The 272,254-nt window shown below is 45.1% G+C and overlaps 3 protein-coding genes, 10 long non-coding RNA genes and 1 pseudogene across 20 annotated transcripts; 3 read left to right on the plus strand and 11 right to left on the minus strand.

Moving 5' to 3' along the window:
• Positions 1–10,533: 10,533 nt before the first annotated feature.
• Positions 10,534–14,900, minus strand: LOC133214205 (uncharacterized). The gene is made up of 3 exons (XR_009726040.1): positions 14,725–14,900; positions 14,019–14,093; positions 10,534–10,665 (listed from the first exon to the last, which is right to left on the minus strand). It is a non-coding gene; the product is annotated as an uncharacterized LOC133214205 (long non-coding RNA).
• Positions 14,901–22,411: 7,511 nt separating this feature from the next.
• On the minus strand, positions 22,412–27,981 carry LOC133214203 (uncharacterized). Its single transcript, XR_009726035.1, has 3 exons — positions 27,745–27,981; positions 26,923–26,997; positions 22,412–23,733 (listed from the first exon to the last, which is right to left on the minus strand). It is a non-coding gene; the product is annotated as an uncharacterized LOC133214203 (long non-coding RNA).
• An 11,837-nt stretch (positions 27,982–39,818) lies between these two features.
• On the minus strand, positions 39,819–45,186 carry LOC133214219 (uncharacterized). The gene is made up of 3 exons (XR_009726049.1): positions 45,174–45,186; positions 40,609–41,001; positions 39,819–39,861 (listed from the first exon to the last, which is right to left on the minus strand). It is a non-coding gene; the product is annotated as an uncharacterized LOC133214219 (long non-coding RNA).
• Positions 45,187–49,453: 4,267 nt separating this feature from the next.
• On the minus strand, positions 49,454–53,947 carry LOC133214209 (uncharacterized). The gene is made up of 3 exons (XR_009726044.1): positions 53,709–53,947; positions 52,884–52,958; positions 49,454–49,791 (listed from the first exon to the last, which is right to left on the minus strand). It is a non-coding gene; the product is annotated as an uncharacterized LOC133214209 (long non-coding RNA).
• Positions 53,948–71,863: 17,916 nt separating this feature from the next.
• LOC133214208 (uncharacterized) lies at positions 71,864–77,213 on the minus strand. Its single transcript, XR_009726043.1, has 3 exons — positions 77,032–77,213; positions 76,206–76,280; positions 71,864–72,199 (listed from the first exon to the last, which is right to left on the minus strand). It is a non-coding gene; the product is annotated as an uncharacterized LOC133214208 (long non-coding RNA).
• Positions 77,214–88,216: 11,003 nt separating this feature from the next.
• Positions 88,217–104,358, minus strand: LOC133214204 (uncharacterized). Of its 4 annotated transcripts, XR_009726039.1 has the most exons (5): positions 92,952–92,988; positions 92,146–92,524; positions 91,325–91,399; positions 88,400–88,494; positions 88,217–88,302 (listed from the first exon to the last, which is right to left on the minus strand). It is a non-coding gene; the product is annotated as an uncharacterized LOC133214204 (long non-coding RNA). The 4 variants fall into 4 exon arrangements; XR_009726038.1 differs by lacking the exons at positions 88,217–88,302; positions 92,952–92,988 and adding an exon at positions 104,210–104,358 and having other exon boundaries at positions 88,365–88,494; positions 92,146–92,496; XR_009726036.1 differs by lacking the exon at positions 88,217–88,302 and having other exon boundaries at positions 88,365–88,494.
• On the minus strand, positions 95,972–104,097 carry LOC133214211 (uncharacterized). Its single transcript, XR_009726046.1, has 3 exons — positions 103,859–104,097; positions 103,034–103,108; positions 95,972–96,362 (listed from the first exon to the last, which is right to left on the minus strand). It is a non-coding gene; the product is annotated as an uncharacterized LOC133214211 (long non-coding RNA).
• Positions 104,359–115,751: 11,393 nt separating the features above from the next.
• On the minus strand, positions 115,752–131,190 carry LOC133214212 (uncharacterized). The gene is made up of 2 exons (XR_009726047.1): positions 130,336–131,190; positions 115,752–115,820 (listed from the first exon to the last, which is right to left on the minus strand). It is a non-coding gene; the product is annotated as an uncharacterized LOC133214212 (long non-coding RNA).
• On the plus strand, positions 116,694–134,023 carry LOC133214213 (uncharacterized). The gene is made up of 3 exons (XR_009726048.1): positions 116,694–117,219; positions 133,545–133,590; positions 133,966–134,023. It is a non-coding gene; the product is annotated as an uncharacterized LOC133214213 (long non-coding RNA).
• Positions 120,535–128,250, minus strand: LOC133214206 (uncharacterized). Its single transcript, XR_009726041.1, has 3 exons — positions 127,882–128,250; positions 127,064–127,138; positions 120,535–120,666 (listed from the first exon to the last, which is right to left on the minus strand). It is a non-coding gene; the product is annotated as an uncharacterized LOC133214206 (long non-coding RNA).
• Positions 134,024–141,964: 7,941 nt separating the features above from the next.
• On the plus strand, positions 141,965–208,139 carry EPG5 (ectopic P-granules 5 autophagy tethering factor). Of its 5 annotated transcripts, none has more exons than XM_061356947.1 (44): positions 141,965–142,041; positions 146,086–147,021; positions 148,897–149,140; positions 149,963–150,099; positions 150,677–150,784; positions 151,788–151,861; positions 154,139–154,247; positions 154,767–154,881; positions 155,493–155,643; positions 156,578–156,733; positions 157,072–157,229; positions 166,563–166,717; positions 167,289–167,429; positions 168,512–168,676; positions 169,339–169,461; positions 170,951–171,210; positions 172,852–172,992; positions 173,466–173,610; positions 174,838–175,035; positions 175,544–175,654; positions 176,404–176,523; positions 178,387–178,553; positions 178,747–178,974; positions 180,811–180,934; positions 181,838–181,979; positions 184,255–184,426; positions 185,417–185,579; positions 186,651–186,793; positions 188,359–188,515; positions 189,489–189,683; positions 190,815–191,028; positions 191,862–192,022; positions 192,142–192,349; positions 193,034–193,109; positions 193,976–194,079; positions 194,551–194,726; positions 195,402–195,587; positions 198,223–198,432; positions 198,568–198,712; positions 200,227–200,469; positions 201,254–201,473; positions 203,260–203,475; positions 204,441–204,558; positions 205,919–208,139. In XM_061356947.1, the coding sequence occupies exons 1-44, from the start codon at positions 141,982–141,984 to the stop codon at positions 206,099–206,101; spliced, it is 7,758 nt and encodes a 2,585-aa protein (XP_061212931.1). In that variant the 5' UTR covers positions 141,965–141,981; the 3' UTR covers positions 206,102–208,139. The 5 variants fall into 5 exon arrangements, with proteins under 5 accessions (XP_061212931.1, XP_061212932.1, XP_061212933.1 ...); XM_061356948.1 differs by having other exon boundaries at positions 204,441–204,555; XM_061356949.1 differs by having other exon boundaries at positions 169,342–169,461.
• On the plus strand, positions 183,389–183,449 carry LOC133214220 (U6 spliceosomal RNA; annotated as a pseudogene).
• Positions 208,140–212,625: 4,486 nt separating the features above from the next.
• On the minus strand, positions 212,626–223,064 carry SIGLEC15 (sialic acid binding Ig like lectin 15). The gene is made up of 5 exons (XM_061356953.1): positions 223,013–223,064; positions 218,839–219,222; positions 215,205–215,564; positions 214,180–214,207; positions 212,626–212,722 (listed from the first exon to the last, which is right to left on the minus strand). The coding sequence occupies exons 1-5, from the start codon at positions 223,062–223,064 to the stop codon at positions 212,626–212,628; spliced, it is 921 nt and encodes a 306-aa protein (XP_061212937.1).
• A 20,368-nt stretch (positions 223,065–243,432) lies between these two features.
• Positions 243,433–252,259, minus strand: LOC133214217 (urea transporter 2-like). The gene is made up of 9 exons (XM_061356954.1): positions 251,519–252,259; positions 250,434–250,596; positions 249,527–249,716; positions 248,715–248,843; positions 247,761–247,953; positions 246,100–246,247; positions 245,325–245,459; positions 244,325–244,374; positions 243,433–243,663 (listed from the first exon to the last, which is right to left on the minus strand). The coding sequence occupies exons 1-9, from the start codon at positions 251,897–251,899 to the stop codon at positions 243,487–243,489; spliced, it is 1,566 nt and encodes a 521-aa protein (XP_061212938.1). The 5' UTR covers positions 251,900–252,259; the 3' UTR covers positions 243,433–243,486.
• Between the last annotated feature and the right edge of the window lie 19,995 nt (positions 252,260–272,254).

Below are 272,254 nucleotides of genomic sequence, written 5' to 3' on the forward strand. Positions count from 1 at the left end.
TCTACCCTGAGCTTAAGTTTTTACCTAGAGACCATTTCTCACAGCAGCCACACAGAGCTGAAGTGCTTCTCCGTTTCAGCAAAGTATTTGAGGTCTGAGATAATTATCTGCAAACCCAGAAACTGCCTATTACAAATCTGTGCCTGTGACCAGCAAACTGCTTGGACAGATATGCCATGTTCACACTCGGGGGAAGAAAAGGAGTCTAAGCGATGGACCCAGACGCAGGGGCCATCTGTGTCAGAAGAAGTTTTTGATTTCAAGTTCTTCCAAAGCACAGCCATCTGAAAGAGGCTGGAGATAACCAAGAAGTCATACATGCTGAGGGGAGTGCTGCACAATGCTTTGGGAAACTGGCTAATGTTTAGGGCATATATATCCCACTCAGATCTCAGGTTAAGCTTTTCCCCGTTTCTCATGTCCTTCATTAATAGTGATTAAGCTTGTAATTTAGGTTTCATTTTGGCCACGTCTTTCAGGGAGCTCACTTAGAGGTGCACCAACAATACACTACGTGTCTGGCTTAGCTGTGATTGTGCTTTAGGTTTAAGTGCTGATACTGGAAGGTGATTTGCATCTTGCCTTGTGTAGCAGGCCACAGCACAGCTACCCAGTGAGAGGCTGTGCTGCCACAGACCTGCACCCTGCAGTGTTGCTGAGGATCTGGAGAAGTTGGTTAGCTCTTCAACCACCTCTCCAATGAGGGGCTTGCAGATTTTTAGGTTCATGGTGTAGCGCATGCCTGGTAGGCTCTGCAGACTCTCATTTGATTAACTTCTGGTAAAGAAGTCCCTTGGACTTGTTGTGCCTATGCACCACTGGAAATAAACTTAGTTATTAATGTTGGGCTGGAGCCCTGAAACTCATTTCCTGACCATATCTCCCAAAGTTCTTGCTTTTTTTGTTACCATATATGTGCTCACGGCATTGATTCAGAAACTCGTGTGCCGCAGGGCTCCTGGTCTCCCTCATATCCTCATGTGCAGCATTGCTTAAGAAGCTCCTCAGTGCCTTATGATACAGGGATGGAGGAGAAGGGGACCAGCACACAGTTCAGCTGTTTAAACCTGGTGCCAGGTGCCTTAACATTGGAGCAACGGGAGCTTCTGATGTATGATTTTATGATTCTATGATATTCTTCAAGTTGAATCTCTGTGACTTCAGTGCATGTGTAAGCCAAACAGTCCCCAGAGCTTTTACTGTATTTCCATGTGCAGAGTAGATGGCAGTGAGCTTAAATATCTCTCCTGATGGACTGTGCAAAGGGCACATGCCAAGGAATCGGTTGTCCATTTACATTTCTGAAAGACCAAGTGTCGAAATATTCTCCTGAAGGACCCTGCTGTAGTCTTAGTTCTCACACACATCTTTTATGATTAAGTTTTGAGACTTGTGTGGTGGCTATCTTTCTTCTGAAAGATGCCATACTGACATTTTTGTCTAGGCTAGGGCTGGTACACCTTCAAAGCACCCTAGGATGTTCAAGTTCCTTCTCCTGGGAGGAAGCCTATAAGAGCATATCCTTCCTCAGCCTTTACTTCCTACTTGCTCAATACCACGACAGCTCTGGGAGAGAACACACCAAGACTTTAGCCTCCACAGAGGCCCCTACGTTCAGGCTGAGTTTCCTCACAGGCCTCTCTAGAGGGGTTTGTCCTCCTCCCAGACACCCATAGAAGTGAAGGGCCTATCAAGAGACTCTGATAACCAGCTGAACAGCTCCTGCCTCGCCCCCTAGGGACAGAGAGGCCACAGCTGCTTTAATAAGACAAAATAAGAAGAGGTATACAGGTAGCATGTAAATCTTATGTCCCTTCAGATGGTGGGCATCCTGCCTTCAGGCAGAGTTAGAGCTCTTCCTTTTTGGTAATACGAGCTAATATATAAAGCATCACAAGAAAGTAGCATTAGTCACGAAGGAAGATTACATGATAACATCTTGCTACGTTTCCAGATACAGGCAGGGCCAGGCAGCTGGTGTGTCAGTATCAGGCAGGAACTGCCCATGAACCCCGTTACCATGAGATGGCCAAGCTCATTCTGCAGCCACAGGGCTTGGGCAATGCAGACCAGCCCTGTGCCTGCTCAGGGGATCACCAGCTCTGTAATGTGCAATGGGCTCCTGGTCAGGATCATCTCTGCCTTGACCCACACACAATTTACCTTTCCTACAGGTATTATAAATGACAGATGATGTTGATAACAAAGGATCTTCTAAAGGCCGAAGTACAAGGCCTAAGAGAGTGGACATTACCTGTTCAAGATCATTAGGTCTTTGACTACAATGTCTTCTGCGAGGAGGGACTGAGCTCTGCAGGGACTCATCCATCTGGGGACTGGCTGAAATCAGTTCTGCTCCAGTGGGGCATGGCCTGGGCTCCAGCGGTGGCTCCCTGGGGCAGCTGAGCACCTGAGTAGGGATCAAAAGGGTCAGTGATGCCTGGTTCCCCAGGCTGAGACTGGAGCCCTGCTGTGGCTGGAGATGCCTCAGGCACTGCACACAGGCTACCCCGCTCCGGTGGCACTTCTGGGTCCTGCTATGGCACAAGTAGAAAGAAGAGAACTCACACTGCCCAGCCTCAGTAGTAGGGGCTTGGTTTCTTACCTCGCATTCCCTGTAGCAGCAGCTTGACCTCCCCACAGACATCTGGCCTTGTCCCAGACTCTTATGGAGGAGACTCCTTCCCCACTCCCCTTTGTCCTGGGGGCATTATAGGAGAGCCTGGCCCCTCCACAGGTCCGTAGAAGGGAACCTGGCCTCCCCCTAGGCTCCTATAGATGATCCTTGCCTCCCTGCCACTCCTTTTAGGAGGAGCCTGGCCACTCCCTTATAGAGAAGGTTGGATTCTTCCCCAGTTCTTAGAGATGATCCTGGCCTCCCATCCGGTCCTCAGTAGGGGAACTTACTTCCCTCCCAGGCTCCTATAGAGGAGCTTGGCCTCCACATAGCACTTCCGATCCTCATCTCAAACACTTATGGAGGGGCCCGGCCTCCCCACAGGATCCTATGGCGTAATCCGACCTCCCCCCACACCCTTACTAGGGAACCTGGCCTTCCCATATCTGAGCCTATGTGTGAGCCTACACCAGGCCCGCTCCCCTCCTGACAGGAGGCCTGCCTCACCCAGGCCTGGCGGCCATGCTCCAGCTCCCAGCTCTGCGTTCTGTGCTGAGTCCTTCCGTGCTTCACGTAGCCACCGCGCTGCTGACTGGAGGGGAGCGGGTGGGGGCGGTGTCAATCTTCCCCCGCTTCCGCCCGCAGTAGCCGTGGCTGCGGCTTGGTGGTGCTGCAGAGTATGGCCATGGCGGAGGCCGTGAGGGGGCCCCACGAGGCCCGCCCCAAGAGCAGTCCCAAGGTCCGGGGGGGGAAGGCGGGGATTGGCTCCGGGTGAGGTTCTGCTGTTCCTCATCCGGAGCTGGCTCCGCTGCCTCCCGCCTGTGGTGGGTCCGGCGAGCTTAGAGCAAAGGGGAGGGGTCTGCGGTGTTGTTACATGCCATGGTGTGTTCGTCAGCACTTTGTCTCATGTTTGGGACTATTCTTGAGTGCGTTTAAAGCGGCAGAGAGGGTGTCCGCTGCAGGCCGTGTTTGTGTCTGTGTTTTTTGTCTGCAGCTGGAAGCGGTTAGATCGGGGGGTGGGTGCCTATTTAAAAATACATAGAATCATAGAATCACAGAATAGTTAGGGGTGGAAATGGCCTTAAGATCATCAAGTTCCGACCCCCTGGCCATGGGCAGGAACACCTCGCCCTAAACCATAACACATGTCCCATCCCTGGCACTGTTCAAAGCCAGGCTGGAGAGGGGCTTAGAGCAACCTGGTCTAGTGGAGGGTGTCCCTGCCTGGGTTTCAGAAGTTGTGGAATGATCTGAACTGAAATGTCTTGGCTCACAGCCGGCTGAAATTGGAAATGTTTCTCTGAATTGGCTATCCCCTTCCATGTTGTACACTGCCCTCCGGAGATCAACGGCAGTGAAGTCCTGGCTGTCAAAGCCATTTGGGAATAAACTGCTGAATTAATTCACCACTGTCCTGGAAAACAAGGATCATATCTAAGTGTCAACTATGGCTGTGATTCCAGAAAGAGTTTTATTTTGTGGATGTGGTTCCATGATTTTAATTGGTGACAGGGCATGGCTGGAACCACGCATGAAGTCAGAGCAGAATGGTCCCACACAGGGCAGGTTTTATCTTTTCTTAAACACGGCGTTCGTTAGCACTGTGCTCATTTCCTCTTAGGCCAGCACGACTGATACTGGATGCAGCAACAAGGATGGTAGTCATGCAAAGAAAGTTTTTTTGCATGCTCAGTGACAAATGTATCTTGCAAACTGCTGTTTGAAGACAGAATCCTGAAACCCTGCGTACGCAGCTCTGCTTCTACCTGAATCTCTTAAGAATAATAATCCTCGCTGTGACACACTCTTCTGCGGCAGTGTATGATCTCTGTTTCCCAAGTCCATGTACATGATTTGAATGGTGGTGGGGTAGATGTGCAAATACATGTTCCTGTAATATCAAGCCTGTAACTGTGGGATCTGCCAGAGGTTCCTCTGCCCTGTGATGCATGTTTAACACTTGAATTTCCCAGACTTTTCTAGGCCCTGGCCAGGATTTAGGGGCGGTACTGCAATGATTCTATCACCTGAAAGGAGGTTGTGAGGTGGGAGTCTGTATCCTTTCCCATGTAACACGGGATAGGACAAGAGGAAATGACCTCAAGCTGCACCAGGTGAAGTTCAGACAGAATATGAGGAACAATTTATTCCCAGAGTGGGTTGTCAAGCACTGTAACAGGCTGCCCAGGGCAGTGGTGGAGTCAGCATCCCTGGAGGTGTTTAGAAGATGTGCAGATGTGGCACTTCGGGACACGGTGTAGCGGTGGATTTGGCAGCACAGGGTAAACTGTTGGACTCAATAATCTTAAAGGACTTTTCCAGCCTAAATGATCCCACACTTCTAATCAGAGCATCTACAAGATGATGCTTTGGCCACGTTACATTGTCCCTTTATTTCCATGTACACATGGGAGGCAGCACACCTACCCCGAGGGCTGGCACTCTGCTCTCCTGTGCTGGGTGCACTCTGTGCTGCAGCCACGTTTTTCTGCTGTCCTGACTCTTGGTGAACCTCCCCAGCATGGCTCTGCTGTTGAAACAGCTGGCTATTCATAGCTGTGGGTTTGAAACAGCTCTGGGTCTTGAAGTGTGAGCTACACTTTGCATATGGCCCTTGATGAACTTGCTGGGGTGCTGTTCTGTGGTATGGCCACTCACTTTCAGCAGGATGACCCTGAGGGTATTTTAGCATCAGTTTTTCTGTGGCCCAGCTTGACTGTGTGCTAAGGTGGGGCAACTCTTTGCTTCAGGTTGCTGTGTGTCGAAACCAGGCTGAATTCATCGGGGTGAGGGACAGATGTGACTGTGCTTGTTTGCAGAAGTCCTTGATACCAATTTTCTTAAACTGAAAGGAGGCCCCCAGCAGAACTGATGCTGACATAGCTAATGCTGCTTGGATGCCGCTTCAAAATTCCTGCTGCTTTATATGTTTCTGGAAATGGAGGTGTATTCTGGGGTCGGTTTGATGTCAGCTACAGCAGGTGATTTGAGCAACACTCTTCTCATGTATTTGTGTATGTGTGTGTGTATATGTATGTATGTATATTTGTGTGTAGCTATCTATATATATATATATATGAAACTTTATTTTCTTTGCAGATTTAGTGTGGGAGAAGGTCAGATCTAGCTGGCAGAAACCCTTAGGGAAGAAGCAAAGAAAATGGAGGAATTCAGGGAAAAGCAAAAACTGCATCGGAAGAAGGTCAGGGTGTTGATCCATCACCATCCTTGGGGATGGATCCTGGCTCCTGGCTCGTTTCTCCCACCATGCCCTAGCACCCTGCATGCTCCCAGTGCCTGCCGCTGCTAGGAAGTCCTGAGCTCCTTCCTATATGTAGAAATTCTGCTGTGGAACCTCTGACTTCCTTCATCTGACGGCCACATTTTCTCCTTTGGGTGCCTTTTGGGGCTGGCTATCGCAGGGGTCACCTCCAGAGACACCAGCCTCAACCAGGAATTTTCTTAAAGCACATATATATATCTTTTTATATAAATAGTGTTGCGTGCTGTCCATAATGTTTGCTAAAATTGGCATGCCTGTTAACCTCTTCTGGCTTGAGATACCTTTGTCTGGAATATGAGGGGAAAGTGCTGCAGGTTTTGAGGTAGCAGAAAGGAGTGGGCTTCCCAATTTTCCTAGTTTCTATGGAGGATACAGTACTGTATATTGGTGGATTTCATGAGTAGAGTTCCATTGCATAGAGAGGTGTAGGCTTAGCTATTAGTGTAGATGTTGGGTTTTGTGAAGATGCTTTGGGTGGACATAGGTCCTTAAGGCCACCTGAGTTTGGCCTGTGCCTCTTCCTCTCCTAAGCCACATAGTCCATCGTGGAGCTTTGATGGTCAGTGACGTGTTGACTCTAGCTCTGTTGTCTTCACAGATAAGAGCTGATAATGGAGGCAATTCACAAAACAAGGAATCTGCACTATGAAAAGACCATGGCAGTAAAGCAACCCTGCTGCTCTTTCTTGCTATATGGTTTAACACTGCTAACATACGAGCACACTGCTGGCAGAGTATTAAATATGAGGGTCTTCCTCTGCTGCAACTCATGCAGACACTACATCAAGAGCTGCAGCAGAGGAAGACCATCACATTTAAGTCTGTATAGTGTGCTCTGAAAACCTGAAGAGTACACCAGGGACATGGCTGGTGGCAGCCTTGCACGGTTGGATAAGAGTGATTTAGATGTCAAGGACTCGATTGCTATGAGCTTTTCATGCCAAATGAAGAGCAGCTTGTCTTGTGAGGTCAGTTTTGCTCAAGCTGTAGGGCGCTTGAAGGCCTTGTATGCTGTTCCCTGCTCTGCTGGCAGCCTCTGTCCACCTCTTCACTTGGAGGCTGTGTTTTCCTCCAGAGCTAGCTGCATGAGTTGTCATAGCAACTCATTGCTTGCTAACATGCTCCTGCCCTGTTTGTTTGCTCTCCTAGGCCTAGCGCTTTTATGAGCAGCTCTGCAGGGATAAGAATGAGGCGGAAGAAGTTGTAACCCACAACACAAATGTGATGACAGAGAAGCAGCAGGAGAAGTTATAGAGAGTTGGGTGGCCATGGGACAGGTGGAGGAAGGGTGTATGTTCCTGGAGCTCTCCTGCCCCATAACTCTTCTCCCAGCTCTGGGTTTGGGGATGAGATGGAAAGGCCAGCAATGTTCTCTAGCTGGGCTTCAGTTCCGTTGGTGATACATATCGACTCTCCTGTAGCTTTCTTCTCTCTCCCAGTTTTTACAGCTGTTCCTCAATCTGGCGCAGACAAAATCATCTCTGGAAGATTCTGGTGAGTGTGGAAATGCAGGCTTTGGAGGGTGAGGGGAGTGTTTCCTGCGGCAGGGGTTCTGAAGCCATGGCATGGTTCTCGAGTGAGCTGCAGCTACTGTGTCAGTGCTTGCTCCTCAGAAACTCATGCCCAACACAGCAGAGGTGGAGCTCACTCCAGAGCCATACCAGGGCTTTACATCCCACTTCCCATTTCTCACCGTTTCGCTGTGGCATGGCCCTCCAACTTCCTGTACAGCTCTGCATTCCCTTGAAGTGCCCATCCATAGCTGAGCTCACACATTACTGCTTTCTCCCTGACGTCCCTGTAATTCAGGTTTCATGTACTGCCTTCTAACAAAGGGTGTTTTTAATTAATGTTAATCAGATGACAGTGTGATTTGTCTCAAAGGCAGGAGTTACCAGCAGAGCGTTACCACACTGGAGAAGATCCAGGAAGAGGGACCGAAAGAGAACGTCAAAGCTTGTGCGGTAAAAGCACTAAAATGCCTTTACGTGGCAGTGTGGTCCTCTGGATGTCTGCTCCTCACTGCAGGGTTCCAGGATGACACAGATCTGCCTTCTCTGTGTTCTCTGGTAGCTAAGCAGCAGAACATGTTGTAGCTAACCCTGTGTGTGTGTTTGGCTTCCCTTCTGAATTTAAGGTCCCACCACTTAAAGGTTTCCACTATTTTTTTTGTTTTTATTTTTCCTTCCACTATCTTTTCAAAGTAACAGAATCAAAGTAGTGACCTTATTACCCATTAAGCTGCTTGCGCGATTGGTGTGGCCATTATCCTGAACAGCCGTAGTCACTTATGGATACTCAGTGGCTTAAGGCCAGTGTGTTTTACAGCCAGGACACCACCTAGCAGACTCTGAAACTCTGAAGGACTTTAAATAAATTTGCAGCAGAAGGTACTGGCGCACTGGGGATGCAAGCTGGGTGAAGCCATCTCCATGTAAACTCGGTGTGCCAGCAGCCCTTCACCATATATCTCATGTGGTAGCTTGGGAACCCCTCTGAGCGGATGTATCAGTGTAAAGCAGACTGTCTTATAGCAAAATGGTCTAGTCAGTATTTCCAGGAAGTGCTAGGGAAGTCCAGAGCTGGTGGTGAGAGGATTGTGATGCTGCTCTGCTGCTGAGCTGTGTTTTGCAGCTGTCTGTGATGTGTAACCAAGGGTTGAAGGAGGTAATTCGGCTCCTCTACTCTGCTCTCGTAAGACCTCACTTGGAGTACTGCGTATAGTTCTGAAGTCTTCAACATAAAAAGGACGTGGAGCTGTTGGGGCGAGTCCAGAGGAGGGCCACGAGGATGACAAGGGGGCTGGAACACCTCCCACATGAAGACAGGCTGAGAAAGTTGCAGCTGTTCATCCTGGAGAAGGTTTCGTGAAGACATCCTAGCAGCTTCCAGTAAGTGAAAGACACCTAAAGGGATACTCTGGAGGGGACTCTTCGTTAGGGACTGTAGTGATAGCACAAGGGGTAATGGCTTCAAACTTAAACAGGGGAAGTTTATGTTAGATGTAAGATAGAAGTTCTTTACTGTGAAGGTGGTGAGGCCCTGGAATGGGTTGCCCAAGGAAGTTGTGAATTCTCCATCCCTGGCAGCGTTCAAGGCCAGGTTCGATGCCATCTTGGGTGGCATGGTTTACTGCGAGGCGTCCCTGCCCATGGCAGGAGGGTTGGAATTAGATGATTTTAAGGTTCTTTCCAACCCTAACTATTCTATGATTCTGTGATTCTATGGACAGGAAGTGCAGAGGTTGAGGTTTTATCCCATGTCTGCTGCAAGCTTGCAAACAGCAAGTCATAACAAGTGCATACATACACGTGGGATCAAAGGCTGTCACTCAGGCATGAAATGGAGCTATACCAGACAGCACATTTCAAAAGACTTGGGCTTAAAGCTGCTTGGAAAAGGGATGGGCAGGAAAGAGAGAGAAGACAAACGAGTCAAGACACTTTGCTTTCATAGATCCCCAATGCTTTTTTATTACTCCATAGCTGTGGGAGAGAAGTCAGCTGGGACTGCAGGACCATGGGGTACCCAGGAAACATGCAGTGCCTTTAGGAAGCTGGCTTTGTCTCTCCAGAGGTAGTGGTGTGCTGAGTGACCCCTTCCGCATGGGTCCTGCAGACCTTCCTGAACTCAGTGCTCATCTTTGAAATATCTGGCTGTGTAAAGGGATGAGTTCTTCTCTGGACGAGGCCTTTTCCAACCTAGTTGGTTCTATGATTCTATGACTCATGGTTACCATGTTTCCTGCAGAAGACCAGCATCACCAACTGCTTGCTGTGGACAGAGATCTTTGTAGTGGGATGAGAAGAGATCAGAAGAGAGGAGATTTGCTCTCTTCTTACAGATGTTAGGGCGGGTTTGTCTGTGTCGTTTGAGTTCTTTGAGACCCAGGAGTGCAAGCGGATCAACTATTTTCGCAATGCCCTCTGGCTTCATGTCAGGCCACCAAGACGTGCCTTGGTATCAGGTCTCTGTAAAGCTCAGGCTGGCCTAACCTCTTGCCTTCCCACCAGCTCCCGGAGGGCAGTTGGGGAGCACTGAGCCAGGGCACTGGGAGTCCCAGAGCCACGCAGATCTTCAGCTCTTTCTTTTCTAATGTGCAGAAGGGCACCTATACCCATCCCGACCAGTGCACCAGAATTACTTGCTTTATCAGGTTTCTGGCTCCACGGAAGAAACCTGCTTTTGCTCTTCCCCATCAGATCATGAGCTTTAGCTCTCTAAAGGGAATGGTTTAGATGAAGTCTGGTCCCCCCTGAAAGATCCTGAGAAGCTGGACTCTGACTTCGGAGACAAGGTTTCACTAAGCAGTAGTTCTGACCAAAGCCCTCTATGTAGGCATTTGTGGACCTTAAGGATGTCCAAGCTTGGGATCCCACCAGTCTCTGCAGTTTGGGCCTTTCCCTCATTCAACACCATGAGCTATATAATTCCCTGTGGCACTTTAGTGATGGAACTTGGTAAAATGCCTTGGTTGTTCGGCAAATCATAGAATCATAGAATCAAGACGTCTCTTTCAGCCTCATCCACCATTGCCTTCCATCCTTTTAACACAGGTGGTCAGTGTTTCTGTCTTGTGTAGAGTCTTGTAATGAGCACTTCTCATAAGCAGACCTTATTATTTTGTGCTCTCTGTTTCAGGTGAGCCTGCTTATGCCACAGTTGACGGCTACATCCCTAGATGCTGTTGATCCTGTTTGTAGGTTCTCCAGGCAGAAGACACTGTTGGTCTGGCCAGTGTGGTGATGTTTCCAGTTACTCCCAGCTGTGAGGGAAATAGTGTAGTTTTTGCATAACTGGGGATGGGGCTTTACAATAGTAAGACTTTCAAATCTTAGAGCTTTAGGATCAATAGTAAGGCTTTGCAATAATGAGAGTTTTCAATACTAGGTCTGGCATTAAGTTCCTAAGGCAATGAAGGAAAGGGTTTGAGATATAATTATTCAAATAGACACGCTTTGTGGTTAAAGACAGTGCCATCTCTAGATGAAAGACACAATTTGTGGTTAAAACGAATACTTTCTAAGTACAGCCTATGAAACTAAACCGGTGCAGGCTGGTTAAACTGCAATTTGTGGTAACTATTTATACCCAGAGTATTATCTTCAACCATACTGGGAATCACCTTTTCCTGAGTGGAGTGATGTTTGGTTTACAACTGGCTTTAATGGGTGGATCTCACCCAGTGCTTAGAGAAAATCTCTAAAATATAAAGTTAAGATGTTTAAAGGTCACTTAAAATTTGAATGTGGGGTGTTAAGAGTGTGGTCCCATGCACTTGCTATTGCAAGTGCTGGAGGGGCAATAAGCCAAGTTCATGGCCTGGGGGCAGATGTGACAGGAGGGGATTCAATTGATAGATTTGCAATAGTGACTTGGGAGCCAAAGAGGAACAACTGTGGCCAGCCTGTGGACACTACTATTCCTCCATCGGTGGAGATATGGGCTCCAAAAAATAATGCCAAGATAGAAACAGGATATAGAAATACAAATTCCTGGGTAGAATGGGTCAAATATACAGTGAAAATAGAATAGATTTAGATACATTAGCTGAAAAAGGGGAAGTATGCATAATGTTAGGGAATACGTGTTGCACATTTATTCCAAATAATACAACACCAGATGGAGCCATAACCAGGGCTTTTCAAGGCCTCACTACGTTGGCAGAAGAACTGGCTGAAAATATGAGAACAGGTATTTCATTAACAGGATGGATAGAATCCTGATTTGGAAAATGGAGAGCAATGGTGATACCAGTTTTTACTTCTGTAATTGTAGTAGCAGGTGTCTGAATAGCTATAAGGTGCTACATAATTCCGTATATAGGAAGATGTGTACAACGTCTTGAAACAACTTTGTTCAAACAAACGCTCATGGGACCACCACCCTACTCGGATGAAATGCTTTAGATTAAAAAAAAAAAAATACAAAAAATTTGAAGATGATCAGGATGACTTATCTGTAGACCAAAACTGTGAAGTTACGTTATCCAGACTGAAAGCGACATATGGGGTAAGGCTTTAGAGAAAAAAACCAAACCCAGTATAAATAAGGGAAAGGGGGAATTGTGAGAGAAAGAGTGTTGTTTTTGCATAAGTGGAGATGGGGCTTTGCAATATTAAGGCTTTCCACTATTAGAGCTTCAAGATCAATAGTAAGGCTTTGCAGTATTAAGAGTTTTCAATACTGGCGCTGGGGCTAAGTTACTAAGGGAACGAAACAAAGGGTTTGAGATCTAGTAACTCAAAAAGATACACTCTGAGGTTAAAGCCAATGTCATCTCTAGATGAAAGATATACACCTTGGTTAAGAAAAATATTGTCTATGTACAAACTAAGCTGGTGCAGGCTAGTTAAAAAGTAAGTTGGGGTACCACATGTCTGCCAAAGACTTGCAAAATTGAACCGGAAAATGATTATGTGGTTAATAATGATGTGGTTAAGAAATAAAAGGAAGGGGAGTACAACGTCGAGTAAGGGGAGGTATAAACAGAGGTGGGAAAGTTAGCACAGGTTATAAGCACTGAATAGGCTGTAAACCTTGGAGTACCCAACCAACCGGGAAACAAGGGAGGGATCTTGTGGATGGGATAGGAAATACAAATCATAGTTCTGCTTTTGCTGTGTGTGCTGTGCTTGCTAGGACACCCGTTTTTTGCAAAACCATTAATAAAGAGCTGCTTCACTGTTGTGTCTACCCTGAGCTTAAGATTTTACCGAGAGACCATTTCTCACAGCAGCCACACAGAGCTGAAGTGCTTCTCCGTTTCAGCAAAGTATTTGAGGTCTGAGATAATTATCTGCACACTCAGAAAGTGCCTATTACAAATCTGTGCCTGTGATCAGCAAACTGCTTGGACAGATATGGCATGTTCACATTCGGGGGAAGAAAAGGAGTCTTAAGTGATGGACCCAGACGCAGGGGCCATCTGTGTCAGAAGAAGTTTTTGATTTGAGATTCTTTTAAAGTGCTGCCATCTCAAAAGAGGCTGGAGATAACCAAGAAGTCATATGTGCTGAGGGGAGTGCTGCACAATGCTTTGGGAAACTGGCTAATGTTTAGGGCATATATATCCCACTCAGATCTCAGGTTAAGCTTCCCTGTTTCTCAAGTTCTTCATTAATGGTGATTAAGCTTGTAATGTAGGTTTCATTTTGGCCACGTCTTTCAGGGAGCTCACTTAGAGGTGCACCAACAATACACTACGTGTCTGGCTTAGCTGTGATTGTGCTTTAGGTTTAAGTGCTGATACTGGAAGCTGATTTGCATCTTCCCTGGTGTAGCAGGCCACAGCACAGCTACCCAGTGAGAGGCTGTGCTGCCACAAACCTGCACCCTGCAGTGTTGCTGAGGATCTGGAGAAGTTGGTTAGCTCTTCAACCACCTCTCCAATGAGGGGCTTGCAGATTTTTAGGTTCATGGTACAGCTCATGGCTGGTAGGCTCCACAGACCCTCATTTGATTAACTTCTGGTAAAGAAGTCCCTTGGACTTGTTGTGACTAGGCACCACTGGAAATAAACTTAGTTATTAATGTTGGGCTGGAGCCCTGAAACTCATTTCCTGACCATATCTCCCAAAGTTCTTACTTTTTTTGTTACTATATGTGTGATCACAGCTTTGATTCAGAAACTCATGTGCTGCAGGACTGCTGGTCTTTCTCATATCCTCATGTACAGCATTGCTTAAGAAGCTCCTCAGTGCCTTATGACACAGTGATGGAGGAGAAGGGAACCAGCACACAGTTCAGCTGTTTAAACCTGGTGACAGTTGCCTTAACTTCGGAGAAAGGGGAGTTGCTGATGTATGATATTCTTCAAGTTGAATCTGCGTGACTTCAGTGCATGTCTAAGCCAAACAGTCCCCAGAGCTTATACTGTATTTCCCTGTACAGAGTAGATGGCAGTGAGCTTAAACGTCTCTCCTGATGCATTACAATGGACTGTGGAAAGTGCACATGCCAAGGAATCGGTTTTCCATTCTCATTTCTGAAAGACCAAGTGTCGAAATATTCTCCAGAAGGACCCTGCTGTAGTCTTAGTTCTCACACACATCTTTTATGATTAAGTTTTGAGACTTGTGTGGTGACTATCTTTCTTCTGAAAGATGTCATACTGACTTTTTTGCCTAGGCTAGGGCTGGTACACCTTCAAGGCACCCTAGGATGTTCAAGTTCCTTCTCCTGGGAGGAAGCCTCCAAGAGCACGTCCTTCCTCAGCCTTTACTTCCTACTTGCTCAATACCACGACAGCTCTGGGACAGAACACACTAAGACTACAGCCTCCACAAAGGCCCTACAGTCAGTCTGAATTTCCCCACAGGCCTCTCTAGAGGGCTCTCTCCTCCTCTCAGACACCCATAGAAGTGAAAGTCCTATCAAGAGACCCTGATAACCAGCTGCACAGATCCTGCCTCCCCGCTAAGGACAGAGAGGCCACAGCTGCTTTAATAAGACAAAATACGAGTAGGGATACAGGTAGCATGTAAATCTTATGTCACTTCAGATGCTGGGCATCCTGCCTCCAGGCAGAGTTAGAGCTCTTCCTTTTTGGTGCTATGAGCTAATACATAAAGAATCACAAGAAAGCAGCATTAGTCATGAAGGAAATTTACATGAGAACTTCTTGCTGCATTTCCAGACCAGCCCTGTGCCTGTTCAGGGGATCACCAGCTCTATAATGTGCAATGGGCTCCTGGTCAGGATCATCTCTGCCTTGACCCACACACAATTTACCTTTCCTACAGGTATTAAAAATGACAGATGATGTTGATAACAAAGGGTCTACTCAAGGGCAAAGTACAAGGCCTAAGAGAGTGAACATTACCTGTTCAAGATCATTAGGACTTTGACTACAATGTCTTCTGCGAGGAGGGACTGAGCTCTGCAGGGACTCATCCATCTGGGGACTGGCTGAAATCAGTTCTGCTCCAGTCGGGCATGGCCTGGGCTCCAGCGGTGGCTCCCTGGGGCAGCTGAGCACCTGAGTAGGGATCAAAACGGTCAGTGATGCCTGGTTCCCCAGGCTGAGACTGGAGCCCTGCTGTGGCTGGAGATGCCTCAGGCACTGCACACAGGCTGCCCCGCTCTGGTGGCACTTCCGGGTCCTGCTACTGCACAGGTAGAAAGAAGAGAACTCACACTGCCCAGCCTCAGTAGTAGGGGCTTGGTTTCTTACCTCGCATTCCCTGTAGCAGCAGCTTGACCTCCCCACAGACATCTGGCCTTGCCCCAGACTCTTATGGAGGAGACTCCCTCCCAACCCCCCTTCACCCGGGGGCATTATAGGAGAGCCTGGCCCCTCCACAGGTCCGTAGAAGGGAACCTGGCCTCCTCCTAGTGTCCTGTAGATGATCCTTGCCTCCCTGCCACTCTGTTTACGGGGATCCTGGCTACTCCCTTATAGAGAACGTTGGATTCTGCCCCGGTTCTTAGAGATGATCCTGGCTTCCCATCCGGTCCTCAGCAGGGGAACTTACCTCCCTCCCAGGCTCCTATAGAGGAGCTTGGCCTCCACACAGCACTTTATGAAGGATTCTCTTCCGATCCTCATCTCAAACACTTATGGAGGGGCCCGGCCTCCCCACAGGATCCTATGGCGTAATCCGACCTCCCCCCACACCCTTACTAGGGAACCTGGCCTTCCCATATCTGAGCCTATGTGTGAGCCTACACCAGGCCCGCTCCCCTCCTGACATGAGGCCTGCCTCACCCAGGCCTGGCGGCCATGCTCCGGCTCCCAGCTCTGCGTTCTGTGCTGAGTCCTTCCGTGCTTCACGTAGCCACCGCGCTGCTGACTGGAGGGGAGCGGGTGGGGGCGGTGTCAATCTTCCCCCGCTTCCGCCCGCAGTAGCCGTGGCTGCGGCTTGGTGGTGCTGCAGAGTATGGCCATGGCGGAGGCCGTGAGGGGGCCCCACAAGGCCCGCCCCAAGAGCAGTCCCAAGGTCCGGGGGGGAAGGCGGGGATTGGCTCAGGGTGAGGTTCCGCCGGTCCTGGTCCGGGCTGGCTCCGCCGCCTGTCGGCTGTGGTGGGTCCGGCGAGCTTAGAGCGGAGGGGAGGGGTCTGCGGTGTTGTTACATGCCATGGTGTGTTCGTCAGCACTTTGTCTCGTGTTTGGGGCTATTCCTGAGTGGGTTTAAAGCGGCAGAGAGGGTGTCCGCTGCAGGCCGTGTTTGCGTCCGTGTTTGTTTGTCTGCTGCTGGAAGCGGTTAGATGGGGGGTGTGTGCCTATTTAAAAACACATTTCCCATCCCTGGCACTGTTCAAGGCCAGGCTAGATGGGGCTTAGCACAACCTGGTCTAGTGGAGGGTGTCCCTGCCTGGGTTTCAGTAGTTGTGGAATGATCTGAACTGAAATGTCTTGACTCACAGCCGGCTGAAATTGGAAATGTTTCTCTGAATTGGCTATCCCCTTCCATGTTGTACACTGCCCTCCGGAGATCAACGGCAGTGAAGTCCTGGCTGTCAAAGCCCTTTGGGAATAAACTGCTGAATTAATTCACCACTGTTCTGGAAAACAAGGTTTAGATCTAAGTGTCAGCTATGGCTGTGATTCCAGAAAGAGTTTTATTTTGTGGATGTGGTTCCATGATTTTAGTCGGTTGCAGGGCATGGCTGGAACCACGCATGAAGTCAGAGCAGAATGTTCCCACACAGGGCAGGTTTTATCTTTTCTTAAACACGGAGTTCGTTAGCACTGTGCTCATTCCCTCTTAGGCCACCATGACTGATACTGGATGCAGCAACGAGGATGGTAGTCATGCAAAGAAAGTTTTTTTGCATGCTCAGTGACAAATGTATCTGGCAAACTACTGTTTGATGACAGAATCCTGAAACCCTGCGTACGCAGCTCTGCTTCTACCTGAATCTCTTAAGATTAATATACCTCGCTGTGACACATTCTTCTGTGGTAGTGTATGATCTCTGTTTCCCAAGTCCATGTACATGATTTGAGTGATGGTGGGGTAGATGTGCAAATACATGTTCCTGTAGTATCAAGCCTGTAACTGTGGGATCTGCCAGAGGTTCCTCTGCCCTGTGATGCATGTTTAACACTTGAATTTCCCAGACTTTTCTAGGCCCTGGCCAGGATTTAGGGACTGTACTGCAATGATTCTATCACCTGAAAGGAGGTTGTGAGGTGGGAGTCTGTATCCTTTCCCATGTAACACGGGATAGGACAAGAGGAAATGACCTCAAGCTGCACCAGGTGAAGTTCAGACAGAATATGAGGAACAATTTATTCCCAGAGTGGGTTGTCAAGCACTGTAACAGGCTGCCCAGGGCAGTGGTGGAGTCAGCATCCCTGGAGGTGTTTAGAAGATGTGCAGATGTGGCACTTCGGGACACGGTGTAGCGGTGGATTTGGCAGCACAGGGTAAGCTGTTGGACACAATAATCTTAAAGGACTTTTCCAGCCTAAATGATCCCACACTTCTAATCAGAGCATCTACAAGATGATGCTTTGGCCACGTTACATTGTCCCTTTATTTCCATGTACACATGGGAGGCAGCACACCTACCCCGAGGGCTGGCACTCTGCTCTCCTGTGCTGGGTGCACTCTCTGCTGCGTGCACTCTGTGCTGCAGCCACGTTTTTCTGCTGTCCTGACTCTTGGTGAACCTCCCCAGCATGGCTCTGCTGTTGAAGCAGCTGGCTATTGATAGCTGTGGGTTTGAAACAGCTCTGGGTCTTGAAGTGTGAGCTACACTTTGCATATGGCCCTCGATGAACTTGCTGGGGTGCTGTTCTGTGGTATGGCCACTCACTTTCAGCAGGATGAGCCTGAGGGTATTTTAGCATCATTTTTTCTGTGGCCCAGCTTGACTGTGTGGTAAATTGGGGCACCTCTTTGCTTCAGGTTACTGTGTGTCGAAACCTGGCTGAATTCATGGCGGTGAGGGGCAGATGTGACTGTGCTTGTTTGCAGAACTTGATACCAGTTTTCTTAAACTGAAAGGAGGCCCCCAGCAGAACTGACGCTGACATAGCTAATGCTGCTTGGATGCCGCTTCAAAATTCCTGCTGCTTTTATATGTTTCTGGAAATGGAGATGTATTATGGGGTCGGTTTGATGTCAGCTACAGCAGGTGATTTGAGCAACAGTTTTTTCATGTATGTGTGTATGCGTGTGCATATATGTATGCATGTATATCTGTGTGTATCTATCTGTCTATTTATATATCTATATGAAACTGACGTGGCCTATTGGGTACAAGGGGGTTGTCAAAATGTACAGGGAGGTTGTCTAAATGTACAGGGGGGTACTGCTTAAGTCATAGCTGGTTTAACGAGCTCAGCAGATGTCTTATCAGACAAATACCAGAACAAAACCTCCTAGTGAGGAGAATGGGGGGTTGTACAAGGAGTACTGCTTAAATCATGGCTGGCTTGACAAGCCCAGCAGTTGCCTTATCAGGCAGCAGTAAGATAAGGCTTCCTAGCGAAGGGAATAGCTCATTAAACCAGCTAGACATGGACTAGACCCATCCAGCTCCTAAAGAGCATGCGTGAGGACCAGAGGTAAAAAGTTCAAGCCTGAGGAAGACTCGTTTACTTCATCTTGAAGACCCCTACCCACAAGAGGAAGACTACTTACTTCATCTGAAGACCCCTGCCCAAGACCAGCAGGAGGCACTGCGCATGCGTGGAGCGCCTTTTAGCTCATTATAATACGAAGCGGGGATAGAATATGAATATGTATAGGCGTATTGTGTGACCTAATACCTATGTATGACTTTACAGGATAAATGTAAAAGGAAAACGGCACTGAGGCACGCATGCCTTTTGGAGGACCAATCCCCCGTGCGTCTTCAGCTGAATAAAGCATACCTACTTTACAACTTTAACCAAGTTGTGGAGTCTATTCCACTATCACTATATATGAAACTTTTTTTTCTTTGCAGATTTAGTGTGGGAGAAGGTCAGATCTAGCTGGCAGAAACCCTTAGGGAAGAAGCAAAGGAAATGGAGGAATTCAGGGAAAAGCAAAAACTGCATCGGAAGAAGGTCAGGGTGTTGATCCATCACCATCCTTGGGGATGGATCCTGGCTCCTGGCTCGTTTCTCCCACCATGCCCCAGCACCCTGCATGCTCCCAGTGCCTGCTGCTGCTAGAAAGTCCTAAGCTCCTTCATATATGTAGAAATTCTGCTGCTGAACCTTTGACTTCCTTCATCTGACGGCCACATCTTCTCCTTTGGGTGCCTTTTGGGGCTGGCTATCGCAGGGGTCACATCCAGAGACACCAGCCTCAACCAGGAATTTCTTTAAAGCACACATATATATGTATCTTTTTACACATAGTGTTGCGTGCTATCCATAGGGTTTGCTAAAATTGGGAAGTCTGTTACCCTCTTCTCGCTTGAGATTCCTTTGCCTGGAAAATGAGGGAAAAGTGTTGCAAGTTTGGAGGTAGCAGAAAGGAGCGGGCTTCCCAATTATCCTAGATTCTGCGGAGATGATACAGTACTATATATTGGTGGATTTCATGGGTAGAGTTCCATTGCATAGACAGGTGTAGGGTTAGCAAGATGTATAAATGTTGGGTTTTGTGAAGATGCTTTGGGTGGACATAGGTCCTTAAGGCCATCTGAATTTGGCCTGTGCCTCTTCCTTTCCTAAGCCACATAGTCCATTGTGGAGCTTCAATAGTCAGTGACGTGTTGACTCTAGATCTGTTGTCTTCACAGATAAGAGCTGATGATGGAGGCAATTCACAAAACCAGGAATCTGCAGTACGAGAAGACCGTGGCAGTAAAGCGAACATGCTGCTCTTTCTTGCTGTATGGTTTAACACGGCTAACATATATGCACAGTGCTGGCGCAGTCTTAAATATGAGGGTCTTCCTCTGCTGCAACTCATGCAGACACTACATCAAGAGCTGCAGCAGAGGAAGACCATCACATTTAAGTCTGTATAGTGTGCTCTGAAAACCTGAAGAGTACACCAGGGACATGGCTGGTAGCAGCCTTGCACGGTTGGATAAGAGTGATTTAGATGTCAAGGACTCGATTGCTATGAGCTTTTCATGCCAAATGAAGTGCAGCTTGTGTTGTGAGGTCAGTTTTGCTCAAGCAGCAGGGCGCTGGGGGCCTTGTATGCTGTTCCCTGTTCTGCTGGCAGCCTCTGTCCACCTCTTCACTTGGAGGCTGTGTTTTCCTCCAGAGCTAGCTGCATGAGTTGTCATAGCAACTCCTTGCTTGCTAACATGCTCCTGCCCTGTTTGTTTGCTCTCCTAGGCCTAGCACATTTATGAGCAGCTCTGCAGGGATAAGGATGAGGCGGAAGAAGTTGTAACCCACAACACAAATGTAATGACAGAGAAGCGGCAGGAGAAGGTATAGAGAGGTTGGTGGCCATGGGACAGGTGGAGGAAGGGTGTATGTTCTTGGAGCTCTCCTGCCCCATAAGTCTTCTCCCAGCTCTGGGTTTGGGGATGAGATGGAAAGGCCAGCAATGTTCTCTAGCTGGGCTTCAGTTCCGTTGGTGATACATATCGACTCTCCTGTAGCTTTCTTCTCTCTCCCAGTTTTGGCAGCTGTTCCTCAAGCTGGTGCAGACAAAGTCATCTCTGGAAGATTCTGGTGAGTGTGGAAATGCAGGCTTTGGAGGGTGAGGGGAGTGTTTCCTGCGGCAGGGGTCCTGAAGCCATGGCATGGCTCTGGAGTGAGCTCCAGCTCCTGGGTCAGGGCTGGCTCCTCAGAAACTCATGCCCAACACAGCAGAGGTGGAGCTCACTCCAGAGCCATACCAGGGCTTCACATCCCACTTCCTGTTTCTCACTGTGGCATGGCCCTCCAGCTTCCTGTACAGCTCTGCATTTCCTTGCAGTGCCCATCCATAGCTGAGCTCACACATTACTGCTTTCTCCCTGACGTCCCTGCCAATTTAGGTTTCATGTACTGCCATCTAACAAAGGGTGTTTTTAATTAACGTTAATCAGATGACAGTGTGATTTGTCTCAAAGGCAGGAGTTACCAGCGTAACCACACTGGAGAACATCCAGGAAGAATGACAGAAAGAGGACGCCAAACTTGTGAGTTAAAAGCACCCAAATGCCATTACGTGGCAGTGTGGTCCTCTGGATGTGTACTCCTCACTGCAGGGTTCCAGATGACACAGATCTACCTTCTCTGTGTTCTCTGGCAGTGAAGCAGCAGAACATGTTGCAGCTAACCCTATGCGTGTGTTTGGCTTGCCTTCTGAACTCAAGGTCCCAGGACTTCAAGGTTTCCACTATTTTTTTTGGTTTTATTTTTCCTTCCACTACCTTTTCAAAATTACAGACTCAAAGTAGTGACCTTATTACCCTTTAACTTGCTTGCGCAATGGGTGTGGCCATTATCCTGAACAGCCGTAGTCACTTCTGGGTATTCAGTGGCTTAAGGACAGTGTGTCCTACAGCCAGGGCACCACCTAGCAGACTCTGCAACTCTGAAGGACTTTACATGAATTTGCAGCAGAAGGTACTGGCGCATTGGGGATGCAAGCTGGGTGAAGCATCTCCATGTGAACTCAGTGTGCCAGCAGACCTTCACCATATATCTCATGTGGTAGCTTGGGAACCCCTCTGAGCGGACGTATCAGTGTAAAGCAGACTGTCTCATAGCAAAATGGTCTAGTCAGTATTTCCAGCAAGTGCTAGGGAAGTCTAGAGCTGGTGGCGAGAGGACCGGGATGCTGCTTTGCTGCTGAGCTGTGTTTTGCAGCTGTCTGTGATGTGTAACCAAGGGTTGTAGGAGGTAATTAGTCTACTCTACTCTGCTCTCGGTAGACCTCACTTGGAGTATTGGAGTATATACTTTTGATGTCTTCAACTTAAAAAGGACGTGGAGCTGTTGGGGCGAGTCCAGAGGAGGGCCATGAGGATGACAAGGGGGCTGGAACACCTCCCACATGAAGACAGGCTGAGAAAGTTGCAGCTGTTCATCCTGGAGAAGGCTTTGTCCAGACCTCCTAGCAGCTTCCAGTACCTGAAAGACACCTACAGGGATGCTGGGGAGGGGATTCTTCGTTAGGGACTGTAGTGATAGCACAAGGGGCAATGGCTTCAAACTTAAATAGGGGAAGTTTACGTTAGATGTAGAGATAGAAGTTCTTCACTGTGAAGGTGGTGAGGCCCTGGAATGGGTTGCCCAAGGAAGTTCTCCAACCCTGGCAATGTCCAAGGCCAGGTTGGACACCGTCTTGGGTGGCATGGTTTAGTGCGAGGTGTCCCTGCCCATGGCAGGAGGGTTGGACCTAGATAATTTTAAGGTCCTTTCCAACCCTAACTATTCTATGATTCTGTGATTCTATGGACAGGAAGTGCAGAGGTTGAGGTTTTATCCCATGTCTGCTGCAAAATTGCAAACAGCAAGTGATAACAAGTGCATACGTACACGTGGGATGAAAGGCTGTCACTCAGGCATGAAATGGAGATATACCAGACAGCACATTTCAAAAGACTTGAGCTTAAAGCTGCTTGGAAAAGGGATGGGGAAGAAAGAGAAGACAAATGAGCCAAGACACTTTGCTTTCATAGATCCCCAATGCTTTTTTATTACTCCATAGCTGTGGGAGAGAAGTCAGCTGGGACTGCAAGACCATGGCGTACCTAGGGAACATGCAGTGCCTTTAGGAAGCTGGCTTCGTCTCCCCAGAGGTAGTGGTGTGCTGAGTGACCCTTTCCGCATGGGTCCTGCAGGCCTTCCTGAACTCAGTGCTCATCTTTGAAATACCAGGCTGTGTAAAGGGATGAGTTCTTCTCTGGACAAGGTCTTTTCCGACGTAGTTGGTTATATGATTCTATGACTCATGGTTACCATGTTTCCTGCAGAAGACCAACATCACCTGGTGCTTGCTGTGGACAGAGATCTTTGTATCGGGATGAGAAGAGATCAGAAGAGAGGAGATTTGCTCTCTTCTTACAGATGTTAGGGCCGTTTTGTCTGTGTCGTTCGAGTTCTTTGACACCCAAGAGTGCAAGCGGATCAAATATTTCCACAATGCCCTCTGGCTTCATGTCAGGCCACCAAGACGTGCCTTGGTATCAGGTCTCTGTAAAGCCCAGGCTGGCCTAACCTCTTGCCTTCCCACCAGCTCCCGGAGGACAGCTGGGGAGCAGAGAGGAAGGGCACTGGAAGTCCCAGAGCCACACAGATCCTCAGCTCTGTCTTTTCTAATGTGCAGGAGGACACCTATACCCATCCCGACCAGTGCACCAGAATTACTTGCTTTATGGGGTTTCTGGCTCCACGGAAGAAACCTGCTTTTGCTCTTCCCCATCAGATCACGAGCTTTAGCTCTGTAAAGGGAATGGTTTAGGTGAAATCTGGTACCCCCTGAAAGAACCTGGGAAGCTGGACTCTGACTTTGGAGACAAGGTTTCACTATGGAGAGGTTCTAACCAAAGCCCTGTATGTAGGCAGTTGTGGAGCTTAAGGATATCCAAGTTTGGGATCACACCAGTCTCTGCAGTTTGGGCCTTTCCCTCATTCAACACCATGAGCTATATAATTCCCTATGGCACTTTAGTGATGGAACTTGGTAAAATGCCTTGGTTGCTCGGCAAATCATAGAATCATAGAATCAAGACGTCTCTTTCAGCCTCATCCACCATTGCCTTCCATCCCTTTAACACAGGTGGCCAGTGTTTCTGTCCTGTGTAGAGTCTTGTAATGAGCACTTCACATAAGCAGACATAATTTATTTGTGCTCTCTGTTTCAGGTGAGCCTGCTTATGCCACAGTTGACGGCTACATCCCTAGATGCTGTTGATCCTGTTTGTAGGTTCTCCAGGCAGAAGACACTGTTGGTCTGGCCAGTGTGGTGGTGTTTCCAGTTACTCCCATCTGTGAGAAAAACAGTGTTGCTTTCGCATAACTAGGGATGGGTCTTTACAGTAGTAAGACTTTCCAATCTTAGAGCTGCAGGACTAATAGTGAGGCTTTGCAATAATAAGAGTTTTCAATACTAGGTCTGGCTGTAAGTTCCTAAGGCAATGAAGGAAAGGGTTTGAGATATAATTATTCAAATAGACACGCTTTGTGATTAAAGACAGTGTCATTTCTAGATGAAAGACACAATTTGTGGTTAAAGCGAATACTTTCTAAGTACAGCCTATGAAACTAAACCAGTGCAGGCTGGATAAACTGTAAGCTGTGGTAACTATTTATACCCAGAGTATTATCTTCAACCATACTGGGAATCTCCTTTTCCTGAGTGGAGTGATGTTTGGTTTACAACTGGCTTTAATGGGTGGATCTCACCCAGTGCTTAGAGAAAATCTCTAAAATATAAAGTTAAGATGTTTAAAGGTCACTTAAAATTTGAATGTGGGGTGTTAAGAGTGTGGTCCCATGCACTTGCTATTGCAAGTGCTGGAGGGGCAATAAGCCAAGTTCATGGCCTGGGGGCAGATGTGACAGGAGGGCATTCAATTGCTGGATTTACAAGAGTGGCTTGGAAGACAAAGAGGAAGGAATGTGGCCAGACTGTGGACACTACCATTCCTCCATCGGTGGCAACATGGGCTCCAACAAGTAATCCCAAGATAGTAAATGTAATTGCAATTAAAGTTTTAAAGTAGATGTTTGAAATATGAGAACAGGTATTTCATTAACAGGATGGTTAGAATCCTCATTTGGAAAATGGAGAGCAATGGTGATATCAGTTTTTACTTCCATAATTGTAGTAGCAGGTGTCTGAATAGCTTTATGGGGCTACATAATTATGTATATAGGAAGACGTGTACAACTTCTTGAAACAACTTTGTCCAAAAAAATGATCATGGGACCACCACCCTACTCGGATGAAATGCTTTAGATTAAAAAAAAAAAAATACAAAAAATTTGAAGATGATCAGGACAACTTAACTTTAGACCAAAACTGTGAAGTTATGTTCTCCAGACTGAACGCGACATATGGGGTAAGTCTTTAAAGAAAGTGCAAAAACCAAACCCAGTATAAATAAGAGAAAGGGTGAATTGTGAGAGAAGCGGTGTTTTTTCATAACTGCAGAGGGGGCTTTGGAATATTAAGGCTTTCCAGTATTAGAGCTTCAAGATCAATATTAAGAGTTTACAATATTAAGAGTTTTCAATATTGGGGCTGGTGCTAAGTTACTAAGGGAATGAAACAAGGGGTTTAAGATCCAGTAACTCAAAAAGACACACTCTCACGTTAAAGCCAATGTCATCTCTAGATGAAATATACACTCCTTGGTTAAGAAAAATACTGCCTATGTACAAACTCAGAAGTGCAAGCTGTTTAAACAGTAAGTTGGGGTACCACATGTCTGCCAAAGAGTTGCAAAATTGAACTGGAAAAGGATTATGTGGTTAATACAGATGTGGTTAATAAATAAGAGGAAGGGGCATAAAACTTCCAGTATGGGGAGGTATAAACAGAGGCGGGACAGTTAGCATAGGTTATAAGCACTGAATAGGCTGTAAACCTTGGAGTACCCAACCAACCGGGAAACAAGGGAGGGATCTTGTGGATGGGATAGGAAATACAAATCATAGTTCTGCTTTTGCTCTGTGTGCTGTGCTTGCTAGGACACCCGTTTTTTGCAAAACCATTAATAAAGAGCTGCTTCACTGTTGTGTCTACCCTGAGCTTAAGTTTTTACCTAGAGACCATTTCTCACAGCAGCCACACAGAGCTGAAGTGCTTCTCCGTTTCAGCAAAGTATTTGAGGTCTGAGATAATTATCTGCAAACCCAGAAACTGCCTATTACAAATCTGTGCCTGTGACCAGCAAACTGCTTGGACAGATATGCCATGTTCACACTCGGGGGAAGAAAAGGAGTCTAAGCGATGGACCCAGACGCAGGGGCCATCTGTGTCAGAAGAAGTTTTTGATTTCAAGTTCTTCCAAAGCACAGCCATCTGAAAGAGGCTGGAGATAACCAAGAAGTCATACATGCTGAGGGGAGTGCTGCACAATGCTTTGGGAAACTGGCTAATGTTTAGGGCATATATATCCCACTCAGATCTCAGGTTAAGCTTTTCCCCGTTTCTCATGTCCTTCATTAATAGTGATTAAGCTTGTAATTTAGGTTTCATTTTGGCCACGTCTTTCAGGGAGCTCACTTAGAGGTGCACCAACAATACACTACGTGTCTGGCTTAGCTGTGATTGTGCTTTAGGTTTAAGTGCTGATACTGGAAGGTGATTTGCATCTTGCCTTGTGTAGCAGGCCACAGCACAGCTACCCAGTGAGAGGCTGTGCTGCCACAGACCTGCACCCTGCAGTGTTGCTGAGGATCTGGAGAAGTTGGTTAGCTCTTCAACCACCTCTCCAATGAGGGGCTTGCAGATTTTTAGGTTCATGGTGTAGCGCATGCCTGGTAGGCTCTGCAGACTCTCATTTGATTAACTTCTGGTAAAGAAGTCCCTTGGACTTGTTGTGCCTATGCACCACTGGAAATAAACTTAGTTATTAATGTTGGGCTGGAGCCCTGAAACTCATTTCCTGACCATATCTCCCAAAGTTCTTGCTTTTTTTGTTACCATATATGTGCTCACGGCATTGATTCAGAAACTCGTGTGCCGCAGGGCTCCTGGTCTCCCTCATATCCTCATGTGCAGCATTGCTTAAGAAGCTCCTCAGTGCCTTATGATACAGGGATGGAGGAGAAGGGGACCAGCACACAGTTCAGCTGTTTAAACCTGGTGCCAGGTGCCTTAACATTGGAGCAACGGGAGCTTCTGATGTATGATTTTATGATTCTATGATATTCTTCAAGTTGAATCTCTGTGACTTCAGTGCATGTGTAAGCCAAACAGTCCCCAGAGCTTTTACTGTATTTCCATGTGCAGAGTAGATGGCAGTGAGCTTAAATATCTCTCCTGATGGACTGTGCAAAGGGCACATGCCAAGGAATCGGTTGTCCATTTACATTTCTGAAAGACCAAGTGTCGAAATATTCTCCTGAAGGACCCTGCTGTAGTCTTAGTTCTCACACACATCTTTTATGATTAAGTTTTGAGACTTGTGTGGTGGCTATCTTTCTTCTGAAAGATGCCATACTGACATTTTTGTCTAGGCTAGGGCTGGTACACCTTCAAAGCACCCTAGGATGTTCAAGTTCCTTCTCCTGGGAGGAAGCCTATAAGAGCATATCCTTCCTCAGCCTTTACTTCCTACTTGCTCAATACCACGACAGCTCTGGGAGAGAACACACCAAGACTTTAGCCTCCACAGAGGCCCCTACGTTCAGGCTGAGTTTCCTCACAGGCCTCTCTAGAGGGGTTTGTCCCCCTCCCAGATACCCATAAAAGTGAAGGGCCTATTAAGAGACCGTGATAACCAGCTGCATAGATCCCGCCTCCCCCCCTAGGGACAGAGAGGCCACAGCTGTTTTAATAAGACAACATAAGTACAGGGAGACATGTAGCATGTAAATCTTATGTCCCGTCAGATGGTGGGCATCCTGCCTTCAGGCGGAGTTAAAGGAATTCCTTTTTGGTAATACGAGCTAATACATAAAGCATCACAGGAATGTAGCATTACTCACGAAGGAAGTTTACATGAGAACTTCTTGCTGCATTTCCAGATACAGGCAGGGCCAGGCAGCTGGTGTGTCAGTATCAGGCAGGAGCTGCCCATGAACCCCGTTACCAGGAGGTGGCAAAGCTCACCCTGCAGCCACAGGGCTTGGGCAATGCAGACCAGCCGCGTGCCTGCTCAGGGGATCACCAGCTCTGTAATGTGTAATGGGCTCCTGGTCAGGATCATCTCTGCCTTGACCCACACACAATTTACCTTTCCTACAGGTATTATAAATGACAGATGATGTTGACAACAAAGGGTCTTCTCAAGGCCAAAGTACAAGGCCTAAGAGAGTGGACATTACCTGTTCAAGATCATTAGGTCTTTGACTACAATGTCTTCTGCAAGGAGGGACTGAGCTCTGCAGGGACTCATCCATCTGGGGACTGGCTGAAATCACTTCTGCTCCAGTGGGGCATGGCCTGGGCTCCAGCGGTGGCTCCCTGGGGCAGCTGAGCACCTGAGTAGGGATCAAAAGGGTCAGTGACGCCTGGTCCCCCAGGCTGAGACTGGAGCCCTGCTGTGGCTGGAGATGTCTCAGGCACTGCACACAGGCTGCCCCGCTCCGGTGGCACTTCCGGGTCCTGCTACTGCACAAGTAGAAAGAAGAGAACTCACACTGCCCAGCCTCCGTAGTAGGGGCTTGGTTTCTTACCTCGCATTCCCTGTAGCAGCAGCTTGACCTCCCCACAGACACCTGGCCTTGCCCCAGACTCTTATGGAGGAGATTCCCTCCCCACCCCCCTTCACCCGGGGGCATTATAGGAGAGCCTGGCCCCTCCACAGGTCCGTAGAAGGGAACCTGGCCTCCTCCTAGGCTCTTATAGATGAGCCTTGCCTCCCTGCCAGTCCTTTTAGGGGAAGCCTGGCCACTCCCTTATAGAGAAGTTTGGATTCTTCTCCGGTTCCTAGAGATGATCCTGGCCTCCCATCTGATTCTCAGTAGGAGAACTTATCTCCCTCCCAGGCTCCTATAGAGGAGCTTGGCCTCCACACAGCACTTCATAAAGAACTCTGTTTCCCCACAGGCCCTTATAGGAGTGCCGACCCTCATCTCAAACACTTATGCAGGAGCCTGGACTCCCCACAGGATCCTATGGCATAATCCGACCTCCCCCCACACCCTTACAAAGGAACCTGGCCTTCCCATATCTGAGCCTATATGTGAGCCTACCCCAAGCCCGCTCCCCTCCTGACAGGGGACCTGCCTCACCCAGGCCTGGCGGCCATGCTCCGGCTCCCAGCTCTGCGTTCTGTGCTGAGTCCTTCCGTGCTTCACGTAGCCACCGCGCTGCTGACTGGAGGGGAGCGGGTGGGGGCGGTGTCAATCTTCCCCCGCTTCCGCCCGCAGTAGCCGTGGCTGCGGCTTGGTGGTGCTGCAGAGTATGGCCATGGCGGAGGCCGTGAGGGGGCCCCACAAGGCCCGCCCCAAGAGCAGTCCCAAGGTCTGGGGGGAAGGCGGGGATTGGCTCCGGGTGAGGTTCCGCCGGTCCTCGTCCGGGCTGGCTCCGCCGCCTCTCGGCTGTGGTGGGTCCGGCGAGCTTAGAGCGGAAGGGAGGAGTCTGTGGGGTTGTTACATGCCATGGTGTGTTCGTCAGCACTATGTCTCGTGTTTGGGGCTATTCCTGAGTGGGTTTAAAGCGGCAGAGAGGTCCGCTGCAGGCCGTGTTTGTGTCCGTGTTTGTTTGTCTGCTGCTGGAAGCGGTTAGATCGGGGGGTGTGTGCCTATTTAAAAACACATGTCCCATCCCTGGCACTGTTCAAGGCCAGGCTGGACAGGGCTTAGTGCAACCTGGTCTAGTGGAAGGTGTCACTGCCTACGTTTCAGTACTTGTGGAATGATCTGAACTGAAATGTCTTAGCACATAGCTGTGTCAAACTGAAATCATAGAATCACAGAATAGTTAGGGTTGGAAAGGACCTTAAGATCATCAAGTTCCAACCCCCTGCCATGGGCAGGGACACCTCGCTCTAATCCATGTCACCAAAGGCCATGGACAACCTGGCCTTGAACACTGAAAGGGATGGAGCATTCACAACCTCCCTGGACAACCTATTCCAGTGCCTCACCACCCTAACAGGAAAGAATTTCCTCCTTATATCCAATCTAAACTTCCCCTGTTTAAATTTTAACCCATTACCCTTGTCCTATCACTAAAGTCCCTAATGAAGACTCCCTCCCCAGCATCCCTATAGGCCCCCTTTAGATACTGGAAGGTTGCTCTGAGGTCTCCACTCAGCCTTCTTTTCTCCTGTACGAACAGCCCCAACTTTCTCAGCCTATCTTCATATGGGAGGTGCTTCAGTCCCCTGGTCATCCTCATGGCCCTCCTCTGGAATTGTTCCAACAGTTCCATGTCCTTTTTATGTTGAGGACACCAGAATTGCACACGATAGTCCAAGTGAGGTCTCACAAGAGTAGAATAAAGGGGCAGGATCACCTCCTTCGACCTGCTGGTCACACTCCTTTTGATGCAGCCCAGGATACAGTTGGCTTTCTGGGCTGCAGTTGCACACTGCCGGCTCATGTTCACTTTCTCATCGACCAGCAGCCCCAAGTCCTTCTCCGCAGGGTTCATCTGAATCTCTTCTCTGCCCAGCCTGTAGCTGTGCCTGGGATTGCTCCGACCCAGGTGTGGGACCTTGCACTTGGCATGGTTAAACTTCATGAGGTTGGCATCAGCCCACCTCACAAGCGTGTCAAGGTCCCTCTGGATGGCATTCTTTCCCTCCAGCGGATCAACCGAACCACACAGCTTGGTGTCATTGGCAAACTTGCTGAGGGCGAGCTCAATCCCACTGTCCATGTCAGCAATAAAGATGTTAAACAAGACCGGTCCCAACACCGATCCCTGAGGAACACCGTTTGTTACTGGTCTCCAGCTGGATATTGAGTCATTGACCACAACTCTTTGTGTGTGGCCATCCCACCAGTTCTTTATCCTCCGACTAGTCCATTCATCAAATTGATGTCTCTCCAATTTAGAGACAAGGATGTTGTGTTGGGACAGTGTTGAACGCTTTACACAAGTCCAGGTAGATGACATCAACTGCTCTACCGCTGTCCATCAGTTCTGTAGCCCCATCATAGAAGGCCACCAAATTGGTCAGGCAGGATTACCCCTTAGTGAAGCCATGCTGGCTGTCACCAAGCACCTTGTTGATTTTCATGTGCCTTAGCATGCCTTCCAGGAGAATGTGCTCCAAGATTTTGCCAGGCACAGAGGTGAGACTGACTGGTCTGTAATTTCCCGGGTCATCCATTTCCCCCTTCTTGAAAATGGGGGTTATATTTCCCTTTTTCCAGTTGTCCGGAACTTCACCTGACTGCATGATTTTTCAAATATGATGGCCAGCAGCTTAGCAACTTCACTTGCCAGCTCCTTCAGGACCCATGGATGGATTTCATCAGGACCTATGGACTTGTGCACGTTCAGATTTTTAAGATGGTCTTAAACCAGTTCCTCTCCTACGGTGGGCCCAAGGTCTTCATTCTCAAATGAAGAATGTTTCTCTTAATAGCCTATCCTCCTCCACGTTGTACACTGCACCCTGGAGAGCAACGGCAGTGAAGTCCTGGCTGTCAAAGCCATTTGAGAATAAATTGGTGAATTAATTGACCACTGTTGTGGAAAACAAGGGTCAGATCTAAGTGTCAACTATGGCTGTGATTCCAGAGCGAGTTTTATTTTGTGTTTTATTTTTCCCCTGGAGGTGTTTCGAAGATGTGCAGATGTGGCACTTTGGGACACGATCTAGCGGTGGATTTGGCAGTGTAGGGTAAACGGCTGGACTCAGTAATCTTAAAAGTCTTTTCCAGCCTAAATGATTCCACACTTCTAATCAGAGCATCTGCAAGATGATGCTTTGGCCACCTTACATTGTCCCTTCATTTCCATGTACACATGGCAGGCAGCATCCCAACCCTGAGGGCTGGCGCTCTGCTCTCCTGTGCTGAGTGCACTCTCTGCCACAGCCACATTTGTCTGCTGCTCTGACTCTTGGTGAACCTCCCCAGCATGGCTCTGCTGTTGAAGCAGCTGGCTATTGATAGCTGTGGGTTTGAAACAGCTCTGGGTCTTGAAGTGTGAGCTACACTTTGCATATGGCCCTTGATGAGCTTGCTGGGGTGCTGTTCTGCAGTATAGCCACTCACTTTCAGCAGGATGAGCCTGATGTTTTTTTAGTGTCAGTTTTTCTGTAGACCAGCTTGACTGTGTGCTAAGCTGCGGCAACTCTTTGCTTCAGGTTGCTGTGTGTCGAAACCTGGCTGAATTCTTTGGGGTGAGGGGCAGATGTGACTGTGCTTGCTTGCTGAACTTCTTGATACCAGTTTTCTTACACTGAAAGGTGCCCCCCTGCAGGACTGACGCTAACATAGCTAATGCTGCATCAAAATTCCTGCTGTTTTTGTATGTTTCTGGAAATGGAGGTGTACTGTGGGGTCAGTTTGATGTCAGCTACAGCAGGTGAATTGAGCAACAGTCTTTTCATGTATGTATGTATGTGTGTGTATATATATATATATGTATATTTGTGTGTATCTATATATATGAAACTTTCTTTTCCTTGCAGAGGTAGTGGGGGGAAAGGTCAGATCTACTTGCCAGAAGCCCTTTGGGAAGAAGCAAAGAAAATGGAGGAATTCAAGGAAAAGCAGAAACTGTATTGGAAGAAGGTCAGGGTGTTCATCCATCACCATGCTTGGGGATGGATCCTGGCTCCTGGCTTGTTTCTCCCACCATGTCCCCACCCCCTGCATGCTCCCAGTGCCTGCCGCTGCTGGGATTTCCTGAGTTCCTTCCTATATGTTGAAGCCCTGTTCCTGAACCTCTGACTTCCTTCATCTGACCACCACATCTTCTTGTTTGGGTGCTTTTTAGGGCTGGCTATTGCAGGGGTCACATCCAGAGACACCAGCCTCAACCAGGATTGGTCTTAAAGCATATGTACATAAATCATATATATATGGTGTTGTGTGATGTCCATAGGGACATCATTGGCAATCCTGTTAACCTCTGCTGGCTTGAGATTCCTTTGTCTGGAAAATGAGAGAAAACTGCTGCAAGTTTGGACATAACAGAAGGGAGTTGGCTTCCCAATTTCCCTAGATTCTATGGAGATGATACAGTACTATATATTGGTGGATTTCATTTGTAGAGTTCCATTTCACGGACAGGTGTAGGCTTCTCTAGAAGTGTAAAAGGTGGGTTTTGTTTTGATGGTTTAGGTGGACATAGGTCCTTAAGGCCATCTGAATTTGGCCTGTGCCTCTTCCTTTCCTAAGCCACATAGTCCATCGTGGAGCTTCGATGGTCAGTGATGTGTTGACTCTGTTGTCTTCAGAGATAGAACTGATAAAGAAGGCGACTCAGAAAACCAGGAATCTGCAGTACAAGAAGACCATGGTGGTAAAGCAAACATGCTGCTCTTTCTTGCCTTATTGTTCAACACTGCTAACATACGTGCACAGTGCTGGTGCAGTCTTAAATACGAGGGTCTTCCTCTGCTGCAACTCATGCAGAAACTACATCAAAGGCTGCAGAAGAGGAAGACCATCACATTTAAGTCTGTATAGTGTGCTCTGAAAACCTGAAGAGTACACCAGGGACATGGCTGGTAGCAGCCTTGTACGGTTGGATAAGAGTGATTTAGATGTCAAGGACTCGATTGCTATGAGCATGCAAAATGAAGAGCAGCTTGTGTTGTGAGGTCAGTTTTGCTCAAGCAGCAGGGCACTGGAGGCATTGTGTGCTGTCCCCTGTTCTGTGGGCAGCCTTTGGCCACCTCTTCACTTGGAGGCTGTTTTACTCCAGAGCTAGCTGCGTGAGTTGTCATAGTAACTCCTTGCTTGCTAACACGCTCCTGCCCAGTTTGTTGGCTCTCCTAGGCCAAGTGCCCTTATGAGCAGCACCGCAGGGATAAGGATGAGGTGGAACCAGCTGTGCACCACAACACAAACATGGTTGCACAGAAGCGGCAGGAGAAGGTATAGAGTTGTGGGTGGCCATGGGACAGGAGGAGGAAGGGTGTATGTTCTTGAAGCTCTCCTGCCCCATAACTCTTCTCCCAGTTTGGGTTTGGGGATGAGATGGAAAGGCCAGCAATGTTCTCTAGCTGGGCTTCAGTACTGCTGGTGATGCGTGTTAGCTTTCCTGTAGCATCCTTCACTCTCTCAGTTTTGGCAGGTGTTCCTCAATCTCGGTTAGATGAAAACATCTCCGGAAGACTATGGTGAGTTTGGAAATGCAGGCTTTGGAGGGTGAGGGGAGTGTTTTCTGCGGCAGGGGTTCTGAAGCCATGGCATGGCTCTCGAGTGAGCTCCAGCTCCTGGGTCAGGGCTGGCTCCTCAGAAACTCATGCCCAGCATAGCAGAGGTAGAGCTCACTCCAGAGCCATACCAGGGCTTCACATCCCACTTCCCATTTCTCACCGTTTCGCTGTGGCATGGCCCTCCAACTTCCTGTACAGCTCTGCATTTCCTTGCAGTGCCCATCCATAGCTGAGCTCACACATTACTGCTTTCTCCCTGACATCCCTGCCAATTCAGGTTTCATGTACTGCCTTCTAACAAAGGGCCTTTTTAATTAATGATAATCAGATGACAGTGTGATTTGTCTCAAAGGCAGGAGTTACCAGCAGAGCGTTACCTCACTGGAGAAGATCCAGGAAGAATGACAAAGCTTGTGAGGTAAAAGCACCCAAATGCCTTTACGTGTCAGTGTGGTCCTCTGGATGTCTACTCCTCACTGCAGGGTTCCAGGATGGCACAGATCTGCCTTCTCTGTGTTCTCTGGCAGTGATGCAGCAGAACATGTTGCAGCTAACCCTGTGTGTGTGTTTGGCTTGCCTTCTGAATTTAACGTCCCACCACTTTAGGGTTTCCACTATATTTTTTTTTTGTTTTTATTTTTCTTCCACTACCTTTTCAAAGTAACAGACTCAAAGTAGTGACCTTATTACCCATTAACCTGCTTGCACGATTGGTGTGGCCATTATCCTGGACAGCTGTAGTCACTTCTGGTTACTCAGTGGCTTAAGGACAGTGTGTCCTACAGCCAGGACACCACCTAGCAGACTCTGAAACTCTGAAGGACTTTACATGAATTTGCAGCAGAAGGTACTGGCGCAGTGGGGATGCAAGCTGGGTGAAGCCATCGCCATGTGAACTCAGTGTGCCAGCAGCCCTTCACCATGTATCTCACGTGGTAGCATGGGAACCCCTCCGAGCGGATACATCAGTCTAAAGCAGACTGTCTCATAGCAAAATGGTCTAGTCAGGACTTCCAGCAAGTGCTAGGGAAACCCAGAGCTGGTTGCAACAGGACCGTGATGCTGCTCTGCTGCTGAGCTATGTCTTGAAGCTGTCTCTCATATGTAAAAAGTGTTTAATGAGGTGATGCGGCTCCTCTGCTCTGCTCTCTTGAGACCTCAATTGTAGTATTGTGTACAGTTCTGATGTCCTCAATATGAAAACGACATGGAGCTGTTGGGGCTAGTCCAGAGGAAGGCAACGAGGATGACAAGGGGGCTGGAGTACCTCCCATATGAAGACAGGCTGAGAAAGTTGTGGCTGTTTGTCCTGGAGAAGGCTTTGTAGAGACCTCCTAGCAGCTTCCAGTACCTGAAAGACACCTACAGGGATGCTGGGGAGTGGACTCTTCGTTAGGGACTGTAGTGATAGCACAAGGGGTAATGGCTTCAAACTTAAACAGGGGAAGTTCACATTAGATGTAAGATAGAAGTCCTTTACTGTGAAGGTGGTGAGGCCCCGGAATAGGTTGCCCAAGGAAGTTGTGAATTCTCCATCCCTGGCAGCGTTCAAGGCCAGGTTGGATGCCGTCTTGGGTGGCATGGTTTAGTGCGAGGCGGCCCTGCCCATGATAGGAGGTTTGGAACTAAATGATTTTAAGGTCCTTCCCAACCCTAACTATTCTATGATTCTGTGATTCTATGGGTAGGAAGTGCAGAGGTTGAGGTTTTATCCCATGTCTGCTGCAAGCTTGCAAACAGCAAGTCATAACAAGTGCATACGTACACGTGGGATGAAAGGCTGTCACTCAGGTATGAAATGTAGCTGTACCAGACAGCACATTTCAAAAGACTTGGGCTTAAAGCTGCTTGGAAAAGGGATGGGCAGGAAAGGGAGAGAAGACAAACGAGTCAAGACACTTTGCTTTCATAGATCCCCAATGCTTTTTTATTGCTCCATAGTTGTGGGAGAGAAGTCAGCTGGGACTGCAGGACCATGGGGTACCTAGGAAACATGCAGTGCCTTCAGGAAGCTGTCTTCATCTCTCCAGAGGTAGTGGTGTGCTGAGTGACCCCTTCCGCATGGGTCCTGCAGAGCTTCCTCAACTCAATGCTCATCTTTGAAATATCTGGCTGTGTAAAGGGATGACTTCTGTGGATGAGGTGTTTTCCAACCTAGTTGGTTCTATGATTCTATGACTCATGGTTACCATGTTTCCTGCAGAATCCCAACATCACCTGCTCCTTGCTGTGGACACAGATCTTTGTAGTGGGATTTGCTCTCTTCTTAACAGATGCTAGGGCTTTTTCGTCTGTGTTCTTTCAGTTCTTCAGGACACAGGAGTGTGAGCGGATCAACTATATCCGCAATGCCCTCTGGCTTCATGTCAGCCCACCATGACGAGCCTTGGTATCAGGTCTCTGTAAAGCCCAGGCTGGCCTAACCTCTTGCCTTCCTACCAGCGCTTGGAGGGCACTTGGGGAGCACTGAGCCCGGGCACTGGGAGTCCCAGAGCCACGCAGATTCTCAGCTCTGTCTTTTCTACTGAACAGGAGGGCACCTCTACCCACCCTGACAAGTTCACCAGAATTACTTGCTTTATGGGGTTTCTGGCTCCACAGAAAATCTCTGGTTTTGCTCTTCCCCATCAGATCACGAGCCTTAGCTCTCTAAAGGGAATGCTTTAGGTGAAGTCCGGTCCCCCCTGAAAGATCCAGGGAAGCTGGACTCTTGACTTTGGAGACAAGGTTTCACTAAGGAGATGTTCTGATCAATGCCCTCTATGTAGGCATTTGTGGAGCTTAAGCTATATAGCGAAGCTATATAATTAACTTTGGCACTTTAGTGATGGAATTTGGTAAACTGCCTTGGTTGTTCGGCAAATCATAGAATCAAGACATCTCTTTCAGCCTCATCCACCATTGCCTTCCACCCCTTTAACACAGGTGGCCAGTGTTTCTGTTCTGTGTAGAATCTCGTAATGAGCACTTCTCATAAGCAGACCTAATTCTTTTTGTACTCTCTGTTTCAGGTGAGCCTGCTTACGCCACAGTTGACGGCTACATTCCTAGATGCTGTTGATCCTGTTTGTAGGTTCTCCAGGCAGAAGACACTGTTGGTCTGGCCAGAGGGGTGGTGTTTCCAGTTACTCCCATCTGTGAGAGAAACAGTGTTGTTATCTCCAAACGTACTGGGAATCACCTTGTCCTGGGTGGAGTGATGTTTGGTTTACAACTGGCATTAATGGGTGGATCTCACCCAGTGCTTAGAGAAAAACACTAAAATGTAAAATTACGAAGTTTAAAGGTCACTTTGAATCTGAATGTGGGGTGTTAAGATCATGGTCCAATGCACTTGCTATTGCAAGTGCTGGAGGGGCAGTAAGCCAAGTTCATGGCCTGGGGTCAGATGTGACAGGAGGGGATTCAATTGCTAGATTTACAATAGTGGCTTGGGAGCCAAGGAGGAATGAATGTGGCCAGCCTGTGGTCACTACCGTTTCTCCATCGGTGGGGACATGGTGCTCCAACAAATAATCCCAAGATAGTAAAAGTAATTGCAATTAAAGTTTTGAAGTAGATGTTTGGAATAGAAACAGGATACAGAAATACAAATTCCTGGGTAGAATGGGTCAAATATACAGTGAAAATAGAATAATTTTAGATATATTAGCTGAAAAAAGAGGGAGTATGCATAATGCTAGGGAACAGGTGTTGCATATTTATTCCAAATAATACAACACCAGATGGAGCCATATCCATGGCCTTTCAAGGCCTCACTACGTTGGCAGAAAAATTGGCTGAAAATATGGGACCACCACCTTGCTTTGATGAAATGCTTTATATTATTAAAAAACAAATAAAAAAAATTTGGAGATTATCGGGACAACTAATCTTTAGACCAAAACTGTGAAGTTACGTTATCCAGACTGAAAGCGACGTATGGGGTAATTCTTTAAAGAAAGTGCAAAAACCAAACCCAGTATAAATAAGAGAAAAGGGGAATTATGAGAGAAACGGTGTGCTTTTCACATAAGAGGAGATGGGGCTTTGCAATATTAAGGCTTTCCAATATTAGAGCTTCAAGGTCAATATTAAGACTTTGTAACATTAAGAGTTTTCAATACTGGGGCTAAGGTACTAAGGGAACGAAACAATAGGTTTGAGATCTAGTAATTCAAAAAAGACGCACTCTGGGGTTAAAGCCAATGTCATCTCTAGATGAAAGTTACACTCCTTGGTTAAAAAGAATACTGTCTATGTACAAACTAAGCTGGTGCAGGTTGGTTAAACAGTAAACTGGAGTGCCACATATCTGCCAAAGACTTCCAAAATTGAACCGGAAAAGGATTATGTGGTTAATAATGATGTGGTTAGAAAATAAGAGGAAGGGGCATAGAACATCGAGTACGAGGAGTTATAAACAGAGGTGGGACAGTTAGCACATAGGTTATAAGCACTGAATAGGCTGTAAACCTTGGAGTACCCAGCCAACCGGGAAACAAGGGAGGGAACTTGTAAACGGGATAGGAAATACAAATCATAGTTCTGCTTTTGCTGTGTGTGCTGTGCTTGCTAGGACACCCGTTTTTTGCAAAACCATTAATAAAGAGCTGCTTCACTGTTGTGTTTACCCTGAGCTTAAGTTTATACCAAGAGACCATTTCTCACAGCAGCAGCACAGAGCTGAAGTGCTTCTCTGTTTCAGCAAAGTATTTGAGGTCTGAGATAATTATCTGCACACTCAGAAAGTTCCCATTACAGATATGTGCCTGACATCAGCAAACTGCTTGGACAGATATGGCATGTTCACACTCAGAGGAAGAAAAGGAATCTAAGCAATGGACCAAGACGCAGGGGCCATCTGTGTCAGAAGAAGTTTTTTATTTGAAATTCTTCTAAAGTGCAGCCATCTGAAAGAGGCTGGGGATAGCTAAGAAGTCACATGTGCTGAGGGGAATGCTGCACAATGCTAAGAAGTCACATGTGCTGAGGGGAGTGCTGCACAATGCTTTGGGAAACTGGCTAATGTTTAGGGCATATATATCCCACTCAGATCTCAGGTTAAGCTTTTCCCTGTTTCTCAAGTCCTTCATTAATGATGATTAAGCTTGTAATGTAGGTTTCATTTTGGCCACGTCTCTCAGGGAACTCACTTAGAGGGGCACCAACAATACACTACGTGTCTGGCTTAGCTGTAGATGTGCTTTAGGTTTAAGTGCTGATACTGGAAGCTGATTTGCATCTTCCCTGGTGTAGCAGGCCACAGCACAGCTACCCACTGAGAGGCTGTGCTGCCACAAACCTGCACCCTGCAGTGTTGCTGAGGATCTGGAGAAGTTGGTTAGCTCTTCAACCACCTCTCCAATGAGGGGCTTGCAGATTTTCAGGTTCACGGTATAGCTTCTGCCCGGTAGGCTCTGCAGACCCTTATTTGATTAACTTCTGCTAAAGAAGTCCCTTGGACTTGTTGTGCCTATGCACCACTGGAAATAAACTTAGTTATGAAAGTTGGCCTGGAGCCCTGAAACTCATTTTCTGACCATATCCCCCAAATTTCTTACTTTTTTTGTTATCATATACGTGATCACAGCTTTGATTCAGAAACTCATGTGCTGCAGGGCTGCTGGTCTACTCTCATATCCTCATGTGCAGCACTGCTTAAGAAGCTCCTCAGTGCCTTACAACACAGGGATGGAGGAGAAGGGGACCAGCACACAGTTCAGCTGTTTAAACCTGGTGCCAGGTACCTTAACTTTGGAGCAACTGGAGTTGCTGATGTATGATATTCTTCAAGTTGAATCTGCGTGACTTCAGTGCATGTCTAAGCCAAACAGTCCCCGGAGCTTCTCCTGTATTTCCTTCTGAGGAGAACATGGCAGTGAGCTTAAACATCTCTCCTGATGCATTACAATGGACTGTGTAAAGGGCACATGCCAAGGAATTGGTTGTCCATTTTCATTTCTGAAAGACCAAGTGTAGAAATTTTCTCCTGAAGGACCCTGCTGTAGTCTTAGTTCTCACACACATCTTTTATGATTAAGGTTTGAGACTTGCGTGGTGGCTATCATTCTTCTGAAAGATGCCATACTGACATTTTTGTCTAGGCTGGGGCTGGTACACCTTAAAGGACCCTAGGATGTTCAGGTTCCTTCTCCTGGGAGGAAGCCTACAGGAGCATATCCTTGCTCAGCCTTTACTTCCTACTTGATCAATACCACAACAGCTCTGGGACAGAACACACCAAGACTTCAGCCTCCACAGGGGCCCCTATGGTCAGGCTGAGTTTCCTCACAGGCCTCTCTAGAGGGGTCTGTCCTCCTCCCAGACACCCATAGAAGTGAAGGGCCTATCAAGAGACCCTGATAACCAGCTGCACAGATCCCACCTCCCTCCCTAGGGACAGAGAGGCCACAGCTGCTTTAATAAGACAAAATAAGTGTAGGGATACAGGTAGCATGTAAATCTTATGTCCCTTCAGACACTGGGCATCCTGCCTTCAGGTGGAGTTAGAGCTCTTCCTTTTTGGTAATACGAGCTAATATATAAAGCATCACAAGAAAGTAGCATTAGTCACGAAGGAAGATTACATGATAACTTCTTCCTGTGTTTCCAGATACAGGCAGGGCCAGGCAGCTGGTGTGTCAGTATCAGGCAGGAGCTGCCCATGAACCCCGTTACCATGAGGTGGCAAAGCTCATCCTGCAGCCACAGGGCTTGGGCAATGCAGACCAGCCCTGTGCCTGCTCAGGGGATCACCAGCTCTGTAATGTGTAATGGGCTCCTGGTCAGGATCATCTCTGCCTTGACCCACGCACAATTTACCTTTCCCACAGGTATTCTAAATGGCAGATGATGTTGATAATAAAGGGTCTTCTCAAGGCCGAAGTACAAGGCCTAAGAGAGTGGACATTACCTGTTCAAGATCATTAGGTCTTTGACTACAATGTCTTCTGCGAGGAGGGACTGAGCTCTGCAGGGACTCATCCATCTGGGGACTGGCTGAAATCAGTTCTGCTCCAGTGGGGCATGGCCTGGGCTCCAGCGGTGGCTCCCTGGGGCAGCTGAGCACCTGAGTAGGGATCAAAAGGGTCAGTGATGCCTGGTCCCCCAGGCTCAGACTGGAGCCCTGCTGTGGCTGGAGATGCCTCAGGCACTGCGCACAGGCTGCCCCGCTCCGGTGGCACTTCCGGGTCCTGCTACGGCACAAGTAGAAAGAAGAGAACTCACACTGCCCAGCCTCAGTAGTAGGGGCTTGGTTTCTTACCTCGCATTCCCTGTAGCAGCAGCTTGACCTCCCCACAGACACCTGGCCTTGCCCCAGACTCTTATGGAGGAGACAGCTTCCGCACCCCGCCTTCACCCGGGGGGCATTACAGGAGAGCCTGGCCCCTCCACAGGTCCATAAAACGGAACTTGGCCTCCTCCTAGGCTCCTATAGATGAGCCTTGCCTCCCTGCCAGTCCTTTTAGGGGAAGCCTGCCCACGCCCTTATAGAGAAGTTTGGATTCTTCTCCGGTTCCTAGAGATGATCCTCGCCTTCCATCTGACTCTCAGTAGGAGAACTTATCTCCTTCCCAGGCTCCTATAGAAGACCTTGGCCTCCACACAGCACTTTATGAAGTATTCTCTTCCGATCCTCATCTCAAACACTTATGGAGGGGTCTGGCCTCCCCACAGGATCCTATGGCATAATCCGACCTCCACCCACACCCTTACAAAGGAACCTGGCCTTCCCATATCTGAGCCTATATGTGAGCCTACCCCATGCCCGCTCCCCTCCTGACAGGAGGCCTGCCTCACCCAGGCCTGGCGGCCATGCTCCGGCTCCCAGCTCTGCGTTCTGTGCTGAGTCCTTCCGTGCTTCACGTAGCCACCGCGCTGCTGACTGGAGGGGAGCGGGTGGGGGCGGTGTCAATCTTCCCCCGCTTCCGCCCGCAGTAGCCGTGGCTGCGGCTTGGTGGTGCTGCAGAGTATGGCCATGGCGGAGGCCGTGAGGGGGCCCCACAAGGCCCGCCCCAAGAGCAGTCCCAAGGTCCGGGGGGGAAGGCGGGGATTGGCTCAGGGTGAGGTTCCGCCGGTCCTGGTCCGGGCTGGCTCCGCCGCCTGTCGGCTGTGGTGGGTCCGGCGAGCTTAGAGCGGAGGGGAGGGGTCTGCGGTGTTGTTACATGCCATGGTGTGTTCGTCAGCACTTTGTCTCGTGTTTGGGGCTATTCCTGAGTGGGTTTAAAGCGGCAGAGAGGGTGTCCGCTGCAGGCCGTGTTTGCGTCCGTGTTTGTTTGTCTGCTGCTGGAAGCGGTTAGATCGGGGGTGTGTGCCTATCTAAAAACACATGTCCCATCCCTGGCACTGTTCAAGGCCAGGCTGGACGGGGCTTAGCACAACCTGGTCTAGTGGAGGTTGTCCCTGCCTGGGTTTCAGTAGTTGTGGAACGATCTGAACTGAAATGTCTTGGCTCACAGCTGCGTCAAACTGAAATCATAGAATCACAAAATAGTTAGGGTTGGAAAGGACCTTAAGATCATCAAGTTCCAAACCCCCTGCCATGGGCAGGGGCACCTTGCTCTAAACAGTATCACCAAAGGCCACGGCCAACCTGGCCTTGAACACTGCCAGTGATGGAGCATTCACAACCACCCTGGGCAACCTATTCCATTGCCTCACCACCTTAACAGGAAAGAATTTCCTCCTTGTATCCAATCTAAACTTCCCCTGTTTAAGTTTGAACCCATTACCCCTTGTCCTATCACTACAATCCCTAAGGAAGAGTCCCTCCCCAGCATCCCTATAGGCCCCCTTCAGATACTGGAAGGCTGTCATGAGGTCTGCATGCATCCTTCTCTTCTCCAGTATGAACAACTCCAATTTTCTCAGCCTATATTCATATGGGAGGTGTTCCAGTCCCCTGATCATCCTCGTGGCCCTCCTCTGGAATTGTTCCAACAGTTCCATGTCCTTTTTATGTTGAGGACACCAGAACTGCACACAATACTCCAAGTGAGGTCTCACGAGAGCAGAATAAAAGGGCAGGATCACCTCCTTCAACCTGCTGGTCGCACTCCTTTTGATGCAGCCCAGGATACGGTTGGCTTTCTGGGCTGCAAGTGCACACTGCTGGCTCATGTTCATTTTTTCATCGACCAGCACCCCCAAGTCCTTCTCCTTGGCTGCTCTGAATCTCTTCTCTGCCCAGCCTGTAGCTGTGCCTGAGATTGCTCCAACCCAGGTGTAGGACCTTGCACTTGGCATAGTTAAACTTCATGAGGTTGGCATAAGCCCACATCAGAAGCGTGTCAAGGTCCCTCTGGAAGGCATTCCTTCCCTCCAGCGTATCAACTGAACCACACAGCTTGGTGTCATTGGCAAACTTGCTGAGGGCGCACTCAATCCCACTGTCCATGCCAGCGACAAAGATGTTAAACAAGACCGGTCCCAACACCAATCACTGTTCGTTACTGGTCTTCAGGTGCATATTGAGTCATTGACCACAACTCTTTGTGTGTGGCCATCCCACCAGTTCTTTATCCACCGAGTAGTCCATTCATCAAATTGATGTCTCTCCAATTTAGAGACAAGGATGTTGTGTGGGACAGTGTCGAACGCTTTACACAAGTCCAGGTAGATGACATCAACTGCTTTACCGCTGTCCATCAGTTCTGCAGCCCCATCATAGAAGGCCACCAAATTGGTCAGGCAGGATTTCCCCTTAGTGAAGCCATGCTGGCTGTCACCAAGCACCTTGTTGATTTTCATGTGCCTTAGCATGCCTTCCAGGAGAATCTGCTCCAAGATTTTGCCAGGCACAGAGGTGAGACTGACTGGTCTGTAATTCCCCTGTCATCCATTTCCCCCTTCTTGAAAATGGGGGTTATATTCCCCTTTTTCCAGTCATCGGGAACTTCACCTGACTGCCGTGATTTTTCAAATATGATGGCCAGCAGCTTAGCAACTTCATTCGCCAGCTCCTTCAGGACCCATGGATGGATTTCATCAGGACCCATGGACTTGTGCACGTTCAGATTTTTAAGATGGTCTTAAACCAGTTCCTCTCCTACGGTGGGCCCAAGGTCTTCATTCTCAAATGAAGAATGTTTCTCTTATTAACCTACCCTCCTCCACGTTGTACACTGCACCCTGGAGAGCAACTGCAGTGAAGTCCTGGCTGTCAAAGCCATTTGAGAATAAATTGGTGAATTAATTGACCACTGTTGTGGAAAACAAGGGTCAGATCTAAGTGTCAACTATGGCTGTGATTCCAGAGCGAGTTTTATTTTGTGTTTTATTTTTCCCCTGGAGGTGTTTCGAAGATCTGCAGATGTGGTACTTTGGGACACATTCTAGCGGTGGATTTGGCAGTGTAGGGTAAACGGCTGGACTCAGTAATCTTAAAAGTCTTTTCCAGCCTAAATGATTCCACACTTCTAATCAGAGCATCTGCAAGATGATGCTTTGGCCACCTTACATTGTCCCTTCATTTCCATGTACACATGGCAGGCAGCATCCCAACCCTGAGGGCTGGCGCTCTGCTCTCCTGTGCTGAGTGCACTCTCTGCCACAGCCACATTTGTCTGCTGCCCTGACTCTTGGTGAACCTCCCCAGCGTGGCTCTGCTGTTGAAGCAGCTGGCTATTGATAGCTGTGGGTTTGAAACAGCTCTGGGTCTTGAAGTGTGAGCTACACTTTGCATATGGCCCTTGATGAGCTTGCTGGGGTGCTGTTCTGCAGTATAGCCACTCACTTTCAGCAGGATGAGCCCAAGGGTTTTTTAGCGTCAGTTCTTCTGTGGCCCAGCTTGACTGTGTGCTAAGCTGGGGCAACTCTTTGCTTCATGTTGCTGTGTGTCGAAACCTGGCTGAATTCATCGGGTGAGGGACAAATGTGACTGCTTGCTTGCAGAACTTCTTGATATCAATTTTCTTACACTAAAAGGTGCCCCCCTGCAGGACTGACGCTAACATAGCTACTGCTGCATCAAAATTCCTGGTTTTGTATGTTTCTGGAAATGGAGGTGTACTGTGGGGTCGGTTTGATGTCAGCTACAGCAGGTGAATTGAGCAACAGTCTTTTCATGTATGTATGTATGTGTGTATATATATATATGTGTATTTGTGTGTATCTATATATATATATGAGGCTTTCTTTTCCATGCAGAGGTAGTGGGGGGAAAGGTCAGATCTACTTGCCAGAAGCCCTTTGGGAAGAAGCAAAGAAAATGGAGGAATTCAAGGAAAAGCAGAAACTGTATTGGAAGAAGGTCAGGGTGTTCATCCATCACCATGCTTGGGGAAGGATCCTGGCTCCTGGTTTGTTTCTCCCACCATGTCCCCACCCCCTGCATGCTCCCAGTGCCTGCCGCTGCTGGGATTTCCTGAGTTCCTTCCTATATGTTGAAGCCCTGCTCCTGAAGCTCTGACTTCCTTCTTCTGACCACCACATCTTCTCCTTTGGGTGCTTTTTGGGGTTGGCTATTGCAGGGGTCACATCCAGAGACACCAGCATCAACCAGGAATGTTCTTAAAGCATATATACATATACTTTATATATATAGTGTTATGTGATGTCCATAGGGACATCATTGGCAATCCTGTTAACCTCTTCTGGCTTGAGATTCCTTTGTCTGGAAAATGAGAGAAAACTGCTGCAAGTTTGGACATAACAGAAGGGAGTTGGCTTCCCAATTTCCCTAGATTCTATGGAGATGATACAGTACTATATATTGGTGGATTTCATTTGATTTCCATTTCATGGACAGGTGGAGGCTTACCTAAAAGTACAAATTGTGGGTTTTGTGAAGATGCTTTGGGTGGACATAGGTCCTTAATGCCATATGAATTTGGCCTGTGCCTCTTCCTTTCCTAAGCCACATAATCCATTGTGGAGCTTCGATGGTCAGTGATGTGTTGACTCTGTTGTCTTCAGAGATAGAACTGATAAAGAAGGCGATTCAGAAAACCAGGAATCTGCAGTACGAGAAGACCATGGCGGTAAAGCAAACATGCTGCTCTTTCTTGCCATATGGTTTAACACTGCTAACATATGTGCACAGCGCAGTCTTAAATATGAGGGTCTTCCTCTGCTGCAACTCATGCAGACACTACATCAAGGGCTGCAGAAGAGGAAGACCGTCACATTCCTGTCTGCATAGTGTGCTCTGAAAAACTGAAGAGTACACCAAGGACATGGCTGGTAGCAGCCTTGCACGGTTGGATAAGAGTGATTTAGATGTCAAGGACTCAATTGCTATGGGATTTTCATGTCAAATGAAGCGCACCTTGTGTTGTGAGGTCAGTTTTGCTCAATCAGCATGGCACTGGAGGCGTTGTGTGCTGTCCCCTGCTCTGCTGGCAGTCTCTGGCCACCTTTTCACTTGGAGGCTGTTTTCCTCCAGAGCTAGCTGCATGAGCTGTAATAGTAAGTCCTTGCTTGCTAACACGCTCCTGCCCTGTTTGTTGGCTCTCCTAGGCCAAGTGACCTTATAAGCAGCACTGCAGGGATAAGGATGAGGTGGAACCAGCTGTGCAGCACAACACAAACATGGTTGCACAGAAGCAGCAGGAGAAGGTATAGAGAGGTGAATGGCCATGGGACAGGAGGAGGAAGGGTGTATGTTCTTGAAGCTCTTCTGGCCCATAACTCTTTTCCAAGTTCCGGGTTTGGGGATGAGATGGAAAGGCCAGCAATGTTCTCTAGCTGGGCTTCATTACCGTTGGTGATGCACATTAGCTCTCCTGTAGCATTCTTCACTCTCTCAGTTTTGGCAGCTGTTCACCTGGCTCAGATGAAAACATCTCCGGAAGACTATGGTGAGTTTGGAAATGCAGGCTTTGGAGGGTGAGGGGAGTGTTTCCTGTGGCAGGTGTTCTGAAGCCATGGCATGGCTCTCGAGTGAGCTCCAGCTCCTGGGTCAGGGCTGGCTCCTCAGAAACTCATGCCCAGCATAGCAGAGGTGGAGCTCACTCCAGAGCCATACCAGGGCTTCACATCCCACTTCCCATTTCTCACCGTTTCGCTGTGGCATGGCCCTCCAACTTCCTGTACAGCTCTGCATTCCCTTGAAGTGCCCATCCATAGCTGAGCTCACACAGTACTGCTTCCTCCCTGACAACCCTGCCAATTCAGGTTTCATGTACTGCCTTCTAACAAATGGCCTTTTTAATTAATGTTAATCAGATGACAGTGTGATTTGTCTCAAAGGCAGGAGTTACCAGCAGAGCGTTACTGCACTGGAGAACATCCGGGAAGAATGACAGAAAGAGAATGCCAAAGCTTATGAGGTAAAAGCACCCAAACGCCTTTATGTGGCAGTGTGGTCCTCTGGATGTCTAATCCTCACTGCAGGGTTCCAGGATGGCACAGATCTGCCTTCTCTGTGTTCTCTGGCAGTGAAGCAGCAGAACATGTTGCAGCTAACCCTGTGTGTGTGTTTGGCTTGCCTTCTGAATTTACGGTCTGTAATATGGGTGTTTGCTCATCAAAGTGAGTATGTGGTGAATCTCGCTGAACCAGTTCTTGTTTGCACATCAAAGCATCCTCGAAGGAGGGGGTAGCCATACCGGGGGAATCGAGGGGGAATCGAAGTTAAACCGCTTGCTTGTGTATGTTACTGCCTGAGCTCAACATTTATCATGCTTGCCAGAAAAGGATGGGAGGACCAAGGCCATTGATAAGAGGAAGGAGCAATAACTCAGCTCCTGCTCTCTGGACCCTCCAAACCAGCTGTGAATGTCATGAATATGTATAGTTGTGTTGTGTAACCTCATGAATATGCACAAGTGTTATTATAAGGGAGAAGAATTCTTTTACTCGGTGCGCAAAACGAGCGGACTAAGGTCCCTTGCGCCCAGCGCTGTTTTGTCTCCTTGCTGCTTGCTTATTAAATTTTTTATATATTCAAATCTGGCTTGAGAGTATTTTTAACAGGTCTCACCACTTTAAGGATTCCAGTATTTTTCTTGCTTTTATTTTTCCTTCCACTACCTTTTCAAAGTAACAGAATCAAAGTAGTGACCTTATTACGCATTAACGTGCTTGCGCGTTTGGTGTGGCCATTATCCTGAACAGCCGTAGTCACTTCTCAGTACTCAGTGGCTTAAGGCCAGTGTGTCCTACAGCCAGGACACCACCTAGCAGACTCTGAAACTCTGACAGACTTTAAATGAATTTGCAGCAGCAGGTACTGGCGCACTGGGGAGGCAAGCTGGGCCACGAGGATGACAAGGGGGCTGGAGTACCTCCCATATGAAGACAGGCTGAGAAAGTTGCGGCTGTTCGTCCTGGAGAAGGCTTCGTGGAGACTTCCTAGCAGCTTCCAGTACCTGAAAGACGCCTACAGGGATGCTGGGGAGTGGACTCTTCGTTAGGGACTGTAGTGATAGGACAAGGGGTAATGGCTTCAAACTTAAACAGGAGAAGTTTATGTTGGATATGAGGAATAAGTTCTTTACTGTGAAGGTAGTAAGGCCCTGGCATGGGTTGCCCAAGGAAGTTGTGAATTCTCCATCCCTGGCAGCGTTCAAGGCCAGGTTGGACGCAGTCTTGGGTGGCATGGTTTAATGCGATGTGTCCCTCTGCATGGCAGGAGGGTTGGAACTAGATGATTTTAAGGTCCTTTCCAACACTAACTATTCTATGATTCTGTGATTCTATGGGCAGGAAGTGCAGAGGTTGAGGTTTTATCCCATGTCTACTGCAAGCTTGCAAACAGCAAGTCATAACAAGTGCATACGTACACGTGGGATGAAAGGCTGTCGCTCAGGCATGAAATGGAGATGTACCAGACAGCACATTTCAAAAGACTTGGGCTTAAAGCTGCTTGGAAAAGGGATGGGCAGGAAAGAGAGAGAAGACAAACGAGTCAAGACACTTTGCTTTCATAGATCCCCAATGCTTTTTTATTGCTCCATAGTTGTGGGAGAGAAGTCAGCTGGGACTGCAGGACCATGGGGTACCTAGGAAACATGCAGTGCCTTCAGGAAGCTGTCTTCATCTCCCCAGAGGTAGTGGTGTGCTGAGTGACCCCTTCCACATGGGTCCTGCAGAACTTCCTAACTCAATGCTCATCTTTGAAATATCTGGCTGTGTAAAGGGATGGCTTCTCTGGACGAGGTCTTTTCCAACCGAGTTGGTTCTATGATTCTATGACTCATGGTTACCATATTTCCTGCAGAAGAGCAACATCACCTGCTCCTTGCTGTGGACACAGATCTTTGTAGTGGGATTTGCTCTCTTCTTACAGATGTTAAGGCTGTTTTGTCTGTGTTGTTTCAGTTCTTTGAGATGCAGGAGTGTGAATGGATCAACTATTTCCGCAATGACCTCTGGCTTCATGTCAGCCCCCCATGACGAGCCTTGGTATCAGGTCTCTGTAAAGCACAGGCTGGCCTAACCTCTTGCTTTCGTACCAGGTCGGGGAGGGCAGTTGGGGAGCACTGAGCCAGGCCACTGGGAGTCCCAGAGCCACGCATATCCTCAGCTGTGTCTTTTCTGATGTGTAGATGGGCACCTCTACCCACCCTGACCAGTGCACCAGAATTGCTTGCTTTATGGGGTTCTGGCTCCACAGAAAATCTCTGGTTTTGCTCTTCCCCATCAGATCACGAGCCTTAGCTCTCTAAAGGGAATGCTTTAGGTGATGTCCGGTCCCCCCTAAAAGATCCTGGGAAGCTGGACTCTTGACTTTGGAGACAAGGTTTCACTAAGAAGTTCTGATCAAAGCCCTCTATATAGGCATTTGTGGAGCTTAAGCTATATAGCGAAGCTATATAATTCCCTTGGGCACTTTAGTGATGGAATTTGGTAAAATGCCTTGGTTGTTCGGCAAATCATAGAATCATAGAATCAAGACATCTCTTTCAGCCTCATCCACCTTTGCTTTCCATCCCTTTAACACAGGTGGCCAGTGTTTCTGTTCTGTGTAGAATCTTGTAATGAGCACTTCTCATAAGCAGGCCTAATTCTTTTTGTACTCTGTTTCAGGTAAGCCTGCTTATGCCACAGTTGACGGCTACATCCCTAGATGCTGTTGATCCTGTTTGTAGGTTCTCCAGGCAGAAGACACTGTTGATCTGGCCAGAGGGGTGGTGTTTCCAGTTACTCCCAGCTGTGAGAGAAACAGTGTTGTTATCTCCAAACGTACTGGGAATCACCTTGTCCTGGGTGGAATGAAGTTTGGTTTACAACTGGCTTTAATGGGTGGATCTCACCCAGTGCTTAGAGAACACCTCTAAAAAGGAATATTACAATGTTTAAAGGCCACATAGAATCTGAATGTGGCAGTTAGAGTGTGATCCCACGCACCTGATATTGCAAGTGCTGGAGGGGCAGTAAGCCAAGTCCATGGCCTGAGGGCAGATGTGATAGGAGGGGATTCAATTGCTAGATTTATAATAGTGGCTTGGCAGTCAAAGAGGAACGAATGTGGCCAGCCTGTGGATACTACCATTACTCCACCGGGGCGAACATGGACTCCACCAAATAATCCCAAGACAGTTAATGTAATTGCAATTAAAGATTTGATGTAAGATGTTTGAAATAGAAACAGGATTTAGAAATTTAAATGCCTGGCTAGAATGGGTCAAATATACAGCGAAAATAGAATAGTTTTAGATACATTAGCTAAAAAAGGAGGACTATGCATAATGCTAGGGAATACGTGTTGCACATTTATTCCAAATAATACAACACCAGATGGAGCCATAAGCAGGGCTTTTCAAGGCCTCACTACGTTGGCAGAAGAACTGGATGAAAATATGAGAACAGGTATTTCATTACAGGATGGTTAGAATCCTGATTTGGAAAATGGAGAGCAATGGTGATATCAGTTTTTACTTCCATAACTGTAGTAGCAGGTGTCTAAATAGCTATAGGGTGCTACATAATTCTGTATATAGGAAGATGTGTACAACTTCTTGAAACAACTTTGTCAAAACAAACGCTCATGGGACCACCACCCTACTCAGATGAAATGCTTTAGATTAAAAAAAAAAACCAAAACACCACAAACCAAATATTTGAAGATGATCGGGACGACTTATCTTTAGACCAAAACTGTGAAGTTACGTTATCCAGACTGAAAGCGACATATGGGGTAATTCTTTAAAGAAAGTGCAAAAACCAAACCCAGTATAAATAAGAGAAAGGGGGAATTGTGAGAGAAAGAGTGTTGTTTTCGCATAACTGGAGATGGGGCTTTGCAATATTAGGGCTTTCCAATATTAGAGCTTCAAGATCAATAGACAGGCTTTGCAATATTAAGAGTTTTCAATACTGGGGCTGGGGCTAAGTTACTAAGGGAACAAAACAAAGGGTCTGAGATCTAGCAACTCAAAAAAGACACACTCTGAGGTTAAAGCCAATGTAATCTCTAGATGAAAGATATACTCCTTGGTTAAAAAGAATACTGTCTATGTACAAACTGAGCTGGTGCAGCCTGGTATAACAGTAAACTGGGGTACCACATATCTGCCAAAGACTTGCAAAATTGAACCGGAAAAGGATTATGTGGTTAATAATGATGTGGTTAGAAAATAAGAGGAAGAGGTGTACAACAACGAATAAGGGGAGGTAAAAACAAAGGCAGGACAGTTAGCATACAGGTTATAAGCACTGAATAGGCTGTAAACCTTGGAGTACCCAACCAACTGGGAAACAAGGGAGGGAACTTGTGGACGGGGTACGAAATACAAAGCATAGTTCTGCTTTTGCTGTGTGTGCCTGCTTGCTAGGACACCCGTTTTTTGCAAAACCATTAATAAAGAGCTGCTTCACTGTTGTGTCTACCCTGAGCTTTTTTAGCTACAAACCATTTCTCACAGCAGCCAAACAGAGCTGAAGTGCTTCTCTATTTTAGCAAAATATATGAGGTCTGAGATAATTATCTGCACACTCAGAAAGTGCCCATTACAAATCTGTGCCTGTGATCAGCAAACTGCTTGGACAGATATGCCATGTTCACACTCGGGGGAAGAAAAGGAATCTAAGCGATGGACCCTGACCCAGGGGCCATCTGTGTCAGAAGAGGGTTTTGATTTGAAATTCTTCTAAAGTGCAGCCATCTGGAAGAGGCTGGAGATAACCAAGAAGTCATACGTGCTGAGGGGAGTGCTGCACAATGCTTTGGGAAACTGGCTAATGTTTAGGGCATATATATCCCACTCAGATCTCAGGTTAAGCTTTTCCCTGTTTCTCAAGTCCTTCATTAATGCTGATTAAGCTTGTAATGTAGGTTTCATTTGGCCACGTCTTTCAGGGAGCTCACTTAGAGGTGCACCAACAATACACTACGTGTCTGGCTTAGCTGTAGATGTGCTTTAGGTTTAAGTGCTGATACTGGAAGCTGATTTGCATCTTCCCTGGTGTAGCGGGCCAGAGCACAGCTACCCACTGAGAGGCTGTGCTGCCACAAACCTGCACCCTGCAGTGTTGCTGAGGATCTGGAGAAGTTGGTTAGCTCTTCAACCACCTCTCCAATGAGGGGCTTGCAGATTTTTAGGTTCATGGTATAGCTTGTGCCCGGTAGGCTCTGCAGACCCTCATTTGATTAACTTCTGGTAAAGAAGTCCCTTGGACTTGTGACTATTCACCACCGGAAATAAACTTAGTTATGAAAGTTGGGCTGGAGCCCTGAAACTCATTTTCTGACCATATCTCCCAAATTTCTTACTTTTTTTTCTTACTATATACGTGATCACGGCTTTTATTCAGAATCTCATGTGCTGCATGGCTGCTGGTCTCTCTCATATCCTCATGTGCAGCATTGCTTAAGAAGCTCCTCAGTGCCTTAAAACACAGGGATGGAGGAGAGGGGACCAGCACACAGTTCAGCTGTTTAAACCTGGTGCCAGGTACCTTAACTTTGGAGCAATGGGAGTTGCTGCTGTATGATATTCTTCAAGTTGAATCTGCATGACTTCAGTGCATGTCTAAGCCAAACAGTCCCCGGAGCTTCTCCTGTATTTCCTTCTGCGGGGAAGATGACAGTGAGCTTAAACATCTCTCCTGATGCATTACAATGGACTGTGCAAAGGGCACATGCCAAGGAATCGGTTGTCCATTTACATTTCTGAAGGACCAAGTGTAGAAATATTCTCCTGAAGGACCCTGCTGTAGTCTTAGTTCTCACACACATCTTTTATGATTAAGTTTTGAGACTTGCATGGTGGCTATCATTCTTCTGAAAGATGCCATACTGACTTTTTTGTCTAGGCTAGGGCTGGTACACCTTCAAAGCACCCTAGGATGTTCAAGTTCCTTCTCCTGGGAGGAAGCCTCCAAGAGCATATCCTTGCTCAGCCTTTACTTCCTACTTGATCAATACCACGACAGCTCTGGGACAGAACACACCAAGAATTCAGCCTCCACAAGGGCCCCTACAGTCAGGCTGAGTTTCCTCACAGGCCTCTCTAGAGGGGTCTGTCCTCCTCCCAGACACCCATAGAAGTGAAGGGCCTATCAAGAGACCCTGATAACCAGCTGAACAGCTCATGCCTCCCCCCCTAGGGACAGAGAGGCCACAGCTGCTTTAATAACACAAAATAAGAAGAGGGATACAGGTAGCGTGTAAATCTTATGTCCCTTCAGATGCTGGGCATTCTGCCTTCAGGCGGAGTTAGAGCTCTTCCTTTTTGGTAATACGAGCTAATACATAAGGCATCACAAGAAAACATCATTAGTCATGAAGGAAGTTTACATGAGAACTTCTTGCTGCGTTTCCAGATACAGGCAGGGCCAGGCAGCTGGTGGAATTGTCAGTATCAGCAGGAGCTGCCCATGAACCCCGTTACCATGAGGTGGCAAAGCTCATCCTGCAGCCACAGGGCTTGGGCAATGCAGACCAGCCCCGTGCCTGCTCAGGGGATCACCAGCTCTGTAATGTGCAATGGGCTCCTGGTCAGTATCATCTCTGCCTTGACCCACACACAATTTACCTTTCCTACAGGTATTATAAATGACAGATGATGTTGATAACAAAGGGTCTTCTCAAGGCCAAAGTACAAGGCCTAAGAGAGTGGACATTACCTGTTCAAGATCATTAGGTCTTTGACTACAATGTCTTCTGCAAGGAGGGACTGAGCTCTGCAGGGACTCATCCATCTGGGGACTGGCTGAAATCACTTCTGCTCCAGTGGGGCATGGCCTGGGCTCCAGCGGTGGCTCCCTGGGGCAGCTGAGCACCTGAGTAGGGATCAAAAGGGTCAGTGACGCCTGGTCCCCCAGGCTGAGACTGGAGCCCTGCTGTGGCTGGAGATGCCTCAGGCACTGCACACAGGCTGCCCCGCTCCGGTGGCAATTCCGGGTCCTGCTACTGCACAAGTAGAAAGAAGAGAACTCACACTGCCCAGCCTCCGTAGTAGGGGCTTGGTTTCTTACCTCGCATTCCCTGTAGCAGCAGCTTGACCTCCCCACAGACACCTGGCCTTGCCCCAGACTCTTATGGAGGAGACTCCCTCCCTACCCCCCTTCACCCGGGGGCATTATAGGAGAGCCTGGCCCCTCCACAGGTCCGTAGAAGGGAACCTGGCCTCCTCCTAGGCTCTTATAGATGAGCCTTGCCTCCCTGCCAGTCCTTTTAGGGGAAGCCTGGCCACTCCCTTATAGAGAAGTTTGGATTCTTCTCCGGTTCCTAGAGATGATCCTGGCCTCCCATCTGATTCTCAGTAGGAGAACTTATCTCCTTCTCAGGCTCCTATAGAAGACCTTGGCCTCCACACAGCACTTTATAAAGGATTCTGTTCCCCCACAGGCCCTTGTAGGAGTGCCGATCCTCATCTCAAACACTTATGGAGGGGCCTGGCCTCCCCACAGGAACCTATGGCGCAATCTGACCTCCCCCCACATCCTTACTAGGGAACCTGGCCTTCCCATATCTGAGCCTATATGTGAGCCTACCCCATGCCCGCTCCCCTCCTGACAGGAGGCCTGCCTCACCCAGGCCTGGCGGCCATGCTCCGGCTCCCAGCTCTGCGTTCTGTGCTGAGTCCTTCCGTGCTTCACGTAGCCACCGCGCTGCTGACTGGAGGGGAGCGGGTGGGGGCGGTGTCAATCTTCCCCCGCTTCCGCCCGCAGTAGCCGTGGCTGCGGCTTGGTGGTGCTGCAGAGTATGGCCATGGCGGAGGCCGTGAGGGGGCCCCACAAGGCCCGCCCCAAGAGCAGTCCCAAGGTCCGGGGGGGAAGGCAGGGATTGGCTCCGAGGGAGGTTCCGCCGGTCCTGGTCCTAGTCTGGGCTGGCTCTGCCGCCTCTGGGCTGTGGTGGGTCCGGTGAGCTTAGAGCGGAGGGGAGGGGTCTGCGGTGTTGTTACATGCCATGGTGTGTTCGGCAGCACTTTGTCTCGTGTTTGGGGCTATTCCTGAGTGGGTTTAAAGCGGCAGAGAGGGTGTCTGCTGCAGGCCGTGTTTGCGTCCGTGTTTGTTTGTCTGCTGCTGGAAGCGGTTAGATCGGGGTGTGTGTGCCTATCTAAAAACACATGTCCCATCCCTGGCACTGTTCAAGGCCAGGCTGGACGGGGCTTAGCACAACCTGGTCTAGTGGAGGTTGTCCCTGCCTGGGTTTCAGTAGTTGTGGAATGATCTGAACTGAAATGTCTTGACTCACAGCTGCGTCAAACTGAAATCATAGAATCACAAAATAGTTAGGGTTGGAAAGGACCTTAAGATCATCAAGTTCCAACCCCCCTGCCATGGGCAGGGACACCTCGCTCTAAACCTTATCACCAAAGGCCACGGACAACTTGGCCTTGAACACTGCCAGGGATGGAGCATTCACAACCTCCCTGGGCAGCCTATTCCAGTGCCTCACCACTCTAACAGGAAAGAATTTCCTCCTTATATGCAATCTAAACTTCCCCTGTTTAAGTTTGAACCCATTACCCCTTGTCCTATCACTAAAGTCCCTAATGAAAAGTCCCTCCCCAGCATCCCTATAGGCCCCCTTCAGATACTGGAAGGCTGCTATGAGGTCTCCACGCAGCCTTCTCTTCTCCAGTATGAACAACCCAAACTTTCTCAGCCGATCTTCATATGGGAGGTGCTCCAGTCCCCTGGTCATCCTCATGGCCCTCCTCTGGATTTGTTCCAACAATTCCATGTCCTTTTTATGTTGAGGACACCAGAACTGCACACAATACTCCAAGTGAGGTTTCACAAGAGGAGAATAAAAGGGCAGGATCACCTCCTTTGACCTGCTGGTCACCCTCCTTTTGATGCAGCCCAGGTTACGGTTGGCTTTCTGGGCTGAAATCACAAACTGAAGCCGGTTCATGTTCATTTTTTCATCGACCAGCACCCCCAAGTCCTTCTCCTCAGGGCTGCTCTGAGTCTTTTCTCTGCCCAGGCTGTAGCTGTGCCCACAATTGCTGCAACCCAGGTGGAGGACCTTGCACTTGGCATGGTTAAACTTCATGAGGTTGGCATCAGCCCACCTCACAAGCATGTCAAGGTCCCTCTGGATGGCATTCCTTCCCTCCAGCGTATCAACTGAACCACACAGCTTGGTGTCATTGGCAAACTTGCTAAGGGCGCACTCAATCCCACTGTCCATGTCAGCAATGAAGATGTTAAACAAGACCGGTCCCAACACCAATCCCTGAGGGACACTGGTCGTTACTGGTCTCCAGCTGGATATTGAGTCATTGACCACAATTCTTTGTGTGTGGCCATCCCACCAGTTCCTTCTTTTCTGAGTAGTCCATTCATCAAACTGATGTCTCTCCAATTTAGAGACAAGAATGTCATGTGGGACAGTGTCGAACGCTTTACACAAGTCCAGGTAGATGACATCAACTGCTCTACCGCTGTCCATCAGTTCTGCAGCCCCATCATAGAAGGCGACCAAATTGGTCAGGCAGGATTACCCCTTAGTGAAGCCATGCTGGCTGTCACCAAGCACCTTGTTGATTTTCATGTGCCTTAGCATGCCTTCCAGGAGAATCTGCTCCAAGTTTTTGCCAGGCACAGAGGTGAGACTGACTGGTCTGTAATTCCCCGGCTCATCCATTTCCCCCTTCTTGAAAATGGGGGTTATATTTCCCTTTTTCCAGTTGTCGGGAACTTCACCTGACTGCCATGATTTTTCAAATATGATGGCCAGCGGCTTAGCAACTTCATTTGCCAGCTCCTTCAGGACCCATGGATGGATTTCATCAGGACCCATGGACTTGTGCACGTTCAGATTTTTAAGATGGTCTTGAACCAGTTCCTCTCCTACGGTGTGCCCAAGGTCTTCATTCTCAAATGAAGAATGTTTCTCTTAATAGCCTATCCTCCTCCACGTTGTACACTGCACCCTGGAGAGCAACGGCAGTGAAGTCCTGGCTGTCAAAGCCATTTGAGAATAAATTGGTGAATTAATTGACCACTGTTGTGGAAAACAAGGGTCAGATCTAAGTGTCAACTATGGCTGTGATTCCAGAACGAGTTTTATTTTGTGTTTTATTTTTTCCCTGGAGGTGTTTCGAAGATGTGCAGACGTGGGACTTTGGGACACGATCTAGCGGGGGATTTGGCAGTGTAGGGTAAACGGCTGGACTCAGTAATCTTAAAGGTCTTTTCCAGCCTAAATGATTCCACACTTCTAATCAGAGCATCTGCAAGATGATGCTTTGGCCACCTTACATTGTCCCTTCATTTCCATGTACACATGGCAGGCAGCATCCCAACCCTGAGGGCTGGCGCTCTGCTCTCCTGTGCTGAGTGCACTCTCTGCCACAGCCACATTTGTCTGCTGCTCTGACTCTTGGTGAACCTCCCCAGCGTGGCTCTGCTGTTGAAGCAGCTGGCTATTCATAGGTGTGGGTTTGAAACAGCTCTGGGTCTTGAAGTGTGAGCTACACTTTGCATATGGCCCTTGATGAGCTTGCTGGGGTGCTGTTCTGCAGTACAGCCACTCACTTTCAGCAGGATGAGCCCAAGGGTCTTTTAGCATCAGTTTATCTGTGGCCCAGCTTGACTGTGTTCTAAGCTGGGGCAGCTCTTTGCTTCATGTTGCTGTGTATTGAAACCTGGCTGAATTCATCGGGGTTAGGGGAAGATATGACTGTGCTTGCTTGCTGAACTTCTTGATATCAGTTTTCTTACACTGAAAGGTGGCCCCCTGCAGGACTGATGCTGACATAGCTAATGGTGCATCAAAATTCCTGCTGCTTTTATGTTTCTGGAAATGGAGGTGTACTGTGGGGTCGGTTTGATGTCAGCTGCAGCAGGTGAATTGAGCAACAGTCTTTTCATGTATGCATATATGCGTGTATATATATATGTATATTTGTGTGTACCTATATATATATGAAGCTTTCTTTTCCTTGCAGAGGTAGTGGGGGGGAAAGTCAGATCTACTTGCCAGAAGCCCTTTGGGAAGAAGCAAAGAAAATGGAGGAATTCAAGGAAAAGCAGAAACTGCATTGGAAGAAGGTCAGGTTGTTGATCCATCACCATGCTTGGGGATGGATCCTGCTCCTGGCTTGTTTCTCCCAACATGTCCCCACCCCCTGCATGCTCCCAGTGCCTGCCGATGTTGGGATTTCCTGAGTTCCTTCCCATATATTGAAATTCTTCTGCTGAACCTCTGACAGCCTTTGTCTGACCAACACATCTCCTTTGGGTGCTTTTTGGGGTTGGCTATTGCAGGGGTCACATCCAGAGACACCAGCCTCAACCAGGAATGTTCTTAAAGCATATATACGTATATTTTATATATATAGTGTTGGGTGATGTCCATAGGGACATCATTGGCAAGCATGTTAACCTCTGCGGGCTTGAGATTCCTTTGTCTGGACAATGAGAGAAAACTGCTGCAAGTTTGGACATAGCAGAAGGGAGTTGGCTTCCCAATTTTGCTAGAGATTATACAGTACTATATATTGGTGGATTTCATTTGTAGAGTTCCATTTCATGGACAGGTGGAGGCTTACCTAGAAGTATAAATGGTGGGTTTTGTGAAGATGCTTTGGGTGGACATAGGTCCTTAATGCCGTCTGAATTTGGTCTGTGCTTCTTCCTTTCCTAAGCCACATAATCCATTGTGGAGCTTCGATGGTCAGTGATGTGTTGACTCTGTTGTCTTCAGAGATAGAACTGATAAAGAAGGCGATTCAGAAAACCAGGAATCTGCAGTACGAGAAGACCATGGCGGTAAAGCAAACATGCTGCTCTTTCTTGCTATATGGTTTAACACTGCTAACATACGTGCACAGCACAGTCTTAAATATGAGGGTCTTCCTCTGTTGCAACTCATGCAGACACTACATCAAGGGCTGCAGCAGAGGAAGACCATCACATTCCTGTCTGCATAGTGTGCTCTGAAAAACTGAAGAGTACACCAGGGACATGGCTGGTAGCAGCCTTGCACGGTTGGATAAGAGTGATTTAGATGTCAAAGACTCGATTGCTATGAGATTTTAATGTCAAATGAAGAGCAGCTTATGTTGTGAGGTCAGTTTTGCTCAATCAGCACGGCACTGGAGGCACTGTGTGCTCTCCCCTGCTCTACTGGCAGTCTTTGGCCACGCTTTCACTTGGAGACTGTTTTCCTCCAGAGCTAGCTGCATGAGCTGTAATAGTATCTCCTTGCTTGCTAACACGCTCCTGCCCTGTTTGTTGGCTCTCCTAGGCCAAGCGCCCTTATAAGCAGCACTGCAGGAATAAGGATGAGGTGGAACCAGCTGTGCAGCACAACACAAACATGGTTGCACAGAAGCAGCAGGAGAAGGTATAGAGAGGTGAATGGCCATGGGACAGGAGGAGGAAGGGTGTATGTTCTTGGATCTCTCCTGCCCCATAACTCTTCTCCAAGTTCCGGGTTTGGGGATGAGATGGAAGGGCCAGCAATGTTCTCTAGCTGGGCTTCATTACCGTTGGTGATGCACATTAGCTCTCCTGTAGCATTCTTCACTCTCTCAGTTTTGGCAGCTGTTCACCTGGCTCAGATGAAAACATCTCCGGAAGACTATGGTGAGTTTGGAAATGCAGGCTTTGGAGGGTGAGGGGAGTGTTTCCTGTGGCAGGGGTTCTGAAGCCATGGCATGGCTCTCGAGTGAGCTCCAGCTCCTGGGTCAGGGCTGGCTCCTCAGAAACTCATGCCCAGCATAGCAGAGGTGGAGCTCACTCCAGAGCCATACCAGGGCTTCACATCCCACTTCCCATTTCTCACCGTTTCGCTGTGGCATGGCCCTCTAACTTTCTGTACAGCTCTGCATTCCCTTGCAGTGCCCATCCATAGCTGAGCTCACACATTACTGCTTTCTCCCTGACATCCCTGCCAATTCAGGTTTCATGTACTGCCTTCTAACAAAGGGTGTTTTTAATTAATGTTAATCAGATGACAGTGTGATTTGTCACAAAGGCAGGAGTTACCAGCAGAGTGTTACCACACTGGAGAAGATCCAGGAAGAATGACAAAGCTTGTGAGGTAAAAGCACCCAAATGCCATTACGTGTCAGTGTGGTCCTCTGGATGTCTACTCCTCACTGCAGGGGTCCAGGATGGCACAGATGTGCCTTCTCTATGTTCTCTGGCAGTGAAGCAGCAGAATATGTTGCAGCTATCCCTGTGTGTGTGTTTGGCTTGGCTTCTGTATTTAAGGTCTCACCACTTTAAGGTTTCCACTATTTTTTTTGTTTTTTATTTTTCCTTACACTACCTTTTCAAAGTAACAGACTCAAAGTAGTGACCTTATTACCCATTAACCTGCTTGCACGATTGGTGTGGCCGTTATCCTGGCCAGCCGTAGTCACTTCTGGTTACTCAGTGGCTTAAGGACAGTGTGTCCTACAGCCAGGACACCACCTAGCAGACTCTGAAACTCTGAAGGACTTTACATGAATTTGCAGCAGAAGATACTGGCGCAGTGGGGATGCAAGCTGGGTGAAGCCATCGCCATGTGAACTCAGTGTGCCAGCAGCCCTTCACCATATATCTCACGTGGTAGCATGGGAACCCCTCCGAGCAGATACATCAGTCTAAAGCAGACTGTCTCATAGCAAAATGGTCTAGTCAGGACTTCCAGCAAGTGCTAGGGAAACCCAGAGCTGGTTGCAACAGGACCATGATGCTGCTCTGCTGCTGAGCTGTGTCTTGCAGCTGTCTCTCATATGTAAAAAGTGTTTAATGAGGTGATGTGGCTCCTCTGCTCTGCTCTCTTGAGACCTTACTTCTACTATGGTGTACAGTTCTGGTGTCCTCAATATGAAAACAACGTGGAGCTGTTGGGGCTAGTCCAGAGGAAGGCAACGAGGATGACAAGGGGGCTGGAGTACCTCCCATATGAAGACACGCTGAGAAAGTTGTGGCTGTTCATCCTGGAGAAGGCCTCGTGAAGACTTCCTAGAAGCTTCCAGTACCTGAAAGACGCCTACAGGGATGCTGGGGAGGGGACTCTTCGTTAGGGACTCTGGTGATAGGACAAGGGCTAATGGCTTCAAACTTAAACAGGAGAAGCTTATGTTGGATATGAGGAAGAAGTTCTTTACTGTGAAGGTAGTAAGGCCCTGGAGTGGGTTGCCCAAGGAAGTTGTGAATTCTCCATCCCTGGCATCGTTCAAGGCCAGGCTGGACGCAGTCTTGGGTGGCATGGTTTAATGTGAGGTGTTCCTGTGCATGGCAGGAGGGTTGGAACTAGATGATTTTAAGGTCCTTTCCAACCCTAACTATTCTATGATTCTGTGGTTCTATGGACAGGAAGTGCAGAGGTTGAGGTTTTATCCCATGTCTGCTGCAAGCTTGCAAACAGCAAGTCATAACAAGTGCATACGTACACGTGGGATGAAAGGCTGTTGCTCAGGCATGAAATGGAGATATACCAGACAGCACATTTCAAAAGACTTGGGCTTAAAGCTGCTTGGAAAAGGGATGGGCAGGAAAGAGGGAGAAGACAAACGAGTCAAGACACTTTGCTTTCATAGATCCCCAATGCTCCTTTATTGCTCCGTATTTCTGGGAGAGAAGTCAGCTGGGACTGCAGGACCATAGGATACCTAGGGAACATGCAGTGCCTTCAGGAAGCTGTCTTCGTCTCCCCAGAGGTAGTGGTGTGCTGAGTGACCCCTTCCGCATGGGTCCTGCAGAGCTTCCTCAACTCAGTGCTCATCTTTGAAATATCTGGCTGTGTAAAGGGATGGCTTTTCTGGATGAGGTCTTTTCTAACCTAGTTGGTTCTATGATTCTATGACTCACGGTTACCACGTTTCCTGCAGAAGCCCAACATCACCTGCTCCTTGCTGTGGACACAGATCTTTGTAGTGGTATTTGCTCTCTTCTTACCGATGTTAAGGCTGTTTTGTCTTTGATGTTTCAGTTCCTTCAGACAAAGGAGTGAGTGGATCAACTATTTCCGCAGTGCCCTCTGGCTTTATGTCAGTCCCCCATGAGGTGCCTTGGTATCAGGTCTCTGTAAAGCACAGGCTGGCCTAACCTCTTGCTTTCGTACCAGGTCTGGGAGGGCAGTTGGGGAGCACTGAGCCAGGGCTCTGGGAGTCCCAGAGCCACGCAGATCCTCAGCTGTGTCTTTTCTAATGTGTAGATGGGCACCTCTACCCACCCTGACCAGTGCACCAGAATTACTTGCTTTATGGGGTTCTGGCTCCACAGAAAATCTCTGCTTCTGCTCTTCCCCATCAGATCACGAGCTTTAGCTCTCTAAAGGGAATGGTTTACGTGAAAGATCATGGGAAGCTGGACTCTTGACTTTGGAGACAAGGTTTCACTAAGAAGTTCTGATCAAAGCCCTCTATATAGGCATTTGTGGAGCTTAAGCTATATAGCGAAGCTATATAATTCCCTTGGGCACTTTAGTGATGGAATTTGGTAAAATGCCTTGGTTGTTCGGCAAATCATAGAATCATAGAATCAAGACATCTCTTTCAGCCTCATCCACCATTGCTTTCCATCCCTTTAACACAGGTGGCCAGTGTTTCTGTTCTGTGTAGAATCTTGTAATGAGCACTTCTCATAAGCAGGCCTAATTCTTTTTGTACTCTGTTTCAAGTAAGCTTGCTTATGCCACAGTTGACGGCTACATCCCTAGATGCTGTTGATCCTGTTTGTAGGTTCTCCAGGCAGAAGACACTGTTGATCTGGCCAGAGGGGTGGTGTTTCCAGTTACTCCCAGCTGTGAGAGAAACAGTGTTGTTATCTCCAAACGTACTGGGAATCACCTTGTCCTGGGTGGAATGAAGTTTGGTTTACAACTGGCATTAATGGGTGGATCTCAAACAGTGCTTAGAGAAAATCTCTAAAATGTAAAATTACAATGTTTAAAGGTCACTCAGAATCTGAATGTGTGGTGTTAAGAGTGTTGTCCCACGCACTTGCTATTGCAAGTGCTTGGAGGGGTAATAAGCCAAGTTCATGGCCTGGGGGCAGAAGTGACAGGAGGGAATTCAATTGCTAGATTTACAGTAGTGACTTGGGAGCCAAAGAGGAACGAATGTGGCCAGCCTGTGGACACTACCATTCCTCCATCGGTGGGGACATAGTGCTCCAACAAATAATCCCAAGTTAGTAAAAGGAATTGCAATTAAAGTTTTAAAGTAGATGTTTGGAATAGAAACAGGATATAGAAATACAAATTCTTGGGTAGAATGGGTCAAATATACAGTGAAAATAGAATAGTTTTAGATATATTAGCTGAATAAGGAGGAGTATGCGTAATCGTAGGGGATATGTGTTGCACATTTATTCCAAATAATACAACACCAGATGGAGCCATAACCAGGCCCTTTCAAGGCCTCACTACGTTGGCAGAAGAACTGGATGAAAATAAGAGAACAGGTATTCCATTAACAGGATGGTTAGAATCCTGATTTGGAAAATGGAGGGCAATGGTGGTATCAGTTTTTACTTCCATACCTGTAGTAGCAGGTGTCTGAATAGCTATAGGGTGCTACATAATTCCGTATATAGGAAGATGTGTACAACTCCTTTAAACAACTTTGTCAAAACAAATGCTCATGGGACAATCACCCTACTCTGATTAAATGTTTTAGAATGATAAGAAAACAAAAGACCACAAACCAAATATTTGAAGATGATCGGGATGACTTATCTTTAGACGAAAACCGTGAAGTTACGTTATCCAGACTGAAAGCAACATATGGGGTAATTCTTTAAAGAAAGTGCAAAAATCAAACCCAGTATAAATAAGAGAAAGGGGGAATTGTGAGAGAAAGAGTGTTGTCTTTGCGTAACTAGAGATGGGGCTTTGCAATATGAAGGCTTTCCAATATTAGAGCTTCAAGATCAATATTAAGACTTTGTAATATTAAGAGTTTTCAATACTGGGGCTGGGGCTAAGTTACTAAGGGAACGAAACAAAGGGTTGGGATCTAGTAAGTCAAACCCCGTTACCATGAGGTGGTGAAGCTCACCCTGCAGCCACAGGGCTTGGGCAAAGCAGACCAGCCCTGTGCCTGCTCAGGGGATCACCAGCTCTGTAATGTGCAATGGGCTCCTGGTCAGGATCATAGCTGCCTTGACCCACACACAATTTACCTTTCCTACAGTTATTACAAATGACAGATGATGTTGATAACAAAGGGTCTTCTCAAGGCCAAAGTACAAGGCCTAAGAGAGTGGACATTACCTGTTCAAGATCATTAGGTCTTTGACTACAATGTCTTCTGCGAGGAGGGACTGAGCTCTGCAGGGACTCATCCATCTGGGGACTGGCTGAAATCAGTTCTGCTCCAGTGGGGCATGGCCTGGGCTCCATCGGTGGCTCCCTGGGGCAGCTGAGCACCTGAGTAGGGATCAAAAGGGTCAGTGACGCCTGGTCCCCCAGGCTGAGACTGGAGCCCTGCTGTGGCTGGAGATGCCTCAGGCACTGCACACAGGCTGCCCCGCTCTGTTGGCACTTCCGGGTCCTGCTACTGCACAAGTAGAAAGAAGAGAACTCACACTGCCCAGCCTCCGTAGTAGGGGCTTGGTTTCTTACCTCGTGTTCCCTGTAGCAGCAGCTTGACCTCCCCACAGACACCTGGCCTTGCCCCAGACTCTTATGGAGGAGACTCCTTCCCCACCCCCACTTCACCCTAGCGGCATTATAGGAGAGCCTGGCCCCTCCACAGGTCCGTAGAAGGGAACCTGGCCTCCCCCTAGGCTCCTATAGATGAGCCTTGCCTCCCTGCCAGTCCTTTTAGGGGAAGCCTTGTCATTCCCTTATAGAGAAGTTTGGATTCTTCTCCGGTTCCTAGAGATGATCCTGGCCTCCCATCTGATTCTCAGTAGGAGAACTTATCTCCTTCCCAGGCTCCTATAGAAGACCTTGGCCTCCACACAGCACTTTATAAAGGATTCTGTTCCCCCACAGGCCCTTGTAGGAGTGCCGATCCTCATCTCCAACACTTATGGAGGGGCCTGGCCTCCCCACAGGATCCTATGGTGTAATCCGACCTCCCCCCACACCCTTACAAAGGAACCTGGCCTTCCCATATCTGAGCCTATATGTGAGCCTACCCCAAGCCCGCTCCCCTCCTGACAGGAGGCCTGCCTCACCCAGGCCTGGCGGCCATGCTCCGGCTCCCAGCTCTGCGTTCTGTGCTGAGTCCTTGCGTGCTTCACGTAGCCACCGCGCTGCTGACTGGAGGGGAGCGGGTGGGGGCGGTGTCAATCTTCCCCCGCTTCCGCCCGCAGTAGCCGTGGCTGCGGCTTGGTGGTGCTGCAGAGTATGGCCATGGCGGAGGCCGTGAGGGGGCCCCACAAGGCCCGCCCCAAGAGCAGTCCCAAGGTCTGGGGGGAAGGCGGGGATTGGCTCCGAGGGAGGTTCCGCCGGTCCTTGTCCGGGCTGGCTCTGCCGCCTCTCGGCTGTGGTGGGTCCGGCGAGCTTAGAGCGGAGGGGAGGGGTCTGCGGGGTTGTTACATGCCATGGTGTGTTCGTCAGCACTATGTCTCGTGTTTGGGGCTATTCCTGAGTGGGTTTAAAGCGGCAGAGAGGGTGTCCGCTGCAGGCCGTGTTTGTGTCCGTGTTTGTTTGTCTGCTGCTGGAAGCGGTTAGATCGGGGGTGTGTGCCTATCTAAAAACACATGTCCCATCCCTGGCACTGTTCAAGGCCAGGCTGGATGGGGCTTAGCGCAACCTGGTCTAGTGGAAGGTGTCCCTGCCTGGGTTTCAGTAGTTGTGGAATGATCTGAACTGAAATGACTTGGCTCACAGCTGCGTCAAACTGAAATCATGGAATCACAGAATAGTTAGGGTTGGAAAGGACCTTAAGATCATCAAGTTCCAAACCCCCTGCCATGGGCAGGGGCACCTTGCTCTAAACAGTATCACCAAAGGCCACGGCCAACCTGGCCTTGAACACTGCCAGTGATGGAGCATTCACAACCACCCTGGGCAACCTATTCCATTGCCTCACCACCTTAACAGGAAAGAATTTCCTCCTTGTATCCAATCTAAACTTCCCCTGTTTAAGTTTGAACCCATTACCCCTTGTCCTATCACTACAATCCCTAAGGAAGAGTCCCTCCCCAGCATCCCTATAGGCCCCCTTCAGATACTGGAAGGCTGTCATGAGGTCTGCATGCATCCTTCTCTTCTCCAGTATGAACAACTCCAATTTTCTCAGCCTATATTCATATGGGAGGTGTTCCAGTCCCCTGATCATCCTCGTGGCCCTCCTCTGGAATTGTTCCAACAGTTCCATGTCCTTTTTATGTTGAGGACACCAGAACTGCACACAATACTCCAAGTGAGGTCTCACGAGAGCAGAATAAAAGGGCAGGATCACCTCCTTCAACCTGCTGGTCGCACTCCTTTTGATGCAGCCCAGGATACGGTTGGCTTTCTGGGCTGCAAGTGCACACTGCTGGCTCATGTTCATTTTTTCATCGACCAGCACCCCCAAGTCCTTCTCCTTGGCTGCTCTGAATCTCTTCTCTGCCCAGCCTGTAGCTGTGCCTGAGATTGCTCCAACCCAGGTGTAGGACCTTGCACTTGGCATAGTTAAACTTCATGAGGTTGGCATAAGCCCACATCAGAAGCGTGTCAAGGTCCCTCTGGAAGGCATTCCTTCCCTCCAGCGTATCAACTGAACCACACAGCTTGGTGTCATTGGCAAACTTGCTGAGGGCGCACTCAATCCCACTGTCCATGCCAGCGACAAAGATGTTAAACAAGACCGGTCCCAACACCAATCACTGTTCGTTACTGGTCTTCAGGTGCATATTGAGTCATTGACCACAACTCTTTGTGTGTGGCCATCCCACCAGTTCTTTATCCACCGAGTAGTCCATTCATCAAATTGATGTCTCTCCAATTTAGAGACAAGGATGTTGTGTGGGACAGTGTCGAACGCTTTACACAAGTCCAGGTAGATGACATCAACTGCTTTACCGCTGTCCATCAGTTCTGCAGCCCCATCATAGAAGGCCACCAAATTGGTCAGGCAGGATTTCCCCTTAGTGAAGCCATGCTGGCTGTCACCAAGCACCTTGTTGATTTTCATGTGCCTTAGCATGCCTTCCAGGAGAATCTGCTCCAAGATTTTGCCAGGCACAGAGGTGAGACTGACTGGTCTGTAATTCCCCTGTCATCCATTTCCCCCTTCTTGAAAATGGGGGTTATATTTTCCTTTTTCCAGTTGTCGGGAACTTCACCGGACTGCCATGAGTTTTCAAATATGATTGCCAGCGGCTCAGCAACTTCACTTGCCAGCTCCTTCAGGACCCGTGGTTGGATTTCATCAGGACCCATGGAGTTGTGCACGTTCAGATTTTTAACATGGTCTTGAACCAGTTCCTCTCCTACGGTGTGCCCAAGGTCTTCATTCTCAAATGAAGAATGTTTCTCTTAGTAGCCTATCCTCCTCCACGTTGTACACTGCACCCTGGAGAGCAACGGCAGTGAAGTCCTGGCTGTCAAAGCCCTTTGAGAATAAATTGGTGAATTAATTGGCCACTGTTGTGGAAAACAAGGGTCAGATCTAAGTGTCAACTATGGCTGTGATTCCAGAGCGAGTTTTATTTTGTGTTTTATTTTTCCCCTGGAGGTGTTTTGAAGATGTGCAGATGTGGCACTTTGGGACACGATCTAGCGGTGGATTCTGCAGTGTAGGATAAACTGTTGGACTCAATAATCTTAAAGGTCTTTTCCAGCCTACATGATTCCACACTTCTAATCAGAGCATTTGCAAGATGATGCTTTGGCCACCTTACATTGTCCCTTCATTTCCATGTACACATGGCAGGCAGCATCCCAACCCTGAGGGCTGGTGCTCTGCTCTCCTGTGCTGAGTGCACTCTCTGCCACAGCCACATTTGTCTGCTGCCCTGACTCTTGGTGAACCTCCCCAGCATGGCTCTGCTGTTGAAGCAGCTGGCTATTGATAGCTGTGGGTTTGAAACAGCTCTGGGTCTTGAAGTGTGAGCTACACTTTGCATATGGCCCTCGATGGGCTTGCTGGGGTGCTGTTCTGCAGTATAGCCACTCACTTTCAGCAGGATGAGCCTGAGGGTCTTTTAGTGTCAGTTTTTCGGTAGCCCAGCTTGACTGTGTTCTAAGCTGGGGCAACTCTTTGCTTCAGGTTGCTGTGTGTCGAAACCTGGCTGAATTCATCGGGGTGAGGGGCAGATGTGACTGTGCTTGCTTGCAGAACTTCTTGATATCAATTTTCTTACACTGAAAGGTGCCCCCCTGCAGGACTGACGCTAACATAGCTAATGCTGCATCAAAATTCCTGTTTTTGTATGTTTCTGGAAATGGAGGTGTACTGTGGGGTCGGTTTGATGTCAGCTACAGCAGGTGAATTGAGCAACAGTCTTTTCATGTATGTATGTATGTGTGTATATATATATGTATATTTGTGTGTATCTATATATATATGAAACTTTCTTTTCCTTGCAGATGTAGTGGGGGGGAAGGTCAGATCTACTTGCCAGAAGCCCTTTGGGAAGAAGCAAAGAAAATGGAGGAATTCAAGGAAAAGCAGAAACTGTATTGGAAGAAGGTCAGGGTGTTGATCCATCACCATCCTTAGGGATGGATCCTGGCTCCTGGCTCGTTTCTCCCACCATGCTCCCACCCCCTGCATGCTCCCAGTGCCTGCCGCTGCTGGGATTTCCTGAGTTCCTTCCTATATATTGAAATTCTGCTGCTGAACCTCTGACAGCCTTTGTCTGACCACCACATCTTCTCCTTTGGGTGCTTTTTGGGCCTGGCTATTGCAGGGGTCACATCCAGAGACACCAGCCTCAACCAGGAATGTTCTTAAAGCATATATACGTATATTTTATATATATAGTGTTGGGTGATGTCCATAGGGACATCATTGGCAATCCTGTTAACCTCTTCTGGCTTGAGATTCCTTTGTCTGGAAAATGAGAGAAAACTGCTGCAAGTTTGGACATAGCAGAAGGGAGTTGGCTTCCCAATTTTCCTAGATTCTATGGAGATAATACAGTACTATATATTGGTGGATTTCATTTGTAGAGTTCCATTTCACGGACAGGTGGCGGCTTATCTAGAAGTATAAATGGTGGGTTTTGTGAAGATGCTTTGGGTGGACATAGGTCCTTAATGCCGTCTGAATTTGGCCTGTGCCTCTTCCTTTCCTAAGCCACATAGTCCATTGTGGAGCTTCGATGGTCAGTGATGTGTTGACTGTTGTCTTCACAGATAGACCTGATAATGAAGGCCATTCAGAAAACCAGGAATCTGCAGTACGAGAAGACCATGGCGGTAAAGCAAACATGCTGCTCTTTCTTGCTATATGGTTTAACACTGCTAACATATGTGCACAGCGCTGTCTTAAATATGAGGGTCTTCCTCTGCTGCAACTCATGCAGACACTACATCAAGGGCTGCAGAAGAGGAAGACCGTCACATTCCTGTCTGCATAGTGTGCTCTGAAAAACTGAAGAGTACACCAAGGACATGGCTGGTAGCAGCCTTGCACGGTTGGATAAGAGTGATTTAGATGTCAAGGACCCAATTGCTATGAGCTTTTCATGCCAAGTGAAGTGCAGCTTGTGTTGTGAGGTCAGTTTTGCTCAAGCAGCAGGGCGCTGGAGGCATTGTGTACTGTCCCCTGCTCTGCTGGCAGTCTTTGGCCACCTTTTCACTTGGAGGTTTTTTTCCTCCAGAGCTAGCTGCATGAGCTGTAGTAGTAACTCCTTGCTTGCTAACACGCTCCTGCCCTGTTTGTTGGCTCTCCTAGGCCAAGCGCCCTTATAAGCAGCACTGTAGGGATAAGGATGAGGAGGAACCAGCTGTGCACCACAACACAAACATGGTTGCACAAAAGTAGCAGGAGAAGGTATAGAGAGGTGAATGGCCATGGGACAGGAGGAGAAAGGGTGTATGTTCTTGGATCTCTCCTGCCCCATAACTATTATCCAAGTTCTGGGTTTGGGGATGAGATGGAAAGGCCAGCAATGTTCTCTAGCTGGGCTTCATTACTGTTGGTGATGCATGTTAGCTCTCCTGTATCATTCTTCACTCTCCCAGTTGTGGCATGGCCCTCCACCTTCCTGTACAGCTCTGCATTCCCTTGCAGTGCCCATCCGTAGCTGAGCTCACATATTACTGCTTTCTCCCTGATGACCCTGCCAATTCAGGTTTCATGTACTGCTTTCTAACAAAGGGTCTTTTTAATTAATGTTAATCAGATGACAGTGTGATTTGTCTCAAAGGCAGGAGTTACCAGCAGAGCGTTACTACACTGGAGAAGATCCAGGAAGAATGACAGAAAGAGAATGCCAAATTTGTGAGGTAAAAGCACCCAAACGCCTTTACGTGGCAGTGTGGTCCTCTGGATGTGTACTCCTCACTGCAGGGTTCCAGGATGGCACAGATCTGCTGTCTCTTTGTTGCCCTGGCAGTGAAGCAGCAGAACATGTTGCAGCTATCCCTGTGTGTGTGTTTGGCTTAGCTTCTGTATTTAAGGTCTCACCACTTTAAGGTTTCCACTTTTTTTTTTTGTTTTTATTTTTCCTTACACTACCTTTTCAAAGTAACAGAATCAAAGTAGTGACCTTATTACCCATTAACCTGCTTGCACGATTGGTGTGGCCATTATCCTGGACAGCCGTAGTCACTTCTGAGTACTCAGTGGCTTAAGGCCAGTGTGTTCTTCAGCCAGGGCACCACCTAGCAGCCTCTGAAACTCTGAAGGACTTTAAATGAATTTGCAGCAGAAGGTACTGGCACACTGAGGATGGAAGCTGGGTGAAGCCATCTCCATGTGAATTCGGTCTGCCAGCAGCCCTTCACAAATATATCTCATGTGGTAGCATGGGAACCCCTCCGAGCAGATACATCAGTCTAAAGCAAACTGCCTCATAGTACAGTGGTCTAGTCAGGACTTCCAGCAAGTGCTAGGGAAACCCAGAACTGGTTGCAACAGGACCGTGATGCTGCTCTGCTGCTGAGCTGTGTCTTGCAGCTGTCTCTCATATGTAAAAAGTGTTTAATGAGGTGATGTGGCTCCTCTGCTCTGCTCTCATGAGACCTTGCTTGTAGTACTGTATACAGTTCTGGTGTCCTCAGTATGAAAACGACGTGGAGTTGTTGGGGCTAGTCCAGAGGAAGGCCACGAGGATGACAAGGGAGCTGGAGTACCTCCCATATGAAGACACGCTGAGAAAGTTGCGGCTGTTCGTCTTGGAGAAGGCTTCGTGGAGACTTCCTGGCAGCTTCCAGTACCTGAAAGATGCCTACAGGGATGCTGGGGAGGGGACTCTTCGTTAGGGACTCTGGTGATAGGACAAGGGGTAATGGCTTCAAACTTAAACAGGAGAAATTTATGTTGGATATGAGGAAGAAGTTCTTTACTGTGAAGGTAGTAAGGCCCTGGAATGGGTTGCCCAAGGAAGCTGTGAATTTTCCATCCCTGGCAGCGTTCAAGGCCAGGTTGGACGCAGTCTTGGGTGGCATGGTTTAATGTGAGGTGTTCCTGTGCATGGCAGGAGGGTTGGAACTAGATGATTTTAAGGTCCTTTCCAACCCTAACTATTCTATGATTCTGTGATTCTATGGGCAGGAAGTGCAGAGGTTGAGGTTTTATCCCATGTCTGCTGCAAGCTTGCAAAGAGCAAGTCATAACAAGTGCATACGTACACATGGGATGAAAGGCTGTCGCTCAGGCATGAAATGGAGCTATACCAGACAGCACATTTCAAAAGACTTGAGCTTAAAGCTGCTTGGAAAAGGGATGGGGAAGAAAGAGAAGACAAATGAGCCAAGACACTTTGCTTTCATAGATCCCCAATGCTTTTTTATTACTCCATAGCTGTGGGAGAGAAGTCAGCTGGGACTGCAAGACCATGGCGTACCTAGGGAACATGCAGTGCCTTCAGGAAGCAGTCTTCGTCTCCCCAGAGGTAGTGGTGTGCTGAGTGACCCCTTCCGCATGGGTCCTGCAGAGCTTCCTCAACTCAATGCTCATCTTTGAAATATCTGGCTGTGTAAAGGGATGGCTTCTCTGGACGAGGTCTTTTCCAACCTAGTTGGTTCTATGATTCTATGACTCATGGTTACCATGTTTCCTGCAGAAGCCCAACATCACCTGCTCCTTGCTGTGGACACAGATCTTTGTCGTGGGATTTGCTCTCTCCTTACAGATGTTAAGGCTGTTTTGTCTGTGTTGTTTCAGTTCTTCGAGACCCAGGAGTGTGAACGGATCAACTATTTCCGCAGTGCCCTCTGGCTTCATGTCAGCCCCCCATGACATGCCTTGGTGTCAGGTTTCTGTAAAATCCAGGCTGGCCTAACCTCTTGCCTTAGTAGCAGGTCTGGGAGGCCAGCTGGGAAGCACTGAGCCAGGGCACTGGGAGTCCTAGAGTCACGCAGATCCTCAGCTCTGTCTTTTCTAATGTGCAGGAGGGCACCTCTAACCACCCTGACCAGTGCACCAGAATTACTTACTTTATGGGGTTTCTTGCTCCACAGAAAATCTCTGCTTTTGCTCTTCCCCATCAGATCACGAGCTCTAGCTCTCTAAAGGGAAAGGTTTGGGTGAAGTCTGGTCCCCCCTAAAAGATCCTGGGAAGCTGGACACTGACTTTGGAGACAAGGTTTCACTAAGGAGATGTTCTGATCAAAGTCTTCTATGTAGGCATTTGTGGAGCTTAAGCTATATAGAGAAGCTATATAATTCCCTTGGGCACTTTAGTGATGGAACTTGGTAAAATGCCTTGGTTGTTTGGCAAATCATGGAATCATAGAATCAAGACATCTCTTTCAGCCTCATCCACCATTGTTTTCCATCCCTTTAACACAGGTGGCCAGTGTTTCTGTTCTGTGTAGAATCTCGCAATGAGCACTTCTCATAAGCAGACCTAACTCTTTTTGTACTCTCTGTTTCAGGTGAGCCTGCTTATGCCACAGTTGATGGCTACATCCCTAGATGCTGTTGATCCTGTTTGTAGGTTCTCCAGGCAGAAGACACTGTTGGTCTGGCCAGTGTGGTGGTGTTTCCAGTTAATCCTAGCTGTGAGAGAAACAGTGTTGTTATATCCAGACATACTGGGAATCACCTTCTCCTAGGTGGAGTGATGCTTGGTTTACAACTGGCTTTAATGGGTGGATCTCACACAGTGCTTAGAGAAAATCTCTAAAATGTAAAATTACGATGTTTAAAGGTCACTCAGAATCTGAATGTGTGGTGTTAAGAGTGTTGTCCCACGCACTTGCTATTGCAAGTGCTTGGAGGGGCAATAAGCCAAGTTCATGGCCTGGGGGCAGATGTGACAGGAGGGGATTCAATTGCTAGATTTACAATAGTGACTTGGGAGCCAAAGAGGAACGAATGTGGCCAGCCTGTGGACACTACCATTCCTCCATCGGTGGGGACATGGTGCTCCAACAAATAATCCCAAGACAGTAAAAATTAAACGCAATTAAAGTTTTAAAGTAGATGTTTGGAATAGAAAAAGGATACAGAAATACAAATTCCTGGGTAGAATGGGTCAAACATACAGTGAAAATAGAATAGTTTTAGATATATTAGCTGAATAAGGAGGAGTATGCATAATGCTAGGGGATACGTGTTGCACATTTATTCCAAATAATACAACACCAGATGGAGCCATAACCAGGCCCTTTCAAGGCCTCACTACGTTGGCAGAAGAATTGGCTGTAAATAAGAGAACAGGTATTTCATTAACAGGATGGTTAGAATCCTGATTTGGAAAATGGAGAGCAATGGTGATACCAGTTTTTACTTCCATAACTGTAGTAGCAGGTGTCTGAATAGCTATAGGGTGCTACATAATTCTGTATATAGGAAGATGTGTACAACTCCTTTAAACAACTTTGTCAAAACAAATGCTCATGGGACAATCACCCTACTCTGATTAAATGTTTCAGATTGAAAAAAAAAAACAAAAACAAACACAAACCAAATATTTGAAGATGGTTGGGACAACTAATCTTTAGACCAAAACTGTGAAGTTACGTTATCCAGACTGAAAGCGACATATGGGGTAATTCTTTAAAGAAAGTGCAAAAACCAAACCCAGTATACATAAGAGAAAGGGGGAATTGTGAGAGAAAGAGTGTTGTTTTCGCGTAACGGGAGATGGGGCTTTGCAATATGAAGGCTTTCCAATATTAGAGCTTCAAGATCAATATTAAGACTTTGTAATATTAAGAGTTTTCAATACTGGGGCTGGGGCTAAGTTACTAAGGGAACGAAACAAAGGGTTTGAGATCTAGTAACTCAAAAGACACACTCTGTGGTTAAAGCCAATGTCATCTCTAGATGAAAGATACACTCCTTGGTTAAAAAGAATACAGTCTATGTACAAACTAAGCTGGTGCAGGCTGGTTAAACAGTAAGTTGGGGTACCACATGTCTGCCAAAGACTTGCAAAATAGAACCGGAAAAGGATTATGTGGTTAATAATGATGTGGTTAGAAAATAAGAGGAAGAGTGGTACAATGTCGAGGAAGGGGAGGTATAAACAGAGGCAGGACAGTTAGCACATAGGTTATAAGCACTGAATAGGCTGTAAACCTTGGAGTACCCAACCAACTGGGAAACAAGGGAGGGAACTTGTGGATGGGATAGGAAATACAAATCATAGTTCTGCTTTGCTGTGTGTGCCTGCTTGCTAGGACACCCGTTTTTTGCAAAACCATTAATAAAGAGCTGCTTCACTGTTGTATCTACCCTGAGCTTTTTTAGCTACAAACCATTTCTCACAGCAGCCACACAGAGCTGAAGTGCTTCTCTGTTTCAGCAAAGTATTTGAGGTCTGAGATAATTATCTGCACACTCAGAAAGTGCCCATTAAAGATATGTGCCTGACATCAGCAAACTGCTTGGACAGATATGGCATGTTCACACTCGGGGGAAGAAAAGGAATCTAAGCGATGAATCCAGACACAGGGGCCATCTGTGTCAGAAGAAGGTTTTGATTTGAAATTCTTTTGAAGTGCAGCCGTCTGAAAGATTCTGGAGATAACCAAGAAGTCATACGTGCTGAGGGGAGTTCTGCACAATGCTTTGGGAAACTGGCTAATGTTTAGGGCATATATACCCCACTCAGATCTCAGGTTAAGCTTTTCCCTGTTTCTCAAGTTCTTCATTAATGCTGATTAAGCTTGTAATGTAGGTTTCATTTGGCCACGTCTTTCAGGGAGCTCACTTAGAGGTGCACCAACAATACACTACGTGTCTGGCTTAGCTGTGATTGTGCTTTAGGTTTAAGTGCTGATACTGGAAGCTGATTTGCATCTTCCCTGGTGTAGCGGGCCAGAGCACAGCTACCCACTGAGAGGCTGTGCTGCCACAAACCTGCACCCTGCAGTGTTGCTGAGGATCTGGAGAAGTTGGTTAGCTCTTCAACCACCTCTCCAATGAGGGCCTTGCAGATTTTTAGGTTCATGGTACAGCTCACGGCTGGTAGGCTCCACAGACCCTCATTTGATTAACTTCTGGTAAAGAAGTCCCTTGGACTTGCTGTGACTATTTACCACCGGAAATAAAGTTAGTTATTAGTGTTGGGCTGGAGCCCTGAAACTCATTTTCTGACCATATCTCCCAAATTTCTTACTTTTTTTGTTACTATATACGTGATCACGGCTTTTATTCAGAATCTCATCTGCTGCAGGGCTGCTGCTGTCTCTCCTCTCTTATATCCTCATGTGCAGCAATGCTTAAGAAGCTCCTCAGTGCCTTACGACACAGGGATGGAGGAGAAGGGAACCAGCACACAGTTCAGCTGTTTAAACCTGGTGCCAGGTACCTTAAGTTTGGAGAAACAGGAGCTGCTGCTGTATGATATTCTTCAAGTTGAATCTGTGTGACTTCAGTGCATTTCTAAGCCAAACAACGACTGGAGCTTCTCCTGTATTTCTTTCTGTGGAGAAGATGGCAGTGAGCTTAAACATCTCTCCTGATGCATTACAATGGACTGTGCAAAGGGCACATGCCAAGGAATCGGTTGTCCATTTACATTTCTGAAGGACCAAGTGTAGAAATATTCTCCTGAAGGACCCTGCTGTAGTCTTAGTTCTCACACACATCTTTTATGATTAAATTTTGAGACTTGCGTGGTGGCTATCATTCTTCTGAAAGATGCCATACTGACTTTTTTGTCTAGGCTAGGGCTGGTACATCTTCAAAGCACCCTAGGATGTTCAGGTTCCTTCTCCTGGGAGGAAGCCTCCAAGAGCATATCCTTGCTCAGCCTTTACTTCCTACTTGATCAATACCACGACAGCTCTGGGACAGAACACACCAAGACTTTAGCCTCCACAGAGGCCCCTACGGTCAGGCTGAGTTTCCTCACAGGCCTCTCTAGAGGGGTCTGTCCTCCTCCCAGACACCCATAGAAGTGAAGGGCCTATCAAGAGACCCTGATAACCAGCTGAACAGCTCATGCCTCCCCCCCTAGGGACAGAGAGGCCATAGCTGCTTTAATAACACAAAATAAGAAGAGGGATACAGGTAGCGTGTAAATCTTATGTCCCTTCAGATGCTGGGCATTCTGCCTTCAGGCAGAGTTAGAGCTCTTCCTTTTTGGTAATACGAGCTAATACATAAGGCATCACAAGAAAGCAGCATTAGTCATGAAGGAAGTTTACATGAGAACTTGTTGCTGCATTTCCAGATACAGGCAGGGCCAGGCAGCTGGTGGAATTGTCAGTATCAGGCAGGAGCTGCCCATGAACCCCGTTACCATGAGGTGGTGAAGCTCACCCTGCAGCCACAGGGCTTGGGCAATGCAGACCAGCCCTGTGCCTGCTCAGGGGATCACCAGCTCTGTAATGTGCAATGGGCTCCTGGTCAGGATCATCTCTGCCTTGACCCACACACAATTTACCTTTCCTACAGGTATTACAAATGACAGATGATGTTGATAACAAAGGGTCTTCTCAAGGCCAAAGTACAAGGCCTAAGAGAGTGGACATTACCTGTTCAAGATCATTAGGTCTTTGACTACAATGTCTTCTGCGAGGAGGGACTGAGCTCTGCAGGGACTCATCCATCTGGGGACTGGCTGAAATCACTTCTGCTCCAGTGGGGCATGGCCTGGGCTCCATCGGTGGCTCCCTGGGGCAGCTGAGCACCTGAGTAGGGATCAAAACGGTCAGTGACACCTGGTCCCGCAGGCTGAGACTGGAGCCCTGCTGTGGCTGGAGATGCCTCAGGCACTGCACACAGGCTGCCCCGCTCCGGTGGCACTTCCGGGTCCTGCTATGGCACAAGTAGAAAGAAGAGAACTCACACTGCCCAGCCTCCGTAGTAGGGGCTTGGTTTCTTACCTCGTGTTCCCTGTAGCAGCAGCTTGACCTCCCCACAGACATCTGGCCTTGCCCCAGACTCTTACGGAGGAGACTCCTTCCCCACCCCCCTTTGTCCTGGGGGCATTATAGGAGAGCCTGGCCCCTCCACAGGTCCGTAGAAGGGAACCTGGCCTCCTCCTAGGCTCCTATAGATGAGCCTTGCCTCCCTGCCAGTCCTTTTAGGGGAAGCCTGGCCACTCCCTTATAGAGAAGTTTGGATTCTTCTCCGGTTCCTAGAGATGATCCTGGCCTCCCATCTGATTCTCAGCAGGAGAACTTATCTCCCTCCAAGGCTCCTATAGAGGAGCTTGGCCTCCACACAGCACTTTATAAAGGATTCTGTTCCCCCACAGGCCCTTGTAGGAGTGCCGATCCTCATCTCAAACACTTATGGGGGAGCCTGGCTTCCCCACAGGATTCTGTGGGATACTCCCCCCACACCCTTACAAAGGAACCTGGCCTTCCCATATCTGAGCGTATATGTGAGCCTACCCCAAGCCCGCTCCCCTCCTGACAGGAGGCCTGCCTCACCCAGGCCTGGCGGCCATGCTCCGGCTCCCAGCTCTGCGTTCTGTGCTGAGTCCTTCCGTGCTTCACGTAGCCACCGCGCTGCTGACTGGAGGGGAGCGGGTGGGGGCGGTGTCAATCTTCCCCCGCTTCCGCCCGCAGTAGCCGTGGCTGCGGCTTGGTGGTGCTGCAGAGTATGGCCATGGCGGAGGCCGTGAGGGGGCCCCACAACGCCCGCCCCAAGAGCAGTCCAAAGGTCCGGGGGGAAGGCGGGGATTGGCTCCGGGTGAGGTTCCGCCGGTCCTCATATGGACTGGCTCCGCTGCCTCTTGGCTGTGTTGGGTCTGGCGAGGTTAGAGCGGAGGGGAGAGGTCTGCGGGGTTGTTACAAGCCTTGGAGCCTTCATCAGCACTTTGTCTCGTGTTTGGGGCTATTCCTGAGTGGGTTTAAAGCGGCAGAGAGGGTGTTATCTCCAGTCCATGTTTGTGTCTGTGTTTGTTTGTCTGCTGCTGGAAGCGGTTAGATTGGGGGTGTGTGCCTATCTAAAAACACATGTCCCATCCCTGGCACTGTTCAAGGCCAGGCTGGACGGGGCTTAGCACAACCTGGTCTAGTGTGTCCCTGTCTGCATTTCAGTAGTTGTGGAATGATCTGAACTGAAATGACTTGGCTCACAGCTGCGTCAAACTGAAATGATAGAATCACAGAATAGTTAGGGTTGGAAAGGACCTTAAGATCATAAAGTTCCAAACCCCCTGCCATGGGCAGGGGCACCTTGCTCTAAACAGTATCACCAAAGGCCTCCTCCAACCTGGCCTTGAACACTGCCAGGGATGGAGCATTCACAACCTCACTGGACAACCTATTCCAGTGCCTCACCACTCTAACAGGAAAGAATTTCCTGCTTATATCCAATCTAAACTTCTCCTGTTTAAGTTTGAACCCATTATCCCTTGTCCCGTAACTACAATCCCTAAGGAAGAATCCCTCCCCAGCATTCCTGTAGGCCCCCTTCAGATACTGGAAGGTTGCTATGAAGTCTCAACGCAGCCTTCACTTCTCCAGGCTGAACAGCCCCAACCTTCTCAGCCGATCTTCATATGGGAGGGGCTCCAGTCCCTTAATAATTCTCATTGCCCTCCTCTGGAATTGTTCCAACAGTTCCATGTCCTTTTTACGTTGAGGACACCAGAACTGTACACAATACTCCAAGTGAGGTCTCACGAGAGCAGAATAAAGGGGCAGGGTCACCTCCTTCGACCTGCTGGTCACCCTCCTTTTGATGCAGCCCAGGATACGGTTGGCTTTCTGGGCTGCAAGTGCACACTGCTGGCGCATGTTCATTTTTTCATCGACCAGCACCCCCAAGTCCTTCTCCTTGGGCTGCTCTGAATCTCTTCTCTGCCCAGCCTGTAGCTGTGCCTGGGATTGCTCCGACCCAGGTGTAGGAGCTTGCACTTGGCATGGCTAAACTTCATGAGGTTGGCATCAGCCCACCTCACAAGCGTGTCAAGGTCCCTCTGGATGGCATTCCTTCCCTCCAGCATATCAACCGAACCACACAGCTTAGTGTCATCGGCAAACTTGCTGAGGGCAGACTTAATCCCACTGTCCATGTCAGCGATGAAGATGTTAAACAAGACCGGTCCCAACACCGATCCCTGAGGGACACCGCTCGTTACTGGTCTCCAGCCGGACATTGAGCCATTGACCACAACTCTTTGTGTGCGGCCCTCCAGCCAGTTCTTTACCCACCGAGTGGTCCATTCATCAAATGGATGTCTCTCCAATTTAGAGACAAGGATGTCGTGTGGGACAGTGTCGAAAGCTTTGCACAAGTCCAGGTAGATGACATCAACTGCTCTACCGCTGTCCATCAGTTCTGCAGCCCCATCATAGAAGGCCACCAAATTGGTCAGGCAGGATTTCCCCTTAGTGAAGCCATGCTGGCTGTCACCATGCACCTTGTTGATTTTCATGTGCCTTAGCATGCCTTCCAGGAGAATCTGCTCCAAGATTTTGCCAGGCACAGAGGTGAGACTGACTGGTCTGTAATTCCCCGGGTCATCCATTTCCCTCTTCTTGAAAATGGGGGTTATATTTTCCTTTTTCCAGTTGTCGGGAACTTCACCGGACTGCCATAATTTTTCAAATATGATGGCCAGCAGCTTAGCAACTTCATTGACCAGCTCCTTCGAGACCCGTAGATGGATTTCAGCAGGACCCATGGACTTGTGCATGTTCAGATTTTTAAGATGGTCTCGAACCAATTCCTCTCCTACGGTGGGCCCAAGGTCTTCATTCTCAAATGAAGAATGTTTCTCTTAATATCCTATCCTTCTCCACGTTATACACTGCACCCTGGAGAGCAACTGCAGTGAAGTCCTGGCTGTCAAAGCCATTTGAGAATAAATTGGTGAATTAATTGACCACTGTTGTGGAAAACAAGGGTCAGATCTAAGTGTCAACTATGGCTGTAATTCCAGAACAAGTTTTATTTTGTGTTTTATTTTTCCCCTGGAGGTGTTTCGAAGATGTGCAGATGTGGCACTTTGGGACACGATCCAGCAGTGTAGGGTAAACGGTTGGACTCAATAATCTTAAAGGTCTTTTCCAGCCTAAATGATTCCACAATTCTAATCAGAGCATTTGCAAGATGATGCTTTGGCCACCTTACATTGTCCCTTCTTTTCCATGTAGACATGGCAGGCAGCATCCCAACCCTGAGGGCTGGCGCTCTGCTCTCCTATGCTGAGTGCACTCTCTGCCACAGCCACATTTGTCTGCTGCCCTGCCTCTTGGTGAACCTCCCCAGCATGGCTCTGCTGTTGAAGCAGCTGGCTATTCATAGGTGTGGGTTTGAAACAGCTCTGGGTCTTGAAGTGTGAGCTACACTTTGCATATGGCCCTCGATGGGCTTGCTGGGGTGCTGTTCTGCAGTATAGCCACTCACTTTCAGCAGGATGACCCTGAGGGTATTTTAGCGTCAGTTTTTCCGTGGCCCATCTTGACTGTGTGCTAAGCTGGGGCAACTCTTTGCTTCAGGTTGCTGTGTATTGAAACCTGACTGAATTCATCGGGGTGACTGTCAGATATGACTGTGCTTGCTTGCTGAACTTCTTGATATCAGTTTTCTTACAGTGAAAAGTGGCTTCCAGCAGGACTGATGCTGACATAGCTAATGCTGCATCAAAATTTCTGCTGCTTTTATGTTTCTGGAAATGGAGGTGTAGTGTGGGGTCGGTTTGGTGTCAGCTACAGCAGGTGAATTGAGCAACAGTCTTTTCATGTATGTATGTATGTGTGTGTATATATATATATATATGTACATTTGTGTGTATCTACATATATATGAAAATTTCTTTTCCTTGCAGAGGTAGTGGGGGGGAAGGTCAGATCTACTTGCCAGAAGCCATTTGGGAAGAAGCAAAAAAAAATGGAGGAATTCAAGGAAAAGCAGAAACTGTATTGGAAGAAGGTCAGGGTGTTGATCCATCACCATCCTTGGGGATGGGTCCTGCTCCTGGCTTGTTTCTCCCACCATGCTCCCACCCCCTGCATGCTCCCAGTGCCTGCCGCTGCTGGGATTTCCTGAGTTCCTTCCTATATGTTGGAATTCTGCTGCTGAACCTCTGACTTCCTTCATCTGACCACCACATCTTCTCCTTTGGGTGCTTTTTGGGGCTGGCTATTGCAGGGGTCACATCCAGAGACACCAGCCTCAACCAGGATGTTCTTAAAGCATATATACATATATTTTATATATATAGTGTTGGGTGATGTCCATAGGGACATCATTGTCAAGCCTGTTAACCTCTGCTGGCTTGAGATTCCTTTGTCTGGAAAATGAGAGAAAACTGCTTCAAGTTTGGACATAGCAGAAGGGATTTGGCTTCCCAATTTTCCTAGAGGTGATACAGTATTATATATTGGTGGCTTTCATTTGTAGAGTTCCATTTCATGGACAGGTGGCGGCTTATCTAGAAGTATAAATGGTGGGTTTTGTGAAGATGCTTTGGGTGGACATAAGTCATTAATGCCATCTGAATTTGGCCTGTGCTTCTTCCTTTCCTAAGCCACATAATCCATTGTGGAGGTTCGATGGTTAGTGATGTGTTGACTCTGTTGTCTTCACAGATAGAACTGATAATGAAGGCCATTCAGAAAACCAGGAATCCAGTACAAGAAGACCATGGCAGTAAAGCAACCATGCTGCTCTTTCTTGCTATATGGTTTAACACGGCTAATATACGTTCACAGCGCCGTCTTAAATATGAGGGTCTTCCTCTGCTGCAACTCATGCAGACACTACATCAAGGGCTGCAGAAGAGGAAGACCGTCACATTCCTGTCTGCATAGTGTGCTCTGAAAAACTGAAGAGTACACCAAGGACATGGCTGGTAGCAGCCTTGCACGGTTGGATAAGAGTGATTTAGATGTCAAGGACTCGACTGCTATGAGCTTTTCATGCCAAATGAAGTGCAGCTTGTGTTGTGAGGTCAGTTTTGCTCAAGCAGCAGGGCACTGGAGGCATTGTGTGCTGTCCTCTGGTCTGCTGGCAGCCTTTGGCCACCTCTTCACTTGGAGGTTTTTTTCCTCCAGAGCTAGCTGCATGAGCTGTAGTAGTAACTCCTTGCTTGCTAACATGCTCCTGCCCTGTTTGTTGGCTCTCCTAGGCCAAGCGCCCTTATAAGCAGCACTGCAGGGATAAGGATGAGGTGGAACAATCTGTGCACCACAACACAAACATGGTTGCACAGAAGCAGCAGGAGAAGGTATAGAGATGTGGGTGGCCATGGGACAGGAGGAGGAAGGGTGTATGTTCTTGGATCTCTCGTGCCCCAGAACTCTTCTCCAAGTTCTGGGTTTGGGGATGAGATGGAAGGGCCAGCAATGTTCTCTAGCTGGGCTTCAATACCGCTGGTGATGCACATTAGCTCTCCTGTAGCATCCTTCACGCTCTTAGTTTTGGCAGGTGTTCCTCAATCTGGCTCAGATGAAATTATCTCCGGAAGATTCTGGTGAGTGTGGAAATGCAGGCTTTGGAGGGTGAGGGGAGTGTTTCCTGTGGCAGGGGTTCTGAAGCCATGGCATGGCTCTCGAGTGAGCTCCAGCTCCTGGGTCAGGGCTGGCTCCTCAGAAACTCATGCCCAGCATAGCAGAGGTGGAGCTCACTCCAGAGCCATACCAGGGCTTCACATCTCACTTCCCATTTCTCACCGTTTCACTGTGGCATGGCCCTCCAACTTCCTGTAAAGCTCTGCATTTCCTTGCAGTGCCCATCCATAGCTGAGCTCACACATTACTGCTTTCTCCCTGACATCCCTGCCAATTCAGGTTTCATGTACTGCCTTCTAACAACAGTCTTTTTAATCAATGTTAATCAGATGACAGCGTGATTTCTCTCAAAGGCAGGAGTTACCATCAGAGTGTTACCACACTGGAGAAGATCCAGGGAGAATCCCAGCAGTGCCCCATTTGGCACAAGCAATCCAGGAGGTTCCTTGATTGTGTGGAAGACAACTTCCTCCTTCAAGTAATAGAGGAACCTACAAGGAGAGGTGCCATGCTTGACCTTGTGCTCACCAGCAGCGAAGGACTCGCTGGAAATGTGGCACTGCAGGGCAGCCTTGGATGCAGCGACCACGAGATGGTTGAATTTGAGATCCTTAGGACAGTGAGAAGAGCGTGCAGCAAGCTCACTGCCCTACACTTCAAAAAAGCAGACTTCACCCTCTTCAGGAACCTGATTAGTAAGGTTCCATGGGATATAGCCCTAGAGGGCAGGGGGGCTCAAGACTCTTGGTTGGTCTTCAAGGATCACCTGATACAAGCCCAGGAGTGTTGCATCCCAACTAGAAGGAAGTGCAGCAGGAGGGCCAGGAGACCTCCTTGGATGGATAAGGAGCTCCTGAGGAAAATTCAAATGAAAAAAGAGCTTTATAGAAAGTCAAAGCAAGGACAGGTGGCCAGGAAGGAGTACAGGGTTATTGTCTGGGAAGCTAGGGACCAGGTTAGGAAAGCTAAGGCCCAGTCAGAATTAAACTTGGCTAGGGACATTAAGGATAACAGGAAGGGATTCTACGGGTACATAGCAAATAAAAAAACTGATTAGGGAGAACGTAGGCCCCCTCAGGACGCTCTCGGGTGAACTAGCTACACAGGATTTGGAGGAGGCTGAGGTTATGAATGACTTCTTTGCCTCAGTCTTCTCTAGCAAAGGCTCTGACCGCACTACCCAAGTCTTGGAAGGCAGATGCAGGGACTGTGGGAATGGAGACCGTAAGCCCACTGTAGGGGAGGAATTGGTTCGAGGCCATCTTAAAAATCTGAACGTGCACAAGTTCATAGGTCCTGCTGAAATCCATCTACGGGTCTCGAAGGAGCTGGCAAATGAGGTTGCTAAGCTGCTGGCCATCATATTTGAAAAATTATGGCAGTCAGGTGAAGTTCCCGATGACTGGAAAAAGGAAAATATAACCCCCATTTTCAAGAAGAGGGAAATGGATGACCCGGGGAATTACAGACCAGTCAGTCTCACCTCTGTGCCTGGCAAAATCTTGGAGCAGATTCTCCTGGAAGGCATGCTAAGGCACATGAAAAACAACAAGGTGCTTGGTGACAGCCAGCATGGCTTCACTAAGGGGAAATCCTGCCTGACCAATTTGGTGGCCTTCTATGATGGGGCTACAGAACTGATGGACAGCGGTAGAGCAGTTGATGTCATCTACCTGGACTTGTGTAAAGCGTTCGACACTGTCCCACACGACATCCTTGTCTCTAAATTGGAGAGACATCAATTTGATGAATGGACCACTCGGTGGATAAAGAACTGGCTGGAGGGCCACAAACAAAGAGTTGTGGTCAATGGCTCAATGTCCAGCTGGAGACCAGTAATGAGTGGTGTCCCTCAGGGATCGGTGTTGGGACCGGTCTTGTTTAACATCTTCATCGCTGACATGGACAGTGGGATTGAGTGCGCCCTCAGCAAGTTTGCCGATGACACCAAGCTGTGTGGTTTGGTTGATACGCTGGAGGGAAGGAATGCCATCCAGAGGGACCTTGACACGCTTGTGAGGTGGGCTGATGCCAACCTCATGAAGTTTAACCATGCCAAGTGCAAGGTCCTACACCTGGGTCAGAGCAATCCCAGGCACAGCTACAGGCTGGGCAGAGAAGAGATTCAGAGCAGCCCAAGGAGAAGGACTTGGGGGTGCTGGTCGATGAAAAAATGAACATGCGCCAGCAGTGTGCACTTGCAGCCCAGAAAGCCAACCGTATCCTGGGATACATCAAAAGGAGGGTTACCAGCAGGTTGAAGGATGTGCTCCTGCCCCTTTGTTCTGCTCTCGTGAGACCTCACTTGGAGTATTGTGTACAGTTCTGGTGTCCTCAACGTAAAAAGGACATGGAACTGTTGGAACAATTCCAGAGGAGGGCCATGAGAATTAACGGACTGGAGCACCTCCCATATGAAGATAGGCTGAGAAAGTTGGGGTTGTTCAGCCTGGAGAAGAGAAGGCTGCATCGAGACCTCATAGCAGCCTTCCAGTATCTGAAGGGGGCCTATAGGAATCCTGGGGATGGACTCTTCAGTAGGGTCTTTAGTGATAGAGCAAGGGGTAATGGGTTCAAACTTAAACAGGGGAAGTTCAGATTGGGTATAAGGAGGAAATTCTTTCCTGTGAGGGTGGTGAGGCACTGGAATAGGTTGTCCAGGGTGGTTGTGAATGCTTCATCCCTTGCAGTGTTCAACGCCAGGTTGCAGGAGGCCTTTGGTAATATCGTTTAGAGCAAGGTGTCCCTGCCCATGGCAGGGGGGTTGGAACTAGATTATCTTAAGGTCCTTTCCAACCCTAACTATTCTATGATTCTATGACAGAAAGGGAACGTCAAAGCTTGTGAGGCAAAAGCACCCAAACGCCTTTACGTGTCAGTGTGGTCCTCTGGATGTCTACTCCTCACTGCAGGGTTCCAGGATGGCACAGATCTGCCTTCTCTGTGTTCTCTGGTAGTGAAGCAGCAGAATATGTTGCACCTATCCCTGTGTGTGTCTTTGGCTTGGCTTCTGTATTTAAGGTCTCGCCACTTTAAGGTTTCCACTATTTTTTTTTGTTTTCTATTTTTGCTTACACTACCTTTTCAAAGTAACAGAATCAAAGTAGTGACCTTATTACCCATTAACCTGCTTGCACGATTGGTGTGGCCATTATCCTGGACAGCCGTAGTCACTTCTAGGTACTCAGTGGCTTAAGGACAGTGGGTCCTACAGCCAGGACACCACCTAGCAGACTCCGAAGGACCTTAAATGAATTTGCAGTAGTAGGTACTGGCGCACTGGGGATGCAGGTTGGGTGAAGCCATCGCCATGTGAACTCAGTGTGCCAGCAGCCCTTCACCATATATCTCACGTGGTAGCATGGGAACCCCTCCGAGCAGATACATCAGTCTAAAGCAGACTGTCTCATAGCAAAATGGTCTAGTCAGGACTTCCAGCAAGTGCTAGGGAAACCCAGAACTGGTTGCAACAGGACCATGATGCTGCTCTGCTGCTGAGCTGTGTCTTGAAGCTGTCTCTCATATGTAGCCAAGTGTTTAATGAGGTGATGCGGCTCCTCTGCTCTGCTCTCATGAGACCTCACTTTTAGTATTGAGTACAGTTTTGGTGTCCTCAATATGAAAACGACGTGGAGTTGTTGGGGCTAGTCCAGAGGAAGGCCACGAGGATGACAAGGGGGCTGGAGTACCTCCCATATGAAGACACGCTGAGAAAGTTGCGGCTGTTCGTCTTGGAGAAGGCTTCGTGGAGACTTCCTAGCAGCTTCCAGTACCTGAAAGACGCCTACAGGGATGCTGGGGAGGGGACTCTTCGTTAGGGACTCTGGTGATAGGACAAGGGGTAATGGCTTCAAACTTAAACAGGAGAAGCTTATGTTGGATATGAGGAAGAAGTTCTTTACTGTGAAGATAGTAAGGCCCTGGAATGGGTTGCCCAAGGAAGTTGTGAATTCTCCATCCCTGGCAGCGTTCAAGGCCAGGTTGGACGCCGTCTTGGGTGGCATGGTTTAATGCGAGGCGTCCCTCTGCATGGCAGGAGGGTTGGAACTAGATGATTTTAAGGTCCTTTCCAACCCTAACTATTCTATGATTCTGTGATTCTATGGGCAGGAAGTGCAGAGGTTGAGGTTTTATCACATGTCTACTGCAAGCTTGCAAACAGCAAGTCATAACAAGTGCATACGTACACATGGGATGAAAGGCTGTCGCTCAGGCATGAAATGGAGATATACCAGACAGCACATTTCAAAAGACTTGGGCTTAAAGCTGCTTGGAAAAGGGATGGGCAGGAAAGAGAGAGAAGACAAACGAGTCAAGACACTTTGCTTTCATAGATCCCCAATGCTTTTTTATTGCTCCATAGCTGTGGGAGAGAAGTCAGCTGGGACTGCAGGACCGTGGGATACATAGGGAACATGCAGTGCCTTCAGGAAGCTGTCTTCGTCTCCCCAGGGACAGTGGTGTGCTGAGTGACCCCTTCCGCATGGGTCCTGCAGGCCTTCCTGTGGCTGTGTAAAGGGATGGCTTCTCTGGATGAGGTCTTTTCCAACCTAGTTGGTTCTATGATTCAGACTCATGGTTACCATGTTTCCTGCAGAAGAGCAACATCACCTGCTCCTTGCTATAGACAGAGATCTTTGTTGTGGTATTTGCTCTCTTCTTACAGATGGTAAGGCTGTTTTGTCTGTGTTGTTTCAGTTCTTTGAGACCCAGGAGTGTGAGCGGATCAACTATTTCCGCAGTGCCCTCTGGCTTCATGTCAGCCCACCATGACGTGCCTTGGTATCAGGTCTCTGTAAAGCCCAAGCTACCCTAAACTCTTGCCTTCCTATCAGCGCTTGGAGGGCAGTTGGGGAGCACTGAGCCAGGGCACTGGGAGTCCCAGAGCCACGCAGATCCTCAGCTCTGTCTTTTCTAATGTGCAGGAGGGCACCTCTACCACCCTGACCAGCGCACCAGAATTGCTTGCTTTATGGGGTTTCTGGCTCCACAGAAAATCTCTGGTTTTGCTCTTCCCCATCAGATCATGAGCTTTAGCTCTCTAAAGGGAATGGTTTAGGTGAAGTCTGGTCCCCCCTGAAAGATCCTGGGAAGCTGGACTCTGACTTTGGAGACATGTTTTCACTAAGGAGAAGTTCTGATCAAAGCCCTCTATGTAGGCATTTGTGGAGATTAAGCTATATAGCGAAGCTATATAATTCCCTTGGGCACTTTAGTGATGGAACTTGGTAAAATGCCTTGGTTGTTCGGAAAATCATAGAATCAAGACATCTCTTTCAGCCTCATTCACCATTGCTTTCCATCCCTTTAACACAGGTGGCCAGTGTTTCTGTTCTGTGTAGAATCTCGTAATGAGCACTTCTCATAAGCAGACCTAACTCTTTTTGTACTCTCTGTTTCAGGTGAGCTTCCTTATGCCACAGTTGACGACTACATCCCTAGGTGCTGTTGATCCTGTTTGTAGGTTCTCCAGGCAGAAGACACTGTTGGTCTGGCCAGTGTGGTGGTGTTTCCAGTTACTCCCAGCTGTGAGAGAAATAGTGTTGTTACCTCCAAATGTACTGGGAATCACCTTCTCCTGGGTGGAGTGATGTTTGGTTTACAACTGGCTTTAATGGGTGGATCTCACACAGTGCTTAGAGAAAATCTCTAAAAAGGAAAATTATGATGTTTAAGGGTCACTTTGAATCTGAATGTGGGGTGTTAAGAGTGTTGTCCCACACACGTGCTATTGCAAGTGCTGGAGGGGTAATAAGCCAAGTTCATGGCCTGGGAGCAGATGTGACAGGAGGGGATTCAATTGCTAGATTTACAATAGTGACTTGGGAGCCAAAGAGGAACGAATGTGGCCAGCCTGTGGACACTACCATTCCTCCATCGGTGGGGACATGGTGCTCCAACAAATAATCCCAAGATAGTAAAAGGAATTGCAATTAAAGTTTTAAAGTAGATGTTTGGAATAGAAACAGGATACAGAAATACAAATTCCTGGGTAGAATGGGTCAAATATACAGTGAAAATAGAATAGTTTTACATATATTAGCTGAATAAGGAGTATGCGTAATCGTAGGGGATACGTGTTGCACATTTATTCCAAATAATACAACACCAGATGGAGCCATAACCAGGCCCTTTCAAGGCCTCACTACGTTGGCAGAAGAACTGGATGAAAATATGAGAACAGGTATTTCATTAACAGGATGGTTAGAATCCTGATTTGGGAAATGGAGAGCAATGGTGGTAACAGTTTTTACTTCCATAACTGTAGTAGCAGGTGTCTGAATAGCTATAGGGTGCTACATAATTCCGTACATAGGAAGATGTGTACAACTCCTTTAAACAAGTTTGTCAAAACAAATGCTCATGGGACAATCACCCTACTCTGACTAAATGTTTTAGATCGAAAAAAAAACAAAACACCACGAACCAAATATTTGAAGATGATCTGGACGACTTATCTTTAGACCAAAACTGTGAAGTTACGTTATCCAGACTGAAAGTTACATATGAGGTAATTCTTTATAGAAAGTGGAAAACCCAAACCCAGTATACATAAGAGAAAGGGGGAATTGTGAGAGAAAGAGTGTTGTTTTCGCATAACTGGAGATGGGGCTTTGCAATATTAAGGCTTTCCAATATTAGAGCTTCAAGATCAATAGTAAGACTTTGTAATATTAAGAGTTTTCAATACTGGGGCTGGGGCTAAGTTACTAAGGGAACGAAACAAAGGGTTGAGATCTAGTAAGTCAAAATACACACTCTGTGGTTAAAGCCAATGTCACCTCTAGATGAAAGATATACTCCTTGGTTAAAATGAATACTGTCTATGTACAAACTAAGCTGGTGCAGGCTGGTTAAACAGTAAGTTGGGGTACCACATGTCTGCCAAAGACTTGCAAAATAGAACCGGAAAAGGATTATGTGGTTAATAATGATGTGGTTAGAAAATAAGAGGAAGAGGTGTACAACGTTGAGTAAGGGGAGGTATAAACAGAAGCAGGACAGTTAGCACATAGGTTATAAGCACTGAATAGGCTGTAAACCTTGGAGTACCCAACCAACTGGGAAACAAGGGAGGTAACTTGTGGACGGGATAGGAAATACAAATCATAGTTCTGCTTTTGCTGTGTGTGCCTGCTTGCTAGGACACCCGTTTTTCGCAAAACCATTAATAAAGAGCTGCTTCACTGTTGTGTCTACCTTGAGCTTAAATTTTTAGCTACAAATGATTTCTCACAGCAGCCACACAGAGCTGAAGTGCTTCTCCGTTTCAGCAAAGTATTTGAGGTCTGAGATAATTATCTGCACACTCAGAAAGTGCCCATTACAGATATGTGCCTGACATCAGCAAACTGCTTGGACAGATATGGCATGTTCACACTCGGGGGAAGAAAAGGAATCTAAGCGATAGACCCAGACGCAGGGGCCATCTGTGTCAGAAGAAGTTCTTGATTTGAAATTCTTTTAAAGTGCAGCCATCTGAAAGAGGCTGGAGATAACCAAGAAGTCACATGTGCTGAGGGGAGTGCTGCACAATGCTTTGGGAAACTGGCTAATGTTTAGGGCATATATACCCCACTCAGATCTCAGGTTAAGCTTTTCCCTGTTTCTCAAGTCCTTCATTAATGGTGATTAAGCTTGTAATTTAGGTTTCATTTTGGCCACGTCTTTCAGGGAGCTCATTTAGAGGTGCACCACCAATACACTATGTGTCTGGCTTAGCTGTAGATGTGCTTTAGGTTTAAGTGCTGATACTGGAAGATGATTTGCATCTTCCCTGGTGTAGCCCTGAAACTCATTTCCTGACCATATCTCCCAAAGTTCTTATTTTTTTCTTACCATACACGTGATCACGGCTTTGATTCAGAATCTCGTGTGCTGCAGGGCTGCTGGTCTCTCTCATATCCTCATGTGCAGCATTGCTTAAGAAGGTCCTCAGTGCCTTACAACACAGGGACGGAGGAGAAGGGCACCAGCACACAGTTCAACTGTTTAAACCTGGTGCCAGGTACCTTAAGTTTGGGACAATGGAGTTGCTGCTGTATGATATTCTTCAAGTTGAATCTGCGTGACTTCAGTGTATGTCTAAGCCAAAAAACCACTGGAGCTTCTCCTGTATTTCTTTATGAGGGGAAGATGGCAGTGAGCTTAAACATCTCTCCTCATGCATTACAATGGACTGTGGAAAGGGCACATGCCAAGGAATCGGTTATCCATTTTCATTTCTGAAAGACCAAGTGTAGAAATATTCTCCTGAAGGACCCTGCTGTAGTCTTAGTTCTCACACACATCTTTTATGATTAAGTTTTGAGACTTGTGTGGTGGCTATCTTTCTTCTGAAAGATGCCATACTGACATTTTTGTCTAGGCTAGGGCTGGTACACCTTCAAAGCACCCTAGGATGTTCAGGTTCCTTCTCCTGGGAGGAAGCCTACAAGAGCATATCCTTGCTCAGCCTTTACTTCCTACTTGCTCAATACCACAACAGCTCTGGGACAGAACACACCAAGACTTCAGCCTCCACAGGGGCCCCTACGGTCAGGCTGAGTTTCCTCACAGGCCTCTCTAGACGGATCTGTCCTCCTCCCAGACACCCATAGAAGTGAAGGGCCTATCAAGAGACCCTGATAACCAGCTGAACAGATCCCGCCTCCCCCCCAGGGACATATGGGTCACAGCTGCTTTAATAAGACAAAATAAGAAGAGGGATACAGGTAGCATGTAAATCTTATGTCCCTTCAGATGCTGGGCATCGTGCCCTCAGGTGGAGTTAGAGCTCTTCCGTTTTGGTGATATGAGCTAATACATAAAGCATCACAAGAGAGCAGCATTAGTCATGAAGGAAGTTCACATGAAAACTTCTTGCTGCATTTCCAGATACAGGCAGGGCCAGGCAGCTGGTTTGTCAGTATCAGGCAGGAGCTGCCCATGAACCCCGTTACCATGAGGTGGCAAAGCTCATCCTGCAGCCACAGGGCTTGGGCAATGCAGACCAGCCCTGTGCCTGCTCAGGGGATCACCAGCTCTGTAATGTGTAATGGGCTCCTGGTCAGGATCATCTCTGCCTTGACCCACGCACAATTTACCTTTCCCACAGGTATTCTAAATGGCAGATGATGTTGATAATAAAGGGTCTTCTCAAGGCCGAAGTACAAGGCCTAAGAGAGTGGACATTACCTGTTCAAGATCATTAGGTCTTTGACTACAATGTCTTCTGCGAGGAGGGACTGAGCTCTGCAGGGACTCATCCATCTGGGGACTGGCTGAAATCAGTTCTGCTCCAGTGGGGCATGGCCTGGGCTCCAGCGGTGGCTCCCTGGGGCAGCTGAGCACCTGAGTAGGGATCAAAAGGGTCAGTGATGCCTGGTCCCCCAGGCTCAGACTGGAGCCCTGCTGTGGCTGGAGATGCCTCAGGCACTGCGCACAGGCTGCCCCGCTCCGGTGGCACTTCCGGGTCCTGCTACGGCACAAGTAGAAAGAAGAGAACTCACACTGCCCAGCCTCAGTAGTAGGGGCTTGGTTTCTTACCTCGCATTCCCTGTAGCAGCAGCTTGACCTCCCCACAGACACCTGGCCTTGCCCCAGACTCTTATGGAGGAGACACCCTCCCCACCCCCCTTCACCCGGGGGCATTACAGGAGAGCCTGGCCCCTCCACAGGTCCATAGAAGGGAACCTGGCCTCCTCCTAGGCTCTTATAGATGAGCCTTGCCTCCCTGCCAGTCCTTTTAGGGGAAGCCTGGCCACTCCCTTATAGAGAAGTTTGGATTCTTCTCCGGTTCCTAGAGATGATCCTGGCCTCCCATCTGATTCTCAGTAGGAGAACTTATCTCCTTCCCAGGCTCCTATAGAAGACCTTGGCCTCCACACAGCACTTTATAAAGTATTCTGTTCCCCCACAGGCCCTTTAGGAGTGCCGATCCTCATCTCAAACACTTATGGAGGAGCCTGGACTCCCCACAGGATCCTATGGCATAATCCGACCTCCCCCCACACCCTTACAAAGGAACCTGGCCTTCCCATATCTGAGCCTATATGTGAGCCTACCCCATGCCCGCTCCCCTCCTGACAGGAGGCCTGCCTCACCCAGGCCTGGCGGCCATGCTCCGGCTCCCAGCTCTGCGTTCTGTGCTGAGTCCTTCCGTGCTTCACGTAGCCACCGCGCTGCTGACTGGAGGGGAGCGGGTGGGGGCGGTGTCAATCTTCCCCCGCTTCCGCCCGCAGTAGCCGTGGCTGCGGCTTGGTGGTGCTGCAGAGTATGGCCATGGCGGAGGCCGTGAGGGGGCCCCACAAGGCCCGCCCCAAGAGCAGTCCCAAGTTCGGGGGGGGGAAATGAGGGGATTGGCTCAGGGTGAGGTTCCGCCGGTCCTGGTCCTAGTCTGGGCTGGCTCCGCCGCCTCTCGGCTGTGTTGGGTCCGCGAGCTTAGAGCGGAGGGGAGGGGTCTGCGGTGTTGTTACATGCCATGGTGTGTTCGTCAGCACTTTGTCTCGTGTTTGGGGCTATTCCTGAGTGGGTGTAAAGCGGCAGAGAGGGTTTCATTTCCAGTCCATGTTTGTGTCCGTGTTTGTTTGTCTGCTGCTGGAAGCGGTTAGGTCGGGGGGTGTGTGCCTATCTAAAAACACATGTCCCATCCCTGGCACTGTTCAAGGCCAGGCTGGACGGGGCTTAGCACAACCTGGTCTAGTGGACGGTGTCCCTGCCTGGGTTTCAGAAGTTGTGGAATGATCTGAACTGAAATGTCTTGACTCACAGCCGGCTGAAATTGGAAATGTTTCTCTGAATTGGCTATCCTCTTCCATGTCGTACACTGCCCCCCGGAGATCAATGGCAGTGAAGTCCCGGCTGTCAAAGCCCTTTGGGAATAAACTGCTGAATTAATTCACCACTGTTCTGGAAAACAAGGATCATATCTAAGTGTCAGCTATGGCTGTGATTCCAGAAAGAGTTTTATTTTGTGGATGTGGTTCCATGATTTTAGTTGGTTGCAGGGCATGTCTGGAACCACGCATGAAGTCAGAGCAGAATGTTATCACACAGGGCAGGTTTCACCTTCTCTTAAACACGGACTTCGTTAGCACCATGCTCATTTCCTCTTAGGCCACCATGACTGATATCGGATCCAGCAACGAGGATGGTAGTCATGCAAAGAAAGTTTTTTTGCATGCTCAGTGACAAATGTATCTGGCAAACTACTGTTTGACGACAGAATCCTGAATCCCTGCGTACGCAGCTCTGCTTCTACCTGAATCTCTTAAGATTAATATACCTCGCTGTGACACACTCTTCTGCGGTAGTGTATGATCTCTGTTTCCCAAGTCCATGTACATGATTTGGGTGGTGGTGGGGTAGATGTGCAAATACATGTTCCTGTAGTATCAAGCCTGTAACTGTGGGATCTGCCAGAGGTTCCTCTGCCCTGTGATGCATGTTTAACACTTGAATTTCCCAGACTTTTCTAGGCCCTGACCAGGATTTAGGGACTGTACTGCAATGATTCTATCACCTGAAAGGAGGTTGTGAGGTGGGGGTCTGTCTCCTTTCCCATGTACCATGGGATAGGACAAGAGGAAACAACCTCAAGCTGCACCAGGTGAAGTTTAGACAGAATATGAGGAACAATTTATTCCCAGAGTGGGTTGTCAAGCACTGTAACAGGCTGCCCAGGGCAGTGGTGGAGTCAGCATCCCTGGAGGTGTTTAGAAGATGTGCAGATGTGGCACTTCGGGACACGGTTATGGTGGATTTTGCGGTGTAGGGTAAACAGTTGGACTCAGTAATCTTAAAAGTCTTTTCCAGCCTAAATGATTCCACACTTCTAATCAGAGCATCTGCAAGATGATGCTTTGGCCACGTTACGTTGTCCCTTCATTTCCATGTACACATGGCAGGCAGCATCCCTTCCCCGAGGGCTGGCACTCTGCTCTCCTGTGCTGAGTGCACTCTCAGCCACAGCCACGTATGTCTGCTGCCCTGACCCTTCAGGTACCTCCCCAGCATGGCTCTGCTGTTGAAGCAGCTGGCTATTGATAGGTGTGGGTTTGAAACAGCTCTGGGTCTTGAAGTGTGAACTACACTTTGCATATGGCCCTCGATGAACTTGCTGGGGTGCTGTTCTGTGGTATGGCCACTCACTTTCAGCAGGATGAGCCTGAGGGTATTTTAGCATCAGTTTTTCTGTGGCCCAGCTTGACTCTGTGCTAAGCTGGGGCAACTCTTTGCTTCAGGTTGCTGTGTGTCGAAACCTGGCTGAATTCTTTGGGGCGAGGGGCAGATGTGACTGTGCTTGCTTGGAGAACTTCTTGATACCAGTTTTCTTAAACTGAAAGGAGGCCCCCAGCAGAACTGACGCTGACATAGCTAATGCTGCTTGGATGCCGCTTCAAAATTCCTGCTGCATTTATATTTTTCTGGAAATGGAGGTGTATTCTGGGGTCGGTTTGATGTCAGCTATAGGGGGTGATTTGACCAACAGTCTTTTCATGTATGTGTGTATGTGTGTGTATATATATATATGCAAATTTATGTGTATCTATGTGTATATATATGTATATATGAAATTTTCTTTTCTTTGCAGAGTTAGTGTGGGCGAAGGTCAGATCTAGTTGGCAGAAGCCCTTTGGGAAGAAGCAAAGAAAATGGAGGAATTCAGGGAAAAGCAAAAACTGCATCGGAAGAAGGTCAGGGTGTTGATCCATCACCATCCTTGGGGATGGATCCTGGCTCCTGCCTCGTTTCTCCCACCATGCCCCAGCACCCTGCATGCTCCGAGTGCCTGCCGGTGCTGGGATTTCCTGAGTTCCTTCCTATATGTAGAAATTCTGCTGCTGAACCTCTGACTTCCTTCATCTGACGGCCACATCTTCTCCTTTGGGTGCCTTCTGGGGCTGGCTATCGCAGGGGTCACCTCCAGAGATACCAGCCTCAACCAGGAATTTCCTTAAAGCACACATATATATCTCTTTATAGATATAGTGTTCCGTGATGTCCAACTTTAGTAAACTGGGAATCCCATTAACCTCTTCTGGCTTGAGATTCCTTTGTCTGAAAAATGAGGGAAAAGTGCTGCAAATTTGGACATAGCAGAAAGGGGTGGGCTTCCCAATTTTCCTAGATTCTATGGAGATGATACAGTACTATATATTGGTGGATTTCATTAGTAGAGTTCCATTGCATAGACAGGTGTAGGGTTAGCAAGATGTATAAATGTTGGGTTTTGTGAAGATGCTTTGGGTGGACATAGGTCCTTACGGCCATCTGAATTTGGCCTGTGCCTCTTCCTTTCCTAAGACACATAGTCCATCGTGGAGCTTCGATGGTCAGTGACGTGTTCACTCTAGCTCTGTTGTCTTCACAGATAAGAGCTGATAACGGAGGCAATTCACAAAACCAGGAATCTGCACTACAAGAAGACCATGGCGGTAAAGCAAACAAGCTGCTCTTTCTTGCTGTATGATTTAAAATCATACATGCACAGTGCTGGCCCAGTCTTAACTATGAGGGTCTTCCTCTGCTGCAACTCATGCAGACACTACATCAAGAGCTGCAGCAGAGGAAGACCGTCACATTTAAGTCTGTATAGTGTACGCTGAAAAACTGAAGAGTACACCAAGGACACGGCTAGTAGCAGCCTTGCACAGTTGGATAAGGGTGACTTAGATGTCAAGAACTCGATTGCTATGAGCTTTTCATGCCAAATGAAGTGCAGCTTTTGTTGTGAGGTCGGTTTTGCTCAAGCTGTAGAGCGCTGAAGGCCTTGTATGCTGTTCCCTGTTCTGCTGGCAGCCTCTGTCCACCTCTTCACTTGGAGGCTGTGTTTTCCTCCAGAGCTAGCTGCATGAGTTGTCATAGCAACTCCTTGCTTGCTAACATGCTCCTGCCCTGTTTGTTGGCTCTCCTAGGCCTAGCGCATTTATGAGCAGCTCTGCAGGGATAAGGATGAGGTGGAAGAAGTTGTAACCCACAACACAAATGTGATGACACAGAAGCAGCCGGAGAAGGTATGCAGAGGTGGGTGGCTATGGGACAGGAGGAGGAAGGGTGTATGTTCTTGGAGCTTTCCTGTCCCATAACTCTTCTCCCAGTTTGGGTTTGGGGATAAGATGGAAAGGCCAGCAATGGTCTCTAGCTGGGCTTTAGTTCTGTTGGTGATGCATATCGACTCTCTTGTAGCTTTCTTCTCTCTACCAGTTTTTACAGCTGTTCCTCAAGGTGGCGCAGACAAAATCATCTCTGGAAGATTCTGGTGAGTGTGGAAATGCAGGCTTTGGAGGGTGAGGGGAGTGTTTCCTGCGGCAGGGGTTGTGAAGCCATGGCATGTTTCACTCTTGAGGGAACTCCAGCTCCTGTGTCAGGGCTTGCTCCTGAGAAACTCATGCCCAGCATAGCAGAGGTGGAAGTCACTCCAGAGCCATACCAGGGCTTCACATCCCACTTCCCATTTCTCACCGTTTCGCTGTGGCATGGCCCTCTAACTTCCTGTACAGCTCTGCATTCCCTTGCAGTGCCCATCCATAGCTGAGCTCACTCATTACTGCTTTCTCCCTGACATCCCTGCCAATTCAGTTTTCATGTACTGCCTTGTATTCAAAGGGTCTTTTTAATCAATGTTAATCAGATGACAGTGTGATTTGTCTCAAAGGCAGGAGTTACCAGCAGAGAGTTACCACAGTGGAGAAGATCCAGGAAGAATGACAGAAAGAGGACGCCAAGCTTGTGAGGCAAAAGCACCCAAACGCCTTTACATGGCAGTGTGGTCCTCTGGATGTCTGCTCCTCACTGCAGGGTTCCAGGATGGCACAGATCTGCCTTCTCTGTGTTCTCTGGCAGTGAAGCAGCAGAACATGTTGCAGCTATTCGTGTATGTGTGTTTGGCTTGCCTTCTGAATTTAAGGTCCCACTACTTTAAGGTTTCCACTTTTTTTTTTGTTACTATTTCTCCTTCCACTACCTTTTCAAAGTAACAGAATCAAAGTAGTGACCTTATTACCCATTAACCTGCTTCTGCATTCGGTGTGGCCATTATCCTGAACTGCAGTAGTGAGACAAGGGGGGGGGGCACAGAATTACAAGATGGGATATAGAAATCTTTAGAAGTAGCTTTAAGTAATGTTAAGTTTGATGGCTTTGTAACGGTAGCAATGGAAAATTACTGAGGTGCAGGATACATAGAGAAAAATATAGAGAGAGAGTGCAGCTAGAGAACATACTGAGAAGTCTCACAATATACATCGTTATAGTTGACAGCTTTAAGATAAAACAGCCTAGAAAAACAGGACACAGGGATAAGGGGTATCTGGGAACTGCAGGTGTCCAGGATGAGCTACAGTTAAACTAACTGATAAGTAGGAGGATGGGAGGATTATTATGTCTCTGGTGCTAATGAACCAATTAAACTGGTATGAGCGTCTACTGTGCGTGCTTCAAAGGCTGCCAGAAGTGATGAAGATTGTTGGAAGAAGTAAATGACCTAGGTGGAGCTATCCCCGTGTCTCCTGGCACCGCAATAAAGAATACATGCTTGTCAGCTTGAAAACTTGGCGAGTTTGTTCCTGGAGTTTGAGGAGGAGTGGCGGCAGATTTAAACCGGGCATCCCTAACGGTTGTTGGTCAATTGCTGAGGAGAGTAGCTCGAGAGAGGATGCCTTGAACACCGGTGCGGGGGAGATCAGCGTCCAGGAGCCTCAACTCAGAGCGACAAGAGCTACCGAGGGAGCCTCAAGTCCTCGACAGGACCTGCCCAGGAGCTGGCAACTCAGCTGACGTGAGCAGCTGACTCACAGGGGGCGGAGCCAGGAGGAACGGCGCCAGCCCTGATTGGTTAAAAATCTGCCCCAGGGAGCGCGAGCGACCAGGAGCGTGGTGAACAGAGCCGGCAAACAGAGCAGGTCAAGGCAGTTTCCGCGGCAGTTCACATGGGCAGGCGAGCGGGATGGTGAGCACTTGCTGTATGACCAGGGCCCGGTCTGGGAGCTCTGCTCTGGCTGCCCCGGCAGTGGCCACCGTAAGCACCCAGACAGAGCCGATGAGAGGAGAGGCTGCAGTGCAGACTTCGGGGTGTAGAGAGTGCCTGCACTGGTCTGGTGAGGGAAAGGTACGCAACGGGCAGGACTGCACTGGGTGCTCCCTGGTGGAGGTGCTCCTGCAGCAGGTGGCTGAGCTGCGGGAAGCTATTAATAGGCTACAAGATGTCAGTGTAGCTGAGAGAAAACAGGAATGCTTGCTCCCTGCCCAAACTGTGCAGAGTTCTCAAGCTTCCCCTGTAGCTCATGGAGGAAAGAAGGAGGTTGTTAGCTCTCAAAGCTGGGAATTGGTGACAAAAAACAACAAAAAAAGGAGGAAAAGGGTAATTAAAAGCACTGGACTTCCTCCTGAACTTGTTGCCCCCCACGCAGAACCGCTTTGCTGTCCTGCAGGGGGCTCATGAGGAAATGCACTTGCACCAGAAACAGCCTGGCGATGCACTAGTAAAGATTTCTACTGGTGCTGCCAGGAAAAAGCGCTGGGTTGTAGTGGTAGGAGATTCTACTTTGAAAGGGACAGAAGCACTCGTCTGTCGGCCTGACCCAGTCTCAAGGGAGGTGTGTTCCCTACCAGGGGCACGGATCAGGGATGTGGCAGAGAGGCTGCCTGCTCTGGTAAGCACCACGGACTATTACTCACTTCTGGTGATACATGTGGGTGCTAGGGATATAGATAGTACTAGCCCGGGAAACATAAAGAAGCACTACAGAGCCTTGGGAGAGCTGGTTAAGGGCTCTGGAGCTCAGACAGTTTTCGTCTATTCTCCACGATACAGGGGAGGGCCTAAAAAAAGCTAGGAGGTTTAGCCAGGTTAATAAATGGTTAAAAGGGTGGTGTCACAGTCAGGGGTTTGGGTGTCTTGAACATGGGACCCAAGTTTGTAGGCCAGGTCTAGCAGGGCCTGGTGGAGCTGGTCCGATAATGAAGGGGAAGGGCAGTTTTGGTAGGAGGCTTGCCAGACTGGTTAAGGAGGCTTTAAACTAGATGTGTTGGGGGAGGGGGGCATCATTCCATCCCAACACACCCAGTCAGTTGCCAGCACCTATAATAAATGCTTGGACCAATGCAGAGATATTCCGGCTGCTCCAGCCAATGAGCTGGCTTCATTTGGAGCTCGGCTCAGATGCCTCTATACAAATGCCCGTAGCATGGGGAACAAACAAGAGGAATTAGAGATGTGTGCTCATCTAGAGGGGTATGACATTATAGGAATCACAGAAACATGGTGGGATGGACCCTATGACTGGAGTGTTGGAATGGAAGGTTACACACTCTTTAGAAAAGACAGGCCTGGCAGGCGCGGAGGGGGACTATCCCTTTATGTTAGGGATAGGCTGGAGTGTATGGAACTCTGACTGGGGACAGGTGAGCAGATAGCAGAGAGCTTGTGGGTTAGGGTTAAAAGGAAAACAGCGATGGGAGACATTACTGTGGGGATATGTTATAGACCACCTGATCAAGAGGAATCTGCGGATGAAACACTCCATAGGCAGATAGGAAAAGCCTCACGCTCACAGGCCCTCATTCTCATGGGTGACTTCAACCACCCTGACATCTGTTGGAATGACGGTACGGCCCGACACAAGCAATCCAGGAGGTTCCTCAATTGTGTGGAAGACAATTTCCTTCTGCAAGTAATAGAGGAACTGACAAGAAGTGCCATGCTTGACCTTGTGCTCACCAACAGGAAAGGGCTTGTTGGAAATGTGCCACTGCAGGGCAGCCTTGGATTCAGCGACCACGAGATGGTTGAATTTGAGATCCTTAGGACAGTGAGAAGAGCGTGCAGCAAGCTCACTGCCCTAGACTTCAAAAAAGCAGCCTTCAGCCTCTTCAGGAACCTGATTAGTAAGGTTCCATGGGATATAGCCCTAGAGGACAGGGGACTCAAGACTCTTGGTTTGTCTTCAAGGATCACCTGCTACAAGCCCAGGAGTGTTGCATCCCAACTAGAAGAAAGTGCAGCAGGAGGGCCAGGAGACCTCCTTGGATGGATAAGGAGCTGCTGAGGGAAATTCAGATGAAAAAGCAGCTTTATAGAAAGTGGAAGCAAGGACAGGCAGCCTGGGAAGAGTACAGGGTTATTGTCTGGGAAGCTAGAGACTAGGTTAGGAAAGCTAAAGCCCAGTTAGAATTAAACTTGGCTAGGGATATTAGGGATAACAGGAAGGGATTCTACAGGTACATAGCAAATAAAAAACAGATTAGGGAGAACGTAGGCCCCCTCAGGAAGCTCTCGGGTGAACTAACTACACAGGATTTAGAGAAGGCTGGGGTTCTGAATTACTTCTTTGCCTCGGTCTTCTCTAGCAAAGGCTCTGACTGCACTACCCAAGTCTTGGAAGGCAGATGAAGGGACTGTGAGAATGGAGATCTTGGGCCCACTGTAGGGGAGGAATTGGTTAGAGACCATCTTAAAAATCTGAACGTGCACAAGTCCATGGGTCCTGACGAAATCCATCCGCGGGTCCTGAAGGAGCTGGGAAATGAAGTTGCTGAGCCACTGGCCATCATATTTAAAAAATCATGGCAGTCAGGTGAAGTTCCTGACGACTGGAAAAAGGAAAATATAACCCCCATTTTCAAGAAGGGGAAAATGGATGACCCGGGGAATTACAGACCAGTCAGTCTCACCTCTGTGCCTGGCAAAATCTTGGAGCAGATTCTCCTGGAAGGCATGCTAAGGCACATGAAAAACAACAAGGTGCTTGGTGACAGCCAGCATGGCTTCACCAAGGGGAAATCCTGCCTGACCAATTTGGTGGCCTTCTATGATGGGGCTACAGAACTGATGGACAGCAGTAAAGCAGTTGATGTCATCTACCTGGACTTGTGTAAAGCGTTCGACACTGTCCCACACGACATCCTTGTCTCTAAATTGGAGAGACATCAATTTGATGAATGGACCACTCGGTGGATAAAGAACTGGCTGGATGGCCGCACACAAAGAGTTGTGGTCAATGGCTCAATGTCCGGCTGGAGACCAGTAACGAGTGGTGTCCCTCAGGGATCGGTGTTGGGACCGGTCTTGTTTAACATCTTCGTCGCTGACATGGACAGTGGGATTGAGTGCGCCCTCAGCAAGTTTGCCGATGACACCAAGCTGTGTGGTTCGGTTGATACGCTGGAGGGAAGGAATGCCATCCAGAGGGACCTTGACACGCTTGTGAGGTGGGCTGATGCCAACCTCATGGAGTTTAACCATGCCAAGTGCAAGGTCCTACACCTGGGTCGGAGCAATCCCAGGCACAGCTACAGGCTGGGCAGAGAAGAGATTCAGAGCAACCCTGCGGAGAAGGACTTGGGGGTGCTGGTCGATAAGAAAATGAACATGAGCCAGCAGTGTGCGCTTGCAGCCCAGAGAGCCAACCGTATCCTCGGCTGCATCAAAAGGAGTGTGACCAGCAGGTCGAAGGAGGTGATCCTGCCCCTTTATTCTGCTCTCGTGAGACCTCACTTGGAGTATTGTGTACAGTTCTGGTGTCCTCAACGTAAAAAGGACATGGAACTGTTGGAACAATTCCAGAGGAGGGCCACGAGGATGATCAGGGGACTGGAACACCTCCCATATGAATATAGGCTGAGAAAGTTGGAGTTGTTCATACTGGAGAAGAGAAGGATGCATGCAGACCTCATGACAGCCTTCCAGTATCTGAAGGGGGCCTATAGGGATGCTGGGGAGGGACACTTCCTTAGCGATTGTAGTGATAGGACAAGGGGTAATGGGTTCAAACTTAAACAGGGGAAGTTTAGATTGGATACAAGGAGGAAAATCTTTCCTGTTAAGGTGGTGAGGCTTCTCCTGTATTTCCTTCTGTGGAGAAGACGGCAGTGAATTTAAACATCTCTCCTGATGCATTACAATGGACTGTGGAAAGTGCACATACCAAGGAATTGGTTGTCCATTTTCATTTCTGAAAGACCAAGTGTAAAAATTTTCTCCTGAAGGACCCTGCTGTAGTCTTAGTTCTCACACACATCTTTTATGATTAAGTTTTGAGACTTGTGTGGTGGCTATCTTTCTTATGAAAGATCTCATACTGACTTTTTTGTCTACGCTAGGACTGGTACACCTTCAAAGCACCCTAGGATGTTCAGGTTCCTTCTCCTGGGAGGAAGCCTACAAGAGCATATCCTTCCTCAGACTTTACTTCCTACTTGCTCAATACCACGACAGCTCTGGGACAGAACACACCAAGACTTCAGCCTCCACAGTGGCCCCTAGAGTCAGGCTGAGTTTCCTCACAGGCCTCTCTAGAGGGATCTGTCCTCCTCCCAGACACCCATAGAAGTGAAGGGCCTATCAAGAGACCCTGATAACCAGCTGAACAGATCCCGCCTCCCCCCCAGGGACATATGGGTCACAGCTGCTTTAATAAGACAAAATAAGAAGAGGGATACAGGTAGCATGTAAATCTTATGTCCCTTCAGATGCTGGGCATCGTGCCCTCAGGTGGAGTTAGAGCTCTTCCGTTTTGGTGCTATGAGCTAATACATAAAGCATCACAAGAAAGCAGCATTAGTCATGAAGGAAGTTTACATGAGAACTTATTGCTGCATTTCCATCCATACAGGCAGGGTCAGGCAGCTGGTTTGTCAGTATCAGGCAGGAGCTGCCCATGAACCCCGTTACCATGAGTTGGCAAAGCTCATCCTGCAGCCACACAGGGCTTGGGCAATGCAGACCAGCCCTGTGCCTGCTCAGGGGATCACCAGCTCTGTAATGTGCAATGGGCTCCTGGTCAGGATCATCTCTGCCTTGACCCACACAAAATTTACCTTTCCCACAGGTGTTATAAATGACAGATGATGTTGATAACAAAGGGTCTACTCAAGGCCAAAATACAAGGCCTAAGAGAGTGGACATTACCTGTTCAAGATCATTAGGTCTTTGACTACAATGTCTTCTGAGAGGAGGGACTGAGCTCTGCAGGGACTCATCCATCTGGGGACTGGCTGAAATCACTTCTGCTCCAGTGGGGCATGGCCTGGGCTCCATCGGTGGCTCCCTGGGGCAGCTGAGCACCTGAGTAAGGATCAAAAGGGTCAGTGATGCCTGGTCCCTCAGGCTGAGACTGGAGCCCTGCTGTGGCTGGAGATGTCTCAGGCACTGCACACAGGCTGCCCCGCTCTGTTGGCACTTCTGGGTCCTGCTATGGCACAAGTAGAAAGAAGAGAACTCACACTGCCCAGCCTCAGTAGTAGGGGCTTGGTTTCTTACCTCGCATTCCCTGTAGCAGCAGCTTGACCTCCCCACAGACCCTTACAGGGACACCCGGCCTTGCCCCAGACTCTTATGGAGGAAACTCCCTCCCCACCCCCCTTTGCCCTGGGGGCGTTATACGAGAGCCTGGGCCCTCCACAGGTCCCTATAGGAAAAGCTGGCCTCTTCCTAGGCTCCTATAGATGATCCTTGCCTCCCTGCCAGTCCTTTTAGGAGGACCCTGGGCACCCCCTTATAGAGAAGTTTGGATTCTTTCCCTGTTCCTACAGATGATCCTGGCTTCCCATCTGGTCCTCAGTAGGGGAACTTACCTCCCTCCCAGGCTCCTGTAGAGGAGCTCTGCCTCCACACAGCACTTTATAAAGGATTCTGTTTTCCCACAGGCCCTTATAGGAGTGCCGATCCTCATCTCAAACACTTACGGAGGGGCCCGGCCTCCCCACAGGATCCTATGGTGTAGTCCGACCTCCCCCCACACCCTTACTAGGGAACCTGGCCTTCCCATATCTGAGCCTATGTGTGAGCCTACACCAGGCCCGCTCCCCTCCTGACAGGAGACCTGCCTCACCCAGGCCTGGCGGCCATGCTCTGGCTCCCAGCTCTGCGTTCTGTGCTGAGTCCTTCCGTGCTTCACGTAGCCACCGCGCTGCTGACTGGAGGGGAGCGGGTGGGGGCGGTGTCAATCTTCCCCCGCTTCCGCCCGCAGTAGCCGTGGCTGCGGCTTGGTGGTGCTGCAGATTATGGCCATGGCGGAGGCCGTGAGGGGGCCCGACAAGGTTCGCGCCAAGTGCAGGCCCAAGGTCCGGGGGGAAGGCAGGGATTGGCTCAGGGTGAGGTTCCGCTGGGCCTCGTCCGTGATGGCTCTGCCGCCTGTCGGCTGTGGTGGGTCCGGCAAGCAAGAAATGTTTTGACTCACAGTCAGATCAAATTGGAATTGTTTCTCTTAATTGCCTATCCTCTTATGTGAGTATGGAGGCACGGATCCAGAGTTAGAGTGTAAGCTGGATCATTTATTGCAAATATTGGACGATATTTATGTTATAAAAATTCGATCTTGGCCGTGATCTGATTTAATTAATTTTTTGTTGCAATTGAGAGGCAGTAAGCAAGCAGCGCTGGGTGCGCCGGGGAGTGTCCACTGCACCCAAGACGCACACCGAGAGTTCTGGGGTACAGTCTCTTATACTCCTTGGTCTTGGGTTTCAGCCAATCCTGTCGTCTCCTTCACCCAAATACCAACGTGGTTCCTTTTTGTTGTTCTCGTCCTGTTGCTGGGGTCTTATCTTTGGGTGATGAAACTTCTTAAAAAGTTATTGAATTCCTTGGCAATACATTAACAGGGGATTTCTGTCACAAGCTTAACCACCATCTTAGCCCCCTCAATTCCATTTCTTATATAGTTACTTATTCAATACACAAGTTTCACCTCATCCCGTAACAGAATGTATCCATTGATTACCTAACCCCCTTAAGGCATTCAAGCAGTTAAACAAAGCACCCTCTGTAATAAGCAAAGCATTTGAGACATTCAAGTAGTTAAACAAAGTACCCCTTAAAGTAACAAAGACTTTGATTAGGAAGGATTATTCCTTTGTTTCTTCTTTTCTTTCATCATTGTATTGACAGGAACTTCTATCTTAATCTGATAATTCATATACATTCTACACATATTCATATACATTCATAATACACAATTCATATACATTCTACTCTTTCACGGACACCCCCTTGTCGTGGGGAAAGAGCTTGCGTGCCCTTGTGAAGTTGGGAGTTATGCTGGTGGTGGCTTATGCTTCCGGTAGGGTCTCCCATGCCAGTCAGCTCTCAAATGAAGGGTCAGACAAAGTGTGTCCATGGGCAGGATGGGCTCACTAGCCTTCAGGCAACCATCCTAGGAGAAGGACAACTCCAACTTCAAACCCGGGCAGATGGAGCTCGTGTAGCCCTGTAAGGCCATCCATCTAAGAGAAGGATACTCTAATTAAACCTACGACCTGAGGACTTTGCTGTCACCGTCCAAGCTCGCTAGGCCCTGGCAGATAAACCTCAGGTGTAAAGGGTGAGGCCAGTTCTGCGCACGCTGTGCCTCACCTAAAATAAATCCACTGCGCAGGCCCGAAGGGTTTACCCACACTTGCAAAGCCCTGCAGCGACAGGCGAGGGACGAAACGGCAGGTGATAAGGTGCACTGGAAGTCGCAGACCCAACCCTGCATGCAGGCGGTTCAGGACATTGGTCGCTCAAGTCTGACCCAGGAGATGACAGTCTTGTTCGGCAGCATCCTGAATGACCAAGCAGCCTTTTTCAAGGACAGCACTGCTTGCTCCATATGGAGAGAGGCCTAGAAAAGGTGGCCTAACCAAAGCTCATCTCCCCCTCCACCTGGTTGGCTAGACGCGGCCAACGGGCATCTTCTATTGCGGTCAATTAAAAACAAAGAGACAAAGGCATACACCTGCCTCCAAAGGTGTGTCCAGATTGACACTCGCATGTTGGAACATCAGAACCATGCTTGATACAGTGAACAGTGGGCGTCCTGAGCGCTGTTCTGCGCTAATTGCCCATGAATTGTCACGTCTTAACATCGATATCGCTGCACTCAGTGAAGTTCGCCTTCATGAGGAAGGTAGCCTCAAAGAACATGGTGCTGGCTATACACTCTACTGGTCAGGCAAACCCAAAACTGAAAGTCATCTTTCTGGAGTCGGCTTCATGATTAAGAACTCCATAGCCTCCAAACTTGAAAATTTGCCGATAGGTCATTCCGACCGTATTATCTCCTTACGTCTTCCACTGCACAGTAAGCAACACGTTGTTCTTTTCAGCATATATGCTCCAACTCTGCAAGCTGACCCTGCAGAAAAAGAAAAATTCTACTCCGACCTGCGTCACCTCACTCAGAAAGTTCCTATAGAAGATAAGATCATAATCCTTGGTGACTTCAACGCCCGAGTAGGAAAGAACTTTGAAGCCTGGAAAGGAGTACTAGGCAAGCACGGTGTTGGCAACTGCAATGATAACGGTCGTCTCTTACTAGAGTTCTGTGCAGAGCAACAGCTTACCATCACCAACACTATCTTCCAGCAGAAAGACAGCTGGAAGACAACCTGGATGCATCCACGATCTAAACATTGGCACCTTATTGATTATGTTTTAGTGCGCCAGAGAAATATTCATGATGTCTGCCAGACCAGAGTGATGCCTAGTGCAGAATGCCAAACAGACCACCGCCTTGTGCGTTGCAAACTTAATTTCCACTTCAAGCCCAAACCTAAGAGGGGCGGCATTCCAAGGAAGAGGCTCAATGTTGATAATCTTCAAATAGCTGCAGTGAGGGACAGCTTTCAGGCTAACCTTCAAACTAGGCTTGAAGACCAACTTATAGATTCTTCTCCTGAAGCGCTTTGGCAACATATCAAAAACAGCATCCTTCAGTCCTCCGTAGAATCCATTGGGTTCTCCTCAAAGAAAAACAAAGACTGGTTTGACGATAGCAACCAGGAGGTCCAGGAATTGCTGACAAAAAAGAGATCTGCTCATCAAGCACACCTCGCTCAGCCACTCTGCCATGTAAGAAAAGCAGCCTTTCGTCTTGCATGTAGCAAACTCCAACAGAAACTTAGAGACATCCAGAACAAGTGCTGGCACAACCTAGCAGAAAATACTCAACTATGTGCAGATTTGGGTGACCACAGAGGATTCTATGAGGCTCTGAAGGCAGTGTATGGACCCACATTCCAGGTTCAAAGCCCCTTACTTGGTGCAGATGGCCAAACGCTTCTTACAGATAAAATCTCCATCCTGAATCGCTGGTCTGAACATTTTCAAACCCTCTTTAGTGCTAATCGTGTAGTTCAAGGCGAAGGAATCCAGCACATTCTGCAACATCCGGTGAAAAACGAATTGGATTTAGCCCCTACCATGGGAGAGACTCTTAAGGCCATACAGCAGGTGAAAACTGGCAAGGCAGCTGGGGTTGACGGAGTCCCACCTGAAATATGGAAGCATGGAGGCCAAGCACTCCACGCTAAATTTCATGAGCTAGTTGTGTGCTGTTGGGAACAAGGCAAAATACCGTCAGACTTTCGTGACACAATCATCGTCACTCTGTATAAGAAAAAAGGTGTCAAGTCAGACTGCTCAAACTACCGTGGTATAACTCTGCTCTCCATTGCTGGTAAAATTCTTGCAAGAATACTATTGAACAGACTAGTACCTGCCATCGCAGAAGAACTTCTACCTGAAAGTCAGTGTAGTTTCAGGGCTAATAGAAGTACCACAGACATGGTATTTGTTCTCAGACAATTGCAAGAAAAGTGTAGAGAACAGAATAAGGGGTTATACGTAACTTTCGTTGACCTCACCAAAGCTTTTGACACTGTGAGCAGGAAAGGCTTGTGGCTGATCTTAGAACGATTAGGTTGTCCCCCCCAAGTTCCTGAAAATGATTATTCTGTTACATGAGGATCAGCAAGGCCAAGTCAGGTATGGTGATGCACTCTCTGAGCCTTTCCCAATAACCAATGGTGTGAAACAAGGTTGCGTTCTCGCACCGACCTTATTCACAATCTTCTTCAGCATGATGCTCCAAAGGGCTACAGCAGACCTCGACGAACAAGACGGCATTTATATTCGATATCGTACCGATGGTAGCCTATTCAATCTAAGGCGACTGAAGGCCCACACTAAGACCCTAAACCATCTTGTCCGTGAACTGCTCTTTGCTGATGATGCCGCCCTTGTTGCCCACACAGAAGCAGCTCTGCAGCGTTTAACATCTTGCTTTGCGGAGGCGGCTGAGGTTTTTGGGCTGGAAGTCAGCTTGAATAAGACAGTAGTCCTCTACCAGCCTGCACCCCAAGAAGATTATCGCCATCCCCATATTACCATCGGCGAGTCAGAGCTTAAGACAGTTCAGCAGTTCAGCTATCTGGGAAGCATCATTTCCTCGGATGCCACGATCGACAGAGAGATAGACAACAGAATAGCAAAGGCATATAGTGCCTTTGGAAAACTCCATAAAAGAGTCTGGTGTAATAAACACCTGAAGAAAAGTACAAAGATCAGTGTCTACAGAGCCATTGTATTGTCTACTCTTTTATATGGGTCTGAATCATGGGTCATCTATCGTCATCACCTGCGACTCCTGGAACGCTTTCATCAGCGCTGCCTTCGTACAATTCTAAACATCCATTGGACTGACTATGTGTCTAATGTCACTGTCCTCGAACAGGCAGGGGTCACCAGCATCGAGGCCACATTGCTGAAACTGCAACTGCGCTGGGCAGGGCACGTCTCTAGGATGAAGGATCACCGCCTCCCCAAGATCGTGTTTTACGGTGAACTTGCCACTGGTAGCCGCAAGAGAGGTGCCCCAAAGAAGAGATACAAGGACTCCCTGAAACAATACCTTAGCCTTGGCCATACTGACTACCATCAGTGGTCCACCTTGGCCTCCAATCGGGAGACTTGGAGGCACACCATACATAATGCCGCTGACTCCTTTGAGAGTTCACAAAGAACTAGTCTCGAGGAGAAAAGACAACGCAGGAAGAATCGTGTCCCACCTGTTCCACCCAAGGAGACCTTCTGCTGTGCTTTTTGTAGCCGGATTTGCCTATCCCACATTGGCCTTCTTAGTCATCAGCGCGCTTGTAGTAAGCGTGGGTAAATGCCCTTCCCAAATCTTCGTTCGCGAAGTCAAGCCATGATGACACATGATTTTTGATTCCTCCCAAAGTGTAATGATAACAAGGACTCCTAAGTTTCTTACAGGAATCATTCCTATATACCTCACATTTATATGCTTCGAAGCAGTTAGCCAAGCACATCTGTGTTTGCCTTGCAGTTACATCAGGTGAAAGATCTACCTGATTTTCTTACTGATATCCTTACCAGTTCCAACGTCCGTGTTGCTTGCCAGTTCCAACATCTTCCAAGTACCTGTCAGGCACGGGTCACTCTTAATTGCCTGCTGTAGTTGCTCCTTCCCATGGTCTCTGACAGTTTCGGTACATTCCAACCCCCACAGTTCCCCCTTCTTGTTTTTGAACTGCACATACACACCTCTCTCAAAAGCTTGGATAACATTCGGTGCATACATTGTAACAAGCAAGGTACAACACATATGATGGCAAAGAGAGCAAGCAAAAAGATCAATCCTCCCTTAACGAAAGTTAATAGCCACCCAGTTATACCCCAATCAGAGAAAAGTGATGATAACCAATCTTTATCATACTCCCTTAGCTTCATTACACTGTCTTTTAATTTATGGGTACTTTCATGTATGGATCCTGAATGGTCTGACAAATTCATGCAACACATTCCTTCCAAAATTTCACACCCATGTCTATGCGCTAAGAGAAGAAAATTGACTGCTGCTCTATTTTGCAGTCACATGTCTAATAGAGTCAACATCAGCAAGCAATGCAGGGAGAGCGGATGCTGTAGCATTGGTTTGTTTAGCAAGCCAACATCCTCATTTATTCAACGTTGCTAAAGCTTGACCGCTAGCTACTCTGGGAGCTAAAAATGAAGTAGCTATTATTTCACCTGGCTTCCAAAAATTTACTTTTTCATCGCAGCTCAGTTAAAAAACATGTGTTGACCTTTGAGAACGCAATCCTTGCTTATTTATTATTATAGTGTTATTAGGGATAAACATGCCTAAGGTCCCCACTGTACGTGGGCCCTCCTTTATATGGGATAGCACCCCTTGCCAGGCCCAATCTTGTGGTAACTGAGGCATGGACTCTGTTTCTGGATACAAACGAAATCCCTTATTGAGTGAGCTTGCAGGTTTTTACAGTATTCTGCCTAGCCATTAGTAGGGATTAGTTCCTTTAGTACTTTTCCATCACAAAACAATCTTACTGATCAGCCAATCACGTTACTGTCCACAAGCCTTTGCTTGAGTAATTATTTCTAAACACAGTTCTCTGCTATCTCTACTCATTACACTCTCACTTCAACTTCCCCTTGACTACACATTCTTTATCTTGTCTTAAGCACCCTCCTGTTTCCAAATTTACAGTCTTTAGAAATTATCTTGATGCTCTTTCTTCGGTTCCACCCAATGCTCTTTCTCCAGTTCTTCCCGACTTGTCCCGTTCACTTCTTCCAAGGTTTGTGGCTGATAAGAGTCCAGATGTCCAGGCTCTTGTCCAGGTCTACTGACACAGCTTCTTGTGCAGCATCTCCCACATCTCCCCCTTCTATATAAATGAACAAAACATTGTTAATAGACTTAGCAATCAAACGATTTATACAAGCAATCAAACAAGGAACTGTGATTAAAATATATATATATAATATATATATAACGATTTTTACACAAGCTACTGCTTGTGTATTTTAATAATGTCTTTCAACCATGCACTGACGCCCCATCCTGACATCAAACTTTCTAGCCAATTCCAGCTACTATCCACTCGCAACTTGCGAACTCTGTGCTTTAGGTTTTGAATTGCATCATGGACAGACTCAGAACGATCAGGTAGGTTCATGCAACACATCTCATCAAAGTCTTTACAACCATGTCCTTGAGCTAATAGCAAAAAAATCAGCTCTATTTTGAAGCCTAGCATGTTTGACTGAATCGTTAACAGCCCATTGCTGTGTGTGAAAAACCTCCGGGTCAGAGGCTGGGTTTCTTCCTGCCTCCCACTGGGAGGAGTGGACCCCCCCGCCGCTCTGCAGCACGCATCTCGGCAGGCGCAGCGCGTACGGGTGCCTGCCGGAGCACACAAAGGCGAGGGGTGGGCGAGCACCACAGCCCTCTGCCCGCAGGCAGGCAATGGGGGGAGCCCACAGGAGCCTGCTGTTGCTGTCACCGCGCGAGTGAGTGAGGTCGCGACAACAGGGAGGTGGAGGCGACGCGCTCGTGCTCCGCAGCTCCTTGTCCCGCCGCCATCAGGCGCAGCCCCTCGGCTGGAAGGGAGCCCCCGCCGCAGCCTCCGCTTGGCTCCCGCAGGAGCACCGTTTTCCTCCCCGCCGTTCAGCCTGCAGTTCGCCTCGTGACGGACTGGATGTGGAGCTTTCATGTTTTGGGGCAGGTTCACAGTGATGCGCGGATTGACTCCACAACTCGTTAAAGCTGTAAAGTAGGTATGCTTTTTATTCAGCGCTGAGACGCACGGGGATAATTCCTCAAAGTCATGCGTCCCTCAGTGTTGTTTCCCTCTACATTTATTCTCTAAAGTTATATATATTCATAAGGTTGCACAATACACTTATACATATTCATATCCTATCCCCACTTCGTATTACAATGAGTTAGAAGGTCCTTTGCGCCTGCGCAGTGCCCCCTCTGGTCATGGGCAGGAGTCTCAAGATGAAGTAAATGAGTCTTCCTCTTCTTGAACTTTTCACCTTTTAGTCCTCATGTATGGCCTTAGGGTTTGGTTACTGTCCCAGCCATAAACCATGTACTTCTCCCCCTTATCAGTAGATTCAGGCATCTGCTTTTCCTTATCAATAGCCACTTACCAGTAGAATCAGTCTGCTTTTCCTTGTCAATAGAACCAGGTGCCTGCTTTTCCTTAGCAATAGTTAGTGTCTTTGCTCTGCTTAGTAGGCATGATAGGTAAAAACAGTACCTTTGTTCCTCTAACCCTGTTGTACAACCCCCTTGTACAACCCCCTTGTACAACACCCCTGTCAACCCTCTGCATCAACAGCACCTTGATTTTCTGCTTCTTTTTTAACGTTTTTCCACATATCATGCGGGTCAGGGGGTAGAGGTTGGGTTCTCTGTCAGCGTTGATTGGGCTGGGATCAAAAGGGTGATCTTTGCGTGGGTCATTTGCTGTTGCAGCCTGCCGGCAGATATCTTCCCACAGATCGATAAGCGCAGGAGGGTGTGTTAGCACTGGCAAAGCTTGTGCCACATGACAGACAGTATCAGGATCAGCCGGGAAGAGATCTGCCTCAGTCCTCTGAAAGTGTCCTTTCCCAGTACCAAGTGATAGGACAAGAGGAAAAGAACTCAAGCTGCACCAGGTGAGGTTTAGACTGGGTATTAGGAACAATTTCTTCCCCGAGAGAGTTGTCAAGCACTGGAACAGGCTGCCCAGGGCAGTGGTGGAGTCACCAAACCTGGAGGTGTTCAGAAGTTGTGCAGATGTGGCACTTCGGGACATGGTTTAGAGGTAGGTTTGGCAGCATAGGGTAAATGGTTGGACTCAATACTCTTAAAGGACTTTTCCAGCCTAAATGATTCCACACTTCTAATCAGAGCATCTGCAAGATGATGCTTTGGCCACCTTACATTGTCCCTTCATTTCCATGTACACATGGCAGGCAGCATCCCCACCCTGAGGGCTGGCATTCTGATCTCCTGTGTTGAGTCCACTCTGCCACAGCCATGTTTGTCTGCTGCCCTGATCCTTTGTGAACCTCTCCAGCATGGCTCTGCTGTTGAAGCAGCTGGCTATTGATAGCTGTGGGTTTGAAACACCTCTGGGTCTTGAACTGTGAACTACAATTGGCATATTTCCCTCGATGAGCTTGCTGGTTTGCTGTTCTGCAGTATGGCCACTGAGGGTTATTTAGCGTCAGTTTTCCTGTGCCCCAGCTTGACTGTGTGCTAAGCTGGGGCAACTCTTTGCTTCAGGTTGCTGTGTGTTGAAACCTGTCTGAATTCATCGGGGTGAGGGGCAGATGTGACTGTACTTGCTTGCAGAACTTCTCGATACCAGTTTTCTTACACTGAAAGGTGGCCCCCAGCAGAACTGATGCTGGCATAGCTAATGCTGCTTGGATGCTACTTCAAAATTCCTGCTGCTTTTATATGTTTCTGGAAATAGAGGCATGCTATGGGCTCAGTCTAATATCAGCTACAACAGTTAATTCAAGCAACGGAGTCTTTTAATGTCTGTGTGTATTTATCTGTATATATCTGTATCATAGAATAGAATAGAATCATAGAATAGTTAGGGTTGGAAAGGACCTCAAGATCATCAAGCTCCAACCCCCCTGCAATGGGCAGGGACACCTCGCTCTAAACCATATTACCCAAGGCCTCCTCCAACCTGGCGTTGAACACTGCCGTGGATGGAGCATTCACAACCTCCCTGGACAACTTATTCCAGTGCGTCACCACCCTAACAGGAAAGAATTTCCTCCTTATAGCCAATCTAAACTTCCCCTGTTTAAGTTTGAACCCGTTACCCCTTGTCCTGTCACTACAGTCCCTAATGAAGAGTCCATCCCCAGCATCCCTATAGGCCCCCTTCAGATACTGGAAGGCTGCTATGAGTTCTCCACGCAGCCTTCTCTTCTCCAGGCTGAACAGCCCCAACTTTCTCAGCCTGTCTTCATATGGGAGGTGCTCCAGTCCCCTGATCATCCTCGTGGCCCTCCTCTGGACTTGTTTCAACAGATCCATGTCCTTTTTATGTTGAGGACACCAGAACTGTACACAATACTACAAGTGAGGTCTCACGAGAGCATAATCAAGGGGCAGGATCACCTCCTTCGACCTGCTGGTCACGCTTCTTTTGATGCAGCCCAGGATACGGTTGGCTTTCTGGGCTGCAAGTGCACAGTGCTGGCTCATGTTCATTTTCTCATCGACCAGCATCCCCAAGTCCTTCTCCTTGGGCTGCTCTGAATCTCTTCTCTGCCCAGCCTGTAGCTGTGCCTGGGATTGCTCAGACCCAGGTGTAGGACCTTGCACTTGGCATGGCTAAACTTCATGAGGTTGGCATCAGCCCACCTCACAAGCGTGTCAAGGACCCTCTGGATGGCATTTCTTCCCTCCAGCATATCAACCGAACCACACAGCTTGGTGTCATCGGCAAACTTGCTGAGGGCGCACTCAATCCCACTGTCCATGTCAGCAATGAAGATGTTAAACAAGACCGGTCCCAACACTGATCCCTGAGGGACACCACTCGTAACTGGTCTCCAGTCGGACATTGAGCCATTGACCACAACTCTTTGTGTGCAGCTATCCAGCCAGTTCTTTATCCACTGAGTGGTCCATTCATCAAACTGATGTCTCTCTAATTTAGAGACAAGAATGTCGTGTGGGACAGTGTCGAACGCTTTACACAAGTCCAGGTAGATGACATCAACTGCTCTACCGCTGTCCATCAGTTCCATAGCCCCGTCATAGAAAGCCACCAAATTGGTCAGGCAGGATTTCCCCTTAGTGAAGCCATGCTGGCTGTCACCAAGCACCTTGCTGTTTTTCATGTGCCTCAGCATGCCTTCCAGGAGAATCTGCCCCAAGATTTTGCCAGGCACAGAGGCGAGACTGACTGGTCTGTAATTCCCCGGGTCATCCATTTTCCCCTTCTTGAAAATGGGGGATATATTCCCCTTTTTCCAGTCGTCGGGAACTTCACCTGACTGCCATGATTTTTCAAATATGATGGCCAGCGGCTTAGCAACTTCATTTGCCATCTCCTTCAGGACCCACGGATGGATTTCATCAGGACCCATGGACTTGTGCATGTTCAGAATATATATATATGTGTATATATATATGAATATATATGTATATATGTATATTTATATATATATATGTATAAATATATGAAACTTTCTTTTCTTTGCAGAGGTAGACAGTGTGGGACAAGGTCAGATCCAGCTGGCAGAAAACCTTTGGGGAGAAGCAAAGAAAATGGAGGAATTCAGGGATAAGCAAAAACTACATCGGAAGAAGTTCCAGGTGTTGAAACATCACCATTCTTGGTGATGGATCCTGGCTTGTGGCTTGTATATCCCACCATGCCCAAGTACCCTACAGGAAGGGGCCGCTGCTGGAAGGATGCCTGCCCCTGCTGGGAAACCCTGAGCTTCTTCCTGTATGTTGAAAGTCTGCTGCTGATCCACTGACTTGTTCTTCTCACTGCCACATTTTCTCCTTTGGGTGTCTTTTGGGGCTGGCTATCGCAGGGATCACCTCCAGAGACACCAGCCTCAACCAGGAATGTTCTTAAAGCATATATACATATATCTCATATATATAGTGTTGAGTGATGTCCACAGTGTTTGCTAAAAATGGCAAGCCTTTTAACCTTGTCTGGTTTGAAATTCCTTTGTCTGGAAGATGAGGAAAAACTGTTGGAAGTTTGGAGATAGCAGGGGGGAGTGGGCTTCCCAATTTTCCTAGATTCTATGGAGATGATACAGTACTATATATTGGTGGATTTCATTAGTAGAGTTCCATTGCATAGACAGGTGGAGGCTTATCTAGAAGTGTAAAAGGTGGGTTTTGTTTAGATGGTTTAGGTGGACATAAATCCTTAAGGCCATCTGAGTTTGGCCTGTGCCTCTTCCCTTCCTAAGCCACATAGTCCATCGTGGAGCTCCGATGGTCAGTGATGTGTTGAATCTGTTGTCTTCACAGATAGAGCTGATAATGGAGGTGATTCACAAAAACAAGTAACCTGCAGTACGAGAAGACCATGGTGCTAAAGCAAACATGCTGCTCTTTCTTGCTATAGGGTTTAACACGGCTAACATGCGTGCACATTGCTGGCACAGTCTTAAATACGAGGGTCTTCCTCTGCTGCAACTCATGCAGGCACTACATCAAGAGCTGCAGCAGAGGAAGACCGTCACATTCCTGTCTGCATAGTGTTCTCTGAAAAACTGAAGAGTACGCCAGGGACATGGCTGGCAGCAGCCTTACACAGTTGGATAAGAGTGATTTAGATGTCAAGGACTCAACTGCTATGAGCTTTTCATGCCAAATGAAGCACAACTTGTGTTGTGAGGTCAGTTTTGCTCAAGCAGCAGGGCACTGGAGGCGTTGTGTACTGTCCCCTGCTCTGCTGGCAGCCTTTGGCCACCTCTTCACTTGGAGGCTGTGTTTTCCTCCAGAGCTAGCTGCATGAGTTGTCATAGCAACTCATTGCTTGCTAACAGGCTCCTGCCCTGTTTGTTGGCTCTCCTAGGCCTAGCGCATTTATGAGCAGCTCTGTGGGGATGAGGATGAGGCAGAACAAGGTGTGCACCACAACACAAACATGGTTACACAGAAGCAGCAGGAGAAGGTATAGAGATGTGGGTGGCCATGGGACAGGAGGAGGAAGAGTGTATGTTCTTGAAGCTCTCCTGCCCAATAACTCTTCTCCCAGCTCTGGGTTTGGGGATGAGATGGAAGGCCTGTCTATGTCCTGTGGTTGGGCTTCAGTGCCTTTGGCAAGGCACTTGCTCTCTCCTCTTGCTTTCTCCTCTCTCCCATTTTTGGCAGCTGTTCCTCAAACTGCCTGAGATGAAATCATCTCCGGAGGACTCTTGTTCGGAAATGCAGGCTTTGGAGGGTGAGGGAGTGTTTCCTGGGGCAGGGGCTGTGAAGCCACAGCATGGCTCTTGAGTGAGCTCCAGCTCTTGGGTCAGGGCTGGCTCCTCAGAAATTCATGCCCAACATACCAGAGGTGGAGAAGCCTGCATAGCCCTACCAAGGCTGTTCCCATCATTTCTCTGTGGCGTGACCCTACACCATGCTGCACAGCTCTGTATTTCCTTGAAGTGCACATCCATAGCTGAGCTCACACATTACTGCTGCTTTCTCCCTGACATCCCTGCCAGTTCAGGTTTTGTGTAGTGCCTTCTAGCAAAGGGTCTTTTTAATCAGTTTTAATCAGATAAGAGTGTGATTTCTCTCACAGGCAGGAGTTACCAGCAGAGAGTTACTACGGGAAGAATTACAGAAAGAGCACGTCAAAGCTTATGATGTAAAAGCCCCCAGATGCCTTCACGTGGCATTGAGGTCCCCTAGATGTCCAATTCTTGCTGCATGGGTCCAGGATGGCATAGACTTGCCTTCTCTGTGTTGCTGTGGCAGTGAAGCAGCAGGACATGTTGCAGCTAACCCTGTGTGTGCCTGAGGCATGCCTTCTGAATTTAAGGTCCCACCACTTCAAGGTTTTCACTATTTCTTTTCTTTTTATTATCCAAGTAGTGACCTTATTACCCATTAACCTGCTTGCGCGATTGGTGTGGCCATTATCCTGAACAGCTGTAGTCATTTCTGGGTACTCAGTGGCTTAAGGACAGTGTGTCCTACAGCCAGGACACCACCTAGCAGACTCTGAAACTCTGAAGGACTTTAAATGAATTTGCAGCAGAAGGTACTGGTGCACTGGGGGTGCAAGCTGGGTGAAGCCATCGCCATGTGAACTCAGTGTGCCAGCAGCCCTTCACCATATATCTCACGTGGTAGCATGGGAACCCCTCTGAATGGATGTATCAGTCTAAAGCAGACTGTCTCATAGTAAAATGGTCTAGTCAGGACTTCCAGCAAGTGCTAGGGAAGTCCAGATTCGGTGGCGAGAGGACCGTGATGCTGCTCTGCTGCTGATCTGTGTCTTGCAGCTGTCTGTGATGTGTAACCAAGGGTTGAAGAAGGTGATCTGGATCCTCTACTCTGAGCTTGTGAGACCTCACTTTTAGTATTGCGTACAGTTCTTTTGTCTTCAGCATAAAAAGGATATGGAGCTGTTCGGGCAACTCTAGAGGAGGACAGGCAGAGAAAGCTGCGGCGGTTCATCCTGGAGAAGAGGTGGCTGTGTGGAGACCTCCTAGCAGCTTCCAGTACCTGAAAGGGGCCTCCAAAGTTGTTGGGGAGGCACTCTTCACTAAAGAGTGTAGTGTTAGGATAAGGATTAATTGCTTCATAATTAAAATGGGGAGTTTAGTCTAGATATAAGGAAGAAGATCTTTACAGTGAAGGTGGTGAGGCCCTGGAATGGGCTGCCCAAGGAAGCAGAGAATGCTCCATCCCTGGCATTGTTAAAAGCCAGGTTTGATGCAGTCTTGAGTGGCATGGTTTTGTGTGAGGTGTCCCTGCCCATGACAGGGGGGTTGGAAGTGGATGATTTTAAGGTCCTTTCCAACCCTAACTATTCTATGATTCTGTGATTTATGGACAGGAAGTGCAGAGGTTGAGGTTTTATACCATGTCTGCTGCAAGCTTGCAAACAGCAAGTCATAAGAAGTATGTACGTACACGTGGGATGAAAGGCTGTCTTTCACGGAAGTGTGTAAAGGCTCATGAAATTCAGCTATACCAGGCAGCTCCTTTATGAGCTATAATCGGCAGCACATTTCAAAAAACCCGGGCTTAAAGCTGCTTGGAAATAGGATGGGCAGGAAAGTGAGAGAAGACAAACGAGTCAAGACACTTTGCTTTCATAGATCCCCAATGCTTTTTTATTGTTTCATAGCTGTGGGAGAGAAGCCAACTGGGACTGCAGGACCATGGGGTACCTACGGAACATGCAGTGCCTTTAGGAAGCTGGCTTCGTCTCCCCAGAGGTAGTGGTGTGCTGAGTGACCTCTTCCACATTCGTACTGCAGACCTTCTTGAACTTAATGCTCATCTTTGAAATACCTGGGTTTGTAAAGGGATGAGTTCTTCTCTGGATGAGGTGTTTTCCAACCTAATTGGTTCTATGATTCTATGACTCATGGTTACCATGTTTCCTGCAGAAGAACAACATCACCTGCTCCTTGCTGTGGACACAGATCTTTGTAGTGGGATGAGAAGAGATCAGAATACAGGAGATTTACTCTCTTCTTACAGATGTTAAGGCTGTTTTGTCTGTGTTGTTTCAGTTCTTTGAGACCTAGGAGTGCGAGTGGGTCAACTATTTCCACAATGCCCTCTAGTTTCATGTCAGCCCACCATGACGTGCCTTGGAATCAGGTCTCCGTAAAGCCCCGGCTGTCCTAACCTCTTGCCTTCCCACCAGCTCTTGGAGGGAAGTTGAGGAGCACTGAGCCAGGGCATTGGGAATCCTAGAGCCACACAGATCCTCAGCTCTTTCTTTTCTAATGTGCGGGAGGGCACCTCTACTCACCCTGACCACTGCACCAGAATTACTTGCTTTATGGGGTTTCTGGCTCCACGGAAGAAACCTGCTTTTGCTCTTCCCCATCAGATCACGAGCTTTAGCTGCCTAAAGGGAATGGTTTAGGTGAAGTCTGGTCCCCCCTGAAAGATCCTGGGAAGCTGGACTCTGACTTTGGATACAAGGTTTCACTAAGGAGAAGTTCTGACCAAAGCCCTGTATGTAGGCATTTGTGGAGCTTAAGGATGTCCAGGTTTGGGATCCCACTAGTCTCTGCATTTTGGGCCTTTCCCTCATTTAACACCATGAGCTATATTATTCCCTTTGGCACTTTAGTGATGGAACTTGGTAAAATGCCTTGGTTGTTCGGCAAATCATAGAATCAAGACGTCTCTTTCAGCCTCATCCACCATTGCCTTCCATCCCTTTAACACAGGTGGCCAGTGTTTCTGTCCTGTGTAGAGTCTTGTAATGAGCACTTCTCATAAGCAGACCTGATTATTTTGTGCTCTCTGTTTCAGGTGAGCCTGCTTATGCCACAGTTGACGGCTACATCCCTAGATGCTGTTGATCCTGTTTGTAGGTTCTCCAGGCAGAAGACACTGTTGGTCTGGCCAGTGTAGTGGTGTTTCCAGTTACTCCCAGCTGTGAGAGAAACAGTGTTGGTTTTGCATAATTGGGGATGGGGCTTTACAATAGTAAGACTTTTCCAATCTTAGAGCTTGAGGATAAATAGTAAGGCTTTGCAATAATAAGAGTTTTCAATACTAGGTCTGGCATTAAGTTCCTAAGGCAATGAAGGAAAGGTTTTAAGATATTGTAAATCAGAAACACATGCTTTGTGGTTAAAGACTGTGTTATCTCTAGATGATACTTAGAGTATTATCTCCAACCATACTTGGAATCACCTTGTCCTGGGTGGAATACGTTTGGTTTACAACTGCCTTTAATGAGTGGATCTCACCCAGTGCTTAGGGAAAATCTCTAAGAAGTAAAATTATGGTGTTTAAAGGTCACGTGGAACCTGACTGTGGGAATTTAGAGGGTGGTCCTGTAGCACTTGTTATTGCAAGTGCTGGTGGGGAAGTAAGACAAGTTCATGGCCTGAGGGCAGATGTGACAGGAGGGGATTCAATTGCTAGATTTAAAATGGTGTTTTGGGAGCCAAAGAGAAATGAATGTGGCCAGCCTGTGGACACTACCATTCTTCCATCGGTGTGGACATGTACTCCACCAAGGAATCTTAAGATAGTGAATGTAATTGCAATTAAAGATTTGAAGTAGGTGTTTGAAATAGAAACAGGATACAGTAATGCAAATGCCTGGGTAGAATGTATCAAATATACAGTGAAAAGTTCAAATAGAAGCAATTGTTATGCATGTGCTTCGGAACGACTGTGCTTCAGCACAGATAGCCCCTTTCCCATTAGAATGGACTTGAGCCTTACAAGGAACGATGTACATAAATGCACTGTAGCAGGAGAAGGCTCCCTGGTGAAACAAAACCTTTAAGTCCTTCTTCACTCATATTCCCTGCTCTGCAGGACAAGGACATGAGGGTGCCTCCTGATGTTTCTCCGCAGCATCTGATAACCATAAAGCTTGTCTCTCATGACAGGCTGTGAATGCTACCAGGAGAATTCTAGGAGAATTAAAAACACATGCAGGTGTGACTGAGGACAATGCAGGAAACAACTCAGCTATAAAAATCATCAGAGCAGATTTAGGGTGGTGCTGTGGGAAAAAAAATCCTAAGGTCTGCACTTCCTCCAAACTAGAGGGGCTCCTGTGCAACTGTTCAATTGGCAATTCCATTTAACCTGGCATTTGAGAGGGAAACAAACTTCTCAAGGCACACAGTAAAGAGAAGTATTTTAGGAACAGCCTTTGAGGACAGAACCTCTATTGATTCAGAGTTCCTTGAGGAGTTGCTGACAACCACAAAGCTAGGAACAAAGTAGCAATAGGGTTTGAATCTTTTTTTTTTTTTTTTTTTGTTTAATGTGTGTGTTTTGGTAGGTTACAATCAATATAAATATAGATTGGATAAGTTGTATTTATTCTGATCAACAGAAGTTTCTAAATCTTGCCAGGAATGCAATAAAAGGAATTGCAAAACAATTAGATGCTACCAGCAGGAAGACGTAAGAAAATAGTATAGTTTTAGATATATTATCTGAAAAAGGAGGAGTATGGATAATGCTAGGAAATAGGTGTTGCACATTTATTCCAAATAACACAACACCAGATGGAGCCATAAGCAGGGCTTTTCAAGGCCTCACTACGTTGGCAGAAGAACTGGCTGAAAATTTGAGAACAGGTATTTCGTTAAGAGGAAGGTTAGAATCCTGGTTTGGAAAATGGAAAGGAATGGTGGTATCAGTTTTTACTTATGTAATTGTAGTAGCAGGTGTATGAATAGCTATAAGGTGCTACATAATTCTGTATATAGGAAGACTTGTACAACTTCTTCTTGAAACAACACTGTCAAAACAAATGCTTATGGGACCACCACCCTACTCTGACAAAATGATTTAGATAAAAAGATTAAAAAAAAAGAGTGTGAAGATAATTGGGACGACTTATCTTTAGACCAAGAATGTGAAACTATGTTATCTAGAATGGAAGCAACATATGGGACAATTCTGTATAGAAACTGCAAAAACCAAAACCAGTATAAATAAAAGGGGAACTGGGATGGGGCTTTGCAATCTTAAGACTTCCCAATATTAGAGCTTTAAGATCAATATTAAGGCTTTGCAATATTAACAGTTTTCAGCACTGAGGCTGGGGCTAAGTTACTAAGGGAACGAAACGAAGGGTTTGAGATCTAGTAACTCAAAAAGACACACTCTGTGGTTAAAGCCAATGTAATCTCTAGATGAAAGATATATTCCATGGTTAAAAAGAACACTCCCCATGAACAAACTAAGCCAGTGCAGGCTAGTTAAACAGCAAGTTGGGGTACCACATCTCTGCCACAGAGTTACAAAATTGAACCAGAAAAGGATTATGTTGATAATAATAATGTGGTTAACAAATAAAAGGAAGGGGCATACAACGTCAAGTAAGGGGAGGTATAAATAGAGGCGTGAAAGTGCACAGATTAAAAGCACTGAATAGGCTGTAAACCCTTGAGTACCCAACAATAGGGAAACAAGGGAGGGAACTTGTGGACGGGATAGGAAGAAATCATAGTTCTGCTTTTGCTGTGTATACCTACTTGCTATGAGATCCGTTTTTGCAAAACCATTAATAAAGAGCTGCTTCACTGCTGTGTCTACCCTGAGCTTAAGTTTTTAGCTACAAACCATTTCTCACAGCAGCCACAGAAAGCTGAAGTGCTTCTCCATTTTAGCAAGGCATTTGAAGTCTGAGATAATTATCTGCACACTCAGAAAGTACCCATTACAAATCTGTGCCTGTGATCAGCAAACTGCTTGGACAGATATGCCATGTTCACACTCGGGGGAAGAAAAGGAATCTAAGTGACGGACCCAGACGCAAGGGGCCATCTGTGTCAGAAGAAGATTTTGATTTGAAGTTCTTCTGAAGCACAGCCATCTGAAAGAGGCTGGAGATAACCAAGAAGTCATACATGCTGAGGGGAGTGCTGCACAATGCTTTGGGAATGCTGGATTGTTTAGGTCATGTATATCCCAATCACATCTCAGGTTAAACTTTTCGATCTTTCTAAAGTCCTTAATTAACGATGATTAAGTTTGTAATTTAGGTTTCATTTTGGCCACATCATTCAGGGAGCTCACTTAGAGGTGCACCAACAATACACTACATGTCTGGCTTAGCTGTAGATGTGCTTTAGGTTTAAGTGCTGATACTGGAAGCTGATTTGCATCTTGCCTGGTGCAGCAGTCCACAGCGCAGCTACCCAGTGAGAGGCTGTGCTGCCACAAACCTGCACCCTGCAGTGTTGCTGAGGATCTGGAGAAGTTGGTTAGCTCTTCAACCACCGCTCCAATGAGGGGCTTGCAGATTTTTAGGTTCATGGTATAGCTCGTGCCTGGCAGCCTCTGCAGACCCTCCTTTGATTAACTTAGAATCATAGAATCATAGAATAGTGAGGGTTGGAAAGGACCTTAAGATCATCTAGTTCCAATCCCCCCATCAGGGGCAGGGGCACCTCATACTAAAACATGCCACCCAAGGCTTCATCCATCCTGGCCTTGAACACTGGCAGGGATGGAGCATTCACAACCTCCCTGGGCAACCCGTTCCAGTGCCTCACCACCCTAACAGGAAAGAATTTCCTCCTTATATCCAATCTAAACTTCCCCTGTTTAGGTTTTAACCCATTACCCCTTGTCCTGTGTCTACAGTCCCAAATGAATAGTCCATCCCCAATACCCCTATACCCCCCTTTCAGATACTGGAAGGCTACTATGAGGTCTCCACACAGCCTTCACTTCTCCAGGCTGAACAGCCCCCACTTTCTCAGCCTGTCTTTATACTGGAGGTTCTCTAGCCTGTGATCATCCTTGTGGCCCTCCTCTGGACTTGTTCCAACAGTCCCATGTCCTTTTTATGTTGAGGATACCAGAACTGTACACAATACTCAAAGTGAGGTGTCACAAGAGCAGAGTAGAGGGGCAGAATCAACTCCGTGGACCTGCTGGTCATGCTCCTTTTGATGCAGCCCAGGATATGGTTGGTTTCAAGTCCTTCTGTGCAGGGCGGCTCTGAATATCTTCTTTGCCCAACCTGTAGCTGTGCCTGGCATTCCTCCCACCCAGGTGTATGATCTTGCATGTGGCATGGTTAAACTTCATAGGAATGACATCAGCCTACCTTACAAGCACGTCGAGTTCCCTCTGGATGGCATTCCTTTCCTCCAGCATATCAACTGAACCACACAGCTTGGTGTCATCAGCAAACTTGCTGAGGGCACACTCAATCCCAGTGTCCATGTCATCGACAAAGATGTTGAACAAGACCAGTCGCGACACTGATCCGTGAGGGACACCACTCGTTACTGGTCTCCAGCCAGACATTGAGCCATTGACCAAGTGTTCCACCTATCAAACTGATGTCTCTCCAGTTTAGAGACAATGATGTCATGTGGGACAGTGTCGAATGCTTTGTACAAGTCCAGGCAGATGATATCAACTGCTCTACCACTGTCCATCAGTTCTGTAGCCCCACCATAGAAGACCACCAAATTGGTCAGGCAGGATTTCCCCTTAGTGAAGCCATGCTGGCTGTCACCAAGCAGCTGCTTGTTTTTCATGTGCCTTAACATACCTTCCAGGAGAATGTGTTCCAAGAGTTTGCCAGGCACAGAGTTGAGACTGACTGGTCAGTAATTCCCCGGGTCATCCATTTTCCCCTTCTTGAAAATGGGGGTTATATTTTCCTTTATCCAGTTGTTGGGAACTTCACCTGACCGACATGATTTTTCATATATGTTGGAGAGTTGCTTAGCAACTTCATTCGCCATCTCCCTCAGCAACCGCGGATGGATTTCATCAGGTCCCATTGACCTGTGCATGTTCAGGTTTTTAAGATGGTCTCGAACCAGATCCTCAGCTACAGTGGGCCTAGGGTCATCATTCTCACAGTCCCTGCGTCTGCCTGATAAGACTTGGGTGGTGTGGTGTCGTGGTTTAACCAATGCCAGACAGCTTGTTACCCACTCCCCCCCTTTCTTGCCCTCCCCTTACTCCTGGAGAGCCGGAGAGGAGAATCAGAAAGAATGCAACTCCCACGGGTTGAGATAAGAACAGTTTTAGTAACTAAGGTATAACACAAATCACTAATGCTAACACCAATAATCGTAATGATAAATGAAATAACAAGGGAAGAGAATACAACACCCCATCACCAGCCGACCGATAACTTGCCCCCCCAGTCCGATCAAGCACCGACCAATACCTCCTCCAAACCCTGCAGTCCACCTCGCCCTACCGGCTAACTCCCAGTTCCCTCCTGGGCATGACGTGCTGTGGTATGGAATACCTCTTTGGTCAGTTTGGGTCAGGTGTCCTGTCTCTGCTTCCTCCTGGCTCCCCTCCTCCCTGGCAGAGCATGAGGCCCACAAAGTCCTTGGCCAAACCAAAACATCATTGTTTTTCAGCTCTGTTCCCAGCTGAAAGTCAAAACACAGCCCTGCACCAGCTACCAAGAAAGAGAAAAATGACTGCCACTGCTAAACCCAGGACATGTGGTCAGAGCCTTTGCCAGTGAAGACTGAGGCAAAGAAGTCATTAAGAACCTCAGGCTTCTCCAAATCCAGGTTAGCCAGTTCTCCCAATAGCTTCCAGAGGGGGTCTACGTTGTCCCTAGTCTGTCTTTTATTTGCTACGTACCTACAGAATCCCTTCCTGTTATCCTTAATATCCCTAGCCAAGTTTAATTCTAACTGGGCCTTAGACTTCTGGTAAAGAAGTCCCTTGGACTTCTTGTGACTATGTACCACTGGAAATACTCTTAGTTATTAGCATTCGGCTCGAGCCCTGAAACACATTTTGTGACTGTATCTCCTCAAAAGTTCTTGCTTTTTTTTGTTACCATACACATGATCATGGCATTGATTCAGAAGCTCATTTGCTGCAGGGCTGCTGGTCTCTCTCATATCCTCATGTGCAGCACTGCTTAAGAAGCTTCTCAGTGCCTTATGACACAGGGATGGAGGAGAAGGGGACAAGCATACAGTTCAGCTGTTTAAACCTGATGCCAGGGGACTAACTTTGGAGCAACGGGAGTTGCTGATGTATGGCGTACTTCAAGTTGAATCTGCATGACTTCAGTGCATGTCTAAGCCAAACAATCCCCGGAGCTTCTCCTGTATTTCCTTCTGCGGAGAAGATGGCAGTGAGCTTAAACATCTCTCCTCATGCATTACAATGGACCATGCAAAGTGCACATGCCAAGGAATCGGTTGTCCGTTTTTATTTCTGGAAGACCAAGTGTAGAAATATTCTCCTGAAGGACCCTGCTGTAGTCTTAGTTCTCACACACATCTTTTATGATTAAGTTTTGAGACTTGCATGGTATCTATCTTTCTTCTGAAAGATGTCATACCGACTTTTTTGTCTAGGCTAGGGCTGGTACACCTTCAGAACACCCTAGGATGTTCAGGTTCCTTCTCCTGGGAGGGAGCCTACAAGAGCATATCCTTGCTCAGCCTTTACTTCCTACTTGCTCAATACAACGACAGTTCTGAAACAGAACACACCAAGACTTCAGCCTCCACAGGGGCCCTACAGTCAGGCTGAGTTTCCTCACAGGCCTCTCTAGCGGGTCCTGTCCTCCGTCTAGCACCCCTAGGACTAAATGGCCTAAGAAGAGACGCTGATAACCAGCTGCATATCTCCTGCTTTCTCCCCTAGGGACATATGAGTCACAGCTGCTTTAATAAGACAGAATAAGAAGAGGGATACTGGTAGCATGTAAATCTTATGTCTCTTAAGATGCTGGGCATCCTGGCTTCAGGCAGAGTTAGAGCTCTTCCTTTTTGGTCCTATGAACAAATACATTAAGCATCACAAGAAAACAGCATTAGTCATAAAGGAAGTTCACATAAGAACTTGCTGCATCTCCAGACACAGGCAGGGCCAGGCAGCTGGTGTGTCAGAATCAGGCAGGAGCTGCCCATGAACCCCGTTACCATGAGATGGCCAGGCTCATCCTGCAGCAACAGGGCTTGGGCAGTGCAGACCCGCCCTGTGCCTGCTCAGGGTACCACCAACTCCATAATGTGCAATGAGTTTCTGGTCAGGATCACCTCTACATTTACCCACGCACAATTTACCTTTCCCACAGGTATAATAAATTACAAATAATGTTGAATAACAAAAAGTCTTCTCAATCTGAAAGTACAAAGCCTAATTGGGTGGACATCACCTGTTCAATATCATTAGGTCCTTGACTACAGTGTCTTCTGCAAGGAGGGACTCAGCTCTGCAGGGACTCATCCATGTGGGGCTGGTTAAAATCACTTCTGCTCCAGTGGGGCATGGCCTTGGCTCCAGCGATGGCTCCCTAGGGCAGCTAAGCACCTGAGTAGGGATCAAAAGGGTCAGTGATGCCTGGTCCCCCTGGCTGAGCCTGGAGTTCTGCTGTGACTGGAGATGCCTCAGGCATGGCAGGACAGGCTGCCCTGCTCCAGTGGCACTTCCAGCTCCTTCTATGGCACAAATAGAAAGAAGAGATCTCACACTCCCCAGCCTCATTAGTAGGGGCTTGGTTTCTTACCTGATATTCCCTCTAGCAGCAGCTGACTGAACTCCCCAGAGAACCTTATAGAGATATCTGGCCTCCACCCAGGATCTTATGGATGAATCTCCCACATCCGCCTGGGGTCTTGTAAGAGAGCCTGGCCCCTCCACAGGTCTGTGTAGGGGAACCAGGCCTTTTCATACAGACCTATACATAAGCCTTGCCTCCCTGCCAGTCCTTATAGGGGGAGCCTGGCCACTCCCGTATAGAGGATCTTTGATTCTTCCCTGGTTCCTAGAGGTGATCCTAGCCTCCCATCGGGTCCTCAGTAGGGGAACTTATCTCCCTCCCAGGCTCCTATAGAGGAGCCTGGCCTCCACACAGCACTTTATAAAGGTTTCTGCTCCCCCACAGGCCCTTGTAGGAGGGCCAATCCTCAACCCAAACTCCTATAGAGAGGCCTGGCCTCCCCACAGGATACTATGGAGCAGTCCGACTCCACCGCTGCACTTACTGAGGAGGCTGGCCTTCCCACAGGAGCCTATATATGAGCCTACCGTAATGCCCTATGCTCCTGGGAGGTGAACTGCCTCACCCACAGCTGCTTTTCCGCATTGCTTCTTTCTGTGTTTCACGTAACCTCCACGCTGCTGACTGAAAGGGAGCTGAAGGGGGCGGTGTCAGTCTACTCCATCTTCCGACCGCAGCCTCTGTTGCTGCGGCTTGGTGGTGTGGGTACGGTGGAGACTGAGAGTGGCCTGCGAGGCCCTCGCCAAGAGGAGGCCCAAGGTCCAGAGGGAAGGCAGGAATCGGTTCCAGGTGAGGTACCTCCTGTCTTCGTCCAGGCTGGTTGCACCACCTCCCCGTTGTGGTGCGTCCGGCGAGCTTAGAGTGGGAGGGAGGGGATCGGTGGGGTTGTTACACAGCATGAGGCGTTAGTCAGGACTTTGTCTCGCGTTTGGGCCTATTCATTCCTGAGCGGGTTTAAAGTGGCGGACAGAGTGTCAGCTCCAGGCTCTGTTTGTGTTTGTCTGCTGCTGGAAGCAGTTAGATCGGGGACAGGGTGTGCCTGTCTGAAAAGAGATGTCCCATCACTGGCAGTGTGAAGGCCAGGCTAGACATGCCTTAGAGCACCCTGGTCTAGTGGAAGGTGTCCCTGCATGGGTTTCAGTGGATTCTGGAATGATCTCAACTATAATACCTTGCCTCAGAGCTGGGTCAAATTGGAAATGTTTCTCTTAATTGCCTAACCTCTTACATGTTGTACACTCCACCTCGGAGAGCAATGGAAATGAAGTCCTGGCTGTCCAGGCTAAATGATTGGACCCGATGATCTTAAAGGTCTTTTCCAGCCTAAACGATTCAACAATTCTAACCAGAGCATCTACAAGATGATGCTTTGGCCACCTCATTTCCATGTACACATGGCAGGCAGCATCCCTTCCCTGAGGGCTGGCACTCTGCTCTCCTGTGCTGAGTCCACTCTCAGCCACAGCCACATATGTCTGCTGCCCTGACCCTTCAGGAACCTCCCCAGCATGGCTCTGCTGTTGAAGCAGCTGGCTATTCATAGCTGTGAGTTTGAAACAGCTCTGGGTCTTGAAGTGTGAACTACACTTTGCATATGGCACTCGATGAACTTGCTGGGGTGCTGTTCTGTGGTATGGCCACTCACTTTCAGCAGGATGAGCCTGAGGGGTTTTTAGCATCAGTTTTTCTGTGGCCCAGCTTGACTGTGTTCTAAGCTGGGGCAGCTCTTTGCTTCAGGTTGCTGTGTATAGAAACCTGGCTGAATTCATTGGGGTGAGGGGCAGATGTGACTGTGCTTGCTTGACTAACTTCTTGATACCAGTTATCCTACATTGAAAGGCGGGCCCCAGGAGGACTGACCCTCACATAGCTAATGCTGCTTGGATGCCGCTTCAGAAGTTCTGCTGCTTTTATACGTTTCTGCAAAGGAACGTGTGCTATGGGGTCACTTTGATGTCAGCTACAATGGTTGATTTCAGCAACAGAGTCTTTTCATATATGTGTATATATGTAAGTATATATATTTATATATAAGTATATAAAAATTTCTTTGCTTTGCTTTGCTTTGATAGACAATGTGGGACAAAGTCACATCCATCTGATGCAAACACTTTGGGAAGAAGCAAAGAAAATGGAGGAATTCAGGGAAAAGCAAAAACTACACCGGAAGAAGGTCAGGGTGTTGATCCATCACCATCCTTGCGGATGGATCCTGGCTTCTGGCTCGTTTCTCCCACCATGCCCCAGCACCCTGCATGCTCTGAATGCCTGCTGCTGCTGGGAAGTCCTGAGCTCCTTCCTATATGTTGAAAGTCTGCTGCTGAACCTCTGACTTCCTTCTTCTCACTGCCACATCTTCTCCTTTGGATGCCTTTTGGGGCCATCTGTTGCAGGGGCTCAGCACCAGAGACACCAGCCTCAACCAGGAATGTTCTTAAAGCAGATATACATATATCTCATATATATAGCCTTGCTTGATGTTCATAGGGTTTGCTAAAATTGACAAGCCTTTTAACCTCTTCTGGCTTGAGATTCCTCTTTCTGGAAAATGAGGGAAAACTGCTGGATGTTTGGACGTAGCAGAATGAGTGGGGTTCCCAATTTTCTTAGATTCTATGGAGATGATACAGTACTATATATTGCTGGGATTGTAGAGTTCCTTTGCATACAGGAGTGGAGCCTTAGCTAGAAGTATAAAAGGTGGGTTTTGTTTAGATGCTTTAGGTGGACATAAGTCCTTAAGGCCATCTGAATTTGGCCTGTGCCTCTTCCTTTCCTAAGCCGTATAGTCCATCATGGAGTTTCAGTGGTCAGTGATGTGTTGACTCTGGCTCTGTTATCTTCACAGATAGAGCTGATAATGGAGGCAATTCACAAAACCAGGAATCTGCACTACGAGAAGACCATGGTTGTAAAGCAAACATGCTTCTCCTTCTTGACACATGGTTTAACACTGCTAACACATACGCAGTGCTGGTGCAGTCTTAAATATGAGGGTCTTCCTCTGCTGCAACTCATGTAGCCATTACACAAAGAGCAGCAGCACGGGAAGACCATCACATTTAAGTCTGCATACTGTGTGCTGGAAAAGTGAAGAGTACACCAGGGACATGGCTAGTAGCAGCCTTGCATGGTAGGGTAAGAGTGATTTAGGTGTCAAGGACTCAACTGCTATGAGCTTTTCATGCCAAATGAAGAGCGGTTTGTGTTGTGAGGTCAATTTTGCTCAAACAGTAGGGCACTGGGGGCTTTGTGTGCTGTCCCCTGCTCTGCTGGCAGCCTGTGTCCACCTCTTCACTTGGAGGCAGTGTTTTCCTCCAGAGCTACCTGCATGAGCTGTAATAGCAACTCACTGCTCGCTAACACTCTCCTGCCCTGTTTGTTGGCTCTCCTAGGCCAAGCGCCTTTATGAATGGTGCTGTACCTATAAGGATGAGGCGGAATAAGCTGTGCCCAACAACACAAACGTGGTTACACAGAAGCAGCAGGAGAGGTTATAGAATCACAGAATCACAGAATCCCAAGGGTTGGAAGGGACCTCAAGAGATCATCTGGTCCAACCCCTCTGCAAGAGCAGGGTAACCTAGAGTACATCACGCAGGAGCTTGTCCAGGTGGGCCTTGAATATCTCCAGTGTGGGAGACTTCACAACGCCCCTGGGCAACCTGTTCCAGTGCTCTGTCACTCTCACAGTAAAGAAGTTCTTCCTGATGTTAACGTGGAACCTTCTATGCTCCAGTTTACACCCATTGCCCCTTGTCCTATCACTGGATATCACTGAAAAAAGCCTAGCTCCATCATCCTGACACCCACCCGTTACATATTTGTAAACACTGATGAGGTCACCCCTCAGTCTCCTCCAAGCTGAAGAGACCCAGCTCCTTCAGCCTCTCCTCATAAGGGAGGTGTTCCACTCCCTTAATCATCTTTGTGGCTCTGCGCTGGACTCTTTCAAGCAGTTCCCTGTCCTTCTTGAACTGAGGGGCCCAGAACTGGATGCAATATTCCAGATGTGGCCTAACCAAGGCAGAATAGAGGGGGAGGAGAACCTCTCTTGACCTACTAACCACACCCTTTCTAATGCACCCCAGGATGCCATTTGCCTTCTTGGCCACAAGGGCACATTGCTGGCTCATGTTCATCCTCCTATCCACCAGGACCCCCAGGTCCCTTTCCCCTTCACTACTTTCCAGCAGGTCAGTCCCCAGCCTGTACTGGTACATGGGGTTGTTCTTCCCCAGATGCAAGACTCTACACTTGCCCTTGTTGAATTTCATCAAATTTCTCCCCGCCCAACTCTCCAGCCTGTCCAGGTCTCGCTGAATGGCAACACAGCCTTCTGGTGTGTCAGCCATTCCTCCCAGTTTAGTGTCATCAGCAAACTTGCTGAGAGTACACTCGGTTCCCTCATCCAGGTCGTTGATGAAAATATTAAACAGCAGTGGTCCCAGCACCAACCCCTGAGGGACTCCACTAGTCACAGACCTCCAGCTAGATTCTGCACCATTGACCACAACTCTCTGCCTTCTTCCTTCCAACCAGTTCTTGATCCACCTCACTACCTGATTGTCAAGCCCACACTTCCTTAGCTTATCTATGAGAATGCTGTGGGAGACAGTATCAAATGCCTTACGGAAATCAAGAAAATCCACATCTACTGCTCTAACATCATCCCTCCACCTAGTCACTTCCTCATAGAAGGCAATAAGGTTGGTCAAACATGACTTCCCCCTCATAAAACTATGTTGGCTGTTCTTAATAACCCCCTCATCCTTGATATGCCTAGAAATGGAGTCAAGAATAAGTTGTTCCATCACCTTTCCAGGGACGGAGGTAAGGCTGACCGGTCTGTAATTACCCGGGTCCTCCTTCTTGCCCTTCTTATAGACTAGTGTGACATTAGCCATCCTCCAATCCTCAGGCACCTCTCCTGTTTCCCACAACTTACCAAAGATGATGGAGAGTGGCCTAGCAATGACCTCCGCCAGCTCCCTCAGCACCCGTGGGTGCATTCCATCCGGACCCATCGATTTATAGATGTCCAGATTACATAGCTGATCCCTAACCCAATCCCCATCTACCAAAGCAAACTCCTCCTTTGTCCTGACTCCTTCTGGGGCAATAGGAATCTGGGGGCCATGGGACAGGAGGAGGAAGGGTGTATGTTCTTGGAGCTCTCCTGCCCCATAACTCTTCTCCCAGCTCTGGGTTTGGGGATGAGATGGAAAGGCCAGCATCGTTCTCTAGTTGGGCTTCAGTTCCATTGGTGGTGCATATCGACTCTCCTGTAGCTTTCTTCTCACTCCCATTTTTGGCAGCTGTTCCTCAAGCTGGCTCAGACGAAATCATCTCCGGAGGAGTCTTGTGAGTGTGGAAATGCAGGCTTTGGAGGGTGAGGGGAGTTTCCTGGGGCAGGGGCTGTGAAGCCATGGCATGGCTCTTGAGTGAGCTCCAGCTCTTGTGTCAGGGCTGGCTCCTCAGAAACTCATGCCCAACATACCAGAGGTGGAGAAGCCTGCGTAGCCCTACCAATGCTGTTCCCACCATTTCTCTGTGGCATGACCCTCCACCATTCTGCACAGCTCTGTATTTCCTTGCAGTGCACATCCATAGCTGAGCTCACACTTTCCTGCTGCTTTCACCCTGACATCCCTGCCAATTCAGGTTTTGTGTAGTGCCTTCTAGCAAATGGTCTTTTTAATCAGTTTTAATCAGATAAGAGTGTGATTTCTCTCACAGGCAGGAGTTACCAGCAGAGAGTTACCACAGTGGAGAAGATCCGGGAAGAATGGCAGAAGAGCAAGTCAAAGCTTATAATGCAAAAATCCCCAAATGCCTTTATGTGGCATTGTGGTCCTCTGGATGTCCACTGCTCACTGCAGGGGTCCAGGATGGCACAGATCTGCTTTCTCTTTGTTGCCCTGGCAGTGAAGCAGCAGAACATGTTGCAGCTATCCCTGTGTGTGTGTTTGGCTTGCCTTCTGAATTTAAGGTCTCACCACTTTAAGGTTTCCACTATTTTTTTTGCTTTTATTTTTCCTTCCACTACCTTTTCAAAGTAACAGAATCAAAGTAGTGACCTTATTACCCATTAACCTGCTTGCTCCTCTACTCTGATCTTGTGAGACCTCACTTGGAGTATTGCGTACAGTTCTTTTGTCCTCAACATAAAAAGGACATGGAGCTGTTTGAGCAACTCTACAGGAGGACAGGCAGAGAAAGCTGTGGCTGGTCATCCTGGAGAAGAGGAGGCTGTGTGGAGACCTCCTAGCAGCTTCCAGTACCTGAAAGGGGCCTACAAAGATGTTGGGGAGGCACTCTTCACTGAAGAGTGTAGTGTTAGGATTAGTTGCTTTAAAATTAAAACGGGGATTTTAATTTAGATATAAGGAAGAAGTTCTTTACTGTGAAGGTGGTGAGGCCCTGGAATGGGTTGCCCAAGGAAGCAGAGAATGCTCCATCCCTGGCATTGTTAAAAGCCAGGTTCGATGCAGTCTTGGGTGGCATGGTTTAGTGCGAGGTGTCCCTGCCCATGACAGGGGTGTTGGAACTAGATGATTTTAAGGTCCTTTCCAACCCTAACTATTCTATGATTCTGTGATTTATGGACAGGAAGTGCAGAGGTTGCAGTCTTATCCCATGTCTGCTGCAATCTTGCAAACAGCAAGTCAGAACAAGTGCATATGTACACATGGGATGAAAGGCTGTCTTTCAGGGAAAATTTGTAAAGTCTCACAAAATTCAGCTATATCAGACTCAAAATAACAACCAGATTTAGAGGGCCCATTTCAAGTACTGTTGACCACTAAAACTGCTGTGAGGACTCCTGAAAAAATGTTGGACACTCTAAACTAAGATCAAAAGACCAGTGGAACTCCCATCTGAAGACAGACACTGGTGTATGGAAATCACCTAAGAACTCTGTATGTATTAAGATGAAGAGATAATAAGCATACATTCCTATTTCTGAAACTTTGTGAGAAGGCTGGGACTAAGTTACTAAGGGAACAAAGCAAAGGGTTTGAGATAACATAACTTAGAAAGACACACACTGTTGTTAAAGACCATGTCATCTCTGGACAAAAGATGCACTCTGTGGTTAAAAAGAATACTATCCTTGCACAATCACTAAGGCTAAGCAGGTGTAAGCTGGTTAAAGTCTAAGTTGGGGTACCACATATCTGCAAGAGAGTTATGAAATCAAAACATAAAAGGAGATAAGCAAGTAAGAGGAAGCGGCTTATAAAATTGAGTAAGGGGAGATGTAAACGGTGGTAGCAAGTAGATTATACACACTGGATAGTCTGTAAATTTCAGAGAACCCAACAAACAGTGACACACAAAAGGGTACTTGTGGCCAGGATAGAAAAGATAAATCATAGTTCTAATTTTGCTCTTTGTGACTAATCATTTGTACACCTGTTTTTGCAAAAATGTGAATACATAGCTGCTTCACTGCTGTGTCTAGCCTGAGCTTAAGTTTTTATCTAGACTGTTTCTCACAACAAGTGTGTATGTACTCGTGGGATGAAAGGCTGTCTTTCAGGGAAATGGGTAAAGGCTCATGAAATGGAGCTATACCAGACAGCACATTTCAACAGACTTGGGTTTATAGCTGCTTGGAAAAGAGATGGGCAGGAAAGAGAGAGAAGACAAATGAGTCAAGACATTTTGCTTTCATAGATCCCCAATGCTTTCTTATTACTCCATAGTTGTAGGAGAGAAGTCAGCTGGGACTGCAGGACCATGGGGTACCTAGGGAAGATGCAGTGCCTTTAGGAAGCTGGATTCGTCTCCCCAGGGACAGTGGTGTGCTGAGTGACCTCTTTCACATCGGTCCTGCAGACCTTCCTGGGTTTAACGTTCATCAAAATACCTGGTTGTGTAAAGGGATGAGTTCTTCTCTGGATGAAATCTTTTCCGACCTAGTTGGTTCTATGATTCTATGACTCATGGTTACCGCAGTTCCTGCAGACCAACATCACCTGCTCCTTGCTGTGGGCAGTGAACTTTGTAGTGGGATGAGAAGAGATCAGAAGATATTTGCTCCCTCCTTAAAGATGATAGGGCTGTTTTGTCTGTGTCGTTTCAGTTGCTTGAGACGCAGGAGTGCGAGTGGATCAACTATTTCCACAGTGCGCTCTGGCTGCAACCAGCTCTCCCAGGACTGCGTCCAGAATGTTGAAGTATGTAAAAGGGAAATCTTCATCTTTATGTTGGGAAAAGAAAACCCAGTTTGTGTCCCTGTGCTGTCTGAGCCACCAGACACCAGCATGAGTGTGCGGGCAGGTTTCAGCCAGATCTCTGACACATGAGGTTTCCTCTGGGATTCCCATGTTTTTTGAGGGTAGTGAGGCGCTGGCACAGGTTGATCAGAGAAGCTGTGGCTGCTCCATCACTGACAATGTCCAAAGCCAAGTTGGATGGGGCTTGGAACATCATGCTGTAGTGGAAGGTGTCCTTGCGCATGGCAAGGGGTTGGAACTGGATGAGCTTCAATGCCTCTTTCAACCCAAACCAGACCGATTCTGTGATTCCCCTACCATTGAATCTTGTTTCCTCAGTGAGCACTGGGCTTTCACCTGTGTGTGGTAAACAATTGGAAAAGCTCCTGTTGTTTATGAAAACTACTACAATACACAGAGAAATGGAACTCTTTTAAGAAGTCTGGTTCCTGTGCCTCTATCAAGGTAAGGGATATAACACGGACACTTGCAATTGGGATTGGAAATGATACTCTCCCCCCACACCACAAAAAAAAAAAAAAAAAAAAAAGGAAAAAAGAAAAGCACAGTGTTCTCACAGGAGAATGGATAATTGGTACATAAACTCTGAATAATCCTGATAGATACAGCATGGCCATGAGAGGCCAGAGGAAGCTTAAGCAAGCAAGGTAAGAGCAGCTGGAATTCACTGAGTTATGAGAACTGTGGACTGTTGGCAAGCTTTCGAGGTCAAGTTCTCACACCTGTGCTCAACCAATTATAAGTTAGTCACTAAGGGTCTTCAAGACATGTATCCAATCATCATATGCCAAATCACTGTAAGTGCATGCAAGAAATAGTATAAAAGGATTTAAGGCTTTGTAATAAATAGCTTTTGTCTAATCATATTGATCTCTGACTGGGTCCATGTATTTTCTGCAGCAGCACATTTTGTTGCTTTCAGTCTTTAGAGGCAGTTACTTTCTCTTGCAACTTTGGTTGCAACTATGGCAACTATGCTTTCTGTTGCTTGAAGGCTTGAATTGGGGAGTATTAGAGGAAAATATTTCCCATGCTATCAGTTCACACAGCAGGAGTTACACCGATCTGATGTCTAGTCTAACCTGTTCAAGAATACTCTCACAGTCAAAGGGTTTTGCTCCTCATTTGTGGGTCATTTCTCTCTTCTCATGATAGGAAATCTTATTCTGAAAGGGCTTGTGGTGAGGGTCTGCCCATTTTTTTCTTGTACTCAAGCTGTTCCAGAAGTGCATTATATGGAGGTGAAGGGTGCAGCGTTCAGACAGCTGGAAGGCAAGGCAGCCTGGGGAATACTGAATTTTGTCATGCTGTCTCTCAAAGCTTTCTGAGCTCCCTTGTAGAAGAGTTCAGGTTTTGGTAACAGAATGAAACGTGCTGGGCATCCCTGTATGGTTCTCCATGTGTTCTGTCTATGTGTGGAGACTGGATCAAGTAAAAGCATATGTAAGTAGAGGAAGGACAGGGTGAAGGATGCTTCTACCCAAGGGGACAGTGAGGATTCAGGGCCAAAGAGGCATGCTAAAGATGCTGTCTTCCAAGTACGTTGCTGGTGGTGAGCACACCATGGCATGCCTTGGTATCAGGTCTCCATCAAGCCCAGGCTGGCCAAACCTCTTGCCCTCCCACCAGCTCTGGGAGGGCAGTCGACAGCATCGACCCAGGGGCACACGCCACGAGCCAGGTGCACAGAGCCACGCAGATCCTCAGCATTGTGTTTTCTTCTGTGCAGGAGGGCACCTTTACCCACCCGAACCAATGCATCAAGTGAGTTACCTTATGGGGTTTCTGGCTCCATGGAAGAACTCTGCTTTTGCTCTTCCCCATCAGATTATAAGCTTTAGCTCTCTAAAGGGAATGTTTTAGCTGAGGCTCTTGCTGTAGGCCCAGTCTGCACTGAAAGGTCCAAGGAAGTTGCACTTTGAGTTTCGAGGCAAGGCAAAACTGAGGACAAGTTCTGATCAAAGCACCTGTATGTAGACATTTCTGAAGCTTAAGGATGTCCAAGCTTGGGATCCCACCAGTCTCTGCAGTCTGGGCCTTTTCCTCATTCAACATGATGAGCTATATAATTCCCTTTGGCACTTTAGTGATGGAACTTAGTAAAATGGTTTGGTTTTTCAGCAAAACAAGACAACTTTTTCAGCCTCATACACCATTGCCTCCCATCCCTTTAACACAGGTGGGCAGTATTTCTGTCCTGTTTAGAGTTGTGTAAGGAGCACTTCTCATAAGCAGACCTAATTTCTCTGTGCTCTGTGTTTGAGGTGAGCCTGATTATACCATAGTTGATGGATACAGTTTGATACATCACTAGTAGTCACAGTAAGTACTCATACTTGATGAACAGGATTTAATATGAGAGACAGCTACACATTGACCAGGGTCAATGGAGAAAGAAAGGCCACTGGTTAAGGGATGACAATTTGAGGTGACCAGCTGGGAGTGACGGTCATGTCAGGTCTCTGGTCTCTTGTGTAAAATGAAGCTGTGGTTTAGATGCTGTTGATCCTGTTCTATAGGTTCTCCAGGCAGAAGACATTGTTGTTTTGGCCAGCGTGGTGGTGTTTCCACTTGCTCACAGCCACAGAGCTGAAGTGCTTCTCCGTTTCAGCAAAGTACTTGAGGACTTAGACAATTATTTACACATTCAGAAAGTGCCTATTACAAATCTGTGCCTTTGATCAACAAACTCCTTGGACAGGTATCTCAGCTTCACACACAGGGGAAGAAAAGGAACCCAAGCGATGGACCCAGACGCAGGGGCCAACTGCGTCAGAAGAATTTGATTTGAAGTTCTTCCAAAGTGCAGCCATCTGGAAGAGGCTGGAGATAACCAAGAATTCATAAGTGCTGAGGGGACTGTTGCACAATGCATATATATCCCACTCAGATCTCAGGTTAAGCTTTTCCCTGTTTCTCAAGTCCTTCATTAATGGTGATTAAGCTTGCAATTTAGGTTTAATTTTGGCCATTTATTTCAGGAAGCTCACTTATAGGAGCACCAGCAATACACTGCTTGTCTGCCTTAGCTGTAGTTGTGCTCCAGGTTTAAGTCCTGATACTGAAAGCTGACTTGCATCTTGTGTGGTGCAGCAGTCCACAGCGCAGCTACCCAGTGAGAGGCTGTGCTGCCACAAACCTGCACCCTGCAGTGTTGCTGAGGATCTGGAGAAGTTGGTCAGCTCTTCAACCACCTCTCCAATGAGGGGCTTTGCAGATTTTTAGCTTCATGTGATAGCTCGAGCCTGTTATGCTCTGCAGACCCTCATTTGATTAACTTCTGGTAAAGAAGTCCCTTGGACTTGCTGTGACTGTGCACCACTGGAAATAAGCTGAGCTATGAATGTTGGGCTGGGGCTCTGAAATTCATTTTCTGACCATATCTCCTCAAAGTTCATTCTTTTTTTATTACCATATACATGATCATGGCTTTGATTCAGAAGCTCATGTGCTGCAGGGCTGCTGGTCTCTCTCATATCCTCATGTGCAGCATTGCTTAAGAAGGTCCTCAGTGCCTTATGACACAGGGATGGAGAATACGGGGACCAGCACACAGTTCAGCTGTTTAAACCTGGTGCCAGGTACCTTAACTTTGGAGCAACGGGAGCTGCTGATGTATGATATTCTTCAAGTTGAATCTGCATGACTTCAGTGCATGTCTAAGCCAAACAACCCCTGGAGCTTTTACTGTTATTTCCTTGTGTGGAGAGGATGACAGCAAGCTTAAACATCTCTCCTGCTGCTCTGCAGTGGACTGTGCAAAATACACATGACAATGAATCAGTTGTCCATTTTCATTTCTGAAAGACAAAGTGTACAAATACTCTGAAGGACCCTTCTGCAGTCTTAGTTTTTAAATATATCTTTTATGATTAAGTTTTGAGACTTGTGTGCTGGATATCTTTCTTTTAAAGGAGGTCATGTTCACTTTTTGTCAGTGCTAGTACACCTTCAAAGCACCCTAGGATGTTCAGGTTCTTTCTCCTGGAAGGAAGCCTACGAGAGCATATCCTTGCTCAGCCTTTACTTCCGACTTGCTCAATACCACGACAGCTCTGGGACAGAAAAAACCAAGTTTTTAGCCTCCTCCTAGGCCCCTATAGTGAGGCCCAGTCGTGGGGCCTTATAGGAGAGCCTGGCCCCTCCACAGGTCCGTATCGGGGAACCTGGCCTCCTCCTAGGCTCCTACGGAGGAGCCTGGCCACTGCCTTATAGAGGAATTTGGATTTTTCCCTGGCTCCTAGTGATCCTGGAGATCCTGGTCTCCCATCTGGTCCTCGACAGCGGAACCTAGCTCCCTGGCAGGCTCCTGTGGAGGAGCCTGGCCTCCACCCAGGTGCTATAGAGAATGCTGTCCCCCCCCAGAGGCCCTTATAGGAGGGCTAATCCTCATCCTGTTATAAAAATTCTGTCTTGACCATGATCTGATTGAATTAATTTTTTATTACACTTGATTAATATTGAGAGTCAATAAGCAAGCAGTGCTGGGTGCGCCGGGGAGTCTCTGCTCCATCCAAGACGCACACCGAGATTTCTGGGGTACAGTCTCTTATACTCCTTGGTCTTGGGTTTCAGCCAATCCTGTCGTCTCCTTTACCTGAATATCAACGTGGTTCCTTTTCGTTGTTGTCCTCCTGTTGCTGGGGGCTTGTCTTCGGGTGAAGAAGCTTCTTAAAAAGTTACTGAATTCCCTGGTAATACATTAACGGGGGATGTCTATCACAAGCTTAACCACTGTCTTAGCCCCCTAAATTCAATTTCTTATATAGTTACTTATTCAATACACAAGTTTCACCTCATCCTGTGAAGGATCTCTTGATTACCTAACCCCCTAAAGCATTCAAGCAGTTAAACAAAGTACCCCTTTAATTAGCAAAAAGCTTTTGAGGCATTCAAGTAGTTAAACAAAGCAACAAAGCGTTTGATTAAGAAGGATTATTCCTTTGTTTCTTCTTCTCTTTCATCATTGTATTGACAGGAACATCTATCATAATCTGACCATTCTTATACATTCTACACGATACAATGATTTCAAGGATTTTTGATTCCGACCATTCTTATACATTCTACACGATACAATGATTTCAAGGATTTTTGATTCCCTCCAAAGTACAATGATGACAAAGACTCCTCACACAAAGTTGCTCACACGAATCACTCCTATATATCTCAGAATCCCAAAGTCCTATAGAGGGGCTTGGCCTCCCCACAGAACGCTGTGTAGTAGTCAGACTTCCCTTTCGGCTCTTACTGAGGAGCCTGGCTTTACCGTAGGAAGCTGTATTTGAACCCACCCCGAACCCGCCCCGCTCCTGACAGAAGACCCCGCCCCTCAGCCGCCTTGCTTAGGCCAGGTTCCGCCGTCCCCGCTTGCGTTGCGTCCTTCCGTGCCTCATGAAACCTCATGGAGCCTCCGCGCTGCTGATTGGACGGGAGCTCTCAGGGGTGGTGTCAGCCCTCTCCTTTTCCGCCCGCAGCCGCTGTAGGCGCTGTGGTGGTGCCGCAGTGGATGATAATGGCGGAGTCCGTGAGGGGGCCCCGCAAGGCCCGCGCCAAGAGCAGGCCGAAGGTACGGGGGTAGTGGGGGGGGCGGCGGCGAGCGGCTCGGGTTGAGGTTCAGGTTGAGGCTGAGGTTGAGGCTGAGGTTGAGGTTGAGGTTGAGGTTCAGGTTCGTTCTGCCGGGCTGGACTCGGCGCTTACCGTTTGTGGCGGGTTCGGTGAGCTTAGAGAGGCGGGGAGGGTTCTGTGGGGTTGTTACAGGCTGTGGGACGTTCGTTAGGGCTTTGTTTCTTGTTGGGGGCTATTCTGAGTGAGTTTAAAGCGGCGGAGAGTGTGTTAACTGCAGGCCGTTTGTGTCCGTGTTTGTTTGCTGCTGGAAGCACTTAGATCAGGGGGTGTGTGTTTACGGGAAAAGACGTGCCATCCCTGGCAGTGTTCAAGGCCAGGCAGGACGGGGCTTAGCGCACCCTGGTCTAGTGGAAGGTGTCCCTGGCCGTGGCAGGGGCTGGGACTGGATGAGCTTTGGGTTCCTTTCCAACACAGCCCAGTTGTGAGTCTGTGTTTCTTATAGTATATGGTCTTTTGAAGTAGTTTTGCACGGTGAGGCAGCTGCAGTAGGTTCTGTCGTGAAGCCGTATGGCAATAGAACTTACTGGTGTTTAGCACTATTTTACTATAGTGTGGGGTGACAGTCTTACTACATCTCATATGCACAGCTTTAACTCTGGAATACTCAACTCACGAGGCTGTAGTAGTATAGAAGTTTGCAGCCTTTTTTCTTCGTTAGCTGATGCTACGTTTAACAATGCCCCTTCCTAAGTTTTAATGCTGCTGTATGTTCCTTGTTCAGTCTGTTGGTACCGACAGCTTTCTGAAGCCGTTATTTTCTTTGCATCTGTGACACACAGTATTTCCGTAGTTTGTGAAATGGTCTGAACTGAAATAGCTTTCCTCAGAGCTGGGCCAAGTTGGAAATGTTTCTCTTAATTGCCTAAACTCTTTCATGTTGTAAGCTGCAGCACAGAGAGCAATGGCAGTGAAGTCCTGGCTGTCAAAGCCCTTTGAGAATAAATTGGTGAATTAATTGACCACTGTTCTGTAAAACAAGGGTTGGATCTAAATGTCAGCTATGGCTGTGATTCCAGAACAAGTTTTAGTTAGTGGGCAGGTAAAGACTGGAGGGAAAACCCATCACAGAAGAGTGTGTGATTGTTTTGGTTCAGCCCGTGATTGTTTTGGTTCAGCCCGGTAGCGTGTGTGTGGCAGTCGCATTGTAAGGCTGCTGCTTGGGGGAATCAGTTCCTTGCAGGAAGGTGATGATTCACTGGTGACACCGCAGCCGATTAACATGTGTAGAATGACTCGGGCGACTCCTGTCTTTGGCTGTGACTTCCAGGTGAACAATTCCCTAGCAATGTCACGTGTGGAATCCATATTTCCTCAGTGTTACAGTGACCCATTCCTGATATTTTTGTGGCTGTTACTATGGTCACCTCTATTAATATTGTGTCTTGAGGATGCAGTTTGGGGCTCAGTCACATTAAATGACTTTTCCATTTCCATGCCTCAGAAACAGCCATAATCTGGTGAAAAGCTGAATTTTCTGAGAACTGTGAGGAAGGCTGCTCAGCTGCAGGGCTGCCAAGCAGTGGGACGAAGCCCAGGGCTTCCTGAAAATAGTAGCCCCAAAGTTCAGCACCAGCAACACAGTGAGGTAGAAAAAGCCCAGTGAACCCAGAACTGGTAAAGATGAGCCTGTGTGTCTGTGTGCATCTTGGTGGGAAGCACTCATATCATAGAATCCCAGCTTGGTGTGGGTTGCAAAGGAGCTTAAAGCTCATCCAGTTCCAACCCCTGTCACAGGCAGGCACATCTTCTGCTAGAGAATGTTGCTCCAAGCCCCGTCTAACCGAGCCCTGCCGGGGTGGGGCAGCCACAGCTTCTCTGGGTAGCCTGTGCCAGGGCCTCACTGCCCTCACAGGGAAGAGCTTCTGCCTAAGAGCTCATCTCAGTCTCTTCTCTGGCAGGTTAAAGCCATTTTCCTTGTCTTGTCCCTACAGGGCCTTGTTCAGAGCCCCGCTCCAGGTTTCTTGTAGCCCCTTTAGGCACTGGAGATGGTATAAGGTCTCTCATTAAGGAGCATTTTCTTCAGGCTCAACCAGCCCATCTCTGTCAGCCTGGCTCCGGAGCAGAGCTGCTTCAGCCCTTGCAGCATCTCTGTGGCCTCCTCTGGACTGGCTCCAACAGCTCCACATTCTTCCTGTGCTGTTGCCCCAGAGCTGGATCAGGACTGCAGGGGGGGTCTCCCCTGAGCACAGCAGAGGGGGAGAACCCTCTTCCTCGACCTGCTGCTCACGCTGTGGGGGTGCAGCCCAGGATAGTGTTGTTTACTTCTGTGCCAGGAAAGGGGAGTGGTTTGGCATGGACGAGGCTAATGAGCAGGTGTCATGTTTGGCTTAAAGGCTAAACCTCAGAACATAGAACAGCAAGTTTTGTTTGCCTGTTAATTCAGAACCTGATTGCTCTTATCCTTTCTCAGATGAAATCCCTGTTAAAAATTATGGCCTTTTTTTTTTTTTTTTCCCTTGGAATTTGGGAACTGAAGGGTACTTCATAAATTTGAAAAACAGCCATTTTATCTAACAGTGGCATTTGGGAGGAATACAGTATGCTACTGAGAGATAAAGGGAGGTTTTTTCTGTATGAGAACTACGAGAGGGAACTTTGAGGTTGTAGCAGGGAAAGGAGCAGCATTGTTTGCAAAGTTTGTGATTCAGCACACTGTCAGAGTATGATCTAGTGTTAAAGTATGCTGTGGAAATTGCTGACCTTGAGTTAATTGTTAGGAGATATTTATTGTAACAACAAGTCCTAATTTAAGGAACTGTGTGGTTCTATTTTTAACCTCTCACCTGTAGCTTCAGTTATCCTTGGAGTGTGTCAGAACTGTGTTGTGATTGGATACTGGAAAACGCAATCTGAAAGCAAGGCCAGTGTATTGCTATTTTGTAAAACAGCTGTTATCATATGTGAAGGAAAATTAGGCTAGAGATGGAGGTTAGCTAGGGCCTAGATGCGAGTTGTTTTCATGTGTGCCTTCTCCTAAGGCGAAGTCATGTCAGATGTTTAGTGAAAGTATATGTGATACTGTAAGCATGTTCTGTCATATTTTGATCAGTTATGGAGGAATTTTGAGAGCTTTTCTGAACTTCAGCTGACTTCTTTGTCATGTTATCTCAGAAACTGGAGTGCTGTAACCCATCTCTTTTCAGTTTCACTCCATATAAACTGGTAGGTGTACACAAATAGTTTATAAATTGACAGAACACCTTGCTAATTTTATCTTGTAGGAATTTGCATCTGATTTACAAATTGGCAAACTCATTGCTGATCTCATGTACAATATTATTTCCCATGCTGTGCTTTGGGAAGGAGACTAATCTACACCTTAGACTGTGTATATGGGATGTATTTACCCCAAAACTGATCTTAATGTGAAAGCAGGCAATAGATTTGCAATTTTAATGTCATTGCCAACTTTTCCTACATCTCTAGCATGTAGTTCCTATTAAAAAATAGGTATTTCAGTAATTGTACTGATGTTATGATGGTTTTAAAATGAGGTTGGTGGGTGCATTTAAGACTTTCTTTGTTCTGAAATTACCTTTTTGAAAATATTATTTTAGTAAAATATTTCTGTAAAACTTAAGGCAAATCACAATTTTTTTTTTTTTTTTTTTGTAATATGGTGTTATCTAGTGACTTTTTAGAGGTCAGGGTGCTTTTACTTTGATTATTTTATGTTAATGAAGCATTCTGTCCTGTGGTATTTAAAACTTCTTTCTTAGAAATGTTGAAGCATTAATCAAGAGCTGACCAAGAGAATAGATACTGATAGACAGGCTTCAAAGGGCAGCTAAAAACATTGGTCTGTGTGGTATATTTGTTTTTATCTTTAATAGTATGCAAATTAATGTGTTAAAGAGGAGCTTTTGAAGTTTTGATGTTGACAGACACTAGTTTTGGTAATGGTGGGATTTCGGGGGAGTTAAACCTCATAGTGACACTGTTAATTATGATTTTTTGTTTGTTTGTTTTATTTTATTTTCCCTAGGAAAAAAAGAAGAGAAGTAGTGAGGAGACCCAGGTACAAGAGTCTGATGTTTTCCTCCTTCCTGTGGCAGAAGTGTCTTCTCAAGCCAATAAAGTGCAAGTGAAACATCCTGGAGAATTTACTGAAATTCGGCTCAGTGATGAAGTGGAGGAAGGAAAACCCAAAAGTGATGTGTGTGACATCTCCCAGAGTAATTTATCTTCAGCAAATGAAGGGTCTTCTGCAACGATTCTGGAGTCTCCCACGGATGCAGAAAAGCTCAGAGCCGATCCTTCCCATGAGGAATGTGGGGGGGATGTTGAGAAGAGTGGAAAATCCAAGCTGGACAAACTTCACAGCCCTATGGAGGTGGTTGCTAGCAGATCAGGAAACTCCGATTTGTTGAGTAGTACCTTCCATTCCAGTGCTGCTGGCTCTCAGACAGTAGTGGGCTTTGTACAGGATAAAGGACCTGAAAATGTACATGAAGTTAAAAATCCTCTTGTCTGTTCTTCAGAGAAGCTTCCTCTTAGCATCTCACAGCTCTCTGAGAAATCCAAAGCACGTGTTCCACGGCCAATATTCAAATCAGTTTATCCAGACTTATCAGCTGAACTGTCCTGTGAGAGACCAACCGTAATAGCAGTGAAGCCACTGTTGCACGATGAAAGGCTATATCCAGAGCTGCCCACTGAGCCAGAGCTGGTGCCATTTACAAGGGAACAGCTGAAAATCTTTGAGCCATGTTCGTGGCTGGAAAATGTTGATTCCTATACAGAGGAATTTGAAAGCATTGCTCATCAGGACAGGCATGAGTTCTATGAACTGCTCCTGAACTACATGCGCTGCAGGAAGCAGCTGTTGCTAGCTGAGGCAGAGCTCCAGGCTATGACTACAGACTGCCAAAATGTTAAGGGGAGATTATGGACTTTCAAAGATGAACAGAAAACTGTGCAGGTGCTGTTGCCAAAGCCACTTCTGAACCCTGATTATCTGGATGTGATTCCAGACATTAAGTTTACAGTGTCATCCTGTTGAGATTTAAGGCAGTTTGTTGTTTATTTTAACTCTCGTAGGTGTAGGGTAATGGGATTCTCAGGCAGTGTTCTCTTTTGAAGTCAGACTCGTTTCTGCAGTCAGTCAGAACAAGCTGTGTACACACAGTTCTGCCTGTAGCATGGGGTGAATTTTGTATCACGGTACTCCAAGTAGATGCAGGACATACGTGGTGAAGGAGGACTTCAAAATGACTGTAGTGGTGATGTCCCATCTGCCTTGCTGCCTGCAGTGACAGTTTTCATTGATGTCATTCCTGGCTGTGCTGCTTTCAGAGGTGGCAGCTGCAGAGGAGCTGGAGTCATGCTTTTGACCAAGCCTGTTGCTCAAAGCAGAGGGAGCAGGAGGTCCATCCACTTCCAGTAACTGTTGCTCCATAAGTGTAGTTGTAGTTTTAGGTAACATCGAGGGTGTTCATGGCTCTCTGTAGCCTTTCTGTCTGCAAACCAGAGGGCTCTGGGGAGTGTTTTGGGACACGCATTAGAAAAGTTTTTGCCCAAACTTGTTTTGTATCACATGTCTTTGGAACTGGATATTACAGTGGGAGTGAATGAAATTACTCTGGCACTCTGATGCTGTTTATAGCCAACATGTCACCAAAATTGTCCAAGGGTGCTAAATCCCAATGTATGTAGTAACTTTTATTACTGTTTCTATGAGTGCAGTGCCTCTCCTGTGCAGTTCCTCAGAACTGAGACACTGAGAGACATTCACTGAACAGATAAGGATCTTTTTACTGGGGAACAGCTCTGAGCCTCACAGGAGTCTCAGCTGTGTGCTGATCACTTTCTACACTGAAAGCAATTTTGGCTTCACTTGTACGTCTTCACTGGTCATCATACAGTTGGCTAAGGTTGTTGCTTGCTTTATTCCATTCCATTTCACTGTGTATTTATTGTATGTCCAGAATAATTGTCTTTACTCTAATTTGGACAGAGCTTTGGGTGACATGGCCTAGTGTGAGGTGTCCCTGCCCATAGCAGTGGGCTTGGAACCGGATGATCTTAAGGTCCTTTCCAACCCAAACCATTCTATGATTCTAATTTAAAATTCTTATTCTACTAACTTAGAAAACAGAGGGGTATTCAAGCTAAGCTTACAAAGTGCTGGTTCTGAAATATGTTTTCGGTTGCATAAAAGAAAACCAGGAATGTTATGTATTATGGCTTTCTTATGCTGAAGAATGAAGAGATCATAGAATCAGCTAGGTTGGAAGAGACCTTTAAGATTATCAGGTCCAAGAGATGGGGCAGAGGAAGGCTGGCCTCAGCTTTTAATTCCAGCTTGGGAGAAAGTTATCGTGCAGTTAACATCTCAGAATTTTAAACATAAAATGGAGAATTGCTACAAATACTCAGTTCTGGAAGCTTAGAAACAAATATATCTTGTTTCAGTACATATGTTAGCTGTAAAACATTAGGTGCAAATATTTATCTAAATCTATAAAGAAGCAGCTGTGCAAACTGGGAGACTTGGTTTTGTTCACATCTGTCAGTGATACAGACAAGTCACTTCAGGTCTACTTCTAAAATTGAGTTACTGAGCGTTTACAGAGTTATTTTTTCAGAAGTCAGGGATGTGAATCTTCTATAATCAGTAGCTCTAAAAAATATATAGGATGTTCCCAAATATTTGTCTTTTCTACTTATGTATTGTCCCCTTTCATGAAAGTTGTGAAATGTTGAGGAGTGGGTTATGTCAAAGTTATGTCTGTAAGCATGCTTGACTCAAGAAAATGGCAGAACCACTTACATGAAATAATTGGTCTCTTTCCAGGGTGTCTGTGCAGATCAGTGCAAAGTGACGGGTCACCATCGCTACCAGACAGTGGAGCTGAATGACAGTGTGCTGGGGGAACTGAAAAGGCTATTGGAAGCCAAAGCAGAACACGTGCATCAAACACTGGCACTGCACTCGTACACTTCAGTGTTGTCCCGTTTGCAGGTGGAGTCATATGTCTACAGGTTGCTCAGCAGCTCATCCCTGCTGAGATCAGTGGCTCTTCAGCAGCAGGAACAAGGTTTGTTGCTGGTCTGGATTGCTCCCTATGCTGTTCAGGGTGCCCAGCACCTTGTTCACCTGCAATTTGGAGTCTTGTGGTAGAATTTGTGTACTGGAGTGTTTCTCTTCTGGTGCTGAAACCTGCTGAACTTATGCAGAGATCAGAGAAACTTTGTTCTGACAGGAAAGTTTCAAGTGCTGTTATATTATCTACTTGGAGAGTGGAAGCTGAATGCAGGAATGCTTTCTTCTTCACACCAGGTGGGATGGGACACTCAGACTCCAGTCTTTTGTTGTCAAAGGCAATGTATAATGCAGTGCCTTTTCTAAACTGATTATGCACGATTCTAAAACCAGCTGGGTAACTTTCCTCCTTTACTGCCTCTTTGAAGGCCACTTGGAATCTTGCAGTGCTAATACTTAGAAATCCTATTTTTCATCCTAGGTGTATTACTTATTTGGATTTGTTCCAGTGTAATATTTTTGCTTTCTGCCCTGGACATTTATCCTTTCTACTCCTTCTCCCTTTGTCCCCATCTCCTAGATGGTTTATATGCATGGTAAACAGTGGTTTGTACGGTTTCTGTTGAGGGAAGGCCTTTTATGAGAGTAACTGTAGTATATTCTTCCTGTAATTAGTGTCTGGTGCTTAATTATAAGATACATGAAGTCCTTTACATAAGTGTTCTTCTTTGTCAGGTTTTGCAGGCAGCTGTGTTGAAATATCTTGGTATCTATAGATACAGAGAGGAAGTTTTCGATATAGCCCCCAAACCACTACTTTCATAACTATTCTGAGAGCAGCTCACCAAAGCTCCTTAATTCTCTTCTTAATTTACAGTTTCAAAGCAGTCAGAAAATCTTTCTGCAGACTTGGGCCACTTGAAGGAGTGCATCAGCGTCCTTTTCAGTTTCACTCGCAGAGTTATTGAAGATCCTCAGTTCCAGAGTGACCTTCTCATGTGGCTGCAGAGACTGGTGAGGGAGTAAGCATGGATGTATCTGATCCAGCACGTGGGATGAATTTGGGAGTGATTTCTAGAAGTGTTACTGTTTTTCTCACTGTCACACATACAGTGATTTTCTGGGGGTTTGTTCTACTTGAGGAACAGAATCTCTTAGTGAATGAATTCCCTTGTCTGATGAAGTCAGTGGAGGTCAGCAGCATTCATGAGGGCTGGCACTTGAGCAGTCAGCACTGCTCACTGACAATACTGCTCACAGACTTAATATTCATTATGCTTTTAATTTTTGAAGTTAAAACTAATTAGACTTGTAATTTTCAAGAAACTTCTATTCTTGCATATTTATAAGTGAACTAGTTTTTAGTGAAACTTCAAAGTAAGTAATCTGATACACCAGGAAAAACAATTTGTAGTTCATAAGCTGGGCAAGCGGACTTAAATGTTTTTCTCTTGTAACTTGCTCTGAAAATTGAGGTTTGTTAGAAAGCATGGGAAAGAGAAATGAAAACACAGTATTAGTCTTAATTAGCAATTCTTTAAATTAATGAGCCTTGAAATTGTTCACAGGATTCCAATATTCTTCTGTTTAGGTGTCTGTGTTGCAAAGAATTGGCTGTCCAGGTGACCATCTCTTCCTCTTCAACCACATCCTTCGGTGTCCAGCTGGGATCAGTGAATGGGCTTGTCCATTCATTCAGGTGTGAATGTTTAATTCTTCATTGTCAGAAAGGTGGAGTGGAGTGGAAAATAGAGGAAAGTGTCTTATGCCTTATCAACTCCTTATGCTGACACTCTTTCCAGGCATGTGGAATCGTCTTTAAAGTGAGGAGTTTGTCGAGTGATGTATTTACTGATGTTAGCCCAAGCACAAGCAGGTTAACAGAGAAACACAGTGAAAGGGAGTCAGGGAATTGTGGTGTGCCGCAATGGGCCTCGAACAGCAGCAGATTCTAAGAAAAGGAAAAAATATTCAGACTTGCAGCAGCAACCGTATATAAGAAAAGTGAGATTGGAGGTGGCTGTGATTGATGTGTAAGGGCTCAGGAAGAGCAGATTTCTGTATCCTGAATAGGGAAATGGGACTGGTTTCCTTCAAGAGTTTATTAGTTGGTGATTTTAAGGTCAAGAGAAAGAGCTCACGGTATAGATCAGAGGGAGTGCAGATATCCAAAGGCACCAGGGCATTCTTGCAAAGAGCATTTTTTCTCCTTCAAGAGGGGAAGATGTTGGAAATGTAGCTGTAGGGAAAGGATTGCAATTACACAAAGAGGGGAAAAGCAAGGGATGAAATATAATGATAGAATACAATCACTTAGGTTGGAAAAGACCCTTAAGATCACAGAGTCCAAGCGTTAACCTCACATAGCAGGATCCTAACTTCCCATGTGCTCAACATCCCATTTCCCCTGGTGCCCCGCAGTACATGTGAAACAGAGAAGCTGTCTATTTTTGTGGACCTTTTGATGGTTATTTTTCCTTTGTTCCTTTAATTTCTATAACTACTGCTTTCGAACAACTGCAAATATTTTGTCGTAGCAATACTTTCTCCAGGGTGTGGGTACTGTGTTGGACAGATACATTTTAGTATGAGCGAAAAGATAGTGAAAAAAGTGAAACTCAAATTTTGAATTTCTCTGATAAAACTGATTTACCCTTTATTTGGCTTATTTGTATTTACTTAGATTTTTGCAATAATTTCAGATCAAAGTCTTGGATAATCCATCAGGTGTCTTTCATTTCATGCAGTCTCTTGCCTTGCTTATGTCTCCTGTGAAGTAAGTATGATTTTATGAATATGATTATTTAAGAGTAAAAAAACATGACATATGAGCTTGTAAACTTTGAAAGGTCATAACAGGCAGTCATAAAAGCAGGCCTGAGTAAGAAACTTGTAGTTTAAATAAAACTGGTTTTACTCATTCATCTAAAAACATAGCCCTGGCAGTACATTCTCCTGCTGTGGATGGTATGGTGCAGCTTGCTTTCAGCTGTGAAATAGCTTGTGAAGACTGACATACCCGCATGTTCTGTTACTGTGAGTTCTTGCCGTGCTTGGTGGCCTGTTCATTATACTGCCTTGGCAACAAAAGCACTTGAGTGAAGGGTTTGCTGAATTGGTGTATTTGCTGGTTGGGCTTCTTATTTTTCATTTTTGTTTTTAAATCTATAAATGATGCTTGTTGCTTGGAGAAGCTAGTTAATGAAATCAATCATTAGTGAAAGCATTTACGTGCTTCAGATTAAATATATAATTTGCCTTCGTCTCTGGCCAAGTTTTAATGTCAAAGAATCAAATTGATGGTATTTAGAGCTGTCATAGTGATTTTGATACCCTGACCCTGAGTTAAGTGGGAGTCCTGTTTATTGGAAGCTATTATTTTGGAGAGTTTGGTTTTCATGTTTCTTGTCTAGAGCTGCCTGGAGAAAGAAGTCTTCTGAGAGCATGAGTACTGCTAGTGCATTTAGGTGCTTGTGTTTTGAACAAGGGCTTACTTAAGGTGTCTGGAGTGATACTCTCAACTTTTGGTACTATAACGTAGAGACGCCATAATGGCTGTACTTGCTGGTAAAAGAGCTGAGACTTGTCTGTTACAGGTGATGTATGTCAGGAACAAATTTGAATACTAAATTTGGTTTGTGAGATCAGTATCTTCATATGAATATATTAAAAAGTAAATACAAGTTTTATCGGAGTATGAATTTAAGATCTGGAGAGTGATACTATGCTGGAGTTTCGTGGCACTTTTTGCGGTGTTCTGCCAATAGATTTCATGTTGCAAGGAAGTTGGTTGTTAGGATTTTAACTTTTATATAACCTTTCTGGACATTTGTTTAACTTTTTGTTATCTCTGAGCAGCTAAGTATTTATATAATATAGAATCTGAAGGTCGGTATCCCAGACATGAGATGATCTAGTACATGGAACTGAAGCTGGCTTGATTTGAGGCAGCTCTTTCCTGGAAGGTCAGTAGTTGTAGCTCAGCATACATAGGACTAGTCTTACTGGCACTGATGCGGTGTCCAGCTAATGCAGCTATGAATGTTCTGTAGTGGAGCACTCATCCTGTTTGACTTAATGAGTGATAGCCCTAAGTGATTGTTGTAGAGGACATCTGAAAGATGATATTCTTCTTTTGGTTTGTTTTTTTTTAAAAGCATTTTCTTACACATGCGCAAGACCAGTGTTTTATGGCATATTTACCTGTGCTTCTGTACATGGCTGGTAATGATGTACATTTCTCAGAATATTGCTTGGAAGATCATTTACTGAGTGCAGCATATTTGTGTGAGTCTTGAAGGATCAAGGTTATCGTAGAATCATTTAGAATCATGGAATCATTTAGGTTGGAAAGAACTTTTAAGAATATTGGTTGCAACCATAAACCTAACACTGACAAGTCCTCCACTAAACCGTGTTATTCAACCTTTTGGTGAAGAAATTGTTCCTAATTTCCAGTCTAAGCCTCCCCTGGCACAGCTTGAAGCCATTTCCTCTTGTCCTACAACTTGTTACTGGGGAAATGAGGTGACCACCACCTCACTACAGCCTACTGTCAGGCAGTTGTAGAGAGCGATAAGGTCCCCCCAAGCATGCTCTTTTCCAGGCTAAACCCTCCGAGGTCCCTCAGCCATTCCTTATCACACTTGTGCTCCAGGCCCTTCACCAGCTCCATTGCCCTTCTCTGGAGCTGCTCCAGCACCTCAATGTCCCTCCTGTAGTGAGGGGCCCAGAAGTGAACAGAGGATTTGAGGTGTGTCCTCAGCAGAGTCCAGTAGAGGGGGATGGTCACTGCCCTGGCCCTGCTGGCCACACTATTGCTGATACAGGCCAGGATGCTGTTGGTCTTCTTGGCTGCATGGGCAAATTGCTGGCTTATATTCTGTTGGCAGTAGACCAACACCCCCAGGTTCTTTTCCACTGGGCTGCTTTCTGACATAGTTGTTAATTACTTGTTCTTGTATTTGTTTTTCTGATATCTCCTCCTAAATAAAAGATGACTTAATTCAGATTTTTTAATTTTCTGCAAACTTTATTTTTCACCTCAAATCAGAAATCGGGTGGACTTCATGTGCCATATGAAACCAACTGAAAGGAAAAGTTCCTCTTCATCTGGGAAAGAATCTGGGAACTGGACCCTGGTAGATGAAGGAGGAGAAGAGGTACAGCAAGAGACTTCTTTCTCTTTTTCCATTTATGCTTTTGCTCAGCTTATTGTATTGATTTTTTTTCTGAAATGGAGAAAAAAAGCTGACTTGTCTGGTTAAATAATATGATTCAAAACTTAGGTTTGTTGTATTCTCCTTTTATCTCTGTGATATAACTGTAGATAGTGGAGATTCCAGAATGAGTGTTACTGATAGGATTTGAACATTTGAGCTGTTACATGCGAAAGGAACATGGCAGTAGACATGTGTTTGGATAAATTCCCTTCAGAAACTGTGTTGGACTAATGCAGCATTGCCTCTAGTTCTGTTCCCTAACTGATGAGGGCATTTAGATAAGAACATACAGAGAAGAGGAATTTAGGAGAAGGGAATGTGGGAAGGAGAGTTCATTTGTGCTTGCTTTTTTTTTTTTTTTTAACCTCTTACAAGCAAAATGGAGTTAGCACAGTAGCAATGCCCTTTTACAATATGTTTTATTGTAAAGCTACTTAAAGTAACTGTATTTGTCTATAGGATGAGGATCCTGAAACAAGCTGGATTCTGCTTTTGGAAGATGATTTAATTGCCCTGTTGTCACAGTTTCCATTTCATGAACTCTTTCAGCAGTTCCTTGGGTTCAAGTCTGGAGGTAAATAAGCTGCTGAAGAGTTGTTATTCATTTTGCTTACAATAATTGTATTAATGATTAAAACTACCAAGAATGCTGCTGCATTATGAGAGTCTTGAGTGAAGTAAAAGTGAAACTTGCACACCTCACAGACTAAATAGGTGAGACTTGCATACTCATAGCCATACTAGCATGCAGAACATTAGAATCATCTTAGTTTTGATCTGCTTGGTAGTTATACTCACAGGTGTGCTTTCAGAAATAATTTTGTTCCCTTGCCTCTTAGTTGGAATGTTACTCTGAATTTTCTCTAATTATTTAGTAATCCTTTATTTTGCTGGATTTCTGGACAAGTACAAGAAAACAATTGCATGCTACAGGTCTTACAACAAGCATAGTTTCATTTTTACTTTCGCACTTAACAGGTATTAATAGTTTATTTCATAAACAAAACATACATTTCAGTTCACTAGGTAGCCAGCAAACAAGGAACTGTTTGTCAGATATATGGTGAATTGTTTTTTTCAATGCTTGTTAAGTTGCTTTAAAAAATCTGGAATTCACACTTATTTTTTTCTCCTTTTCCTTTTTCCCTCTTTTCTTTTTTTTTTTTTTTTTTGTCTTGGTCTTAGGTGCTTATTTTCCTGAAAAAACAACTCCTCAGGAGATGATGAAGATTTTTGCATTTGCAAATTCCTTGGTGGAACTTCTGTCTGCAGGGTTGGAAACATTTAACAGAGCACGGTACCGACAGTTTGTGAAGCGAATTGGTCAGCTGATCAAGTAAGGCAATATTTTCTCTGTAACATGATTAAATTTTTCATACAGGTCTGATTTAAAGGGTTTTAAGGAAAACCCAAACAAACCAAAATAAATAAAAAAGCCCCAAACAGGACTTGGGTAGATTTTTGCGTTGTATGTTGGTCAGTTTAGTGATAGCAGTCTGGTAATCTGTAATTTCAGGGTCCTTCACTCTAAAACTGTGGGGATTTGCAGAATCTAAATGCTGCGGGTACAAATGAGCTGGGTGAGCTGTGGAACACCAGGCTAACTTCCATCAGGGCTATGCTTAGGCCTGTCTTGAGAAGACACTGAAATCCACCAAATATATTCTCAAATCACTCGTTTGTATAACAAATACTAGTGTTTGTTTTCTGTTGTCCAGATTTAGTGATTTTTTTTTTTAATATGCTCCTTGAAAGTCATCATATGGTTGAAGTAAGCAAATGTCATTGAAATCTAGGAGTTGCTCTTTATTTTTAGATCTCTAGGAGTCACTTTATATGGCTTCTATGAGTGTGTTTTCAGAGAAACAAAATCCTTGTTTTTCTTTGTGTTTATTAGAGAAGTAACTTTTTTAGTATAATTATTTCTGTATAAGATTTTTGCATGTGCTGCCATGTAGGATTAAGTTGGATGGGACTTGGAGCAACTTTAAGGTCTCTTAAACCCAAACCAGTCTGTGATTGCCATAAGGCTCCAAACGAAGTTCATACACAAACTAGTTTGGTATAACAGAATATTATGCACTGTTTGCTTGCAAAACTAAGGAAGGAAAACAGAGGAATTATAGATTAATGCTGTTTACATATAAATCTCTGGAAACCAGAGGATAAAATGTTGAACATGCCTCTGATCTAGTTGTGCTTGTCTGTGTTTTCATACTATGATGACATACTTAATGATCCTTATTCCACTTGTTTGTGCTGCTGTGTAGGATGACGCTTTGTCATGTGAGTGACCACTGGGCCCAGTATGTTAGCAGCAATAAACAGTATGGATCAGTAGCACACCCCTACTCTGTGGAAAAATTGCAGCTGGAGTTTGATGAGCTGTTTTTTAGAGCTGTTCTACATGTTCTGAAGGCAAAAAGGTAGGCTGTCTCAGGGGATTGATAGTGGCTTCGCCTTATAGGATTTTGAAATGGGGGTTGGACTGGTTTTAAGTACTTAAGTGATTTAAATAACACTCCAGTATGCAGGATTTTTCAGCACACTGGTAGCATCAAGATTAAGGGGAATTATGCCTTGAATTTTAGCACCTGACAGAAGCTCTTGTTCAGTTCAAAATGAGGTTAACTCAGAATTTGAGATAGCAAGACACATCCTCACGTTTTTAATTCTGTTACATGGTGGAGATATGTGCATATGTCTCCTTTTAAAATGTTGGGGTTTATCAGGATGAAACTGTTTCTGTCTGCCTCTTCAACAGATTGGGAGTCTGGTTGTTTATGTCAGAGATGCCTTATGAAACCTTATCCAGCAGTATGCTTTGGAGGCTCTTCTTTGTAATGCACTGCGCAGAGAGTGAGAATCTGGAAAAGCTCTGCTCTACTTTGCAACCTGCTGACTGCAAGCAAAGACTCAAAGGTAGAATTCCTACACTCAAAACCAATTCTAACCGATTTGGCTATTGCTGCAAAAGCTACACATTTAATTCTCTGTAGGTTCTGTTGTTAAATGGGTCCAGAGGTATTAGAACTGTCTTGAGTACTTGTGTGCCCAAACTCTCATTTTTAACAGGAATTGTTGGATCTACTGTCCTTTATCTTTTGTTTAGGTACATTTTATGTATCTTGGTATCAGGTCCCGTCTTCACCTTTGATAGTATTTGGTCATATAAATACCCCAGTCCTCCTTTCTCACCTCTCCCCCAGACTTGCTAGTTTTGGCTTCAGTAACGTACAGTGTGGGAGATTGTAATTTTTTTTAAGCAGAGCTGTAACTCAGAACCATGCAGACGCTCTCTTAATGCCCCTGTCTTCCTCCCCCTGACTCTCAGAGGGATGGGAAGGAGAACTGAAAGAATGTAACTCCCGCAGGTTGAGATAAGAACAGTCCAGTAACTAAGGTATAACACAAACCACTACTGCTACCACCAATAATAATAATGATAAGGGAAATAACAAAGGAAGAGAATACAACCGCTCACCACCCGCTGACTGATACCCAGCCCGACTGAGCAGTGACCTAACCCTTCCAGGTAACTGCCCCCAGTTTATATAGTGGGCATGACGTGCTGTGGCATGGAATACCTCTTTGGTTAGTTTGGGTCATGTGTCCTGTCTCTGCTTCCTTCTGGCTTTCCTCCTACCTGGCAGACCATGAGACTGGGAAAGTCCTTGGTCAGAGTTTATTACAAAGCAGCAACTAAAATTGTTGTTACCAGTGCTGTTCCCAGGCTGAAAGTCAAAACTGCAGCACTGCACCAGCTACTGAGGAGATAAATGACTGCTGCTGCTGAACCCAGGACAGAGATCTGCTTATCTTCCACAACTACAGATGTTCCCTTACCTCAAGCCCTTTTTTGATGTTTTTCTTCTGCTATATGCCAATTTTCTTTCTGTTTTCCCCTTGACTTCTGTCTTGTATCGATCTCCACAGTGTTTGTGGTAGCTTTAGCTATAGCAGAGTTATTTAGATGCCAGCTGGAATGCTGCTTTCACTGTGCTGCTGCTTTCATGGAAAGTATTTCAGGATTTGATTGGCAGGGAGATGGGTAAACAAAGCTGTAACTCCCTGCTTCACAGCCTCTTTGCTGTCTTCAAGGAGAGCAAATCTCACTGTCAGTTTTACTTTTCAGCTCTGTGGTAATGCAAATAGCTGTTACCACATCAACCAACTCTTTTGATGGAGAAGCAGAAGAAAATGGTGATCTTTAGGTTATTGCGTGTCTTGACTCTGCGGGTTCAGGTGACATAGAAGGCAATTTATGCAGAGTAGGAGAGAGATAAAGACTGTAGTTGTGTACACTTTGAAGTGCTGATCTGATTAGATTTGCTACCCAAAACAGTTAGTTACATGCTTTCAGTGAGACTATTTTTGTTTTTTGCAAGAAATTTTTACTGCATCTCAAGCAAAGAGAATGGAATACGATGTGGTGGGTTGCAGCTCTGGCAGTAACAAATACCAGTTTGTTTTGTTCAGGCTTTGTTCTGCTTTTAGCTAACTTTTATGTTTCAAAGTCCTTTGTATGCTGATGCAGGGTATTTTCCATCCTCTCCATTCTCCTCGTTGTGTTATGTCAGCATAATATTATTTGTCACAAATGTCTAGACAGTGAATGTCAACAGTTCTTTCAGTGAAATCCACCTAATCTGAAAGATTGTCTTCTGACTGACACTAATATAATGCTGACTTAATTTCCTGTAATACATACTCTGTAAGACCATGGGATTAACATTCTCTTGGGAGAAAACATTTTGTATTGATTTACCTTCCCAAATGAAGTTTGAGAAATGTTTATAGTGAATCTACAGGTGGTAGCAAGCCTTGGTAACTGATGGAAGATTTAAGCTTACATATGTAGAGGTGGGAGACCTGTTCCTTTGAAGGGATAGGTAGAAATAGCATAATAAAATGGAGTGCAGTGGTGGAGCTGCACTTACTAGGGTGACTTATGAACTATGAGAGCTGCCAGATATAAAATAAACCTGTGGGGACATACGGGAAGTCTGGTTACTTGACATGTTCTCGACTGGACCAAATGTCAATAAACTTACTGTGGAACGCACGTTTTCACTAACAAGAATGACCTTACAGTTCCTTGTTGATGTTTGATGCATGTGTGAGTAGAAGCGTGTGTTCTCTGTAAGCTCTGTTAATATAGGATTAACAGCTTTGTCCTTTCCTTTATTGCAATTGACTAAGAACCTGCTGAACAACATTTCTTATTACAGTTTTTTTACTGCCAGTATCAAGATTTAAGGAGCCACTGATTTTTAGGGTCTCTCTGAACTTGGATTGCTGCATGGTCAAATGTACGGAGGAGGAAGAGAACTGGCTCAAGTAGTGACTGTGTGTTGAAGTTGTCATTGTCCTGCTGTGAGGTGATGGGTTTGAGGTGGAGCCTCTTTTCTTTCCTGTTTGCCTTTTCCCCCTCCTTCATTGCCAAGGTGTGGCTTGGTGTGGGTTTGAGGCTGGCGTGGGATTTGCAGCATGTGGAGCCCACAGACTGGCCATAGGCACAGTGAACAGGAAGGTGCAGCTGAAGCAGGAAGCTTCAGGGTGACTGCAGAGCTATGACTTGTAGCAGAGAAGGTCTAGGGCACATATGCTCAGAAGCTGACACTAGCTCTTCTCCTTCGTTTTATGATTGCCCTTAACTTTACCAGTTCTTTTTCTCTTCTCTCCTCCTTCAAGACCCTTCTCTGTTGCTTAGCTGGTCTGTGCCTAGTGAAACACAGATACACACTTCACAAGGAAATCTTGACAGTTACTGTCATAGACATTTGTTACTTGTGTGTCCTACACCTTCTCCACGTTTGTGAGTCATTCTGGTATACCTGTACATGTAGTCCTTTTTTGTTTTTTGGTCTTTCTGCATTACCTAAAAATCCCTGAACAACAGCAAAAACCACAGTGCTCTTAGTCTCTGCTGTAAGAATAAAAGTGGTGAGGTCTACTGGTGCACTTAGCAGTGCTGGGGTAAAGGTTGATGATCTTAAAGGGCTTTTCCAGCCTCGTTGATTCTATGATTCTGTGAAATGGTAGCATTAGGAAAGGGAGATTGTCGGAGACTCTATTGTCGTCGTGATGCAGAGGGAACTCAGCACTATCAGTATGATTGATAAAAGTGATGCATTTATTCTGCTTAAGCCTAGGGTATATATAGTGTTAAATTGCTACACACACACATTCTTGGAAGATTAGAAGCAAGCGGGAAAATTCTGCTTTCTGTTACATTTGCTACTTTTAGTGTGTTTCTTGCAACTTCACTATCCTGCTCCTACATCCTGCTAACCTTGAGCGACTTACCAAACCTCTTTGTTCTACTACTTACTAAGCCTCTTTGTTCTACTGCGCGTAGCTGACCCTTAATAACCTAAGGTTAGGCCTCGCAGCCTGGGTAGCTTGAGTACAAGTCTCAGAGTTTGGCTAAGACCAGACAGCTGGGATTGCTACTTATGACCTTCGTTACAGAACTGGTACCTGACCAAGCTCAGTCAAGTGAACGTGACCTTTGTCTGCTAATCATGCTTCCACAGGAGATTCATGGATGAGACACCGTGTGTATATCTGTTGTATCTGTCAGCAACGTAGTTTATCTTATAATATGAAAAATCACTTAAATTGCACAGTCCTCTAGCACAGTGTTCATGAGATGTTCTGGCTGTGTGAGTCTGACCTTCTCAGGTTGAAGTACAGTTGCAAAATTCTTGAAAGCCCTTAAAATAGAGTGTAACCTAAGTGGAAGTGTCTTGCTAGTCTTTCTGTTCAGGGACAGATTTCTAGGTTTCAGAATTAAGTGTATTATTACCTCACAAACAACTTTACCAATAAAACAAAAAGAGGAGCTAACCATATGCTATCTTTCAGTTCATGCTTTTAGTGAGCATAGTTCCAAGGGCTCTTTGAACTTGAGAGCAAACATGCATTTTGTAATCTGCAGATGTTACAGCAAACTATAACCCAAATGTTTTAATTTGTTAGGTGTTTTTTTTTCTGGGGAAAAATTCTGCTTGCATTTAAATAGATGTTCAGATTGAGAAAGGAATTTGCTTGAAAACATCATTTCCACCTGTATGAAAACTGTATCAGAGAAGCTTACCACACAGGTGAAGCGGTGTGAGAAATCATCACAAAGATGGCCAAATTACAGAAATCTCCTTCACACCTGAAACATGACCTTTGTAGAAGTCACTTCAGTGTAGGAGTTGGATCTGGATCATGGAAAGACCTTTTTAATATATCTGATATTGCAAAAAAGAACACTGAAACCAAGAATCTACTGAGGGATCTTCCTCCGGGGTGGATTTCCTTCCCTCTGGTAATTAACATCACACTCTTTCAGATCTTTCACTCCTTAGCGTGCTGTTGCTTTTACCTTTGTTTGTAGTGATCAGTGAGGATTATGGTTTTAAAGCAAATGCTTTGAAGATGCAAAACCTTTGATGGTTTTCAAAGACAGAGAAGAATTATGTACCTGTCTGAGCTGCAGGTAAAGAATGTTACAGCTGTGTGAACACTAATTTAAGTAATTAATTGATCTCACTTTACAGTGAAACAGTTATCGGACCTTACTCCATCATCAAAAGATGGTAGGGTTGGCCCCAGGCATAAGTGATTTTTAAATCTGTAACTTGCTGGATCCATGTGGAAGGCAAAAGTTTATGGTATAGCCTGCTCCTATAAACAGAGTACACAGACAGATGCACTCTGTCTCAGATCAGTTTACCGGGATTACATACGTCAGATGTGGTCATTATTATGTCATATGTGTTATAAAATAATTTAAACCTAAAACCAGGCATGGAGATTTCTAGAGTTTCCTTTAAAAAAAATGAAACAGAAATGAAATAAGCCCGCTCCCCCCCCCCCCCCCAAAAAAAAACCAAACAAAACCCCACCAAAACAAAAAAAACAACCCACCCAAACCAAACCAAAAAAGCCCAACAAAAACCAAGCCCTGCATGAGTCTTCTGTCTCTGATAATGTTTTAGGAGTTAACTGCAGTCCACCTAGGATTAAACCAATTCAGCAGAAGCAGCTGTGCAGAGTTAAACCCCCTTAAACTAACATAATTTAGCGCAGTGTAGACTGTTCCCAGAGTGAGGCACTCAGAGGTATTGTAGAGACAGTATGAATCCATCAGCAGTGGGAGTATGAGCATTTTCCCACACTGTTTTGAATGGCTTATGTGTTGGTATGTCTGCCTGCCTGATACCCCTAACTAACTAAGAGGCAAATTAAATGGTTGTACAGTTGTGGGTTTTTTTTTTTGTTTTGTTTTGTTTTTTTTTTCATTTATAGTTAATATTGTAGCCTATGAAAAATTCTTGTGTGTTTCATCTCAAAACTCACGACCACTCTTACCTGGAAGCAGTGGACGTATGCTGCAGCAGCTGCCAAAGAGTCATAATGGCAGAAGCCTTTGAAAAGAAACCTACTTCTTTCTGGTTTTGAAATATGTTTGAAATAAGAATTTGGGTCATCTGTAGCCCTAACATTAACTTCATATTCATCACACAATATCACTAACAATGTTTCCAAACACAGCAAACTTGATGAAACATGGACTGTAAGTAGGGGAGACTCTCACTCTTGGTTTCTCCCCCCCACCATGCATGCACTGTGGTCTGTGGGTAGTTTGAGGATTATAAAGCTGTGCTAAATGGATGGCCTCCCAGGTCCATACAACTGCTGTTTTGCTGTTTTGTGTTTCTAATTAAAAATCATGACATTTGACCTTTAGTGCATGGGTGCAGCATAATTGCATTCACCTTACGTTGTTTATGAGTGCAAATCAGGTGAGTTTAGTTCAGCATTGTGTTCACTCTGCATATTTCTAAAAGATTCCTCTTGCCACAGCATGTCTTTCTCCTAGACTCCTGCACTTTGTGGTAATTGCAGAGCATGCTATCACACTGGGATTGCAGGTATGGATGGTTTGATTGATGGAGAGTGAGTGGTCTGGAGTTCCCTTGCATCTGTCAGCAGCTGAAAGTGATGCGATAATTTGAATGGGACAACTTTGTCTTTGAATGGCTAACAGTACTCCAGAACAAGCTTTAATAAAATCAATATGCCTTGGCAATAAAATTAATACCTCTTCACTGAAGTTATTTATGCTAGCCAAGGATCTAACTCCCAGCTTGTTATACAAGTGAAGTGGCTGCAGGTTTCAGAAGGCTCTGCCCCCAGAACTTGTTTAGGGAAAGCCATTCTTCACTGTGTCTCTGAACCCTCACTATGCCTTGAGGTAAACTCCTTCCAAGTGCCAGTGGATTAAATCACCCTTGTATGGAGGTACAGTTTCGACTGGTCATTATCATTCATGCAGCACAAAGTTTGAAGGAGTAATCAGTCTCTCTGTCCTTCACACAAAAAGGTTTACAACACCAGAGGAGTTTATTATTATTGCTGGTCTAAGATTATCAAAGTAATTTTGCTTCATCTTGAACAGTAGTCAGGGGGGTTAAAGTGAGGTTAAACTGCCTAAACAAAATGGAAGCAGTTACACAGTGGGATCATTGGAGGACTGTTTGCTTTAACCCTTGCTGACATAAAGGGTACTAGAAGAAAAAAGTTCCCCAGCTCTTTACAATCATTAAATGTATCTGTCTGTTTAAGCTCATGCCAAACTTCACCTGAATCTTCTCAGGAGTGTCACTGTTTTAAACACTATCAGTTTCCCCACAGTTCCCAACACAGCCCCCATTCAGTGTCTGATCTTTGCAGCGTTGTCATCACTTTGCAAGCTGCTTTGCAGGACAGGACTTAACACTGTGCTGGAGATGTGCCTGTAAAAGTTATGCATTAGTTTTTCCTACTTAGTGACTTGGCAGGAAAAGACAAGGCTATGTGGAAGAACAGCATGATGTGGAATGCAGATCTGGCCCATTCCAAGCTTTAAATTGCAAGACAAGGAATTGCCTCTTCTACTCCATTCAAGGTTATATCACAGCTGAATTGTCAAACTTGGCCTTCCAGTGACCTACGTCATATGATGGGATGAGATCTGCCCTTTGCTAGTTTTGTTTTTTTCTGTTACTCAGAAATGGAAGGTAGAAGCATAAACAGCTTTCACTTACAGTGTGAGCCTTGCTGTATTATGGGTTTAAATGGAATTTTTACTGAATTCCCTGCAGGTTCATTGCTGTTTAGCAGAAAAACACATCAAAGACTCACAGACAGGTGGTGTGTTTAAAAAAAGAACAGGAAAAAAGTTCTGATTCTATAAGCAGGCATTGACACAGCGTTTATTGAAACTTGTCTGTTTGAAGGGGGTCTAGGTCTTCTACAGATAACCCAAATGAAGAATTACATGCCTCATTTTATCATTATGTAAGATCCTTGCAGAGTGGTTCCTCTGTACCTTAAAGGAGTGTTACTGTAATAGCTCCTGTGTAGATGTGAAGCTTTGCAAAGTTAGTGGTGAAATATGTCTGTATCCTGTGAAGTATTTATCTTGTTTGAGCTTGTTGCAAGGCTTAAGGACAAGACTAGCAGGGAATAGGATTAGAGGAGAGCACTGCTCTTACAGCTTGTAAAAGAGCTTGTAATTATGTGATGTATCATCTGCTGGCAAAAAAAGAAAAAAAATCAAGAGAAAACCCAAGCTGTTTATGCAGAGAAAGCAATAAAACCAGCTTGTCAATGGAGCCAAAATGTTCAATACAGAAAAGATCTAATAGATTCCCAGTAATAGAAGGGGTGTTGCATAGGGTTGAATCAGGTTTGCTCTTCTCAAAATGTTACTGTAAATGGTGAAGACTATATAATACTCTTACACAAATTTTTGTTGATCTCTGATAATTAACTACAGCCAAAAAAGGAATTAGCATATTTTGGTCTCTGTTGCTCGAGATTTAAAACAGTGGAAATCTGTCAGATTCTATGAATCACAAACATGCTGCACATGTCTGTGCAGTTTAAGTAGATGAGTGCCACATTGGGTACTTCCAGTGTATTCTACTGCTGTGATAAGATCACTGTAAACAGTGTTTGCTCCATGTTATTAGGAAAAAGCTCTTCCCTGTGAGGCTGCTGAGGCGCTGGCACAGGTTGCCCAGAGAAGCTGTGGCTGCCCCATCCCTGGCAGTGGTCAAGGCCAGGTTGGATAGGGCTTGAAGCAGCGTTCTCTAGTAGAAGGTGTGCCTGCCCACGGCAGGGGGTTGAAACTGGATGAGCTTTAAGGTCCCTTCCAACCCAAACCACTCTGGGATTCTGTATCTTATGCTTCAGAGGAAGCAGACTCCTCTCCAAACCATTTTACAGCTCATGTCCAGTTTTCAGTGCTTGTTTTCTGCACTGTGCCTATTTAAAGTTATTTGGAAGAAAATAAAAATTATGTTAAAGTCCTGTACAGGTTTCATTGAGCAACCTTCCTGTTACCCCACCCTTCCACACAAATGAAATGTTTATTCGCATTTGGCAACATCTCGCTATCAAGTTTGAAAAGAAAACCTGCTATGAATTCAAGTGAAAGCATCTCTTAGCTTTTCTCTCCTGTGCAACTTCAGTTCTCTGTTTTGAGAGATGTTTTCTGAGCAAGCACGTTCATTAGTTTTCTTGTATTGAGTTTGGAAGACTGAAACAGACATTCTTCCTTATGATCCTTGGATACAGTCTAAGCCCAGGGCTAGATGCTTGAAGTATTTTTATTTGTAATCAGCACAGAATGATCTCTCCAGTTTAATTGCTGCTGGAGTTCGTGGTATGTGGAATGGCCAGAGTCTCTCAACTTGATCAAAACCTCTCTGCTGTGTTTGGATGGATTTAGTTTTAATCTTCTGTCTCTGTGCTGATTAAAACTAATACCCTTTCTTGTAATTTGGATTTAATCTGTGAATTAATTGCTGCAGTATGTCATGGAAGCTAAAACTGGTGACATTTTTAAAAAGAAAGATTCAAGCTGTTGGTGATGAAAGATTCTGCCTGTTGGTGATCGACATTGCATAGTTAAAACGATGTCAAAAATTGAATTCCAGCTCTTCTTGAAGCAGGTTTAGCTTTTGTTATTAATTATTAGCATATTAACTGAGTCATATAGGCTCACTGCACATTATGGTGTTTCTTGTACCTTAAAGCTGGTAGCAGCCAGTTCTAAAGAGAGGATACTAATTTGCAAGCCTTCAATGATGATAATTCCTTTGCCACTGATACCTTCTATGGGATTGGGCTGTGAATAAATGTATGAATATTGATGACATATGTCCTGTAATATTTCTTTGTGTTTCTTTCATGTCACTTTCTTTCTAGACCCAAAGCACCTTGAAAATTTTGAAAAGTATCTCAAAACAATGAACTGTTCGGAAGAAATTTGTCTGCTTACCACTTTTGCTCAGATGGCACAAACCAAACGTTCTGATGTTGATGAGGATTTTATCAAAATAGTTGTTCTGGAGATATACGAGGTAACAATAGTAGTATATTCAGGAAAGGAATGAATGTGCTTTTTTTCTTTCTAACAGTGGAAGATGCGAAACATCCATGGTTTCTGTAGTCTGTTCTACCATGTGACTAAGAAAGTACTATTTCTCAGCTTTATAATCTAGTACTGCATTAAAATATCCTAGAGTGAGTGTTTTTCTGGGAGGAAAACCAGCTTTATTATAGACCAAGCTAGAACAAAACAAATGAACAGAATTAGATTACTTTTGTTTTGTTTTTCTCATGCTAGTCTAACTTGCAGCTCTGAAATTCATTGTGTGGTGTTTTTTCTGTGTGAGTAGTTGTTTGGGGTTTTTTGTTTGTTTGTATTTATTTAGTATGTGCAGTGGTAGAGTTCCTGTGTTTAGTTTTGGACTCAGTATAAAATAGTAATTTCCTTATCTTCCAAGGTGATTTAGTTTTAATATGGGCACTTACCAACCTTGTTCAGGATCACGAAGAACAATTTGGTTCTGTATTTTCCAAAAGTCATTTTATTGCACTGCCAAGGAAGGTCAGCCATAACCAGTAACTTCTTCATGCTCATTTTCTCAGGTCTCTTATGTTAGTCTTTCTACAAGAGAGACATTTTCAAAAGTTGGTCGAGAACTTCTGGGAGCGATTGCCAGCATCCATACACAGATTGTTTCTGTACTCTTGGATCGGATTAGAGAGACCATTGAGACTGTTGGAATGGTAAGTGCTTATGTCTGTCATTTAAAACAGGCATACATTTAAAACCAGAGGATGTACCAGACTGTGTTGCAAGATATGGCTTGGTATGAATGAAACGCTGAATCATTTAGGTTGGAAAAGAGCTTTAAGATCATTGAGGTCAACTGTTAACCCTGCACTGCCAAGTCCCTGACTAAACTATGTTCTTCAGTGCCACATCTACATGTCTTCTAAATACTTCCAGGGATGCCAACCCCACCACTGCCCTTTGGAGCAGGGCAGCCTGTTCCAGTGCTTGACAACCCTTTTGGTGAAGAATTTTTTCCTAATATCCAACCTAAACCTCCCCTGGTGCAACTTGAGGCCATTTTCTGTTGTCCTGTCACTTTTTACTTGAGAGAAGAATGGATTGTGTTAAAAGACCTGGCATGTTTTCTTTCATCATATCACTATTTAAGATAAAATGGCATAATGCTGATTATTTGTCCTGGTTTAAGCCCAGCCATAACTCAGAACCATGCAGTCTCTCTCTCACTCCCCCTGCCCCCCCATCCCCTTGCCCCGCTCCAGGAGGGATGGGGAGGATAATTGACAGGATGCAACTCCTGCGGGTTGAGATAAGAACAGTCCAGTAACTAAGGTATAACACAAACCATTACTGATACCACCAATAATAACAGTGATAAGGGAAATGACAAGGAAAGAGAATACAGCTGCTCACCACTCACTGACCAATACCCACCCCGACTGAGCAGTGATCTAACCCTTCCAGGTAACTGCCCCCAGTTTATATAGTGGGCATGACGTGCTGTGGCATGGAATACCTCTTTGGTTAGTTTGGGTCATGTGTCCTGTCTCTGCTTCCTTCCGGCTTCCCCTCCTGCCTGGCAGATGATGAGACTCAGAAAGTCCTTGATCGGAGTAAACATTACTATGCAGCAACTAAAAACATTGTTGTTATCAGCGCTGTTCCCAGGCTGAAAGTCAAAACCATAGCACTGCAGCAGCTACTAAGAAGGAGAAAAAATGACTGCTACTGCTGAACCCAGGACATTATTGTTCCATACTGAGTTCTGATTAGCCTTTGTTTTCTGTCTTTGAAGGTTTCTTTATACCTGTTTAAAGAACTGCCGCTGTACCTGTGGAAGCCTTCTTCATCTGAGATAGCCCTGATTCGTGACTGGTTATTAAATTACAATCTAACGACTGTGGAGAATAAACTAGCTTGCATCATCTTGGAAGGGCTAAACTGGGGATTCTGTGAGCAAGTATGTATTGAAAACAGGAGGCCTGAACCTGGTCAGTTTTTCAGAGAAAAAGTTTTGATTGAGCTGGGACTATAAATGAGTTTGACAGTTAACTGCATGCCCTTATGTGATAGCTGTACATTTGATGGTATAGGATGGGAACTTCACAAAAAATCCACAGCATTCCAGCTGAGGATTTTCTTAGGGTGCTTCCCTGTAGTGCTGCATCTGAGATGAAAAGAGATATTTAAGCAAGAGTTTCCTCTTTCTAAGCAAGAGGAAACAGCTGACAGCAATATTTCTGAATCACTTGATTAAGATGTCTGTGGCTGCAGAAACAGAGGAATCCTCGAAGAAGTGTGTATGAGACTGGTATGACTGTAGTTTGCAGGCTGGTATCCAGGTGTGTTTTCACAATGCCAGAAAGCTAAGGATAGACCTTAGAGATTTCTAAGCATGGAACATTACTTTAAATGTTTGGAAAATACTCTGTGGAATGTGTTACTCCAGAAGCTCCATCGGTTCAAGATCCAGTCAAGGGTGAATGTTTTTTCAGGTGTCTGTAGCTTTTGATATGGGAAAAATAATTCTTCAATGTGGCAACTGATAAGAAGAATTACCATGTTTCTATACAAAAAAACCATGGTATGTTCCAAAGTTTTGTGATGTAATTCTGATATTAGCAGGATGCTCTTCATCTGGATCCAGCTGTCCATTCTGGAGTTGCACTGATGGTCCTGGAAGCATATCAGAAATATCTCTCCCAGAAACCATATGCTGGACTGCTTTCTGAAAGTATAAAACAGGTATTCCTCCGTGAAGATTACAGGGAATGGCTTACTGATAATGATAGAAACATTGCAGGCCAAGACACTCTTTTCTCTTTTTTTCTGTTTAAAAGCTATTCTATCTTGATACTAGGACACCATATTATACCAACTCTCAGTATTTTCTGTACCCATACAGCTATTCCAAAATACTGTTAGGCTTACATTGAACATCTGTATGAGAAATACATGTTTTAAGTTTGATCCCCTTGTAGATTTGCATTATTATCCAGCTGTAGCGGGATAGTTGCCAAATGTTCTTCCAAAGCATCCTTTATTCGTATGGAGTTGGACAGTACTTGCTGAATGAAGGGCTACTTCTCATTAGTGGTGAACATAAGGGACATCATTCAAGTTCTTAGTCCTACCTCATTCAAAGGCTCAAGTGTTAATCTCTTTAGGAGTTTTTCAGCAGTGATCCATGCTGTGTTACCTGAACACCCTACAAACTTACATTACATTGATTTTACAGCACATTGGTGACTGAGGAAGGTATGGCTCCAAGTTACAAAAGGGGAATGGAAGGATAAAGTTACCAAGGTTAAAAATCCTTTTTTGGGTATTCAGTACAAGATGTTTCTATTTATTTATTCAGAGCTTTTAGCATTGTCCTGTGCTTCATCTTCTTAGCATTTCTTGTACAGTGCTTTCTCCTTCCCTCCTCCCCTGGGCTCATTTTCCCAGTCTTTTCTTCCCAAACTCAATGTTCCTTGTTTCTCTGTTAGCTAGATGAGTTCTCTCTTTAAGCCTGTTTCAGTCTTGGTTGTATTATTAGTGAATCTGTCCTGAGTTGCATGAGCTTGTAACTGGAACTTGAGACAAAGTAATGTTTAGGTTCTTGTACTTCCACTCAGAGAGGGTGAAATAATCTGCATTGATGCCCAGCTCTGCAATTTACACTGGTCATGTACAGTGTATTTTTCCCCAGAGATTTATAATTTCTTCTGGTCTAGAGAGGGTCTTTATGACAATGGACAAATATGACAGAGACTCTGCCTGTCCACTTCAGTGACTGCTTTCTGAGGAATGGCTGCCAGGTTTTATTCTTTTTGTTGACAAATGGTATTTTTGTGTGTATATGTATTTTGTTTTCCTTTTGCTAGCAGTCTGAAATATTACTGAAGGTTGTGTGTGTTTTTTTTTTAAGTAGGAAATACAAATTTTAATCTGAGTATGTAGTTTGAAACTGTTTAGGAAAACAGTATTAAGTTGACCGGTCGGTTTTACCAAAAGGGATGGAGTGGGAAAAGGCTGAGGGGGGCTGGAAATCAAAGCCATAGAAAGAGAGACTTTGGATAATCCTGACTGGTTGTGTGGTGTGATATGTCTGATACTGTTGCTCTAATCTCATGTCAGTGTTGTGATAGAAGAGGAAACTTATCCACACTGTCCCAACTCCTAGATTTGCCATATGGGCTGTAGTATGGCTGTGCTTCCTCTCACTCCTGTTCCCGCTGCTTTTTTCCAGGTGTCCTACTTAGCCAGCATTGTTCGATATGGAGAAACACCAGAGACTTTATTTAATCAGTGGGCATGGGGTTTGATTTTGAGGTTAAAGCTTCACAGAAATGACCGTGGCATGCAGCATGGCTGGCCTGCAGTCCCTGTGTCTGACAGTGTGCTGGACATGACGGAGTCGGTCACACTTCACCCCCTCCTGAAGGCTGTGAAAGCCAACATCCCTATTGGCTGTTACTTGGCGCTGGCAATGACCACGCTGGGTCACAGGTAAGTGTGCTGTTTTGTGTTTACCTTGGGTAGATGGCCCCAGTGACTGGCCAACCCATCTAATGATGAACTGAGGGCTGTTAACATCTTTACACATGTATAAAGAGTAGAGGAATTCTGCTGCAAGGGATTTAGTAGTTGTTCAGGGGCTGCAGATTCAAACAATGAGGCATTTCCTTTAGCTTACTAATAGTATTTTTTGCCTTCAGCATGTTGGGGCCAAAATAGTCATTAGAAATAGTACTGAAACTAAGATGTCAGCATGATTGCTATGGGCACGAATAATTTTTGACCACGCTTATTGAAAGGGTTGTTCTACAGGCAGTGTTTTTTAGCAGCAGAGCATTCAGAAAACAGTAAGGACGAAATAAACACTTGTGCTGGTGGTGATAGAGAGCTTTGTAACCTTGTTACTGAACATCCTAGCCCTGTGTTCCAGCACAGTCTTTTCAAGTGCTTTCAGCTGGTTTGTAGGTAAGGCTTTTAGACATAATCAAATATACTAGTTGATTAAGATGCAGAACCATAGATAGGTTAATCTCTACCAGGTCTATTTTCCTTGAATCTATTATCTTACAGTACTGAAAATCTTCACTAATTTGTTTTCTGCATATAATATTGCTTTACTCTTTAACAAGAAATTATCTTGGCTTTCTTCTCCTTACTCAAGCTGTTGCTTGGTGCTAAGTTTATGACATAGATAAATATGTGCTTCTTCAAAGCACTTGGAGTAATTTGAGACTGAAAGGAAGATATTTGGGTTTTTGAGAATGGAAATTTTTACATGAAAAACAAGGAACTACTTTACTTTCTGAGGTTTGTTTCCCTCCCACCCTCTTCCTCCAACACATCCTTCTCCTGTCTAAACAGTAACACAGGTACTCATCACATACAAAAGTTCGAGGCCAGTTATGTTAATGAGCAGAAGAAACAAAGCGTTTTACTGTATGCTAGTGACTTAAACCAGATTTCCTCTTCCTCACCTTCGAGTAGACATAGGATTAATGTTTTGCATCTTTTCCTAAAGTGCAGCCTTTTTTAGTTAGCACAACTTGGTGCAGAGCATCAAATTAGCTGCTGCTAGTGAGTTTTCTGGACAGGAAGAGTAGGATTCATCTCTGTACTGTGTAAGTAGCTACTGTAAGGAAACCCTCTGCGTTCCATCTATAGGTAGTGAAAAAAGGTGTCAGAGCATCATCCACCCTGAGGAAATGTCAAAGCTAGATCATATGAAACTCACTCTGCAGGCTCTTCCTTTGACCGGAGAGTGAAGGTGGTTGGCAAGTTTAGACAAGAACAGAGAGCTTTAAACTGATTGAAACTTAGTGGGTGAACATGTCTAGCTCCAGTGATTGGATGACAGGACACAGACCTCCAGGACAGGAAATACTTAATCTGTCAGCACCTGAATGACCCCTACAGCTGAAAGAATACCTGTGGATTTGGCTGTTTAGGATTTCAGAGGTGAAGTGTAAAGGTATGAATGTCTTCACATCTCAGTTCAAGAAAAAAAAAATCAACAGCCCATCTCCCTTTCTAATAGTCAATGTGTTGGGTTTTTTTTGTCTGTGGGTTGGTTTTTTTTGTCTGTGTGGTTTTTTTATTATTATTATTTTCTTGTGTTTTTTTTTTTTTTTACAGCATTGAGAAGTTCTGTGCTGAAGGGATCCCTCTTTTGAGTGTACTTGTCCAGTGTAGACATCTGAGAACAGTAGTCCACGTGCTGGATAAAATTCTACCCTTGTTTTACTCTTGCCAGTATTATCTCCTGAAGAACGAACAGTGAGCATTATGTATTCCTTGTATGTTTATTGATACAGAACAGTGAAAGTTAATCTTAACTGTTAAATTTATCAGACTTTGTTCTGGGTTTTGCATCCAGTGAAAATGTGGGAAAGTAACTGGTTTCTTTGCAGAGTTATTTTTTGGCACTGACTGTGGTTGAGGTAGTTGTAGAAGGGTTTCCTACTTGCATAATGTGTACAGCTGTCACTGATGCTGCTGCTGTGCCACAGAAGTGGTCCTCAGACAGCTGTATTTACAAGTAGCTGCTGTGTTTATATGCTGCACACCAAGAAAGCAGGCAAAATCATTTAACTAGTAATTTAATCTGCAGGATGATTGTGAATCAAAGGCATTGTATATGGTGTCACCAGTGCTGTTAAGCTGATTTGCAATTTTCTAAAAACAGGTTTTCTGTAATATTATGCAGTACAAGAAATTTTAGAATTAATTTAATTTGATGACATCCTTAGGTTTTTATCTTGTATCCAACTGTTCCTTCATCTGGATAGTGGAGTCCCTCAAGGTGTGACCCAGCAGGTTACCCATAAAGTAACACAGCACTTGACAGGAGTGAGCTATGGAGAAAATGTTAAGCTGCTCAGTAGTATGATGCAGGTAAGAAGGTTATTAAAAAATAAAAAGGGTGGGGGGAAGGGAGTTTTTTAAAAACAGGTAGCCTTTGGCTGAAGTAGTGTTTAAAGTTAGGAAGGATAAAAATCTGGCAGCTTTGCAGCCATGGAATATGCAGCATCAAGCAGTCTTGGGTGACATGGTTTACTGTGTGGTGTCGCTGCCCATGCCATTTGGGTTGAGACTAGATAGCTGAAGGTCCTTTCCAACCCAAACCATTTTGTGATTCTAAGCAGGAATAGTTGGGTTTTGTTTCCTGAAATACTTCTGCTTAAACTTGCCTATCTCTGGCAGTGCATGTGATATTGGACATAACAACAGTATGTATCTTCCAGACTAATTGGAAAACGCATTTTCACCAGTTTGAAAGTAAAAACTGCCTAGAAAGGAAATGTAGAAGTCAGCATTACCTTTTTGCTTGTGTTAGTCGAGGAATGCAGAACTTAATCAATAATTAAAAGCAGAGCTTGCAAACAGTAGTGTATGGATGTGGTATGGAAAAATGTTCTGTATTGGGAACAGTTATTCTCTAATCTTCTAAAGAGGGTGTTCTTGCCCTCTCTGAAGTATTTTTTTGTAAGAATAGGCACACTAATGTTTAGAGGGAAATAAGAACTAAAGGGAAAGATTCCTAACTGGGGAAGTCATTTTGCAGGGACAGCAGGCTACACTTAAGAAATAGGTATTTTTTATGACTGCAGGTCACAGGGGTCCTGCTAATGACTAATTTGTAATGTGTCTGTTTTTGCTGATTGCACAAGATTCTCCAGAACAAGAGTTCTCCAGGCTGCAAAATCTGCAGAAATTTGGACATGGTAAAGCTGTTCGTACATGGGCACAGAGCGCATCACTGTAAATTATTTAAGGATAGGCCCACAGCCTTATGCAATTGACATGGTTCTCCAATAAACTGAGGGGAGATTGAGATGAGATCTTAGGCAGAAGTTCTTCCATGTGAGGGTGGTGTGGTGCTGGCACAGGTTGCCCAGAGAGAAGCTATGGCTGCCTCATCCCTGGCAGTGTTCAAGGCCAGGTTGGACAGGGCTTGGAGCAGCGTTCTCTAGTGGAAGGTGTGCCTGCCCATGGCAGGGGGTTGGGAGTGGATGAACTTTAAGGTCCTTTCCAACTTAAACTTTTCAATGATTCTGTGAAATTCTTAAGCTTTAATTGAAGCTGCAATCTCTTGAATGGTTTTTCCCTTTAATGTGGCAGACTCACATTTTTCTAAATGACCAGCCAGATGGAGCGGGACCAGCTGCAGTACTGGAGTTCTGGGTTCACGTCCTCACCAGCCAACAGCTGTGGCACAGGGACAGGGCCACGCTCTTCTTGCTGGATGACTTATGTAAAGCTGCATTTCAGTACAGCCAAGAGGACTGTATTCAAAAGCTGCTTTACCAACAGCACAAGGTAAATGGGTGTGGTATATTGGTGTGGCTGTTGAATAAATAGTCAGTTCATGTGTTGCTCATTCTTTTTTTGATGTATGTCTTCCTGTTGTGCAGCAAGAGCAGTCATGATGATGATTGGTAATGGGGCTATCTGATTTGTTTCTGAGTAGGTCAAGATTAATGAAATTTCTGATATTTTAACAAAAATATCTTTAAAAACCCATTCAGAGCACAGGTTTCATTCATATGAATTATGTCACAGTATTTTAGTTTGTGGTCTTTGCATTTCAAGTGTTTGATAGTGTGCTTAGAACAAAAATAAGAGTTTCCTGTCTTGAAGAATCAGACACTGTCACTATGACAGAATCTTCTCTCTGGAATATGAGGCAGAAAGGAACCTGGATGAAGATAGTGACATACCTTTGGCTTGTAAATCGTCTGTTAGGCTTCTTACAAAAAAAAAAACAACAAACAAACAACCCAGCAAACCAAAAAAACCCAAGCAAATGTTCTCTGTTTCCATGCAGAATGCTTTGGGCTATCATTGTGACAAAGGTCTGCTGTCTTCCCTTGTCAGCTGGATTGTGGCTGGCAATGTGACACCTTCCTTTGTTGAAGGCAATGCCAATTCCTCTCAGGTAAGTGGTATGATGGTGTTGTATAAACAGCGCTGGGATAAACAATTTACAGGTGTCTAGGCTTGGGAATTTTTTCTTTTTGTACATTTCCTTTTGTTCCTTCTTTCTTCCTATCCCAGTGTTTGAGTTCTCCTGTGATAAAATCCTAATTTAGCCTAAAAGAATGGTGTGGGCTTATAACGCTAAAGTAAACATGGACATTTTGCACAGAATTTGTCAAATCTGTGTCCAGTAATTTATATAATAGGATTTATTTGTTAAGATTTCTTTTAATCTTCAGTTGTTTTCTATATATTTAATGAGAGAAAAATATGTTAAGCCTGTCTTACCTGTTTGGTCAGTCTTTATCTGATACATTTTGGATAACTAGTTGCTTTCTCTCTGCTTAAGGAAGTTCCTAATTGCAGTTCTCCAACTGGACATGTGTAATGCAGGTTGGAGAGAGGAGATCTTTTTTTACTGGGTTTGAGTATGCTGTTTCCTTGTTTCCTCCAGAGCTCTCTGGATAATTCTGTCTGTTGTCTCTGGTTTCCCCCTTCTTTCCCAGGCTTGTACAAAATACAGAGGGGAAGTTTGAATGTAAATAAAGAGGGAACTGTTTGTTGATTTTCTTGTTGAGATATGATACACTTTTGCAACTTTGTGTTGGGAATCTGGCAAAGATATACTTTTGTTAAGAAAACAGCAAGCTTCCGGATCCTACCAGCGCCATTTGAGATCAGTGTTTCTGTTGTCACTGTGTTGTGCAGGTCTGGTTTTCATGGATGGTGTTAAACATGGAGTCAATTTTTGAGGAAGATTCACAGCTTCGCAGAGTTGTGGAACGGGAGTTGGTTCTTAATGCCTTAACTCCTGATCAAGCTTTGAAGGTGAGGGAACTTTTAATCAGATTTTATTAGGGAGAACTGCTGGAGAAGAGTGTTCTCTGGTATTGTTTAGCTTTTATCTTATGCACTCTTTCTTACCAGGATAAAATGTTTACCTGGTTTTCCAGAAGAAAGTATATCACAGGGAAGTTTTCTTTTACATTTTGACCTGAACATTTTAAAACTGCCATGCAAATACCTGGTTTTTAATACACCATTATTCACAGAAAACCTCAGTCACTAATTAGTGCTCTTGCATGATTTTATGGGTCATCTGAATGCCTCACGGTTTTCAGTGGATTTATTCTGTACCACTGAAACGGGGAGTGCAGATGCTCTTATTTTGGAGATGGCAAAATATGTCTGCATTTTCAAGAGCATTTCTCAGGTGAGCTGAATTTTGCAGAATTCCGAGCTTTAATCGTTTCTGTATTTTCAGAATTATTTTCCAAGACTTTCAGAACTGTTTAGGTCTCTCCGTTAAAGCACTTAGGTGTGCTATAAGCCACATTACAGCATTTTCCAGGTTCTTTGCCCAAATTCATCTAGAAATTCTGAAATGAAGCAAATGGAAACCAAAGCTGTCCAGTTTCATGGTGTAACTTTTTTTCATCCTTCATTTCAACTGTTTCAGTGTGTTTAAATGAGGAAGGTAGTCTAGAAACTCTGTGAAAACAGGTTTGCTTGGGCTGTGTCCATGGTGGTACATATCTTGCATCCTTGGAGTCTAGTCTGGAGAACATTTGTCCTGTGGCTTGCATGTCTTGATTTAGCTGGGATGCAGTGACATACTACGTGTGTAGTGTGTGGAAAAGGATGCTGAGGGTTTCCGATACTATTCCCCATACTATACCGTTCCCCTGCTATGGGTAATGAAGTAGTGCCAATGTCTGTGCTGAAATTTGGGAACCCAGAAAAGCCTCCCATTCCCCTGCTTTGGGCATAGACCGTGGGGGCTTGGTGTGTGACTTCTTAATCATTTAGTGGATTCATGGAGTAGTGTTCTGTCTTGCTAATCTTGCTAGTACAGAGTGCTGCTACTCATGTGTTGCTTTGCTTTTGTTCTGCTTCTGCAAAAAGAAATTGGTTTTCCTTCTGTATTATTTCTTCACATGACTTTGTTTTAGATTCTCAATGGAGCTGTATGGAATGTAGTCTGGAAAAAGCTAAAAAGTAGCATGCTGTAGGATTCTGTGTCCTCAGATGGCTTAAGTCTTGTTTTTGGTGGTTGGAACATGCTGTGTGCTTCACAATTGCTGCTTTGTTCTCTAGCATCACCTTGGGTTTTGTGAAAGTCTAAACCAGGAGTCTCCTGTGACAAAGAATAGTAATTAACTGTAATTAACATCAGTGGTCCATATGTTGCCCTTGCATCACAGAGCCCTCATGCCATTTATTTTTATAAGCATCAGAGGTGCAGCACTGTTTCAAACAGCTGTTCAACATAACTGTAAGGTGGGCAGCTCTTTCTTTAAAACCTGTTACGGATGATAGATTGGATATAAGGAGGAAATTCTTTCCTGTTAGGGTGGTGAGGCACTGGAATAGGTTGTCCAGGGAGGTTGTGAATGCTTCATCCCTGGCAGTGTTCAAGGCCAGGTTGGACGAGGCCTTGGGTAATATGGTTTAGAGCGAGGTGCCCCTGCCCATGGCAGGGGGGTTGGAACTTGATGATCTTAAGTTCCTTTCCAACCCTAACTGTTCTATGATTCTTATGATTCTATGATTCTATGTGTGACTGTTTCCAAGCTTTAATCCTCTGTAATGGCAGAGTTTTCATGCTGTGTTAATCTGTCAAGTTAATCTGCCACAGCATGTTACAGGGAACTGCAGCAGAACACTTGTCTGAAAATGTTCTTCCTGCAGAAAGCCCAGGCCCAGCTGAAGCTGCCCATCGTGCCATCCCTTCAGAGGCTCTTGATTTACCGCTGGGCTCACCAGGCCCTTGCTACCCCTGCTGATCACCCTCTCATGCCACTGATCTGGCAGAAGTTCTTCCTCCTTTACCTTCACCGACCAGGACCACAGTATGGGTGAGTCTGATCGTAAGGGCTGTAGCAGATTAGCAAGAACTAGTAAGTTTGCACTGTGAGAGGAAGTGCCTCATGCTTAGGACTGCACCTGAGGGCAGTGGGTGCCAGCAACTTTTTAGAGTCAGTTTATTTGCAGAGATGCTGATTTGACACTTGAAACAAGACTTTGTTGTGCTTTTCTGGTCATTTTTAGATTACCTGTAGATGGCTGTATTGGAAGACGTTTTTTCCAGAGTGCAGCTCATGTTAACTTACTCAGTGAGATGAAGCACCGCCTAATAGAGGTAGCAGATTTCCACCATGCTGCCAGTAAAGCACTAAGAGTGGAGAGTCCTGCAGAGGGCAGTGACAGATCACCAGAGAAGGCGAGCTCCTCACCGAATTACCTGACTTCACCAGAACTGCATAAGGAACTTGTCAGGTACAAAAAAAACCACCTGCCCAGTTCAGTCATATTCAGTGCAACCACCTGAGCAACTACTACAGCACAGTCTTAACAGTGGGAGACTTGGAAGGGATGTGACCCTTGGCTGACCTAGATGTACTGCAGGCACTTGTTATATGCATAGTTGTAGTCAGATCTGTTCCTCTGTTGATACTACTTGTTTTGTTTTGAGAGGGGAGCTGATTTAACTAGTGAAAATAGAACATTTTTGACAGAGTTGTTGCTTCCTGTAGGGGAGAGCTTTGCTTTTTGATTAATGGTAATGCCCGTGCTGGTATGATACTTGCTGTTTAGATATATCTGCAAACAGTACATCTTGTCACTAGTTATACATGTAAAATGCTACTTTGTGTGTATACATCTGTTTGTCACAGACCAGGGCACACATTTATGTCTGAGTAAGATTACTTCTTCATGTAATTTACTGGGGACTTCAACGTGTGATTCAGTTTAATGTAGTTCACGCAGTTAGCATGCTAGAGTTGAGCTGTGACAAGTGTGTTCTGTGTCTGCTTTAAAGTGATGTGTCTGCTTAACCAAAATCTTAGCACAAGAGGACAGTTGTGTTGGAGTAGACTAGGGATATGGACAGGGTCACTCACTGTGACTTAGCTGATCAATGCTCACTTTTGTAAGGGGAGATAACTCCGAAGAGTTATGTTATATTCTGTACGCTGGAACTGTAGCTATGGTGTTCAGGAGTCTGTGTTTCTGTTACACAGAAGCTTTTGGTCTGGGAAGTCTACCTTAAAAAATGCAGCACTACAGCATCTGAATATTCTCAGAAACTAGTTGAAAGAATTATTTGGAAAGAGCCTCTTGTTCAGGGGGTTTGTGCATGTGGAATCTGAGCTTCTTTTAAGTGCCCCCACCTCCTGCTTACCCCAGTAATCAGTAGGTACTGTACAAACAAACAAGAGAGATCATAAATCCTCCTTGGGCATTTGTGAAAAATAATCCAGAAATACTAACTGCGTGTAACTTGAGCAATATTTTCAGTCTTTCATTTCAAAGGAGTTCCCTCCTCCAACATAAAAGCAGACTGCTCTGAAGCCAAGTAAATCTGCTCAGGAAGTTTAATGACCACATGGACAGAAGGGAAGATATTGGTAGAGTTCATAAGGGCTGAACTCTTGGAACGAGACTACTTCAATTTTTCCAGCAATGACACTGATACAGAAAACAGGAGTTTTCTAGTGACAGTGTGAAGATCTAATGCATTCTAGTTTTTCCTTGTCAGGAAAGCTTGCATGGGACGGTTATAAAAAGAATACCACTCAGTAGAATGGTGCCAATTGAAGAACAAGGTATATTTATTTTAAAGTACCGTGTTAGCAGTGGAGGAAATGTGAAAAAACTAGCCATGAATTTGAGTCTACAAAGAAATTAAAAAACATGTGAGCTTCTGGAGTGGGCACTCTAGAGAAGTCATGGGGTGAGAAGCCATTCTTGCTCCAATGTTCTGTTGTTTCCTTTGGCCTTTGAATGGGGTTGGGGATGAGATTTCCTGACATAAGAGGCTATTCCAGTCCTGGGTCATGTGCTAATTTGAATAACTTTTTTGTTGTCAAAATTTGTCCTGTTACTCATTGTTATTGCCCTTCATATTTTTCTAAATAGCTTCTTTCCAGTGCTGATCTTTGAGCTGACACTTAATAAACTAGTCACAAAGCATGTGAAACATCAATGTTTTGGACCTTGTCACCTTGTACTATTATTTGTTGCCTTAACCCTAGAATGAGACTGCTATTTAATACATGCTATGCATACAACTAAAGTTCACACTGATTTTGTTTTTGTTTTTCTTCTCAGGCTTTGTAATGTTTTTGTTTTGTGGTTGGAAGAAGAGAGTTTCCAGAAAGGAGACACATATATTCCTTCTTTACCGAAGCAATATGATGTACACAGACTTGCTAAAATCATGCAGAATCAACAGGTGAAGGGCTAAAGACACTAGCAGTCTGGAATCCAAAATTCACTTCACTTCTTAAAAGGGGTCCTCTAAAGTAGTCAGCTACTTTAATGTTTAGTCTTTAATATTCATACAGCATGTGTAATACCTTCACAGCTCTGACCTTTTTCCTAAAAACCTTGTGCTATCCCAAACTGCCTTCCTTTATATTTGAGAGAGGACTCATGAGTAGATTTATTGCATATCTTAATGAGAACACAGTCCTTATTTTGTACTGCTCTGTAATTCTTTTTATGTTCTAAGGTAAATTTTGGGAATTATTGAAGTTGGAACTTTAAATGGCAGAAGCTGAAATCTGCTCATGTTGATAGTGTGTAACATGTCAGGTTCAAACATAAGTTAGTGAGTGGGAAGTACATATTATTCTGTCCAGTAAGACTGAAGAGTTAGTGTAATAAAGTGTACGTGAGAGAGATTGAATTGCTTTTCCTCATTCGTGAGTTTTATTCCTCCAGTGTATGTGACCACTGGAAGTGCAGGCTGCTTTAGCCTGGTTACAGTTAATCATACCATGATGTTTTAGACTATCTTGGTCTCCTCTGTCTTCCTTTTTAGGAATAGAATTTTAATAATCTGTACCATTTTTCTCTTATTTGTTAGAAATTATACTGAGTGTGCTTGTCATATTTCTTCCCGTGTCATGAATGCTTTCCAATAGGTTATGTATGTATGTGGTAGAAAATCTGCATCATTTTTCTTCAGTAGATATGTATATATTCTCACAAAGTAATAATTTTTATTATTACTTTAAACTGCAGGGTATAATTTTATGTGCTTATTTTAGTTCCCCAGTTACTGAGTTGAATACTGCACAGTGTATGGTAATCGCCAAAATGGAAGTGATAATTTCATTCTTCTTTGCTGTAGGATTTGTGGATGGAGTATGTCAATGTGGAACTCATACACCGTGAGTTTCAGGAAGCACTAAACCTTTGGCTGCAGGTTCAACTGGAATCACATACAGCCTGTGTTTCTGCAGGGCGAACAGATTTCACTAACCCTTTATCAGGTACGACATAAGACTAACATTAATGAAACTGGGCCAAAAAGGATTATGAGCGTGTTGAAGCCCTTATTTCTTTAGGAACATAATGATGTCTGTGAATAAAGATGTTAATACAGTTTGTTTTCTGTAAGTGCAGTATTTTGTGTGAAGTGTTCTCACTAAGATGCTGAGGTGAGAGGCTAACATCGATGGTTTTTGGCTTTATTCTGCCTTGGTGAGGCTGCATCTGGAATATTGTGTCCAGTTCTGGGCCCCTCAGTTCAAGAAGGACAGGGAATTGCTTGAAAGAGTCCAGCACAGAGCCACAAAGATGATTAAGGGAGTGGAACATCTCCCTTATGAGGAGAGGCTGAGGGAGCTGGGTCTCTTTAGCTTGGAGGAGGCTGAGGGATGACCTCGTCAGTGTTTACAAATATGTAAAGCTGAGTGTCAGGATGATGGAGCTAGTTTTTTTCAGTGATGTCCAGTGATAGGGCAAGGGGCAGTGGGTGTAAACTGGAGCATGGGAGGTTCCATGTGAACATCAGGAGAAACTTCTTTACTGTGAGAGTGACAGAGCACTGGAACAGGTTGCCCAGGGAGTTGTGGAGTCTCCTACATTGGAGATATTCAAGGCCTGCCTGGACAAGTTCCTGTGTGATGTTCTCTAGGTTACCCTGCTCTTGCAGGGGGGTTGGACTAGATGATCTTCTGAGGTCCCTTCCAACCCTTGGGATTCTGTGATTCTGTGAAAGCTTGCCACATCACAGAACAGCAGATCATATTGTGTCTAGACCTTATACATAGATGAGCTCCCCAAAGATTCCTTTGCACAGAGTATGCTCCAAACAGGATGAGTAATCCTGAAGTTTAGACAGAGACAGCTCCAAGCAAAGGCAAAAAGCACTGAAACTGAAAGCAAAGATAGTGCCTGGGATTTATTTTGTTGCTTATGTTGTTGTTGTTTTCAGTGTTTTTCACTGGAATTTTGCATGGTAAAATGGTTATTCCATTACAAAGGGAATAGGTAATAGTCATGGTAGGTATATTAAGGTATGGCGAGATTGGATATTTTTCTGTGGTTGATTAAAAAAGGGGAGGGAGGAAGCAGAATGAAATTGGAGTAGTTTCATAGGTGAATTGGCACTGTTTGGGCAAGGGAACCGAATGGGAATCAGAAGGAGGAGAGAGCTGACCTACAGAGAGGCCGTGCTTTGGGGAGGAACTGGGGCTGACAAGGCTAGAGGTTAGGATGAATTGTAAGGAAAAGAAGATGAATTTGGCTTAAACTTGGTCTGGGAACCTCTGTTGGATGAGGGGGAAAAAATGAGATGAGAGGAAAATAGAAAGGGTGGAAGGTAGGAGTGACTGGGGGAAACAAGTTAATGAGTGGGTCCTTGGATCCTGTTGTGGTTTAAGCCCAGCTGGCATATGTGCTCTCTTTGGCAGCACATATACTAAAATTGGAAGGATACAGAGAAGATTAGCATGGCCGCACGTTGGGCACCACCAAGAACTGTTGTGTTTTAAGACCATCCAGTAACTCAGAACCACAACACTGCTTGCTCACTCCCCCACTTTCTTCCTCCCCAGCTCCTGGAAGTAACTCCCATGGGCTGAGATGAGAACAGTTCAGTAACTTAAGGTATAACACAAAACTACTACTGCTACCACCAATAATAATGATAGGGGAAATAATAGGGGAAGAGAATACAACCATTCACCACCCACCAACTGATACCCAGCCCGACCTGAGCAGCAGCCTGGCCCTTCAGGGTAAACTCCCTCCAATTTCTATACTGGGCATGATGTGTTGTGGTATGGAATACCCCTTTGGTTAGTTTGGGTCAGGTGTCCTGTCTCTTCTTCCTTCTGACTTCGCCTCCTCCCTGGCAGAGCATGAGACTGACAAAGTCTTTGATTGGAGTAATCATCACTGAGTAAGTACTAAGAACATTGGTGTTATCAGCGTTGTTCCCAGGTTAAAAGTCAAAAACACAGCACTGCACCAGCTACTAAGAAGGAGAAAAATGACTGCTGCTGCTGAATGCAGGACAGATCCTAATGTCTGTGTGTTGTAACTGGTCTTGAAAATTAGCTGTGTGAAATAAATTCTGCCAACCAAAACAGGGAGATTAGCTAAGGGTTTGTTTTTTTTTTAATTTATTTTCTTTTAAAAGGGAGACTCCTGAGCAGTATTTGTCTGCTGCTAAAAGTGGTCCATGTGAAACAAACATTTTTGTTCAGTTTTTCCTGAAGTTTTCTTACTGACAAAACTTGCTCTTGCTTTCTTCTTTAGCTAAAGAGAGAATAATAAATAATTTGAAGAAGTTTGATACTCCCAAGCCCCCTCTTCTGCTCCAGACAATGAAAGCTCCTGTGCCAGTTATTTCCTCTGCCAGTCTAGTAAGTCAGAAAGAAGCAATTCAGCTCGTGCGTGTGGACCTTAACATCTTGCAGCGACATGCCAAGTAAGATACAGCTGTTTCCCTTCTGCCTCCCTAGCATACCTAGTGGTATCTTCAGGTGCTCTTTACAGCAGCCTCTTTTGTGTTGGCACAAGACTGTCACTACTTGACTTCTGCTTCACTTTTTTCCTTTATTCTTAGCTGTCATGTTATTCCACTCCTTTGTCAAATATAAGACTACTCAAGTCTTATCTACTGACTGAGATTACATCATCTGACATCTGTCTTCCACAGTTTCTGTTCTCATTTGGCATAGTTCTTAAAATAAAGCCTCCCTTTAGCTTGAATTTGTTGACAATTAGTTAATTAACCCATTTGCAGTAATGTAGTATCTGCAGTATGAGTCACTGGAGTCCCCCGAAGTGAAATTCTGGGACTATTAGCTTTGTGACTGAAGGAGACTTGTTTTTAGTATTCTTTCTGGGAGAGTCCATCTGAATTATTTTTAAACTCATTTGATGAATCTATAGCTGTTCTTGTCCAATAACAATATAATTTAGTAACAGTATTATAAACCAACATAAAATGTGCTAAGCCTAAGAGAGAATGTGTCCAGTCAATTCCAGCACCACTTCTAGGTAGGCTTGCTTTTTTTGTTTGTTTGTTTGTTTTCTTGTCATTGTTTGTTTTGTGGGTTTTTTGTTGTTATTGTTGATTGAATAAACCCACAGTCCAGCTTTTTTTGTCTGGTGGAAAATGACAATTTCCTATAGAGGATGATCCATGTAATTTTTTTCCAGATTACCATACAGAATAATTAAAAGGGACTCATGCAGACTTGAGCAGTTTTGTTCTTATGAACCTATTTATTTCTTGCTTTGAAGTGCTATTACTTTGAATTTTTAACTCAATTTCATCTAATGATCTTACTTTCTAGGAAAGTGTCATGAGTCTTTGTGTAGCACATTGGATTGAAGTCTTACGTCTTGTTAATTCTAAGCATTACTGTTTTCAGTGAATATTTTGGTAACTTTATTAATAAATGCTTTTCAGAACTGCAGCTCTGTGGGAATCTCAGCATGTTGCTCTTAATAGTGAAATACTGGACACAGTACCTAAGCTGTATGTCAATCGGGAAGAGCAGATTACCCTTCATTTGGAGTGCCGGGGAACTTCAAATAAAGGCTGTCAGGGAGCAGCTCTCCTAACCATCCAGGTACAGACATGTCTTCACTTCTGTTTTGGGGCTGTTGGACATGGATAATTAAAGTAGCAGCCTTCCAGTATCTGAAGGGGGCATATAGGGATGCTGGGGATGAACTCTTCATTAGGGACTGTAGTGGTAGAACAAGGGGTAATGGGTTAAAACTTAAACAGGGGAAGTTTAGATTGGATATAAGGAGGAAATTCTTTCCTGTTAGGGTGGTGAGGCACTGGAAGAGGTTGCCCAGGGAGGTTCTGAATGCTCCATCCCTGGCAGTGTTCAAGGCCAGGTTGGACGAGGCCTTGGGTAATATGGTTTAGAGCGAGGTGTCCCTGCGCATGGCAGGGGGGTTGGAACTTGATGATCTTGAGGTCCTTTCCAACCCTAACTATTCTATGATTCTATGAAAGTGAATTGGCTGAATAATTACAAGAATGGTAGCAGTTGACTAAATAAAGCATTACATGCATAATAGTTACCTGAAATACTTCGTATGTGATGCTCGAATGGAGATGCAGATCAGCAGCTGAAAGATAAGTTGTTGCGTAAAGTTTGTTTTGCTCATAGTATCTGTTCTGAAGTGTTTTCCAATAAGTGAATGTGGGAATATGTTCACTGATGCCCCATCCCTGGAGGTGTTCAAGGCTGGATTGAATGGGACTTTGAGCAACCTGGTCTAGTGGAAGATCTCCCTGCCCCATGGCAGGGGATTGGAGCTGGATGAGCTTTAAGGTCTCTTCTAACCCAGACCAGTCTGTGATTCTGTGATACGAATAGAAGCATGAAAATGTTTACAGAAATACTCCCATGTTGCTTGATACATGAATTTCTTGATCCCCTTTATGTTTCAGTCCCTGCAGATTAAAAAGCCATGAATTACATTAGTGTGTGATAACTAAACAGGAACATGACCAAGGATGTGTACTTCATCAAAGCTCTCAGGGCAAGGGGGCAGGGGAAGACATCTGTATTCAGAGTTCTTTTACTGGGCTTTGCTTCATTGTCACAAGTAGGTGCAACATCAAAGAGTTATAAAAACCCCATAAATATTGTGAAATGAACATGTGTCTTTTTGTCATTTAGTTTGAAGGGAAACATAAAAATGAAGCAGTGAGCCAGCAGCTTCATGCTTTGCGTAAAGAAGTGAGACAACTGCTGGCAGAAGCCAAGAAGCCACCTGCTCTGGGTGTCGTGGAAGCAGCAGTACATGTGGAAAATTTTATAACGTAGGTTGTTCAGACACTGGTTTAGGTAGTGATGTTTTGTATTTCTTTTTCTGTGTGTTACAGTTCAAAATGTGAAACCTGTTTGTGTATTTTTCATAATGGTTATCAGCTTGGGTCAGCAATCGAGCTGGAATGCTGAGGCCTGTGTGTTTGTAATGCAGACGCCTAAAGAAATAACACTTATTATTAGAAGATCATTCAGCCTCAGAAAGGCACACAGTATTGTTTTCTACTTCTGCTTATTGTACTGTGTATTAGAATAGCCCAGAAGCACACTGAGTGGTGGCAGGGATGATACGTTAAACTTTAGGAAGTGGTAAATTTGTACCACAGCTGTCTCAGCTGTGGGCTAAACTACATGTTTTTAATATCTCTCTCTGTGTTTTTTCCCTATTACAGTTCAGTTCTTTAACAAAGAGTTGTGATTTGAAGTAGCTTTTCAATATATGAAACAAAACTGCAGTGGAAGAGAGCTATGTAATACCACTTTTTTTGGAGAGTGGTGAACAAATGGATTAATCCAAAGCGCTCTTCCTCTTGAAGACCTTTCAGAGTTCATCCCAGGGGTCCAGTTTTGCTACACCATTCTTCTCCAGGTTCTGGACTGGGATTCTTCTAGAGCAGTTGTTTTCCCACAGAGTGTAGTCACAGTACAAGTGAAATGTTTTGTTGCTGTTCATGTATATTCATTCTTGCTCATTAATCTGAAAAGTTCTCTGGATGAGCTAGTTCTTCACATTTACATCTGTGGAATTGCATTTCTTCAGATGTTTTAATTCAGACTCAGTGAAGATGGGGTTTGAGCTCAAGAAAACATTATTTGGCAATACATAATTTTTTTTTTTTTGTTTTAATTCTTCCACAGAGCTTGTTAAGTAAAGCGAGGTAAATTTTCTTACAGTACAGATCTAATAGAGGTGGCCTAGAAACATGAAGAACCCATGATTTAAGGGAGAAGTAGTGTCTTGGAACTATGCTGTGGAAAACCTTTTGATGATCACTTTCTGACTAGTTATGAAGACTTTCTGAGGTTTGGAGGCAGCAGAATTAATTGAGTTCAACAGAGGCTGTTCAGCCTTGATATGAGAAGGCTCAAGGGGTTCTCATCAATGTATAGAAATACCCGAAGAGTGGGTGCAGTGAAGATGGAGCCAGGCTCTTTCCAGGGTTGCCCAGTGACAGGATAAGAGGCAATGAGCACAAACTAAGACACAAGAGGTTCCTTCTGAACATCAGGAAACATTTTTTTACTGTGAGGGATGACACAGGCTGTGCAGATACGTGAAATATCCATCCTTGGCGATACTCAGAAGCCATCTGGACATAGTTCTGGGCAACTAGCTGTAGGTGGCCTTGCTTCAGCCAGGGGGTTGGTGCAGATGTCTTCCAGAGGTCCCTCCCAACCTCAACCATTCTGTGAACCAGTGCCTGATTATCATGTAAGCCAGAAATACCCGTCTGAAGGCTATACACTGGCAAGAAACCTTTCTTTATTTTTACAGATTGTTTGCCATATCTAAATTTAATCTGTGCTTTTTTTTTTTTTTTTTTTTTAATCCTGTCAGGGCCTTAATAAATATCTACAAGGTGCAGCCTATGCCTGCAATCAAGAAAGTTGGAATTAGTTTGTTTTTTACGTTAGTGGAATATGTGTGTGATGAAACTCAACGCAGTCCTCCCACAAGGCAGTTCTTTACATCCTGCATTGAGATTCTAGGCCAAGTGAGTTTATTCTCCTGATTTTTGGATGTCTAATGCTTATTCCAATTGCCTGCTGATGTTAGGGGTCTAAAACATTCAGAAGTCTGAAAATTAACTTCTATGCTTCCATTCAGTTTTACTTTCAACCATTTGTATAATATACAGAGTCTTTAGGAGAGTTTAAGCTTACATATAAGCAAAATAAAAGCTGTTCCTCTGAGGTGCCCGCTTAGTGCTAATAAATGCTGTCTGTGTTAGCTAAATGCTATGGTAGGCTGGATTTTTGGGCAGGTAGCTAATGTTTGGGTACCTCCAGTACATAACAGTGGTTTTGGCGTATATTTTGCTGTTACCAGTAACCTTCTAGCTGATGCATATTTTGTCAACCTAGACATCTCTCACATAGACTTGCAGTATTCTTTGTGTAGGGAGTTAGCCAGAAGTTTGGTAGAGAACGTAAGTTCTTGGTGGTGGTGATAGTGTTATCTGTGGGGAACACATCACATGGTGCTCTGAGAAAAAGCATTAGTCTCTGCTTTGGGTCCAAGTATTTATTTTCATCTCTCAAATACATGGATTTTTCCACAAGCAGCTGTCCTTAAGTGCCTCTTAACAGCTGAAGTGATGAAAAGCTCTTCACAGCCCTAGTTCTGCTTAAATTTTTCCTGATAATAGGCAGGGCTGCTGAAACTTGGATTCATTTTCTTAAGCTATCCCATGAAAAAAATTGTATTTCTAGGTAATTTTAGACAACATGTGTGGTCACAAGTTCTGTTCTTCAGTATGATAGGGAGGCATGTTTATTTTACATGATATCTTGTGGAACAGCAGTGTTTAGTTGGTGATGATCTCATACAGTCTGTCGTTTTTTGATAAAATATTTCTTTTTAAAAAAAGATCAGAACTGTGCTTGCCTCTACAAACAGTTCCAAGAGGTGTGTGCTCCAATAGATTCACACTAAGGTACTTTTCTCGCTATTCCCAATTTCATCAGGTGTTCATCAGTGGGACCAAGTCAGAGTGTAAACGTCTCCTCCAGACGATCCTGCAGAACCGGAGGCTCTGTACTCTGCTTTCCCCTTACTTCACTCCTGTTGCCTCTCCCAGTGAATTTGTGGCTTTATATGAAAAAGTCGTGGCCTTTCTGAGTGAGGATAACAGTGATGTTGTCTTCATGCTGCTGACAAAGGTGAAGTACTCGTGTATACTGCATCTGCTTTGTGGGTTGCTTTTGTGGGTGCTCTTTCCCTAAAGATGGTGACTTTAGCTTGAGGAGCAAAGAGTGCAAATGCAGTACTTTACAATAACAGTGATAGGTTCTATAATTTGATATTGCTCACCCTGAATGGTATATGTTTTATTTAAGCTCAAGAGGGACTGGAAGTGAAAGCAAATAGGAAGCTAAAGCTACTCTTTCCTAGCCCAGATATGTATGTGTCCAGATATGTCCACTATGTGCTTCCTAGGAGTTAATCTTCAGTGCACTCTTACTCTTGAAATTAAAGCAGATTCTCAATAGCTTCTTCTGTCTGGTATCTCTTCAGAGACATTCATTAAGATAGCCACTGAATCCCAGGTATCTTGGCAAAATATTTTTTTAATTTTCATTTTTATCTAGGGAAACACTTTGAAACAGTGTCTGAAACTTCCATCTCTGCTTGACACCCATATCCTTCCTGCCTGTCTTAAAACATAAGCAAGTGATTTGCACATCTCTTCTTTCAGGGCTGCAGGATACTCCATTAGTATCCTGTATTAGTATTAGTGCCATTGGAGAAATTCCTGTTAGGCTTTGATGTCACTGGTTCTCATCATTAGTTGCACAGAGACACAGGGTTTGGCAGCTGTGACTAGCAGGCAGTCTGTTTTGGCCACAGCTCTGAGCTGTTCTTAGTGGCAGTGGTCAGCATTGTCCCTACTAACCTAGATCTAAGCGGATGATCTAAAAGCTATAAAACTTTGTGCCTCCACCTGAAAATTTGTGAATTACAGAGAGTAACCCAGTCTAATGCTTGTAAGTGTTTGCTTGGCAGTGGTACTGAAGCATGGAAATTGATACACATCTTTATGAATCAGAAAACTCCTGCCCAGGCTTGTTTCATAAATTCTGGGACTTCTGCAACATGCTAAATCATAACCTTTGGAGAACATTACCTTGGGTTTGAGTTGGGGTTAATGAGGTGCAGATTAATTTGGTTTTTTTCTTAAATATATAAAAACTTCAAGATACTTTTTTTTCCCCTGATTATTCTCCCTTCTCCTAAAGGTGTTGTGCCTGTTAAAACTTCCACTTACAAATGCGTCCTGTCCTCTGTTCTAGTTTGACCTTACGCAATGGTTAAACACTGCTAAACCACCTCTGTCTGAACGCACTAAGCTGCTGGAGTCTATTCACTTGGCTCTGAATGCATGTGGCCTTGAACCTGATGAAGATATTTTGATGCCATTTAATATCTTCTGCAAGCATTGGACTAACCTCCTCCAATATCAGTTCCCTGATCACTATAGTGATTTCTTAAGATTGTTCGTGCAAAGTGAGTATCTGAGTTGATGAGTACATAGCCTTTTGTACTGAATTCTTCTGGCTTAAAAAGATGAACTGTGTTTAATAGAGTTAAATAGCAGAAATGTGGAATGATTGAAACTTAAGTTTCTGTATGCACTTTTATGTGTGTACTATGTGGTGTGTTTTTATTAGACATCTTTTAGCTCTACTAGAAGGAAACACTCTTCTGCAGACAAAGTACACACATCAGTGACAACAGATTTTCAACCCATATGTCATGGAAAAATGGCTGCTACTGCTGAACCCAGGACTCCATATTACAGAATAAAGATGGAGGGGAGGTTTCTATTAATGGAAGCCCTTATTAATTATAGTTATGCCACAATCTGTAATGCAGAATCTTTGTTCTTGAGCACCTTTCAATGTCAAACTGAGAACTGAAATTACAGGGACCTGGAACTGATACTTAAATCTGCTGAAAACATGCTGGTTGACATTGATTCTACTTACAATCTGATGTGCTTCTAAAATAAGAACAAAAGTACTTCCTTTCTGTCAAACTATGTGCTGATGCAGCAGCTGTCTCTTAATATGTGATTGTAGCCAGGGATGTACTAAGTGCCTGGGAAACTCTTAAGAGAGCATGTAGTTGCCAAAAGGGAAGGTTAAATTTCTTCTGTTTGGGAAGTAGAGATACTTCGCACCTTTAAACTTTGGAATTTCAAACTCATGCTGTGCCTATTTATATATTTTTTTATGTAGTAGGGAGGTCTCATTTCAACCTTTTCTGACTTGTATTCAAAAGGGGCTAACACCCTTTTCCTGATTATCACAAATGCATTTCGTTCTCTTTCTCCTAAGGCTCATCAGAGCAGCTTCTAAGCCCTGACTGTTGGAAAGCATCACTTAAAGCTTTGGGATGTGGTTCACCAATGCCGGAGCAGGCAAGCTTCAAGAAAAATGACTCTACTGAAAATCCTGTATTGCAGGATTCAACAAAAATTCTCCTCTCTGCAGAACAGGTGGGTGCCTCTTTGCTTGATTTATTATGTTTTTCGGCTGTAACAGATGCCCACCAGTGACAAATAACACTGCTGTGCAGTCTTTCTGCACTTGATGAATAGTTTCCTTCTTTTCACAGGTTAGAGAGACAATAGAATGGCTTTCCACATCTTTCTACAAACTCCGACTGGCTTCAACAGACTTCAGGGCTTTTGGCCTGTTTTCAAAGTGGAGTCCTTATGTGCCTGAACTGAATAAATTTCTGGAGTATCTTATTAAACGACTTACTGACATGGAAGTTGCCAATTTAGCACAAGAGCCTGTTGGCAGTAACAGAATTCTAGCAGGTAATGTGTCTTTAAAGCAAATTACTTAAGAAGAGGCATTCAGTTTCTGTGGTTTTCTCTGTTAAAGGCCATTTAAATATACAGTAAAATTTTCTTGCTCTGCATTTGTACAATGATGAAAACATTAAAATACAGACAGTGAATGCTGATGCTACTTCATGGCCTTATGAGACCTTCTGATTTATCTTTACATGGAGGAAGCTTATTTAGTTATTTTATGAAGAGATCATACTTCCTTCAAAGAAAAATACAGTCTTTTGCACTGAGGAGAGATTTGGAACTGAGTTACTAATGAATTTCATCATAGTGTGCTTTCGATTTAAAGGAAATCACCAAAATACCTTTTATTTTAGTATATACATGTTTAAAGTCTGCATCATCATTACCTTCACAACTTCAGATGCGTTAAAGTGTCATTAAAACATACAAGTGATGTGAAATGCTTGTGATTGTTGTTAAAACAACATTGCTAATGTAGTTAGTAATATTTTATATATTTTTATATATGTATTTAAATATTGTATTTTACATTTTTATTTGACCAGGAAGAAGTGATTAAAAGTTGCAGTAAGTAAAGGACATTGTGTTCAAGTTTGGAAATGTGGAGTATGTTCAGTGTTGCTAATTTGAAGGAAAAAGAAAAAAGAAAAAAGAAGGCAACTTCTTTGTTTTGTTTTCTTCTAGCATTGCAGTCCCTGTACTCAGTCATTGCTGGACTCTTTAAACCATGGATACTGGTCTTGGATAAGGAAGATGCAAGGTATATATTGTATTTTAAAGTTAAATGGATTTTTGTGGAAGTAATGACTTTAGGCCTGTAAGAATGGTTTTCATTGTTGCGTGGGATTTTTTTTTAGTTTATGGCTGTATTGCGACTTTCTATTTAAGTAGCTGTTACCTGTGCCATATCCTAAGTAATTACAGAACTAATTAATTATTTACGTCTAATTTTCCAAGGCTTAAATTGAATAATAATTTTAGATTTATGAAATATCTGTTTCCTGACCAGAGCTTGCTTAGGAGAAAAATATGATTGCAATCAGTTCTGAGAACACTGAAACTTGGATTTTTTAGATTCCTTTTTTTTAGCTTCCATAATATCTATAGTATCTTAGTTTAACACAAAACAGAGAAAGCCAAACATATACAATCCAAAGTGGTATGTAGAGAAACTTCAGGCTAAATCAGTCCTATTATAATCTACTGTTTTGTGTATCTGTGTCTTCACATGGATAATTATTTGTAATATTATAAATTTTGCTTTTTTCCAAAACCAAAAACTTCTTGGTTTGTGAGTGCATCTTCAGCACTTAGAAGGCTGACTGCAGGTGGTATGTGCTGTCATTCAGAAATTCTGGTGTTTTGCTCTTTAATTCAATTACAGAAGTCAGACAGGTAATCACTGCTTACTCAGTGGTATCGTGGCTCATGGGTGTGACATTACAGTATGTACTTTTTCTAAGGAAGAAGAGAACAGTCTGAAAGAGTTGAGTTTGAGAGAACTGCTGGTGCCTGTGCTATATTGTTTTACTGTGCTTTAGAATATTTGATATTTAAATTGCTTAAGTGTTTATGATCTGATAACTCAGCACTGAGTTTATGTTGCTTTTCTTCTACTTCTTTAAGTAACCAGCCTTGCTACCCTTGGTTGGAGAGTGACACTCCTGTAGTATCCACCATGGTCTGTTTGTTTACAGATTGCATCAAGCTATTGCATGAGAGCTTTAAAGGTGGGTGAAGTCTACACTGTTTTAATGTAGTGGCACTTTCTGTTCTATCAGGCCAAAAAAGACTTTTGATTTAGATGTGGGATGTGAGGTGATTTTATTTGTTGCGAACATTTAGCCAGGCTGATCACTACAGTGGTACCAGGAGCATTTCTTTATTTCATCCTTTTAAAAACACAAATACAACATAAAAGCAGTGAAGCTCTACATGGAAGGAATTTTTTAGAACTTTGAATTGTTGTCCTGCAACTTTTAATGTCCTTCTTGAGGAAGGGCATGAAATCGTAAGCTTCCCTAATTGTTGTTTTGGAGGAAAAAAAATAAATATAAAAGCTTAATGTGCATTTTTTATTTTCTGTGAATTTTAGTGTAACTTCCATTTATGTTTTTTTTGTCTTCAAAATTGGACTTCTCTAATCAAGCTTTCCCTGATTTTTTTTCTGTTGTTAATTGAGCTGTTGTCTTTGAATCTAGATAAGTTGTTGCCAAGCCACCATGGGGCTCTTTGGTTACATCTAATGCATTACTGTGAATGCTGCACAGCCCCCAAAATGCCAGAGTTTATTCTCTATACTTTCCATACTGAGTTCAGAAAGCTTCCATGGAAGGAAATGCATCCAGACCATATGCTTATGGAAGAGTTCTTTAAAGTGAGTACACAGTATCTGTTGAATTAAGTTCATAGTGTTGCCGTTGAAGGCAACTGGAGAGCTGAAGACAGTTTTAGCAAGTAAGCTTTTAAAGTTTGTAGCATTCACAGCTGCTCATTTTGTGATTGATTTTTGTAAAGGAGTGCTACTGAGTGTTAGACGAAGTTGTGTGAAGCTATAAAGCTGGCAGTCTTTGTAATCTGACATTGCTCTATCTGAATAGCTCATTACATATTATAGAATCATAGAATACCTTGGGTTATATTTAATATGTATTCGTTAGGGTTAACATATTTTACTGTTGTCATTTTGTTCTCACTTCCAAGTTGCCTGAGACAATGTAAAACTGCAGATGGGTGTGGAAATGATCCAGGATTTACTGCTTATCTGTTTGGGATGAGTTCTTCTTGCAGTTCTAAACAGGCTTTATTATACCTAAGAGTTTGTAATAAATTAATTCTTTCTGGCTTGCAGTAGATTGGTGTTCTGTATTGGTTATTTGGGAGGCTTAGACAGTTACATGTGCAACTCTTCTGGTGAGGGGTAAAATGATGGAGAAATGCATCTATATTCTCCTTTGCTGACCTAAAATGCTGCTGTGGCTACTGAAAAATACGAAAGTATTTATATCTTACTTTGATTTTTGTATGCCTTTTTTTCATTTCTCCTTCCTAGATTGAAAGAGGAAGCCCCAAGAGTTGTTTCCTATTCTTGGGTTATGTGTTATGTGAAATAAACTGGGTCAGTGTCCTCTCTGATGCCTGGAATCCCAACCCTCATCCTCAGACTCACAGCATGATTGTCTGTTTGCTGTATATGATGGTCCTGCTGGCAAAGGAGGAACAACTTACAGGCAAAGAGGTAATTTTTAGAAAGGTTCATACCTTCCTGTCTCACCTTTGCTAGTAAGGGCAAGTAAGGTTGTGCCTCACTTGCAGAATTACTAACTCAGAAGGGGTTTTTGCATAGGTGAAATACCCCAAAGAATCTTCCAGAGATGGCCAAGACTAATTCCTTGTGTACAGCATTTTGTATAACTTACGTGGAAAAGAACAAGAGCTGCTGTTCATTTAAAAAAAGCTTCTGTTGGTGCTCCAGTAGTGGTGTTAAAGAGTAAGGAGATAAATATAAACAGCTTCCTGGAGGTACAAAATGACTCTTTAGGCTTTGGAAAGAGCAAGTAAGTATGTTAGTTTAATTAGTTTTAAAAAAAAATCATTAAACAAAGCTACTGTGCAGTTGTTTTGCCTTCCATTTTTAAGTCTGGGGTGCTCCATCATATAATTTTCTTATCCTTTAAGCCAGTCTTCAGTTAAAATACACGTTTCCTTTTCTCTTTCCTAGTTTTGAAGAGCGTTGCTTATAACCACGTGCAAAGTAGAAGCAGTATTAGCAAAAATTTACATATGCACATATAATACATGTCCATATATATGTGTACATGTTATGTGCACCTGTATATAGGTCTGCCTGGTTTGATTCAGGTAGTCTGCTGACATGAGTGCAGAAGCAGCTTTGACTGGTGTTTGTGCCTGTGGGAAGAATTGGGAGGATCACTGAATCACATTTATTCTGTCATAGCCAGTCACGTAAATCTCCACTGTGCCTTGCTGCTTTTTTCTGAGTGGCAGACATAAATGCATAGAGGGATGGTAAGGAGTCATCCACTTATGAAAAGCTTATGCTCTGTGCCTTACTGTGTGTGCATGTTCGTGGTGTTTTCCAACCTGATCTTCAGTGCTGGTCTTCCAGTACTGTACTACAAGTACTTCCAGTTTCTTGTGTTAAACGCAACTCAGCAATAGGATTAGTCCCTCTGAGGTTAGGAATAGCACTTAATCTGGGTGTAGGGTTTTTTTCATTGCTGTCTAAAACGAAAATATTTGTCTGCTTGAACATGTTTTCTGTAATTGTTCAGTCCTTAACAGAAGTTCTTTTACAAACATTTATATTTTACTTTAAAATGCTCCCCTTCTAACTCCATATGATGTGATGACAAGTAACAATGATGTAACAGCACCTTGAAGACCAGATACATCTTTTAAGAAGCTTGGCACTGCCTGCTCCTGAGTTACTGGGGACAAATTACTTCATCTGTAGGTTGAGTTTCCTTGTTCCCTTGCTCTGAAGGGGGATTTGATAATTTCTGCTTTCTCAGTGCTTTTCCTATTTCGCCAGTAATTCTAAATTCACCCCTGTATTTCTGAATTATTGGAATAGGAAAGAGAAGCATTGGGTGTTACGATGGACTTTCCAAACCCCAGTTTTGCTAAGAGCTCTGTATGGGTAAATCTGGCACAGTATCAGTCCATTGCTTCTGGAGGACTCTTGCAAAGGGACTGGGTAATCTTCAAGAAGGCCATTTTACATTTGCCAGTTTTCCTCTAATTGTAGTATCTTCCATTGTCTGTTTCCCCTGAGGCATTACAAGATGCTGTGTCGAGATGTCACCATCAGCCTTTGATCAACATTGTGTTCCAGTTTCGGAAGATTACCAGAGTTCACATACTTTGACCTGAAAGTATTTGCTAATCAGAAGCTTCTAAAGCTTCAAAAGATACTTGTTTGTACATCGTGTGAGTCAGCCTCAGGAATTCCCTCCTAGCTTCCAGCAGTGTGTTAAACTGACACAGCCCATCACTTGTCTTTTACCTCCCAGGAGGCTCCTGTGACACCTTGACCTAAGCGTCAAACTTTCTCAGCCCTATGTTCCAGTGGATGAGCAACTTGAGAAGTACTTGATGTACCAGAATCAAATTCTTGTTGATGTAGCTTAATTTGGGTTAGTTCTGGATCGTTACAATCTCTAGGTTGTGTGTCAGCACAATTCCAGTATTTGTTCATTATATAATGTGCAGAAATCTGGTGTTTCTCAGTGTCTTGGGTGGCCCTTTTATATTGCAGATGGGTATGAACCCATGAGAGGAGGATGATGGTAAAGGAAGCTATACTCTTTGCTGCTTATAGACTGCTGTGTACTTGCACTGCCAGTGTGAGTTGTGGACCCTGTAGGCTGCTGTAGAGTTTAGGATGGTATTTATGAAAATGAGCACTTGAGGAGGACCCCAGGTTGGAAGATGTTTCACGGAGGAAAATTGAGGGATATGGCTTCGGTCCTTGGTTCAACTGTGAACTTAGGTTTTTTAAAATTAATTTTAATGCCTTTTTTAAACCTCTGCTGAAGTGACTTTATGTTGTAGGTCTTTGTTTCTTTTTAGCTCTTTACCTGTTAGATTTTAATTCCTCTCACTGACTTTTGAGCTTGGTTAGAGCTGCTGCAGCAGCCTAGGTACTGTTAAGTGATGCTAGAAGTGACATGCGGGGGCTGGCTATTTGCTTGCATAAGGAGCCAGACTCCCACTAGTCATCTGTTTCTGTGGGATTTCTGCTTCACCTCCTTCAAATTTTGGAGTCTGGGCTTCCTTCCGGTATTGAGTACTGTGAATGTTAAACACTGAAGAAGATCAAGCTTACACTAATGTCTTTAAATCTTCAGGAATCACCACTCATAAATCTTCTTGGACAGACCAGCTCCCTTCCTTGGCAGCTTGTGGGAATTTCATCTTACCAAAGTATCATCAGCTACTGCAACAGTCACTACCCTCCTTCTGTTATCCTTGCTAAGGATGCTGCAGCTGAACTGATCGTGAAGCTCCTGAAAATCTCAGCAGGCTTTGGTGCATCTTCAGACAGTCACGTCCACCTTGTAAGTTGAACTGGATTCGCAGTGTCTCTGAGCTCTTCTTGTCATTTGCGTGTTCTGCTTTTGTATATTGTAGAGTGTGGAAAGAATTCTAGGCATGATCTTTTTTTCCTAATTTATTTAAATTTCAATTAACAGGATGCAACACTGAAGTGCCGAGCATACATTCGTCAGGTGGTTCAGTTTCTCAGCACCTTAGAACAAAGTGGAAAGATCACTCTTGCAGTTCTGGAACAAGAAATGTCCAAGTTGCTAGATGACATTGTCATCTTTAATCCTCCAGGTTTGTGTTAAAGAAGTGGCAAACTACTTTAAAGCTGTCAAGATCCCTTATTCTACTGCATGGCTTGTTGAACATCTGTGACTGTAATTACTTGCATTACTCTAATGTCTTCTTTTTGCGCAGCTGGGCATGTTGCCTTGATGTATATGTAGGTGATATATTAGCGCAAAACAAAAATATGAATGTTAGCCTGTAGAACTGTTAAGAGTGACAGAACCAAAACTAGAAACAATATACAGGAGCTCAATGGATTCTATTTTGTGTTCTCTAATTTTTTAATATTTTTTTTAATTTTGTTTGCATCTTTATTAAAAGGAAGGATGACACAGTTACTCTTATTGTCCTTCAGGGATGGGATTCTAGAAAAGAGTTCCAACCTGTTGTGCAATTTGGAAAACTGAATGTTGAAGTAGGGGAATGATACTGATGTACGCTAATAGTACGGTGTGTCCACACTTACAGCATTTGTATCTTTCTCATTTCTGTTACTAATACCAGCCTGAGCTTCCTCTATCAAACCAAAATTTCGGGTGAAATCAGCTGTCTTGCTGTACTACACAGCAAGTCAGGAGTTGTGTCTCTTCCTGTCCATTACTCATATAGCTGTGCTAGCAAGAGTGAACAGGAGGTGTCTGAAAGTCTGTGAGAGTGAGAGCTCTTTCACTACTTATATTGCTGCTTAGAGAAGCTCTGTAGGATACCCCCATAGCCAGTAAAATTCTTTGTGACTTGAAGCGAAGGCTTGCTTGTTGCTGCTGATGCGTCTTGCAGCCAAGATATTCTGGACGAGACAGGAGCTCTAGTGTAAGAGGTGCAGATCTGTTTCATGAACCCCTGTGCATGCTTGCTTGTGTTTAAGGGCTGAGAGAGTGCTCTGTCTTGCTCAGACAGACTGTGGAGTGCAGGAGGGTCACTGGTGCAATGGCACAAAAGCAGTGTGTGTAAGATTTAGCTTCTCTGTGAGAGGTGAAGGAGGGCGGCAGTTTTTTGGAAGAGGCTCTGGGGCACCTCCTTGAGACCAAGAGAGCCATTTCAGTACATAGACACTGGAACCCAAAATCAGCTTCTCCACTGAACACTTTCTGTAGGTACTGGGAAAAGCCTCTTGCTCATTAAACACCTCAATTCCCTGCCTGCATTTACAAAACGGCAGTAAGACCCCCATTCCTTGCCATCTCTTCCAAGGTAGTTCATCATTCATTAAACAGGCACCTGATAAGGCTGCACAGCAGAGTACACTGGAGCCCATCTTTCATGTAGGGTCTTTTGCCAAGACTACGGTGTAAATAAATTGAATGATAAAGCATGTTTGCAGTCTCCAGGATGAACTCTGGTATAAAATGACAGTTTAAAGCACAGCTTAGAGTGAAACAAACAAGATTTTAGATTAATTCAATTTAAGATATAACAGACATGAGCCTTGGAATGTTCCAATCCCCTCAAGCTTTTCAGGGTTTCCTGCTAATCCCAGTGTTCAGTCCCATAATATCTTTCTGAAACTATCTGACTTTCAGATATGGACCTGCAAATGCGTCACATGGCCCTCAGCAGCCTCTTCACAGAAACACTGATGATGATGAACAATTCTAGAGTAACAACTGCTGAGTCTCTACGAGGGAGCTTGCGGAAGTGGGTTGACAGCAAAGTGCACGGGTTGCTGGCAATGCCCCTTCTCACAGCAGCGTGTCAGAGCCTGGCCTCTGTGCGGCACATGGCAGAGACAACAGAAGCCTGTATCACTGCTTACTTCAGTGAAGGTAGGAGGCTGTCTTCTTCTGCTGCTTGTCTCAAAAAGTTTGATTAGTCTTGGATGCACATTGGATACAAATCATCTGGAATACTTACAGCTTCACTCTGTGTAGCACTGGAACTGGGTTTTAATCTGGTTTCTGTAATCAAAGCCACTTTCTTTGTATCTTATGGCTCCCAAAGCTAGATAGAGAAGTTAAGCCATTGTGGTTTGAGTTTTGCAACTGCTCTAATAGTGTTTTCTTAAGAACCTTACCTTGTCTCTGTGAAAGCCAGTTTGCTCTGTGTAGTGGTTGCTATTTTTCCAGCTAAAGGGGAAGACTTTAAAAACAAGGAATCATCCCAAGAGAGCAAAACAAATATTTTTTCCCCTCCTCTAGTGTTCTATAGGCTAATTTAAGAAGAAACCAGTCTTGATTGGTAAAATTCTGAGGGTTTTTCTGATGTGATTCCCCCCTCCCTTCCTGCTTGTATAATCCTTGTGGAACCACATTTTGGTTTCTTCCACATTCTGTGTGATCAGGTTTCAGTAGACCTGAAGGAAAGATTTAAAATTCCATTGTTAAAATTCCTGAATTTAATCTTGACTGAATGCTGGGAAAGTATCTTGCCTTGGCCTCAAGGAGGTGCCATGGGATAGTGGAGTTTTTCTTTTGTCTCCGTCAGAGCAGTCTGGCAAGCTGATTACCTGGGAAATAGCTAAACCAGCCCAAATTCTGTGTTACAGGAATGTAGTGAAATAAGTGCTGCTTTCTCACGCCTTTTTGTTCTGTTTTTTTGTTTTATTTACAGATTCTCGTCCCTACCAGGATTTAGGCTGGGGCCCTATACTTGCCTCCCTCCAAGTTCCTGAGCTAACCATGGAAGAATTCCTGCAGGAGTGTCTGTCTTTAGGAAGCTACTTGACCCTATATGTCTACCTGTTGCAATGCCTAAACACTGACCAGACTCTTACAAATGAAATGAAGATCCTCCTAACCATCAGCAAATGGCTGGAACAAGTGTACCCAAGGTAGAAAACTCAAAGCTTCTGAATATGCTTTGACTTCTAATTAGGTTGTCGTCATATAGGCAGTATAATGAGGTAGCCAGGTTAATTAGGTTATGTTTAGCATGCTGCTGAATGAAGTGGCTAGTCCTTCTATATCCACTCGTACGGAGTCTGTCCAACTTCAGTGCCAACACTAATAGTTGTGGTTAAACAGGAGAAGGAATTTTACTTGAACACTTCTGGTGCAGTTTGAGTCAGTTTTCAGTCAGAGAAACTTGATTTCAATGGCAGCCTGAATTTGTGCTGAATTAAAATGACTTTAAGCAAACCCTCAAATCACTGTGGGTTTCACTTCCCAGAATGTCCACTAGGTGGGAAGTGTTATGTGCTGAATACTGAGTTTGGCACTGAGAGACCTCGTGCTCAGAACTGCTTAATGGGGACTGTACAGCAGAATTAACCATGCCTGAACACAGTGGATCTGGTGGGTTCCCCAGAGTTAGGGACCTGTAAAACAACTTGCTAGATGACAGAGTTCGGGGGGGGGGAGATGAATCATAGAACCATAGAATAGTTAGGGTTGGAAATGACCTTAAGATCATCAAGTTCCAACCCCCCTGCCATGGGCAGGGACACCTCGCTCTAAACGATATTACCAAAGGCCTCCTGCAACCTGGCGTTGAACACCGCCAGGGATGGAGCATTCACAACCTCCCTGGTCAACCTATTCCAGTGCCTCACTACCCTAACAGGAAAGAATTTCCTCCTTATATCCAATCTGAACTTCCCCTGTTTAAGTTTTAACCCATTACCCCTTGTCCTGTCACTACAGTCCCTAATGAAGAGTCCATCCCCTGCATCCCTATAGGCCCCTTGGCTTTTAAATAATAATAATAACCTGTACTTAAAGTGTGTAACAACCGTATCTACAGTTGCTGCTGAAGTTGCCAGAATTTGGTGAATATTTTTCCATATTAATGTTGCTAATATTAATATTTGTTGGGAAGGAATGCTTTGGGAAAATATATGTTCCCACTATTTCTGGAAATTAAAAGAATCCCTTCGCTGTTGTAGGTACCATAGTAATTCGATTGCCAAAGTGTGAAGGATACAGCAAAGCCACTGTACACAGCAAATGAAAGCTTGCTCTAAACATCAAAGCTGAGAGTGCCTGGGATGGGAAATGACTGGGTGGAGTAATGTGAAGATAGTCTGATTCAGGAAACTCGTGCTGATGGTTTATGTGGAAAATCTGAGTTTGTCAGCTTAAACTGCAAACTGTTTTGAAAAGAATAAAAATATCATAGGGGGAACTTTGCTTTGTGCTTTGCTTAACAAAAATCTTCAGTGTTTCCTTTTCTACATGATCATATTAAAAGTCTAAATTGCTGTGGAAACAATAGCTAGTGTTTCCTAAAATGTTTTATTGGTAAGTAAAGAAAAAAGGGTAGAGATACAGCTTCATTCCTTTTATGCCGAGTTTTAGACAAGTTTAAATCCACTTATGGCTGCAATATAATTTATTCTCAATTGTAAAACTTTAAAGGAAGCATTGTTCTTTGTCCTTTTATAAACCCTTAAAACCTGCTAGCTGATGTGTGCTTCACATCCATAACAACAGCAGTTACAGTATAATATCTGGTGGCAGTATAGTTGTGCTGTTTTTGTATAGTAAGATTAGCTGTCATTAATTAACCATCTGGGTTCTTCATGAGCATAATGGGGAGAGTTGCAAACTTCTTAACCAATGCATCTGACTTTTTTATTCATTTTTTGTTTTATTTTATTCTTTAAATCGTACCTAAAGCTCAGCAAAGGAAGAGGCAAAGTTGTTTCTTTGGTGGCATAAAGCCATGCAGCTGTCCTTGATTCAGATGGAGCAGGATGACACTGTTCTGATTGACTCTGTCATTCAGACGCTGCTGTCAATCCAGGGCAGGCAGAGTCAGCTTGCTGAAGAGAGGCTGACTTCTGGAATACTTGGTGCTATTGGATTAGGCAGGAGATCTCCTTTGTCACCCAGGTAAGGGCTGAAGGTAAATGAATTGTTTTGAGTCATCATGTTAAAAAACTGCAGCCTGGATCCAGACTGCACAGTACAATGTCAAAAGATGTTCTGAATGAGTGCTGTGCCCAAATCTACAAGGTTGTTTTGTGCCCATCACGGAAAAAAATGTACATGTGTTTTAACTTGTTAGGAAGTGAATATGAACTTCTGTAAAGTTTGCAGTGGAAACGGAAGAAAAATGCAGTGATTTGTGATTCTGGCTTAATATCCATCTCAGCAAAGTTTATAGAGAGACTGTTTATTAGAGGAAGATACTTCCACCTCATCTGTAGAAGATAATTTGAGTTGTCCTCACAAGAATTTTGTATGATCACATGCACATTGCCTTTTCCATCTTACCCTGGAGGTGTTTGAAATCTTAAGAGAAACTCAAAGAATTATGTGCTTGTCTGTTACTCACTTTAACTTCTAAAGAGAGACACCAAATTTGATTATTAGGTATTAAAATCAAGTTCACCTTGGAAAGAATGCTGCGAAAAAATACTTAAAATGTTTGTGGAACATCAATTCACCACAGTACCTAAACGTAACACTGTGTTTATAAAAACCTTCTGGGATGCAATCCTGTTGAAAATGCTCTGAAATCTTAGTCTTGTTAATCTTTGTTTTGGGTAATAATGTTTCAAAGGCTGAGAAGTGAAGAAGTATTTTGGATCTGACCTGAGGGCTTTAGTTAATCTCAGAACAGATGTAATATTTCATATGTATGGTATTTTATTGTCCTCTAGCATGTATGATATCCTACTATGTATATATTAAAGTGATGCGTTTATTTCTAATACATTTAGAAAAAAAGCTCTCTAAAGCCGTTACTAAGTTTCTCATAGAGATGCCTCATGGGATAGAACTTCAGTTTATCTGCTGTTGCAGGACTTGCAAATCTGATACCACCTTCTCTCTCTGCCCTTTCCCTGTGCAAGGTTTCGGGTGGTTGCGCGCAGTTTGTCAGCCTTCCTCCTGGTGCAGATTCCTGAGGAGGGTCAAGTCCGCCTGAAAGCGGGGTCAGAGCCAAAGCTGTCGCTGAAGGCCCAGCAGGTAGTGTGTGCCAATTGCTGGCTTATTGACATGCCTTCTTTGTGTCCTTGCTCAGCCTGTGGGTTAAAGCGTGTAAGAGTCCTTCAAGCTAAATCATGCTCTCAGCTTGTTAATTTTGTTCGACACTGAATGCCCTCAGTCTTTCTTTGCTACTGCTTTTCTCCTGGCTCTAAATTCTGAATGTCAGAAACAGGTTGTGGCTTCCATTTATTGTCTCAGGGAAGGGGGTGTGTCACGAACTTCTTGTGTGTTCTTTTGCCATACATCAAAACATCATCTTGGAATTTGCTAGAGACGAGGCCAGCATAGACCAGGTGATGATGTGAGTTTGCTGAACTCTGGTAGTGGGACTGTGTATCTGAGCCTTAAGCTAAAGTGATACTAGGTAAAACTGTTTATACAGCCTTGTGTATTAATATGAAGGCGTCATTTTCTAGTCTTACATGCTGTAAAGATGCAGGTGAACTTATTGTGTCTGTAAACAGAACATTTGGAGCATAGAACATGGAAGGAATTTAAAGCAAACAGGAAAAAACAGTGCTGCTGTGATTGCACTGCTTCAGAGTGATAAAGCACAGCTACGTTCACACTAACATTTGTTTATATGAGATCAGGGCTTAAAAGCCCTGTGACAAATAAACATTATTTCTTTAGCATGTGCACTCACCGTGTTGTTGTATCACTAAGTGCATGAGAAGAGGAAGGAGGAGTTGATTAGAAACCAAAGCAAAGTAACATACTTGGTACAACTTGTTTCTCTTCTCTCAGAAATTAATGAAGCTTGTCCAGACATATATCCAATGTTTCCCCTGACTCGTACTGCCAGCATAGGCTCTTTTACATACAATTTATACCTTGGCATTGTCTCTGAAATATTATTAATGGGAGCAAAGCAATACTTTCAGGAAAGTAAGATGTTCATAAGAAGCAAATAGTTAAGTGTGTTGCAGTTTGTACTTTGGCGCAGTTTCCTTAAAACTGTGTCTTTGAGTTCATGAAGTAAATATTTGACAGTATATTTCATAATATATATTTAGTAATAATAGTATATTAGTAATATATCTAGTAATAATAGTAATATATTTAGTAATAATAGTAATATATTTAGTAATATTTGACAGGTAATAGTTCCTAACAAGCCCTGATTGAACAGTTACGTTGATTTCAGGGAGTGAACAGCGTGAAAAATGCGAGTTGATTTGAAACACTGCTATGTGATTGTATTTTACAAATGTGTTATGAATACTCCGGGTTCTCTGGCACATAAGGATCTTCTAGTAGAATTGTGCATATGTTGGCTTACAGACTGGTTTGTTGTGGACCAGAGTACTCACAGCTGACGGAATTTTCCTTGTATCTATAGGCACTAAGTGTTCTTGGATCTATGGCCTCAAACAAACAATATATGGATTATCAAGAGCAGCTCTCCCAGGCTTCTCTGTTCATCAAGCATCCAGAACATTGTCTTCGAGATTGCAATAATCTTCTGGCTCTCCTTATTAACACCCTGTATCCAGAAGTACATTATTTGGATAGCATACGGTAGCAGCACTGAGATCACAGAATCATCATAGAGTCATGGAATCAGCTGGGTTGGAAATGACCTTGGAAGATCAAATCCAGCCATTACCCCAGGACTGCCAAGGCTACCTTAAACCACATGACCACATCTGCATGGTTTGTGAACACTTCCAAGGGTCTTTCCCAGGGCACTTCCCACTGCCCTGGGAAGCCTCTTCCAATGCCTGATTGTCCTCTCTGTGAAGGAATTTTCCCAAATATCCAGTCTAATCCTTCCCTGGCTCAGCTTGAGGCTGTGACTTCTTGTCCCACTGTCCAATGTTAACTATTATTCTGGTTTACATAGAACGTTGTTATTGCACAACTAATTTTTACCTTCCACTTTTAATCAAGTTAGAAATGTGAATGGGAACTGGCACTGGCAGGTTTTCACATTTTCAGTGTTTTCTTTCTTTTGATTTGCTGGCCTGTAGAATTGCTTAGTTTTTGTTGACTGAAAACACTTGAATATCTTCCTGTGTATGGTGCAGGAGGATACATGAGGACAGGTGTACAAATCACTAGCCAGCAAACCTTATCCTGTGGCATCTTAAGTTTTTGCTTTGTGGTTTTTATTTTCCACCATGCCATCACTCGGGCCAGTTCCAAGTGAGTGGAGTATTGTGTATGAAAGAGGTTTTGACTTTCTTAACCAGTCTAACTTAATCTTATGTGAGTGTGTCTGGAGACTTGTGAAATCTCTGTATTTGGAAAAAATAGTATTTTAAATTTTGACTTTTTTTTCTTGCTGTCCCACAGAAGTCTGTAGTTGGAAGGCATGCTTACAATCTTCTCCCACTTCCGTAAATACAAACTAGAGAAAGAACTTTGGGGTTTCCAATTTTCTAAATACTCATGAATATGCATATGTATTACTTGATTAAATGCAGGTAACTTCTAGCCAAGTTCTTTTTAAGTCAGGGGATTTAAATGCTGAGATGCATCTTCTGGATCTCCAGTGTCTGGCAGGGGATCATTCAGTTATGTTCTTGCTAGATATGATTACTTAATTCTGAAAGCCTGGTTGTTTAGGAATTACTGATTTAGCAGGTGGACACCCACCATGTAAGTTTATGTTCTGGCAGAACTTTAGAAGACACTGTGAAAAGGTTTTTTTTTTTTTTATATATTGAAGTTGGTGATCACTTGTTTCAAATTCTGTTGCCAAAGCATGAACCATGAGTCTGTAAATCTGCTGTTTCAGCTGAATAATGGCTGTTTTTGTTGCCTTGTCTGATCATAAGATGCACTTTTGTTCAGGGAAAGCAGAAGGTGAGTATCCCCAGTTGCTTGTCAGTTGTCCCTTTCATTACTGATCTATTTGAGGTGACCCATGATCCTGCAGTCCCAATCCATACACCTCTACAAAGGAATGCTGGCTGCTTCTTCTTTTCCTCCATTAATTGTGCCTTTATGACATGGTTACACATGGTACTTGGTACATGTATCATGTCGGTACATGTTTATAACATGGTACACACGGTTAAACCATTAGTTCTGGTCACCAGGGGAAGGAAGTGTGCTACCTACTGTCTGGGCAGTGATGCTTTGAAGTGTTGCTGTGCTTCTGGTGTTCTTGGAGAAGAAAACACCTTTTTTTTTCTTGACGGATTCTGCTAACTGTGCCAGCTGGGTCATTGAATCACCTTTATCTTAATGTGGTCTTAGAGTTCGTTGCTGTATCTGTGAGCCTATACATACATATACATATGTACATCCCTCTGTATATTAACCAGATAGCAATGCAGCATGGTTTTTAACAGACTCTTTTGGAAAATTCATGTCTGGAAGAATACATTCTGCTGCTTTCCCACCCCTTCCCCAAAGACTTAAAATTACTGGTTTTATTAGATTTAATGTTACAGATCAGTTGCATAAAAATGTGAAAAAGTCAGAAATATATGTTTGACATGCACTTTTTGCAAATGAGATGTTGTTTCAGCTGTTGAGTTTTTACAAATGTTGTATTTATAATATGCTATATCTGCAAAAACTATACAAAATAAAAATGAAAAGTCAAGTAATTTGTGAGAAGCACTATGATATTTTCAACCTGCTGGAAGAATTCAAGTTAGGTAATAATTGTTCTTCGAGGGGAAGGTATGATGGGGAATCCCAACTCAGTTGATGAAGGTCTGCAGACTATTCTCTTTGACATTCTGGAGTTGATGTGTGTGACACAACAGCCTGATTTTGTGCCAAGAGGCCAGGAGAAATTTCATTTATGTAGTGGCAGAAATATTGCTTCTCTGTCCTGGCAAAATCCCTCAAACCTCTGTAGTAATGTGATTGTAGAGCTATGCACTGGTTCTGTTCTTTCAGCACTCACAACTGGCCCAGGCTTCAATTTGGTATTTATCCCAAATGAGGGAAAAGCTGAATGTGTGGAGGGAAGTGGGAGAAAGCTCTGCCTCCAGTGCTGGTGGTACAGTAGTTTTGCTGAAGGCTTTGCTGGTGAGAAGGGCTGAAGCAAGATGTTGCTGCTGTCAGCAAACACTGCTGACACCTCCATCATGTCCATTTGTTTTCACTGTTGTAACGTCTCCCTGAATAACTTAGTGCTTAGAAAGAGAGGCTTTGGACAAGGGTCTGTAGGGACAGGACAAGGGGGAATGGCTTTAACCTGCCAGAGGGTAGATTGAGATGAGCTCTCAGGCAAAAGTTCTTCCCTGTGAAATGCTGAGGTGCCAGCACAGGGTGCCCAAAGGAGCTGTGGCTTGCCCAATCCCTGGCAGGGTTCAAGGCCAGGTTGGATGAGGCTTAGAGCAATCTGCTGTAGTGGAAGGTGCCCCTGCCTTGTTGAGCTTTAAGGTCCCTTCCAACACAAAGCAGTCTGTGAGTCTATGAAAAGTAATGGAAAATATACTGTTGCCTTTTTTTTAACAATTTCTTTATCAAATAATTATGATGAAAATTGTTTATCATGGCTAAAGTTCTCTCAATAATACTATGGTGAGCACCAAGAATTCTGGAGAGTTCCCCATGAGCTACTGCTTTCGCTGTATGTGTCACACCAAACCAGTCTTCTGGCTTCTTAGTGACCATGGTAGTGGAAGAAGTCTGAACCTATGCTTTCCTCGAGTACAGGGGAGCATTTTTATTAAGTAGTAGATCCACTGGCAGTTCTCTGTTGCAAATATGAACACCAGATCCTAGGGTTTTATTATCCCTAAATAATAGTGGTGCCCAAAAGATTGATGACTTGTTTCTTCTTGGTTTACTGGAAAGATTTTAATGTTTTTGGTACTTAACACCCTCCCTTCTACCCTAAACTGCAGGGTTTTGTTCACATCAGCTCTTGTTCACATCATAAATGTAACCAGGTAATCTCAGAAGGAGAACAGTTTTGTGTTGAGTTTAGCACTGTAGACTGCAATGGAAGGAGATGAAATGTCAGCTTAAAGCATGCCTTTTGGATAATTGGTGCAGTTTAGTTGGGGAATGAATATCTCTTTTGTCTTGCGCAGCAGATGTTGCACTAGGATGAATTGTTGACTGTGGACTGCAGCTTAAGTAATAATTAAGAAAATTGAGGACAAATGGGGAAATGGACCTAACAGCTTAATGTGGCATTAATTTAAGGCAGTGGAGTGGAAAACCAGAAGCTGAACAGCAAGATGTGTGAGACATACTCCTGTGCAGGGCAACTCCACAGCATCCCACAGGGGCTGTGGTGGTGTGGGGATCAGAGCTGCTTCCACTGACTGCAAGCTGCTCAACACAGCAATATCCACATCCTCCCAAACGCTGCCTGTGTGTGAACTGAGAGGAAAAAGGGGATGAACTTGAACACATTTATTAGGTGCCAGATAAGGACAGTACTGGAAACTTCCTGGCATGTGTCCTGCTGCATTTGGTCCCTCCTATACTGGTTTGAGTGGTGCTTTGAGTCCCTGGTGAGGGCTAGACCTGCCAACATGGGGCTTCTTCCTCAAGTGTCTCCTGGGCACGATGGGGTGCAGTGTGCACCTACCACACCATCACTTCTGTTCGTTGACCACCTAACACTGACTTGTAAGCTGTCAGCAGGCTTATCATCTGCCCCTGGACAGTGCCCTGTTATTGGTGTTGCACTCTCACATTAAGGGCAGCTCCTCATCCTCAGCTTGTCCTTCCTGAAGAGGCTGTATCCATCCATGGCAGCACTTCAGGCTTGTGAGCTGTCCCACGGCATTTCCATCATGCCAGTGAGACTGTGCCCTTGCAACTGTACATGGACCTCTCAATTCCTCCTGCTTGTTCCCCCTGTTGAGAGGCACTTGACTGTGCTCATTTCTCAGAACAGGTATGAGAGCTTTCCCCACAACCCTGTCCTGTAGGCACTTTATTGTGTGCAGACACTGGAGTGGGCTCCTTCTGCTCCACTGCTGGCTACAAGGACTCTCCTCAGCACCTCTTCCATACCCTTTGCTTTCCAAAGAACAGAACATCAGGTAGTGAGAGGGAAAGATTGGGAGCAGACTCTTCACATCGAAGATAAATTTAGGTGGATGGGTTGGAGGTCTCTCACTAGGAGGACCAGCAGGATTCAGGCAAACTTATTCCTCTGTTTCTCCTAGGGGTGTAGTGGAGTTCTTGTACCTGGATATCCTTGTTCTCCCATTTCCTGCACTTAACGTGGGCTGTGCTCTGGAAGCCAAATAAGTGAAAGCCAAACGATGCTAATCCATGAGTTTTCTTACATCTATGTTGCTGCAGCTATTCTGTGCTGTCCATTTGCTGGCAGCACACCTGTGCATCCTAGGTGGATTTTGCATTTGGACCCCAATTGCTTGAGTTACAGAAGTAGTTTTCAAGAGAAGAATCCTGTAAGCCAAACCCCAACCCCACATATAGGTAGAAATGGGTTCTCATTACTCTATAAACCATAAGGGCTTATAAATCCAGTTCAGTTTGTTCAACTAATATCTCTGAGGTCTCTTCCTGTGATACCTCTGAAACGGAGCCTACTGGTCCATGACTGTGCTGTCTGCTATAACTTCATTTTTCTCTTTGCATCTTTCCCTATTTTTATTAAATGTAATTTTTCCACTGCTGGGATTTTAGGTGGGATCTAAAAGATCAGGTTAAAGTATTTCCTTGTATTTATTATTTATTTATTTATGTATGTATTTTCCCTTGTTACCCTCTCGAAGTAATTGAAAGTTGTGCTTTCCCAGTGAAGGGGTGAACTTTAAAATAACAGTACCCAGGGTGGGGATGAGCTTGCAGCAGAACCGCAGGCTTGATGGTGATTCATGAGCAGCTTGGGCTCCAGAAACGGGATTGTTACGGAAAGAGTTTTGGAGCTGCTGCACTGGCGTTACTGTACAGAGCATTGAATCCACTGATACAAACCTGAAAGTAAGTTCTTATCACCACTTCATGTCTTCCTCATCCTCCTATATACCAGCCTGTTGCTCTTCACAACCCTCTCCTGGACCTTTGTCTGCCTGACCAAGACTCCAGGTGGATTTGCATCATCCTGTATTGTAAGCTGGGTATATTCACTTAGTCTTGGAACACATTAGCAATTGGGTTAGCGACTTGCCTGTGGATGGCCAGTGACTGTAGTAGCTGCTTCATCTCAGGACAGATGAGTAGTGGGGCCTTAAGGGAACTTCTTCATGTAACACAGAGGTGGAAACTGTTTGCAAATAATTTTCTTTGGCTCTTTTTGGTTTGTTTTTGTTTTTTTGTTTTTTTTTTTTTAAATGCCAGCTTGGATTATTTGGACATTTTCATGGTGTATTTATTACAAAGCACCGAGATTCTGCTTGTGTGTGCACATTGGCGCTAAGAGCTGTAGTGGTGCTGCAATAAAGACCACCCTTTGCAAGCCTTGCTTTCAGCTCTGCTGTCTACCAGCTTTTGGAAAACCTCTTCTCTTTTTCACTTGGACTCCTCTTGGAAGTTAGGATTTTTTAAAAACTCTTAAGCTCTTAAATAAGCTCTTCTGGAAGTTAAGGAATAATAATAATTTAAACCCCCTCCCCCCAAGAAAAATATTAATCCAAACTCCAAAACCCAAGGAAGAACCCAAACAAGCAGAAATTCAGGTAGTGTTTTTTTTCACAGCTGGTATTTGAAACGTGAAAATTCACTTGCTGGCTCTAGGAAGCTGCATGTGGTTTGACAAGTGGAGCGGTGAAAAACTGCTTTTTGAAGTAATGTTTGCAAAACACTAAAACAAAAAGATGTGAGAAAAATCGTAGACTGTCACTTGCTTCTCAATGCTATCTGATACAGGCTAAAAACACACAGGTTGGGTTAGAACTGACATCCTGCGTAGATCCTCTGCTGCTCTTTCAGCTCCATTCCTCTTTGAGTTCTCTTTCTTCCTTCTGTTTTCCCTTTAAAAGCTTCCCTGGCTTTTAAGCAGCATCAGGAGTGGAAGTCATGCGGCTGCAAGGCCTGTTTAACCTTCTGTGCATCATCCAACATTAGTCCTATATCCAGTGGGAAAAGGCACCCTTGTACAGAGCAGACTGGAATTGGAACCATGTGGGTGTGGATGAGGCTGCCTCGTCCTCAGCTGCATCTCGATGCTCTTCTTTGTGTTGGCAAAGTCTGGTCGCCGCTGTGTCTGCGGTCAAAGTTCTCATAGGTGGAGTCTTGTGGCTGTGACCTGGCAATAGGAGAAGTGAGTAAGGTAAAGACAGATTTCTGGTGGTGCTAGACTTCATGAAGTGGTTTCATCCAGTAGTTAAGGAGTGTCAGAGTGTCTGCAATACTGTATGATACAGATTCTCCCTGCTGCAACAGGTAGCTTTCAAGTGTCTGAGTCACATCTAATGTTTTACATCTTAAAGCATCCAGCATCATCTCCAACACTTTTTACATTAACTAGTACTACTATCCTGCTGCTCAGAGCTTCAGGAGTTTGTGACAAACTTCTCTTGAGAAGGATCTTCTCATGTAGAATGTGGAGGATCTTGTTTCTTAAGCTGTTATCTATATATGTATCTATAGAAACACAGTCAAGGGTGCATATGGTTTAGACACTGTGAATCAGTGGAACTATGCTTTCACAAATAGTTATTAGAAGTTTAACTCTCAGATTAAACTCTACAGAGGGGAGATCGAGATGAGATCTTCAGCAGAAGCTCTTCCCTGTGAGGCTGCTGGGGCACTGGCACAGGTTGTCCAGAGAATCTGTGGCTGCCCCATCCCTGGCAGTGTTCAAAGCCAGATTAGACTCAGGGGCTTGGACCAACCTGCTCTAGTGGAAGGTGTCCCTGCCTGTGGCAGGGGGTTGGAACTGGATGAGCTTTAAGCTCCCTTACAACACAAACCTGTCTGGGATTCTGTATCACACAGGAATAACTCGGGGTGGAAGGGAGCAGCCCTAGGCAGGTGTAATTATACTGGCTCAGATACAGCTTCTTCAGGTTTAGTCTAAAGATTGGTTTGGGGTTTTATTTTGTTTGTTCCCCTTGCACTTTGTAGCTTGGCCACCGCTGCTGTCACTATTCAGGATTGGTGTTGTGCTGGGCAATGGGAAATGCCAAAGGTACTGTGGGAGTATGATATTGATGCCAGCCAAAGAATGGCCCTGTCACACCTGAACTGGCTCTAAGGTGAGCTGTTTGGGATCTCTGTACCTTCCTCCACACTTCTCAGAGCTCATCAGCTTTGGGGTGGGCACCTTTTCTGCTCCATTAGAGACTGGGGTGCAGATGGAAGAGAGGGTTTCTGTTGCACCATTTCCTTTCAATTCATCATTCCTCAGCCTGGCACAGACCCTATCCCAACCTGTTCCCCTATTCTGTCCCTCAATCATTCTTTTGCTATGTTAATGTGGTTTTCTACCACACTGTGGGGCTATGGCCCACATAAGCTTCTTCTGCAGCATCCATATACTATGGTCTCTCCAACCTGCTGCCCCAGTCCCTTCTCCTCCTCCCAGAAGTGCCCAAGTCCTGGTCCCTCACAGAAGCCATCATCCCAGCCCTGTCCTTGTCCCAGGAGCCTGCTGTCAGGCCAGAAGGTGGCTGCCAAGACCAAGGACATGTTGCACTTCTCTCCTTTGCCATCTCCTCACTCCTGATGGATAAACAGAAGCAGAAGGCAAGACATTCTTACCGGGCCAGGCTGGATTGAGCTGAGGCACCTGTGAAGTGAGAAGGAAGACATGGGTTAGCAACGTGGTCAGAGTGAGCTGAGGAGCCGGGACTGACCTAGAGGTACTGGGGACCTGCACTGCAGGGTGGTCACAACACTCCAGCGAATGGGGAGAAGATCTTTTGTCAGGTATGTGGTACTCTTCATGGGGATGGGAACTGGGCACTGGAATATAAGGAGCAAAGTGTTTCTGGTTGATCTTATGGCCTCTACAGTTCAAGACAAGCAGTGGCTTTTGTAAGGTGTTGATGTCAGATCATATAGATAGGTCATGGTAATATAATACTTTGTTCAGCCTGAACAGGGTCCCTCCTGGTCCCCTCCTCCCCAGCATCACAGAGCAGGGAGCTGGGGACCAGCAGCCTCTGGGCTTCTTAGTAGGTCTCATTCCCCAGTCCATGAGCTAATTCTCACCTGCTACAAGCCTGGTTTCCCTGCTCTCGTGGCCTTGGTGTGGCTGGGAGGTGGGATGCCACTAATGATGGGGAAGCACCTGGGTAGTGAGGCCCAGGGGACCAAGAGGTATGGTCTGTTAAATGAGGATGCCCACCCCAGGAGACGGAAGTGTTGAATGGGATGCAGCAAAGATGAATCCTGCCCATGTGCCTCCGGGGAAAGAGGTGGTAATTAGTCTGCTTCAGAAAAAAACCCAAATAAATTAAAAACCTGGCTGTAGGCATCAGGTTCTCCACTAATCACCCATCTGTTAGTTATAACCTCACTCCTCGGATCAAGAAAAACTCCTGCTCCCTCTGTCTTTTCAAAAGTCCCTTCTCAAAGGAGACCTCTGGTCTGCAGCCAGTGACCAGCCAGGGAGGAGCAACCTCTTACTTGATCTTAGATTTCTTCTTAGAAATATCCTTTTAGAGTGGAAAATCACAAAAAAAAATCATAAAGTGCTCAAAACAAACCCAGCCCTTCCTAACTGATGCTGCCTGTCACATCCCATTGCAGGTTACCAGTGTGATAGATACAGCAATACGTACCTCCGCTAGAGAAAACGGTGAAGATAACTATCACCAGCAAAATGAGCACTTTAATTCCCAGAGGCACAAAGATCAGGATGAGGAGGAAGGAGCTGCTGGATGATCTGAACCTATAGAAGTACACAGTCCCCTCTGCTCTCCCGTGGCTGTTGACAGCAGTGCAGGTGTATTTCCCATCGTGGGTCAGGTACTGGAGCTCCCTGGTGACACGGTGACTGGTGCTGGTAATGGAGCTGAGGTTGCTATAGGGTGGTCCTGTCCAGGTCAGGGTGGGGGCTGGCTCCCCCTCGGCAGTGCAGCGTGCTTGGAACGTGTGATCCCCATTGGAGCTGACGGTAATGTTAACGATCCTGGGGGCAGCTGCATAAATCAGGAAAGTGCGTCAAGGGTCTAAACCAAAATAACCTGGAATGAGGCCCCATCCAACCTGGACTTGAACACTGCCAAGGGTGGGGCAGCCACAGCTTCTCTGGGCACCCTGTGCCAGCGCCTCAGCACCCTCACAGGGAAGAGCTTCTGCCTAAGAGCTCATCTCAGTCTCCCCTGTTCTGTCAGGTTCAAGCTATTCCCCTTGGCCTGTCCCTACAGGCCCTTGTCCCAAGCCCCTCTCCAGCTTTCCTGCAGCCCCTTTAGGCACTGGAGCTGCTCTAAGGTCTCCCCTTCAGGAGCCTTCTCTTCTTCAGGCTGACCCAGCCCAGCTCTCTCAGCCTGGCTCCAGAGCAGAGCTGCTCCAGCCCTTGCAGCATCTCCATGGCCTCCTCTGGACTCACTCCAACAGCTTCACATCCCTCTTGTGTTGTTTCCCCAGAGCTGGGGTCTCCCCAGCGTGCAGCGGAGGGTGAGAATCCCCTCCCTCAACCTGCTGCTCACACTCTGGAGATGCAGCCCAGCACAAGTGGCAGTTCTGGGCTCAAGTGCACACTGAAGCCAGGTCATGCTGGATTCCAACCTTTCCTTCCTTGTTTTTCTCAGCATCTTCTGGCTGGTCTCTGCTCCCAAGGAACAAGGGATGGGACAAAAAGGAATGGCCTCAAACTGCACCAGGAGACATTTAGATGGAGATTAGGAGCAGTTCCTTTCCCAAAGGGTGCTCAGGCTTTGGAATAGGCTGCCCAGTGCAGTGCTGGAATCACCGTCCCTGAAAGTGTTCACAAACCGTGTAGGTGAGGCCATCAGTGACATGAGTTAGTTAGCCTTGATAGTGCTGGAGTAGTAGTTGGACTTAATGGTGTTAAAGGTCTTTTCCAGCCTGGTTTATCCTATGATTCTATGGTTCTTTCCTTAGAATTCCCCACCCTGCCTATGTTGGATAATGGAGCAAAGGGGTTCACCCAGCGAAGCCTGGATGCAAGGATGTGTAGGCTCTTTGTGTTTTATCTCTGCAATGGCTCCGTTTTACGAGCTTTGGTCAGCTACAACTGTTGTGACTTTCCACAGTGGCAGAAAGCAGAGGTACTGTGCTGTGCAGGGCAGTAGTCCATGGGGATGGAGTGCTTTCTGCAGCTGCACCATGAATCAGCCTGATGCTGTCTGTAACATGAGGGCCTTTACAGCTGGTGACTCTTTTGGACCGGCTGTGCCTGCACAATGTCCAGGGCCAAGGCAACCATGGTGCTCTCCTGCAAGTGTCATGGCTGTTCCTTTGGTCTCTGACCTCCAGAGCACACATGGATCCACCTTTGTGAGCCCTTTGGTGTGTGAGACTTGCCAGATTTGGCAAATTATTGTCAGGGAACATTTACACTCCTGACCACAAACTATTCTTCATGTTTTTCTCCAACCTTGTAGTGACACCTACCATGTGTTGCTTTGGGGCAGCATATCAATACCAAAATAGGGCCACTTACTTTGTATCCTGTATTTGCAGCATATAGGATTGAACAGTGGTAAAGATCATTTTGGGGGATGAGAAATGTTAAGAGGTTCACCACTGAATATGTCATCTTTGGTCTAGTCTGCTAAGGAAGCATAGAACATAGGACTAAGCTTATCTTACTTATCAACCCTATCCTCTTTGGTCTGTTGTCCTATTTAATGCATTTGGTTCCTAAAGGCCATCTGAAAACTGAAGGGAATTAAACAACTGTCATCATGGAGCAAAAGAATGAGTTCAATATTGATCTCATGTTTTGTTAAGCTAAAAAACAAATATATAGCTCACAACCACCTACAGCACATCTTTCTCCTTGTCTCTGTGGTACAGGAGGAGTTTGAGGGGGGAGGACTGATCCATAGGAAAGTTAGCTGTGTCTCATTTGTCTCATTTTTTGGTGTTTAAATTAACCTTTTAAGCATTATTTTATTCTTCTATTCACACCATCAGCATCCATTCCCAAAAGCAGGGTGCAGCCTGGGTACCATCTCTGTGTATGTTGACCAGTTCTTACGGTGGTAAATCCAGCAGCACCTGAGAAGCCAATCCTGCAGCTGTCCTACCTTGCTGTGCTGTGTATGCAGGTGTTCAGGAGCTGCTCCAGGTGAAGGAGAGCCATGGTCATGCTGTGTGTGTGTGTGCCTTGGAACTGCTCCAATGATGGAAAGCACCGACCTTGTAGAGCTTCCCTGGCAGTAACCTCACTCACCCTCGGGTCCCATCTGGATCTCACAGTGAACAGCAGACCTGAGACAGTTGCAATTCATATGCAAAGTCATCCAACACATGACACTTTTGCACTTGTGGGTGAAGTCTGAGTATGCTCCTGAGCCCACCTGGGTCTTCCACTGATCCTCTGATCTACTGTGTACTCTGGGAGATGGGAATAGTGTTTGACATTTGCTGATCTGAGCTGGTTTTCAGGCTGTTTGTACTTGTTTGCTGCACCAGAGGAGTGTGAACCTATGGCACACAGGTACCAGGTGGTTTGCTGTTTCAATCCCCTGTTATCATCCAGGGCTTCATGTGTTTACATTTGCTAACATGCGCTGAGCACTCAGGCTCTCCAGTGTAGATTCTGACGAAGAGGGTGTCTTTAACCCCTTCCTGTGGGATGCTGACCCCAGCTTGCCTCTCTGATGCCTATACAGGTCCTGTGCTGCATGGACAAAACGGGATCATAGAAGCCTATGGTTTGTGTTGGAAGGGACCTTAAAGCTTAACCAGTTCCCTGCCACAGGAAGGGACACCTCCCGCTACAGCAGATTGCTCTAAGCCTCATCCCACCTCGCCTTGAACTTTGCCAGGGATGGGGCAGCCACAGCTTCTCTGGGAACTCTGTGCCAGTCCCTCATCACCCTCACAGGGAAGAACTTTTTGCCTAAGAGCTCATCTCAGTCTCCCCTCTGGCAGGTTCAAGCCATTCCCCCTTGTCCTGTCCCTACAGGCCTTGTCCAAAGCCCCTCACCAGCTCTCTTGTTGGTCTCTTTAGATACTAGACTTGTCTGGCTCTTATTCCAGCACCAGAGCCTGCCTATTTCCTTACCACTTTTGTTCCTATTTCTTTCCCTGTTTTGCACTCACTGTGTCATACTGGAAGACTACAGAAGGCAATGAATATTTCCTGCCCAAATGTTATAAATTGTCCACAGAGATGGCAAAGCCAGCTCTTCAGAAGTCTGTCTCATCAGTTTCCACATATTGTGGCTCTCACTTCCCTATGTGAAGGCTTTGCCTCCTTTGTCTCTCCTTCCCTCTTACCGATCAAATGCAGCTTTATCCCATTCCTACTTTCATACTTGTCATGGATATCTCCAGACAGCTCCACCCTGCAGAAGTATCTCTCGCTGTCGCTCCAGGTCAGGTTGTCAATCCTGATGGAAAGGTCTTTATGCCAGGGGTTGCCAAGCAGTTTGTATTTGTTTTTGTAGCTGATGGCAGTCTTGCAGAGCTCGCTGGTGCTCTGACTAATGCACTTGAACACAACTGTGCCATTGTAAGGTTCTTTGATCCTCCAAATGGCAGTGAGAGTCCTGTCAAATGTTTTGTAGGGGTGTGTGAAGGTGCAGGGCAGGATAACCATCTTCCCAAGCTCACCAGTGACATCAGATGGGACGTGAACAGACCACCCACTGGACTGCAGGCCTGGAAGCAAAAAGAGATGATCAAGACTGATTTATCTGGAGTGTTTAAGAGGGAAATTGGCCATTCTTCCTGCATTGCTCTGTTGCTGGTCAGACAATGATGCTGTGTTCCTGTGGTGGACCCTCTGCTGCTTGGTGTTCTTGCTAACAAGCTGCATATGATTGCTCAGGCCAGTTACTGTGAACCTGGTGCCAGACACAGTGTTGAAAGTGATTTAATTCCTAAGCAGGACTCTTCTTTGCAAAGTGAGCACCTTACACCTTAAGCTGTGTAACAGTCTTTTGCAGTTAACAGACATAAAAAAGTGTTCGACACTGTCCCACACGACATCCTTGTCTCTAAATTGGAGAGACATCAATTTGATAGGTGGACCACTTGACCACTCTGTGGATAAAGAACTGGCTGGATGGCCGCACACAGAGTTGTGGTCAATGGCTCAATGTCTAGCTGGAGACCAGTAACAAGTGGTCTCCCTCAGGGATAGGTGTTGGGACTGGTCTTGCTCAACATCTTTGTTGGTGATATGGACAGTGGGATTGAGTGTGCCCTCAGCAAGTTTGCCAATGACACCAAGCTGTATAGTTCGGTTGATACGCTGGAGGGAAGGAATGCCATCCAGAGGGACCTTGACACGCTTGTGAGGTGGGCTGATGCCAACCTCATGAAGTTTAACCATGCCAAGTGCAAGGTCCCACACCTGGGTCGGAGCAATCCCAGGCACAGCTACAGGCTGGGCAGAGAAGAGATTTAGAGCAGCCCTGAAGAGAAGGACTTGGGGGTGCTGGTTGATAAGAAAATGAACATGAGCCAGCAGTGTGCACTTGCAGCCTAGAAAGCCAACTGTATCCTGGGCTGCATCAAGGAGGTGATCCTGCCTGTCTTCTCTGCTGTCGTGAGACCTCACTTGGAGTATTGTGTACAGTTCTGGTGTTCTCAACATCAAAAGGACATGGAACTGTTGGAACAAGTCCAAAGGAGGGCAATGAGGACAATCGGGGGGCTGGAGCACCTCCCGTATGAAGATAGGCTGAGAAAGTTGGGGCTGTTCATCCTGGAGAAGAGAAGGCTGCATGGAGACCTCATAGCAGCGTTACAGTATCTGAATGGGGCCTATAGGGATGCTGGGGATGGACTCTTCATTAGGGACTGTAGTGATAGGACAAGGAGTAATGGGTTAAAACTTAAACAGGGGAAGTATAGATTGGATATAAGGAGGAAGTTCCTTACTGTGAGGGTGGTGAGGCACTGCAGTGGGTTGCCCAGGGAAGTTGTGAATGCTCCATCCCTGGCAGTGCTCAAGGCCAGGTTGAATGTAATCTAGGGTGGTATGGTTTAGAGTGAGGTGTCCCTGCCCATGGCAGGGGTGTTGGAACTAGATGATCTTAAGGTCCTTTCCAATTAGCTATTCGTTTCAATGTTTCTACGACATTTGTATGTTTGGAGGAACAGACTGCTTTTTTCTTAAATAATAATAATAAAAGTTAAAAAATAGATTTTGCGTATATTCATAAATCTGGTGGCTTTAGGCCGGTGTAGCAGCTCTGTATTTGGGCGCATGCACACACACACTACTATGTTATTGTATTTGTTACAGTAATAGGTTGGTGGGTGCATTACCCCTAGGGAAGGTGTTAACAGCTGATGCTCCTAATAATCAGTGCTGCTGTCATCGCAGTAGCATCTAACTGTAAGCTGTGGCAGCATCTCAATAAAAACTTGAAGATACTCATCTTAGGAAGGCTAGTGAGAACAGGCAAGTTCCCTGTATTAGCTCCTGTCATAGGAAGGAGGATGTCCTTGAGAATAGAGAAAGCATCTGCCTGTCAGCAAAGCAGATTGTCACTGTGTGGATTCTTCCCAGTATTTTCCCATTCATGGTGAGGGGAAAACTGAGTTTTCCATGTGAGTTTTCCATCTGATGTCACATACAGGATTTTGCTTTCTTGGCCAAACAGGAAATCCTAGTGCACCCTGGGGAGCTGAACCCCACTGCCATCAGACCCAGTCTGATCACTTTTTTTCCAGTGATGAAAGCAGCCTTCAATTGACTGGATACTCCCCACCTTTGAAGTATATAGTGAAGACTCAGTATTTCATCCATTTCTATTCCCCAGGAACCAACAGCATCAACAAACAGCACCTGTAGGCAGTGTTTGCTATGTAGTTATGTGTATCTACCCACTGTCTTGCTAAGTGCACATTATCAGCAGACTGTGTCTTTAGGAGGTTCCTCTCTTATAAAACCAACTTAATGGCTTTGTTAAGTCAGGAGTTTTCTCCTCAATAACCAAGATTAACTTCAAAATCTGTAAAGGTGACCTGCAAATAATTGCCACCTACTCCTGGTCCAGCTGGCTTCAGTGTGGACTCTGGGCATTCAACTGTCAGGTTCCTTTTGTAAATTCCAAGACAAGATTTGTTTCATGTTCTTATATCTGTTCTCCATGATATTTGACAAATACCTGGCTGGCGGTGCAACCTGTATCAATCTATTGTCTGCTGCACAATGGACAAAGGCCAGTGTGGGATCAGTTCTCTGCTGTTATTTATCTGGAACCAGTGCCAAGCCAATACTTTGATTCCTGAGATCTGGAGTCAGGCTGCCTTGCCATTTGTTATAGCCTAGGAGCCTTTTGCAGCCCAGATAATCGAATATACAAGGCTACATGACTCCAAGAAGCTTATGGAGCATAAGGACCTGGCAGTGAAAGAAGAAAATGCTCTTGGCGTTCTTATTTATTCCATGTTATTTTGGTTATTTTACAGCACGTCACTGTGACCCTTACTTTTGGAGAACTGCAGATCATGTGCTTTTGAGTACACAGTGTCATACAATGGTGAGGGTTGGAAGGCAACCTAAAACATGATTTGCTTTTCTCTGCCACCTTTTTGGACTGCATTTTTTTTAATATATTAAACAGAGAAGGTTCTCTTTTAGCACATGAACATCCCCACCTTCCACAAGAGAAATAATGTTAAAAATCAGTGCTTGTAATGTTACAGTTCCACCCATTTCTGTGGAATGGTCACAGTTTCCAAAATGAGTGGAGAGATTTGTCAGCATCTTCTGTACAATTTAACCATAACCTTAAAGACTGGTAGGTCTTCCATGGCTTCCTCCTGCTAATACCCAAACTCCATACATTCCTGGAACTGAAGCTCTCACAAGAAACAGAGAAGCTCATAGGCAAATAGCCTACACATCTTACACAGGAGTTTTCAGGTCAGTGTATCTGCTATTTGTCAGTGGAACAGCCATGAAGACAGGATCAAGAGCTGAATACCACCACAGACATTAGCCTTGCTCTAGCAAACACTGTTTGACAGTATATCTAAGCAAATTCCATCAAGTATAATGGAACTTAAGTGCATACTTGAAGTTAAATGTGGACTGAAGTGCTCAGTGGAACTACAGCAAATTGTTACATAAAAGCTACTAGGAACATGAAACAACACTTCTAAGGTGGTGGTGGAAATGCTGCATCCCACTGACAATGCAGGGGCAATGTTAGATGAACTCCCTGCACAGGTTAAATAGCAAAGAAAGCAAAAAAAAAAAAAAAAAAAAAAAAACAAAACCCAAACCAAAGACCACTCTCACAATTGCAGAGCCACATACTGGAGTTTTTTCCAGTATTTGCACCTGGAATATCAGGATCTTTTCAAACAATGGAAAGGATGGTGCAATTGTTGGAGAGTTGATTGCATTAGGCAATTCCCCTAGCAGTTTGACTAGAGCATGAAGGAAAGCTCTGCGCAGACAGGGATTCATAGCAAACTCAGGACTCACCCTTCCTGGAGATGAGAAGGAGGCACAGAAGAAACAACCCAAACTGTCTCATGATGGTTGATGTTCACCACTAAGGTGCTTCAGTAAACCAGAACTGTCCCTGCTACATCTGAGCTGCTGGTCTGGCAGTCCATGAAGATTTTTCCATAGCTGGAAGAAATTGTGGTTTTCTTCTCTTTGGAGGGGATGAGTTGTCAATCTGAACTGGCTCTGGATTCAGATATTAATAGCTTTGTGGTCAGTCATGTGAAAAATACGCCAGAAGGAATCAGCATTCCCATTTTCCAGCTAAAGGAAGGAAACTGCGGACTGAGGCTGCAGATATGAGCTCCCTGTGTGTGATGGGGGAAGAGGATGCTGTCAGTTGCTACCAAATCACTAGTCTGGAGGAAGTCCTTACAATCTGGCTAAAAGAGGTGACGAGCAGGATCCTTGCTCTCCTGGCTTGAAGCAGTTTCTCCCGAACCTTGAGCCTGACTTTGCTTTAATCTTTGTGCTCAATGGTTGTTGTCATCCCCAGGTGTACAAAAACAACCATCCAAACACAACAACCTTATTTTCAAATCCTCTGAGCATTTGTGCCAAGGGTCAGTGGTGGAAGAGTGCTCTGGTGTACATGGTAGCCTGCTCTGTCTGGACTATCATGACAGGACAAGGGGGAATGGCTTTAACCTGCTAGAGGGGAGATTGAGATGAGCTCTTAGGCAGAACCTCTTCCTTGTGAGGGTGCTGAGGTGCTGGCACAGGGTGACCAGAGAACCTGTGGCTGCCCCATCCCTGGCAGTGTTCAAGGCTGGGTTGGACTGGGCTTGGAGCAACCTGCTCTAGTGGGAGGTGTCCCTGCCCATGGCAGGGGTTGGAAGTGGCTGATCTTTAAGCTCCCATCCAACCCAAAGCAGTCTGAGATTCTGTGACCCTGATGAGTTGTGAGTAGTTCTCCTCCTTGTTGTTGACCTGTGTTTGAAATAAGCTGAGCTCCAGCTTTTGCCTGAAATCCTTGTATAAATGCTGTTTCTCCCGGGTTTAGCTTTAACAGACTTACTGTGCAGTTCACTAATCTTCAGAGCTTGGGGCTTGTGGAGAGCTGGCTGTTCTCCCCTCCATGTCATCTTCCATAAAGTGATCCCATGATTTTAGGGTTAACCTTGTAGTGTGTGTTCCCCATTAGGTTTAACTTGAGGTTTTCTGCTTTTACTTCAGACTGGAGTGCAGGCCAGTGCCTAACACCCTCTTCTCATCTCTGCTTGATGCTGCTGCCACTTTTGCTGTACCAGGAGCCAGCATCTTTCCACATCAGACATGCTAGGGCTCCCTTTTGCTCCTTGCCTCTTCCCCACATGTGTTCCCTTCTAACATTGTACAAAAGGTCCTAGAAGAGGGACTTGGAGATTTGGGAGCATTATCTGTGTTTGCTGCTTTCTGAACCCTTCCGTCACTCTGATCAAAGTTAGTGTGTCTGTAAAGGGAGGGATTTCTGTTTTCTCAGGCTTTTTGGAGAAGGATCTGAGAATGCCTAGCTATTATTATATTAGGGGTTGTATACTGTTATTATTAAGGGGTTGGAACTAGATGAGCTTTAGGGCCATTCCAACCCAAATCATTCTGTGATTCTATGATTATTTTTGGTGGCTCTGACCTGTTGCTGCTCATCAGACCATGTTATTATTTCAACTAATGACTTATGTACGTCATTCTCGAGCAGGGGGATCAAGACCCAGTGCTCTAACTACTTTGCAAGTTCTCCTTAGTAGCTGTAAAAAGTAATATGTGCCATCATCAGTAGAGAAACCTGGGGGTATGGGTGGTGGGAGCAGCAAATGAGAGGCTTGTGTCCTTATCCCACCTGTGTTAAGTAACTTTATGTTTACCTTCTCAATTTTCCTCCGTCTACTCTGTGACTTTTACCTGTTTATGATGTAAACTTTTTGGTGTTGCAGCTGTCTTCAGTCATTTCACCACTTATGGCACAGTGGGACTCAGCGGATTGAAGTAAAAGATTAAAGCAAAATCCATGATAAATCCATGTTGTTACAGTGAAGCAGAAACGATTAATGTCAAGAATAATTGCAGTTCACACTTAGTGTGAATCTCTCCATTTCTAATACTTGACTCCAGCATACTTTAGACAAATATCTGATAAATCAGTGCAGAAGTATGAAACCTCTATCACTGGGCTTTCTTTTTGGACCATGAGATAGCTCTTTGCAATGAAACGTTTTAATGTTTTATATGTGGAGTTGAAAATACATAGCTGAAAATGTTTGCAAATATATTTTATAATTATGCAAAATATAATCACAAAAATACTGCAAAATATGGCCAAAAAAAAAAAAAGAAAAAAATTTGTATACAAAACCAGCTATGGCTGTATGATCCACAGACTGTTATCTGTCACTTTTTTTTTCCAGTTCTGGGCTTAAATAGTACCTAGGATTTCAGTAAAGAAGGCTGATTCTGGTCCAACACCAAAACCAGAGCACCTTCCATACTTTTCAAATACTGTTTTTCTGCCTGGCAAATCTTTTTTTAAGAGCTGTGGGTAATGAAAATTGTTATGATACTTTACTAATACCATCTCTCTGTGCTTGTACAGAAGCAACAATCACAGATCTGCCCCCTGAGACACTCCAGGTTCTGGTGCTTTTATGTGTTGTGAAAATAAAAAGTAACTGTAATTATGTTGTTGTTGGTTTGGTTTTTTGGGGGGTTTTATTTTTATTTTTGACCTCAGTCCCAGGCTGTCACCATCTGAAATGTGATGAAGACCTGGATTATTCACTTGTTTTCCCTTGCTCACTGGCAAACTTTGGCTGGATTTCTCCTCTTGGCATTATCTGCTGCTGTACAGCTCCACATGTACTTTGGCTGCACTTCAGCTCACCCACCTGAAGGTGACAGCTACAGGTTTTCCACCCCGCTTGGAACTAAATAAATATCCATACATAAATGTTACCCATTGTGTTTGAAAGTGATAGCTTTCAAGGGTGGGTTTTACAAAAGCATTGAGCCATCTAGTCTGACCTGGTATATAAGCGTTAGTAATTCAGCCTGGAGGTCAGAAGGCTCTGGGGAGACTTTATAGCAGCTTCCAGTGCCTAAAGAAGCTGCGAGAAACCTGGAGAGGGGCTTTGGACAAGGGCCTGTAGGGACAGGACAAGGGGAATGGCTTTAACCTGCCAGAGGGGAGACTGAGATGATCTCTTAGGCAGAAGCTGTTCCCTGTGAGGTGGTGAGGCACTGGCATAGGTTGTCCAGAGAAGCTGTGGCTGCCCTGGCAACTAACAGTGAATCGCAAACTGTTTTCAGCACTTCTTCAGCATGTTCCTGCCTCCAAACCCTACTTGTGTGCATCTGTGTTGGTGACTGCCCAAGGCTGGTATTTTCTGTCTTGTTGGTACTGGGATCTGCTGGGTTGCAAGGTTCACGTGATAGAAGTTTCAGGAAGACACATGTGAGTTGTACCATGTAAAAGCATTTACTTTTGCTTCCTCTGGTCTCTGATAACATAGAAGTGTTCTGAGGGAGCCAGTGTTGACACTTTCAGACCAATGTAACCTTTACTTAATTGCATGATTTCCATAACCTCACGTGGCCCTTGAGATACCAAGAGATAAGCTCCCTGCCTAGGGGAGCTCACACTCATCAGAATGATGGATTATGACATTGACTCTTGAGATTAAGATCGGAGGCTGATAACGTGAATGTGGAGAAGTGCATTTTTCTTATCAATTTTCACCACACACCAGGTTGATGCAAACAGATCAATTTACATCAGTTACTACACAGTGCCCACAACCCTGTGTGCAAGTGGCTGTCAGGGCCTTGATGAAAGCTCAGTGTTCCCATCCAGGCAAGATTAGCGAGTGAAGTTGCACCAGAGAAGGCAAGCTGCTTGACATGAAGAGGGCAAAGTGAGGGAAGCTGAGGAAGCATGGTGGGAAAGTGGGGTGAGGAAAAGAGGCAGCTAGGAATGGGCAAAGGTTATGCCCAAGTGCAAGATAAGGTGTCAGAGAACAGCAGAGCCTGGGAGAGAATGATGGCTGTGAGGTGGACATTTCTATATCGTAATTTCTCTACTCTCCAATCTTGAACCCTTTTTATGGGTTGTGACCTTTGATCATGTCCTATTTTGCAAAAAGATTGCTGTAAAGCAGAGTAGGGTGGAGTCAGAACATCAGCAAGACAAAATCTCGTTATGCGTAAATAAAACAAACAGGGTAAAAAAAATGCTGGCATTCAAAAGCTGGGAATCAGGTAAAGCAGGTGCTGAGCGGATCGTGAATGCTCCATCCCCAGTGTTCAAGGCCAGGTTGGACAGAGGCTTGGGTAACAAGGTTTAGTGTGAGGTGTCCCTGCCCATGGCAGGGGGGTTGGAACTTGATGATCTTAAGGTCCTTTCCAACTCTTAAGTATTCTATGATTCTATGATGGTTAGGAATAGACATGATGGATGGAAGGAGCAGTTAATGGCACTTCTTGGCATTCAGGGCATGCAGGTTTCTCACAGATCTCAGACTCTCATGTCTAAGAGACTGTAGCCAAACTAACTGGAGAGGCTGTGCAGGCCCTGAAGAAAAACTCTTCTTTGGGTTTCCACAATTTGTTGATCTTACCTTGGTGTGTTTGAAAATCACTGTGCCTTGTTGTAATATGTCTTAAGTACCTAAACAGTTAAATATATGTGACCCTTGATTGCTCATGTTGTAATTTCCAGCTACAAGAAGAAAAAGGAGGTTTATCTTTCTCTTAGGGAGCTGGGTGACTAAGGCCATCCACAAGAAGACTGCAGGTGACTTTGTCATAGAATCACAGAATGGTTTGGGTTGGAAGGACCTTTAAAGGTCACCTACTGCAACACCCCTGCCATGAGCAGGGGCACTTTCCACTAGATCAAGTTGCTCCCAACCCCATCCAATCTGATCTGTGGATGGCCGTGTACAAAGAGTTGTGATCAATGGCTCAATGTCCAGCTGGAGACCAGTAACAAGTGGTGTCCCTCAGGGCTCAGTGTCGGGAATGGTCTTGTTTAACGTCTCCATCATTGACATGGACAGTGGGATTGAGTGCGGCCTCAGCAAGTTTACTGATGACACCAAGCTGTGTGGTTCAGTTGATACACTGGAGGGAAGGAATGCCATCCAGAGGGACCTTGACATGCTTTTGACGTGGGCAGATGCCAACCTCATGAAGTTTAACCATGCCAGGTGCAAGCTCCTACACCTGAGTCAGAGCAATCCCAGGCACAGCTACAGGTTGGGCAAAGAAGAGATTCAGAGCAGCCCTGCAGAAAAGGACATGGGGGTGCTGGTCGATGAGAAAATGAACATGAGCCAGCAGTGTGTGCTTGCAACGCAGAAAGCCAACCGTATCCTGGCTGCATCAAAAGGAGCGTGACCAGCAGGTCGAAGGAGGTGATTCTGCCCCTTTACTCTGCTCTTCTGAGACCTCACTTGGAGATTTGTGTACAGTTCTGGTGTCCTCAACATAAAAAGGACATGGAACTGTTGGAACAAGTCCAGAGAAGAGCCACGAGGATGATCAGGGGACTGGAGCACTTCCTGTATGAAGACAGGTTGAGAAAGTTGGGGCTGTTCATCCTGGAGAAGAGAAGGCTGCATGGAGATCTCATGGCAGCGTTAGAGTGCCTGAAGGGGGCCTATAGGGATGCTGGGGGTGGACTCTTCATTAGGGACTGTAGTGATAGGACAAGGGGTAACGGTTTAAAACTTAAACTGGAGAAGTTTACATTGGATATATGGAGGAAATTCTTCCCTGTAAGAATGGTGAGGCAGTGGAATGGGCTGCCCAGGGAGGTTGTGAATGCTCCATCCCTGGCAGTGTTCAAGGCCAGGTTGGACGAAGCCTTGGATGATATGGTTTAGTGTGAGGTGTCCCTGCCCATAGGAAGAAGAACTTGATGATCTTAAGGTCCTTTCCAACCCTAACTATTTTATGATTCTATGATGTTTAATGTTTCTGAGATTGGGGTATCTACCCCTTGTTTGGGCAACCTGTTCCAGTATTGTCATACAGAGAGGTTTTCATCTAGTGCAGGGTGGTGAAACAGATCCAAGTTCTTGTGGGCAAAAGACGTTGCTTTGTTACAATTACTCTTATTGTAGAAAGATTAGGCCATGATTTAGCAAGAGAAGAACAGACATGTGCGTCCTCTGAGGTGCAACCACTCTTTTGCCTGTCACGCTTGATTATTTTGAATAATCAGAGATTTGGCCCTTTTTCTCTGAGCATATAAACAATTCTCTGTTATCATCTGAATGCTTTTGGATGAGTTCCCAGAGGAGCTTAAATCCCGGGTGGCTCTGTGACATGTCTCTAAGCAGCCATCTCCTCTAGCATGGGTATGTGTTTACTTTTCCCACAACAGGGGAAATCTGGCTATGTGTATCTGGGGACCACATGAACAGCCCCACGTGGCTGAAGTCAGAGCAGTACGGGTACATTTCTTTCATTGCTTGCTCACGGCTGCATCTAAAAGCACAGATTTCTGGAAGTGTCACAGATAGCCATCGTTCTTTGAGGGGACAATGGAAGAAACTAAGATGCAGAACTTGCTGGTGTGATTATTGGTCATGTCGCAAATGGGGCCTCTGTTATCTCCTTAGCTCTATTACGTAAATCTTCAGCATACAGGTTAGTGGCCTCCTCTGGGAGAATAATTTTCCTGCATGGCATTCTTGCTGACATTCCTCCTTTGCTACTGTAGGCTTCAAAAGTCCTTGGTCTGCCATGTGCTGCTCTAGCTTGAAAGGTGGCACTGGTTTTCCGTGACCTGTCTATGTGGGTCTTCTCGATTCTGGATTGCTTGCAGAATTGGCACCTGAAGAGGCAGTGAAATATAGCTGTGGTTTTCAGCTATGCTGGAAGAAGCTAATGAATGGTTTGACTTGCTCTGAAGGACCATTCTATAAGATGACAGCAGAGTTTAGGCTGAAGCTATGCAGATGGCATCTTTCTGGTGTAATTCTTTCTTGGCACCTGCTGCTCCTGAGAGCACATGGCTTGTGCTGAGAGAGACCACTTCAGCTTCCAAGGGAAAGATTTTTTTTTCTGCAATTCTAGTTGCAGGCAAAATATAAAATTATTAATATCTTTGTACTAAAGGAAAAGGACAAGTGCAGGGTCCTGCACATGGGTTGGAGCAATCCCAAGCACGCATAGAGGCTAGGGGAGACTGGATGGACAATCCCTGAGGAGAAAGACTTGGGGGATGCTGGGTGACAAGAAACTGGGCTTTTTCAGCCTGGAGAAGAGAAAGCTCCTTAAGGGGAGACCTTAGAGTGACTCTTAGTGCCTAAGGGGGCTACAAGAAACTTGGAGATGGACCTTGGACAGGGGCTTGTAGGGACAGGAAAAGAGAGAATGGCTTTAACCTCCCAGAGGGGAGACTGAGAGGAGACATTAGGCAGAAGCTATTCCCTGTGAGGGTGCTGAGGTGCTGGCACAGGGTGCCCAGAGAAGCTGCAGCTGCTCCATCCCTGTCAGTGTTCAAGGCCAGGTTGGACAGGATTTGGAGCAACCTACTCTAGTGGAAGGTGTCCCTGATTGTGGCAGGGGTTGGAACTGGATGAATTTTAAGGTCCCTTCAACCCAAACCAGTCTGTAAGTGGACCACTCAGTGGATAAAGAACTGTCTGGATGATCACACACAACGAATTGCGGTCAATGGCTGGTGGAGCTGGTCAGTGGTCCAGCTGGAGACCAGTAACGAGTGGTGTCCCTCAGGGATCGGTGTTGGGATGGGTCTTGTTCAACATCTTTGTTGGTGACGTGGACAGTGGGATTGAGTGCACTCTCAGCAAGTTTGCTGATGACACCAAGCTGTGTGGTTCGGTTGATACACTGGAGGGAAGGAATGCCATCCAGAGGGACATTGACATGCCTGTGAGGTGGGCAGATGCCAACCTCATGAAGTTTAACCATGCCAAGTGCAAGGTCCTACACCTGGGTCGGAGCAATCCCAGGCACAGCTACAGGTTGGGCAGAGAAGAGATTCAGAGCAGCCCTGCGGGGGCTGCTGGTCGATGAGAAACTGAACATGAGCTGGCAATGCGAGCTCGCAGTCCAGAAAGCCAACTGTATCTTGAGCTGCATCAAAAGGAGCGTGATCAGGAGGTTGAAGGAGGTGATCCTGCCCCTTTACTGTGCTCTTGTGAGACCTCACCTGGAGTAGTGTGTGCAGTTCTGGTGTCCTCAACATAAAAAGGACTGTTGGAACAAGTCCAGAGGAGGGCCACGAGAATGATCAGGGGACTGGAGCACCTTCCATATGAAGACAGGCTGAGAAAGTTGGGACTGTTCAGCCTTGAGAAGAGGCTGCTTGGAGACCTCATAGCAGCCTTCCAGTATCTGAAGGGGGCCTATAGGGATGCTGGAGAGGGATTCTTCATTAGGGACTGAAGTGATAGGACAATGGGTAATGGGTTAAAACATAAACAGAGGAAGCTTAGATTGGATATATGGAAGAAGTTCTTTACTGTAAGAGTGGTGAGGCACTGGAATGAGTTGTCCAAGGAAGCTGTGAATGCTCCATCCCTGGCAGTGTTCAAGGCCAGGTTGGATGAAGCCTTGGGTGACATGGTTTAGTGTGAGATGTCCCTGCCCATGGCAGGGGGTTGGAACTAGGTGATCTTAAGGTCCTTTCCAACCCTAAGTATTCTATGATTCTATGAAAATTTGTGGGTAACCAGTGGAGAAAGCCTGCATGTCTCAATCTAAGAAAGTACATTTCTCAAGCACATTTGATGTAACGTATTCCCTTGACACCCCTCCACTTTCTCTTCAGTACATCTGCAGACATCTCTGGGATAAGGATCGATCTCCTTTTCCACTTTGTTTTATTCTGCTCTTAATCCCCAGCACATATTTCAGTTCACAACATCCATTGTTTGGTATGTAAGTGGGCATTTGCCCTTTAAAAACCAATCTAGTTCTTCTCTCTCTGATTTGTATCAGCTTTCAGCTTTGGCTTAGTAAAACAAAATTATAAAATTACAAATCCGTCCCAGTGCTGTGTCACTCATGATTTGGATAAACGTAATCTCATGATCTCTGATGTAAAATCCCCACTAGATTTTGGATGGAGTGGGCTGGTCTGTCTGTGGCACTGTGGCATGGGTACTGAATCCATTATTTGATCTAATGTAATGAAACAATGTTGTCTGTATTATGTGGATAAAGGGTGATCAAATAGGACATTATCTGCCCTCATGAAACCCTCACTGAATGCCTCTGCCAATTTTGTTCCTGTCTTAGCCCTCCGGGGATGCTGCTCTTGTACCTGGAATGACTGAGTCTCTGATGCTCTGGAGTTTCTTGCCAGGTCACACGTCTTTTATCATTCTACACCCCACAGAGATTAAATCCAGTGCCTTTAGGTGTTATAGATCAGAAAGGAAGGGTATGTACTTTCCAACATGCTAATAAGGGCAACAAGTGTTGAGTGAACTCTAGGGAGGGTCCTGCTCATGGGTGCCTGTGGATAGACACTGCTGTGGCAGCAGCATGGATGCAGGGAGCCCCAGAACAAGCTCTGGTAACAGCTGGTCTGTGCTGTGGTTAAGGGTTTTTAAGAGTTATTGAAAGAGAAGTGTTTGGTGATGTGTGAGGAACTACAACACTTCCCCAGAGGGGTTGGTGACCTTTTCCATAACCAACACCACACTGAGCAAAACAAGAATGGGGAAATGTAAAAGGCAGGTGGCCAAAAAGGAGAGGTTTATTTGGGGCAAAGAACAGACATTCAGTATTCCTTTAGGGATCAGCTTTGGAGCTCCCAAAATAAAAAGGGTGTGGAGCTGTTGGAATGTGTCCAAAGGAGGCCACGGAGATGCTGTGAGGGCTGGAGTAGCTCTGCTCTGAAGCCAGGCTGAGAGAGCTGGGGTGGGTCATCCTGGAGAAGAGAAGGCTCCTTGAGGGGAGACCTTAGAGCAGCCCCGAGTACCTAAAGGGACTACAAGAAACCTGGAGAAGGGCTTTGGACAAGGACCTGTAGGGACAGGGCAAGGGGGAAAGGCTTTATTGGAAGGTGTCCCTGTCAGTGGCAGAGGGTTTCAACTGGAAGAACTTTAAGGTCCTTTCCAACCCAAACCTGTCTGTGATTCTATTATTCACTTTGGACTTGTAGTTTTCCTAAATTATTGCTTTTACTTAGATTTATTATACGCAGCACTCTTGCTCACAGTGCCTGGCAGAAAAGTTTCACAGAGAGGTGCATCTTCTTGCTAAGCCACCACCATACAACCGTACAACACCATACCCACTTAAGCCATTAAGTGTGTTCTGTCTTGTCAGGAGGAGGAGTCTGTATTTTGAAGAAGTTCTATGCGTAGGTAGGGTTGAATCATCTACACAGTTAAGTGTAAGTTGGATGTAAGTGATGTCTTGGGTTATGCTGAAGTGAATTGGAGAGATGTGTCAAGGGGGTTATTCTGGATCTTTGTTTTCAGGTGCTTCTTTGTATGCAGGGGGTGCATGAACATAGGTCCACCTTCCCCTGGCTGAGAGTAAAGCCAGACATTTCAAGCAGCAGGAGCTGGCTGGGGATCCTGCATTTGCTATCAGATGCTGCTAGTTGATAAAGGTGTTCACTGTCGTGTGAGTAGAGGAAAACAACAGAGAGCAGTGGGAAGGTGGGGATGAGCTGGGAATGTGTAATGGAAAACACACAGCAACTCCAGATACAGGAAGCTTTCTTATTTTTTTGCCCTGCAAACAAGACAAAATTCAGGTCAGGGGAGATAGATGAACCACAAGCTACTACGTCCGTGGCCAGTTTGTCATCACTAACAAAACCTCATCTACCTTTTTTTTACCTGCACAAAGGTGTTCAGCACCATCTTGGCTAATGAGAGGGAGTGACCTATTCACTGGGCTTGGCAGATGATGCTACAGCATCTGTATAGACTAGCAGTGAAGAGGCAGATGTCTTTAGACAAGTGGTCCTTGACTGCTTGCAGAGAGAGCTGCTCATATTCTAGCATCTCAAAACAAAAAATCAATGTTATATTTATTTCTCCTATGAAGATAAACCCCCCCAAAATGCCATGGTTTGATTGTGTAATTGCATTCTGGGTTTTTTCTGAAGAGTAATGAAGACCATTTTTATTTAAAGAATAGGCATTTTCCACTTACTAATTATGTTCTTTATTTCTCCAAAATGATGTAACTTTCCACCTCCCTTTCTCTTTCCTTGTGTGAGAAACCAGGGTTCAGAATCACAACCTGAAACAAAACTAGATAGGCTCTGTTCTCCTCCATAGGATCTAACTTCCTGGTTTGTGGAGCTATTTATCATATGAAGGCTCAGCTCCCAGAAGGACAGAAATGCTGAGATCCTCACTGGTCCACCTATTAGCCTCCAAGTGCTTTACTTGTGATTCACTGGCATGACCAGCATTATGGTGGGCAAGGACCTTTCCTGGACCACCCAATAGAAAGGCTCTGGGGAAGATATAGCCTAAGTCCTTCAGAGCCTTTGCTCATTCTTTGAGCTGTTGTCGTGGTTTAACCCCAGCCAGACAGCTTGTGGTGCCAGGCCGGAAGCAATCGAGGCCCACGTCCGTCCCCCCGCTCCCCAGGGGCTCCCCCCCTTCCCCGCTCCCAGAGGGATGGGGAGGAGAATTGAAAGAATGCAACTCCCACAGGCTGAGATAAGAACAGTCCAGTAACCAATGTACAACACAAATCACCACTGCTACCACCACTAACAACAATGATAAGAGATAATAGCAAGGGAAAAGAGTACAATACCACCCGCCAAACAACGAGTCCGACCCGGCAGACCCCCTGTCCTTCCGGGTAACTCCCAGTTCCCTCCTGGGCATGACGTGCTGTGGTATGGAATACCTCTTTGGTCAGTTTGGGTCAGGTGTCCTATCTCTGCTTCCTCCCGGCTTCCCCTCCTCCCTGGCAGAGCATGAGGCCAAAGTCCTTGGCCAAACCAAAACATCATTTTTATCAGCTTTGCTCCCAGCCCGAAAGTCAAAACACAGCACTGCACCAGCTACCAAGAAAGAGAAAAAATGACTGCTAGTGCTAAACCCAGGACAGTTGTCTTGGGTCACTAAGCTGTTTCATGCTTTTTAATAGGGTGGAGAATTCAGTCTCTGTTCAAGTGAATACATAATGTGAGATAATTAGATCATATAACAAGGTAAATGAGCATAGTATATGTCTATGTGGTATGGTGCTGAATACAGACACCAGTTCAGGACAGAGAAAGGAACACCACTTTCTCCTCTTGTGTATGTGGGTCTGTGAGCATGCTCTGAGATGCTCATGCTTCCTTCTGAATTAGACCCTTCAGCCAAGTTAAGTGGTAGGAGCCACAAGAGGGTTATTGGCCAGGCATGAGTGGCTCAGGATGCAGATGATTCTGGACACAACCAAGATCAAAGAGCTGTGCATATGAACATGGTCATCTCCCAGGGTGATAAACATGCTTGTTGGAGTATTCTCATAAGTGATTATCCAGGCTTTTGTTAGGATTTATGTAGTTCTAGTCAGTATTGACTACGGGGTGTATAGTGGGATTCAGCACACCCTAAAATTTGGCCAGCTTTGTGGACTCCTTGGAGTCCATTGACTAGAGCAGGACTTTGACACCTAATACACATGTAGATGCCAACATGTTGACACCTAAATTCAGTTCTCTTTCTCTGTGTTCCTCTGAATACTTTGTAGGTAAAGCACAGCTAGGCCGTGGTTTTGAGCATCAAATCTTGACGGTTTAGGCTTAACCTAGCTGTTGCCAAGTACAGAGCTATGCAGTGCCTCTTGGGAGCTGTTTCACTGGGGGCCTTGACCCTTCATGGATCTGCACTTGTAGCCTAGATTTGTCATTAAAGTGGACATCTGGTTGCCCTCAGCCCCTTCTGTAGTCAGCAGAGAAAGATGAGCTGCTCCTACTTATTGAGCTGTTTCGAAAAGGGTTGTGATGGAATTACAGAAGTGCTTCTCTCTGTACCTTTATTCTCTCTCTTTTTCTCTATGAACTGTATGAAGTGTTTGTAGCTACCAGAATCCAAAGTCTGGCATTTCAACAAGAGTCTCAGAAGTCAAATGGGGCATACCTGGGCTTTACTGGGGCAGTGTTGGGTGAGTACCAGCCACTGTTATCACAGAGGACACAGCAGGAGACTATCACTGTCTGCTTGATCACAACAAGATCTACAGGGTGAAGACAGGCAAGGCAAGTTGAAAAAGAGTTTGAGATAGAAATGTGGTGGCTTTGCCCAGTACATGTGAAGTCAGAGACACATATGTCGGATTCTTATGCAGGGTGTTCAGTACAAAGGCATGTCTCTCCCATCCTGATTTCTTTCAGTATAAGTCCTAGATCCTTATGCACAAATCTTTCGTGATAAGGTGTTGAATTTGTAGCTCACTTGTGTTCTGCACCACTTCTCCTGAAATCCAGGGATCTATCTGCCCTTCTCTGTTTATTTTTTCTAGACATACATGTTGTCTTGCCCTGCACATTTGACTGGCATGTGTAAGGTCTTTCTGACATTACAACCTGCAATACACATGCAGAATGTAACCTGGAGGAGGTCAGAGTGTCCCACCTTGAGCATGAGGGTGAATTCCAGCACAGCTTGCAATGACAATGCAGGAAGGGACCAGGGAGGTTACTTCTACCCACATCAGTTTGTAACTTTCCTTTCTATTTGTTAGAAGCAGTTTTCAAGTTTTGTTCTCTTTTTAAGTAGCCTACTCTTTCTGTGTCTCATAAGCAGTGAATATGGAAAGGGAAGGTAGTGTGAGGTTATTAGAATAGCATCTTTAAAAGAAAATAAAGTTCAAACAGATGCAACACTTAATTCCCTTCATTTACTTTGTTTAAAAATTATAGTAAAAATATCTATTGCTAGGACACCATCCAAAGGTTTTCTGTATAGTTGATAACCACACCAGTGGCATGTCTATGTAGTATGAAAGCACAGTCAGTGCAAGATAGTGCTGTGAATAGTGTTTTCACCTATAGCAAATCCTTTGTGCAGCAATGTAGTCCAGAATGGCTGAGTTTCTTATAGCATATCACATACTCCCCCAGCAAAACAGTATACTGCAGCATGTTTTATTGCTGCTTCATTGCTGAGGCACCAGGACTCTTTGATGGAAAATTCCTTTTGAAAAAAATTTCCTCCCCAGTGCACCATGCCAGGTGCACACTTTTCCTAGTATTATTTCTTTAATGACAGTAATTACCAAATCTGATCTTTAACCTCCCACTAATCTCAGCCTTATCTGATTAAACTGACGACTGATCCAAGAGTTCAAATCCAAGTGAGGGGATTTTCATTTTGCCTGTTTTCCAAACCCACAGTTCCCATCCATTTTTCATGGGAGGCATAAGAAAAGATAATGCAGATTCCCCTAGAAAGTGTTTGCATTTGAACCCCCAATTTTGCAATCATGTGCACATGGGGTTTTATTTACTAAAAAAAAAAAGTCTCATTCACCTCACTGGGCCTAAAAGTGGAATCAATTGCCCACATGTTACAGCTGCAACTGAGCTATATTTTCCCACACAGGCACTTGTGTTTGATTGAAGGATTTGTTTTGTTGCTTGCTTCTAAGCATTTGAATTTGTTATGAGAAACCCTTCTCATGGTGGTTGAATATCTAGGGCCAGCTTTCAAGCTGCATCGCTCCCTGGCACAGTTTGAAATACTGGCATTGGGGGCAGGATTTCATCCAGCCTCAGAATGTATCCTGTTGCTCTGATATCTGAGGCTCTTGCCATGGCACATGAAGCAACATGAGCTTCTCTGTCACATGTTTGCCCTTTCAGCCTCCCTTGTTCTGGTTCTCACTGTCATCTTTCTTTAGCAATACGCTTGGGCAACGCCCAGACTCATCGGGTTGCACAATTACTCATGTTCCTTCTTTCTCCTTATTCCTGCTCCTCTTTCTGCCCCAGGGGAGTAATTCTGAGTCAGGCAAAGGGCAGGACTTTAATGCCTCTGTCTCCTGTGGTTTGCCCTTTGCATGTGCAAGGGACACCTTCAGCTGTGATGTTGGAGACAGGGTGGGCAGCAGCCTCACAGCATCAGAGTTGTACAGGACCAGGAGCTTGAACCTGCAAACAGCCTGGCATGAAAGGCTCTCCCTGAGGGGAAGTGCAGGAATGCTATGAAACAAAGCTATTTTACTTTGGACAAGGGCCTGTAGGGACAGGAGAAGGGGGAATGGCTTTAACCTGCCAGAGGGGAGATTGAGATGAACTCTTAAGCAGAAGTTGTACCCTGTGAGGGTGCTGAGGTGCTGGCACAGGTTGTCCAGAGAAGCTGTGGTTGTTGCATTCTCTACAGTGTTCAAGGCCAGGTTGGATGGGTCTTGGAGCAACCTGCTCTAGTGGAAGGTGTCCCTGTCCATGGCAGGGCTCTGGGACTTGATGAGCTTTAAGGTCCCTTCCAACCCAACCAGTCCGTGATTATATGATTCTAAGGTAAGTAATTTAACCTTCAGAGCCCCTTTGCAAGTGAAAAGTCTTTGAATACTAGCTACTGTAGAAAGTACTGAGAGTTCAAAAGAGGTCCACTCTGTGTGTTGAGCTATGTCTAGGCACTGTTTGGGAGATGCTGGTTGACAAAGGCTGGGACTGTGCCATGGCATGGATGCTCAGTTGAGTGGGGGATGAATGTCTGTGAGATGGAACATTCTACTTTTCATTTACCAGCATGGATTAGCTTTTGAGGATCTAAGCCCAAGTCTTCTGGCCCATAACTATAAAACATTAAGGCTTCCAACTCCTGTTTAAACACTTTCCATTTCAACACATGGGAAACTAATTACCTTGGCCTACCTGTGCCTTTGAGAATAAGCTGAGTCAGGCTCTTAAGTCATTGGATTTGCTTTGAGAGTTATACTGTTTCCCCATCTCATTCAAAATCTTGAGTAAGATGAACAGCTGGTACCAAAAAAAGCCTTACCTGAAGGCAGGTTTCTGTGGCAAGACAAAGAGAAACCATCGGAAAGGTGCTCATTTGTGTCTAGCAATTCAGTTGGCATAGTGTTTTTTGCAGTGCTTAGACTCTGAGGGAAATAATCAAGTATTTCTTTTGACTGAACAGACCTGCTTCCTCATGGCTGGCACATTCCTTAGTAGGTGAATTATTCCTAGCAATGGCCAAATTCTGTGTCAATTCTACCCTTTACACTAAATGGCAAGATTAAAAAGATTAGATTATTATCAACATGAACATTCTTTATACTGATTGTATTTCATTTACAACATGGTAAAACCAAACAAAACCCACAACAATCCTCGAGGATTAGATAAAGGAGACTGTATTGTTGAATGTCTCCAGATTTGAACATCTAAACAGGTAGTGTGCTGCACTCATACCTCTTGTTTTTCATCCTGCTTTTGCAGCCAGCTCTCAGGTCTGGTCCTCAAATAATCTGGGCTGAATGTTTTCTCCTCTCACTTAGCATCATGAGGATGCAATGACTTTGATGCATGGATGGATATTGGCCTCTTGTGCACTTGCCCAGACACTGGTTTACAGGGGGAAGGGGAAAAGAGGGCAGTAGCCCTTGTTTTGTTGTTGCTGTAGGTATTGCCAGGATACGCTGGGCTCCATGAAGAAACAGCACTGCTTTGGGAAGGGAGAGGAGTGGGCTCTGCTGACAAAAATCTGCTGATCGTGGCTCAGCATCCTGTGATTTCTTGTCCTTCCCACCCCTTGGCTCCAATAGCAAACCTTATGCAGGACTATGAGGTGTGTGACTGTAGTCAGGGCTACTGGGGAGCTGAATCACAGTAGAAAGTACTGTGGCGCAGCAGGAACACTGGTGTCAAATGGTGGAGACTGGGGCAGTTGCTTGACATGGAACTGGGAGTGTTGGGGAGAGTTATGCACATCAGACAGAAGCCATGAGAATAGCTTGGGAAATGACAGTGAGGCAGTTCACTTGCATCAGACTTTTGGTTAAAATCTGATTCCAAGCAATGTTTTCAAGTGATTGTCTCAAAATTGTTTTCTCTTTATTTAATTTTTAGTGATATTAGACAGTGTGCTATCTCTTTTGCTGTGTTATGTTGGCATGAGGGGGAGGGGGGAAGCTGGGGGAAATAGTCAAGGAAATAGCCCCCAAAGTCCTGCCAGCATAAATATTTCTTAAGAGACTGGTATTACCTGTGTGTCAGAACAGAAGTTTCAAACAGAGTGCTTGGACAAAACCATTGTGACTCAAATAGCATTTATTCGATATAAAGAAAAAGAAAGAGAGCCGTTTCAATAATAAGATAAATCAGATCTGTTAGCAAAGACTGCATTATGAACAATAATGGGGAAAAAAGCATATTCTGACTGATGTACATGTCAAATTACAAAATAACTCTTATCTTGCACAGGGTGAAGGGAAGAGTGATTTCTTGGATAGTGTAAAGTAAGGAATTAATTCTGAAAGATGTGAAAAATTTAATGGCTGAGGCACAGCTTTTATCTTTTGTTGTTACTCTGTTCTGTGCATAAGGTTTCTTTACGGTACTGCCAAAATATCCCTGTTGCTCAGCAACAGCATGCTGAAATAGCACCAGGAAATCTGTTGGTTTACACTGGTCATAAAGTGTGTACTCTCACCCGAGTGCAGCTTTTGACAGAAGAACGAAAGCCAGACATTGTAGGTTTGCCTCTTTGGGACATATATGGTCCTAGGTGGGAGATGTCAGTTCAGACATTAAAATATGTCCTCATTCCGTCACAGTTTGGAAAGGTACATCCTCGGGGCAGAACATGACCTCACTGAATCCTAATCTGAGGGCCTGTCCAGCATCTCCCCTAGGAACAAGTTTTCATCTGATCCCAAAAGAGTTTCCAGCTCTGCCTGTAGCTCTGCAGGCATGTTACTGTGCCTTGGGCTGATTGTGCCTCCCGTACAGCATCAAATTTTGCACTTAAACATTTAAGAAGACATTGGTGCAGCAAAACACCCTAAGTAAAAAGATCAGAATTTAGCAGCTTCTTAAATATCCCCTTTACACTGATTTCATAACTTTATTTCCCAGTGTCTTCTAAGCTACTTATTTAAGAAATAAATTGTCTTTGGAAGAGATAGTAGAGATCATCTTTGGAAGATGATAAGTAGAGGAAAACTTATACTCAACTCTGAAAGGTATGAATATTTGTTTTAAAAATTAACTCCACAAAATATTATGTAGCTATTTGCCAAATAAGACAGGGGATGCTATATTTTTACAAGTGAACTCTGGAGTGTCAGTCATGCAGAAATACTGTCAAACATCTGAAAACCTACCACTTCACTGGAAAATATTGTCAGCAGTTCATCCCAAATATTTTTCATTCAGATCTTTTTGCTGTTCATAAAAAGATAGGTTTGGCTTTTTTTTTTACTCAGCCTCAGAAATCAGCAGTAGCACTGTTCACAGTCTACCTTGTATTTCCTCTGCTACAAAAGAAAGGAGTTTAGATTGATTTCCCCAGGAGAGACATTACTGCATGTAGGATAATGTCAACTGAGGGACTTGAGTGCATGGAGTATTCATGGTGAACATGTCAGCTCCATCATGAAAACAAGTATCTCGATGAGCCAGACAGAAAGGTGGATGAGTTAGCACCCATTAAGGTGACATGCACTGTTGGGTTCAAGGTCAGCTCCCTCCTTTCCTAACTGCAGACCTTGGGAGCCTGTGCAGACATAGAATCATAGAATAGTTGGAAAGGACCTTAAGATCATCTAGCTCCAAACCCCCTGCCACAGGCACGGACACCTCACACTAAACCATGCAACCCAAGGCCTCGTACAACCTGGCCTTGAGCATTGCCAGGGATGGAGCACTCACAATCTCCCTGGGCAACCCATTCCAGTGCCTCACTGCCCTAACAGGAAAGAATTTCCTCCTTATATCCAGTCTAAATTTCCCGTGTTTAAGCTTGAACCCGTTACCCCTTGTCCTGTCACTACAGTCCCTAATGAAGAGTTCCTCCCCAGCATCCCTATAGGTCCCCTTCAGATACTGGAAGACTGCTCTGAGGTCTCCATGCAGCCTTCTCTTTTCCAGGCTGAATAGCCCCAACTTTCTCAGTGTGTCTTCGTACGGGAAGTGCTCCAGTCCCCTGATTGTCCTTGTGGCCCTCCTCTGGACTTGTTCCAACAGTTCCATGTCCTTTTTATGTTAAGGACACCAGAACTGTACACGATACTCCAAGTGTATTCACTCATGAGAGCAGAGTAGAGGGGCAGGACCTTCAACCTGCTGGTCACATTCCTTTTGATGCAGCCCAGGATATGGTTGGCTTTCTGGGCTGCAAGCACACACTGCTGGCTCATGTTCGTTTTGTCATCGACTAACACCAACAAGGCACAAGGCTGGTCATCTGCAGACATCTGCTAAGTCCACTGGTCCCCCAAACATCCCCAGGAGAAAAATGGCAGAGCAGCAACTTTAGCAGCAGGGTGGGATGGGAAAGCATTTTGCTGTTTGATATTTGTGGGTAGAAGCAGATGATGTGGGTGGGAGAGTTGGAAAAGATCAGTTCAGATTAGTTCTACTTGTGCACAGGCTGAACATAGCCATTCTATTGAATAGGAAATGGACAGCAATGCCTTTGCAGCTGTCCCTTGCTTTGCTAACCCAGGACCAAGTTCAAATATTAAGAAAAATAGTTAGAGTAACATAAACTCATGAAACTTGGTGGGTTTTATTTTTTTGGGTTTTTCTGTAGAAAAATATTCTTTTCACTGGCATTTGCTACTTTTCTCTGCAACTGGTTTGGCCTGAAATATTTTTTTTTTTCATCAGATATTAGAGCCTAGAACAAACTAAAACATACAAAAGCTGGGGCTGATAGACACCCCCTCCATGCTATTATTGTGATTTCCTTACCACTAGTCTTGCAAGTATTAGCAATGCTGCCGCAATTTATCTGAGTCTATCTTATGTACGATCATTACTGCTACATCATCTCTCTCCACTTGGGCTTGAGAGATCCTCCAAGTAGAATTTTTCACTACCTATTTTCTACTTAGAAAAGGATACTCTTTATTCCCCTTATCTGCTACTATGAAGCTTTCTAAGACATATCAGAATTCTGTCATTAACTGATTTTAGCCATTAATTAAATGCTGAGAGATGCTTTGCTCTTTATTGCTTCATGTATGGTTGCTGTTACTCAGATTTCATAAGCAGATTTTTCTTTTCAATTTCCAAGTCAATTCCCACTGCTTAAAATTCAAGTATGTGCTTTTAAATCATTATAGATTGGTCTTGGGAAAGGTTCTTCCAGCATAGCACAGTCCCATACATACTAAGGATAAAACAAATGAATGCAGTGGAAAAAGTATCTCTACTCAGAAGGGGGTGATTATTTTTAGTCTTTTGATTTTTCAGCAAGCAAATTACCCCCCTTTTTTTTTTTTTTTTGTTTTTGAAACACGCTGTACTCTTGCCTTAAAATCCGTGAAGTATCTCTCTTCTTGGGTTTTCATACGTTACAGCAAGATCTCTGATGTTTCTTCATCTTCAGGTAATAAACTCGATTGGCTTCTGGATAGGTGACTTTGGAGAGTGGCAGCTTGTAGATGGCAGAGTTGTTTGTGGTTATTAACAGGAAGGTCAGTGCAGACAAGCAAAAAGCCCAGGTTCCTGATGGTACCCCAAACTGCAAAGAAAAATACAAACCATCTATTTACTGTGCATCTTTCTTTCATTTGACCCCTCAATCCTTGGATAAAACTCAGAGCCAGGTAGCTTGGCAAAAAGCTTTCTCAAGGAATTCTTGACTTGGTTTTGTATAGAATCTCTTCCCTGGGGAGGCAGTATATCTTTATGGGATCTCGACACTGTGCATTAACCTGAAACATCTACCAGCTGTGGTGAGAAGGCTGTCTTCTCTTTGTGCATCTGCCGTGGTCTTGGATAAGATAGAAGCATATACCAGAGGCATTCAGCTTTTCCCTAGGCAGTTGTATTGGACGCCTTTTTGCACTTGGGCAGAGCAATTAAACCAAATTTGAGGTTTCTTTACACATATGGAGGGCTCTTTTCTCAATCAGCTCAGGCACAAATGATATGTAGTTATCTCGGAGGTGTTGTGGGCTGAGCCATGCAAGTTCATGCAAGCTCCAAGGAGAAAAGTTGTAAGTGGCCTGTATCAGTGGGAATCACACCAAAGCCATGGGCAGATGGTGTCCCCTCTCCTGGATTAATTCTGCCTTTAGCTCAGGGGTTCTCCATGTCTTGGTGTTTTGTCTGATGAGTCGGGAAAATACACTGTTCAAATCTATTGTTGGGAACAAGGCCTTAGCTGGTACATTACTTACCACAGACAACATGTTAGTTACTGCTGCTCCCAGGTAGGCACTGAAGAGTGCTGTGAAAAGGAATAAGGTAGTTCCTGATGAGCTCAGATTCTCATAGAGTAAAGTAGCAATGACAAACATCTCTCACACTACCTTAGTTAGCTCAACCATACCTATGACCATACCTGGGGATAAGCCCCCCTCTTAACAGCTCTTTCCTTTGCACTGTGCCTCCCTTAACCTGGAGCTCAAGGAAAGGGCAAAACAAAAGAACTGGAGTGATGACAAATGTGATTATGAAAACAGGCTTTTGAAAAATGCACTGACGTGGAAAGTGTGTAGCTTGTTATATTGGGTTAAATAGGAAAATAACCATTCCACCCCCATCTCTCCTGCCTCTAGGGCTAGAAGGTGGATCAATGAGGTACAAAACTGATCTTCTTTATATGAGCACTGGAGGAGCAATAGTTTCATTCCCAGCTCACTGTGATATTGAAATTTCATATGAAATTGCCTTATAAATACTTCTTCAATCATTCTGTGTTGCCTAACTCATGGCTTTGGTATCTATTTCACTAGACTGGGAAACTTTATTGTCTAACTACACTTGCAGGCTGATCTTGAGCTCCAGTTTCCTCAAAGTTTAGGTATGTTCTTCTCCAAAGAAGGAATTTAAGCCGGTATCTATGATTGGAAAAAACAATACAATTCATCCAGCAATGTTGAACAAACACAATTAATGCCTCAAAATTAAGCATCTAATTTCAAAGACCTTAGCTAATCAGCATTCACTGATTGCATCTCTCATTTTAAACACAAGTCTTGGCTGGAAGAGAAAGCACTGCTTTTATTTTGTCACGGTACATTAGAGCAAAGGCTGCAACATCTGACTGCATCATTCATCAGTCTTCCGTAACTCCATCTGCTTGTCTAAAGGTGATTCCCAGGCTCCATCCCCCCTCTTGTATAACTTCATCTTTTAAGGAAATGAGGCAGTAGAGAAAATCCATAGGGTACGTACCACAGGCAATCGCCAGCAAATGTGTCTGCCATGTGAAAGCGTAGAACATGCCTCCAATGGCAATGCATGAGAGGGAGCTGTTGTAGCCCCACAAGCCAGAGTAGATTTTGCTGAAAGGTGTTGCTAAGCTCAGTGCTGCAAAATAAGTCAAAGATGTGTCATTCCTTGGCCAAAGAGATAAAAGATGATGAAAAATGGCACGAATTCAGCTTTTTAAGGGCTCTAGCCACCATACATACATGAAGTTCCCATTAGTAGTTGTGTTGCTACAGTCTAAGACTAAAGACTCTTTAATCTAATACAATCAGGGCAGCATTTCCCAGGTGATGCTGACCTGAATTTGGCTATGCAGTTTCAGAATATACATGAGCGAATGAGTGTATGTGTGAACCTTAAATGTATCCTTAAGGGCTGCACATTCAGATTTATGGCGATCATTTTTGGTAAGCTACTCCTTAACCGTCAGTATATATCCAGAAATGAAGTATTTAATGATAAAAATTAATTTTAGCCAAAAATACGCTTCTTTCTTCTGAAGGTTTTTGCAATTAGTTAAGTCCACCAGTTTTCCGTCACCAGATGTTGGGAAGGTTTTCACCATCACAAAATGAGGCAGGGAGTGGGGAAATAATCAGAAGAATTCTTAAGACAGAAGCGTACGTGTATTTTTTTTCAAGCATTCTCCAATGGAAGGAACATATGTGACTGTATCGTTGTGGTTCATCTTTTATTCTCCATGCTTTTACAAAATCAGTGACACATGTCAAATTCTTACCTGCCAGCATCCCTACTGCTGATCCAATTGCTGCATGCAGACAAGTAAGAGGAGAAGAGATAAATAAAGCTATCAGGAAGATTCCCCCAGTCCAGGGGTTATCACAGCCATAAACCTGACCCACTCCGACTGGAATGGATTGCAGGAGCTGCAGAAATGTAAAAAAAAAAAAAAAAAAGAAAAAAAAAAAAGAGCTTCTTATTGGCTTAATTATTTTTTTAATACTTATTTTTATTGGTCAGGTTCATGTTTGGCATTTGTTGGATACATTCTGGCTTTATGGACTGTAAGTGGAAAGTTTGGACATTGCTCAAGAGTCAGCAGGGCATTTCCATAGGGTTTCCCCTTGAACAAAAACGAGTCATGCCTTGCTCCCTATCCGTGAGCTCCTCTGCCAGTTTTTTTGCTCTAATATCAAAGGTAAATGTCTTTTGTGAAAAGGTTTGCTCATCACTTTTATGCATGCTGCTGGCTTTGCCGCTTTTTGCATGCTGTGAATCTAGGAAATGGAAGTGCTCAGGGAGATGATGCCTTTGAGAAGACATTCTCCTCAAGCTGGAGGGTGATCAGGAGTTGGAACAGGAAGAGGTGGAATCACCAGAATCCCTGGGAAGTATTCAAAAAACTGTGTAAATTAGGCCCTTAGTGACATGGTTTAGTGGTTGCCTTGGTAAAGGTCCTGGGGTAAAGGTTGGACTTGAGGATCTTAAAGATCTTTTAAAACCTACTTAATTCTATGATTTCTCTGAGTGGGCAGATCCAAGGGTAAAATGGCCAATAATGACTTGGCTAAAATTACAAGACTTCACTCAGGCTATGTACCTGATCTATGTATATACCTGAAACTCTGTTGGGATTCACTAGGAATACGAGTAGGAGTTGCTGGGTTGATGGGACAGAGCCCAACTTGTTCACTTCTTAACAATGGTTTCAAGACACTTTTCTTCAAAATGTTGTGGTCCTGAGTGTGGAACAGTCAGCTTCATCACGGTAAATGTTGAGAAATGTCACTTGTGGGAATTGACATTTAGTGTCAATTAACTTCCTTTATCACTCCCTGGGAACACCTCAAAATAATCTCCTGAGCCATGGAGGAAAGCTATTATTCTAGTACCTATATTGTTTATGGAGGGTAAAATGTTCCTTTGGAAAAATCCCACTTGAACATTAACTTAAAATATGAGAATGTGTACCTGCACCCAAGTTTGTAATCATTCTTCCATAGAAATACCTGCTTCCTAGTTTCTAATCAGAAAGATGAAATTTTAAAAACACAGCACTCGGTACATGGAAAACTAAAATTAATCTGTGAGTTAGCTGGTAGTCTCAGCAAACCTTAGCTATGGGGTGCTGATCAGCGTATACACTGTAATGGGTAATTAGATTCTGCAGACTCTTTGAAAATCATAATATATATATTTAGATGCAATTGCAAATGAAAGATGACAGAAATGAAACATTCCTATTTTCAGGCTATCAAGAATGTCAGTTCTTAAAGTAAATGTTTATTGGCTTATAATATTGTTATTATTTGGATAATAGCTACCTTATAAATGCAATTTTGTGTTGCCAGGCCATAATGTACCAACGTAAAGCAAGATAATATCATTCTATAGTGGTTTCTTTGTAAATGGAGGAGTCTTTTATCTTTAACATCTTACCATTGGCAGTTCAGCATCTGTCCAGGTGATGTTTGGTGGTGTTGTTGCAGGCTGAATGACAATTGCAGGGAAGAAGAGGTTATGTGGTCCTGATGCAGCCAGGTATAGAGTCAAGGCCAAGTTGAAAGGCAAGGTGAGAACAGGCAGATCCCACTTAGAGAAGACTGACTGTAAAGCACTGGTGAAAATAGGGCTGAAAGAAGAACCAAATGGTCTTACTAGGAGCTTGTCAGCTAGGCAAAAATCCCAACTTCAACCAAAAAAAAAAAGCCCCAAACAAAAAGCCCAAACAAAAACCACCATGCAGGAAATTCATTCTTTTTTTTTTTTAAGCATTTTTTGGTTTTTTTTTGGTTTTTTATTATTTATTGCACCAAATATATATTGCATATAAATGCTATGAATGTGGAGAATTTGGTGACCATGAAGGAGACAAGATCCTCCACTCTTGTGTGAGATCCAGTGATTTAATGAAGTCATTCCTAGCTCAGTTGCAGTGTTTACATTTTTTTCTTTATCACTTGAAGTAGACTGAATTTAGGGCACCCAAGACAGGTCTGAGTGAACAGTGTGTCCTTATTGAAGCTTATGGATCAGAAAGAAAGGCTGACATCAAAGTTATGCTAAATCTCCCCTGTTAAAATAATGTTCCTCTTGAAACAAAAATGAATGGACCCATCACAGTAACATGGCTAACATTTAGGGCATTGCATTACACACGATTAGCCATCAATTTTCCTTTTCGCCATTGGACTTATTTGTGATTATGTGGGTATTTTCTTTGCTTCCTGGTTATATTTGATTTTAACATAATGCTACAGATTTAGTAGCACACATGTGCTAGTTGTGTTTCTTTTCCATTGTAGTCTGTATAATACATAAAACCACAACAACTCACTCACAGTGTGAGGGCTCTGGGGCTAGAATAAGAAGCAGAAGAGTCATGTAACTTACCATGTCATGGACAGCAGTACTACAGGCAGTAGAAGCCACCAGTGATAGTCTCCCTTATCAGAGAAGACAGCCATGAGCAATCCCACCAAGAGCCCATTGTAGCCATACAGGCCTGCTGCTACGGCTGATCTGTGTGAAGGAAACAAGTATCTTAAAATCATTTCTTTTGCAGATGCTTTGCTCACATCAACCCCTACTCCCAGTGTCCACATCAACCCCTCCCTCCCTGGACTGTCTGTGATGAAGATCTGCCAATGGTCATAGAACCATAGAATAGTTAGGGTTGGAAAGGACCTTAAGATCATTTAGTTCCAACACCCCTGCCATGGGCAGGGACATCTCACACTAAACCATGCCACCCAAGGCTCTGTCCAACGTGGCCTTGAACATCGCCAGGGATGGAGCATTCACAACTTCCCTTGGCAACCTCAGCACTCTTACAGTAAAGAACTTCTTCCTGATATCCAGTCTAAACTTCCCCAGTTTAAGTTCTAACCCATTACCTCTTGTCCTATCCCTACAGTCCCTAATGAAGAGTCCTTCCTCAGCATCCTGAGGCAAGGATGTCATGGAACTGAACTTTGATTTCCCATTCTTGATTCCTTTGTCCTGTCAGCAACTACCTTTTCTGCAATTATATCCAGTGTCCTTTTGCACCAGATGCAGCTGATAAGGAAGATTTATCTGATCTTACAAGACCAGACTATTAGCCATGAATGTTAGGTATGTACTTTTACTCCATGTCACTTTTTAACACATAAATCATCATTGAAGTGACAGTCTATATCTGAAAGGGAAAATGATGGACTTACCTATCCTGACCCAGAATAAGTGCTGTTAAAGTGGAGACAACAGTTCCTAAACAGCCTGTGAGTGTCCACCATGGGTTCTGCATCAGGAAGCCAGCAACAATGATGATCCCACTGATGGGATTGTTGACAAACATCACCTGGGATATTGCACGCAGCACCCAGTCAACAAACTGGATCATGAGAGTTTTATCTGGAAGAGATCAAGTTAAATAGTAATAGAAAAAACAAATTAACCAAATATGCAGGTGGTCCTGATTTGGAGTGGATTTTTTGAAATTCAGGAAGAGGTTTGGCAGTGGAACTTGGGAGCACAACTGAAACAATGAATCAAAAAGACAGTAAAATCTGACTGGGATTTATTACGGTCTGTAGTGAAATCTTACAGCTGGAAAGCTGAGATGAACTGTGTGGTTGCCAGAGTCCCGTGTTATGAAGTACCCTGGACCAGATTCATGTGAACCAGCTAATTTATATCTGTGCCTCAGATGGCAAATCATGTGTGTATCCCATTACTGATTTATTATGGGGACCAAGAGCACCTACCGATGTGCAATTTAACATCACAGTGGCATTAGGCTTGACAGAAACTGCTCAGCTGAAAAGACAGGGAGTCTTATGAAGAATGGCAGAGCAAAAACTAACCATCCCAGGGTATGTTTTGTGGGATTAAATTTGCTTTGTACATGGCATGTTGGGAGGTAAATGTCATCTCAGTCATCCTCAAGATTTAAGCAGTGTGCATATCACTGCACAAAGCTGATTCCCCCCCCCCCAAAAAATGGAAATAAATCAAGGCAGAGGTTGTTTCTCACTAGTATAACTTGAATCACATTACTGAGTAGTTATTACTCCTTTGATGTAATTCTTCTTTTGAATCTGCTGATTAATCACAATGAAGAAGCTTTACCTTTTAACCAGGATCCAAATTCCTTCATGTCTCCAGTGAGGTACCCAACACCTCTGCAGAACCTCTTCACAGCTTTGATCAGTGGATTTTGCTTTACTGGGTTTCTTTCCCCCTTGTTTTCCATCTTGATATCGACACTGTTTTCCATGTTGATATTCCAACCCTTTGTTAAAATTAAAGGGGGGGGGAGGGGGAAGACAGTTCATTAAAATGCTTTTTACTGTTCCCTGTTTATTCACTCATGATTTATTTTGGAGCCAGAAAGAGGAAGGTCCTTACGTTGAACACCTGATTCTCATTTCACTTTTCATGTGCTTTTGGGACCCTTCTCTATCCTTCCAGGCTTCCGTGCAGTCATGGATTTGAACACCACAAGAAACCACTGAGCCTTCGGTTAATTGTCTTTTACCTGATTTTAACAGCCTGCTCAGCTACACCATGGGTTCTAGAAATCAGGAAGTTCTTGGTTTAAGGGGTGATTTGAAGAACAAGGTGGCATCAGAGGACACTGGCTTCACAGGAGCTGAAACTTACCTGAAGATCCAACTCCGTAGAAGACCACCACACCTTGGAAGCTGCTTCAGTGATTAAGTCTCCTCTGCTGCTTAACCCATGTTTCTAGTTTGAATTTATCTATCAGCCACCAATAATAGCTACCTAAAGTTAGGTTTATAGGTCTCTATACTGTCCCTGTTGGGATCATCTCTACCTTTCCCATGATCATGGTTTAGCTAGAGCGTTATTCACGGCATTTTACTTCGTTACTCACATGCACACGTACAATAAACTTTTCTACTTTCAGCTGTCCTATGTTTAGAAGTACCCAGCACTGATTTAGGAGATTGTAGGCCAAATTCAGAGTGTTTGCTTTCCCCAGATAAATATCATACAGCTGTTCGCTCATTCCCCCCCACTCCACAGGGGAATGAGGAGGAGAATTGGAATCAAATATGAAAAAAAACATGGGTTGAACTAAGACCAGTTAAATAATTTAAATAAGAGTAAAATATGATATAATAATAGTAAGAAATAAAGAGAGAGAGATAGGAAGGAATAAAAAAGTGATGCACAATACAATTGCTCACCACTTGCTGACTGATGCCCAGCCCGACCCAAGCAGCGATCAGACCCTTCTGGGTAACTCCGCCCAGTTTGTATACTGGGCATGACATGCTGTGGTATGGAATACCCCTTTGGCTATTTCGGGTCAGGTGTCCTGTCTCTGCTTCCTCCCGGCTTTCCGTTCGCCTCACCACTGGCAGAGCATGAGAGACGGAAAAGTCCTTGATCAGGGTAAGTGCTACTGAACAACAACTAAAACATTGACGTGTTATCAGCATTGTTCTCAGATTGAAGCCTAAACACAGCACTGCACCAGCTACTAGGAAGAAAAATAAGTCTCTTTCAGTCAAAACCAGGACAACTGGCCATTGTTCTTTAGCATAAGACAAGGTAGGTGACCACATGTAAATCAGAAACTCTCAGGAACTAAAAAGACTCTTATTACATTTAGCAGGCACTATATCAAGACTTAAACAAGGTAGGGGAGCATTATAGGCTAAACAGAGGTGTCTAGGGCTAAATAAGGCGTTGAGGAAATCCTCACAAGGCTGGCAGAGACAGGATCCCTTATGAGAGACATGTCCTTTGGATTAGGAGCTGCTGGAATACCTTTTTGCAGCTTATGAAGGTCTACACAGATTAATTCAGGCACATGGATGAGAGACTTCCACCAGCGATAAATACTGAATTTTAAAAACAATGTCCTATAGCCAATTCATTATTTCTCTAAAGACCAATTCTCAATATGAAACCAGAAAATTTAAACCAGCCAAACCTTTCTCTGGAATGTACTATTTCCTGAAGAGTAGGTCTAAATCTTGGTAATTGTCAAAGCATACGTGACAAGGTGTGCTGTTGAGTGAATACAAAACCAGAGATGCTTCAGGTCTCACTGGTGAGCAGCAGCTTGTTCAAGAAGTAAACAATTCAATTTTGGAGTTAATAGTCTAAATAGGATGACACAAACTCTTCATTAGGGACTCTAGTGACAGGACAAGGAGTAATGGGTTAAAACTTAAACAGGGAAAGTTTAGATTAGATATAAGGAAGAAGTTATTTACTGTAAGGGTGGTGAGGCACTGGAATGGGTTGCCCAGGGAAGCTGTGAATGCTCCATCCCTGGCAGTGTTCAAGGCCAGGTTGGACGAGGCCTTGGTGCTATGGTTTAGTGTAAGGTGTCCCTGCCCATGGCAGGGGGGTTGGAACTAGATGATCTTAAGGTCCTTTCTAACCCTAACTATTCTATGATTCTAAGTATTGGAATTAGTCCTTGACTTGCTTCCAACTTCAGTAAAAGCCCTTTTTGCAGCTGGGGAAGAGAATCCATACTTCAGAAATGCAGGTGCTGAGTACTCAAGCTAAAGCAGCCTCAGCCCTGGGCATTACACTTGCAGATCTGTGACGTGTGGTAAAGCAGCTCTGAGTACACATAGGGGAATGGCTGGTTAATGTACATCCTATCTGGTTTCTTACTGTATGTTATCAGGGTCTGATGGTGATGTTTCAGGAAAGACTAAGTATTTGCACAAATTATAGATACACATTTTCTGCCACCTGCAAGGGCTCAGCTAATACAAGGGTAGGTTCCACATGAAAGAAGCAGAGGACAAGACCAGTACTTGGAAGACTTGAATTTGGCTTTGTGTAGGACACGAAAGCAAAAGGAGCTTAACTAAAGGAAGAAAAAAATAAAAAAAGGATGAAAGTGTTGTTAGGGACAGTGTCTCTGTGCTGGAAGGTTTTTTCTGGCTCAGTTTTAATTCATTACCTTGACTCATTAACCTTCAATTTCCTCATATTTTATTCTGAAATAATGGAATAAGTGAATTTGATGCTCTTTCAGTTAAATCAAAATTTCCAGTCAAGACAAACACTCTTCAATTTTTGTGAAAATGCATTTACATTTTCAATTTAAAGAATCTTTCTCTTCATACGACTTAGGCTTTCTCTGTTGCTAATCCATAAAGTCAAGGGCTGTTGCACTTGCTGAGTGATGCTATGTGTCCTGTGCTAGCATGCCTAGTATGTTTCCCCTACCTGCTTATTGAGGAGCAATTTGCACTGCAAGACTCTTCAGTGTGGGATGTAATGGGCATGTAAAGAAGTATTGGGGTCACCATCTGGTTCATTTGCACAGTGGAAAAGAAAACTGGCCAAGTTGGAGGCCTTAATTCATCAAAACTTTATGAATTGCCTTGTTGTGGGAAGGTGTTTAAGTGCATACTTCAGGCAGTCCTGCATGGTGCAAATCTGAGAGCACAGAACTCCTTTGCTGTGGGTATTCATGGGAAGAAATTAAGTGGTCTTTATGCAATTGGGACAGCAAAAAGACCAGGTGACCAGGTAAAACACTTCCACCAACCTGGCTTGAACTTTACCCTCCATGAAGGCTGTGCTAATGCCCTGTGTGCATACTCTTACAGAATACTCAAAATTACAGTGGTTGTAGGGTAATTATGGTTACCTCCTGGCCAGCAGCATGGGTCATGTTCATTATGTCCCTGTTTATGACGTAATGTGTGCCTCTAGAGAGAGACATCTCACATGAAGTTCCGTTAATTTTTCCTATCAACTCCTGTATGATAAGGGGAAATGAAGTTATGATTGAACACTCTTACCACCTGCAGAGCAGCCCTGTACATAATGGGTAGGCCAAGAGCACCTTTGGTTTCTGATGAGACCCTTATGACACTGTAATAGACTCTGATCCAGCCCTATTGGCTTCACGACCACCCTGACACACATCCCAGTGCTGCATGAGGGCTGCCTCTGGTGTGTGGAGGTTGAGCTATTGCCACAGCCCTGAGGCTTGTCCCATCCATCTGGAAACACAGAGCATGGAGGGTTTCTGTTACTTCTACTTAGCTGCCCACAGAGAATATAAAGAAGTATTTCTTACCCATGGAAGCTGTGGTTGCCTTATCCCTGGAGGTGTTCAAGGCCAGGTTGGATGGGGCTTGGAGGAGCCTGGTCTAGTGGAAGGTGTCCCTGCTCGTGGCAGGATGACTTTTAAGGTCTCTTCCCACCCAAACCAGTCCATCATTGTATGATTCTAAGTACTGAACTACTTAGAAACTGGCACCAACATAGAATATTTTGAGCAGTTTTAATAATTTTTGATACTGTAAGAAGCAGTAGCTTCATATACGCCGAGATTAATGATCTGCTAACACATTACCTTGTTTAGGCAGTAGGCGATAGCAACTGTTTAAGAAAGGACAGAAGACAAAAGATCCCTCATCCCAGAATAATAGGGATGTTCAGAGAATTTTAAGACAGTGATGTCTCTATTGTAAGTGAAGCAGAAGTGTTCATGTTTTGCATAAAGGCCAGAGTAGAGCAGGTCTTCTGAAGGCCTGCTGTTGAAGTTAACACACAGTTTTCAGTCAAAGGGGCTTTTTTTTTTCTCTTAGTGCATGAAGAAAGGAAATGGAAACAATTGTGAAAGGGCTATTCTGTTGGAACAGATTGCTTAGCTTCTGCAGGGGTCAGGATTTTTAACTTTAGCTTTTAGTCCTTATTTCTATTTGCCTGGGAAAGCATTTCTTTTTTATCTCAGATTCGTAACTAAAGCTGTGTTAAGACACGCAGCTTGAAGTGCAGTACCTGACCTCATGTATGTTCTGAAGAGGTGCTCCATGGGTTTGGTAGGAAATGCAATGCCAGTGTATAACTGGTGTGATAAAGGAGCAGCAGTGTGTCTGAATGTGGTTTTTCATCTCTGTGGTACAAGGGCTGATTTGTGCTCCGCTACAAGTGCAGAGGAGCTACTTAAAACTATTTTCCCATGGTGGAAAAGTGACAGCTAGATGTGGAGCACTGCTGCTTTTCTCTAGTAATTCCAGATATTTGCTGCCTTCTGTTGTATAGTTATCTTTGTGCAGTTGGATAATATCTCCCTGTCATCCTCACGTAAGCAAGAAGGAAAGTTTTCCAGCTGAAAGTATCTGAATGCTTTTGTATCAGCTATGAAATGGAACCCGTGAGAATAGAAAAGATAAAAAAGATGTTTTTCTTTCATGAAAACAAAGATATCCCAGGGCCAAGAAGCTAATCTATTGGTTTTTTTTAATCATCTTTTCAGAGTTAAGGAGTGTTTCTGTGGTAAAGCACTGGTGTTATGCAACTCCATGTCTCTTTAAATCAATTTCTCTTCCACTTGTGTACACTTCTTCCATGTCAAGCCATACCTATGGCATCTCAGTAATGCCTATTAAAGCTGCATCTCAGTAATGCCTTCTTAGAGCTGCAGCGAGGCAGACTCTGTGCTGGTGCTGCAACACCTACTCTGTGACTACTCTTTTATTCACCTGATGAAGTGGAGATAAGCCCTGTCACACGTTTGTAATGTGGTATTCATGGTAAGAGCAGTGCTGTGCTTGCAGCTTGGAGAGGAATAGAGGCTTTGATTTGGCTAATTGCTTTAATACTCCTAGGTAATAAGTAGTGAATTCTAAGCTGGTGCCTGTGTTTTTAAGAGTTGGGCTTTTATCTCTGAAAATGCAGCAAAGTTATCTAGTACGTTCTCTTCTTTCTAGAATTTTACTCTCTTCTTGATAAAATTAATGTTATTCTGCAAATCAAGGGGATTTAAGTTATTGTGTAGCATTTGCTTCTCCAAGGAGCTGATACTGCACGACTACAGTCATTGAATCATGCATTCTCTGAATTGTTGCTGTGAAGCATGTGGGCAGTCAGCTCTCTGTGCAGCATGTTTTTAGAGGAATTCCTGCATTCAAGTACAATCAGAGGAAAGGGCCAGATTCTTAGTATAGCCCTTGTAACATTACCAGTGGTTTAGCAAAGCTGGCAAGTGTAATATTGTGTTATGTATAGGAGCACACACCTGTACAAGCACACTCCCCAAAACAGAGAGATTCTAATGCACTTAAACTTCACTGGGGGGGGGGGAAAAGGTAGTTCAAGTTTTCCCATAGAAGAGACATTTCAAAGCATTAGTTCAAAAGAAAGCTTATTCCTCAGATTCAAATATTCATTAAGCCCATTTGCAATTCAATTTTCAGAGATCTGTCTCTTGGGGACAGAGAAATCCAGACACACTATCACATTAACTCTAAATTATTACTATCTGGGCATTTTTAATTTTGCAGAATAGAAAGGCAATAAAAGGAGATGTTAAAAAGTTACAAGTTTGTTGTGTTTTTTTCTTTTTTTTTTTAATTTATTTTTTTAATTCTTTTATTAATTCTTTTCTTAGAGGTTCAGCAAACTGGGCTAAGCCCTACTAATAAATTCTCACCCTGCTAGAAAACTCTCAGTAACTGGAATCCTTGTGACATTCCCTCACCTATTCAGTGAATGTCTTGAGCCTTAGCTGCCCTTGCTCAGGAGGACTGCTCAAATGCTGTTTGTTAAGCATTTTGTGGGAGAAGAGAGATCCAGGTGAGTCAGTAAAAGAGTGCACTTTCATTGCTCTGCATTAAAAGGAACTAAGAGAATGCTCTTACCTCTCTGATGAGCAGTTGCTTTGCTAGCTAGGACAGAAGGCAAGCAGGGCAAAGAGAGCGGGGAAAAGAAAGTGCCCCACCAGCTTATATAGGCTAGCATGGCTCCTGTCCTAATACTGCTAATTAGTTTGTTTCTCCTCCCCTCTCAGTGAGCTCCAAGAAAAAAATTAAGAAGGTTCCCTCTCGAATTCTCCACCTTTCCTCTTGCTCTGTCCTTGGTGTCTTGCCAGCAGCCTCTCTAAATGTCCTGTTCCCTGCTGCTATTTTTTTTTCTGTTGTTAATTCTTCTTTAACTCTGTCGTTTCTCCTCCTCTACCACTTAAAAAGTCTTCAAAGTGGACTCTTGGTATACCTGAGCTCAACCTCTCCAGTGTTATTGTTCTTATCCAAGACAGCTCAGGATCCTTCCTTCTCAAAACACTGACATGAGAGTGTGCATCACAGTGTGACATGTTCAGCAACCTGTCAGGTTGTCCCATTTCAAGTTAATTTTTGGAGGCATTATTCTGTTACCATACTGGTATGAAGGACCTGATGATTTTCTACTGTTTAGTTGCTTTTTATCAGTTACTTGAGAAATTCAAGGGGCATTTTTCCTTCTTTTTTTTTAACCTGCCCCCCTTGGCTTGCTGGAGAAATCTGGAATATTCGGTGTGTGGCTTATATGAGAGGGTTGTAAGGTTGTGAAATCACTGTGAAAGGCAGAGAAAAGGATGGAAAGGGAAGTCTTGAGAGAGTGAATTATGGGAAAAAGGACAAAGGAAAAGCTAGTAAAATTAAGGAACTCACTAGGCTAATCCAAACCACAGTTTATCCCTTTAGGAGTCTTTTACAGTGATGGCTTAAAGAAGCAAACCCACAAATTCATCCAAGAGCTGGAGTGAATGGTTTGTTGCTGAACCAGAACCAATATAGTTTTATGAATTCACTTCCTTCTGCCCTTTGGAAACAACCTCATCATCTACGTGAGCTGAAATGATATTATTCTCACTATGTTTATTCCCAGGGTGCCTCTCTTTTTATGGAGATGTTTTTAACAAGAGACTGGATGATTTTTCCCCCTAAGAGCAGGGTATCTGATAGCGACTGTGAGCTTGGCATTGCTGATAAGCAAGACTCGTGAAATCATAGAATCACAGACTGGTTTAAGTTGGAAAGGACCTTAAGATCATCTAGTTCCAACTCCCTGTCAAGGGAAGGAACACCTTCTACTACACTAGGTTGCTCAAGAGCTGTCCAGTCTGGCCTTACCAGCTGTTGTGAGTGAGCCAGACACTGCCATCCACTGAGTTTGCACCCAGTAGTACATGTTACAAGAAATTTGCAGGTGAAGCTGCTTCACTCCAGTGCAGTAAATCTTTTTCTCTTTACTATTAATTTCTTCTGGGGCTGCCTGTGCTTTCCCATTGGTAAAATGAATCTTCGCATCCCAAAAGAAGAGACACGCATTGGGTAATTTGGTTGGGAGATACTCATAGGGAATCTGACCAGATTGAGTCTCAGGCTTCTCATCTCTCGTGTTTTCAGGGGTGCTCAGCATCTTTTCTGCTCTGTGTGAAAGGGATGCTGTACAGGGGACTGGCAGGATTCACTGTGAGGTAGTGTTACTTTCATCCATTGAGCAGTTGGGGTGGCTCTTTCCTCGGGGAAGCAGATTCAGGACCCCCCTTTCTGATTGTGGTTCTTTAAAGTTGACAAGTTGGAAAGGAGTCACGAAAAAGCCACTGGCTTGAAGTGATGGATGTCTTGGAGCGATGTTTTGTTTAGATTACCAGAGCTGGTTAATAATTAACAGGGTCAGAGTCTGCTGATACCTACGTGGGAATGAGGTCCTTGGCAGCAGCCTGCTTCGTAAATTAGAGGCAGAGCAGTGATGATCTCCACTGCCGTGTGGTGGGTTCCCTGGCTCCTAGGTGCAGCCAGCTATGGGGAGGGTTTCACTACTGCAACTACTGTCTTATGGAATCCCTGTGTTTCCTACAACCACCTTTTGAAAAGGTCTTTGCCAGGTCCCAGATTGGGTGCTGCAGTCAAGTGCAGGAACTCCTGCTTATGGCTGTGTACCTTAGATGGCCAAAGCATTCCTGGTGGCCCAAGGACTGAAAATCCCTATAGGATTGGTGCAGAAAGGCACAAATGATAGAAATGCTCCCAGGTGTAATTCAATCCATGTCAAGTCAGATGCCCGTCGCTAATCTGTGCTGGGCACTCAGGAACATAGGTATCTTCTTCTGTCTTTTGGACTTTGGAATTCAAATGGGAAGACTAAAACAGGAGAGGCTATTCTTTGTCAAAATGATCAAGGTGTGCCATGTGCCTGTTATGTAACTGTTGGGTACCATCTGCCTGGACTGTGCCACCAGCTCTGGGTGAGCACTGGGTAACCATCTAATGATGTGTGTGTAATGAGCATGCAGGTTACACACATGACAAGAAAGATGCTTCGTAATTTTAGGCAAGTGTGAACACCACTTTGTGCTGAGAACAAGGCAGCTGCAGCTGGTGTCTGACAGCTAGATCCTGTGTGATTTAGGAGGGCTGGGTCTATGGCCTAACTGCAGGAATCTGCCAGTGAAGCTGGTTGATACATTTCTTCTGCCTTCTGTTCTCTGTGGGAAGCTGGCTCTGAGAACAACCCTTGAACTGAGCCCAGTGGTTAACATGATCAGAAGATGGGTTGGTGGCTGGTTCCCAACTAGACTAGCTCTCCCAGAGAAATGCCTGAATGATCTCTGACTATGTTAGCTCATGAGGCAGGAGCTGCGTAGCTGCATTAGCTGGGTAGTGCTTGAACTTCTCAGCTCTGACAGGAAAGACTGTAATGTCCCTAATCCAGCCTCACACGCTGTCTCCACACTTCTCTCAAGGCTCAGTGGCCTTCAAGAGGTGCATTGAAAATCGTTTTGTAGTAGACTGCCATTATACTGTGGGGTTTGGCTGTGTTCCTCTGCAGGGATCAGGTCTGCACAGGGAGCTGCATCAGCTCGTGGACTCCATAGGATGCTTTAAAATCATGTAAATGATAAAAATACCATTGTTAGGTTTGGCTGTAGATGTGTAAAATGCAGCCAATGTTTGTGGTCTCCGTGTCATCCTTTGTTGGTGGGGAAATCACTCTCAGGAGCTGAGCTCTTGTCACTGGGCACCATTGAGAAAAGTCTGGCTCTGCTTTCTTTACTCTCCCCCACCAGACATTTGTACCTAAGATCCTACCCTGAGCCTTCAATTCTTCATGCTGATCAGTCCCAGATTTCTTGGCTTCTGCTTGTATAACAGGTACTCCAATCCATTAACCATCTTCATGGCACTTTGCTGGACTTGCTCACTATGTCCCTGTCTCTCCTGTGCTGGGGAGACCCAAACTGGATGCTATAGTGTCTCACCAGTGCTGATTAAGAGAATCATAGAATGGCTTATGTTGGAAAGGGCCTTAGAACTTATCCAGTTCCAACTCCCCTTGCCATGGACAGGGACACCTTCCACTAGACCAGGTTGCTCAAAGCCCCATCCAATTCAGTCTTGAACACTTCCAGGGATGGGGCACCAATGAGCATATTCCCATATTCACGTATTGGGAAACTGTCTAGATACATTCGTCGGTGCAACAACTGGATGGCCTTTAGCTGTTGCTATTGGGAGACCGGAGACGAATGTCTCACATCTGTGGTGTCCAGCTCCCTCTTGTGGTATGTCTCCAGCCCAGCCACACGTGCAGTTACAGAAATCAGACCAAAGATTCAGATGTCTGTTTTTGACAGCACAAGTAAACAGCAGTTCCCCAGCCCTGGCACAATAAATACTCTCCGTGCTCAGAGCTTGTGTATGGCTCTGGATGCTGCTACTGACATATGCTCCCAAAATAAACAGTTCTTCTAATTCACACTCATCCCTTCACTCTAACCACCTGCTCTGGAAACCTACTGCTGTTTTTGTTCAGCTTGACATGTTCTCAGGACTCACTTTCTCAGTCCATGCAGCTGCAAATCTGTACAGTTGCTCCCTGGAAACCCACTTCTGATAAAGAATGTCAGTTTGTCTCGTTGGATAGGAGTGTGGCAGGAATTGGTGAACAGCAGGTTGTAGGTCTCTTATGGCTAGAATAGGGTGTCAAAAAGCTCTGTGCTGCTATGTCAAATAAGTGTCAATTTTAGGCAGAGGGTCAGGCTCTTTTCCAGTAGGCAAATGCTCTGAATACAGGAATACTGGGTTAGTGAGCAACTCATCTCTTTCAGCTGCAGATTTTTCATGGTATTTAAATCATTGGTGCTACTGGGAGCAAAGAGTTGCTTGAAGTGAGACAGATGGTTATGGCCAGCACATGCCTAGGTCTGTGCTGGTGGTTCAGCATCTACATGGTGATCAGCTGCCACCAGATACCATCCCATTCACTACGGAGGTGGTCATGGTGTCCAGCACAGGAATTTTCCCTAGTACCCCAAGAAAGGCCACGTAATCATGTGTCTCATGATACCCACTGAAATACAGGTCAAAGTAAAGCCAAGTGCATTCATCTGGCTGGCTCCACTTGTTTGTTTTTGTGTTCTCCGCCTTTTTACCAGGTGTCACTATCACTTTTCATATCAGCAGTGGGCATTCCTCTGGTGTGACCTGGATGCCTGTGGGAATGAGATTGAGATGCCAGCATCTATGGGAACTCCAATGGAAATAATTATTTTCACCATCATGATCCTAGCTCCAATTACTTACTGTGGCAAAGTGGTTCCCAAGGTAATGTGCACTTTGGTTGGAAGACCCTGGCCTCTTGTTTGGTCACCTTCAGCTTCAGACAACTTCGCATCCTCTCTTCTCTCCCTGTTGTGTGCACCTGTTCTCCAGGATGGAGCACCAGTTTTGCCAGGCTCCTGGCATTACCCTGTTGGTTGCTTTGGCCTGGGATCTAGGAGCTGGAATGAGAAGAGCTCTCTGCTTCCTGCCATGAGCCTGGACCTCAAGGCTGCTTGTTTTTCTGGTAATCTGCAGCATTGTAGAATCCATCAGTGATATTGAAACGTTCTGAATTCCTAGAATGCCTAGAGAAATTTGGAAGTGAGGTTGACTTTCAAGACTGGAGGGGCAATCACAACTCCATTTTAAATTTCAGCTTCAGACCCCTATCCTGTTCTCCTGGCTCCTGGCTCCAGGGGAAAGTCCACATCTGAAGGGGCTCATTTTCCAGACCTACTTCAAGACAGAGGGTTGCCATGAGAATGAAAAAGCTGGCTGGACTTGCTACAGTTTTATGACACAAGGCAAGGCTTTTTTCTGCTCTTTCATTCATTTTTTGCAATTTCAGAGACCATTCACTTAACTTCCTGCATCTGATCTCAGTTGGTAAAATGTCGTATCTTTTCCAGCTCCTTTGCCCTGGTGATGGGGCTGCAAATCTCACCCAAGGCATGCTTGTTTTCAAGGAAATAATCCATTCTCACAAACCTTGTGGGAGACGAATGTGTTAGGCCTTAGCAAAGAGCAGAATGCTGTAATAGTTCCAATGAGAAACTTTTCCAGCATGTGAATCCTACTGTTTACTATTTTTTTGCCAAATAGCTCTTAACAGAAGTGGAAGGTGGTGTATATTGCCTGGGTTGTGGCTCTGATCAACAAAAGAAAAAGCACTTGTAGCATGCAGATGAAGCAGAAGACAGTAGGAACAACTGAAAATTTAAAATCGGCGCAAAGGATAGAGGTAGGTTTACACTGGCTGTAGATAGTTCTGGAACTTTGCAAGCAGTACTACAGAGCAGCATTTTCATGCACACGCACAAGAAAATATAAATCCATCTGCAGTAAAGATGCACATTTTGAGTAGACAAAAGAAAAAAAAAGTCACATCTGTTGAAGAATTCAATTTCTGGAAATGGAAAGTGCCCTAACAGGGTTTAATTTACACACATGAAATAAACTCAATCAGCTACAGTAAGAAACTATCACTAGCTGAAAGTTTATTATCACCTTTGTCTTTCTGTTTTTCTCCATAACGAGGAAGTCCCTGCCCTGGCTTCTGGCTGAGTAGCTTAACAGAGCAGAGATCTGTGGATGACAGAGCAGCAGAGCTGTCAGCACTTAGTTGAAATGAGGGAAATATGGAGAAGCGGGGTCAGGTACAGGATGAAGTGTCCTGGAGAGAGGGGATAAAAAGACTGCAGCTCATCCTAAGATGCACATGTCAAGGAAGTGTCTATCTCTCTTTGTAGCAATTCAGTGCACAGGAAAACTTGATGTGCAGCTTCTGAGATGTGCGAAGCAGCCTGAACCCCTCTGCATTTTGGGTGGGTGAGGTAGCTGGATGTGTTCGGAAGGGCTCCTTCATATGCTCAGTGCTCCAACCCTGCTGTGTTGAGTGAAGCTGCATATTTTGCGAGTGTGAATTTGGGTCTGCTTCAACTATCTGTGCAAAGGGCTGTCCCTGGAGAAGGATATGAGGATGCAGCTCCACAAAGGCTTAAGCTACCAAAAGAACTGAGGTAATTGAGTGCTTTCAGGAGCTGCTGAGCTGTAGCAGAGGCTGCCCAAACCCATTCCCAGGGAAAGTGTGCTGGAAGAAACCCTTTGCTTCTCATAAAGCTATCCCCATCCTTCTCATCCCACCCCTGGGAAGTGTGAATTACAGCTGTGGCTGTAAGGAGTTTGTAAAATAACAGCCGCAGGAGTTTGTAAAAGATGGCCTGAGAACTGTAAAATCAAATGCAATCAAGGGTTACTTTCCTGTTTGAATTCCTTCCATCTTCCAAACTGAAACACTCTCTTCTGTTGAAAAGTGAGTGAGAAGACTGTTTGACAAACAGACCTTACCCTTGAAGTGGTGGTATTTCTGTAACCCTTAAAAATCATAGAATCACAGAATAGTTAGGGTTGGAAAGGACCTTACGATCAGCTCATTCCAACTCCTCTGCCATGGGCAGAGACACCACCACGCACTAAAACATGTTACCCAAGGCTCCATCCAACCTGGCCTTCAACAATTCCAGGAATGAAGCATTCACAACTTCCTTGGGAACCCATTCCAGTGCCTCACCACTCTTACAGTAAAGAACTTCTTCCTTATATCCAATCTAAGCTTCCCCTGTTGAAGTTTGAACTTGTTACCCCTTGTCCTATCACTACAGTCCCTAATGAAGAGTCCCTCCCCAGCATCCTTATAGACCCCCTTCACATACTGGAAGGCTGCTATGAAGTCTCCACACAGCCTTCTCTTCTCCAGGCTGAACAGCCCCAACTTTCTCAGCCGATCTTCATATGGGAGGTGCTCCAGTCCCCTGATCGTCCTCATGGCCCTCCTCTGGACTTGCTGCAACAGTTCCATGTCCTTTTTATGTTGAGGACACCAGAACTGCATACAAATTTCCAAGTGAGGTCTCACGAGAGCAGAGTAGAGGGGCATGATCACCTCCTTCAACCTCCTGGTCACACTCCTTTTGATGCAGCCCAGGATACGGTTGGCTTTCTGGGCTGCAAGCGCACACTGCCAGCTCATGTTCAGTTTCTCATCGACCAGCACCCCCAAGTCCTTCTCCGCAGGGCTACTCTGAATCTCTTCTCTGCCCAACCTGTAGCTGTGCCTGGGATTGCTCTGGCCCAGGTGTAGGACCTTGCACTTGGCATGGTTAAACTTCATAAGGTTGGCATCAGCCCAACTTACAAGCATGTCAAGGTCCCTCTGGACAGCATTCCTTCCCTCTAGTGTATCAAGCAAGCCACACAGCTTGGTGTCATTGGCAGACTTGCTGAGGGAACACTCAGTCTGTCCATGTTGACAAAGAAGTTGAAAAAGATGGGTCCCAACACCAATCCCTGAGGGGCACCATGTTTCTAGTCTCTAACTGAACATTGAGCTATTGACCACAATTCTTTGCATGAGGCCAATTCTTTATCCACTGAGTGGTCCACCTGTCAAATTGATGTCTTTCCAGTTTAGAGACAAGGATGTCATGCAGGACAGTGTTGAACACTTTGTAAAAGTCCAGGTAGATGACATCAACAAAATGTGATCTACATAAAACCGAGTCAGCCTGCGGTGTTGGGAACTGCATCTACCATGAAGACTGGAGGTATCTGGTGTGGACAGAGCAAAGAGCAGCTGGAAATTTTAGGGACTTAATCTTATTTGGACATGTAGTTTCAGGTTTTTCAGCTTGTGGTGAGGCCCTGTGTTGCTGGAGTGCCGCTCTGGAGCACAAATCCCTTCTTGATACCTACTGGTGGCTGTGGGGATGCTTGCCTCAGAGCTAGGGAGAAGATGCCTGCTCTCCCTGTGTCTGACAGTTTCACACTCTTATCTGTCCTGACCTGTTTTCCTGGGTTCAGCAGTAGCAGTCATTTTTTTCTCCTTCTTAGTAGCTGGTGCAGCGCTGTGTTTTTGACTTTCAGCCTGGGAACAGTGCTGATAACACCAATGTTCTTAGTTACTGCTCAAATGTTTAATCTGGCCAAGGGCTTTCTGAGCCTCATGCTCTGCCAGGGAGGAGGGAAAGCCAGGAGGAAGCAGAGACAGAGCACCTAACCCAAACTGACCAAAGAAGTATTCCATACCACAGCACATCATGCCCAGGATGTAACTGGGAGTTACCTTCAAGGGCTAGTACTCTGCAGGGTTGGACTAGGTATCGGTCAGTGCTCAGTCAGGGGGATCAAGTTATAGGTCGGTGGGTGGAGAGGTGTTGTATTCTCTTCCTTTGTTATTTCCTTTATCATTATTATTATTGGTGGTAGCAGTAGTGATCTGTGTTATACCTTAGTTATTAAACTGTTCTTATCTCAACCCATGGGAACTATTCTTTTGATTCTCCTCCCCATCCCTCCAGGAGCAGGGGGAGGAAGGGGGGGAGTTAGTGAACAAGCTGCGTGGCTAGGTTTAAACCATGACACCTGCAGTTGTATGGGAAGAAAAGGTATTGACATTACAGAAGAGCTGATCCCTTTCCTTTTCCTTTTCCCTGTCCATTTTATAGGAATATTTGTTCAGGTTTTAGGTTAGATCTCTGGGAAATATCTCAAGATTATTGAAATTGAAATTGAAATACATTGAAAACTGTACATTTTATTTCTCTTAATGAGTTCTTTTTATAGAAGTCAGTAGACAGCAGGCTGTCAGGCTACCATTGATAACTTCAGTTAGTGCTTTTATTGCCTACTGCTCCCTTCCAGGAGACACTTGATTTGTCTTGCCTCTTCTCATGAATTATTAGCACTGGCTATAGCTACTCAAATCTTCTGATTAGCTAGAGACTTAATAAAGCTGTTTATACCCCATTTTTTATGGTGGCTTCAACTCCAGAAATTGCTTTACTAATTGATTTCAGGATGGATTTGCTGGTGGCTGAGGATTTAAAGTCTGCAGTGGCTCTTACATGACAAATTCTTTCCCATAGTCAGATTGTGCTTGGATTTCACTTTTTTTTTTTTTTTTCTAAGAAAACAAATATTTTCATTGTTACAATTAATGTTGTTTTTGAGGTGGCAAGGAAAATGGAATGAAGTAATGTATGCAGATATGTTTTTCACTTTAAGAAACCACCTGGAGTGACAGACAGAATGTAAAATTAATATACCTCTGCCAGATCCTTTAACTTTGGCTTTGGAAAAGGACAGGGAAAAACTGAAAGCTAAGCTGGAGAGATGTTGTTCAGATTGTGATACTGGATAAGTTTAAAGTTAAGGAAAACCAAGAGGGAAAGGAAGGGAGCTAAGGCAGCTCCCGTGTTTGAGCATGGGATGAGTGCTGGGGAGGCAGAAGTGGAGGGATGTCAGGCAGAGGTGGAGGAGTGGGTTCTCCTGTGGGACCAGATCGGTATTTGTGCTGTGGGGAGTTTGGATGCTGGAAGTGAGACTGCCCTGGGGGGAATGCCACAGTGTAGCTCTGGTGGCTGAATTGGAACTAGATTGACAGGGACCTGGGGAATCTACCCTAGCAGATCCCTGGTTAAATTAAAACTAGGGACTAGAGGAAATAAAGTTGAATTTTAGTAGATACAGGGGCAACTTATTTGGTGTTAAATCAGAGGGAAAAGAATTTGTTACAGATGTGGGAGCTGTTGGTCACAAAGAGACAAAAACAAAATAAAATTAAAAAAGGGCAAAAAGGCAAAAGAGGCATTCTTTCTGAAACCCTTAAAGTACAAATTGGGAAAACAAATAGGAATTCAGAAATTTTCATGCATGCCAAATTCCCTGAAATCTTTATTCGAGCAAGAAGCAACATTTAAAAAACGCAAAATGGAACCAAGATTTAAAAATGATCAATTAATTGTAGTTTTGAGTTCACCTTTAATTCAACAGAAAAGTGAACAGGAGGGCCTCCCTGAAACAGAAGAAATCCTTAATCAGGTATATCTGGGAGTATGGGCATCTGAAGTTCCAGGTAAGGCGAAAAATGCTTTGCCTGTTAAATTAGAAATAAAAAGGGGGGGGGGGGGGGAACGGACAGACAGACTGCCCAAATGGAATAAAAAAATAACCCCTAAAATTGCAGGGAACAAGAATTAAAAATCATGGATAAATTTTAAAATATAAATTATTAATTGAATGTGAATTGGAATATAATACTTTTATCTTGCCAGTAAAGAAATAAATTTGCAGATTGGTTCAAGATCTCAGAGCAATCAACGGTTTTGCAGAGGATATTCATCCAGTAATAGGTAATCTGTATACCTTATTGACTAAATTGATTAATAATCAGAAATGGTTTGCCATCTTGTATTTAAAGGACTCTTTCTTTTGCTTACCATTGGCCAAAGAAAACCAGAATTCATTTGCTTTTGAATGGGAAAATCCTGACACAGTAAGGAAAACCCAATTAATGTGGGCGGTATTACCTCAAGCGTTTAAAAACAGTCCAACAATTTTTGGAAATCAGTTAGCACTGGAACTAGAATTATGGAAATCATCCACTCAGACGAGGACTCTGTTGCAACATGTGGATGACCTATTAATTGCCACAGAAACAAAAGAAGAATGTGTCCAGTGAATGGTGGGATTATAGAATTTTCTGGGACTGAATGGTTTTCGTGTATCCAGACAAAAGGCCCAACTAATTCAAACCTGAGTTTCCTACCTAGGATATGATATAACAGGAGGACAGAGAGAACTTGGAACCTCTAGAAAAGAAGCCATTTGTTAAACACCACAACCGTCAACCATCAAGAAGCTCAGGACGTTCCTCAAAATGATTGGATGATTCAGACTTTGGATGCATGATTATGGTGCTCTGGTAAGACCACTATATGAACTGTTAAAAGAAAACCCTCTCTCTTTGGAAGGCACTGATTCAGCAGAGGGGGGCTTTTAGAAATTTAAAAACTGAGCTAATGAGAACTGCAGCTCTGTGACTTCTGGATGTGACTAAATCCTTTTGACTATATTCCTATGAAGGACAGGGAATAGCTTTGGTGGTCCTTGCTCAGAAACTAGGACCCTATAAAAGGGTAATGGTATATTTTTCAAAACAGCTGGATAAACTGAGCAAAGGGTGGCCCAGATTCCTAAGGGCTGTGGCAGCAGTTGTCATGAATATTGAAGAGGCTCGCAAATTTACCTTGGGACAAAAGGTTACTGTACTAGTGTCCCATGTTGTATCAGCAGTCCTGGAACAGAAAGGAGCCTACTAGTTATCTCCTTCATGTTTTTTAAAATACCAGGCCACCCTTGTGGAACACAATGATATAGAAATTGTGGTCACTAATACTGTCAATCCAGCATCATTTTGCAGGAACAACCAACAAAACTACTAACACATGACTGCTTGGCCACTATAGAGACTGTATATACAAGCCAACCAGATTTGAAAGAAAACTCTGGAACATGCTGAATGAGAGCCCTGGAATTGACTAAAGCAAATGGATAAATATTTGAACTGATTCTAAATATGCATTTGGTGTAGTCCACGCACATGGTGTCATCTGGAAAGAACTAGGACTTTTGAACACACAGGGGAAACGGATTAAAAATGCTACAGAAATTCTACAACTACTGGAAGCTGTTCAGCTACCTGAGGAATTGGCTATTATGTATGGTTTAGGGCATGAACAAGGTGACTCTCATCAGGAAATTGGAAATAATTTGGCCAATTTTGAAGCCAAATGAGAAGCTAACGATCTAAAATTATTCCCTTAATCCCTGACGGCAAACTAACAGTTGAGAAATCTAAACCTAGATATTCAAAGGAGGATAGAAAATTGATTGAAGATCTCAAAGGAGAGGAAAACAAATGGGGTTGGGTTCAGTTACCTGATGGGCAAATTGTAATTCCCTATAATCAACTCTGGAAACTAGTTCAGGAGAAACGTAAAAAACTCATTAGGGTAGCAACTCTTTGCGTAAATATTTAGACAAATTGTAGGAAGGAATCTATACACCACAGTTCAATTAGTGACAAAACAATGTCAGCTCTGTCTTAAGAATAATCCTAAAACTGAAAATAGAAATCAAATTGGTACAACTGAGGGAGGAAGTTATCCAGGACATCACTGGCAAATAGATTTTTCTGAATTACTGAGAAAAGGAGGTTATTAATATTTGTTGCTGTTAACAAATACTTTTTCAGGGTGGCCAGAAGCATTCCCTTGTAGAATAAATAATGCAAGACAAGTAATTGGAACATTTTTAAATGATATAATACCTTGTTTTGGAGTACCAGCGACAATTTCTTCCAGCTGAGGCTCTCCTTTTAGCACAAAATAGTTACAAGAAAATAACAAAAATTAGAAATTGATTGATAAGCACTTGTTCCATACAGGCCTTGGGCCAGTGGGCAAGTAGAAAAGATGAGCCATCTGATCAAACAACAGACTGGTAAAATATGTCAGGAAATGAATTAATATTGGTACCAAGCCTTACCACTGGCTCTATTAAGAATTCAAACTAAACCTCGGTAGAAAGAAGAGGCTAGCCTATGTAAAATTTTATATGGAAGACCATATCAGTCCCAGCTTAAAGTCTTCTGGAAGTGAGAGAAGGCTATCTCCGAGAGTTTCTGGTCAATCTGGGAAAACAATTAGAAGAAATAAGAGAATATTAAGGACAAGAGCAAGAGGCATGGATTATCTGATTCACCTTTTTAGATCCAGAGACTGATTTTATATTAAGAATTTTTCAGGAGATCTTCTACAGGAGAAGTGGAATGGACCGTACCAGATATTATTGACCACCTTTACAGCAGTGAAAATAAAGGAGCAAGCTGCTCGGATACATCATTCAAGGATAAAGAAAGCACCAGAACCAGAGAAGACATGGCAGATCAAAACTTCATAACTCTTACATAAGAAATTGCATCAGTCATAATTTGGACTTTAATAACTGGTGTACCAGCATGGGACCAATACTTATACCTGAAATTAATGTAGAATGTTACTAAAGTTGCTAGTTGTAGTGACTGTTGGGTGTGTGCACAGTGGCCTAAATCAGGAGAAGATCAGGACCTTCCATTAATTGGCATTCCAATTTCCAACATGATCTCATGGACAAATTTGTGGGTGAACACTAGCAATCTATGTCCAAAGGAAAGCTTAAGATTTGGGATAGTTAATCCTAATCCAAGTAAAGAATATTATACCTTTACAAAGATGTATTACACCAGGAACCAAAGTATGAGATTGTTTGTTTAAATGCCACAGGTGTAAGTCACTATTCAAATTGCAATTACACTATTAATATAGATGGTATCATGGTTCAGTGGTTGCCTGCTCCTGAAGGGAAAGGATTGTATTGGTTATGTGGAGAAAATGCTTATAAGACCCTTCTCCTAACTGGAAGGGGGCATTCACTTCAGGTGCTGTGATACCCAATCTTACTATTATTGACATATATCCTTCTGGAACCTGGGTTAGAAGTTTTGCTAAACTGATTAAGTGAGGGTTTAACCCTATTGCTGAATGGAACACCACGTTTCGTAGTTTTGTGAGACGGCTAATTCCGTCTTTGGGAGTAAGCGAATTAGAGAAGGCAATCGTAAATATCTCAGCAACCACAGAGGAAATAGACAGGAAAACCGTAGATTCCAAGTGGAACAAGAAGAGATAACTACCCTATCTAAGGTGGTATTACAAAATCAAATGTCTCTAGACATGTTATTGGCTTCACAAGAAGGGGGTTTTGTTCCATAATCAATGAAAGCTGCTGTTCCTACATAGATCAAACTGGCAGAGTTGAAACAGATCTGGAGGAAATTTGGAAACAAACTAAAATATTTCATGAAATGGTCATGGATGGTACCTCCTGGGGGTATGAAGAAATATGGAAAAAGTTAACTTCATGGTTACCTAGTCTCTCCTGGTTAAGGCAACTGGTTGCAGGAATATTACTATTAATTGTTTCAATATTAATTATGGTACAATGTTCCTTCTGGTATTGTAAATGATCTATGATAAATTATAAAAATTGGAAAAGAAATGAAATCAAGAATCAAGTAGAAACAGGGAATTATTCCAAAAAAGACTCTAGATGATAATGGTAGTATATAAAATGTTGCAAAAGAATTTGTAAAAGGACAGAAAAAGGGGGGATTTGAGACAAGGAGGCACAAAAGCACAAAAGGTAATCAGTTCTAAGTAATGTTAAGTTTGATGGCTTTGTAATGGAAAATAACTGCCGTGCTTGAAGGTAGTTGACATAGTTTTAGGTCCTTAGGACCTTAGTACGAAAAGTGTAAGAAAAGCAGAATAGAGAAACAGGACCTGGGGATGGAGAATATCCTGGACTAGAAGATGTCCAGCATGGGCACAGTTAAACTAACTTATAAGTAGAAGGACAGGATAATTGCTATGTCTGTAATGTTAATTAACCTGGTGCTTCAAAGACTGCCAGAAGTTATGAAGATTGCTGGGAAATGTAAACAACACTCAAAGACCACCATCACATTTTTGTATGCATGCGGGAAACTTTCTGGAAAATGATGTAATTCATGTGTAGCCTCATGAATATGTATGTATGCCCAGTGACTATATAAGGGCGGCTTGTGTAGCAATACAGTGATACATGTTAGGAGGATCTATCCCACATGTACCCTGGCTTGGCAATAAAGAATACCTGCTTGTCAACTTGAAACTGCTAGAGAGTTTGTTCCTGGAGTTTTCTCTGGATCACTAGGGGACTGTCAGCTGCTGCTGCTGCTGGTCTTTTGGTTATACAAGTGCAAACCAGTCCCCTGAGGAGCCCAGGCTCACCTTTTTGAAAAGGTCCAAGTGATGCATTACAGCTGGGTTCTAGCGTTATATGAATCTGCAAAACTGCCCTACATCAAAGGCAGAAAGGACAGCACTGGATCTGAAAGTCTTTGCATAGTCTCCTTAGATTTTAAGT

The sequence above is a fragment of the Neopsephotus bourkii genome, unplaced genomic scaffold, assembly GCF_033783945.1.
Source record: "Neopsephotus bourkii isolate Nb327-2 ecotype Australia unplaced genomic scaffold, CSIRO-AGI_Nbou_v1 NB_874, whole genome shotgun sequence".
NCBI classification, from domain to species: domain Eukaryota; kingdom Metazoa; phylum Chordata; class Aves; order Psittaciformes; family Psittacidae; genus Neopsephotus; species Neopsephotus bourkii.

Bases quoted from the DNA above. Each gene is read 5' to 3' on its own strand.
- EPG5 (XM_061356947.1), top strand. From the start codon at position 141,982: ATGATAATGGCGGAGTCCGTGAGGGGGCCCCGCAAGGCCCGCGCCAAG. The intron at 151,862-154,138 runs GTAAGTATGATT...ACCTCAAATCAG, and splicing joins TTGCTTATGTCTCCTGTGAA to AAATCGGGTGGACTTCATGT. The intron at 154,248-154,766 runs GTACAGCAAGAG...ATTTGTCTATAG, and splicing joins TAGATGAAGGAGGAGAAGAG to GATGAGGATCCTGAAACAAG.
- SIGLEC15 (XM_061356953.1), bottom strand. From the start codon at position 223,064: ATGAGACAGTTTGGGTTGTTTCTTCTGTGCCTCCTTCTCATCTCCAGG. The intron at 219,223-223,012 runs GTGAGTCCTGAG...TTTTGCTTCCAG, and splicing joins CCTTCTCATCTCCAGGAAGG to GCCTGCAGTCCAGTGGGTGG. The intron at 214,208-215,204 runs GTACGTATTGCT...CTCACTTCACAG, and splicing joins CACCGTTTTCTCTAGCGGAG to GTGCCTCAGCTCAATCCAGC.
- LOC133214217 (XM_061356954.1), bottom strand. From the start codon at position 251,899: ATGTGGTCACCTACCTTGTCTTATGCTAAAGAACAATGGCCAGTTGTC. The intron at 245,460-246,099 runs GTAAGAATTTGA...CTTATTTTGCAG, and splicing joins AGCAGTAGGGATGCTGGCAG to CACTGAGCTTAGCAACACCT. The intron at 244,375-245,324 runs GTACGTACCCTA...TCCTTTTCACAG, and splicing joins TTTGCTGGCGATTGCCTGTG to CACTCTTCAGTGCCTACCTG.